Source organism: Schistocerca cancellata, chromosome 1, assembly GCF_023864275.1.
Source record: "Schistocerca cancellata isolate TAMUIC-IGC-003103 chromosome 1, iqSchCanc2.1, whole genome shotgun sequence".
NCBI lineage: Eukaryota > Metazoa > Arthropoda > Insecta > Orthoptera > Acrididae > Schistocerca > Schistocerca cancellata.
The window spans coordinates 573,638,581-573,866,562 of NC_064626.1; the positions used below are offsets into that span (position 1 = coordinate 573,638,581).

General features: G+C 40.7%; 1 protein-coding gene across 3 annotated transcripts; it reads left to right on the plus strand.

Annotated features, from left to right (window-relative positions):
- The first annotated feature begins 6,243 nt into the window (after nt 1-6,243).
- On the plus strand, nt 6,244-184,727 carry LOC126181702 (tRNA (guanine(10)-N2)-methyltransferase homolog). Of its 3 annotated transcripts, none has more exons than XM_049924791.1 (10): nt 6,244-6,428; nt 41,714-41,779; nt 50,280-50,525; nt 58,481-58,615; nt 90,015-90,171; nt 111,731-111,837; nt 135,838-135,979; nt 143,721-143,916; nt 174,281-174,407; nt 184,161-184,727. In XM_049924791.1, exons 1-10 carry the CDS (start codon nt 6,369-6,371, stop codon nt 184,320-184,322), a joined length of 1,398 nt encoding a protein of 465 aa, XP_049780748.1. In that variant the 5' UTR covers nt 6,244-6,368; the 3' UTR covers nt 184,323-184,727. The 3 variants fall into 3 exon arrangements, with proteins under 3 accessions (XP_049780748.1, XP_049780749.1, XP_049780750.1); XM_049924792.1 differs by having other exon boundaries at nt 6,244-6,394; XM_049924793.1 differs by lacking the exon at nt 41,714-41,779 and having other exon boundaries at nt 6,244-6,394.
- The last annotated feature ends 43,255 nt before the right edge of the window (nt 184,728-227,982 follow it).

Genomic DNA, 227,982 nt, shown 5'->3' on the forward strand with positions numbered 1-227,982 from the left:
TGATATTATGTATGGCTATGGCAAAGAGTGTAACACTTAAAACACTGCCCTAAGTGACACCATTCTCCTGCTCAAAACAATCCAACAGTGTGTCAACAACTCAGGACCTAAAAAAACGCTTACACGAGAAAGACCATATGATGAAGAGGGGGAGGTGGCCGTGAAAGCCTCTCTAATGAAATTGCTCTAGAATACTTTGTATCCAAGTACTGTCATACACATTACTGATATCAAAGAGTACACTGAGACAGTGATGTTTACGTAGATAAGCCTGCTGAATAGTCGCCTCTTGCAGGGTCAGGTTGTTGACAGTGGATCTAAATCTCCTGAATCTGCACTGAGACCGGCCAAGCAATTGCCTGGTCCCTAACAACCAGAGCAGATGATGGTTAACCATTCGCTACAGGGTCATTCCGACACAATTTGTTAAAGCGACACTCTGGAAAAGTATTAGGGCATGTACGGTCCTTTCCTGGTTTGAGGAGAGGTATCAAAACTTCCTCTCTCCAAGAATTGGGAAAGTGAGGTGTCTGCCATATCAAGTGGCAACAGTTCAGGAGGATTGCCTTTGATGTCAGCAAATGTCGGATCATGCAGTACCGGATTTGGTCGTGACTGGTTTCACTGTCATTTCCCAGACAGTGCCAATTCCAGCTCGCAAATGGAGAAAGGGTAATTGTAAGGCTCTGAATTGGTGGATCTGAAGTCCAACTTATCCCTCTCTACAGTTTCACTGTAGTGTCGAAATGCCGAATCCTGGCTACCAGTTGCAGTAGTCTTTGCAAAGTGCTCTGCCATCATCTGAGTGACGTCTCTGGGTGTTGTTTGGATACACTCCTGTTTCAGCATTGCTGATATTGGTAAAGGACTGTTTACTGAATATTTTCAGTGCGCTTTCCACACTTTTTTAGAGCAAGCTGAATGGTTGATAGAGTCCAGGAGAAAAGAGGAGAGCAATTTCTCCACATGAGCAACTGACAGTGACTTAAAGATTCCTTGCAATAGGTAGAAGCAACAAGAATCTACTACATTTATGTTCAGAAAAAACAGAACACCTTGAACGACTAGAGACAGGACGTTCATATTCGAAGGACTTGTACACTAACGTGTTCTGAAAAAATGGTTAGCGTTTGAATCATGTCGACCTATGGGTTCAAGGTCAACATAGACATTGCAGTACAACACCAACTACCGGTAAAATGTGTCTGCGGCTCTCGTTGTCGCTATAAACTGAAGGTAACGGATCAGTGAGACTTGAGCAGACATGCAGGATGCCTCGTATGCATGAACCATCAGTGAGTCTGAAAGAGAGCACATTATTGGCATGAGAGAATGTGATGCATCCATTATGAAAATTGCTGCTCATGTGGGATGAAGTGTTTTGGCAGTGCAATGTCCTTGTGCAGAATGGTTCCAGGAAGATCATAGAGAACAACGAGATAAGTCAGGTCGCACCACCCAGACCACCCCCTGAGAAGATCGACATCTCATATGAATGGCCTTGCAGGACAGATCTACGTCCTCCTCGGTTCTGATGGAACAATGGAACAGTGTAACACATAGTACACTATCAGGTGTGGCAGTCTGTTGTCATTTGTTATGACATGGGTTAAGTGCACGTCATCTACTTCTCTGCCTAACTTTGACGAATGTGCAGAAACATGCTGATGGCAATGGTTTATGGAGCGACGTCAATGGGGGGAGGAATGGCATTATATAGGCTGTGTTCAAACCAATCCAAATTAGATCTATTTGAAAATTATGGCCACATTTTCGTTCGCCGCAGACAGGGGGGGGGGGAGGAGCGGTATCACAATGACTGCATTCGCACCAGACATACAGCACTAACTGAAGACCTTCTTTCCTCCTTGATACGATCAACTTGGGCTAATTTTCCATTATCATAAAAACTGAATTTATCTTTTGAGGAGTCTATTTTCAAGCCCTTCTCCCTCACTGTATTCAATCTGATGATACAGTCTTCAAGTAATTTGTGAATCACCAGGAATAGGCACAAAATCCCTGCTGCTCCCACTTCATTTATAAAGTCATCTGTATGTGGACGGTATGCAATCGGGTACCCATGACTCCAATGATCCTTCAGTTATGTACTGGAAATGTTGGCAGCTCTGTCTTCTGGGACACTCTCCAGTATTGAGTATTACCTTAATATGGGTATCTAAGATTCCTGTCGATACAGCTGAGACTGGTACTGTATGAGAAACTTTCTCACATGGATTCACATCCTCAGTTAATTCTTTCATTATACATATACAGCTGTTGCACCTAAAACAATTTACATGTTGTTGTTTGCTCCCTCACAACCTCTTCAGTGACCAAACCGCTTGGGCACACCCCAATAGTATTCGGCTTAAATTTATATGTCTGTTAGGATCGTTTCATCCTTCACCTCTGATATTATGAGTGTTTGTTCTCTTCATTTTTGGTTATGTTCTGGTCTGGCTCTGGTAAATTTTGGTTACCCTGTGTCTGATTGTTGTTAACGTTATATACTAGATTATATCTCCTATTGTATTGTCCTTGACTGTTCCTGTTTTGTCTGAAACTGTTGTTGTCATTCTAGGTACGACAGCTGTTGTTCTGTTCATTAAGATAGCTGTTATCACTGTCCTTTATCGTTATTTATCTCCAGACCATTGTTTTTACCATTACTGTCATTATAATAGACTCGCATATTCTCCTGTGTGTAACATTTATTTAGTTAACCGCCCGTCTCTGGTCTTCTTGCAACAAATCGAGTGAATTCAAAGCTGACAAAAATGTTCTAAATTTTCCTCAGACATATGAACTAATTTCTCCCTTAATTCCAACTGTAGCTTGGCCTTCAGGATCCTTAGAATACTTTGGTGATCATCGGTTTATCCCAACATCTTGCTTTCTTTAAGTATTTCTCAAAATATCTTCTTAGATTTCCATTTCTATTTGAGAATGATTTGGGGTTGAAAACCTTCATTTTCAGTATCTCTTGAATGGCGCGCCTTCTCAAATTCTTCATGTGTTCAGCACCTATCTGTCATGTCTGTTACCCATGAACTACCATCTCCTTGTGTATATCCTGCTACATAATCAATCCATTGTCTTTCTGGCCATGCTCATGATAACACACTCTTAAGTCTCCATGTAAATACACTTGGGTTGAGTGATCTTTTCTCTCGAAAGAATGTTTGAAATTGCCTCCATAATTGATTTTGCATAATCAACAGATAGTGACACAGTTCCATAAGTATGTTCATTTGGGCTCCTACAAGTGTGTTGCTCTGTACTTACATAGTCATATAAAGACCCATGACTCGGGGCTCATGGTCTCCAGTCTATGTTGTTCTCATTCCTACCTTCTCTAATTGCTCCTCACATTTCCTCTAAATCTTAAGTATATGCTTCTGCATTTTGTGTGAATTCCTTTTTTCATTTATCAAGTTCTATCCCTGTTTGATCTTGAACTTCCTTAAGTCCTTGATTAATTTTACTAGGTGGTGGTAAGCCTTCATCTACTGTGTTCTTCATGACTTCTTTAATACCTTTATCAACACACAGCAAAACATGTAGCTCCTTATCTGACACCCAATCGTCTAACTGTTTGTTGAATTGCTGTTTTTGTGCTTGGACCTTTTGTTCCTTAAGCACTTCGAATCCTGAAGCTATCTCCTTTACCATTATGGAAAGATTCTGCACTTCTGTCTCCATCGCCTGTTCTCTTTCCTGTGTGGTTTCTAATTTCTGTTTCATCCTGGTCATCTCCATTGGAAACTGCTCTAGAGCTTCTTATAGACTCGTTATCTCCTCTTTCATTTCTGTTTGTTCATTGGACAGAGTAGTAACTTCATCTAATACCTTGGAAAGCCTTCCTTAGTGGGCAGTTTATCCAGCTTCCACGACAAATTCTTCACGTTGGTGGACAACTCTATTTGTTCAGTGGCAAAATTATCCACATTAGTTGATAAATTCACCACTGAGCCCGAAATGTTGGATTGCTCCATACCTATATTGTTTACTGTGGCCAACATATTTACCTGCTCAGTGAATAAACTTGTTACAGTAGTCGAAAAACTGTATCCGACTATTCAGTAGCTAAATTTATTACTGTAGTCGATATATCCGTCTGCTGGGTGGCTAAATTTGTTACTGTTGACATTGAGAGTTTCATCTGCTTTAATAGATCTGTCAGAGGATCGTTGCGCTCTCCCTGGCTTGTATCTACTGCTTGTTCTGAACTGGATTCCTCAGCATTCCTCTGACTGTTGGCTTCTTGTTACCGCTGCATTTTATAGTATGATCTGTTTTTTCCAGAACATGACAGTTTCCCTTCATCTTTACCTTTATATTATGGGATACCCCTACTCCTAACTGATCACCTAAATCACTGACAAAATTCACTAACACAAGATCCTTAAACACTTTCTAAATCACTAACATACTTGAACCAAATAATGGAAAATCCAGGATGGAATGTAACAATGGCATCTATGAAGAACACTTCACTATCTAAATATTAAATGCAGAAATCATAGTCTAATTCTATTCTCTGAAAAATTCTCTATATAAACCAGATTGGCGTAGACAATGAGCTAGTATGTTTCTCTTGTGTTTGCCTTAAATCCAGATTTGATCAGCATGAAATTCGTATGTGATGGACCCCCTCTCATTATAGGTGACTGGGCAACTCAGACGCAGCTGACACAGATTTACTGTATCACCACCAGTCTTATATGAGATCGTACAAAGACAAGGATTAATACACACACATCATGATACAACAATCACAATGATTTACAACAAACTCATCCATCTGGAAACTCATCCATCTGGTAGTGCAGCAGCAGTCGACAATGACTTCAGGTCAGTTGTGAATTTACTGTTCATAGATAGGAACTTATATAGAATCCTCATATAGTAATTTGGAGCTATTCAGTTCGCATTTAGTCATATGGTGCGTAGCTGTTAAGCAGATTTTTTTTAACTGCAGGAAAACATCTCCTTTATTTCCGAGTGTGCTAGCAGGTCCGTCAGCAAACATCACTAATCAAATGTCCAAAGTTCCTATATGGAAACTTTCCACAAATCGAACTTCTGCAAATAATTAAGGCTAGACTGATAGAATTACCTTTTAACACACCAGTACGTTCTTCTCCTGAAACTTACGCCAGTGGCTTCTGTATGTCTTTCTACACACTTGAAATAATTCAGTTCCAATCTATTTTACAAATGGTGTAAAAGAATAGACGGTCATTAGTATCAGAATCATGTACATATTCACATTAGCGACTCTCACAATAGAGTCCCTCATTGATCACTAATTTTTCACCTAAGTGATCTCCTCACCCCAGAGCAACTATATGTCACAAAGTAAACATATTTCCTCCGCAGGTGAAATGCACTAGCTCCCTGTATTTTACAAATTTTCGCCTTAATAACTGAAAGGTCACTGAACCTTAGTTGATCGCCAACTAGCACAGACTCATGGCGGGATAATATAATGCATGTTTATGCTGGCGGTCCACTTCTTGAGATGCTTCCACTTGCTTTTGAGGCAACAAATCCGTGGCCTGTTCATGTCAAACAGTGGCTGGGCCTGCAAGAGCCACCTTGTATTGATGTGCTGCATTACTGCAGTGATTGGCCTGGACTGCCTCACGCTGTATAGGTATCTAGTTTTCGCTCCCACGTAAACGCTACAGGTTTTTGAAACGTGCTTGGATTGTCAAGTTACGTCTTGTTTTAAGAATATTCGGTTACTATGGAGTTATTGTGCAGAGAAGGAGAAGCAGAAATGTTAGTCTAAGTATGAAGCTATCTGCCTGTATATTTAAGTGAAGAGAAATAACGATTGTGATGACTGAATCAGAAACTGGATCAGCTGTTTTCGAGACGCCATATTTAACTTGGCTAACATGCAAACACAACAGCGAAAAACGATTTCCGAAATTCGGTTTTCGCCTTCCGGAAGAGGTGTCGAATGTAAACGTAGTGCGTGAACTGGTACCTACACATCATGTTCAGTCTGCTTCCGCTCAGTTTCACTGACGGCCTGTGCCCGTGCTGGGCTCTGGCTCGGGCCGTAGCTTCGGTACAGAACACCAAAAAAGTTCTATGTGAATCGATCTACAGCAGTGATCTAGTATAGAGATCACTGATCTATAGGAACGCACAGCCAGTCTCTTGCGAGATACTACTGATATCTTGCAGTGGTCACGGCATGTGGCACAGACATAAATGTATGTCCGTGGGTTGTGGTCATTAATGAAAACCTTTGGCGTCAATTGAGCGAGTGTTTATGTTTGAATCAGCGAATGTGTAGTGTTTATTTCTGCAAGTAGTAATGCTGAAGCGTTATTTGCTGTGGTTTGCCAATGAACATATTGAGTTTAGAATACCGGTACGTGTTTTGTAGTAGCAGTGAGAAAGTACAGGTATAGATGTGTCGTTGTTGTCATAGCGCAACGAGGAAATTTCTTGTGTAGGTCTAGATGCTAAATTACATCAATACCAAAAACTAAAGAGTGTTTGCATATCATTACCAGGAACACTGGTGTTTATTTTCTGTTGTTTCTCACTTGCTTTGTTGCCACTGTTTAAGTAAACTATGCACGTGTAAAACCCTGAACTTAGATTGACTATACGACAGGAAAGTTGTACAGTAGAAATTTGTGAAGTTTGTACTCCGGGAAGAAACACTGTAACGAAACAGGTTTTTTATTCCTAATATTGATCTAAAATTTTTGTTAAATGACATGACATTGCCGATTTACATGTAAACCCAAAAGCCGTACTATTGAAATCCAACAAATGAAGAAAGCTTAGTGAAAGCCCAACATATTGAATGACCAACTGTTTAGTGAAATAATATTTATGTCTTATTACTGTGGTCATCTGTCTTACACAAAGAGCGACAGCAAATTTCTTTACAAATAGAGAAAATCCATCTGAAGCTCAGAACGCAGTTCTATATCCACTAGTGCCTCCTCGCAAGATGAGCCTAAAATTGGCTTCTCAAAAGAAGTACCTCTGTCTCTTTTGATATTCCTGCATCTAAATATAACGCCAGGCAGTAATTATGTATTAAGAACAACATTGCGTTGGAGCATGGAAATTACTCTGTGGAGAGTATGTTGCTATGTAAAGAATGAAAGTGCCATCTGCAAGAGTAGCTCTGGCTTACACCTTTACTTTAGGCAACCATCATTTTGTTGTTAGGATGCTAGGAAACTGCAGTTTGTTTACAGAACTCAGATCTTTTACAAAACCCTTGTTGTAACTCACAGTGAAATACTGTTCAGATGCATGGGTTCATTGCCAGAAACCATTCTTTCCTTGCACCACTTGTAGGCCTAGGTGGAACAGTATGAAATTTTGATATGTTGTTCATTCCATTCCACTACAGAATAGTTGTTTGCAAATATGTCTTGCGAATGACTTTGCATTTCTAGTAAACCTCTGTACTGTGTGTCTATCCACTATGCCTCAGGTGATCATAAAAAAAAGTAAGGCTACACTGCATTTATTCATTATTCATCTCCTGCAGAGCCTATCAAGAAGGAGAACCTTCAGGGATCTAGACTGAGCCAAGATATATACAAAATAGCCAAGATATATACAAAATAAATTTTATTTATCTACTTTTTTTGCATGGACCCAACACAATGATGGATTTTGCAAATGCCAGACATTATAAGATGACAAAAATTATGTTTACAAAATATTTTACATACTACAGTAGTTTGAAGTGCTATCTTTCATTGAAACTGACCCAGTGTTAACTGAAACTGATCCAGTGGGCACACTTCGCCTTTTTTCGAGAAACCTGTTTTATCCAGTGTCGAGAAGGCAAATGCAAGGGTAGGGCTCTATTAATCATCAGCATATCAGATATATGGTGAATGATTTTCCTCCTGAGGGAAGTGGCAGCAAGGGATAGGAATGGACACAAGTTGGACTCGAGTGTGTATGTCTAGGAGCCTCATTCAGTATGTTGAAGAGGCTATTCGGACAGCCATTGAGGAACGGGATGCAGCCAACTGCAGAGTGTGTTGCATTTTGGAACAAATTGTGCCCATTATCCTGGCTGAGAGGTCATAGTTGGTACATTCTAGTAACTGTCAGAGAGTGTTGAGTAGAACAGTAGCATTGTCCCAAAAGCTGATTATGGCTCCGAGTCGAGTGGAGGGACTGAACTATAGACTTCGAAGATTCTGTGACAAGCTAGGCTGCGACTTTCTGGGCTTGTCCCATAGAGTTGAGAACTTTAATCATCCAACAGTAAATTGGGGAAAATTACAGTTTTGTTAGTGTTGGCAAGGGTAAGACATCTTGTGAAACATTACTAAATGCTTTCTCTGAAAATATGTAGAACAGGTAGCTTACAACCCCACTCATGAGGGAAATATATTGTATGTAATGGCAACTAAGAGACCTGACCTCTTTGAGGATCCCTACATCAATACTGGTATCAGTGACATGGTTGTCGCAGCAAAGATAGCCAAAGTACAAAGGACAACTAAAACAAGCAGAAAAATATATATGTTCAGTAAATGAGACAAAAAATCAATAGCATCTTATCTGAAAGAGAAACTTGAAATTTTCATCATAGGGCAGGAGCATGTAAAGGAACTATGACTTAAGTTTAAAAGTCTAGTTGACATGCACTGGATAGATACATACCCAGCAGAATAGTTTATTATGGGAGGGACCCTCCATGATATATTTTTACTGTAAAGAAACTTCTAAAGAAACAGAGACCACTGCATAAAGGGTGTAAAACAAAGCATACGACTATAGAGAGAAGAATGCTGAATGAAACATGTCTGTTAAGAGAGCATTGTGTGAAGACTTCGATGACTACCATAGCAGAATAGTGCAAGTGATCTTTCACAAAACCCGAAGAAATTCTGGTCATGTGTAACGGCTTTTAGTGGCACCAAAGTTAGTGTCAAGTCCCTAGCAAATGAGACAGGAACTGAAATTGAGGAAAGTGGAGCAAAAGCTGAATTTCTCAACTATGTTTTCAAATGTTCCTTTGCAAAGGAAAACTGGGGATAATTGCTCCAATTTAATCATTGTACCACTGAAAAGATGAGTGAAATAAGCATCAATGTCACTGGTGTCGAGAGACAGCTTAAATCCATAAAATTGAACAAAGCTCCAGGGCCCAGTGGAATACTTGTCAGCATCTACATTGAATTTATGGCTAAGTGAGCCCCTCTTCTGATTATTATAGATTCCTGGAACAAAAAACCGTGCCCAGTAGTCACAGGTCACAGTCGTCTACAAGAAGGGTAGCAGAAGTTATCCATTAAATTACTGTCCAATATACTTGACATCAACTTGTTGTAGACTCCTAGAACATATTCTGAATTCAGACATGAACAGAATGACCTCCTCCATGACAATTAGCATGGATTCTGAAAACATCGATCATATGAAACTCGACTCTCACTCTTCTCACATGACACACTGAAAGCTTCGGATCAAGGCAGTCATGTAGATGCAGTATTTCTTGATTTCTGAAAAGCATTTGACTGAGTATCTCATCTAAGCTTTTCAAAAGTGCAATTGTATGGTGTATGAAGTGGAATTTGTGACTGGACTGAGGATTTTTGATTGGGAGGATATAGCATGTTATCTTGGATGGAAGGTCATTGACAGAATTAGAAGTAACTTCTGCTGTGTCCTAGAGAGCTGTGTTAGGACACTTGCTGTTCATTTTGTGTATTTTATGAGCTTGCAGAGTAACTTCAGACTTTTTGCAGATGATGCAGTTACCTCTAATGAAGCACTGTCTGAAAGAAGCTGCATAAATATTCAGTCAGATCGTGATAGGATTTCAAAGTGGTACAAAAATCGGCAGCTTGCTTTAAATGTTTGTAAATATGAAATTGTGCACTTCACAAGACAAAAAAAGATAGTATCCTACTACTGTAATATCACTGAGTCGCAATCAGAATATGCCAACTCATACAAATACCTGGATGTAACACATTGTAGGAATATGAAATGCAATGATCACATTGGCTCAGTCTTGGGTAAAGCAGGTAGTAGACTTCTGTTTATTGGTAGACTACTGGGGAAGTGCAGTTAGTCTACAAAGAGGATTAAGGGGATTGCTTACAAATCACTGATGTGACCCACCCTAGAATATTGCTTAACTGTGTGGGACCCATATCAAATGGGACTAACAGGTGATATTGGACATATACAGAGAGGGGCAGCATGAATAGTCACAGGCTTGTTTGACCCGTTGGAGAGTACCATAGAGGTGCAGAAGAAACTTAACTGGCAGGCTATCAAAGATAGATGTAATCTGTTCCAAGAAAGTCTACCAATAAAATTTCAAGAACCGGCTTTAAATGATGACTCTAGGAATATACCACAACCCCTTATGTATTGCTCACATGGGGTTCATGAGGAAAGATCAGAACAATTATAGCACACTCAGAGCCATTTGGTCAGTCATTCTTTCCTCGCTTCATATGTGAATGGATCAGCAGAAACCCCAATAACTGGTACAATGGGACACACCCTCTGCCAAGCACTTCACAGTGGTTTCCAGAGTATAGATGTAGACTATCGGGCAATTCATATGGTGTGGTGGGTAGCATGCCAAGAACTTATGAAGTCTGATGATCGACTTTCCAGGTGCTTTTGTCAACCTTTTGTGGATGCCATGCCAAGAAAGTATGCGGTGGTTGACATTCTAGCTACTTTTGCCAGTCTTTTGTGGATACCATACCAAGAAAAGTATCCAGTCGCTATAATGGGTGACTTCCAAGTGTCTTTGGCAGCCTGTGAAGTTTGCAAAGTTAAGAGAGTGCCAAGCTTCTAAGTGTCTTAACAATAGCCTGGTGGGTTATTGTGAGTGACTGATTGGATAAAGGTAATCAAACACTTTAGTTTAGGTAGCCCACAAGGATCAATATTCTGTGATAATACACACTTTCAAATGACATCTAGTTTTTGATGTTAACACATATCTTTCTATTTGTCCTTTTGTTTGAGGAAAGTAAGAATTTGGATCAATTGAACCTACTGGTTCTGTATGTCAGCTTCGTCCTGTGACCCGATGATGTGGTATTGATGTTATACATACACAAGCAGGAAGAGACTAGAATACAAACAATATTTTATGTGGGTATATATTATTTTTTGGAATTTAAGTTATGGTGAAAGACTGATTTGTAGCATAGCCTGTGGCCTACAGTACATTGATTTTAATTTGAATGGCTTTAGTGTATCAAAATTCGGTGATCAGAGTTGCACTGATCTGTGTAAAACCCTGAAGTCACTCATATTGGTAATAAAAGTGGACAAGAGATCCCAGTGTATTGTGGTCATAGTGTTTCCTCAGTTAACATGGAACCTGTCACAACCGCAGAACCTTTCACAGTGTTACCAGTTTCATTCATACAGTATTCATCTTCTATTTCTACTCACATGTGTTGTATTCAGTGACACCTGGTGCTCACAATATGGTGTTATACTGCCACAAGTGAAGTGAGGTAGGTGTTGCAAATTCTTGTACTTTCTAATTATGCTTAGTTACAGTGGTCACCTTAAAAATAGAACCTATTTGAGTCCACACAAGTCTGTAAAGTGTCCGTTTCACTGCTGGAAGATTTTCCAATACTTAACATGGCAAAATTCTACCCCTACGTTGTGCAGGATAGACACACAGTGCTGAGATTGCCTTTGGGCTCGTGGACTAGCACGGGACAGGAGATGTGTAGGTTTGAGCGAGCCTGTCAATGACTCAACGCTTCTGCTATAAGGTGAGTTGTATCACCTACTCCTAAATTATTTACATTCTGCCAGAACTTTCATATTATCTGTTTTTCTGCTTATGTGGTACAGTATGTATCCAGCGTCATCAACATCTGCAATAAAACTTGCAGTTGTGGTGGTGTTGTGGATGTGACAAATGCATAGTCACTGGCACAAGAGTTCAGAGAAGGCTGATTGTTGTATGGCCACGAGCAAAAGCAGCAAGCACTAATCATATTGACATTGTTATTGAACAAGCAGTTTTTGTTCCTCTGGCTGGGTGTGAAAACTATACGGTCAAAGTTGATGCTTATGTGGGATCTATGCTTACTGTCCTGCATGAATGCCTGGAAACGAAGAATGTCTCTTCGTTGAAGGTGTAGTGAATGCAGACTGAAAACCACAAGGCTTGCAGTTTGTCAGGTGATATTGTTATACGTGTAAGTGTCCTTTTTACATCATTCTTCAATGAAATGTAGAAGCATTGAAATTCTGTAACAAGACAGATAGCATAGTGGCAACTACCCTACTCAGTGACACAATAAATTGTGGGTTGATAATGGAGAAAAAGATAATGCCCATGTTTTCTGATAAACTAAGTGTTATTGTGTCATTGTACCCCTAAGAATACTTTATTAATGGCTATGGTCAGTGAACTTATTTTACAAGTGATGTTTCTTCCAGTTAAAAACTTAAGAGTTTGTACACACTTTAACAACAAGGGAGGTGACATAGTGGTTAGTACACTGAACTTGCATTTGGGAGGATGAAGATTCAAATCTGTTTCTGGCAATTTAGGTTTTCCATGATTTCCCTGAATCATTTAAGGCAAATGTTGGGTTGGTTTCTTGAGAAGGGCACAGGTGATTTCCTTCCTTCCCCAGAATTCCTTATGCCAAGCTTCTGCTTCATCTGTGATAATCACATTGCTGACAGCACGTTAGCCACTAATCTTTCTTATCACACTTTATCATGAAGAGCAGCACCTTGATTTGTCAGGTATTCCTAATGCAGGTACCCTTCAGCAACAGAAAATAAAACTAAGGTGATGTCTGATATTCTGTACGTGCCAGCAGTTGCTTCCAGGAGTTTTAGTTGTTTTATGTGATGAAGGATGCTGCTTGTAGTTGCTCATTTTTATCAGGGCACTCTATCAGCAGTTTGCAATTAGATACGAATGCCCCAAATAAATGTAAATATTAACGACAATGAAGACATGTTGACAGAGTTGCAGAAGTTACCTTCAGTATTCCTATGGAGTATCATCTCAGTTATGTGACTGGATTCACAATTTCCTGTCAGAAAAGTCACAGTTCATAGTATTTGACAGAAAGTCAATGAGTAAAACCCCGAGAGAATTGCTTATGCCCTCTTCTGTTCCTAAACTATTCAGATGTTTTAGGAGACATATTGACCAGCCTTCTTAGATTGTTTGCTGATGACTCTGTCATTTACCATCTAAGTCAACGAAAGGTAAAAACCAATTGCAAAATTATTTAGACAAGGTATCTGTCAGGTGCAAAAAGTGGCAGTTGACTCTAAATAATGAAAAGTATGAGATCATCCACTTGATTTATAAAAGGAATTTTGGTTGCACAATAAATCACACAAATCCAAAGGTGTCAATTCAACTGAGTACCTAGGGGTAACATTTACATATGTCTTAAATTGGAACAATCAGATAGCTAACATTGTGGTGAAGGCAAATCAAAGACTGTGCTTTATTGGTAGAAACACTTTAAAGGCGCAACAAAACCACTGAAGAGGCTGCCTACGCTATGATTGTTTGTCCTCTGCTGAAGTGTTGCTGTGCAGTATGGGACCTTTACCGGACAGGATTGACAGAGGACTTGCAAAAAGTTCGAAGTAGGGCAGTTCATTTTGTACTATTTTGAAATACAGAAAGAGTTACAGATATGATATGCAAGTTGGGGTGACTCTCATTAAAACAAAGGCTTTTTTGATGTGGTGAGATTTTTTATGGAATTTCAATCTCCAATTTACTCCTCTGTGTGCAAAAATGTTTTGTTGATGCCCACTTACATAGATCAAAATGATCACTGTAATAAAATACAAGAAATCATAGCTTGAACAGAGAGATTTAAGTATTCATTTTTACTGGGAACTATTAGAAAGTGGAAGGGTAGAGAAAAAGTGTGAAAGTGGTTCGATGAACTCTTTGTAGGCACTTCAGTATGAAGTGCAGAGTAGTCATGTAGACTAGATGTTGTAGTGGTGGAATTTTCAAATTTTTGCACTATGTCTTTTGTCAGGAAAAATATTTAACATGAACACATAATACACCTCCCAAACCATGAGGCTGGTTTGGGGCCTGTGTCTCATGGGCACATGCACTCCAGAATAGACAGCTCACCAGGTATACACTGTCCACATTTACATCCCTCACTCACATACAGACAGAACCTGCTGCCATCCTTGAAGAAAACAGAGTGCCATTCCACCCTCCAGTCAACTCTTTCACAACACAAGAGTAGCTGTGCTTGGTGGTATTTTGTGTTGGTGTCTGCCTGGACAGAGGCACATGTGATCTCAGTCCAGCTGCAAGCAAACGGTTCCCAAATAGTCCTTTGTTACACAGTAGGTGTAACATGTGTACCGATTTCTTCCCTGGGCAATATTTTTTCCCTGGACAGTATTTGGTTGGCCACCGCTGCTTGAACAATTCACATCCAGCACCTGGTCTACAGATGTGAGAATGTTCCATAAACCACTGCTGAAACCTGCGACATACCCCCGGTGTATTGTGCCCAATATCTGCAGTGGTACATTGATGCACCCATCCTGCTCTCTGCAGGCCTACAATGCAACCCTATTCAGATGATTGTATTGTTTAACAGGAGTACACACTCATTGGCAGTGAATATTGCAATTAGTGTTCACTGCTAAACTCAGCACAATTACTATCTGCAGAGAAAAAATGGGGCAGAAAACAAGCCTCTTGGGCACCAACTGATCATTGATGACACTGACAAATCATTCACTACCACTACAACCCGTCAGTATGTACATATTATTCCCTGGTTCACGGAACATAGTCTTCGAGAGAGTTGCATTTTTTCTGACAGTGCATGTAGCTTTGAATTACTGTTAGTTAGTATGGACTGGCAGGTTTTAATAAGGTTCTTGACTTTCATAGAATATGTCATTGTGACTGTTAGGTAACTGAGGGAATTCTAAACTTGTAGGCAAGAAAGAGTGTTGACCACAATAAAGAAATAACTGTTTTCAAGATGTGATTGCCAAAAAAGCTGACAGGGGAAACAGTTTTAGTGTTACTTGATTGGTCAGAATATATTGAAAAACTGTTTACATGCCTCAATTCTACAGAATTCCCTGAGGTACCCTACAATCCTACAGAGAAATATTCTTTGGAAGTGAAGAACTTTATTACAGTCAACCAGTCCATATTTACTAGTAGTAACTCCAAATACCTCACAAACATGAATCCTATAGCAACCAAATAGTATGGGTTTTCAAAGATATTCTAGTAAGGCTTGTAGTGTTTTCAGTTTCAGCACCTTGTTTGACAATAGCCAGAGTTAAACCAAAATTTAGAATACCTAATTTGCTTGCATTAGTGGAAGAATTAAGAGCTGTACCTATTCCACCTAGTGCAAGCTAATCTTGTTTGACATCAGCAGCCTATTTTCAATATTCCTGTTGGCGAGGCTATGGAAATTTTAACAGAATGTTTCCATTGGACACAAACAACATCCTAGACATACTTAAAGAAGGATTATTCAAGTTCCAACAAACTCTGTACAGTCAGTTAGATGGTTTATTGATAAAGTACCCTTTGAGTCTCTTATTACCTGAAAACAGTTTGTATAGTTTTAAACAAACATGTTTGCATAAGGAGACTATGAGTCCTAAAGTACATTACTCTACTAGGTTTATGGACAATAAACTGTGCTTGTGGATAGGCACCACTAGACAATTAAACATTTCCAATTTTTGATAGGTAGATTGCTACTCACCATAAGGATGACACGTTGGGTTGTAGACAGGCACAGTGAAAACTTTTTTTCGCATTTAGATTTTGGCCAAAGTCATAAAAGGAAATACACACACACACACACACACACACACACACACACACACACACACACACACACACACACACACACACACACAAAGCATGCATCTGTCATGCCGAATGGGGGTGGCTGCCATCAGGTGCAGCATTAGAAGGATGTGAGGTGGGGAGGGAGGGGACGGAGCAGAAAAGAGAGGAGCAGGGAAGGGGAAACTCGGGTGTTTGCATTGGCAGAGGGCGGCACACAAAGAGTCTAAGGGGATGATTAGGGAGGAGCTGACAGGAGAGAAGTTGTGGAAACTTTTGGGTTGAGGATTTGGGGACAGTAGATTAAAGCCAGGATAATTTTGGAAGTGGAAAATTGGCTTTAAGGATAATACCCACATGTGCAGTTCAGAAAAACTGGTGGTGGAGAGGAGGATCCAGATGGCCTGGGTTGTGAAGCAGCCATTGAAATCAAGCATGTTCTGTTCAGCTCCATGTTGCACCACAGGGTGACTTACTTTGCTCTTGGCCGCAGTTTGGTGGTGACCATTCATCCTGGTAGACAGCTGGTTGGTAGTTACACCAATATAAAAAGCTGTGCAGTGACTGCAGCAGAGCTGGTACATCACATGGTTGCTTTTACAGATGGTCCGGCCTCTGAAGAGGTAGGATAAGCTTGTGATAGGACTGGAATAGGATGTTCGGGGTGGGTGGATTGGGCAGGTCTTGTACCTGGGTCTTCCTCAGGGATTTGATCCCAATGGCACGGGTTTGGGTTTGGGAGTGGTATAAGGATGGACTAGGATGTTGCGGAAATTTGGTGGCTGATGGAACGCCACTTTAGGAGGAGTGGGAAGGATCCTTGGTAGGATGTTCCTCATTTCAGCGCATAATGATATATAATCAAATCCCCGATGAAGAATGTGTTTCAGGCATACCAGTCCAGGGTGGTATTGGGTGACAAAGGGGGCACTCCTTTGTAGTGGGTCATTGGGGGTGGTGGGGGATAGGGGCTGTGTGGAGAAATGGCACAGATGATCGGTTTGCACTGGGGATAGCATCTGCCTTTGAGGGTCTTGGTGAGACCCTCAGCATAATGGTCAAGGGATTTCTTTTCACTTTTCCTCAGGTGGCCAGGCTGTACTGGAGGGACTTTTTGGTGCGGAAAGAATGACAGCTGTTGAAATGCAGGTACTGTTAGTGGTTGGTGGGTTTAATGTGGACAGAGGAGTGAATGGAGCCATCAGAGAGGAGAAGGTCAATGTCCAAAAAGTAGGATGCTGGGTCGAAGAGGACCAGAAGAAGCGTGTGGGAGAGAAGGTATAGAGGTTGTGAAGGAATGAGGGTAGGGTGTCTTGGCCCTATTTGCAGATCGTGATGATCAGTGAACCTGAACCAGACGAAGGATTTGGCATTTTGGAAGGCTAGGCAGGTCTCCTGTAGATGGCTCATGAACAGGTTAGCATAGGAGGGTGTCATGCAGGTCTATGGCAGTGCCGTGGATTTCTTTGTACACTGTCCCTTCAAAGGAGAATTAGTAAGGTGTATGAGTTGTGGGTCTGGAGTCTGAAGGACATTGGGAAAGGTAGTGATCAATAGTGCTAATACGATGGGCATGAGGGATGTTGGTGTGTAGGGAGATGGCATCAACAGTGATGAGTAGGGGTCCAGGAGATAGAAGGGTGGGAACAGTGGAGATTTGGTGAAGGTAGTGGTATATTTTACATAGGAGGCTAGATTACAGGCAAGTGGTCGGAGTTGTTGGTCAGTGAGGGCTGAAATTGTTTCAGTGGGGGCACAATAACGAGCTAAAATGGGTGTCCAGGATTGTTGGGTTTGTGGATTTTGGAGAGCATGTTTCAAAGTGGGTGTGCGGGGTGTCACAGAGGTGAGGAGAGAAATGGATTCAAGCTAGAGGTTTCGGAAAGGGCCAAAGACCATATGGGTCATTTTTGACCCACGATGGTTTTTCGAAGGCCGTAGTTCCCTCCATAATCATCGCACAACCAAACGCTCCTGTGACTTTTCACCATTTATGAGGTTGTACAACTCACCAAAATTTCATCCCCCTAGCTCACATAGAAGTATGAAAAATTTACCTGTTATACCAGTAGTACCATGTGAGTTATTTTTGACCCATACACATTTTGACACCAGTTTTCAGACACTAAATAGTTTCTGGGCATGCCTCGACATTGTTCACGAGATGTTAGAGAATGTTATGATACTTTGGACCAAAAAGAACATTTTATTATTATTCTGGATTTACAATGTGAGTACATTTTTCCAGCACCTATTCTAGATTACAGTAAGTCACTAATTATTGTTCTCCACTCTTCTCTATTTGTCCATAAATCTTCAGGAATGTTGTTCTTCCTCATTGCTGACTGAACTCCCTGTTTCCATGTATCAGGTGGTCGTCCCCTTTTTCTTCTTCCAATTGGTACCCAGTCGATTATGCATTTTGGTAGCCTTTCCTGTTCCATTCGTCTGATGTGTCCATACCATTTAAGTTGTTTGTGCTCGATGAAATCAATAATTGAATTTTTACATTTCATCTTGTCTCTGATTACTTCATTTCTTATTCTTTCTCGTCTTGATATTCTTGCTAAACGTCTCCAGAAATCCATTTCTGTGGCTAATAATTTTGATTTCAGTTGTCATTTTGCTGTCCACACTTCTGAACCATATGTAATAATGCTCCTAACTATTGTTTTAAAAATCCTTATTTTGTTATCTGTTGTTATGTGTTTGTCCCAGAGAATTCCATTCAATAAAGAGATTGTCGCCTTTCCAGAATTTATTCTTGATCTAATTTCTTTGTCCTGTTTCCCATCATTTGTAATTTTCACACCTAAATATTTATATTCCTCAGTAGCTGTTATTGTTCCCATCCCTTCTTCTAATATTAAGTCTCCATTCACTCCACCAATTACCATGTACTTTGTTTTATTCATGTTTACATTTAGACCTGATTTTTTGTATTCTTGAATCAATTTTCTGGTCATATACTCTATGTCCTCATAGTCTTGGGCTATAATCAGTTGGTCATCTGCAAATTGTAACGAGTATATTGTTCTATCATTTATTGGTATTCCCATAGCGTGACATTTTTTCTTCCAATTCTGTAAAGTTACTTCTGTATATATTTTATACAATGTAGGTGAGATGCTACATCCTTGACATGAAGAACATGAAATATAAAATATTCGGAGGTTGGATGATACTTTATACAGCACGGCTTTCTGTTTACTATGTACAGGCAACATGCAGACCTATGGAGTGAGACTGGGAAGCTAAGAATAACATGTTATACTGTGGGAAATCCCCCCATCCCCTTCTATGTTGCTGTCTGGGGCACTGCTAACAGTTCTCTTACACAATAGCAGATGTCAGGTGCGTCGCCCTTACGGGACATAACTACTGACAACTTCTTCACCGCCATGAAACAGGCAGATGAACTGAAACAAAAAGGAACAAGTTTAGTTGGTCTTCGAAGGTCACTCAAGGAGGCCCTTCCTGGAACGTGAAGTGGAGATGACACATTGTATGCAACACTCTTAAAAGTCCAGTGACAATCTTCTCATAGCATACCAAGGGAAAAAGAAAAAAAATGTATGCCGGATGTCAGATGAATGAGAATAGTGAGAAGAAACTTCCAGAAATGGTGAAGTTCTATTATGAAACTAATGATGGAATCAATATAGTTGACCAAATGGCTAGACATTACAGTGTCCAAGCTGGCACCCACCGATGGCCTGTGCGTGTATTTTGCAATATTCTTGACCTTGCCGTGATCAACGCTCACACAATTTTTAAGTTACTTACATCTGAGAAGATTTCACATTGGCACTTTATCCTCAGCATAGCAGATGAGCTTGCTGCCCTCTACAAACCGCAGACGGGAGCCAGTCTCCCCTTGCAGGCACTTGATACCGGCACTGGCCAATATGGGAAAGGCCTTATCAAATTCAGAACTTTATCCTCAGAGTCGCAGATGAGCTTGCTGCCTCTTACAAACTGCAGAGAGAAATCAATCTCCCCTTTTAGGCACTCGATACTGGTGCTGGCCAATATGGAAGTAGATGGTCATGTCAAATTCAGGTTTCTAGGAAACAACAAAACATCAAAGGGAAAGTGCAAATATGTGTGCAAAAGCTGCCGACCAAAAACTCTTGTCGAAAGTCTGAGTTCCAGGTTAGGCAATACTGTGAAGTCCTTGTTCTGTAATATTTCCAAATATTTTTACTTATAGGCTGAAGCTATCTGTTCTTATGTTTTAGTTCCTTGATAAGCAAGAAAACATGCAGGGCATTTTAATCACCTGCTGCATTTTAGAATCTTTCCCAAATATTTTGTACTTACCTTATTTTTCTATAAAAGTAAAAATACTATTAGTACTCACATAAACAATATGTTTTGATTCTGTTTCAATCTTTTTATAAGGAAAAAATTGTAACATTGTTTTACTTACTTGTTTTAATGACAGTTGATGAAAGATTGTGGAATTTCTTCTGTAAAATTTAAAATAAAAAAAGTTTACTTGTGAAAATTTATGTTTGGCAGTGTACTGTTCATATTGTCAACATGAAGACACTCAAAACACCACCTAAATATGAATAAAATGGAGGTTTTCTACTGTGGGTAAAAAATGACCCACATGGTACTACTATGGGTACGGCGAAGTTCGGTACTTCTAGTGTTAAGTAGGGATTGAAGGTTGTGTTGGACTTCTGGGATTGGATCACTCTTGCAGAGTTTATAGGTGGAGGAGTCAGATAATTGGCAGAGGCCTTCCACCAGGTAGTCACTGCGATGCGCAATGACAGTGGTGGACCCTTTGTTTGCAGGTAGGATGATTAGGTGAGGATTTGTTTTGAGGTTGTGTGTGGCTGCACTTTCTTTTACTGAAAGACTAGTGTTTTTAGAAGGGAACCTGGGGAAGGATAGAGAGGTCAAGTCACAGGCTACTTCTATTGCATCAGAAGCCAGACCACCTATGGAAGCAGCCATGTCATATACCAGCTGCGCTGCAATCGTGGCAAAGCTTTTTATATTGGTATGACTACCAAACAGTGGTACGCCTTGATGAATGGCCACAATCAAGAGAAAAGTAGGCTACTGTGTGGCAGAACAGTGAGCTGAACATAACATGCTTGATTTCAATGGCTCACCAATGCACATGACCCTGTTTTCCCTTCCCTGCTCCTCTCCTTTTCCACTCCTCGTGTGTTTCCTTTTTCTGAAGAAGGCTTTGGTCGTAAACTAAATGTGTAAGAAACTTTTCGTTCTGCCTATCTGCAACTCAATGTGTCATCCTTATGGCGAGTAGCAATCTACCTATTAAAAGTTGGAAATGTTTAATTGTCTAGTGGTGCCTATCCACAAGCACAGTTTACTGTCCGTAAACTTAGTAGAGTGTTGTACTTTAGGACTCGTAGTCTCCTTATACAAACGTGTTTGTTTAAAACTATACATAAAGTTTCAGGTAATAAGGGACTCGAAGGGTACTTTATCAATAACCTATCTGACTGACTGTACACAGTTTGTTGAAACTAGAATAATTTCCTTTTCTAAAGAAGGCTTTGGCCATAAACTAAATGTGTAACAGTCTTCTTGTTGTTCTTGTCTGTAGCTCAACATGTCATTTCTATGGCGAGCAGCAATCTTTCTTTTTTCTTACATTGTTGATATTCTGACCTGGAGTTTCCAGTGTTTGATTTTCCCCCTTTCCTGCTCCTCTCTTCACTCCCCTGCCCCCCTCCCCTCCCTCCACCCCCTTCTCTACCACCCTGCCCCACACCCTCCTGGTGGCAGTAAAATTTACCACAGTAAAATTAAGTTTGCGTTCTAGTTGGGAGAATATTCACTAAACTTCATAAACCTTACCATTGACATTATAGAGTAGAAATGTTGAAGATTTGGAGGAAAACAACTTGTACAGGCACAGTGATACCTGCCAGTTCTCAGCATCCTGTAACTCTGAAACATGCAGTCCCCCATTCCATAGTGTCCTGCCTGTTATCTACATTATCTGGTCAGAAGTATCTGGACACCCATATGCAATGCAGAATTGACCAATAGATGTCACGAGAGGCAGATTTACCAGTCTAAAAGTTGGTAGGGAGTACTATGTTGTCAGTAGAGAAGTATTAGCAGCAGAATGGGTTGGTCAGGAGAGTTCATTGACTTCAAATGTGGATTAGTCATTGGATGTCACCTAAGTAACCAATCCATCAGGGACATTTCAATGCTTCTAAAGCTGCCCGAGTTGAGTTTTGGTGATATGACTGTGAAGTGGGGGGAAAAAAGGCGGGCAGACCTCATGTACTGAAAGACAGGGACTGCCGTGCACTGTGGAGGGTGGTTGTAAAAAAGCATGAAATATCAGCAGAAGGAATCACATGTGAGTTCCAAAGTGCTCCACTAGGCAGTGGATTACTTTTAATGCAGAAGTATATGAACACATTGTACAGCATTGTGTAGTGATTTCAGTACAGGGACAATGATTGTTTGTATTAGCATAACAGTGGCAAACAGAAGAAGATAGACAAAAGGTGAAGATATTAAACCTAGACCCCTAAAATTGTTTTGCTACAAAAAATCTAAATGCAGTTCCTCCTTCCAGTCATTGTGCAAATGCTCAGCTGGAGTGGTAGAGGTGATTGCTCAATAAAAATATCAGCTAAAATCACTCAGAACAGAAAAGTCATGTGGATTTCCTAAGGTATGTGTACGAACCTACTCTTTTGAGCTGACACCACATCAGCGACTTGCATGTTGATGAGGATGAAATGATGATTATAAGGACAACACAGCACCCAGTCCCTGAGCAGAGAAAATCTTCAACCCAGCCAGGAATCGAACCCGGGCCATTGGGTATGACATTTTGTGATTAGGGTGGGATTCCCCCCCCTCCCCTCCCCCCCTAAAAAAAAACACTTGTCAACAAATGATGATCAAAGGGACCACTGTGTCTAAAATCTATGGATACCAGTCATTGAATGCTGACCCCAATTTTGACTGGACCAGAGGTGAGATTCTTCCTTCATATCGGTCAGGGGGCCTAAATATGACTGACGTAATGTAGTGCTGAAACTGGTTGCTCAATTAAGATAACAAATGGAAATTTAGATGGCTAAAAATGATTTGTTTCCACTTTTTGTACCGAACAGCCAGGATCCTGCAGCCATCTGTATAAAGATGGACTTAACAGAGAACGTGAAAGGAGTAGGAGACTGTAAAAGAAAGATTCCAACTTTGCGGAATAAGCTCTGAATGAATGTCATTTGTACGATATTAAATGGGATGTACTCCATAGAACAAATAAAGGCAGATAACTAACATTACTTCAAATTTTAACTATCATTGAGCACTAGTTACAGAATCCTTAATGACCAAACACAGTTCGATTATTCGCCCCTGCTAAAGTGGCAGCAGCCAATTCGCATTATTCACGCTGTAAGATAATAGACATTATGTAAATTGTGTAATAGCCCCCCCCCTCTCTCTCTTTCTCTCTCTCTCTCTCTCTCTCTCTCTCTCTCTCTCTCTCTCTCTCTCTCCCCCTCCTCCTCCTCCTCCTCCTCCTCCTCCTCCTCCACTTCCCTCTCCCTCCCTCCCCTGCCCCCTCCCTCTCCCTCCTTCCCTCTCCCTTCCCATCCCCTTCCCCCTCCCTCCCCCCTCCCTATCCTTTTTCTGTTCATTTCATTCACCAACTTCTGTATTTTTGCCTATATACCATACCTGTGTATTCTTATACTTTTGAGTATTTCCAGCAAACTAGATAAAGAGGCAGTAGAGTCTTATCTCAATAAGGAACTCAAAACAGTTAGCTCTGGAGAGGCATGTGTAGAAGAACTGTGGCTGAGGTTTACAAAATAATTGACCATTCATTTGATAGATATGTGCCCATTAGAAGAGGTTATAGTGCAAAGAACCCTCAATGGTACAAAGTCTAAAGGAACAGGGACTATTGCATAATATGTGTAAAACAAACCAAAGGGCTTGAGATAGAGAGAATCTGAATGGAATGTGTTTGGCTGCCAAGAGGACAATTGTCAAGCCTTCAGTGACTACTGTAGCAGATTATTGAAGGATCTCACACAAAATATAAAGTAATTTTGGTGGCTTGTAAAGGCTGTTACTGGTACCAGAATTAGTGTCCATACATTCATGGACTAGGTGATCAGATTAAGGGGTGGCAAAGCAAAAGCAGAAATGCTTAATTCTGTTTTCAAATGTCCTTACAAAGAAAAACCAATGATTAATGCTCCAATTTACTTCTTGCTCCTCTGTGAAGATAGTTATAAGTGTCAGAGGTGTTGAGAAACAGCTGAAATCACGAAAATGGTACAAAGCCCTCGGCCCATGGAATCCAAATCAGATTATGTAACAGATTTGCAACTGAGTTGGCCCCTCTTTTCGCTATAATCTACCATAAATTCCTCAAACAAAAAATCATGCCCAGTACTTGGAAGAAAGACAGATCACACCTGTCCACAAGAAGGATAGCAGAAGTGATCCATAAAACTACCATCCAGTATCCTTGACATCCATTTATTGTAGAATCGTAGAATGTATGTGAAACCCAACTCTCATTTTCTCACATAACATCGTGATACCCATGGTTCAAGACTGTCATTTAGAGGCAGTGTTTCTTGATTTCTAAAAATCATTTGTCTCAGTACCACATCTAGGCTTATCAAAAGTATGGTCATATGGGGTATGAAGTGAAATTTGTGACTGGATGGAGGGTTCTTGATAGAAAGGACACAGCATGTTATCTTGGACGGAGAGTCTTTGGCAGATTTAGAAGTAACTTCAGGTGTACCTCAGAGAAGTGTGTTGAGACTCTTGCTCTTCATGTTGGATATTAATGATCATGCAGAACTAAACTCCACCCGAACAGGCCTTGAAGGCCCAATGGTACCAACCGGCTGCCGTGTCATCCTCAGCCACAGGTGTCATTGGATGCAGATGTGGAGGGGCATGTGGTCACCACACCGCTTTCGCGGCCATATGTCAGTTTATAAGACCAGAGCCGCTACTTCTCGATCAAGTAGCTCCTCAGTTTGCCTCACAAGGGCTCAGCACATCCCACTTGCCAACAGCGCTCGGCAGACCGGATGGCACGCATCCAAATGCTAGCCCCACCTGACAACGCTTAATTTTGGTGGTCTGACGGGAATTGTTGTTACCACTGTGGCAAGATTTTTGGCTTTAATGACTGTGCAGACAATATTAATAATAACATCAGGCATTATGCAGATAATGTAGTTATCTATTATGAAAGCACGTCTAAAAACAAGCTACACAAATATTCAGTCATATCTTGATAGGACCTCAAAGTGGTGCAGAGATTGATAACTGGCTTTAAATGTTCAAAAATGTAAAATTGCACTCTATATGAAATGAAGAAAATGTAGTATTCTATGACTACAGTATCAACGAGTCACAGTTGGAATCAGCAAATTCATACAGATACCTGGATGTAACACCTTGTAGAGATGTGAAATGGATTGATCACATAGGCTCCATTGTAGGTAAAGCAGGTGTAAGACTTTTATTTATTAGTAGAATACTATAAGGAAGCCCACTCAGTCTACAAAGGAGATTGCTTGCTTATCACCCGTGACTCATCCTAGAGTATTGCTGAAGTGTGCAGGACTCACACCAGATAGGATTAGAAGGCTACATTGAATGTATACAAAGAAGACCAGCACGCATGGTCGCTGGTTTGTTTGGCGCATGGGAGGGTGTCACTGAGATGCTGAAGAAACTGAACTGGTGGAGATTTGAAGAGGGACGCAAACTTTCCTGTGAAAGTTCATCTACAAAGTTTCAAGAACCAGCGTCAAATGATGTGTCTAGGAATGTAGTACAACCCCCTTTGTACCACTCACATAGGGATTAAGAAGACAAGATTAAATTAATTACAGCATCCACAGATGTATTTAAGCAGTGAGTCCATGTGGTTTGTACATGAATGGGAAGAAGCCCTAATAATGGGTACAATAGGAAGCACCCTCTGATATTCAGTTCACACTATTTTGCTGAACATGGATGTAGATTAGATAGTTAGCACCTGGCGATGATGGAGGTAGTCATGTTATCCAGATATGATGCAGGTTTACTGAAAAATAGACATCTCTGTGCAACATCACTGCTGTGTATTTCAGCTTTTAATGTGTCTATGTTCCTCTTAAGTAGCAACAGAATATTACGTAAATGTTATGTATAAGTTTTTTGCTTTTATGTAGTTTAACAAATGGGAAGCACTTGACACTAAATTAAATTACAATGATCAGATTGAAATTATTTCATGGAGCTATTTTAGCAAAATGAAGCATTTTTAATGCAAAATTCATGAAAAGTTTCAATTACTAACCAAGCAAAAGAGGACAACAAATTTGGAATGTCTGTACTTCCACCGAGTTTGGCCAGGCAGCACTATTTGGCAAATGAAGCCAAGTGGATATGACATATTTTTCCTTGTGTATAATCTTTATTTGTCCCTCTTCTGACAGCTGCATGTGACAGCCTGTCCTGACCACAAATATTTACTGAAGATTATTTCCATTAGCAAAAGATATTAGTGTTAATTATTCACCAAATTCGTGGTTAAACAAGAAAGTGGTAGAGGTATTTTCATCTGTAAATTGTTTGTACTTCCTGCAGACAACATTTATGCACATGTAAAAAATTCACCTTGTGTGATAAGAAAAATATATGCTTTCAAAAATTTTCCAGTTATGTTTACAACCATAGTTATTCACGTGTAGTCTGTGGCACAAGCCCTCGACTGGACTGTTGGGCTGACTGCATGGAGAGAGCAACCTTTCTTCATCACAGCACTACGAAAGAGATTGTGGCAGGCCTATTGCTGCGGCCACTTTTTACTCGTGGGAAAGAACTACAGTACTCATTTGATAGTAGGCCGAACAAACTTGGGGCCATTCTGGAGGACCGTAATGAGGAAACATCCCTGCTCAGACCCAGAATCAAACCCACCACCTCCAGGGCTGGAGGCTAGTGCTCTAACTGTTAGATCACCACTGCAACCCTATGCATAAAACATCCCCTTCTTATGATGGGACACCTCATATTTATTGAGCCTAGCATTTAGTTATACACTTGTAACAGGAAAAAATATACAGAAACAATAGAAATAACTCAAATTAAATTGAAAATTAAAAAAAAAAGTCCTTTTGCCTCACTTTCTTATTTAAAAGTAAATTATGTAAGTTTGTTGACTGAGTTCTTTGTAATCCTATACACTGTAACTAGCAAGCAGAGTCCATGCATTATCTTAATTTTGCTTTGAATGTAGGTGGTGTTTTTACATTCTTTATAAGACAAAGAACATCCTTTTGCTAGCAAATATTCATGGGAGGGGTAATGTCCACATTAGTACAGAACTCCTTGGATACTGAGTACCAGGCAAATAGGATTCTTAACCCAAGTATATCACTGAGCATACTCTTCATTCAAATGAGAAAATTATGTCTCTCTTAGGCCTGTAAGAAATGCCCCAAATCAAGTATTTTGCTGAATACAGTTTTTCAGTTGCCTTCCCGAAAACTGACCTTACATGATCATTCCATTTTATCTCTCTTTTTAGTATTACTTCTAAATACTTATGTGATGTAACATGCTCAACATGTTCACCACTAATCTTGCTCTTGGATATTATCGAGTTCTTTCTCTTTGGTATATACTTTATTGTACATTTATTCATGTTTAGAGAGAGCTGCCATTTATTTTGTCCAAGTCTTTTTGCTTATCCTGTCTGATATATTGTGTATATATGTTGAGAACATTAGAGGTCGTAGTATGCTCCCTTGGGTATGTTCGATGTTACTTTTGTTTCTATAGAACATTTGCCATCAAGCATAATGTACTGTGCCCGCAGCGCATGGTCTAGTGGCTAGCATTGCTGCCTGTGGATCACCATGTCCCGGGTTCAATTCCCGGCCGGTTTGGGAATTTTGTTCACTTGTGGACTGGGTGTTTTTGTTGTCCTCATAATTTCATTGTCATTTGTGAAAGTGGCGAGACTGGACTGTTTAAAAATTGGGAATTTATATGGGTGATGATAACTGTGTACTGCAGAGCCCTACAAACCAAATACCATTGTCGTCATAATGTGCTGTCTTGCGTCTGAATGTTTGTGGCCAGAGGTTATGTAGATATGTAATTTTCAGAAGCATTCAGTGTAACCAGAAGACTATGTTTCCATTCAACGAGTTTTCCAGTATTTCACTGAGCCCTTCAAAAGTAAATAGTTTTGAAAGACGGAGTTGCCGAATACAGTAGCATACATTAGTGGAAAAAAATGGCAGCTTGGACAGTGTAAAGGACAAAAATCATAATACATTGGCAGCATCACAACAAAACTGAAGAAGCTTGTTAAATAAGGAAATAAATTAGTGGAAAAAAGCAGCTTGGACAGTGCAAAGGGTAAAAATCATAATAAATCAGCAACATCACATCGAAACTGAAAAAGCTCGTTAAATAAGGAACTAAGCTTCTTAGATTGCTATTGTAAATTGACAAATCTAAAGGTGTTTGTACATACACTATGTGATCAAAAGTATCCAGACACCTGGCTGAAAATGACTTACAAGTTTGTGGCGCCCTTCATCTCTAATGCTGGAATTCAGTATGGTGTTGGACCACCCTTAGCCTTCATGACAGCTTCCACTCTCGCAGGCATATGTTCAATCAGATGCTGGAAGGTTTCTTGGGAAATGGCAGCCCATTCTTCACGGTGTGCTGCACTGAGGAGATGTATCGACATTGGTCGGTAAGGCCTGGCACGAAGTCAGCATTCCAAATCATCCCAAAGATGTTCTATAGGATTCAGATCAGGACCTTGTGCAGGCCAGCCCATTACAGGGATGTTATTATTGTGTAAGCACTCCGTCACAGGCCATGCATTATGAACAGGTGCTCAATCGTGTTAAAAGATGCAATCGACATCCCCAAATTGCTCTTCAACAGTGGGAAGTTAGAAGGTGCTTAAAACATTAATGTAGGCCTGTGCTGTGATAGTGCCGCACAAAACAACAAGGGGTGCAAGCCCCCTCCATGAAAAACATGATCACACTATAACACCAACGCCTCCGAATTTTACTGTTGGCCCTACACACGCTGGCAGATGACATTCACCGGGCATTTGTCATACCCATGCCGAGCAATCGGATCACCACATTGTGTACCGTGATTCGTCACTCCACACAACATTTTTCCACTATTCGGTCAGCCAATGTTTATGCTCCTTACATGAAGTGAGGCGTCATTTGCCTTTTAATGGCGTGATGTGTGGCTTATGAGCAGCTGCTCGACCATGAAATCAAAGTTTGCTTACCTCCTGCCTAACTGTCATAGTAATTGCAGAGGATCCTGATGCAGTTTGGAATTCGTGTGTGATGGTCTGGATAGATGTGTGCCTATTACACATTACGACCCTCTTTAACTGTCGGTAGTCTCTGTCAGTCAACAGATGAGGTCAACCTGTACACTTTTGTGCTGTACGTGTCCCTTCACGTTTCCACTTCACTGTCACATCGGAAACAGTGGACCTAGGGACCTTTAGGAGTGTGGAAATCTCACATACAGACATATGACACAAGTGACTCCCAAACACCTTATCACGTTCAAAGTCCATGAGTTCCGCAGAGCACCCCATTGTGCACTCTCACAATGTTTAATGACTACTGAGGTCACTGATATGGGGCACCAAGCAGTAGGTGGCAGCACAATGCTCCTAATATGAAAAATGTATTTTTTGGGGCTGTCCGGATACTTATGATCACATAGTGTATGTGCTATGCATAACTGAACATCATTTGAAAATAACAAAAATTGGACATATGCACAGTCTACCTTTAGTGAATGCATAACGTGGAGTGTCCCACTCATTAGTGGTCCTGGGTAAAGTCTCTTCCCTCTTTATCCCAGGAATGTGGACTGTCATGTAGCACGTATCATATAGCTGTTCAGAAAAAAATTCACTCCTGTATCCCTACAAGTTTACAGTTTTCATGAACTGATGCAGACTGACTGCAATAAATGCCCAACATACTGCCTGTGGCTTCAGCAATTTATCACTGAAAGGCTGGGCATATTGCTGTACGAGGTGCATTCAAGTTCTAAGGCCTCCGATTTTTTTTCTCAGGACTGGAAAGAGATAGAAACATGCGCATTGTTTTAAAATGAGGCCGCGTTCATTGTCAATACGTCCCAGAGATGGCAGCACCGTACGGCAGATGGAATTTTACTGCTGGCGGCAAGAATGAGAACTGTTTTAAATACTTAAAATGGCGACGTTTTCCTTACTTGAACAGCGTGCAATCATTCGTTTTCTGAATTTGCGTGGTGTGAAACCAATTGAAATTCATCGACAGTTGAAGGAGACATGTGGTGATGGAGTTATGGATGTGTCGAAAGTGCGTTCATGGGTGCGACAGTTTAATGAAGGCAGAACATCGTGTGACAACAAACCGAAACAACCTTGGGCTCGCACAAGCCGGTCTGAAGACATGATCGAGAAAGTGGAGAGAATTGTTTTGGGGGATCGCCGAATGACTGTGGAACAGATCGCCTCCAGAGTTGGCATTTCTGTGGGTTCTGTGCACACAATCCTGCATGATGACCAAAAATGCAAAAAGTGTCATCCAGGTGGGTGCCACGAATGCTGACGAATGACCACATGGCTGCCTGTGTGGCATGTTGCCAAGCAATGTTGACGCGCAACGACAGCATGAATGGGACTTTCTTTTCGTCGGTTGTGACAATGGATGAGACGTGGATGCCATTTTTCAATCCAGAAACAAACCACCAGTCAGCTCAATGGAAGCACACAGATCCACCGCCACCAAAAAAGTTTTGGGTAACCGCCAGTGCTGAAAAAATGGTGTCCATGTTCTGGGACAGCGAGGGCGTAATCCTTACCCATTGCGTTCCAAAGGGCACTATGGTAACAGGTGCATCCTACGAAAATGTTTTGAAGAACAAATTCCTTCCTGCACTGCAACAAAAACGTCCGGGAAGGGCTGCGCGTGTGCTGTTTCCCCAAGACAACGCACCCGCACATCGAGCTAACGTTACGCAACAGTTTCTTTGTGATAACAACTTTGAAGTGATTCCTCATGCTCCCTACTCACCTGACCTGGCTCCTAGTGACTTTTGGCTTTTTCCAACAATGAAAGACACTCTCCGTGGCTGCACATTCACCAGCCGTGCTGCTATTGCCTCAGCGATTTTCCAGTGGTCAAAACAGACTCCTAAAGAAGCCTTCGCTGCTGCCATGGAATCATGGCGTCAGCGTTGTGAAAAATGTGTACGTCTGCAGGGCGATCACGTCGAGAAGTAACGCCAGTTTCATCGATTTCGGGTGAGTAGTTAATTAGAAAAAAAATCGGAGGCCTTAGAACTTGAATGCACCTCGTATATGTGGTAGAGTAATGAAGTGTAGTTTCACTTTCCAGATTGTGTGAAATCACGAAACACGTGTTCCTGGAGTAGTAAAACCAGCATGTAGTCATTGAGGAAGCCTTTCATGCACAGAGGGTGGCAGCATGTTCTGTACATTATCACAGCAGCATATCACAGGACTAGTTTTTTTACTCCACTGTCGCCAGTCAAGTATTCCAGGTATTGTTTAATGAATTTGTAAATCACTTTGGTGACAAGTAATGGACAGTTGACTGATACCAGTAAGATGGAGCAAAGTGCCACATGTCTAAAGTGAGTATGGCTGCAGTGGGCTCCTTTTTCCATGACAAGAGTGGTTTCAAAAGGATTATGGCCTTCAAGGTCTCCTTACTTCGCGCCCACACCCCACCCCACCTCTGTTTTTTTTCCATGGGGTCACCATGAAGGTAATGTGTACAAGAACAGATCATCAAATCATGCACCATTGACGAGCTACATGAGAACACCTGCTGTGAAATCCAGGCAGTCAAGCAACATTCATGAACATGCAGTTCTGTGTTGAACTGTATACAAAGGTTTGTTTTTGTGGTCTTCAGTCCTGAGATGGGTTTGATGCAGCTCTCCATGCTACCTTATCCTGTGCAAGCTTCTTCATCTCCCAGTACTTACTGCATCCTACATCCTTCTCAATCTGCTTATTGTATTCATCTTTTGGTCTCCCTCTACGATTTTTACCCTCCATGCTGCCCTCCAATGCTAAATTTGTGATCCCTTGATGCCTCAGAACATGTCCTACCAACCGATCCCTTCTTCTTGTCAAGTTGTGCCACAAACTCCTCAACTCCCCAATTCTCTTCAATACTTCCTCATTAGTTATGTGATCTACCCATCTAATCTTCAGCATTCTTCTGTAGCATCACGTTTCAAAAGCTTCTATTCTCTTCGTGTCCAAACTATTTATCGTCCATGTTTCACTTCCATACATGGCTACACTCCATACAAATACTTTCAGAAACGATTTCCTGGCACTTAAATCTGTACTCGATGTTAACAAATTTCTCTTCTTCAGAAAAGCTTTCCTTTCCATATTCAGTCTACATTTTATATCTTCTCTACTTCAACCATCATCAGTTATTTTGCTCCCCAAATAGCAAAACTCCTTTACTACTTTAAGTGTCACATTTCCTAATCTGATTCCCTCAGCATCACCCGACTTAATTCGACTACATTCCTTTATCCTCGTTTTGCTTTTGTTGATGTTCATCTCATATTCTCCTTTCGAGACACTGTCCATTCCGTTCAACTGCTCTTCCAAGTCCTTTGCTGTCTCTGACAGAATTACAATGTCGTTGGTGAACCTCAAAAGATTTTATTTCTTCTCCATGGATTTTAATACCTACTCTGAATTTTTCTTTTGTTTCCTTTACTACTTGCTCAATATACAGATTGAATAACATTGGGGATAGGCAACAACTGTGTCTCACTCCCTTCCCAACCACTGCTTCCCTTTCATGCCCCTCGACTCTTATAACTGCTATCTGGTTTCTGTACAAACTGTAAATAGCCTTTCGCTCCCAGTATTTTACCCCTGCCACCTTTAGAATTTGAAAGAGAGTATTCCAGTCAACATTGTCAAAAGCTTTCTATAAGTCTAAAAATGCTAGAAACGTAGGTTTGCCTTTGCTTAATCTTTCTTCTAAGATAAGTCATAAGGTCAGTATTGCCTCACGTGTTCCAGTATTTCTATGGAATCCAAACTGATCGTCCCCGAGGTCGGCTTCTACCAGTTTTTCCATTCATCTGTAAAGAATTCACGTTAGTATTTTGCAGCTGTGACTTATTAAACTGATAGTTCGGAAATTTTCTCATCTGTCAACATCTGCTTTCTTTAGGATTGTAATTATTATATTCTTCTTGAAGTCTGAGGGTATTTCGCCTAACTCATACATCTTGCTCACCCGATGTTCGGAGGCCATCAGTAGTTCTAAGGGAATGTTGTATATTCCCGGGGCCTTGTTTCGCCTCAGGTCTTTCAGTGCTCTGTCAAACTTTTCACGCAGTATCATATCTCCCATTTCATCTACATTCTCTTCCATTTGCATAATATTGTCATCAAGTACACCGCCCTTGTATAGACCCTCTATATACTCCTTCCACCTTCCTGCTTTCCCTTCTTTGCTTAGAACTGGGTTTCCATATGAGCTCTTGATATTCATACAAGTTGTTCTTTTCTCTCCAAAGGTCTCTTTAATTTTCCTGTAGGCAGTATCTATCTTACCCCTAGTGAGATAAGCCTCTACATCCTTACATTTGTCCTCTAGCCATCCCTGCTTAGCCATTTTCACTTCCTGTCGATCTCATTTTTGAGATGTTTGTATTCCTTTTTGCCTGCTTCATATACTGCATTTTTATATTTTCTCCTTTCATCAATTAAATTCAATATTTCTTCTGTTACCCAAGGATTTCTACTAGTCCTCATCTTTTTACCTACTTGATCGTCTGCTGCCTTCACTACTTCATCCCTCAGAGCTACCCATTCTTCTTCTACTGTACTTCTTTCCCCCATTCCTGTCAATTGTTCCCTTATGCTCTCTCTGAAACTCTGTACAACCTCTGGTTTAGTCAGTTTATCCAGGCCCCATCTCCTTAAATTCCCACCTTTTTGCAGTTTCTTCAGTTTTAATCTACAGTTCATCACCAATAGATTGTGTTCAGAATCCACATCTGCACCTAGAAATGTCTTACAATTTAAAACCTGGTTCCTAAATCTCAGTCTTACCATTATATAATCTATCTTATACCTTCTAGTATCTTCAGGATTATTCCATGTATACAACCTTCTTCCATGATTCTTGAACTAAGTGTTAGCTATTATCAAGTTATGCTCTGTGCAAAATTCTACCAGACGGCTTCCTCTTTCATTTCTTACCCTCAATCCATATTCACCTGCTATGTTTCCTTCTCTCCCGCCGGTCGGTGTGGCATTGCGATTTAGACGCTTCAGTCTGGAACCGCGTGACCGCTACGGTTGCAGGTTCGAATCCTGTCTCGGGCATGGATGTGTGTGATGTCCTTAGGTTAGTTAGGTTTAATTAGTTCTAAGTTCTAGGCGACTGATGACCTCAGAAGTTAAGTCGCATAGTGCTCAGAACCATTTGAACCTTCTCTCCCTTTTCCTACTCTCGAATTCCAGTCACCCATGACAATTAAATTTTCGTCTCCCTTCATTCCCTGAATAATTTCTTTTATCTCATCATACATTTCATCAATTTCTTCATCTGCAGAGCTAATTGGCATATAAACTTGTACTACTGTAGTAGGTGTGGGCTTCGTGTCTATCTTGGCCACAATAATGCGTTCACTATGCTGTTTGTAGTAGCTTACACGCACTCCTATAAAGGTGGAGGAGGTCATTATAATGTACCTTTGTCTCTGAACTGTAAAGGTATACAAATTTACAAATTTGGTTTCATATCCTCTTTTGTTAAGACTTTTATAATACTTTTCCTGTGACCCCTGAAGAGTGGGACACTTGTTTTAGGGATATGAGATGTGGGTCTATGAACAAAAAGTGGACTAAAGTCCATGCCATACTTAGAAATGAGTAGTCCATTGAACAGCTCTTTGAGTACCATTCTTCAGTAATAGACTTGTAACTGTGCATGTCATCAGTAATGTATGTATACAGACCTCCAACAGAAAATATTTTAAATTTAATTGAGACATAGTAGAAATAACTGGGGAGGCACTGCATGCAGAAATTTCTGTGTTGATTGCATCTTAGATAGTACTGATAGAGAGCACTTGGTTTAGTTATGCCCATAATGGTTTATTTCTCACAGTAACATTCCCACTAAGATTCAAAGACATACTGTAAAAGCAATTGATAACTTATTTCAAAGTCCAGCTGTCTTAAATGAAACACATATGGGCCCTATACTAAATGGTTGATTTGACCTTGATGAAAAAATTGTAAAAGTAAAGGGTTACCATCAGTCAGAATTAGCTAAGAATGGAAAAGTCATTTCACGTAATTATAAATGTTAACTCAGTAGCATTATGTTGAGAGAATGTGCAGAACAGACTTTGGCAAGTAGGCACACATAAGATGAGAAATTTAAGTATTTCCTTATAATATGAAATAATTGCTAATTATAGAAGCTGAAGAAATGAATTAAAATTTGTGCCTCAGCAGAGACTTGAACCTGGATCTCCTGCTTACTAGATAGATATGCCAGCCATAAGACAACAAATTGTAAGTCATTTTGTCAGCTTCTCTCATAATCGGAGATAAAGTTGAGACTCACATATCTCAAGGAAAATGTAATTCCATCAGATCAATATGAAATCAGTTTTGTGTTACATTGAGTGAGGGAAAGGTTATAGTGGAAGCTGAGAGAAAGGGTGGCTCACAGTTGGGATCAAAGCATCTAGCACCAGGAAGAAAGAGCTTTATTTAATGCAGAGGACTTGCTGTAATCAAGATTTAAAGATGCAATACTGTAAACTAAGCATTTTGTCAAAAATCCAAATAAGTATTTCAAAGTTTCAAGAACAGAGCAAAGGCAAATTGGGATATTAATAGGAATGAAAGAATAAACACAGTAGGCAAATGTTTCTCAACACCCAGTTGACAGTAGCAGTGAGGCAGATTATGTAAAAGTCAAAATCATTGGTCACTAAATTCAATTAACTATTCCTAACCACAGCTGAAATACAGGGAGAGAAAAAAGCAAGGAAAAAATTTGCTGTTCAAAATAAGATCCACTATATTGACAGTAGTATGAAAAGGATACATTGCCACTTACCATGTAGAGGAGACACTGAGTCGCAGATAGGCACCAAAAAAAATTGTTATATGTTTAAGGTTTTGGGCTAAAGGTCTTCTTCTGAAGTAGAAAATACACAAACATTCACACAAGCACAACTCACACATTCATGGCCACTTTCTCTGGCTGAGGGTGGACTGCATATAGCAGAGACCCAGAGACAGTGACCATGTGTGTGTGTGTGTGTGTGTGTGTGTGTGTGTGTGTGTGTGTGTGCGCGCGCGTGTGTGCGTGCGTGTGCGTGTGTGTGCTCTAGCGCATGTGCGTGCTCGCGTGCATGCTCATGTCTTCTTCTTTAGAAGAAGGTCTTTTGGCCAAAAACTTAAATGTACAGCAGTCTTATTGTTGTACCTGTCTGCAACTCAACATTTCCTCTATATAGTGAGTAGCAATCTATCCTTTTCATAACAGAGATTGAAAATACCACTTCAGTTTTAAATTTCTTTTATTATCATGACCAGTTTAGGGCTCTCTATCGCAACTGTATTGTAGCCCCCTGAGTGCTGCAGTGGACTTTTCATAATATTGTTGTTTTTCCCTCCTGGGTTTTCCATTGTTTGATCCATTATATTCCCTTAGTTACGCATTGTGTGCTCTACTAGCATATATCACTTTTACCATATCAACTTTTAAAGAGATCAGAAACATCAGTGGGTCACTGAAAATCAGTAACTCTTCTGGCTGTGACAACACTAAAATCCTGTACTGAGTTGATAGCGCCCCTCTAGATTGCCTTTTTAATCTCACAGTGAGTCCAAGAGTATTTACTGACAGATGAAATATGAAGTAGTAATATCCATTTATAAAATTGGAAAGAACAGAACAGTGGCCTCAAAAATTTTCGAGAAGTTAGCTGACAGCTGATTATTGAAATTTCCGATCATAACCTTTTAACAGCAGCTCAGTATATTTTTCGTATAAGCTTCTCAACAGAGAAACCAAAATATTATATTACACACTCAGTTCTGGCAGATCTAAATGAGAAAAGTTATTCTTTTGGCACATTCTATCATCTTACCAAAACTCTCATGTGTCGTAAAATTGTTCTTGGCAAACTAATGTGTTTTGGTGTTGGAGGCATTAAAACTGCACCTTAACAATAGGCAACAGAGTTAACTTAACAAATTATATCTTATAAACAAAACTAGATTTGAGAGAGAAATCATGAAGTACGGTGTCTCCCCATCTTTGTTCTTGACCTACAGAATGATTTAATTTGAACATGTGAGGGCTATTCAAGAACTGTGATGTTTATTGATGACACAAGTATACTGATCAAGGGCATAGACTCATCCACACCAGACATAGTCCGAAGAATAATACGACAGCCATACATGTAATTCAAAGGAAACAGCTTAGCCTTTTAGCTTACATGGACTCATATTATCCAATTCCAAACCAATAAGAAAGAAAGGTATCAGAACAGGATGAGACTCCATGTGCGAAGTTCTTAAGCACCCAGATATTGATCAACAGACAGAAATACTAGCATACTTTCACTCAGTACTGTCATGTGGCACAATCTTCTGGTACAGTGCAACTGGGCACAAAATAATATTTGTTTTACAGAGTCGTGATGTAAGACTATTATGTAAAGTCAATAACCAAACATATTGCATAAGCCTCTTCTGGGACTTTTACACTTATTTGCCAATTCTATTTGTAGTCAGTAGAGATGGGGGATCCACTCTTGAACTAATTCATAGAGTTCAGTCTTTCAAAGGAGTGAACAATCAGTGATTCAGAAAAAAAGAACGGTAGCTCCAAACGTTTCCCACGGCAGAGAGAGAGAGAGAGAGAGAGAGAGAGAGAGAGAGAGAGAGAGAGATGGATCATATCAGCAGCGCCTCTGCTGGTCAGAGCACACTGCACGCCACACAACACAGCCAGCGCCAGCCTCTGCCCTGCTTCTACCTTGGCTGCCTGCATTGTGCAGTGCCCCATTGGATTTTGTATTTCACATATGCCGTGGCGTCTCTGTGCGTCGTCTGCCGCGCAGTGTCTGGTGCAGTGTAACTTCGCATCGCACTCTGTCGGCGATCGTTTCAGTCGCACGTCCTGCCCTCTGGGCAGTTGATGCGAGCAACAGGACAAAGAGCCACCTAGCGGATAACATAGGAACTACTTGCAAAAACCCGCTCGCAAGGGAACGAACTATTTGTCTCGGAGCGGATGAGTTCACCGCTACCCCCTCCCTCGGAACTCGCCCGCTCAACGCTCGCCCCACCGTCTCGACTCTAGCCAGAGCGTCGAGCAAAGCGACTCAGGTGTCACTGCGGTCTCTGCGGTCTCAGCTCACGCAGTAATACAGCTCGCGGCTCGACCTGCTCGACTCAGCGCCTCTGCATCGGAGTTCGTCCCCACTGGATATTGTTCTTCGTAGTAATGCCGCTATGTATATTACATTATTATGTTATGTATACATCAATTGTTTTTAGTTTATTTTTATTTGTTTAAACTGATTAGATTAGGTTCCTGATGACTCCTCTTACTATAGGATTTTTATTATAGACACTCGAATTTACGCTTTAATTACGAGCGAACCGATAAACGTATCGCAAAATGTGATACACCAATATTTTCCTTGTTTTATTCTGCGTTAGGCTATATGCAGCACTTTCGTTTTACAGTCAAATTTATATTTTTTTTCTTATTCTGGTACGGATTTTGCAATTTTGGGCGTCTTCGAAAGGAAACGTTCACTTTAAAAATATATGGCTTGCGATGTATTTGTATGAGGTTAATGCAATTTTAATACGTTATAGCCAAATATATTGTTAATGTAAATCTCAAGTTACAACATTTTCCGATCACCCAAAAAACCACGATAGTGCAAAATAAATCAATAATCAAAAACTTTGTCATATCGTGGAAATTTCAATAAACAATACAAAATTCTTACTCATTATCTGTGTTACTTCAAAATAGGATCAAATAAGATCAAAATACAGGTATAGTACTGGAATAAACCAAGTTTAAAGGGCAATGTGCCTTCCATTTATTTTATATTGTAAATGAGTGGTGAGTCATGAAAAAGAGCTAATTCATTTCAGGGAGTGAACAGTTCTGATCCAATCTCTGAAAAGAACAGTTTTGCCCATCTCTAGTAGTCAGTAATAGAGTAAATTTAGGATGAATTTTGAAATTCACACTCCTAAACAATAGTATAGTTAAAAATAATTTCGATGCAGACTATGAGCCACTGTCTTTGGTTTAGGATGAAGTTTTATATTCTGGGACAAAAATGTAATAAACGTTGTCTATAGACATCAGGCAATAAGTAGGAAGCCCTCAGATATTCAAAAACAAATTAAAAGAATATGTTATTAGCCACTGTATATGGGCCTGAGGGTGTGAAATTAATATTAATGGTAATGAACTTTGGTCCAACTGGCCCAGCTAGGGGTAAGTTGTAAGAATGTCTTACAAAAGTTACAATAAAGATTGCAGTGATATGTGAACCTCATTAATAAAGACAGCACCCCTCTCTGTTGGTGTAAGCTCACAGGGAGCTGCATACTGGAGAAAGCCAACAGGTCCTTCACTTCTAACATCTGGCATAAATTAGGGAGACTGATATGGCAAATTTGATGTATATGCATGAATGGTTGGAATGACTTTACAACTGCAGGGTTGCAGTGTGGAAGGCAGCAGAAAAGTGCAACATTATCTTTGTGTAATATGTGCAGTTCACAACTAAAAATATCGTAATGGCTTCCTCTTGGGTAAAATATTTATTGAGTTTCCAGTTTTGGTGATGTATTATGACATCTTCAGGCCCACTGAACAATGTGTAGGAAGATTCCCCCCTCTAGTCCAGTCAAATTAGGTGCCAGCATTCAGTGGGTGGTATCTGTATGTTTTTGAGACAGCAATCACTTCAAACGTCACCTGCGACAAACATCACCTGTAAAAAGGAGGCTAACAAGGTATTTTTAAACAGATGAGAATTCCCAATTTCATTCTTTATATAAGATGAGTGCTTGCTGATTACCTCTGCTTCAGAGTACACAACTCCTCTTTAAACCCAAGACAAGCAGGCAAAGTGTACATGAAAATAATTTTTATATCTTGTGTTGTTTAGTTATGTTAGGCTTCCTTCAGCTGAACTAGTTTTTATCATCAGCAACAAAAACAATCAAGGAGTAAATATATTGGGAATCAAGTGTAAGAATTCCAAGATCCTTAAAAATGCTTGTGCAATATTTACAGTTACCTACTTTACAAAGTATTCTTATGCATGCTTCTGCTGAATAAACAATTTGCTTTAGGTTCAGTGCTCCAGGAAATAATGCTTAGTAATAAGTGTTTGGCATAGGGTTTGTAGAATTTTTTTAGGCTATTTCTCAACTGTTCAATACTCAAATAGTGTGCTAAACAAATAAAAAATGAACACCTAAATCTTCACAATTGAGCTCTGATTTTTCTTAATTCTTTTTCTGAATTGATAACCTTTATAACCAAAATTTAACAGTATCTTTTCTGGCACTCATATGGAGGACTTCACACTTTTTATTATTTAGAGCTGATTGCCATCTTCTGCACTGTGTAGATTTGAAATTGATATCATTTCTGAATTTGTTTTGTTCTTCTGATGACTTTACTAGTTGCTAAATGACAGCATTATTAACAAAAAATCTAAGAGGGCTACTCATATTGTTTCCTAAATCGGACAAAAGAATTGAACCCCCCAGAAGGGGAGGTGGAAATGAAATGATACAAAATTGAGTAAAATTTACAAAACAGGTGGCACTTTGAGTCCACTTATCAGTATGGCATTGCACCCTCTCTGGCCGGATGTATGCACTGATTTGGGGGAAGGATTGCGTAAAGTCTTCAAGTCCTCTTCTGAGGCAAGCTGGCCCATAACTGTTGTAACTGGTGCGTGACAGCCTGGATACTGGCTGGGGTAGGGAGCTGACGTCTGAGCTAGTTCCACACATTATTTTGGGGCTGTATCTGAGAATCTTGCTGGCTTTGGGAGTACCTCTACATCACACACAAACAGGTTATGGAGACACATGCAGTGTGTGTGTATGAGTATTGTCCTACTGAAAAATGGCACTACGATATTGTCACAAAAGAGGTAACACATGAGGATGCAGATTGTCTAAAACATACTTTTGCGCTGTCAGAGTTACCTGAATCGTTATCAGCTGTGACCTGAAGTCATGCCATACCTCTCTCTCTCTCTCTCTCTCTCTCTCTCTCTCTCTCTCTCTCTCTCTCTCTCCCCCTCCCCCCTCCCACCTCTCCCCTCTCTCCCCCCTCCCACCTCTCTCCGCCCTCCCTCCTCTCCCCCTCTCCCCCCTCCACTCTTCCATTTCCATTTTATCATTTGTTTTAATTATTGTCACTTGTTGCCTTCCCCCCTCCTTGTGAGTGTGTGTGTGTGTGTGTGTGTGTGTGTGTGTGTGTGTGTGTGAGAGAGAGAGAGAGAGAGAGAGAGAGAGAGAGAGAGAGAGAGGGGGGGGGAGGGAGGGGGGGTCCCATATATATGTAGGTGAGTTACAAGGAATTTTAACTTGTAAATTGCTTTCCATTGGAAGCATGATTTCTCTCTTATGCCTTGTTTGTTATGTGCCAAAGAATGACGTGAATTACAATCTATCTTTTGTTCTTTTTTAAGGAAATTGAATCCATCTCTTCACTGTTCAGCATACAGCTCAACTGGGTTGAGAAACATACTTACCATGTAAGTATTACATTGCTCAAGGCCACTGTAATTTTTCATTATAAATGTTGAAATATTAATTGATATTATCCCTAGCAGTACCAAACCATTTTCAATAACCTATATTAATAATGGGAGGGGAAAGGGGGAGGTTATGTTACGACTGGCACATAAAAAAGAAACAAAAAAACCATCAGTTGCACTAATTGTTGTTGACTTTTATTTACAACATACATTTTAAAGAGATGCTGATGTGTAAGTAGGATCCAGTATCTGAAAATGTTGAACAACACATTTGTTGAGAAAAGTCGTATCTGCTTACTACTGGGGGTGGGTGGTGAGGAGAGGTGGCATTATGACCACACCACATTAGCTAGACTCAAATTTTTGGATTAAGTTCAGTTGAAAAACATTGAAACAATTATAGAATCTGATAGAAGAATTCATTAAAAACAATAAATATTTGTTTCAAAATTTTAAAATACAAAGTATGTGACTAGATTACAATATTTACAAAAGATGGACATAAAGTGCCTCCACCTGCCACCCCCCACCACCTCCAGTTAGTATTGCTGGGAGGGTAAAATTGGATAGTTAGTACTTCATAACTTCCTTTGTGAAGCAATGCAGGACTTGTCCTGTTTTGTAATTTCTACTCTGTAACTGTTCAGCTTGTATCACCTGTTAATATGGTTATGTAACAAGTATGAAAAGAACTGCTAGAATACAGTGCATTAAAATGGTTAATTCAGTTGTTTGTGTGTTCCTTGGATCATATTTGCAACAACTTCCTGTGATGGTGTAGAATGTGTCAGTAGGTTCAGAAATTTTATACATTTTATCAGTTGAGTTGAGATTATGTGTTGATCATTTACTTAATTCAGTTATCATTTTACTCTTAATCTACAATAAAATTTAATAAATGTATTTTGTACATGTGCTGGGTGTGCATGTCAACTCAAATGGTACGTCAGAGGCATTATTGCTGTCCAGTAACATTACCACTAGGCTGACTTGCTAGGAGTGCTCTAAGTAAGTAACATGGGTTGTCCTTTAGCAGCTCGCACTGGCAAGAATTGCTGCAGTCTACCACATGAAGCTATTTGTATTGTGCCAGTGGATCTCCTGTTTACTAAACCTTCAATTCTGTTGTTATAATTGGTGCTGCTTTCTTGTTTAAATGATTTTGACATATGACGACTTTGGCTTCACCCATGTTCTCCAGTTTCCACAACTTGAATTCATTTGTCACTGAGTCTGTTCTTTATGTCAGTGGTGTGTTAGTTTGCAGCCCTGCTGTTGTGGACAGTGACTATAAATTTAGTGTATCACTATTGTTTCACATAGTAAAATGGTGTCTTGGATGACATCCAAATTATAGTGGCTATTTTGCTGCCATGGATCAAGAGTTTTTTGATCTATGGAAACAGCTGGTACAGCAGGCGTGTAATAGATGTAGATCTTCTAGCTGCAGTTAAGTGACCAACAAAAACACCATGGGCAGTACATGATAATCCGTTTCAGAAACAGCATGTGCAACAGCAACAACAGTGAAAGTAGCTTCTACATCTGCTCTCACAACAATAGGTTATGGCAGCAGCATCACTGCAGCCATCTCTCATTTGTGAATTGTAAGGAAGCAGATAAAATGTGGTTTATTTGTGGTACTGTTTCCATCTCCATTGAAAGGCAAATGGAGTCATAGACCTTAAGTGTCCAAGCCCTGTTTTATTGTCTTCCAGTACCAGCCTTTAATAAGAAGAGCAAAAATTGTGTCCATTAGCTGACTTGAACAGTTTTTCCTTTTACAGAAATATGTGATTTGCTTACAGAGCACTTTTGCTTGCAAACACCCATTTCATCAGCAAGGCCTGTGTTAAATATTACAGTGAAAAAAGAAAAAAAATTCTCAGTCACGTGTTTCATGGGTAATTGCATATGCATATTACCTAATTAAAAATGTAATCATATAATTATCACCTGGCGTGGTGGCTCTAATGCTTTAGATGACAAGAAGCGATGTTAAGCTGGTTTGCAAACTTCCCACCTCTCTCCCACAGGTTGACTTACTTGGTATGCACAGCTGATCTTCTTCTCTGGATAACCGGCCATGTCGATCTCCAAAAACTTCATCTCCAAAGAATAATGCTGGTTAAGGGAATTTATCAGATACTCTGTCTACTCTTGAAATAATTTGGTACTCGAAGAATACTTTTAGTTCAGTCATGGTATGTTTCAACTTACACAAAAAACAAATTCGCCACTTCTCATATAAATATTTGAACTCTTGCATGTCAACCAAGTCGTCAAACATTAGACTCTATTAGGATACATTTACAACAGGGTTGGTTCAATAACCACCAGAAAATATGAACATGTCTTACTTCTAGCAAGTCCAACACATGAATTACTTAAAAGTCTAATCTCATTTCTTCATTTGTTCTTAACAATCATCACAGTCACTAAACCAGCAAAGAATAGCACAGGCTCTTTTCTACACATACATTGAAACTCTATGGATCGTACAGCAGATACTTGTCGGCCACCGTTCGTCCGCCGCGTCCACATTTTGCTCGTGACTGTTTTTAGACCTGCACACACAAACATGCAATGCGCAGTAGGTCGGATTCATCTCTCTCTTACTTCTATTTAAAATATCGTGGGTTTGAGATGGAGGAAGACCAAGTGGTTCTAGAATGTACACGGAAATTCTCGAAGCACTACATGGCATTGGGAATGTCAGACACTTTCCTTAGTGACATGTTGCAAATAATGCATGTTTCTGAAGTGGCTTCTTCAGCAAATGACCATTGATAATGACATACACAAGTTAGGCATACTGCCCCATGGAGATACAGTGGCTGTCTTGTAATTTTTTTAAGATTATATGTGAACATATATTTAAAAAAAGGAAATGTGTTGATTTCTCATAATTGATGTTGAAGTCAACTAATGATGAACAAGAATTATCATATTCTCCCCAGTGCACACTGTCGCACAGCATTCTGGTCGTATTGTGGTACTTTTATTTGTACAACTGTTAGTGAATTTTTTCCACAATACTGGTAAATGCTTCAGGTTGAGAATGAAACTTCCTGGCAGATTAAAACTGTGGGCCGGACCAAGACTCGAACTCAGGACCTTTGCCTTTCGCGAGCAAGTGATCTACCAGGAACTGGCAGAATTGAAGCTGTGAGGACAGGTCGTGAGTCGTGCATGGGTAGCTCAGATGGTAGAGCACTTGCCCGCTACTCTCGGTCCGGCACACAGTTGTAATCTACCAGGAAGTTTCATTATGTTATCATGTACATGTGCTGCTACAACCACTAACATTGTCAGTATCTGCTCCGTGACACAAAGTGCCACTACTGCAACAAGACTGTGTGCCTTTCTTTCTCCCAACAGACAACACCACCACAGCGCAACACTCCATCAGGCCAGTGTCAGGAGTCAGTAGAATTCCAAACAACCTGACGATAACTTAAGCCATCAACTAGCATTAGTCAGTGTTCCTGGTTGACACAGGGATTGCTATGCCTTTTTTTTACTTGCAACACGTGCCAGCGCACTGGTTCTCCTCCTCCCCGCCATCCTCCTTGTTTCGCCTTCTGCTCCAGCAGTTGCAGCGTGCGGTCACCTATTGTGGATAAGCAATCTCTCTACAGAGACAGATAATACCACAACCTAGGTACAAGAATGTAACTTGGGCACTGAAACAACTGAAATATGTAGACTGGATGTATTTTTCTTGTTTGATTTTTAAATTAATATCAAAGTAAACCTTGCATAATTCACTATTCAGTTTAGTGTAATTTTGTGAAAAATATGAACAGTTGATTGGTATCTCATTAGGTTTTGTGAATAATTTTCAAACTTACCTATCACTTAAACCATTTTTGTAGGTTGTGTCCAGTTGGGTTTGTCATAAGTCCAGGATTAGTCTGGACAGTCCTGGTTTTTTAGTGCTGTCTGGGGTTACAAGAATGTCTGGGGTTTGAGAATTTTATGAGTGGCAAGGATTTTATTTTAAATTTTAGACCACTGTGATTGACGCCGTTTTCAAACATTCTCTTATGGCCTTGCCTCTGTCAACTGAGCTCAGAGCAAATGATGAGGCAATGGGGAGGTTTATGGCTACCAGTTCTGCCACTTTTCACTTACTATTAGTCAGTTTCAAACACAACAGGGGAAAAGTGTTTATATTGTTTTCCTGTGTGAAGTAACTATTTTACATATTTTTGATCATTTTATACCTATTGGTTTTTTGTTTCACTGTTTAGCCATGGGCAAAACAAAGCATATGTTTAACTTTAATCTGCAACAGGAATACAAATTTTTGAAATTGTGTAATGACAGAAGCAGTGAACATATTTTTGCACACTATTTATTGGAGAATTTTCTGTTGAACATAAAGGAAAGAGTGATACTGAAGACCACATGAAAACAGCTAAATACAAAACATAAGTGATTTTTTAAAATCAAAGATGATAATGGTGATCTGTAGTATGCTGCTAGATTTTCATACACACTGCCAGATACAAAAACAGTTTGAAAACATCAGACTGCACATCTAAACTTGTTAAAAAGCTATAAGATCCAAAATTTTTATTTTCTAGGACCACAGCAGAGGCAATTATTGTTAACATATGGCTGCATTTTGTAAACGTGAAGAATAAAGACGTAGAATGTTAGTAACATTCATTTTTTAAAAGCTTTTAAAGTTTTCACACTAAATTTTTTTGGTGCCGTTACTTTTCAGCATAGCGTGCCCTCATACTTTAGGTGTGCACAGCTGTCACAAGGTGAAGATGAAGAGGTACAGGGAACTGAATATGTAACTCACTAAAGAGAGATGAAAATCTGATTCTCATGGGGGATTGAAATATTGAACGTTACAGAAGGGGAAGGATAGAAGATAAAGTTAGGGGAGAATATGCGTTTGGTAGTAAGAATGAGGAGGGTAGAGACTCCTAAAGAATTTGTTTCTCCTAGAGTTCAGCAATAAATTTCAGCCAGTGATAGGAAAAACATTGTTCAAGAATCACAAGAGGAGGAAATACAATATACTTTGAAAAGACATTGAGACACAGGAAAACACCACCTGGTTACAAAATCAGATACTGGATTGTAAGATATACTCAGGAGCAGATGATGATGTGCATTTGAAGTGTTCTGAGTCCATAGATAATGGTGGTAATGAATACTAAAGCAAGCAGTTCAAAAGAGTAGGAGTTAAAATACCTAAAAAAGGGCCATCACAGAGGTTTGACTGACAAATACAGGCACAAGGAAGATAACTGCAAAGAAACCTTTGCAAACAGGAGAAATACTTCAGTTGATTGACAAAAGAAGGAAATATAAAATTGTTCAGGAAAACAAAAGTGTGCAGCAGTATAATTGACTTAGGAATGAAAGTAAAATAGCTACAGGAAAAATGTGAAAAAATTGAAAAGCAAATAGTCATCAGAAGATATAGGAAAGTCAAAATAACTTTCAGTGACATTAAAAGCCAAGGTGTCAACATTATGAGTGCAAAAGGAATTCCACTATTAAATGGAGAATGGCATTGATTTGAAAGACATAAAGGATCAAATATTCAGGTCAGAGTTTTACAGAGCTTTGGAAGACTTGTTTTACAGAGCTTTGGAAGACTTGTTTTACAGAGCTTTGGAAGACTTGTGAACAAACATTTCATCAAGGATAGATAACATTTCTTAAGTTTCTAAAATCAATGGGAGAAGCTACAATTCAATGACTATTCAAACTAGTGTGTAGTATCATTGAGATTGGTAACATAACATTAGACATTCAGAAGAATATAATTTACATAATCCCAAAGGTAGCAAAGGCAGATAAATGTTAGAACTACCATTGATCATCTTACCAGCTCATAGATCAAAGTTGTTGATGAGACTGTTGTACAGAAGAATGGAAAATTGAGAATCATTTAGATGATGATGCACTTGATAACACAGGCAAGGCTTGAGAAAAATGAAGATACTTCACAGAGTTCTCCTTTAAATATTTGTATTTTCAGATGCAAATTTGTTGTTCTCTCTTTGCTCTGAATGTCTGCACCTAAAAATAAATTTCTCTTCAGACCACACCAGTGCAGCACAGATGAACCTTATTTCCGATGCAGTTGTCCATATGCTGAAATCGAATACACTTTAATAAATTTTCAGTTTTCTACAAATGAATACAAAGCATTTCCTCTGTAAGTATATTTGTATATTCTATCACAATGTACAATACTTATTGTATCTCAGACACTACACCATAGGAAACATTTCTTTTATTCATATCAAGTTCATACATAGGAGACTAACATTGGAATGAATCAAATCATGTTAATTGATTTCTAATATCTTGCCATGATGTCATGCCACATTGTTACATGCTTTTAGTTTGTGGTGGACCACGTTACTACAATTGGGATTTCCACTCACAGAGGGTACACAAAGCCCACACAGGTACCACAACTTGTGATAGTACTGCAATATCTGTCTCATCTTGAAGACGCAAAGCGTCCATTTGTATGCACCTCACTTGCAAAACAGATAACAAAAACCCACAAACAGCTTTCTTATTTTAACCACTACTTCACTATAGGGTTTAACTATGGCAACTATCCTTTGTCTGCTAGGTAGACACAGAGCTACACCTCATTGTATCTGAGTGATATGTTACATCACAACATTCATGGGATTTGTTGACCTAGGCAAGTGTTTAACAATGTAAAATAGTATAGGATGTTTGAAATTCTCAGAAAAATAGATATGTGCTGTAGTTAAAGATGGATAATATGTAATATGGACAAGAAATAATAGAGAACAATAAGAAGAATGGAAGATCAGAAGTTAAGTATTCAGCTTAAAAAGGATGTACTATTCAACATTTGCATCAAAGAAGCAGTGATGTAGATAAAAGAAAGGTGTGAGGCTGAGATTAAATTCAGATTAAAAGGATGTCAATGATAGATGAGCATAGAATATGGATTTTGAAAAAGACAAAGAAAATGAAATTAACCAGGGATAACAGAAATGAGAGTAGCGATAAACTTAATATCAAAATTGAGGGCTATGTAGTAGGTATAGTGAAGGGATTCTACTAACTCAGGAGTAAACTAACACATGATGGATAAACTGAGAAGCATATAAGAAGTTGACTAACATGGGTAAAGATGACATACCTCGTAAAAAGAAAAGTATTACTACCAAAGAGAAATTTCTGGGAATGTATGCCTGGAGCACAGCACTATAAAAAAGTAAATCACAAGTGGGTGAAAATCAGACAAGAAGAGAATCAAAGCATTTGAGATTTGATATTGTGGAAAGACACTTAAAATAAAATATGCTGATAAGGTAAGTTATTACTTGGTTTTCTATAGAATATCAAATAATTGAAGACATAGCAAGATTGGAGGAGGCAGTGTGAAACATGCAAAAGAATTCTGGAAAGCCAAAGCACATAATAATGTTTGAAGCAAATAATAATAATTTCATGTGGTTCAGTGGCCAGGTGCAAGTCTTTCAGTTTTATGCCACTTTATTAACTTTCATGCCCCTAATCTACTCTAGTTATCCAACCAGGCAAAGGGGACCTACAGCTTAATGTGGAATCCAAATCATGTTTCATGGCAATTCCTCACATAGTTGAGAAGTGAAAACTAGATTAAAGGCAAACTGAAAATTTCTGTCATTTCACTGAGATTCAATCCCACAATTTTTCGATTTCCAGGCATGCACTTTACCACTAAAACACATTTGACTAATGTGAGACAGGCTTACTTGAACAAACTATTGCCCTAGAGTAGAGGAAGAAACATTGTGCATGAGGCAGAGCACAGAGTGTAATATGGAAGTTAAATGTGGTTATTGGTAGGACGGGAGGTAGAAAGTGGGAGAATATGAAGTACACTGTTAAGAAAATGTAATTAAAAAAAAAGGAAGAAAAGTGGTGTTCAAAATTGTCAAAAATAGTTACTGTTTGTTTCACATCTGATAAGGCATCCACAGCTTGATACTATGATACTGGGAAAAGCAGTTGTGGCAAAAAATTACAGTGGCAGCAAATGCTATAATTATTATCGCAGATCGTGAGGTAATTTTATGTAATTGTTATGTAGACATGATGAGACTAGTACAGAATAGGAAGTAGTTCACAAGTGCATCAAGCCAATCATCATAATGCTGATCAATTACAAAATTCATCTTCCACAAAATCACAGAATATGTGTTAGATTACAGCTAAAATTATCTTCCATGTTTTTCCAGAGATTGAAAGTATCCTTTATGTTTGTTGACTATATCATCATTATAAGATGAGTTCTTACCATTAAGATATCTCATATCAATGTTTGACACAATAAACTTTCATTGTCTTATAATGTGTAGATTGCACTTAATCCTTTATTAATATATTTCAGGTTAGTTTGTATTATGGTCTGTCAACCTTTGTATGTTCTGATCCTATTCTGAACCCCTCTATTTTTTTAATGTTATGTGTATCTTTGTTGCAGCCATACTGCATAATTGATTTGCATGATGAAGAGGCAGCTCTTCAAATAGCTTCGAGATCTGTGGCTCTCAGATGGTGTTTGGAATTGTGGGCACGTGCTAAGACAGATGAAGAGCTGCACAGGAATCTGAAGTCATATCCACATGAAAGGATGAAACCATTTCTCCAAGATAACCTCTCATTCAAGATCAAAGTGGAAACCTTCTGCAATAGTCAAACTCAGGAAGAAAAAGTCTCTAAAATTGAGGCATGTTTTAAATCTATTTCAGAATGTAGAAAATGAAGTGTTTGGTATCTCAGCTAGAAGGTAGTAAATTTAGAAGACAAAAAATGGCTATACTTCACAATTATTTAAATTTATTTCTTTCATTCATGAAGAAAATTGATTACAATTCTCGAATGAACTAAATATTTTATTGCACTTTTTTAAATTGTTTTCATGACGCATGTATAAATTTGTAGATCATTTGCTGTATCCCAGATGTGTTGCAGTTAATAACAGGCAATTTCTTCAAAATCTGGCTGTGAACAAAACGCAGGTGCAGCTTATAATTAAAGGCTCTGAGGCGGAGCTGCCCCAAAATATATATTAAAATAAATTTCTCAGGAACGTATTACAGAATTTCCTGCGTGGATTTGAATAATGCAGGTCTTCATTTTTGGAATTGTTGATGTGTGATTCCAAGTGATGTTTTTCAAACAGGTAGTAGCTAGTCTTACGGCAGCATCTTGAAATGCCGCTTAGCTCTATGTAGCAGCAGTTTGAGGACACAGATTCCTTTAAATTTAGCTCTTATGGGCATCCCAAAGGCTCTGGTGTTTCATCCTAAGGGTATCCTACCGATATGCACACGATTTTCGCATTCAACTACTTACATCAAAAGGGTGTGAGCAGAGTTGGTGGAACTTTGTTATTGAATTGCTGTCTCGGTGTATCTCTATTATGCTTTGATGTGTCATTAATTGACATTTAGTATTATTGTTTTGATAGTGTCGTAGACAGTGTTTTTCTTTCTGCCATGAACTGTTGGAATAAGTTTGTAAATGTCCAGCTATAGTGCACTAGAGTATGGAACGTAAGTATCGCTACTTAGTGAGAATTTTACGAATGATTTAAGTAAAAAGCATGCGAAATATAACCCGTGGGTGAAATATCTGTCATTATTTTAGTTCCCTTGCCTGCTGTCTGCATTTGCAGATAACGTGCACTGTGAAATGGGAAGTTGTTACTCACCATGTAATGGAGATGCTGGGTCACAGATAAGGCACAACAGAAAGACTGTCACAAATATACCTTTTGGCCAGTAAGGCATTTGTCAGAATTAGACAGCAAACACAGACATACACACTCACGCAAATGCAACTCTCACACACGACTGGAGTCTCACGCAGCTGAGGCCGCACTATGAGCAGCACCACTGGTGCGTGGTGGCAGTGGCGACTGGGTGGGGCTAAGGAGAAGGCTGGAGCGGGGAGGGGGAGGGATAGTGGGGTAGACATGGTGGCGGACAGTGACATACTGTTGGGGAGTGCAGAGGGATGAGGTGGAAAGAGGGTTGGGCAGCTGTGCGCAGTTGGCAGATTAGACGGAGGGAGCAGAGAGGTGGGGAGTGTGGGGGCGGGGGGGGGGGAGATAATGGAAAAGGAGAGAAGTAAAAAGACTGGGTGCAATAATGGAGGAATGGGAGCTGTATATAGTGCTGGAATGGGAACAGAAAAGGGGCTGGATGGGAGAGGACAATGACTAACGAAGGTTGAAGCTATGAGGGTTACGGGAACATAGGATATATTGCAGGGAAAGTTTCCACCTGCGCAATTCAGAAAAGCTGGTGTTAGAGGTTCCATGTGGCACAGGCTGTGAAGCAGTCATTGAAATGAAGAATGTCATTGTTTGGCAATGTGCACAGCAACATGGTGGTCCACTTGTCTTTAGGCCACAGTTTGTCGTCGGCCATTCATGCAGACAGGTTGTCATTCCCACATAGAATGCAGCACAGTGGTTGCAGCCTAGCTTGTAGTTCACATGACTGGTTTCATAGGTAGCCCTGCCTTTGATGGGATGGGTGATGTTTGTGACTAGATTGAGTAGGTGGTAGTGGGAGGATGTATGGGACGGGTCTGGCATCTAGGTCTATTACAGGGGTATGAGTCATAAGGTAAGGGTTTGAGAGCAGGGGTTGTATAGGGATGGACGAGTATATTGTGTAGGTTCGGTGGATGGCAGAATACCACTGTGGGAAGGATGGGAAGGATAGTGGGCATGACATTTCTCATTTCAGGGCATGACGAGAGGTAGCCAAAACCCTGGTGGAGAAAGTAATTCAGTTGCTCCAGTCCTGGGTGGTACTGAGTTACAAAGGGAATGCTCCTCTGTGGCCTGACAGTGGTACTTTGTGAGGTGGTGGGAGATTGGAAAGGTAAGGCATGCGAGATTTGTTTTTGTACAAGGTTGGGAGGATAATCGTGGTTTGTGAAGGCTTCAGTGAGACCCCCAGTATATTTCGAAAGGGACCACTCATCACTGCAGATGTGGTGACCATGTGAGGATAGGTTGTATGGAAGGGACTTCTTAGTATGGAATGGGAGGCAGCTATCAAAGTGGAGGTATTTTTGGTGGTTAGTAGGTTTGATATGGGCGGACGTACTGATGTAGCCATCTTTGAGGTGGAGGTCAACATCTAGGAAGGTGGCTTGTTGGGTTGAGTAGGACCAGGTGAAGCCAATAGAGGAGAAGTTGTTAAGGTTCTGGAGGAATATGGATAGGGTGTCCGCACCTTCGATCTAAATCACAAAGATGTAATCAGTGAATCTGAACCACGTGAGGGATTTAGGATTCTGGGTGATTATGAAGGATTCCTCTAGATGGTCCATGAATAGGGTGGCATAGGATGGCACCATGCAAGTGCCCCTAGCCATACTATGGATTTGTGTAGGTAATACCTTCAAAGGAAAAGTAATTGTGGTTGAGGATATAGTTGGTCATGGTGACTAGGAAGGAGGTAGTTGGCTTGGGATCTATCAGGCATTGGAAAAGGTAGTGTTCAATAGCAGTAAGGCCGTGTCCATTAGGGATGTTAGTGTAAAGGGAGGTGGCATCAATAGTGACGAGCAGGGCACTGTGTGGTAAAGGGACAGGAACTGTGGAGAGTTGGTGGAGGAAATGGTTGGTATCTTTTATATAGGAGGGTATGTTCCGGGTAATAAGAACAATACCTTCAACTTATTACCCGGCACCTACCCTCCTACATAAAAGATACCAACCATTTCTTCCACCAACTCTCCACAGTTCCTGCCCCTTTACCAAACAGTGCCCTGCTTGTCACTGTTGATGCCACCTCCCTTTACACTAACATTCCTAATGCCCAAGGTCTTACCGCTATTGAACACTACCTTTCCCAATGCCCGACAGCTTCCAAACCAACTACCTCCTTCCTAGTGACCATGACCAATTATATCCTGACCCACAATTACTTCTCCTTTGGAGGCATTACCTACAAACAAATCCACAGTACGGCTATGGGCACCTGCATGGCATCATCCTATGCCAACCTATTGATGGACCATCTAGAGGAATCCTTCCTAAACACCCAGAATCCTAAACCCCTCGCCTGGTTCAGATTCATTGATGACATCTTTGCGATTTGGATCGAGGTTGAGGACACCCTATCCATATTCCTCCAGAACCTCAACAACTTCTCCTCCATTTGCTTCACCTGGCCCTACTCAAACCAACAAGCACCTTCCTAGATGTTGACCTCAACCTCAAAGACGGCTACATCAGTGCCTCCGTCCATATCAAACCTACTAACTACCAACAATACCTCCACTTTGGCAGCTGCAACCTTTCCATATCAAGAAGACCTTTCTATACAGCCTATCCACCTGTGGTCATTGCACCTGCAGTGATGAGTGGTCCCTCTCGAAATATACTGAGGGTCTTCACAAACCATGATTATCATCCCAACCTTGTACAAAAACAAATCTCCCATGCCTTATCTTTCCAATATTCCACCACCTCACAAAGTCCCACCATCTGGCCACAGAGGTGCATTCCCCTTGTAACTCAGTACCACCCAGGACTGGAGCAACTGAATTACATTCTCCACCAGGGTTTCGACTACTTCTCATCGTGCTCTGAAATGAGAAATGTCCTGCCCACTATCCTTCCCACCTCCACCCACTGTGGTGTTCTGCCGTCCACCGAACCTACACAATATACTCATCCATCCCTACACAACCCCTGCTCTCAACCCCTTACCTCATGGCTCATACACCTGTAATACACCTAGGTGCAAGACCTGTCCTATACATTCTCCCACCACCTACTCCAGTCTAGTCACAAACATCACCCATCCCATCAAAGGCAGGGCTACCTGTGAAACCAGTCATATGAACTACAAGCTAAGCTGCAACCACTGTGCTGCATTCTATGTGGGCATGACAACCTACAAACTTCTGTTTGCATGAATGGCCACCGACAAACTGTGGCCTAGAGGCAAGTGGACCACCATGTTGCTGTGCACACTGCCAAACAATGACATTCTTCATTTCAATGACTGTTTCACAGCCTATGCCACATGGATCCTTCCCTCCGACACCAGTTTTTCTGAAATGCTCAGGTGGGAACTTTCCCTGTAATATATCCTACATTCCTATAACCCTCGTAGCTTCAACCTTTGTTAGTCATTGTCCTTTCCCATCCAGCCCCTTCTCTGTTCCCATTCTAGCACTATACAGCCCTAATCCCTCCATTGCACCCAGTCTTTTTACTTCTCTCCTTTTCCATTATCCCCCCACCTCTGTGCTTCCTCTATCTAACCTTCCAACTGCACATAGCTGCCGTACTCTCTTTCCACTTCATTCCTCCGCACTCCCCAACAGCATGTCAGTGTTGGCCACACCTGCCCTACTATCCCTCCCCATCCCAGCCTCCTCCCTATCCCCACCCAGTCGCCACTCCCATCATGCACCAGTGTTGGTGCTCACAGTGTGGCCGCAGCTGTGTGAGACTGCAGACGTGTGTGTGAGCTGCATTTGCGTGAGTGTGTTTGTGTGTGTTGGCCATCTAATTCTGACGAATGCCTTACTGGCTGAAAGCTACATGTGTGTCAGTCTTTTTGTTGTGCCTATCTGCGAGTCAGCATCTCCACTATATGGTGAGTAGGAACTTTCTTTTTCACATCATTGTTCTGTTCCATCCTGGATTTTCCATTGTTTGATTACTAGCAACTTCCTTTTTCTGACTGTATTATGCATGAGTTCAGTAAGTTTTTCTTTTTTGCAATTAACAGCAGCATACCACGAATTTGAAAACAACATGATATGAATTCATTGTGCAATTTATCAGGTAAAAATTTGGAGCATGAGGTCAGGATGGAAGTGGAGGAAGTTGGTGCACCCAGACCTGATGTAAACATGAATCAAAAACAAACACAGGCTATGGTATACACACAGTTTTAATAGAGCAGCATATAAAATGCAGCTGAGTGGTTGTGTCTGCTATTTCACTTAAAATGCATATTTTCATAATACACAAGGATAATATGGTATGTAAACTACCATGGGGTCACTCATGCCAGCCAATCACAGCACAAGATCCCTGATGTCATGGCAACATCGCTGTTTTGTCAAGTGAACTCATAAATGCTGCAATTTGAGCACACAAGACATTAAACAACTGAAATTTAGGAATGAAAATACCAAGAACATTAAGCTTGTAGTGAAGCTAACATACACTGCATTAAATATCTTTCCAGAATGCCTCTTTAACTACGATTTGTTGTGGCAAACTATTGGGAAATTTGACGTTGGAGGGTAAATAAGCTATCTATAGATTTCATCTTGGAGTTAGCTTTTGATGTTATTTAGTAGTTCATTATGAAACAGAAAGAAGATACAGTGTGTAAATGTTTGGCTAGAGTGTGGTATTTCCCAGAAATGAGATCGTCTCTACTTGCTAATGACTTTCTCAAGCCAAGCTGTTAAATGGAATCCTCTCTTCTCAGTATTTCCGCTTCATTCCCACTGTCACTTCCCATTACACTCCTGACTTCTACAGCTTTGTTGTTGTTAAACTGCATCTCATTCCCAAATCACCATCCAAAACCCAAGGTTATTATGCCTACAACCATTCTCATTATAACCCCCCCCCCCCCCCCCCACTAAACTAGCTCAACACATGGGGGAGGGGAAGATGGGTGTTCCACCTTGAAGATGTCCATTTCTCTCTGTTGCTGAGCGCACTGAACATCATAACTCAAAAAGACATGATTTCCAACTATTACCACACAGGTCATTTGTAGCCTCCCTCCTATCAACAGTTTCCCTTAACTCGGAGAGGGACACCTGTTCTCCAGCATATCTTCTCATTGCTTCATTCTACTGCAGTTAACCTCCTTTAGCCTTGCCTGGTCGAGTCCTTGCTCATTCTTGTTTGCTAGTTACTAGTACTTATTATTTAATTATTGAGCTTGACTTCTCTGGTGGGTCCATGAAAACTTCTGTATATATCAAATATACCAACCTCCAAGGTTACTGCCTTTTCTGACTGCTGTCATCTGTCCACTGCAGCCTTTTCCCCACATTTACTGTCAGAAGCAGTAGTTATCCAAATATGCTGATAATGTTACCAGAGCTTTTGCAGACAAACAGTGTGGTTCCAAGTTAAGAAATTTGTTTCCCATATCATTTTCTTCTCATGATTCATGACTTTCATTTGGGAAGAAAATAGTTTGGATTATCATCTGACAATCCAGATTTATGTTTCTGTGGTTTTCCTAAATTTATTTTAAAAGGACATGGCTGATTTCCTTCTGCATACTGCTCCAATTTGTCTCTAATGACAATATAACTGACAGGATTTTAAATTCTGATCTCCCTTCTGTCCTTCCTTTCTTCTGAAGATACAAAAAACTTATCACCACTGGAAACCAACAATTGACAATTACTTTCCTTATCACCCAAGCCTTAGAAAACTTAACCATATCCTTCCTCCTGCAGATGATGATAACCCCAGACCCGTCCCATGCACTTAGCTATCATTTCCTGTTCCACTCCTGTTACAGGCATTTCTTATCTGGTAAAAGGAAGAACCATGTGTGAAACCAGTTAAATAGACATATCTATAAGCAGTCTTCATCTTCTATTAGCTGAGATGCATCTACTGTTCAATATTTTATGGAGTATGGCAAGTAACCTACTGTTTACTGAAGAGTCACCAATAAATTGTGGATAATCATAAACTTGAGCACTTGATTGGTGAACATGCTGTACACCACACAACAGGAGACTTTAACAGCTGCTTCATTGCTTATGTTATTTGGATCCATTCCCTTTGCTGCTCCAGTTGTTTTCAACCGAGTAGATGGGAACTGTCTCTGTTGCACATATTTCATTTCTGAAGGCTCTGGCATAAAACCTTTGGCAGTTTACATCCTGGTCTATTCCATTTCCACCGTGTTAACTTCGTCCCACTCTACTGTGCTCACCTTCTCTTATCTTTCATTTTCCATCCATTCCCATCTTGCTCTGGATTGTACTCCAGTTCTCAGCAACTAATCCTCCCTCCAACCTTCTCACTCACCCACCAACCTTCCCTCCCATCTACAGTTTGCTTCTGCTGGTGAGAGCCAACTGTCTCCCTTTCTCGTGTCCCCCAATACCTCCATACCCCTCTTTGTCCCACCTCCCTACACCCTCTCTACCAGTACCGCCCTAAATTTAATGTTGCCATGGATATGTGAGTCGTTTTAAATTGACCTGGAAATTGATGAAGGGGATTCCTCCCACTGCTCCCCATCCATTCATTAATCCAACATTTTACTTTATTCTAAGATTTATGGCAAGGGAGTGAGGCAAACAATTTTGCTGCTCCAAATTATATTTTGGAATTACTTGGGAAAATTTTATTAGAAAATAATTTTGATTTTTCTATTATTTTGTCTTTCATAAAATTTACATTTGGTGTTCTAAAGAAATGCATGTACTTGACATCCTGTAATAGTATGCATATTTGTTGTGAGAAATTGTGGGCTAAGAGGCTCTGTGCAAATATTTAATTGATTTCATAACTGGAAAGGCAGTTTCTGTTTTCATAGGCCACTTGCCTCAAACTGCCCAGTCATGTTCTTCCATGATAAAATTTGAAATTGTGATTTACTAAAAGATATTCATATATTGGTCATTTATTTCATTTTGTTTCAGTCATTCAGTTACTTACCATTAAAGGGTCCTGTCAGATTGAAGAATCCTGATGTTGTGTTGCAGTATATTGAATACTATGGACAGGATTCTAACAGAATTCCTGAAAAGCCATATGACCTTTTCTTTGGACGCTGGGTGAGTTTTGTTTACTTCAGGTTATGCATCAAAATTATGTTTCTTGCTCTTTTTTCTCTCTGTTTTTTCCCCTGCCAGTGACATAACAATTGTGGGTAACACACTGTGATGCTGTTGCGGTATGACTCTAGAATTATAGTTTGTTGTCTCATACATGTTTTACATCCTGGAGGACCACCTCACTACGGATCAATTGGAATGAAAGTAGATCTAATCTAATCTAAACACTCATATATATTTGAAATCACCATGTGTGCATTTATGATTTACTTTTGGATGAGTGCCAGCCTATGTCATATGATGTTCTTTTTCAGAGTTTCTTGTTCATTTTTGACATTGTTTTTTATGTATGTATTAAAACTGGATCTTTTGCTTTTGTAACCTATATAGTCTCATCAAATTTTAGCTCTTTTGAGGCGATTCTATGGAACATTGTGGAAGACATTTCTATCCATATTTTGCAAATGGCTTAAATGATACCAGCTACTACTCTTATGATACCATATGTATCAAAAACTCACTGTAAATGAGTGTATTATGGTCAAAATGTAATTTTTAGGAACACATATGTGTATTAATAGGCACTGCATCAAACAGCAATTTCAGTTGCAGAATACTAGAGACAGAATTGCAAGTTAGACTTATCTTTAAGAGGTGACATTTCTAGTATGGCCAGTAAATTTAAAAGTAGAAAATGCTCTTCCTAGCTGTTGGTTCTTGTATGTTCCTTTCATTAGGAGAAAAGAGGTATTGTTTGAGGAAGACTGGAAATGGTTGATGAGACCCAGTTTTTGTGAGGAAGAGAGAAGGCGAAGATGATGGAGAAAGCCTCAAAGGGAGTAGGAGATCAAGGTTGAGGAATCATAGAAGGGACAAAATGAGAAGCAAATGTGGATTCAAGGAAGAGAGATGGGATTAAAAATTGAAATAAAATAGTGATTAAGTAAATAACGAAAATCTACATTTAGGAAAAGGCAGCATGGTTGTTAACCATTTGACTGCAGTGGACAAGTTAACTCGTCATGCTTCTCTGCTCACCAGCTGCTGAGGATGTGTTTAAAAGCGGCTTCTGAGTTTTCATTAAGCACTGTTGTCATTTTTACACATCCCATTCCGCCAACCATCTCACTGCTGCAGATGAGTTACTTCCATATCTTGGAGAATAAAAAAGTTTCAACATATGTGCGTCTTTCCGTGCTACTATCTGCAAAAATCTTCATTTTGACATCTTGAACTGTTTATGAAATATGACACTTGTCTCTCAACAGAGGTAGCAGCATTAGGCAATCAGTACAGCAGTGGCAAAGTGGTGCTCAGCACAGAATGCAGAGAGCTTGTCTGTAACAGTAAAGGGTTAATAGAGGTTAAGTCAGAAAGTTAACAGAATACAAGGATATGCTGGAGAGAATGTTCCCTTTTTCGAAGTTTAGGAAAATTCAGAACTCCTTACCCCTCCTGCCTATGCACCTCTACCTTCTACTCACTTCCAAAATACACAAAAACAAATATCTCGACTATCCCATTGAAACATAATGTAAAGACCACACAAAAACGTTTCATTGCTGGTAGACCAGCACTTCCAACCCATCACATAGAGCTCCCCAATTTACACATAAGATGCTAATCACTTTTTGGAATACTTCAAACCCATTCCTACTCTTCCCACCTGAAACCGTTCTTGACACAATTGATGGGATCTTGCTCTACACTGACACTTAACTTACCTATATCTGCTCAGCCCTAGAACACTGCTTCCCCCAACACCTTCTAGAAAATCTCCAAAATGCCCATGTATTGTCACACTAGTCGCTTTTATCCTTATCCTTAATTACTTCGATGGCCAGACCTACAACCAGAATGTTCATATGTGTGTGAGAACCAAAATGATCATGTCCTGTGCCAATTATTTCATAGGCAGCATCGAAGAGACATTCCTCAACACTTAGAAGCTAAGCCCCCTTGAGCTTGGTATGGATTTGTAGATGATACCTTTGTAGTCTGGACTCATGGTGAACAAGTACTCCACTTTCTGCAACAGCTTAGTTCCTTTTCCCAACTCAGTTGCATGTTTTTGAAAACGAGTGACCACTATGAGGCATACCTTGAATGTTTTGAGTCTCTCAATAACAGTGCATGTTTGAATGATGTCACAATGGCCTTGATGGCATGTTGACAAGACTAATCAGTGGACAGAAATGGTAGAGTTCTACTCATGATTTGGAGCATGGTCCACTCTACTGAAGTGCTCTGAGAATGTATTTTTATTTTTGTCTCCGTTTGACATGTTGCTGTACATAACAATTTTCCGTGGTTGAAAGAGTATTGAGAAAGATAATTCAGGTCATGGGAATGGGTAAAACTTTTTCAATCTGTTTTCTTACATCAGTCTCTTTACAGGTTTTTAGTTTATTCTTTCATTCTCCTTGTCATCGTAATACAATGAAAACAACTAGCTAAAAATATACATACACATAGAAATATAAAAGTATGCTTTATGAGTGTAGGACAGGTGGTCAGCTGAAGTCTTGATGAAGGAACCATCCTAGCATTTTCCAGAAGTGATTTTGGAGAACCTGCATTGGGATAGTTGGACAGTGCAAGTTCCATCCTAACTAATATGTGATCATCTTAACAGCTGCACTGCCTCATTCAGTTGTTCCCAATTGTACAATGTCCTTTGACTCTTTATCACTGCCCACAACAAGGACCACCACTTATGACTCTGAGACAATGAACTTGCTGCTATACCCCTTACATTAACTCCAGTCCTTTCAGAAAACTGACTCCAAACCACTAAATGTGCTACTATTCCCCACATCCATCTTCATGTCCTTCCCTCAGTCTACTTGAAAAAATTGACTGGGCACCCCCTATGATGAGTGAAATGTTGAATTCAAGAGAGTGACAAGTCATTGTTATTACACGAGATCTTGATACATGGTTTTCTTGCAAAAGCATGACAGAATTGTAATGTGGAAAGATGATGTGGTTATCCACTTTTTATTATTAACCACTACTGTGAATCTTCTAAGGTATCTTATGTTGTGTAGTATGTATTACTTCGAAGGATCATTCAAGCTTAGACAGTGGGCACATTGTCACTCCCATAGGGTTACCAGCATAGAAAATTGCCTGCTGAATCATTTGACCATTCATCCACAATCTTGAGACAAATCATTAATGATGTGCCTCACCCTAGACTCCTGTTGTCAACAACACCAACTATTATCAATACCTACAAGTTATAGCTTATTGTTACTCCAAGGGAAATCCTGATAGAACTGTATGCTGCCACTCTGAAGGCAGCTGGTGAGGGGGGTTGTGTTGAACCACATAGTACACAGCTGTCTTCAAGTGATCAATTTGGCCTGCAGGCAGACAAAGATGAAGGAGAAGGCTAGAGCTGTACCGAGGGGATGGAGACATGGGCCACTGACAAAGGTGCAGGCAAATAATGGGGTACAAAAGCTGGTCAAAAAATGAAACAACAAGCAAAGACAGTTTAAGATTTAACTGGGAGAGGTATATAAGCTATCTCTTGCCTACAAGAAGAAGCCTTTCTTTCAGCCTGCAAGTGTAAATGCATGCTGTCGTCACAGTGCCATTTCCACAGTATCATTTTCACTGTGTTATTTCATCGAAGCAGCATCCTATAGAAACAACTACTGCTGAACATACATATGTCATTAACATGGTTTATGTGACAATACTGTATTTGCATCATGCAACTGCCCGCATACACAGCCACTTCATGTTCAACAATGGAGTTCTTGTGGCTATTTCACTAGTTATCATAGGATCTCAAAAGTCAGCCAGTGGATGCTGAAGGAAACACACTATTTGATTGAAGACATCTGATGTTTGCTTATTTCTGCTGATTGAGAACTGCAGCGAGAATGTTTGACCTGGAGTGTTTCGAAGAATTGGATAAACAATAAGTGAAATGAATAACACATTCACATATATAACACCATTTCATATGATTTTAATTTCTTTCCAGGAAACACCTTAAATGTAAGCTCTGGCTCTGATGTGCAAATTATTTTGAGCCAAATAATAGTAGATATTGTCACTTTGCAGCTAGTTAGTGAAGTACCTGCTTCCAAATTACAGGTAAAAGAACTGATAAGAGCATTGACATGGGTTTCCATTTGGATATTTTGAAGGTCTGTTCAAAATATGAGTTACGAGATGCTTATTCAAAGATCGAAACAGCTTTCAGGTATTTATTACAATGGCAGTGACTGCAGCACCCTGTAAACACAGTTTCTGTAAGTAAGTTAAAGATGATGATAAAGTGGTTACAATTGAGTTTGGGTGAAAGCACACTATAAAATTTATCTATCTTGTTGGTAGAATATGACATAGCTGCTAAACATAACTTCTATCTTTTTGGTAGAATATGACAGCTGCTAAACATAACTTTGGTCACTAATGGGTTTGTGTCGCTGAAAGCATGGAATTCCTAAGTAAAATAATTGTGAAGGGGTATTTCCTCACTTTTTATTTTATGCCCTTTCTTCTTTTATTTCTAATTAATTATTATGCACCTTTAACAATTTGTGTGGAAAAAATAAAATCTATATTTAGCACACTGGATTTAACAGCACTGGATCTCACTGAAAGGCAATACTGAACAAAAACTGCATATCAGCATAATACCTGTTTCATACACAAACAATTGAAAGTCCAGGTTGGAATATCAACAGTTATTGAAAGGATAGATTGCTACTCGCTGGAAAAATGGTTCGTTGGGTTGCAGACAGCCACAATGAAAAGACTGTTACACTTTTAGCTTTTGGCCAAAGCAAAAGAGAAACACACATGCATATTCACGCAAGCAAGCACACCTCCCCCCCCCCCCCCCCCCCCACACACACACACACACGACTGCTGTCTCAGGCTGCTCAGGCCAGACTGAAACTGAAATGTGTCAAATGGGAGCAACAATCCATAGTGGAGCAGGGAAGGGGGAAGGATAGCAAGGTACAGGTGGGAGCAGAGGAAATGGTGCTGCATGTCAGAGCAGGCAGGGATGAGAGAGGGCAGACAAGGCTATCTTGCAGTGTCTGAAGACTGTGGGGGAGGTGGAAATAAAAATACATACAGATGTGTACAAGTATGTAGAAAATGTTGTTTGTGCATATTTTTACATATTTACATATATATTTTTACATATTTTTGTGTATTTATATGTATTTGCACATATTTATACATATTTGTGTGTATTTGCACATATTTTTAAGTATTTGTACATATTTTTGCTTGTCTGTACATATTTTTACACATCTTTTTCTATTAACCATCTCCCCCAGCAACTACCTAATGCCTTCATTTGCCTATTTCCACATCATTACCCATTTCCCCAAAGCCATCCCTGCCACAATGGACCCCTGCTCCATCTTTCTGCAACAGTTTGAAAATGGTCCACATATTGTTCCTTAAATGCTGCCTAAACTATGGAATCCCGCCACTGACATAATTGTAAAAATTCTTTTCTCTGGATCCCACTCCTCCTTTTACCATAACCTTCACCTTTTAAGATTCTGTCAGTCCTTGTCCCTCCCAAACATGGTACTGCAAAAACACATCTCCATGGCAACGTGGCACATACATCCCAGAGCCACTTCTGATCCCTCTGCAAGACACTCCTACTGTGACATCACATCACTGAAATTGAATACCATGCACTGTAGCAGCTGCTATCAAGAAAAAGTCATGACTTGTGCGTCATCCAGGATCGCAGGTGGAGTTGAAGAGAAATGGTGGTCACAACAAGAAGCTATCATTCAGAGTGAAAGTGAAGAACTGGGACAACAACCACAGCCAATGAAAACGCTGTGGTTTGAAGACAAGTATAAATAGGTGGTGAAGACTAGGATGGCAAGATTAGAATGACTGAAGAATCCCTCAGACAACATGAAGATAACATACAGAGTGGAAAGAAGACTGGTAGATAGAATCATAAGCAGAAGGAATGAGAGTATGGTAAACAACTATTGAGGCAAATTGAGGAGTCAAGGAAAGCAACCCACTCCTTCTTTCGGCGAACAAGGTTTGTGAGAGGTATTTATAGACAACAAACTTTAATCCTAATGGATGATGATAAAAGAGTGGTTCTTTCAGTGGAGCAGTCAGATCCCTTAGTAAGATATTCTGACAAAGTACTAAATCACTTAGATCAGGTAGAAACAAAAGAACTGGAGAGATTGGAAGGGATAGAAGAAGAAGTTCCTGAACTAACATAGGATGAGATGAAAACCACCCTGGAGGCCCTCAAAAACAATAAGGCTTCAGGCGGTAGTGGCGTCAATATGGAGTTTTTAGCCTTTTTTTTTATTTTAAAGAAGGCTGTCACAAAAGTGCAAAATTATCAAGAGATTTCACTGCTGGAGATAGGATATAAAGTGTACACCACTCTAATGCTAACTTATTAAAACCATTGCTTGGATGGGTTGTAGGCACGTACCAGTGTAGATGTGTCCCTAGACATTTAATAACTGACCACATCTTCATGTTGAGACAATTGATGGAGAAGTTTTATGAATTTATATCCACTGACTTCCAGCAGATCCCTTAGTAAGATATTCTGACAAAGTACTAAATCACTTAGATCAGGTAGAAACAAAAGAACTGGAGAGATTGGAAGGGATAGAAGAAGTAGTTCCTGAACTAACAGCATTAAACTGACAGCCCTCAGGAGGTAATGCAGGAGTTCAGCATACCAGTGAAGTACATTAGGCTGATTGCAGCGTGTTATAGAGGATCAAGTTGCCAAGTACGCTTTGCAAATCAATTGCCAGCACCCTTCACAGTTAAGGATGGGTTGAGATACAACAATCCACAGTTAAGGATGGGTTGAGATACAACAATCCTCTCTCACCAGTTCTGTTTGACATAGCACTGGAAAAGGTGAGACATGCAGTTGGCTGTAAAAGGGTGATAGAGATGGTTGGAATTGATACAATCCCTGCAGTTGCAAATATTGAGATGATTGTGGGTGAAATTCTGTATGAGGTGTCAGCAGATATCTCTTGACTTATGCTAGAAGCGAGCAAACTAGGGTTACTGGTCAAGGATGAGAAAACAAAGTATATGGTAGTCTCTCATCAACAAAATGATATGTTCTCCATCAGTATAGACAGTCATGATTTTGAAAGAGTTGAAAAACTTAAGTACCTGGTGGCAATACTGTCAAATAAAAGTGAGACAGAGAAAGAAATTCAACAAAGAATAAGTGCAAACCGGCTGTACTTCAGTTCAAACCACCTATGCATTGTATCCCAGGAGAGCAAGATACAGCTATGCAAACCACTTGTGCGACCAGTTGTATTGTATGGTTGTGAGACACGGGCAAGTACTCAGACAGTGGAAGAGCACATTTGTGCATTTGAGAGGAAAATGTTAAGGAACCTTTATGGTCCGGTATATAATGCAGAAACTGGAAGGTGAGAAAGAAGACACAATGAAGATCTGTATCAGTGGTTTAAGAAAGCTGATGTTGGGAGAGTGATTGCAAGGAAAAGACTATCGTGGGCAGAACATGTTCTATGAGCAGATGGTGCCCTCCCTTACAGAGTATTTCTACACTAGCCAACTGATAGATGTCTAAGAGATTGTCTGCGAACAAGGTGGAGAGACAGGACCTTAGTGACCCTGGAAGAAGTAGATCCAACAGCCAGCGCTGAAGATGCCCGAGACAGAAGTAAATGAGCAGTCATATGTAATAAATTTCTGTGATGATATTACTAATGTATCATGATTGTGGACTTGATGTGTTAGTCATTTCATTATGTTCTATGTATATCTTGTATTTGTGTATTTTTGTCATCTGCCATGGGCCTAAATGGCCTGTGTGTGTGCAGTAAAAGACGAATGATGATGATGCACTCCAGCACTTCCAAGAGCACTCGAGAGACAACTTCTGTAAGTTACACAGCCTGCTGACATCCTACTGCCACCTTGGGGCACCACTATCTAACCCACATTATACCCAGAGTGTTCCTCCTTGTCAATCCTCTCCCTCCAGCCAATGCCAACCTAATCTCTGTCTCTTCCATTTCATACCACCATCCAACCGTGATCCTGCCCTCCACCTTCACCTAACCACCCCTAGCCACCTTCCAGGAATTTTTTGCCTTCAACTTGACCACATCATCCTTCCTCATGTTCCTTCCTAAGAACAACAATATCATCCAAAGAGAAAAGTGCTATACACCGTCTCAAAACAGCTCCTGACCTAATGATCCTGCCTGCAGACAAAGGTTCCACCACTGTTGTAATGAATTGCAGTGACTACCCGGCAGTAGACCTCTGTCAATTTCCTGATTCCTTCACCTATAAATTCAATCAGATTTGATCCCTTCCCAAAAGTCCAACATAACCTCCAATCCCTGCTTAGAGTCTTAGGCCCTTACCAGAATCTCTCCCCTGAATCCATTTCCCTCCTCAACTCCATCACACCCACACACCCAACTTCTACATGCTCCCCAAAATCCACAAACCCAACAATCCTGGTCACACTATTTTAGCTCATTACTGTGCCCCCATTGAAAGAATTTTGGCTTTCATTGACCCATAACTCCAACCTATTGCCAGTAATCTAGCTTCCTGTGTAAAAGGTACAAACCACTTCTTTCACCAGATCTCCACTGTTCCCACCCCTTTACCTCTTGGATCCCTACTCATAACTGTTGATCCCATTTGCCAATACACCAACATCCATCATGACTATAGTCTTGCCACTACTGAACACTGTCACTCCCAACGTCCTTCAGACTCCAAACCCACTATCTCATTTCTCACACACATCTACATCTACATCTACATGGATACTCTGCAAATCACATTTAAGTGCATGGCAGAGGGTTCATCGAACCACCTTCACAATCCTCTTATGATTCCAGTCTCGTATAACATGTGGAAAGAATGAACACCTATATCTTTCTGTACGAGCTGTGATTTCCCTTATTTTATCATGGTGATTGTTTCTCCCTATGCAGGTCGGTGTCAACAAAATATTTTTGCATTTGGAGGAGAAAGTTGGTTATTGGAATTTTGTGAGAAGATTCCATAGCAACGAAAAACACCTTCTTTTAATGATGTCCAGCCCAAATCCTGTATCATTTCAGTGACGTTCTGTCCCACATTTTGCGATAATACAAAATGTACTGCACTTTGAACTTTTTTGATGTACTTCGTCTGTCCTATCTGGTAAGGATCGCACACTGCACAGCAGTATTCTAAAAGAGGATGGACAAGCATAGTGTAGGCAGCCTCCGTAGTAGATCTGTTACATTTTCTGAGTGTCCTGCCAATAAAACGCAGTCTTTGGTTAGCCTTCCCCACAACATTTTCTGTGTGTTCCTTCCAATTTAAGTTGTTTGTAATTGTAATTCCTAGGTATTTAGTCGAATTTATGGCCTTTATATTTGACTGTTTTATCGTGTTATTGAACTTTAATGGGTTCCTTTTAGCACTCGTGTGGATGAGCTCACACTTTTCATTAATTAAGGTCAACTGCCAATTTTTGCACCATTCAGATATCTTTTCTAAATCTTTTTGCAATTTGTTTTGATCTTCTGATGACTTTGTTAGTCGATAAATGACAGCGCCATCTGCTAACAACCTAAGACGACTGCCCATATTGTCTTCCAAATCATTGTATAGATAAGGACCAGCAAAGGGCCTATAACACTACCTTGGGGAACACCAGAAATCACTTCTGTTTTACTCAGTGACTTTCCGTCAATTACTACAAACTGTGACCTCTCTGACAGGAAGTCACTAATCCAGTCACGTAACTGAGATGATATTCCATAAGCACGCAATTTCACTATAAGCCACTTGTGTGGTACAGTGTCAAAAGCCTTCTGGATATCCAGAAATATGGAATCAATCTGAAATCCCTTGTCAGTAGCACTCAACACTTCATGTGAATAAAGAGCTAGTTGTGTTTCACAAGAACGATGTTTTCTAAACCCATGTTGACTGTGTGTCAATAGACCATTTTCTTTGAGGTAATTCATAATGTTCGAACACAATATATGTTCCAGAAGCCTGCTGCATATTGAGGTTAATGATATGGGCCTGTAATTAAGTGAATTATTCCAGCTATCTTTCTTGAATATTCGTGTGACCTGTGCAACTTTCCAGTCTTTGGGTACGGATCTTTCATCGAACGAACGGTTGTATATGATTGTCAAGTATGGAGCTAATGCATCAGCATACTCTGAAAGGAACCTAATTGATATACAGTCTGGACCGAAAGACTTACTTTTATTAAGTGATTTTAGTTGCTTCACTACTCTGAGGATATCTACTTCTACATTACTCATGCTGGCAGCTGTTCTTGATCCAAATTCAGGAATATTTACTTTGTCGTCTTTTTTGAAGGCATTTCGGAAGGCTGTGTTCAGTAACTCTGCTTTGGCAGCCCTGTCTTCGATAGTATCTCCATTGCTATTGTGAGAGAATGGATTGATTGTTTCTTGTTGCTAACATACTTCACATACAACCAGTATCTCTTTGGATTTTCTGCCAGGTTTCGAGGCAAAGTTTCGTTGTGGAAACTGTTATAAGCGTGTCGCATTGAAGTCCGCACTAAATTTCGAGCTTCTGTAAAAGATCGCCGGTCTTGGGGATTTTGCATCTGTTTAAATTTGGCATGTTTGTTTCATTGTTTCTGCAGCAGTGTTCTGACCCATTTTGTGTACCAAGGAGGATCAGCTCCGTCGTTTGTTAATTTATTTGGTATAAATCTCTCAATTGCTGCCAATACTATTTCTCTGAATTCAAGCCACAGCTGGTCTACACTTACATCCTTAATTTGAAGGGAGTGGAGATTGTCTCTCTAGAAGGCATCAAGTGAATTTTTATCTGCTTTTTTGAATAGGTATATTTCTCGCTTATTTTTGGAGTATTTCGGGGTTACAATATTCAGTCTCACTACGAGAACCCTGTGTTCACTAATCCCTGTATCCATTTTGATGCTTGTTATTAACTCAGGATTATTTGTTGCTAAGAGGTCAAGTGTGTTTTCACAACCGTTTACTATTCGTGTGGACTCATGAACTAACTGCTTTAAATAATTTTCAGAGAATGCGTTTAGCACAATTTCAGATGATGTTTTATGCATACCTCCGGAATTAAACATCTATTTTTGCCAACACATTGAGAGTAAATGAAAGTCACCACCAACTGTAATCGCATGAGTCAGGTACTTGTTTGAAATCAAACTCAAGTTTTCTTTGAACCTTTCAGCAACTGTATCATCTGAATTGGAAGATTGGTAAAAGGATCCAATTATTATTTTATTCCGGTTGCCAACAATGACCTCTGCCATACTAACTCACAGGAACTATCTACTTCAATTTTGGGACAAGATAAAAACTACTTCTAACAGCAACAAACACGCCACGGCCAACCGTGTTTACCTATCCTTTTGGAACACAGTTAAGTTCTTCACAAAAATTTCGGCTGAAGTTACCTCTGGCTTTAGCCAGCTTTCAGTGCCTGTAATGATTTGAGCATCAGTGCTATCTACTAGCACTTGGAGCTCTGGTACTTTCCCAACGCATCTACGACAGTTTACAACTGTTATATCGATGGTTCCTGTACCTATGTTCTTCCTGTGTTCGGCCTGCACCCTTTGTGGCTGAAGCCCATCTTCTGTTTTCCCGAGACCCTCTAACCTAAAAAACCGCCCAGTCCATGCCACACAGCCCCTGCTACCCACGTAGCCACCTCCTACATATAGTGGACACCTGATCTATTCAGCAGAACCCAAAACCCAACCACCCTTTGACGCAAGTTGAGGAATCTGCGGCCTACACGGTCACAGAACTATCTGAGCCTGTGATTCAGACCCTCCACTCGGCTCTATACCAGATGTCCGCAATCGGTCCTGTTGACTATGCTGCAAATGGTCAGCTCTGCTTTCATCTTGGAAGCAAGACTGGCAGCTTTTACCACTTCTGTTAGCCACTCGAAACCAGAGAGAATCTCTTCTGGTCCAAAGTGACACACATCATTGGTACCAACATGAGCCACCACCTGAAGTTGGCTACACCCTGTGCTCTTCATGGCATTTGAGAGGACCCGTTCCACATCTGGAATGTCTCCACCTGGTATGCACACGGAGTGCACATCGGTTTTCTTTCCCTTCTTGGCAGCCATGTCCCTAAGGGGCCTCAGAACATGCCTAACGTTGGAGCTCCCATCTATCAACAGTCTCACCCTCTGTGATTGTCCGGATCTTGCAGGCTGAGAGGTTTCTTGTGAAATAGGACAGGTGACAACATCTGGCTCAGCGACAGCGTCAGCCACAGGCAGCTTCTGGAACCTGTTTGTTAGACAAACTGGGGAGGCCTTACGTGCGTCTGCCTGGGAAGTCTTTTGCTGCCTGATATGCCCTGGGGGCAACCTCCCACTTGACCACAGGTGAAGGGTCAATCTCAGTGCCAGCAGTAACTGGGCTGTCCACCGGTGAGGACCGATTGAGGACTTGGCCGTGCTGGACATCCGTTGGATCCCCACGGCCGGCCCATAACAGTGGTGCCCATCCACTGCAGCCTCAAGCTGTGTAATCGAAGCCATCACAGCCTGAAGTGAAGCTGAGAGTGAAGTGTCACCAACTCAGCTCCCATCCGCACACAACAATCACAGTCCCTGTCCGTACTAAAGACATTGGAAAACTAAACTATGCAGAGAAACAGACTATCGGCACGTACTGAGCAACTCTACTGTAGACCCTGACAAAAACGCAGGAACTGTGTCTAATAAATTAGATTTACACGCAGAGATTCAAAAAACTAACTACCGAAGCACTCAGGTGAAACTAAATAATTCGCTTCTGATTAGGAACTTGTAATGTATCACAAAATCAATTTACTTTCCGATGCAAACAAAAATGCGAGACCTGTGGCTATTAGGTATTAAATAAACACAAGAAACTAAACTATTAAAGCACACAGATGATGATATAAAATTCACTCCTGGTTAGGAACTCGTAAAAGGCACAGAATCGGTTACTTCCCTGTTGCTGCTTGTGTCGCGGTCAGCTGCTGCTGCTGCCTGACTGTCACCTTCTGAACTATAACACACAACTACTTCTCCTTTGGATGGAAGGCATACAAACAAATCCTTTCACAGCCATGAGCTCCCACATGGTATCCTCCTATGCCAACCTGTTTATGGGCTATCTAGAGTAAATCTTCCTAGACTCCCAAAACCTCAAACTCCTTGTCTAGTTCAGGTTCATTGATGATATCATTATGATCTGGACTCAGGACCAGGATGCCTTATCCTCTGTCCTTCAGAACCTCAACATCTTTTCCGTCATCCATTTCACTTTCTCCTTCTCAACATTGTGTGCCAGCTTCCTGGGTGTTGACCACCTCCACTCTGATGGCTCCATCCACACCTGTATCCACATCCACCAAGAGTACATGCATTCCAACAGTTGCCATCTCTTCTGCACCAAAAAATCCTCCCATGGTCTAGTCACCAGGGAACGATGTAATTGCAGTGATGGAAGCTTCCTTGTCTAGTATGCCAATCATCTCACAAAGGCCTTCACAGACAGGCAAATCCCCCATATCTAGTCAGCAAACAAATTTCCTGTGCCATAGCCTACACACTCCAAATCCTCCCACCAGCTCTAAGAACCAGCTACAAAAGAGCAACCCCCAGGGCACGTACCTCTTTTATATTTGCTTGGCTACCATGGGCCTCCAATCTTTGCAGCACTGCTTCCCTTTCCATGCTGCAGGTCTATTCTTCCACTACCCACTAAAACTCAGCATGCTACCCATTTCATAGTGGAGTGAGGTGTCAGCAAGTCCCTGCTTGGTGGTAGCCTTTGGCCACGCAGGGATCGCACTATTGGTGCCTAAGCTGTAAATTTGCTGTGTTTATCAAGGAGTATGTGCCCATCGTGACTGGGGTACAAGGACTCTGAGCAATGGATTACTGGCCAGTTAGATGTTGCTGAGGCTGTATGATGCCCATGGGGGAGAGACCCCATTTGGATTGGGTGGCACGATGACAGATAACTTGCATATGAAGTGGATGGAGCTTCCTCCCACTGGTGGTCATGTGGCCCCAGCCATCTCTTCAAAAGGGGAAAAAAATCTTGTTCAACACAGAGAGATATGGCCACAGACTGTTTCCTTTCCTGACTGTGCTGTGGGAGGAACACAGGGCTAAGCAACAAGCAGAGAAATACTCCCCACAGTACCTGGTTTGTTCAAGGACAGATAGGGATTCTATTTTGGTCATAAAGTCTTTATTCTTTGTAGAGAATATAGAGGACAAGTTTAGGAAAATTGCAGCCATCTCCAAAATTAAGAGTGAGTCAGTTTTGATTAAACCCTGCTCAGTCAGGGGCGTTGCTCACTTGTGACAAGCCGGGTGACATCTGGTGACTATTACTCCCCATAATAGTCTAAATGTGGTTCAAGGCATTATTTTCCATTGCCACAGCTCTTGCAGTCTGATAGTGAGTTGTGTGCTGACTTGGAGCAACAGGGTGTACACTTTGTCCTTTGTGTTCATATGTAGTCAAAGGACAGGAAGGTTGCCCTCAGGGTCTTCATCTTCACCTATGAGGGCATGTAAAGGTCAAAGTGATGGTATACTGATGTAGAATGAAACTGTATATTCCTCTGCCCCTCCCCCCTCCTCCCCCCATGCTGTGCTTCAAGTGTATCAGATATGAAATTCGGGCACATGTCTTTGGGTTGCGACACTAGCCCAGCCTGTAGGGATTGTGGATGACCGTTGCATGCGAACAGTCCTTGTACCCCTTCCTCTGTCTGCATCAGCTGTGGAGACCACCATTCTTCCTGCTCACCAGACTGCTCCATCTTTCAGAAAGAGAGAAAAAAATACAGGAATATAAATCTCTGAACAGGCTAACATACCAAGAGCCTGTTTCTACATCATGCATGGATGACAGTGATGTATTCTACAGCTATGATGATGTCACCCTCTCTGATGACAATACCCTTGCCCATTATGCCATGGCTGCTCGACTGTGCCTGCCCCCCTGAAGATTGGGGGCTCTCCTCCTGCTGCTTCCCCCACATCCACTTTGGGAGCAATGGCTCCCCACTTGCTGCGGTCGTCAATCCCCATACCCTAGCTGGAGACACATCATCCTCGTGTGGCTTCTAATGCCAGGAAGGAGCCCTTTGCGACACTCCCCTCAATGGTTTCTGCACTAGAGGTTCATGGTTTTCTTCAGCACCTGAACCTAATTCAGAGAAGCCCTCTCCTGGTCATTTTAACCCCTAAAGAGAAGAAGATAAAAATAAGTCTTTCAAGAAGAAGGAGATTCCAGTGGCCCCCGCACCACCAGACCTCACATGTTCTGCTTCCGTGGCCAAGCTGGAGATCCCGTGGTCTCCGAGACTCCACATCAGACCACACAATATATCTCAGAACCTATATGTGTTGATACCATAATCTCTCAACCAGTGGCAGCAGGTGATCAATGCCCTCACACTATACTGACAGCAAGATACTCCAGTGGAACTGTAGCCGTTTTTTCCACCACCTGGCTGAGCTGTGATATCTCTTAAGCTCGTCCCTAGCTTTTTGCATTGCCCTTCAGGAAACTGGGTTTACAGCAACACAGACCTCTGCCCTTGTGGCTGCAGGGATATTTTAAGACTCACACCGACTGTGAGAGGGTGTTGGGTGGAGTTTGCACATATGTTCTGGATTTCATATATAGTGCACTTTTTTATACAATATTTAAAGGTGTGGCTGTTTGGATAAGGCATCTCAGGATTTTATCTCTCTCCTGGTGATGAAGTGTCTCAGAACACATTGTCTGCATTGGTTTCTCAGCCCTCACACCTTTCCTAATCTTGGATGACTCCAGTGCCCATAACACTTTGTGGGGTGGAACCATGATCACTGGCTGCGGTAAAGACATCAAAAACTTACTGGCAGATCTTGACCCTTGTCCCCTAAATACTGGTGCCCCCATACACTAAAGTGTGCCACATGGAACTTACTCAACAATTGATCTTCCTGTTTGCAGCCCTGATCTTCTCCCATCCATCCACTGGCAGTGATCACTTCTCAGTCTTCCTGTCCCTCCCTCAACATAATTCCCCAGGACACCCGTGCAGATGGACTCTCAATAATTCCAACTCCAATGCTTTCACCTCCACAATCATTCTTAGTTCCCCACTACATGGAGGTATTGACACAGCTGTCCAGAGTGAATACCAGCCATTCTATCAGCAGTAGACTTAGTGATACCCTATTCTTCAGGGTCTGCCCACCAGAAGACAGTACCTTGGATCACCAAGACCATTACAGATCGCAGGCTGGCTCTCCAGCACCATAATCGGCATCCATCGATGGAGCACCTCATTGCCTTTAAATGGCTCCGTGCCTGGGTCCGCAACCTAATACAATGATGGAAGCAAGAATGCTAGGAATGAAAAATTTCAGCCATTGGACCATGTACCACTCCTTTGCAGCTTTGGGTGAAGATCAGACACATCTACAAATACCAGTCCTCTGCAGGTGTATTTGCTTGAAAGGAACTGGCTTCACTGATCCAGACGCTGTCACCGAACATTTTGCTCTGCATGACGCTTGCGCGTCTGCATCTTAGAACTGTCATCCTTTCTTTCTTGTCCTCAAATAGTGGATGAAGTGAATACACTTGTTCTTCACTGCACGCCACCTGGAGCCATGGAGCCATATAATGTCTCAAACAATAAGTGGGAATTCTTCAATGCCCTAACCTTTAGCCCTGCTCAAACTCTTATCGGTGGATTGTCAGTATCATCCCCTTACCATCTTCAACCATATCTGGAACAGTGGTGAGTTCTCATCTCAGTGGTGAGAAAGCATCACCATTCCAGTATTGAAACGGGGTAAGCAGCCCCTAGAGGTGGACAGCTATCGACCAGTTAGTCTCACCAGTGTCCTCTGTAGTTGCTTGAATGTGTGGTGAGCTGGTGTCTGTGTTGGCTCCTTGAGTCTTTGGGCCTTGTGGCTCCATCCCAGGATGGTGGTTCAGAACCTCTCATGCATCATACTGCTGGATTCAAGTTGGTGCTTCCGACAGTACCCCCCATATCCAAGAGAGTGAGGTCCTGCAAGGCTGTGTATTGAGTATCTCTTTCTTTCTGTTGCCCATCAGTGGTCTTGCTGCAGCTGTGGATCTTTAATCTCTCCCTCCTTGTATGCTGACGAGTTTTGCTTTTACTCTTGCCCCACGAGTATGGGTATTTGTGAACACCGACTGCAGGGCGCCATTTGAAAGGCGTCCTCACCAGTGGCATTCAGATTTTTGGCCGCAAAGATTTACATCATGCACCTCTGTCAACATCATACTGTTCATCCATGACCAGAACTTTACCTCCATGGCCAGTTACTCAATGTGGTGGAAACTTATTGCTTTTTGGCACTGGTCTCTGATGCCCAGTTGACATGGCTTCCCCATCTTCGCCAACTTAAGCAAAGGTGCTGGCTACGTCTGAATACACTTTGCTGTATTAGTAACACCAGCTAGAGTGCAGACAGCTTTTCTCTGCTGTGAGTTTACAAAGCACTGATCCTGTCCCAGTTTGATTATTGGAGTCTGATGTATAGTTCAGCATCGCCCTCAGCATTGCGGTCACTGGACCTGATACACTACTGTCAGCTCCAACTTTCTACTGCAGCCTTTCGAACTAGCCCTGTGAACAGCCTACATGTGGACACTGGGTTCCCTCTGCTACCCGTCAGACTCCAACAACAGCTATTCAGTTATCTATATTTGTTCACAGCTCCCCTAAGCGTCTGGACTACTGAGTCCTTTTTCCTAGTAGGGAGATCTACATCCCACAATGTAGACTGAGAACTGAAGTCACAGTTGTAGCTCAACTACAGTGTCTCTGCCCTGAACTCTAACTTCCCCCACTATCACCTCTTGCCAGGGAGCAATCGTGTCATCCCCATGGTACATACTGCAACCTCTGATCTGTTTTCATTTGTCCTTCGGATCAAAAGATTCAGTTGACCACATGGTTTTTTGCTGCCTGTTTCTTGCTGCCCTTGATGCATTTCCGTCTTCAGAAGTGGTATACACTGATGGTCAGTGGACAAACCAGTTTTGCATGCACATGTGCAAGGCTTAGTGAATTATATTCCCTGCCAAATGGTGGATATATTGTGTTCACTGCTGGACTGGTGGCCATCAAACAAACCCTTCTTGCACCAGTAATAAGCTTCTAATCTACAGCAACTCTCTGAGCAGCCTTAAGTCTATAGACTCATGCTACACTCATCCCGACTATCCGTCCGCCGCTCGTGGTCTCGCGGTAGCGTTCTCGCTTCCCGAGCACGGGGTCCCGGGTTCGATTCCCGGCGGGGTCAGGGATTTTCACCTGCCTCGAGATGACTGGGTGTTTGTGTTGTCCTCATCATTTCATCATCATCCAGGAAAGTGGCTAAATTGGACTGAGCAAAGGTTGGGTAATTGTACGGGCGCTGATAACCACGCCGTTGAGCGCCCCACAAACCAAACATCATCATCATCATCATCCCGACTATCCACGATCTCTTTCTGACCGCGATCAAGCTGAACAGCCAGTCATCTTTGTTTGAACCCTTGGACATACTGGGATGTCAGGGAATGAACATGCTGATCAATTAACAGTGTTGGCTACCAGAATGCCAGTTTTGGGAATGGGAGTCCCAGAACAGGTCCTTCAGTGGACTCTACGCCATCAGTTGTTGAAGACTCGGAACTCAGAATGGTCCGCCCTGGACTCTCTAAACAAACTGAGGGCAATAAAGGAGATCACGAACATGTGGCAGTCTTCCCTTCACACTTCACAAAGGGAATCCACCATCCTTTATTGCCTATCCATTGGCCACACTTAGCCGACCTGTGACCACATTCTCCAATGTGAGGACCCACCTTACTGCTGATTTGGTGCCTGCCTGACTGTGGCCCACATTGTACTAGATTGTCCAAATTTGTCTGCTTTGTGGTGATATCTTGAACATACTGACATGCAATCTCCTGTGCTAGTGGACACTGCCAAAGCCCCTGACCTGGTTTTATGTTTCATCCACAAAGAAGATTTATACTCTTTTCTGTGAGGTGGAGCACTTTGGCCTTTTGACTACCTGAGTGCTTGGAAGTGCACCCCTCACTGGCTCTGGCCCAAGGGACCCTTGGTGGCCCTTGCTCAATGGTCTGGCCTGTTTCCTACCCTTCACACCTTTTCATTCTCTTTAGTCTTTTATATTTGCTGTTTTTAATGTTTTGTACTTCCTAAAATCTTGTCTTCTCCTCAGTGCTTCTTGTTTTGATGGGGTAATGGTGGGTGAGGCAGTGCTGATCAGATGGGGAGAGGGTGCATCTACCATTGCATACCATACCCCATGGAACCCAACTGAATTCTGGGCAAAATGACTCACCCACCTTACTTCCTCTCACTCATCTCCTGCTTCTCCTTTCTTTTACTTCTGTCTAATTGTACCTTGCTTACAATTGGGCTTCCCTGGAGTTTCCTTTTGTATCCTTCCTCTGAGGATTATTCCTGGTTCAATAAGTGTAGGTTGAAGGCCTCGCAATTTGGTCCCTTTAACTCCAAAAAACCAGACAACCAACAAAGGAGTGCCCTTCTGGTCAACTAATACCATATTTTATGCCAGCTCTACTGTGAATTATTGTTTGAACAAGGAAATGTGGCAATGAATGTCAGTTGCTTCCATTGCACAATGAATTCTGAGAAGACTTCTGTCACTGTTTAATAACTGCATTTTTGGTGGAAACTTCATCTTTAACGCAATTGACCACAAAGGCCATTATTTGAATGATACAGTGAAGAATACAACATTGGTAGCCAAATTTTTTTTATTTTACCATAGCATTGTCAAAGCTCACATTTTTTAGTCAGATTGCTGGCTAAATAGTCACTTTAATACTCCATCCACTGCTTTCCTTCTTTCTTTCTTTATTCTGCATCTCCTATCCCCCCTCTGCTGTGACATTTGGGGCTTCTTTTTCTCTCTTCTTCCTCCCCGTGTGCTCCAGAAATCCAGCCCATGTGTCTGATGTGTAGAAGGTGACTGGGTAACAAGTAATTCCCAGCCCTGGGTTGACAGGTAGGGTTCACACATATCCCCTGCTACAGGCCAGGCCCAGGGGGGGATGATTGCCTGAGCTGTTACCTTCCAAAATTGCCAATTGGTCTTTCTGTCAGGAGTTCGGCAGATGTGACTCGAGTTGTGAACAATCACCTAAATTGGGTTAGTCCCCTTGTGAGTGGGCCCCCAACTGGTAGGAGCATGCCATTGGACATGCTGGCAATCCTGGGGTGATTTTCTTGCATTGAGCCAATCAGCAACTCAGAAAATGTCTGCTAAATGCAAATGGAATGAGGCTAAAGATTCCAAGACTCTCCCAGCTGCACCTCAATTCTTCATGTACTGAAGAAGGTCAGTCATTTGCTACAGTTATTCCATTTATTATTCAGAAAGGTGTTGACGCATCACGGTCAGACTGTACATTCCGAACCTGACATGTTGCTACCAGTGTCAGTGTGTTACAACCACACTTGGATGACCTGTCAAAACCCAGCAAAATGTGTTACTTGTGGTAGGGATGCTCGTGAGGGTGATTGCCCACCTCCCTTGCCCCGCTGTATCAATTGCTGTGGTGACCATGGAGTCGCCTCCTGAGAATGTCCTGTGCATCTTGTTGAGTGAGCCGTCCAGGAGATCTGAATGAAGGAAAAAGTGCTTTACCCTGTCGCTCGCAAGTTGTTGGCTAGTCAAAAGCCCTGCATTTTATCATCTGGCACTTGGAGTACTGTTCTCACTATGTCTTGCTCCACGAAGGTCTTAGTCACACAAACTTGTGACCTCAAATTCAGCACTGCAGTTGTAAAGTTGCCTAGTGTCATGGTAGCATCCCCGTCTCCTCCTCCTCCAGCTGTGCACCAAGCCACCAAATTTTTGCCCCAGCAGCGAAATGAGTTGCTACCCACCCGGCAGGCCAAAAAGGACAGAAGGAATGCTCTGGCAAAGACTATTTACGTCCCTCCTGCAACCAAACACCTAAGTCTTCATCTGGCAACTGCAAAGGCTCCAAGAAAGCAAACAAAGGCAAACAGTCTTCTCCTTCACCAACTCGGAGATACTCTTCAATAGTGTCACCCCTTGACAGCCTCACCTGGCCAACCTCCTTTTTGCCGGTGCTCACTGCCAACCATTTCTCTGCCCTGGAATTCGCTTGCTGACCCAGTACGAATGCTGATTTCCTCTGTAGATCACGTGGAGCAGGATCCTCTAGCCTTCTTCTTTGCCCATCATGGCTCTCCTCCAATGGAACATTCATGGTGTTAGATCCAACAAGGAGGAATATGGTTGCCCATGGAATTGCAGTGTCCACTTGTTTTCTGTCTCCAGGAAACAAAATTGCATCCTTGCAAATGCTTTGACCTCCCACATTTCTTTCTGGGCAGTTTTGACCTTTCTCCCAAGGACGGGATTCCATCTCATGGGGGAGTCATACTGTTCATATGGGGTGACATTCATCATCAAACCAACTCACTGAACGTATGGCTGCAAGCTGTTGCAGTCCGCATTTTCCTTCCTCGCTCCACCTTTTTCTCTTTGTACCGTCTATATCCCTCTGTCATTCTGTGTCACTAGGGTGGACTTCCTCCAGCTTATTGGGCAACTACCTCACCCCTTTTTGCTGCTCGGTGGCTAATACACTCCATCACCTTTGAGGCTCTCCCAGAACATATCTGACAGGTGCTTTCTTGGATGACCTCAATCAATTCAACCTCATCTGTCTTAACACTGGTGCCACCAACATTCCTTTCAGAATCCACACACACCTGTTCCCATTTGGACCTCTCGTTCTGCACTGCCTGGCTTGCCCGACGTCGCGAGTTGTCCATTCTCTCTGACATATACTCAAGTGACCTTTTCCCTTGTGCTGTCCATTTACTGACTCCTACCACAACTGTGTACTAACCAAATTGGCAGCTTTCTAAGACCAATTAGAGGGTTTACTCTTCCCTGGCAACCTTCAACAAACAACGTTTTCTCAGTTGTCGTGACCAGGTAGAATACCTTACAAATGTTATCCTTACTGCCACAGAACATTCCATTCCTCGCACTTCAACTTTACCATGCTGTGTCCCAGGCCCTTGGTGGACTGAGGAGCCGCAATGCAATTTTTCACACTAAGAATTTCTCTCCTTATTTTTAACCATCATCCTGTGATACGGATAGCAAAAAAGCTAGCTGGAAATAATTTACTTATTCTTTTAACAGTTTCACTCCCTCTTCCATTGTGTGAGCCAACCTCTGAAGGCTGTCTGGGACCGAGGTCCATTCCCCAATTTCCGGCCTGATCAAAGCAGATGATGTCACAGTGGACTCTATTGCTGTCTCCAACTCCTTGGGCTGCTATTTTGCAGAGATTTAGAGCTCCGCCCACTATCACCGTGCCTTTCTCCACAGGAAACGAGTGGAGGAGGCTTGGGTGACACCCTTCTCCTCTCAGAATCATGAGTGCTATAATGCCGCCTTTACTATGTGGGAGCTAGATCACATTCTGACTTCCTCCCTATCCTCTGCCCCATGGCCGGAGGATATTTGCATTCAGATGTTGCAGCATCTTTCTCTTGCGGGCAAGAACTTTCTCCTTCATACATACAATAGCAGCTGGGCAGATGGTACATTTCCCAGACGCTGGTGTGAAGCTGCTGTCATACCTGTACCTAAGCCAGGTAAGGACAGACACCTTCCTTTTAGCTACTGCCTCATTTCTCTCACCAGTTGTGTTCGCAAGGAGGTGGAACGTATGGTTCATGTCCAGCTGGTAGGGTGGCTTGAGTCTCACAATTTGCTAACCACTGCTCTATGTTGATTTCAGATGCCCCATTCCGCAGTTGACGACCTCGTCATTTTGTCAGCACATGTCATGAACGGTTTTATGTGAAAATACCAGGCTGTGACTGTTTTTTCTGATCTGGAGAAAGCCTGCTGGAGGACATACTCCGTACTCTTTACACAAGGGGCGAGTGGCCTCTGAGTCAACCTGCCCCGTTTCCTTCAGGAATTTTAAAAGATCAAGTTTTCAAGGTACGGTGTGCCTCAGGGTTCCGTCCTGAGCTTCATCCTCTTTGCTGTTGCCGTGAACCTTATTATGGCCTGTCTTCCACCAGGCATCTCCAGTTCCCTTTTCTTTGACAGTTTTGTGATCTATTGCAGTTCTCCACGGGCTTGTCTCCTTGAGCAGAGTCTTCAGTGATGTCTCAATATCTTTACTTGTGAAGCAATGACAATGGCTTTCGCTTTTCCTCTGACAAAACTGTTTGTATGAATTTCTGGTGGTGCAATGGGTTTCTTCTACCATCTTTACATCTTGAGCCTGTTGCTCTTCCATTCACTGAAACTACGAAATTCCTGGGGCTCATGCTCATAGGAAACTTTTTTGGTCTTCCCATGTGTCTCATCTGGGCACCTGCTCTTCATGATCCCTCAATGTCCTACGTGTTCTCAGCGGTACTTCCTGGAGAGTGGATTGGACCATCCTCCTCCATTTGTACAGATCCCTTGTCCGTTCTAAACTAGACTATGGGTGTTTCATTTATGCATCTGCATGTCTGTCCATCTTACACTTATGCATCTGCATGTCTGTCCATCTTACGCTGTTTCACTGTCTAAATATAATTCATCATTGTGGCATCCTTTTGGCGACTGGCACCTTTTACACTAGCCCGTTTGAGAGTATGTATGCGGAAGCTGCTGAACTGCTGCTACCGTACTGCCAGGATGTTCTCCTCAGTGGATACTCTTGATGTTTGTCTGCCGTGCCGTGCTTCACATATTATGCCTCCTCCTTCGATGACTCCTTTGACTGCCAGTATGGGGCACGTCCCTCTTCTCTGTTACTTCCTGGAGCTCACTTTTGGCTACCGCTCCTGCAGCTTAACTTCCTACCTGCCATTTTCCTGATGGGTGTGAACCCTTCACCATCTTGGCCTCGTGCAGTGGCCGGTGTTCACGTTGTACTTCATTCGTGTCCTAATGACACTACTCCAGATTCAATCTATCGCTGTAAGTTTCTTGACCTTCGCACAGAACTTAGCGATACTACCTTTGTGTACACTAATGGTTCTTGGACTCAGCATGGTGTCAGGTGTGCCCTTGTTATTGGCACTAGGCATTTTTGGTACCGCCTTCCGAAACTCTGCTTAGTACTTACAGTGGAGCTCTTCATCCTGTATCAGGCCACGCAGTACATCCGGCAACACAGGCGTTTCAAATGTGTCACTTGCTTCACCTCTCTCAGTGCCCTTCAAAGCCTCTGCGTACTGTATATAGTCCATCCCTTAGTGCAACGGGTCCAAGAAAGCTTCCACTTGTTCACTCTTGATGGAGCCACTGTGATGTTTATGTGGGTCCCTGGTCATGTCGGTCCGATGGAAAACGAGGCTGCTGAAGCTACTGCCAAGGCTGCAGCCCTCCTACCTCAGCCTGTTAGTTTTACGATGCCTTCTGATGATGTCTGTGTTGCCGTCTGTCAGCAGATGGTGACTCTTTGACATTACTACTCCTCTTCCCTTCATCGGAACAAGCTCAGGGAATTAACCCTCTCCCGGTTGCTTTGCAATCTCCTCTTGGCCCTCTCTCCTTGAGGAGATCTTTTTAGCTTGGTTGCATATTGTGCACTGTCATTTTAGCCATTGATATTTGTTAAGTGGTGATCCCCCACCTCTTTGTGCTTATTGTCAACAGCCTTTGACAGTTTGCCATTTCCTCACCAAATGCTCTTTTTTTTTAACCACTTACATTCTAATTTATGTTTGCTGTCTGTGTTACCAGCCATTTTAGTGAACGGGGTGTGGGCGTTCAACTGCATTTTACTTTTTATCCACTGTAGCAATATGGCTAAGGAGATTTAATCTTTAGTCCTGTGTTGTCTATATGGCATATTTTATGGACCTTCCTCCCAGAGGAAGTCCTTGTTTTTAACTGCCTTGCCTTCCGTCGATTGGTCTTAATGTGTAGTCACTTTTAGCTCCTTTTTTGTTTTAGCGTTCTAAGGTTCTGACATGGGCACACATGACCTTTGTTGTTTTTGCACCCTGACACAAAACAAAACAGCTCTGCTGCATTCATTGCTCAGCTTTTTGTATTGGTATGATTACCAAACATCTATCCAGGTGGATGAATGGCCACCACCAAACTGTAGCCAAGATCAGACTGGAGCACCCTATTGCACAACATGCAGCTGAACATAAAATGCATAATTTTAGTGGCTACTTCTGAACTGTGCAGATGGGAGTTATCCTTACTACACATTCTCTGCTCCTAAAATCAAACCAGCTTCAACCAATAGTAACCTTCTGTCCCTACAGCCTCCGTACAAAAGTTTCTGCTTGCTCTGCCTGTCCACCAACTCCCAAGTCATGCCCCACTCCCATTGTACACTGTTCTCTGCCAATGCACCCACCAATCTTTTCCCCTTCTCTGCTCCTCTCCTTTCTGCTCCCTTTTCCCTTCCCTCCCTCCCCCACAGCCTCCCAATGTTGCACTGTGTAGCCTTGTCTGCCACTTCTAGTTCCTACATGCTCTGCCAGACAGCACTGTTTTCTCTTCCTCCATCTGTATCCTGCTACCGTGCTATCCTCCCTCCCCCTTCCCCACTCCACTGCAGATTGTTCCTGTTTGGCGCTTTTCAGTGTTAGTCTGGCCTGAGCAACTAGTGTGTGGGTGCGACGTGTGTGTGTGTGTGAGAGAGAGAGAGAGAGAGAGAGAGAGAGAGAGTGAGAGTGAGAGTGAGAGTGAGGTGGGTGTGCTTGCTTGTGTGAATGTGTGTGTGTTGCTCTTTTGTGATGAAAGCCTTGGCCGAAAGTTTAATGTGTAACAGTCTTTTCATTGTGCCTGTCTGCGATTCAGTGTGTCATCTTTATGATGACTAGTAGTGTATCACTTCCATAACTGTCTCATATACAAGTCGCAGTAACAGAAGAAATATTGAATTTAATTGATGAAAGGAGAAAATATAAAAATGCAGTAAATGAAGCAGGCAAAAAGGAATACGAACGTCTCAAAAATGAGATCGACAGGAAGTGCAAAATGGCTAAGCAGGGATGGCTAGAGGACAAATGTAAGGATGTAGAGGCATATCTCACTAGGGGTATGATAGATACTGCCTACAGGAAAATTAAAGAGACCTTTGGAGATAAGAGAACCACTTGTATGAACATCAAGAGCTCAGATGGAAACCCAGTTCTAAGCAAAGAAGGGAAAGCAGAAAGGTGGAAGGAGTATATGGAGGGTCTATACAAGGGCGATGTACTTGAGGACAATATTATGGAAATGGAAGAGGATGTAGATGAAGATGAAATGGGAGATACGATACTGCGTGAAGAGTTTTGACAGAGCACTGAAAGACCTGAGTCGAAACAAGGCCCCCGGTGTAGACAACATTCCATTGGAACTACTGACTGCCTTGGGAGAGCCAGTCCTGACAAAACTCTACCATCTGGTGAGCAAGATGTATGAAGCAAGCAAAATACCCTCAGAATTCAAGAATAATATAATAATTCCAATCCCAAAGAAAGCAGGTGTTGACAGATGTGAAAATTACCGAACAATCAGTTTAATAAGCCACAGCTGCAAAATACTAACACAAATTCTTTACAGATGTATGGAAAAACTAGTAGAAGCCGACCTCGGGGAAGATCAGTTTGGATTCCGTAGAAATACTGGAACACGTGAGGCAATACTGACCTTACGACTTATATTAGAAGAAAGATTAAGCAAAGGCAAACCTACGTTTCTAGCATTTTTAGACTTAGAGAAAGCTTTTGACAATGTTGACTGGAATACTCTCTTTCAAATTCTAAAGGTGGCAGGGGTAAAATACAGGGGGCGAAAGGCTATTTACAATTTGTACAGAAACCAGATGGCAGTTATAAGAGTCGAGGGACATGAAAGGGAAGCAGTGGTTGGGAAGGGAGTAAGACAGGGTTGTAGCCTCTCCCCGATGTTATTCAATCTGTATATTGAGCAAGCAGTAAAGGAAACAAAAGAAAAATTCGGAGTAGGTATTAAAATCCATGGAGAAGAAATAAAAATGTTGAGGTTCGCCGATGACATTGTAATTCTGTCAGAGACAGCAAAGGACTTGGAAGAGCAGTTGAACGGAATGGATGGTGTCTTGAAGGGAGGATATAAGATGAACATCAACAAAAGCAAAACGAGGATAATGGAATGTAGTCGAATTAAGTCGGGTGATGTTGAGGGTATTAGATTAGAATATGAGACACTTAAAAGTAGTAAAGGAGTTTTGCTATTTTGGGAGCAAAATAACTGATGATGGTCGAAGTAGAGAGGATATAAAATGTAGACTGGCAATGGTAAGGAAAGCATTTCTGAAGAAGAGAAATTTGTTAACATCGAGTATAGATTTAAGTGTCAGGAAGTCATTTCTGAAAGTATTTGTATGGAGTGTAGCCATGTATGGAAGTGAAACATGGACAGTAAATAGTTTGGACAAGAAGAGAATAGAAGCTTTCGAAATGTGGTGCTACAGAAGAATGCTGAAGATTAGATGGGTAGATCACATAACTAATGAGGAAGTATTGAATAGGATTGGGGCGAAGAGAAGTTTGTGGCACAACTTGACCAGAAAAAAGGATCGGTTGGTAGGACATGTTCTGAGGCATCAAGGGATCACCAATTTAGTATTGGAGGGCAGCATGGAAGGTAAAAATCGTAGGGGGAGACCAAGAGATGAATACACAGCAGATTCAGAAGGATGTAGGTTGCAGTAGGTACTGGGAGATGAAGAAGCTTGCACAGGATAGAGTAGCATGGAGAGCTGCATCAAACCAGTCTCAGGACTGAAGACCACAACAACAACAACAACAACAACAACAACACAAGTCACATGAAATCGTGAGTTCAACAATAGTTTGGGCCAAGCATTCAAAGTTACTTTAGGTTACATAAAGATTAAATATTAAACATGTAATTTAAATAGTTTAAATCAGTTAAATGGTTAAATAAATAGTGCTGGTTTGTCCTTCTTTAAAAGTTGTAAAATGAATTAGACAACAACAGTGACAACAACAACAAAGACAGTCAAATTTTACCATCTCAGTGAGAGGTAAGGAATAATGATTTGGTCAGTTGAAAGGTCCTTTTAAACAGTTAAACTATATTTTCTAATTTGAATACACATGTGTTTGTGATTCAAAATTGTATAAATATGTGACCATAGAAATAGCAGAAACAGTCACATTGCTTTTAGTAAAGTGGAAATGATTTAGCCAGTATCTGTCTATCTCTTTCATACAGTTAATTACACTCAGATGCCATCCATAAATGTTGGCTTTCTTTCAATCATCTTGAACTTTTTCACAGACCTATGAGTTTCGGTGTAATGCCCAGACATCTACTTACATGCAAACTGATTGACAGCTAGCAAACTACACTCTCACATCCACTGTGTGTCTGTACCTTTTGATTCTACAATACTCTATGTTTTCCATTAAATAGTTCCTACTTGAATCATTACGACGACTTGCAGACAATTTTCACAGAGGAAATGGAAAACCGTTCCAACTTTCCGTGAGTCATCTGCCAAGATGAGAAGTAAAGAATATGGAAGACAATGCGTAGCATAGAGAGCCAGAAGGAGGGAGTGGTCCACCGGGATGTGAGCTACTGTGTGTAAAGCTCTGCTGCAACAACATGGGGGTGGTTCATTACATAAAATAAAACTATGGTAGAGTTTATGTTGTTCCATCACCGAATGGGGAGGGGTCTTATTCACAGCTGCCATTCTGCCCTGAGATAGTCAAAGTGAATGTTGGACAAGCAATAGCTTCTCTAGCAAAGTGGTCAGCCAATTCAATCCCTGGACTATTCACATCACTTTGATCCCAAAGAAAGGCTACTGAGCAGGCAGTACGGCTATAGTCAGAGAGATGGTTATGAGTAGCAGACATTACAGGGTGACAAAAGTAACATCAATCAGACTGCTCATTGAGTCATTAGAAATCAAAACACAATTGAGGGAGGTCTGTTCAGTAAAACACAAGGCTTATTTAATGGCTATCAGCTCTGCCATAAAAATACTACATGTTTCCAGCAACAAATGTTGTTCCTGACCCCTGGAAGATGTGAAAACATATCCTGTCCTGTCCATAGTTTTAGAGCCATCAGTGTGAATGGCAGTAGCACCCCGATACTTCTGAAGAACTGAAGGGAACAGATGGTGAAAGGACATGGGAGCAGATAAAACTTTAGGATCTTGAAGTAGATTGATCCTAATTCATCGTCTGGTTGTTGACCAAGGTAAAGAGTGCAGGAAAACATGGAGCACTCATTCTGTGGAGGTTAGGCAGAGGTCATGGCAGATAGCCGCAAGGCGAGTTCCAACTGGTAATCCCAACCGAGGATGGGTGTCAGGATGTCGATGCCCATTGGGGGGAGGGGGGAATTTGATAAGTTGGATTATCGTTTTTTTCTGTTTCTAAGACCATCCTTGCTCATGGAGTTCCAATGAAGTTTGAAATCCACAGACCTGTCCCCATAACTGATCAGGACCCTCTGTTTCAGAGCTGAGTGTAAGAGTCGGAGTTTTTATGACAAGCTGTTTCTTGGAGTTATGCCACAGGGTTGAGAAATATAAGGTTCCCCTTAATGGGATAGGGTTGCACTGCACATCATAGTTGGCTACCCATGTGGCTGACTGCTTTGAGCATACACAAGGCTTTTTAACGTAGGTGACTCTCCATCTGATCCAGATAATGATAGCTGTAGGAGACCCCAAAGTGTTAGTGCAAGACTCAAATGGCCCCTGCAGATGGGAATGTTAATATGCTAGTGATCATTTGCCAAAGCATTTGCAATAAAGTTGCTGAGGTTGAAGCAGTCCTAAAAAGCAGTGGAGCTCATATAATACGGGGTACAGTAAGCTGGCTAAAACCCAAAACTGGCAGCAGCAAGATTTGTTGTACAACTCTTAAGTATTATTGAAAGGATATGCTGATGGGAAATGGAGATGGTGTATTTATTGCAGTGGACTAGAAACTCATATTCTCTGTGATAGAAATTGAAGATGCATGCAAGATTATTTGGGCAAGACTTGCCATCAAGTGTGGGCATAAACTTGTAATTGAATCTTTCTATCATTAACAAAACTCATCCCAAATCCAAAAAAACTTTAGAGTAAACCTCAGCTCGCTAGTACATAAGTTCTGCCTTCACGATGTTTATATGAGAGGAGACTTTATCATCCAACAATATAGTGCAAAAGTCAAGGTTCAGCAAGTGGCAAGTGTGACAAGACATCTTGTGAAATTACCTAGAACAGATACTGTCATTCACGCTGGCAGCTCTAAAACCATGGACAGGACAGGATTTGCTTTCACATCTGTCATATGTGAGGAACAACATTTGTTGCTAGAAACTTGTAGTATTTTTACAGCAGAGCTGATAGGCATTAACTGAGCCTTATGTCCTTTTAAACAGACCTCCCTTGATCGTGTGTAATTTCTAATGACTCAATGCACAATTTTAAGGCTATTGAATGATCATATTGTTGTCATGCTGTGATGTTTGCTATTTGTAATCTCTCTCTTCCTTTATTCGTACTGCTGCTCTGTAGTCTTTCTCTGGATCATAAGTCATGCGGGTATTCAAGGGAATGAACAGGCTGACCATTTGGCTACAGAAGCAGTTGCTTGTCCAACATTCGCTTTGACTGTTTCAGGCATGGATTTGCAAGTGCAAACAAGACCTCTTCTCACTCCGAGATGGGATGAAATCTGGTGGGGTTAATAGTACTCCTTCATTTCTCCTGAAAGAAATCCACAGTCCTGTTTCACCTCCACATCTGTCACACCAGATTAATCCATGGTTTTATTTTATGTAATGGGCCACCCCCATATTGTTGTTGTTGTGGAGCTTCATACACAGTTGCTCACATTCTGGTGGACTACCCCCTCCTTCTGGTTCTCCTGGATTCTTTGCCTCTAATATTGGCAGATGACTGATGTATAGCTGTACTGGTTCTCCATTTTCTCTGTGAAAATAATTTTTATTCTCAGATATCAAGCAATGGAAAATCCCACTTATTTGTGCAGTATGAACCATGGTTCACTGACTGCGTGGGGGTCTTTAATATTGATTATATCTTTTTCTCATCGAGTCTCCTGGCTGCTTTGATTTTTTGATGTGTGGGTTTGTTATTGTTAATAATTATGCTTGGTTCTTTGTCTAGTGGTTTCTCAAATTTTACAAAAGAGTTTGTGTGTATATAGATCTGTCATAGCATACAAAAGTTTATAATCTTGGGACTGTATGCCTATTCTGCTTTTGATTATTTCAGATTGCTGATGGCCAGAGAGATCTCATTACTAAGCTTTCTCTTAAAACTAGAAAGTTTATTGGTAACACTAGCATGGATCCTCAATTATCTTTACTTATGGCAAATCAAGCTCGTGTACAAGAAGCAGATCTGGTGCTTGACCCTTTTGTGGGATCAGGTGAGGTTAATAGTGCAATCTTATATTTGAAGTATGTTGTTTGAAAGCTTAATAATGTGTTATTAGTAACATTACGGACAGTGAAAAAGAAGTACAGAGGTGCAAACAATGCAAGGAACACAGTTTTGGAATTGACTGTGTAACTTCTGATATGAGAAATTCGCTTTTATGTGTAACATTTCAGAACTGTGCTAAATAGTATATCACCAACTGTAGGCCAGTAGAGATTGTTTTGTATCTTTCATGAATTTAGAGTGCCACTACCTATAACATTCTTGATGTTGTGAGCAAGGAGGGTTAGCTGAGTTTTACATAATTGTGTATAGTGTTCCATACCATTTTCTGCAGAATACTCATTCCGTCTTACAGAATTAATGTTATATGAACATTGGATGTGTTCTATAATTTTAGGACATACCAATGTGAGCATAGTAAGTCTGCACTTTTGTGTGCGGGGTTCAGTGAATAATGCAGTATTTTTTTCTGGAAGCATGTTGGTTTTATTCAGCATTCCAATACATCATATTATTCTCCACTCATTTATCTAAAAAACACTATTTTTCAACATAATCTCTTTTCATTGGGGTGGCCTTACTTCACCTTACTAGGAGGGCCTATATGCCTGCAATGTACCATTCCACTGGTTGACATTGGAGCCAATGTCTTGCTGTATCAGTAACCTCCCTGTCAATCACATACTGCTTCCCACAGAGAGCATCCTTCATTGGGCGAGACACGTCGAAGCCAGAAGGTGCGAGATTTGGGTTGTAGGGTGGATGAGGAAGAACAGATCAGTGAAGTTTTATGAGCTCCTCTTGGGTGTGCAGACTCGTGTACGGCCTTGCGGTGTCAAAGTCATTTCTTCAGTTTCCTGAGAGTAGTACAACACACTTCAGAGTTGATTGTTGCAACAGGGGGGAGGACACCAAACAGAATAAATCCTTCAGAATCCCAGACGACGGTCACCACGACTTCACTGGCTGAGGGTGTGGCTTTGAACATTTTCTTTGGAGGAGAGGTGGTGTGGTACCACTCCACAGATTGCTGTTTTGTTTCCGGTTCGAAGTGACGAACCCGTGTTTCATCATCTGTGATGACGTTCAGCAAAAATTTGTCACGATCAATCTCATACCGTGCAAGCAATTCTGCAAAGATGATCCTTCATTGCTCTCTATGGTCTTCTTTTAGGTGGCGAGGAATCCAGTGGGCGCACGCCTCTAAGACCCCAACTGGTGGATGAGTGTTTCGGCACTGCTGACAGAGATGTACAGTTGTGCAATGAGGTGTTTAATTGTGATCTGTCAGTCTCCTCAAATGACAGGGTCTGTATGTTCAAACACTGCAGGAGTCACAACAGTGTGCAACCTGCCGGCAAGCGGGAGACTGGACATTTTTGCACGACCTTGTTGCAGTGATGACAGACACCTCAACCAGCGACTGACTCGCTGTGCATTTATTCACTGTCAGGTCTCCGTATACATTCTGTGAGTGCCTAAGAATATCTGTGATGCTCTGGATTTTCCGCCAAAAAAATAACTCGGTGATAACTCTCTGCTTGGAATGCTCCTCTGCTACAGATGCCATTTTGAAGGCTACACGTAGTGCTGTTACCTATCAGAACTTCATGAAATTTTGGGGCCAGAGAAGGAATATTCCACGATATCCTGCAACGAATTCCGCATTTTTCAACTGAAATTGACTCAGAGAAAAAGTGTTACATTATTTATTTAATACCCCTTGTACATATGTCCAGCAACTTTTCTCAAAAATTGGAATGACCGACACCTTTTTTCTGTTGTGTTTTACTTCTCATTGCTGCAGCAACCTTCTATAAATGGAAGATACTAGAAGGGCCATTTCGGTTGCAAACATAAAGCAGAATGTAATTACTATTGTATCAGTTCTATTTACCTCTTCATTATTGAATAGATTTAATTGCTTTTCAACTAAGAAGCAGTCTCCCATTTGTATACATGTTATTTTTGTGGCTGTGCAGCATTTTAAAGCAAAGCCTCTGGTATAACCTTTTTTGTATGAAGACAAAGAAATTTAGAACTAGATAAAATTCCAAAACAATGCCAAGAGAAAAAGGTTTGTAGAGAATAACATCTCTTGTACTGTATATGAGGCATAGATGTGCACTCTTAATTATCAACTCAAATCTGTGACACTTCCTGATCTTTTCACTTGATCTTTACATTCTGACTCTTTAATGCAGCAAGTTTTTCCCAGTGATGACTGATAACCCAAAGAAGTCACTTATGTGTCTGAGCTAGTATACAGAATAAGCTGGTTCATTGTCATGGAGCATATGCTGTTTCTTTTGCCCCTCAAATTCTGGTTGGTTAGGAATGATTCCTCGAGATGACTCTTGAATAGGCTGGCATAGGATGGTGTCATGTGGGAGACCTTTGCTGTAGCCCAGACTTATTTTTAGGTGATGTCTTTGAACGAGAAGTAATTGTGTGTGAGGATATAGATGTTCATAGCAACCAGGAAGGAGGTAGTAGGTTTGCACTCAGCAGGGCATTGGGTACTCACTTTGGCTTTTCTGAACTGCACAGGTGGGAACTCTCCCTACAACATATCCTTCGTTCCTGTAACCTCCCTGGGCCTAAACCTTCTCTAGTCCCTGTCTTCACCTACCTACCTCATTTCCTGCTCCCACTCTAGTACTACACTCACCTTCTATCCAATCAGTGCAACTACAAGTCATTTCTCCTTTTCTGCTTCTCTACTCTCCCTCCCTTCCCCCTCCCCCTACTCCTCTGCCTTCCTCCTCCTCCTCCTCCTCCTCCTCCTCCTCCTCCTCCCCCCCCCCCCCCCCATCTCCCAGCATAACCTCTCAACACTGCACTTAGCAGTCCTATCTTGTCCCCACAACATCCCTGCATGCACCAACAGGCACCAATAGCATCATCCCCCATACCTAACCTGTATCCCTCCCCATCCCCACCTCATGCTACATCCTTACCCCCACCACCCATCACAGCAGATTGCTGTCCACATCAGTCACAGTCACAGTCAGCCGTCAGCCCTCAGCACCCAGATATAGTGACTGTGTGTGTGTGTGTGTGTGTGTGTGTGTGTGTGTGTGTTGTGTGTGTGTGTGTGTGTGTGTTTTCTTGTATGGAAGGACTTCGTCTGAAAGCTTAAATATTTTAATGGTCTGTCTCATTGTGCCTGTCTCCAACTCATTGCCTCATCTATGTGGTGAGCAGCAATCTGTCCTTTCCATATTGTCATTAGTCCATCCTGGACTTTGTATTGTTAGGAATAAAAATGAAACAGATGAAAAAATTGCAATACTTCCGGGAAATATTTAGGATCTGAGAAGTCTTAATTTATCTTGGAAGTTCCTTACAGTCTCTATATAGCTAAACTGAAAATTTAGGTGACTGATCGGGGAGGTGAGAGAAGTGCACCATGTGTCCCTAGCATTCCATAAGTTATGTGGGTTTCCTGGGTGGTGCTAAATAAGGAGTACTGCAAGAGAACTCTGCTTTTTTTCTGAGTATGAGTTTGGTGTGACTGGGTGTCATGAACTGGAGTGGTGACCAGTACTAGTCATCTGGAGCCATGAACTCAAGGCATGCTTCAATGGCCTCTGCACAGCCTGGCAGTGGAACATTGTATGCCATAAGAAGGCTCAAATACCCAAGTTAAGGGCAACAAATGGCTAAGAGGAAACAGTCATTAGCAGGAAACTTGTAGGTCACTGCATTCCATGTGTAACATGTTTGCTCAGATGACTGTACCTCTGCCTGAGTTGTGACTTATTTTCCTAGTTGTAATTGGGATCTCAGTGGTTATTATTTCACAAACTAACAACACTCCAAATGGGTGGATGTGCTGTCTGAGAGCAATTACACCAAAACATCTGAGAGCTCTGTGAGTGATAGCCCTCCCAAAATGACACACTGAAGAAATCTACAAACTTTAACAGAGCATGTATTGTGTCACCTAACATTTGCCTTTATCGAAACATGAAAGTGTGTCACCTTCCATTTTTCAAAAAGCTTTGCAGTGTATTGCAGCTACTCATTAACGCTATAAACATCTCAGAAACAGAACACATTGTGTAAAAATAGCTACACCTTTACAAGCCACATAATTACAAGATGTGAAGTTGCCAAGTGAGTACAGAGATCTGCATTGTCACAAATTTCAGCAGGAGTGTAATATTGTGCAGGAATCTAATGGGATCTCTTAAGAAAGATGAACTGAGAAAAGATAGCATTATTAGAGGAAAAAAAATTAACAACTCATAACAAAGACAGTAAACAGTGAGCAGGAAAATTCACCCAACTTCAACACACCATTGTTATCATAATACATCAAGTCCGGTTTTATCAATCTCAAAGTGTAATACCTTTGTGCTGGACGCAATAAAGTTTATTAAATGCAAACATTGTGGTTACACCAGCATAAATTGCAAGGCTCAGGTAATTATGGCAGATGTGGCAAAGCTGATATAAACCTAAAACACCACATTCATTGCCATTATTCTGCATAAATAGCTGCCGAAATCTTGCAGTTTGGAATTGCTAGTGATCGACAGAAAACTGAGGAAACCAAAGTGACAAAACAAACCCCACATGCAAAAGCAGGAAATGCACATAAGGCTATGAACCCACCAGTATTTATAATATATCTTGAAGATGTGATTAATAAGGCAGTAGATACAAGCAATTCTTTAACATAGACTTCTCTGTGGAAGCTAGAACAAACCACCATAACTGCATTTGATCTTACAGTCATAAACTAAAAATACATCTTAAACACAGGGGAATTGGAAAAAACAGCAATTGTGTCTCAGGCTCTCAGTTGCCAACTTCAGACCCTAAACATAAAAATGTATGTGTACAGTAAAACTGGGCTGGACCATCGAACCTTACTGATTTGATTTGGATGGAATGTCAGAAAGACTCTTTGAAGTTTCTATAAGTTATTACACCAGATGTGTCTCATAAGACTTGTCAGGTGCAGTTGTTTTGGCAGATTTTCGATGACGCTGTTGTTGCAATGTGTGGCTGGAGTCAGCGGAAGTAAAAACTGCTCATCACACCTTTCATGTGCTGACCATTGTCAACAAACAGTGTCAGTTTGTTTCCTGTTGCAAACAAAATTATTTTTAAAGTGGAATTTTATGTTCCCGTTCAATCAAGTGGACCCAAATTAATCCAGTGCAGTATTCCTATTTATCAATATGTGTTAACAGGGACAGTAAAACAAGAACCAGTGCTTCAGCAGCACCTGATGATGCCAGTTTCAGTGATATTGAACGAGTTATGGAAATTCAGTGCCACATGTACCACCTAGTGACTATCTAAATTATATGGAACCTTGTGGGGAAAATAAATTGTCTTGCTATAAATATAATGGAGACGAGCAATTTTATTGAATGTTCTAAGATGGAGAACCACATTGTGAACCTTAAAGTTCACACCACAGGAAACAAAATTAATTGGACGCAAATACATGAAATAATGTTGGAAAAGGAAGAGCCATTCAAGTTGTACATAAAAGCAGACCATAATGATGATTCCTATATCGCTGTGGGCCTACATAAGAAACAAAGCAGAAGACCATCTAACTCAAACTTTAATGGACTCTTTGAACCACTATAGCCTCAAGGGAATGCCATACTAGATGTAGCTTGAAGATCTGAAATCTGTGTTTTACTTGATACCTAGCACTGCCAAACACTTCTATCATTCTGTTACTGGAGATGATCAAGTTGTTAGGGACCTTGAAGGATTTACTGGTGTATTTGATTTTGGAGAAGAAGCTTAATGATGGCAAAAAGGTTGCATAATGCACAAAGCGGGACATTGAGTTTAGTATGTATTTCAAAAAATTACTTGATAAACCACAGTACAAATACACACACAAAACACATGCACCCATACACACACCTGTGCCCCTACATTGTGTTGGCTGGGCACATAATACCAGCACTGTATTTCAGCAGATGGACTACGGGTTTTGTACAGTGGGGGGGGGGGGGCAGGAAGAGGGGTTTTGGATGTTCAGTGAGAGGCTGAGAGAGAAGCAGCAGTTTTGCTGCCTAGAAATACAGAAGGGGGTGGGGGTGAAAGGTTCACAGGCTAGGCATGTGTTGCACAGATGCTGGAACCAATGGGATGCAGTGCATGATGGAGGTGACATGGGGATGGGGCTTGGGTGGGGCTGACAGGACAGAAGAAGGGGAAACTGTTCCTTCCCACTCCTCCTAAAGCAGTATTCCATCACCCACCCAACCTGCACAACATTCTGGTCCATATGCCTTTGTCATTCCCAGTACCTTGCCGTAGAGATCGTATTCCTGTCAAAAGCCCAGATACAGGTCTTGCCCAATCTATCGATTCAACACTTCCTACTACATTCCTGTTACAGGCTTACCTTACCCCATCGGAGGCAGGGCTACTTGTGAAAGCAACTGTGTCATATATGAATTTTGCTGCAATCACTGTACAGTTATTTTATATCAGTATGACAATGAACCAGCTGTTTATCTTAATGAATGGTACTGCCAAATTGTGGCCAAGAGAAAAGTTGACCACCCAGTGGCACAACATCCTGCTGGCAACAACATGCTTGATTTCAATGGCTGATTCACAAACAAGGCTATCTGGATCCTATCCAGCACCAACTTTTCTGGACTATGCAGATGAGAGTTATGCTTGCAACACATAATTTTGTCTCATAACTGTCCTGGTCTCAGTCTCCATTAACCACAGTCCCCACAACTTCCACCCAACAGTTTCTCCTTCCTATGTCATGTCATCACCTTCATCACATGCTGGATCCTCCTGGCTCTGGTACCTGCACATCACATGCCTAGCCCTTGCACTTGCCACCCTTCCTTCCCACATTACAGCCAGGAAACACTTTGTAACAGTCCGTGGTTGGTTGGTTGGTTGGTTGGTTGGTTTGTCGGGGAGGGGACCAAGCAGCCAGGTCATCGGTCCCATAGGATTAGGGAAGGAAGTCAGCAGTGCCCTTTCAAAGGAACCATCTCGGTGTTTGCCTGAAGTGATTTTGGGAAATCATGGAAAATCTAAATCAGGATGGCTGGACTTGGGCTTGAAATGTCATCCTCTCGAATGGGAGTACAGTGTGCTAACCACTGTGGGACTTCGCTTGGTGTAACAATTCATGCTAATACATACTCTGTATGACATGATATGAGTAACAGATCTCTCAAATCTTAATGACAGTTCATCTTCCTTTCTTATTCTAGTGATGTTATATTGATTGTCACGATACTCCTTGCTCCATGGTGTGCAGCATATTTCTGAAATGAGAAGAGACTGTTGGAGTAAACCATGCCAATCAGCAGGTGCCATGAAGCATGATAAAGCAGCTCTTATTATCCTGCCTTGCAGAAATGCTGTGTCCATCAATTTTTAGGAGACAGAATCATCTGCAGTTTGTTCACGGGTGGCATAGTTGGTTGAATTGATGACAGAGTTTTTTTCTGACAAAATAGCATGTTCGAAAAGCCATTGATGATTTTTGTAATTTGTGAATTTATGGAAAAACTTTCTCAATGAATCGTTCAATCGATGAAACAATGACATAAAAGTTTAATGGGAATGAAGTATATTTTGTGATGACGTCAAGTGGAACTTTTCCATTCTCAATGTGCAGTAGCTGTTTTGACGATGTGGCTGGCACACTCTGCTGTAGACGTATGCAAATATTAATCTTTAATGTAAGTTTATGCACGTCTCCAAAGATGCTTTGAAACTTGCATTGAGTTCCATCAGCCATAATTGATTTTAGTACAACTGGTGTAGTCTGTATGAAGTCAAATGCTAATATGTCAGCTTCACCAAACAGTTGTGCATTTCCTCATAAATTTTGAAGAGATCAATTAAGCGCTTCAAGCAACTTCTTATGTGCCATGATGCATTCATTCCAGTCAGTCAGTTTTGAAATTAGCTATAATTTCGCTGTGCCAGAACCTTTTGAAATATAACATATTTGAGTCTTTGCAAAATGTATATTGAAAGGAAATTTGAGCACTAAATGTACTATATGGCCAGCATTGAATAATGTAGCTGCAATACCTGATGATGCAAGAGCCAAAGGAATTCTATTTTGAGAGTAAATGTTAGCTTACATCAAACTGAAGAGAAACATTTTTCCTGTGCTACCGGACATATAAATGAAAAATAGGTTGCCACTACCATTGACCACCACATTTTTAATTGTTTTGTAGGCTAACTTTTGATCTACAAGGAAGAATTGTTCATTTGTTATGACAAATCCACACAAGACATCAGCGTTTAATTGTTGTTCTGTCAATAAATCTTGATCACAGTGGTTATACACAGAACACTATGGTGCAACCATGCCAAGTTGAAAGAGTGCTTTGTTGTTGTTGATTAAGCATGTGTCTTAGATTTCTGTGAGAGATTCACTGAAAATGCTGTCCAAAAATAGAATGTTGTTACCTTTCCTAATGGTATGAATTTGGTATGAAATATCTTTGCTCAAGCCCGCACTGAATTTTTCCCACATATCGTTTGGTTTGGATGGTGAACATGTGGTCAAAATAATGGCAGATAATGTTCGTATTTTGTGTGGGTGGCAACTGAAAGAGGCGTCCATCAATGTGGTTTCTCAGTGTTTATCACTTTCAAGTAAAGCTTCTCTGCATGTCTGGCATTCTACACCATTAATCATTCTAAAATTGGCAAATGAAGTTGGACCTGTCATATTAATCAGCAGCATTCTCAAATAGTAGCATTTGGCATTATTGGGTGTACTGTGTGAATATGGCTCAATACATCAGAGGAATATGGATTTTGATAGCCTTTACCCATGTGCCTTGTTCACATGCTTAAAATTTTTTGGAATAGTATTCCATGTGTAGTACTTTGGTACCTCCATGTACTTCATGTTTTGGCAAATACGTTACGGCACAGCACAAAAAATGGTGCCACACTTGCGTGTGCTAGTGCAACAAAAACATTTTATGCATTCTCCTCTGTGAAATATACTCTTTGTCCATTTTTAAGGTGAACACTAAGATGAACAACATTGGTGTGCTGCCTGTGAATTTGAGAATTGAAAACGCATCTCACTGCCTTGTTGCTGCTGCTATATCAGCATGTTTCAAAGTGTGTAACATCATCTGTTCACATATTTGTGTGTATACTTTATTGTTTTAAGTAAATTGCAGTATTGTCCATTTACTAGCACTAATTTATTTTTTATTTTTTTTATATATGTATATAACCAAGGCAAAGATGTTACAGTCAATCTGATGTTGATTTCAGTATTGGCATTTTTCATGCTGATTCTAGCTGTGTGACCTCCATTATCTGGTTCATGGCATCGGTATTGAGGATGGTCATCATCACCATTTCAAGTATGATGAATCAGTTTTCTTGGATGCTTTTTCAAGCATTTTTTATCTGCAAAAATGCATGGTGATTGTTGGTTCATAGCAGCTCATGGTCCTTGCACCATATGTTTGGTGACAATATTGAATAGCAGTTGATCATCTTCAAGATATGGTGTTTCTGCAGAAATTACATCATCAATTTGAACTGAATATATTTTCATTTTGAGCCATATGAGAATGTGTATATGAAGGAGACCTTTCTTTTGCCACTCCACAGAATACATCCAGCATTTAATTGCACCATAAATGTGATGCTTCACAATTAAAGCCCTCAATGCAGAGAATTTTCGTTTGAAAACATGCAGTCAAATCGTCTCAGTCAGATAGAGCTTGACCAGGCAATAGACCTTCTTTATCTTGTTCATCGCTGGATTGCATGTGAATGTTTTAAGTCAGGATGCCCCATGAACCATCATGTGTGATGGCATCCTGTCTGTATTTATGCATGTGTTGCTGATTGAGAGTGAATGTCAATGGAAATAGCTCCATTTTTCCAATGTCACTGACATTTCCATCATTCGCAATCACACATCATAAATGAATGCACTTCTCTGAACTAAGTGATTTTTGATTTAATCAAATGAAGAGGAGATGATCACACTCAAATTTCGCATACATATCTACTGCGTATTGATGAAACATTTGACAGCATTGTAAAATATGATTTGTTCTGTTTTGACGTATCTTTATGTGGTATGAAGAATAATTCATTGCTAATACTTTTTTTATTAAGTTCATCACCTGAAAAATAAGTAATAGGAAAGAAGTGGTTAGAAAAAGGGAAATTAGATGCGCAAAATTATAAGGGATAGTTTGTTTTTGTTTTATACATGAAATGTGTGCAGGTAAAAGTGAATGCAGTTATTTGTAGTTGGACTACTGTACATAATATTGACATGATATCCGCCCTCCCCCTCCCAAAAATTATGGGATACTGCAGCACGTCATGACATTGATGCATTTCAATGTGTTATTACTTCCTTGTAGAATTATATCATGCTTATGACACTCTTGCCCATTACAACAATCACTACTTCACTGATGGTAGGTGTGTTGTAGTGTCTACCATGCCTTGTAACTGCTGTTTTGTTGGCTCTGGTGTGCATTGGATAATGGTCAGTTGGTACTCTTCAATTGCTGATTTGAACAATTTTATCAGGGTATTGTGTCAGTGCAAAAAGATTTCAAAGTAGATAATATGTGATGTGTGGGGCCTGGAATCACACTGTGTCACTGATCAACTTCCACATCATTCTCGGCCAAAAAGTAGATTTGTAGAAATTTATGTTCAGCACCGGGAAATGGTAGAAATTGTCTAATAATTTGTTGGCCCCAAACAATGTCATTTGAAATGCCAAATTGTATTTGTGAACGTGTTGTAGAAGGTGCTTGGAATCAGCAGAGTCACCTCAGAGCAATGACAACAGAGGTTCATGTGGTGTACACAGATTTGGGAGTTTAACTTTCCCATTTTCACAGTGCATTCTGGTTGTTTTAGTGTAGAACTTTTGTGTTCCACAATGTGCACATGACTTATCCATGTGGCTGGTGTCTAGACTTGGATGCAGATTGTAGTTGTAACTGACCCAGTATTGGAATGCAGCAAGAGTTAAGTCAGCATACACTGTCCATTGAGATCGAGTAGCACGGAAATGTTCTGCGTTCACTCTAACTGTTAGTTGCCATGCTGATTCCATTGCACCATGATCGAGTAGCTCGTAAATAGCAGCTAAATTTTCTTGCTGCACATTGCCTTTCTGAATCCAAAGCACTTGATCGAGCAGGCTATAAATGATCAGATAAATGTCTTGCTGTGCATTGATCTTCCAATTCTAATACACTTGATTGAGTGACTTGTAAATTATGCGATTCTTTGCTTGCTTGATGCTCCTCACTTTATAGAGAAGCATGTAATCACTTTCTCTTTGTGCCTGGCTGGCAGATGTACCAATTGATACGCATTTAGGAGGCTTGATTATTTTCATGGCGAAAACAACAACTACTGTACGAAGTTTCAACACAATTGGATGAACTAATTATTTTGCTTATCTATAGAAGTTATTGTGTATGCTACTCACTTTTGTTAAGCAGACTGTTACATGGGTCAACCGACATCTGAGAGCTTACAGAAATTGCACCATATAGAAGACAAATGTCGAGACTTGCAGCATTGTTTTTTCATAGTCAGTTTTAATGGAAAACCTGCACATTGTTGCTGAAAAAGCTGTATAGCTACAAATCTTCTCCAGACAGTGCCAATCATTTTGCAAAAAACCAAGCATAAATCAGGCCATTACATTTTGAGATCATACATTCTGAACAGACAAACAAAGATTTGTTTTTGGGCAGTTAAGATATAATTTTGCACTGTGACAAACAATCTACTGCCGCAAATATATATATGAAACTCTGCTTCTTCACTTACACAAAGTACCAAATACATAAACTGCTGTGAAATCGTGTGGAGCCTTTGGTATTATTGCATACATTTTGTAAGTTACTTGCCTATTGTCTTCTTTAGCATTTTGGCACTGTGTGCATGTCCTTAAAATTCTTCATACTTCTCTACTTAAGTTCTTAAATTAATAGAGTTTTCCAGAGTTTTCCAGATGCTTAATACATTTTCGAATACCAGGATGACCATATCATCTATATAAAAATCAAATTGGGTCTTCTGCTGCTATTACAGAAATACATAGCCTCCAGTGCTTTGAATCTTTGATTAGCCTCCAAAACAAAGTACCCTTATGTAAGAACCACTTACTCTCCTCCTCCTCCAACAACATTCCTTGACTCAGTGATCTAACAATATCACTGAAATATCCATCACATACCAGCCCTCTTTTGATTTTTCTAGCTAGAAATCACACTTCATTATTGGTTTAAATAGCAGTTAAGTTAACTGTAAATGTTATTCCTGGGCTTTCTGTTTTACCCAAGGGCAATACTTAGTGGCCATTTGATGTACTTTATTTGTAATCTGAACACTTGTAAAGAATAAGAACCACCTCATTAATCTACTATGCAGTAGCATACTTTCTGTTAAAAATTCAAGGGTTTGGTGGTCTGTGTATATTATTGTTTGTGATCCCAAACCAGAATTTGTAATTTCTGAAACCCCAAAATGATGGTCAATAGTTCCTTTTCTGTAGCTCTAAAATGGATCCAGTTCCCCTCAAATCAATTTCCGGCCTAACCCATTTTCTGACACATCATTGGCTAATTGAAAAGCTTAGTTAACTAAAATTTTAGCCTCCACTTAGCTTAATATTATTAAATGCTTCGGCAGCATCATCTGAAATCCATGTCTTCATCAATTACAATTGCAGTGGGCACAGGACCATCAGAACTTGACTGTCGGCTCTTCGGGGAATCACGTTTTTGCAACAATTGGTCACTGGTCATCTCCACAAATGCTGTCATTGAGGTTAATGGTGGCTCAAAACATGCAACACACCACGCATGCAGGCTGGTGGGAACAGTATTATACTATGGGAGACATTCTCCTGCACTTGCATGGGAGCTGTGGTAGTAATTGAAGATACGCTGTCAGCTGCAAACCATCTGCATCCCTTCATGCTCCATGTCTTTGCTGATGGTGATGTCATCTTTCAGCAGTATAATTGTCTGTGTCTCTACTAGCTTTTCTACAAGCAGGTCTACTGCCTTTTTGTTACATCTTTAAGCCAGCTCCTGCTTTGGAATGTGCATTATTTTCTGATGGCTAGGCTGAAGCTGACCGATCTGTTGGCATACTAGTGTAGCATTATTAGAAGCAAATGTCTGTTTCTAATTACACTCTTGATTACTGCTCCTGTTGTTACTACCCTTTCTCGCCACACAATATTTTTTTCTTTCCTGCGAGAGCAACCCAGTGGATAAATAATTTTATTGTTATTCTCAGACCATAATTTCTCCTCCTGACTATAATCACCTCTTTCTTTGTTCAGCTTATGTAAACCTTCAATAAATGTCAATAAATCCATCATTGTTGTCCACCCACACTAACATATTTCTTTCCGTAAACTGAAAGGTAGCCTATATACGAACATCTTAATCAAATGACTCCTCTATACGTTCTTCCAAGTATTTAGATCTAGTTTGGTGTTATTCAATACAACTTTTATAGTTATCACAACTGTGATTACAATATTTAGGATCTACCAAACAGTGGAAAATCCAGGATGGAATAATGAAAATACTATGAAAAGGATCATTTGTTTCTCACCATATAGAGATGATGCTGAGTAGCAAACAGGCACAACAAAGAGAATGCTAAACATGTGAGTAGATAGCTCTCTCTCTCTCTCTCTCTCTCTCTCTCTCTCTCTCTCTCTCTCTCTCCTTCCTCTCTCTCTCTCTATCTCTCTCTCTATCTCATCTCTGACACACACACACACACACACACACACACACACACACACACATGCAAACACAACTCTCACATATATGACCATTCTCTCGAGCCACTGAGGCCAGAGCAGCTATGCCTGATGGGAGATGCAATCTGGGTTGTAGGGGTAAGGAGGCGGCTGCAGTGGAGGGGGAGGTAGCAGGGCAGAAGGGAAGGGGATAGGTGGGAAGAATGAGGCCAGGGGGGTTATGGGAACATAGGATATACTGCAGGGAGACTTCTCACCTGTGCAATTCAGAAAAGCTCATGTTGGTAGGAAAGATCCAGGTTACGCAGGCTGTGAAGCAGTCACTGAAGTGAAGAATGTTGTGGTGGTCAGCATGTTCAGCAACTGGCTTGTGGAGTTGTCTCTTGGCCACAGTTTGTCATTGGCCATTCTTGCAGACAGACAACTTGTTGGTTATCGTGCCCACGTAGAACACAGCGTAGTGATCGTAGTTTAGTTTGTAGATCATATGACTGTTTTCACAGGTAGCCCTGCCTTTTATGGGTTAGGTAATGCTTTTGACCAGAGTGGAGTAAGTGGTGGTAGGAGGATGTATAGGTCAGGTCTTTCATGTAGGTCTAGTAACAGGGTTATGAGCCATGAGGCAAGGGGTTAGCAGCAGGGATAGAGTTGGGATGAACAAGGAATACCACTGTGGGAGGAGTGGGAGCGATAGTGGGTAGGATATTCCCCATTTCAGGGTACTATAAGAGGTAGTCAAAACCCTAGGGGAGAGCACGATTCAGTTGCTCCAGTCATGGTGGTACTGAGTCATGAGGGACATTTTGCCCAAATGGTGAGAATGTGGGAGATGCTAGGTGACTGGAGAGGCAAGGCATGGGAGATATGTTTCTATACGAGGTTGGGAGGATAATTTCGGTCTTTGGAGGCCTCAGTGAGAACTGCCTTATGAATAGGTTGGCACAGGATGATGCCACTCAGGTTCCCATTGCTTGCACCATGGACTTGTTTGTAGGTGATACCTTCAAAGGTAAAGTAATTGTGGATGAGGATATAATTCGTTATGGCGACCGGGAAGAAGACTATAGGTTGGAATCACACAGGCATCTGGAAAGGTAGTGTTCAATAGCGGCAAGGCCATGGGCATTAGGAATGTTAGTGTAGAGGTAGGGAGAATGAATAGTGATGAGCAGGTTGCCATGGAGTAAAGGAATAGGAACTATGGAGACTCAGTGGAGGAAATGGTTGGTGTCTTTGATATAGGAAGTTGAGTTGTGGATAATAGGCTAAATGTGTTGGTCCATAAGAGTAGAGATTCACTCAGTGGGGGCACCTTGATTGGCCACAATGAGGCATGCTGGGTGGTTGGGTTTATGAACTTTAGAAAGAATCTAGAAGACAGGACTGTGGGGAGTGGTAGGAGTGAGGAGGGAAATAGATTCAGGAGAGGGGTTCTGGGATGGACCTAAGGATTTGAGGAGAAATTGGAGATCATGTTGTATTTATGGAATGGGATCACTTTGGCACAGTTTATGGGTGGATGAATCTAACAGCTGGCAGAGACCTTCCACCAGGTAGTACCTTTGGTTCAAAACCACAGTGGTGTAACCTTTGTTGGCAGGTAGGATTATAAAGTCAGGATCGGTTTAGGTGGTGGATTGTGGTTCTTTCTGCTGGTGTAAGGTTAGCTTCCATATTGATAGATTTGGGAACCCTGTGCAATCCTTGTCCATCACTGCTCCATTGCTGCTCCTAATCCCTAACCTCATCTCTGAACATATCCCTGTAATAGCCCTAGATGCAAGATCTGTCCCTTATATCCTGTTACTACTACCTGTTCCAGTCCAATATACAAGCATCACCTGTCTCATCAAAGGCAGGGCTACTTGCGAAAGCAGTCCTGTGATCTACAAACAAAGCTGTGACCACTGTGCTGCAATCTGTCTGGGCGTGACAACCAACAACTTGTCTGTCCGCTTAAGTGGCCACCGACAAACTGTCATCAAGAGACGGCTGGGCCATGTAGTTGGTGAACATGCTGCCCAGCACACTATAACTCACTTTAATGACTGCTTCATAGCTTGTGCCATCTGGCTGTTTCCTACCAACACCAGATTTTCTGGATTGCGCAGGTGGGAACTTGTACAGCAATACATAACCCCCTGGCCTTATGAGATAGCCACTGTCCTCCACCAACCTATCCCCTATTAATTGTTGGTATGTCTGGCCTTCGAAAGTGAAGAAGTTGTGGGTCAGGATGAAGCTGGCTAAGGTAATGAGGAAATAGGTTTTAGGTAGGGTGGCAGGTGATCGGCGTGAAAGGAAGTGCTCCGTCGCAGCGAGGCCCTGGACATGCGGAATATTTCTGTATAAGGAGGTGGCATCAATGGTTACAAGGATGGTTTCCGGGGGTAACAGACTGGGTAGGGATTCCAGGCGTTCGAGAAAGTGGTTGGTGTCTTTGATGAAGGATGGGAGACTGCATGTAATGGGTTGAAGGTGTTGATGTACGTAGGCAGAGATGCGATCTGTGGGGGCTTGGTAACCAGCTACAATGGGACGGCCGGGATGATTGGGTTTGTGAATTTTAGGAAGAAGGTAGAAGGTAGGGATGCGGGTTGTTGGTGGGGTCAGGAGGTTGATGGAGTCAGGTGAAAGGTTTTGTAGGGGGCCTAAGGTTCTGAGGATTTCTTGAAGCTCCGGAGTTCAGACAGGTTGGTGTTAGTGGGAAGTATCCAGATAACCCGGACGGTGTAACACTGTGCCAAGATGTGCTGGCCGTGCACCAAGGCATGTTTAGCCACAGGGTGATCCTCATTACCAACAAACACTGTCTGCCTGTGTCCATTCATGCGAATGGACAGTTTGTTGCTGGTCATTCCCACATAGAAGGCTTCACAGTGTAGGCAGGTCAGTTGGTAAATCACGTGGGTGCTTTCACACATGGCTCTGCCTTTGATCGTGTACGCCTTCCGGGTTACAGGACTGGAGTAGGTGGTGGTGGGAGGGTGCATGGGACAGGTTTTACACCGGGGGTGGTTACAAGGGTACGAGCCAGAGGGTAGGGAAGGTGGTTTGGGGATTTCATAGGGATGAACTAAGAGGTTACGAAGGTTAGGTGGACGGCGGAAAGACACTCTTGGTGGAGTGGGGAGGATTTCATGAAGGATGGATCTCATTTCAGGGCAGGAATTGAGGAAGTCATATCCCTGCTGGAGAGCCACATTCAGAGTCTGATCCAGTCCCGGAAAGTATCCTGTCACAAGTGGGGCACTTTTGGGGTTCTTCTGTGGGAGGTTCCGGGTTTGAGGAGATGAGGAAGTGGCTCTGGTTATTTGCTTCTGTACCAGGTTGGGAGGGTAGTTGCAGGATGCGAAAGCTGTTTTCAGGTTGTTGGTGTAATGGTTCAAGGATTCCGGACTGGAGCAGATTCGTTTGCCACGAAGACCTAGGCTGTAGGGAAGGGACCGTTTGATGTGGAATGGGTGGCAGCTGTCATAATGGAGGTACTGTTGCTTGTTGGTGGGTTTGATGTGGACGGATGTGTGAAGCTGGCCATTGGACAGGTGGAGGTCAACGTCAAGGAAAGTGGCACGGGATTTAGAGTAGGACCAGGTGAATCTGATGGAACCAAAGGAGTTGAGGTTGGAGAGGAAATTCTGGAGTTCTTCTTCACTGTGAGTCCAGATCATGAAAATGTCATCAATAAATCTGTACCAAACTTTGGGTTGGCAGGCCTGGGTAGCCAAGAAGGCTTCCTCTAAGCGACCCATGAATAGGTTGGCGTACGTGGGGGCCATCCTGGTACCCATGGCTGTGCCCTTTAATTGTTGGTATGTCTGGCCTTCGAAAGTGAAGAAGTTGTGGGTCAGGATGAAGCTGGCTAAGGTAATGAGGAAAGAGGTTTTAGGTAGGGTGGCAGGTGATCGGCGTGAAAGGAAGTGCTCCATCGCAGCGAGGCCCTGGACATGCGGAATATTTGTATATAAGGAGATGGCATCAATGGTTACAAGGATGGTTTCCGGGGGTAACAGACTGGGTAGGGATTCCACGCGTTTGAGAAAGTGGTTGGTGTCTTTGATGAAGGATGGGAGACTGCATGTAATGGGTTGAAGGTGTTGATCTACGTAGGCAGAGATGCGTTCTGTGGGGGCTTGGTAACCAGCTACAATGGGACGGCCAGGATGATTGGGTTTGTGAATTTTAGGAAGAAGTGTATACCTGTCCTTTTCTCCCCCTAAGATAAGTCTTTCCGCTCCCGGGATTGGAATGACTCCTTACCCTCTCCCTTAAAACCCACATCCTTTTGTCTTTCCCTCTCCTTCCCTCTTTCCTGATGAAGCAACCTTAGGCAGCGAAAGCTCGAATTTTGTGTGTTTGTTTGTGTGTCTATCAGCATACCAACGCTTTCGTTTGGTAAGTTACATCATCCTTGTTTTTAGAGATATATATATCTGTGTGTGTGTGTGTGTGTGTGTGTGTGTGTGTGTGTGTGTGTGTGTGTGGTATTGAGGTTCAAGTGCAAATTACCAATCAAGAACCTTAAAGCCTTTTGGGTGGCTTGGAGAAAATTACTGTTTTATAATTAAAGGGAAAAACTAGATCATTGCATTAATGTCTGATCTCAGTTAACAATGTATACCTTGAAGTTTTAGTTACCCATTCCACTAAACCAACACATGTATGGAACACCATTAATGATTTCAGGTGGTCATGGGTAGTATCTTAATAGTACCATAATGAAGAATAGATTTGACATTGGGTCTTCTGCTGGTTGACCCAATTATTCAATATATCAACATATTGCCAGGAAAGACTGAAGAATTACCTAAGAATAGAGTCCTCTGAACAGCAAGGAAGTCATTTCCCAAACTGTGAAAGAGCATTTCCTTCAGATCACCACTACTACCTGCCAGGATCTGGCTTTTAACTGCTGCTCAGTGATTATAGAGATGTGATTGGGACTTGACTGTTATCGCTGAGAAAGAAATTGCAGGTGCCTCTTATCTATGTGAGAGCTGAATTTGGGTTTCTCTGGAGTACAATAAACAGGCTCCAAGCAACAGCTAAATCCATTATATCATATTACATCATCTCACCGGGAAGACTAAGGACATTCTCCTAGAACACTTTAACTTATTGTGGAAAAGAACATTTCTCAACTCATGTAAAGAAGCCATTTTAATTTTCCTCCTCAAGCCTGTTGAAAACTGTACATACATGTGTTGTGTTGCCCTCACCACCTGTGTGATAAAGACCTTGGAGTGGATAGTAAACTTTTGCTTTGTTGCGATTCTAGGTATCCAGGCTTTAGTTGCTTTCAGTGAGATAGCAATCTACCATTGATAACCAGACCTTGCTGGAGGCAGATGTACAACATCAGATTTTTTAAAAAGCTGTATCTGTTGTATTCACAGTAAACTGCCTCATTTATGGCTCTTTATTCACGGGCAAGTTTTTAGTTTTTTTGTGTGTCTCCGACCGTCCAGCTGAAGTACACTATATACGGTTGACAGTAAGCAGGAAGAATGGATGCTAAAACTTGGTTTTACATTTTTAACAGAAAAGTTACTAACTATTTCTATTGTAGTTTTAAGTAGTTTTAATCTTCCCAATTAAGAATGAGTTTGTGGCATTACTGAGCCTTATTTTTAATCAGAAGGTAATGCGGCTACCTTGCCTAGGAACTATGTTCTTAAAAGTATTTAATATCTTAAATGTATGCTGCATATGATGTGGGAATGAGATTGAGCCTGTCTCCTGAAATTATGTAGAGCCTTTGTGCAATCTAGGCACGATTATACACTCCTGGAAATGGAAAAAAGAACACATTGACACCGGTGTGTCAGACCCACCATACTTGCTCCGGACACTGCGAGAGGGCTGTACAAGCAATGATCACACGCACGGCACAGCGGACACACCAGGAACCGCGGTGTTGGCCGTCGAATGGCGCTAGCTGCGCAGCATTTGTGCACCGCCGCCGTCAGTGTCAGCCAGTTTGCCGTGGCATACGGAGCTCCATCGCAGTCTTTAACACTGGTAGCATGCCGCGACAGCGTGGACGTGAACCGTATGTGCAGTTGACGGACTTTGAGCGAGGGCGTATAGTGGGCATGCGGGAGGCCGGGTGGACGTACCGCCGAATTGCTCAACACGTGGGGCGTGAGGTTTCCACAGTATATCGATGTTGTCGCCAGTGGTCGGCGGAAGGTGCACGTGCCCGTCGACCTGGGACCGGACCGCAGCGACGCACGGATGCACGCCAAGACCGTAGGATCCTACGCAGTGCCGTAGGGGACCGCACCGCCACTTCCCAGCAAATTAGGGACACTGTTGCTCCTGGGGTATCGGCGAGGACCATTCGCAACCGTCTCCATGAAGCTGGGCTACGGTCCCGCACACCGTTAGGCCGTCTTCCGCTCACGCCCCAACATCGTGCAGCCCGCCTCCAGTGGTGTCGCGACAGGCGTGAATGGAGGGAAGAATGGAGACGTGTCGTCTTCAGCGATGAGAGTCGCTTCTGCCTTGGTGCCAATGATGGTCGTATGCGTGTTTGGCGCCGTGCAGGTGAGCGCCACAATCAGGACTGCATACGACCGAGGCATACAGGGCCAACACCCGGCATCATGGTGTGGGGAGCGATCTCCTACACTGGCCGTACACCACTGGTGATCGTCGAGGGGACACTGAATAGTGCACGGTACATCCAAACCGTCATCGAACCCATCGTTCTACCATTCCTAGACCGGCAAGGGAACTTGCTGTTCCAACAGGACAATGCACGTCCGCATGTATCCCGTGCCACCCAACGTGCTCTAGAAGGTGTAAGTCAACTACCCTGGCCAGCAAGATCTCCGGATCTGTCCCCAATTGAGCATGTTTGGGACTGGATGAAGCGTCGTCTCACGCGGTCTGCACGTCCAGCACGAACGCTGGTCCAACTGAGGCGCCAGGTGGAAATGGCATGGCAAGCCGTTCCACAGGACTACATCCAGCATCTCTACGATCGTCTCCATGGGAGAATAGCAGCCTGCATTGCTGCGAAAGGTGGATATACACTGTACTAGTGCCGACATTGTGCATGCTCTGTTGCCTGTGTCTATGTGCCTGTGGTTCTGTCAGTGTGATCATGTAATGTATCTGACCCCAGGAATGTGTCAATAAAGTTACCCCTTCCTGGGACAATGAATTCACGGTGTTCTTATTTCAATTTCCAGGAGTGTAGATGCACAGTGAATGAAACTGAAGACCATCGTACCTGATAGCATTGAATAGAACCCGCCAAGAGAGAACTTGCCTTTTGCGCAGGGGAATTAAGGACCAGCTGCATTGCCAGACTGTCAGTACTGCCTAGATGTCAATTCACATTCCACATCAGGCAGCATTTTCTTGTGGAGAGATAGGAATACAAAGTATATTCCATAAATCCAATGCTGTCACCATCACATCATCATCATCATCATTGTTATTATACATTACTGACAGATTTTATTTTTAACAACTGAAGTTACTTTTTTCTGTATATTCTAAACAATTCACATTTACTTTATTGAGTATCAGCTTAGTTATGAAATTTTTAGTCTCCTTGTGAGGTCAGTGGAATACCAATGGTCCTAAATTTTTGCCATTTTTCTGTATCAATAATTGTTTCAATAAAGGATATTAAAGCTGAAAACATTTATTACTAGTGTCAAAAGTAATTCTTACTTTTGGAAAATTTCAGAATTTTTGTTTAGGCTGACAGATGAAATAAATTTTAAAAATGACATTTCAGGATCACTTCTAGTTGCTGCTGCACAGTTCGGAGGCTATGTTCTTGGAACAGATATAGATTATTTAATGTTGCATGGAAAGACCCGACCCACAAGAATACAAAAGAAGGTATGTTGTTACTGCCATACCTGAGAACTATGTCACCAAAAATACTTAATGTTTTAAATGTATGCTGCATATTATTATTTTCTATATCTATATTTGCCATATGTCTTTCCTGAACAAAATCCCGGCCTGTCGTCATTGATTCAGCCTGCATGCGGATGTGGCCTGTACTTACCACCTGGTCTAATTAGAAATTAAGGTTTTCACTTGCTTCACTGCTGTAGGAAAAACTTTGTGCTTGTTATGTTTTTTTTCTGTGAGATTAGATTTTCAGGTTTTGTTTCCTTTTTTTCATCAGGCAGTTTCATTAATCAGCCGTACTTGAAAAATCCGTGTGTTGTTCCTATTGTTTATAATTTCATTAAATTACTTGGGTAAGCAGACATTGTCAGTAAGTATTGTTTCTTTTATAAAATTTCTTATGCTTGCTACTTGCAGTCAGGTGAAGAGGCACTTTTGCCCAAATTCGAAAGAGTGCATGACTGTCAAAATATATTCCATGGTAGGTTGTCTAATTTGAGGGCTGATGTTGTACTTCCAGATTGGCAGTGAAATGAACAACCTGTTTATCTCTAATTAAAGAATCTCCATATGAGGCTTTCTCATGCTGGGTTCATAGAAGTTTAGTCACATTGGTTACTTAACCATTGTAAATTAGTCATCCAGGAGCAATTTCTAATACTTCCCACTAGCATTTCTGACATTTAACACTTCACCACTGATAACAGTCTCCAACATTCAGTCTTCCTGCCTTGGTTTTCTCTGGAGACATTATTCTTACTTAAGAAATTGGCTCCTCTATTGAATGCAGGTGCCCTCAAATTGAAGGAAGTGTGCATGTTACTGTTGAATTTTTATTCACAAAGATTCAGTGTGATTGCATATGACTGAAATTATATCAACACCACAAACAGCCTGGTTAGTTGTATTGCTCCTGAATGATTGATTTACAGGAGTTAAGTCACCAATGTGATTAAACTTCTACAAACCCAGCATGAGAGAGCCTCATATGGAGATTCTGTAATTAGAGATGTTGTTCATTTCACTCCCTATCTGGAAGTACACACATCGCCCCTCAAATTAGACAACCCATCATGGAAGATATTTTGACAATCATGCAATATTTCAAAACTGGACAAGCACCAGACAAAAAGTGCCTCATGGCCCGACTGCAAGTAGTAATATCCAGATGCTACATTGGGTCCCAGGAATGCGAAACACCTGGAAACTGCTTCCAAGACAGCGGCATCATGATTCATCAGCATCAGATGAATTAATGTTGTCTCGACTGCTAATTGTACCGTGCCAGTCCCAGACAAGTTGTTGGTATATGGTGAGAAATCAGTTCCTCAGTGATGCCAGTTTACAATCACTGCAGTGTACAGTAATGTCAACAATAAGATCATGTTATTTGTTGTTGATAGTCACTCATTGGAAATCTTTTCAGTCTGGTTGCCTTCTCTGCGTTTCATTCTCCATCAGTGGTGAAGTTCAGGCAATCACTGACACACTTCTCTTCCACAAAATGGATGATATCTGTGCTGCATTTGCAGCTATATTTGAACCAGGCCTGGGGTGTGATTTCGAGGTTCATATCTGCTTGCAACTAGATGCTGTGCCTCTTTTCTGTCAAATATGGCCCATTCCAGTCTCCTTACACTTGTTGACAGCATTTAAGCAGGAACTTGACCAACTCCACGAGCCTAGGGTGATTGAACCAGTTGAACCCAATTGTTCCTCAAGTTATGGACTGAGTGAGGTGGTGCAGTTGTTAACCCACTGGGCTCACATTCTGGAGGATTAAAGTTCAAATACACTGGAGGACAACAGTTCAAATCTTAAGTCCAGCCATGCAGATTTAGGTTTTCTGGGATTTCCTTAAATCACATCAGGCAAATGCCAGTATGATTCCTTCGAAAGGGCATGGCTGATTTCCTTATCCTTGTAATAATCTGAGCTTGTGCTGTGTCTCTAATGACCTCAGTGTCGATGGGATATTAAAACTTAATCTTCCTTCCTTTATGTTATGCACCGACCTTAAACCAACAATCACAAGCACAAGTAGAAACCTACCCTCTACCACATCCAGGCGACCTCACAAACCTTGTCAGAAGAGAATATTTTTCAAAGATTGACCTTACTGACACACATTTGCAAATATAGCTAGATGAAGGGTCACAGTACAGCTTAGTTATCTGCTTGTGCAAAATACCGGCACTTGCCTTTTTAGATGTCTTCTGCTCCTGCAATCTTCCAGAGATACATTCAGCTATGTGCATCGCCACTTCCAGTAACTGTCTAGATGAATTAATTGTCACGAGAGCTATGATTCAGGAACAAGAATCATACTATGTATTCACTTTCCGAAAACATCATCATCCATGATGCTTCCAGCCATACTCACCCATTTTGGGTGGGAAGGGATCTGGTATCCCAGCCCAGCAACTTTAAAGTCTGCCATAGAGTACGGAACAAGACCTCGACAACAAGGCAGAGTTGTTACAACTGCTAGTGTTAGCTTTGCACACTGTGTCCCCATGCACTATTCAATCTCCAAATGAGCTTGCAATAAGTTCCTCCATCAGCAATTTGGGACTCAGTGGTGTATTCACTTCACTATTGTCTCATTGTCATAATGCATTGTTGGTTCTTCATCTCCACTTTTGCTACATTCAGGTTTTCACTCTCTGGGTTAGTCACTGGTTGTGTTTATCTGTAGCGATGTCTCCTGTTTCCTCGTTGTTCGCCTTTTCTGTTCACTCTCAGTGGTCCACTGCTGACAGCCCCAGATTGTCTGGTCTGCATGTACATCTGTACCCTGCAAACCATTGTAATGTGCATAGCAGAGGGTACATCCCATTGCATCAGTTATCAGGCTTTTTTGCTGTTTCATTCACATATGGAGTGTGGGCAGAATGATTGTTTAAATGCCTCTATCTTACCTGGCCATAGTGGACACGACCACATGCAACTGACACAATGTAGTTAAGTTTATTTTTGTACATAAATTTTATTGATTTCTGTCAGTGTTTCTTCTGTGACTATACTACTTTCATAAAATAAAGAACAACTGCCGTCAGTCACAGTCACGATTTATTTCAATGCACGATGCATTTCGAGCCATGGGGGCTTATCTTCAGGTACTTTGACAGTCTACAGTGATTATTTTTCCAGATTTAGGTTAATTCTGGTACTGCTAAGATTACAATAATATATTACTAAATGGACACATTGTGAATATAAGTTTACCACAAATTGAAAAATAACTTACTGTTTCCAGTGGTGGTTACATGGTTTTTGAATCACATTAGGAGCAAACATGTTTATGAACATATATACACTTTTTTGTAATGCAAAGATGATTACATTGGTAAAACTCTTAATTTTTTCTCAGAAAACAATATTACTGAATTGAACCATGACTCAACAACTAAATTCCAGGAAAAATTGAAGAAAACCTTAACCATTGTAACTTCCTGCTCACTGCATACAAACTTTCACAACCATTAAATAACATCCTCAGGGAATTTTACATCTTTGACACCACATACTCAATAAAAAATACGTGTGATTCAACAACACTCATCAAATATGTAAAACTACCCAGAGAAGCTAGATGGGCCTCATTTGATGCTGTGCCTGTCAAAGAGACAATTGCAACTATAGAAAAACCTTATCAAACACAAGTAACTAACCATATCGGAGATTTCTGAGTTGGTCGATCTGCTCAAACTAATACTATCCCAAAAATACTGCTCAGACTAGTTTTCCCCAAAAAAAATTCTTCCAATCCATCTGTGGCATGAATCAGCAAACCAGCGTTTAATAGTATGAGTTGAAAACAGTCTTGGTTGCAAGTTTAGTTTTCTTATTTATCAACTATGCATTCCACCTTATTTAGGCATCTTCAGGCTGATCTTAATTTGGTATTTCTTAGGATGATCCTTTAGACAGTGTAGCTAAAGAGCATCGTCGAGTACATCAGGCCGACATTGCCTTCATTAACCTCAGTAAATACTTTCTAGATGGACGTGACTGACTCCAAGACCTGCATAACACATTAACGTTCACAGGAGCACATACTGCAATTCTAGTATCTACTTCTGTGAACGTGAATGCGCTATACAGGTCTTGGAGTCACATACATCAATCTAGAAAGTATTTACTGAGGTTAATGCAGGCGATGTTGGCCTGATGTCCTCGACGATGCCCTTTAGCTGCACTGTCTAAAGGATCATACTAAGAAATACCAGATTAAGATCAGACTGAAGATGCCTAAATAAGGTGAAACGCTTAGTTGATAAATAAAAAAACTAAAATTGCAACCAAGACTGTTCTCAACTAATACTATCCCAAAAATACTTCTCTTTCAGTGATAAAATCTACCAACAGAAAGAAGGCTTAGCTATGGGTGACAACATGTCAAACTTCCTTGCTGACATATTAATCAACCACTTAGAAAATAAATTTTTCTAAGGGGAAAATAAACTTGCTGAAAAAACTGGTATTTTACAGAAAATATGTAGATGGCACTCTACTCCTACTTGATGACACAAAAGATGAACTTGATGAGGTTCTTACATTATTCAGTTCACTCCACAATAAAATAAAGTTCGCAACTGAACATGAAACAAATCAATCCATAGATTTCTTAGACCTCGCAAATTGTTAATGAACAACAAGAACATAATTTTTACATTTACAGGAAAGCAACCTACACTGATATCATGATACGTGAATCATCTCACCATCCAAACACACACAAGTATGCTACACTTACATCCACGTTGAACAGGGCACATACATTACCTTTGAAACCCAAAGCATTAACAAATCTAACTGATATGATCAAAGTAATTGCAGTAAATAATGGGTATTCAGAAAAGTCAGTTGACAAACTATCCAACAAAATACAGGCAAACATCTGTAACAGAAGCCCTACAAGAATAACTACTGACACAACACACTTCTTCACAAGCATTCCCTGTTTGGGCACAGCATCTTAAAAAATTGCTAACTTATTTAGAGACACCAATATTAAAATATCATTCTCTACTAACCACAAACTTGGACACCGCTTACCTCACACAGTAAACACAAACACCCCAGTAACAGAATACAGAGGAATATATAAATTGCAATGTAATAGCTACCCTGAATTTTACATAGGCAAAACAGGAAGAACTTTCCACACATGATACAAAGAACACAATGATGTTTTCAGACTTAACCACAACGACGAATCCACAATTGCAACTACATGTACCTTGACAGACACAGACTAAGTGACATTTATAACAACCTAACTGCACTCCACACAGAAAACCATCGTAAAAAACTTGATCTACTAGAATGATTAGAAATAATGTTACACAAAATAAAATCTTCTGAAAACATGCTGAGTGAACAAATGGAGTTTAGCAGCCACCGTTTTTTCAATAATTTTGAAAGTTTATTTTTTTCTAAAGAAACAAATATTTTATAGTGCAATCATTTGATACGTAATCCACATTTGATATATTCACAAATATTTGTTTGTAAATATTATTATGTATAACTAATAATTTAATGGCTTCATCTCCTTTGAAATAATAAAATCTGTGTATTTTGTAGAAATGTAGCATCTTTAACTTTGACTTGTTTTGACTTGTATGTACAACATGTGCTGTAGAACAAAAAGCGTGTACACAGGGTGAAGAAAAATTCGCACACTTGGACTTTGCTATGTGATTCCTCACATACAGCAATACAAAAATGTCTCTCACAGAATTTCATTTTGCTCATGTTTACAGCAGTAAATGGTTGTAAAAGATTAGCAATCTGGCAACACTATAATCACATGTATGGTAACTAACTCTGTCAGCATGTAGTTGCAGTGCTGTGCAGTTGGTACAGTGGACAGCATTTTGGGTTCACATGCAGGAGGCTGAGGGTTCAATTTTGGGTCGAGGTGTATTTGCTTTTATTTGCTAAATGTAATATGCATGGTTTGATAGCTAGCATCTCAATTGTCAGACAGTGAATCTTTCATAAACCATTGGCACTTGCATACTGTGGACGCAGAAATCGAAGTACAGTCGTTTTTATTGGTCACCTTTAAAAGAAGCCTTTTGCTTGTTGTGGACACAAATCGTTTTGTACCACTGCATCTACTAGATTCAAAATGTATTTTCTGTGTGCCCTCCATCTACAGTCTTGTTGATTAGTACCAGCTGTTATTTCTTGCCACGTTCAAGTTCATTACATTTTGATAGGGCATTACATCACCAGTAGGGGTAGCAACATGCTTTGCAAATAATTTCCAAACCCAGTTACCGTTTGTATGTATTATCACCATGGAAACACTAATTATGCCATAATAAGCACATGCCGTTAGGAAGTATCACCATGCTTTACTACTACTACTACTATTATTATTATTATTATTATTATTATTATTATTATCGTCATCATTGACAAAAATGTGGGAACATCAGATCCATTACTGTTAGGGAAACAGTGTAATTCAAAAATGAACATTTCGCAGTTAGTAGCTTTGGGATGAATCATGCAGAACAAAAGCTGTAAGAGAGGTGATGCACTTAGGCGGAACAGCCCACTGCAACTAATGCTGTGTTAATACTGTATGCACTGTTCACCAGACGGGGACCAGTTGTTAGCAGAGTAATGTGCCTGTGACAGACTCCATGTACATTCGTACATATTGGTATTTTCTTCTTGTGTTATTCTAAAACAGTGTGACATATGTATGGCATATACAAACAGTGAATAAGTTGATATGATTCTGGTCCTTGGTGCATCTGATAACTGGGCTGGTATTTCTGCTTGTGAATATGCTGCTAGATATCCTGGTCGATGTCATCCAGACAAAAATGTTTTTCATTCTCTGGAGGTTTGCCATCAGGAGACAGGTTCCCTCCTTCCACCATTGTGTGAAAGAGGTCGTTCAAGGACTCGCTGTTATCTAGCTACTGAGGAAACTATTCTGGAGATCATACACCAAGAACCTCAACGAAGTACACGTGGCATAGCTAGGCGGCTGCGTGTCTCACAACACACAGTCATTGACGTGCTGCATGAGCATGGGCTGCACCCTTGTCATTATTCTTTAATGTAACACCTGCATCCTGCAGACTACCATCGGCAGATGCAGTTCTGTGAATGGTTCCAATAATAACAGGAAGCCAACAACGACTTTGTAAACCCTGTAATATGATTGGATAAAGCAGTGTTCACTCTTAAAGGTGTCTTCACAATGCCCACCACTGGTGTGACATTAACCAGCATGTCCTCCACAACCATGGATATAAAGTTTGCTCTGGAATCAACGTCTGGGCGGGAATATTGGGAGATAGGAGTTTGTGACCGTGCTTGTTGCCTGACCAGTAGATTGCATGTAGGTATCATGCATTCCTCTCAAACCACTTGTCTGTTGCACTGGAAGATGTTCCACTTCATGCTGGGCAGAGGTTATGCTTTCAACATGATGGTGCACTTCCATACTTTGGAATTAATGTATAATGGTATTTAGACAGAACATTTTCAGAGAAATGGCTCGGACGTGGAGGATCATATGTGTGGCCTCGGCATTCACTTGACCTAAATCACTTGGACTGCTTCCTGTGGGGACCCCTGTAGGAGCACATTCTACTCTGCCAACAAACATGGGAAGAACTGATAGCAGGTGTTCATGCTGTTCTTGTATCTGTGGATGCAGCCATGTTGTGAAGAGTACAGAGCTGTATGATCAAGTGGGTTACGCAATGTTTGGACATGCAGGGGGTTCACTTTGAGCGTCTGGCCTGAGTACCATGTATTCTTTTGTAAATGTCATGCAGTAATTAATATGGAAATTATTATTGTCTCTGGTTGCTTATGTGTTACTTCTGAGCAGACGTACTGCTTGTGGTGTGAATGACTGATAGGTGTAGAGTTATTTAACTGTGCAATCATCTTAATCACCTTGAATCTGATATTGTTTTTGTAGTTATTCTGTTCTATGACAGGTCTTTTGCTTCAGTTGTCTATTTCCAGCTTGTCTGGCCCTGTTATGTTCACCTTTACAAACACTGTATGATATAAATGTTGGGTACATATTGCTCAAGCAACAGTGTATACTATAATATTATATGGCAGAATGAAAGAGGAAAATAAAAACAAATGCATCTGGACACAGGATCGAACTCTCGACCTCTTGCATGCTAACCCAAAATGCTATCCGCTGCATCAACTGCACAGCACTACTACAATATGCTGACAGTTACTATACATGTGATTAGCTGTTGCCAGATTGCCAGTCTTTAATCTCTATTTACTGCCAGAAATATTTGCAGGATGAAATTTAGTAAGCGACATTTTTGTGTTGGTAGGACGTGAAGAATCACACTGTGAAGTCCGAGTGCATGAATTTTTCTTCACTTCGTGTGTAAATAAACATGGTTACTCATACTGTACTTCAAGAACCATGTATCCACCACTGGAAACAGTATGTTATTTTTCGATTTGTATTAGTTTTGTAAACTTATATTCGCAATGTGCCCATTTTGTAATATGCCATTGTAATCTTACCAGGACCAGAATTAACATAAATCTGGAAAAATAATCGATGTAGACTACCAGACCACCTGAAGATGAGTCCCCATGGCCTCAAAATGTATTGTGCATTGAAATAAAAACAGGATTGTGACTGAAGGCAGTTGATGTTCTTTATTTTACTTTTATATGTGACATGCTGATGTCTTGTGATCTTCATGGTAGTGGGATGTGCATATGCAGTGTGAAATGATTTGTAACGGTGATTGATAACACACTGTAAAAATTAAAAAAGCATAAGGTCTGGGTACAGCAGTATAGCTCTGTTGAAACCAGTCACCGAGTAAAGTGCCAGTTTAGTGATCTTGGCTTGTGAAGTTTTCTTTAGTTACCATATTTAAGGGCAATAAAATTTGCCCAAGGTATGTGTGAGGAAGCACAAATCATAAAAGTAGAAGAAAGAGGGAAGGAAAGAGAGGTGGAAAACATTCAGAAAAACCTTGAGAAAATATCTAATATGATGACTTCATTTTGTGCTAATATCCCTAAGACACAGTAATCCTAAAATATTATGTTATCTTTCACCAATATTGAAGTGTAGAGTGTCATTCATTAAGTTTTAAAAATGTGATTATATTTTTTTTTGTGAATTACGATCATCAATATTGAATTACCAATACCAAACTATTTGTGTACCTGTGTATATCAATAAAACTTGTATGAAGGGAAAAAATGGCAATACCCCATCCAGGACCTTAATAGAGAAATTTATTATGGCCTTAACAAGCCTTTTTGGTAGGGGATTATCAAAAATGAAAACAATTCATTGGGCCAATTCTGCTTATTGAAATAATTTTTGACCTCTTAGTGACCTTTTAAAAACGTTCTGTCACCTTTTAATCACCTTTTTCAAATATTTTGTCATATTTCTTACCTTTTCCAACTGCCAACATGGCTCCTCACCATATATACCATACTGTTGCCCATCCAGCTATCAAATATCTTTTCTGAAACTGTCTGTGAACAACAAGGCTGTTTAGGACCCATGTGAAGCATGAGCTGGAGTAACTTGGTGTAGGTGGAAGAACAAAGTCAAACCCAGAGGTGGAACTGACTACTGCCCACTTACTACAGAGGCCCTCTAGATGAGTTGCAAAAAAGGCTGAACTACAGCATCTGTTTTTAATACCGTATTTTACAACATTTTAAATGAGCACTACAACTACGCTGACAGGAAAAAATGTTGCAACACCAAGAAGGAGTTATACGACAGAAATGAAAGGTGGCAAGTGTGTCTACATCTGAAAGGTGATGTCTGTTCAGATTTCATGCTGGTCACATGAGTGTGGCAATAGTAGTGCCACTATGAGGATGTATATCAAGTTTGCTTTAAATACACACCGTAATGGTCTTGGGCATTAGTTGCCTTTAAGATTGAACATGGTGAGTTGATGTTAGTCAAGAATGCCTATAAGGTAACAAAGACACCATTATCAACATCTCACCAAGTTTGAACAAGGTCGTGTGATAGAGCTACAAGAAGCTGAAGGTTCCTTCTGAAATACTGCAGAAAGACTTGCGAGGATGTAGCCACTGTTCACGATTGCTTGCAATGGTGGTCATGAGAATGTACGGCCACAACAAGATCGGATAGCCACGTGGCTCCACCGAGAGGACAGACCATCGTGTTTGGCATACGGCTCTGGCGCATCTGCAGCATCAATTTGAACAGCAGTTGGGACCATGGTGTCTCAAGAAACTGTTTCAAATCGATTACTTCAAGGACAGCTTTGAGCCAGGTGCCCTGTAGTGAGCATTCCACTGAACCCAAACACCACCATTTGCAACTTCAGTGGTGTCAAGCGTGAGCTCATTGTGGAGGTCCATTGTGTTTTCTGATGAAAACTGATTTGGTCTTTGTGCCAGTGATGATGATGCATTGGCTAGAAGGAAGCCAGTTGAGGCCCTGCAGCCCACCTGTCTGCGTGCTAGACACACTGGACCTACATATGGAGCTATGGTCTTGGACACGATTTTGTTTGACAGCATGAGCGCTGTTGTGGTTATCCCATGCATCCTGACTGCGAAAGTCTATGTCGCTCTTGTGATTCAATCTGTTGTGCTGCCATTCATGAACAGGGGTGTTTTGAAACAGGATAACGCTTGCCCACATGTTCCTCTTATACCCACCTTGCTCTACAGAGTGTCGACGTGTTGCCTTGGCCTGCTTGATCATCAGATCTGTCTCCAGTCGAGTACATAAGGGACATCATCAGACGACAACTCCAGCATCATCCACAACCAGCATTAACTGTCCCTGTATTGACCGATCAAGTGCAACAGGCATCGAAGTCCATCCAACAAACTGACATCCAGCACCTGTATAACATAATGAATGCACTTTTGAATGCTTGCTTTCAACGTTGTGGGTGTTACAACTGTTATTGATGTACCAGCATTTCACATTTGCAATGACTTATCTCACACGTACATTTACCCGCGATCTTGCAATATTAATCACTCAAATATGTTACCTAGGCAAATGTAGTCCTGAAATTTCACTGTTCTACATTAAATATTTTTGGTGTTGTGATTTTTTTTTCAGTCAGTGTATACAGCTGTAACCAGCGGCCTTGCCACAGTGGTAATACCGGTTCCCGTCAGATCATTGAAGTTAAGCACTGTCAGGCTTGGCTAGTGCTTGGATGGGGCACTGCCCAGATCTGCCGAGTGCTCTTGGCAAGCAGGGTGCACTTAGCTCTGGATAGACCAGTTAAGGAGCTACTTGACTGAGAAATAGTGGCACTGGTCATGAGAACTGACAACAGCCGGGAGAGCGGTGTGCTGATCACATGCCCCTCCATATTTGCTTCCAGTGATGCCTAAGGGCTGAAGGTGACATGGTGGCCACATTGGGCCTTCAAGGTCTGTTCAGATCGTGTTTGTTTGTATGTACCTGTATTCATGGGTGTGTCGAAATGGGGGGATTGCCTTGTATGTTCTGTTGTTTTCCCCAATTATGTTATTAAGATCCAGTTACCTCAAGCATTCACTGTTTTCAGTGCAGACTTATAAGTGATCTTGAGGATACTGAAGCAGATGAGATGTATTGTGACTGCTAAATTTCTCTCTACAACACCTGTATCCAGGAGATAAACTAATCCAGAGTATGTGGGATGAACTTCTCCATCTACAAATGCTGGGGAAGGAGGTATCTTTCTGCTAGGTACTAGGGCACACGTGAATATTAAGGGAAATGAAATGGCAGATGTGGCAGCCAAGGAATCATGTTGAGATAGTCAGATAGTTCAGTGTGCCATTCACCTGTATGCTCTTGCCTCACTTTTGAGGTACAGAGTCATGTGTAGGCGGGAAGAAGACTGGAAGTGACAGCGAGTTGCACCTACTAAGGCCAACAATTTGGTCATAGCATATGTCTTTACAGCCACACACATGGGATGAGGTCCTTTTCTGTTGTCTTTGCATAGGATGCAGCCCTATGACACAAGAATTCTTGCACCAGCTAGATGACTCTCCAATGTTTGGTGCTTGTGTTCTATGGATCACAGTGTACCACATTTTAGTTGACTTCATTTTGTATTCGGACAAGCTGATAGCAGCTAATTTACCTACATATTGGCCCTCTATTTTAACTGACAGAGGTGCAAGTGTGGTGCAACTCTGAAGGTTCTGTGAAATGTCTGACTTGTTCCCTAAAATATTGGAGAGAAGCTTTTAATAAGTTATCAAGGTGGCTGGCTCATCCTTTTTTTTTTTTAAGGGTGCAGCCAGCCACATATCCCTGTCTAATTCTGTATTAATTAACAGTTTTAACAAATCTGATCATATGCATCCTATCTTACAGACTTTGAGGTTGTGTCCATGAGTGAGATTGGGGGATAGCGAGTGCAATTTTCATGTGGGATTGACTCTGCACTGATTAACAAACCAACACACACACACACACACACACACACACACACACACGCACGCGCGCGCGCGCGCACACGCAACCAGATGAGGGAGAGCAGCTGTATGTTGGAGAGGCAGATGTTGCCAGGGCAGATGGAATAATTTGGCAGTTACATAAATGGAACGATTTTACACTGGATGACTATTGGTGTGAGTTCAGTGCATGTCCAGATTACGGAAGCCTGGTATATGTGACACAAGTATGTGACCCTCTTTACACCAGAAGAAGAAATGTCGACAGTTAAAACATTAAATTAAAACAGCCTAGTGCTTATGATTAAATATCAACAAAGTTAATTAAAGAGGTTCTGTGAATTTAGTTACATATCAGGTTATTTATGTAATCAGTCATTAATCACTGGACTATTTCGTGGTTGGCCGAGGATAGTTAACTGCTGCTTCCCTGTACATCTGCTCCTGAATGAAATTTGTTATAAATAATATGTCTCTTTCTAAAATGAACAGCTGTGTCTATGGGACTAACAGTCAAAACAAAAAAAACAAAAATGTATGAAGATTTAAAGTCACTGATGGTGATTCAGAAATATGTCCATTACTCAGGAACATACATTTTAAATGACTTGCCAGTGGCCATAACAGTTTAGCTATTAATATATAACACATTTTAAGAGAAGGCTAAAGCATTTATCTGTGGCCAGCTTCTATTCCATATGTTAGCAGAACCAATTGAAGTAGATATAATTAAAAAAAAAAGAAGAAGAAGAAGAGTGCTACATAAAATTGGAATTATGTACATTTTCATTTCAGTAATGGAATCCTTGTGTGAGTGTTGTAAAATTATTGTATGCACTTCTGTTTATATACAGTTAGGTTTTTGTGACAAGTTTAGCATTAACTTTTAAATGAAAATATGTTTCTGACTCTTTACTCATTTCACTTCCATTAGGACTATTTCACTATTGATATATGGGCAGAACATTAGAATATCTCTTCCGTTGTAAATACACACAGTATTATGCAGTTCTGGCATATTCTACTTCGGGTCTTCTCACTGTGGATATGTGAAACGAAAAGGATACCAATGTACCTTAGCTTGAATGAGCACAGGACTCTCCATGTATCAATGGTGTATTGTGTTGTATCCCAGGTGAGGGAAAACTGCCGGTACTTTTGTTCACTGCCGTGGACAACACTGTATTGATGACTGGTATTTTTGTTAACTGTCAGGTGCTACAACATGAGATAGATAGGACAAAGTGCAGCAGATTGCTTGTCTTTGCAATGCTGGACAACTACTGATCAACTATACAGTCTAGAATCAACTCCTTGGTGTGGGGTACAGACGGCCCTGCACCCCATATCTCAGGATACAGAGATTGACATGGGCCACTGGAAACTTGGTGACTGGAGAGAGGGTAACTGGACTGATGGTTTGTGGTACACATTGGCATTCTGATGCTGGGCACAAGTACATCGGAAACTACATACGGCGATGCATCACACCTGCCAACATTGCTCATGGTAGATGTTGGAGGTATATTGTTGTCTGGGGAGGGGGGGGGGGGGTGATTACATGAGATGAATGATATAGGATCCTGCTGCCTGATGTGGTGTACTCATTTGTTCACCTAGAGCACCCTGTAGTTGCTCGTTGCCTTCAGTAAAACCATATAACACCCCATTGATCCCAGACTATGGCAAAATAACTTGAAGAACACACGAGAGCACACGAGAGTGTGTGTGAGGTATCTTCAAGTCATCTCACTTCAGTCCTTATGAGCACATTTGGGACACCAGTCCCTGAGACGTGCACACCTTGAACACAGCTTTGACCAATCTTGACATATTTGGCTGTTGATTGAACAGTTATGGATAAGAAAGACATCTCATTGTTTGTGGTTTCTTGTAGAATGTATCGTGACACTTCACTGCTGTCATGAGGGCCAAACAGAGTGCTGCAACAACCTACTTAGGGGCCTAATTTAATTGCTCTTGAGTACACATATCGTATTTTACAAATCTCTTAAAGGAACACGTTTATCAGAGGTATGGAGTGAATAATGTTAACAAATGCCCTAGTATGTATCATGAATAGATGCAGCTGTTGGTATACAAGCATGAATTTTACACTGTACATCAGGAAAGTCATTCCAAAATCCATTTCAAATGGCTCCATTCACAAAGACCTCCAACAAATCAAGATGTAATGAAATGTCAGTGTCAAGGATTCTTGGAAAGAAAATTTTGATGTTGACATTGGTGGTGGGAGGGTGACACCAGGAAACATCAGAAGCTAACGTATTCTCGCCATAAGTGAGTTATATTGTAGTAGTGCATTTTGTGCTTTTGTCTTTTCTGAATTTTTATATTATTATTAGTTTTGTTTTTGTGACAGTTTGAGAAGGATCCATGAGAACTTCAATATTGTTCATGTGAGAATTCTGCTACAAAAGAGGCCAAGTACCTGAAAGTGGAAAATGACTTAAAATGTACAATATATGCGAAAAGGAAAAGGCTACCCAATGCATAAATAAGAATATCAAATAAATGAAACAATTTTCATTAAAATACTTTTTTTAATAGTGAAAAATCCAGCTCTATTGAATGAGAAAATACAGTTATTCTTGACATTATTTGGTATTCGGAAAGAAAACAAAACACCATGGATAAGGTAAAAAGGCTCTGTGTATTGGCTTCTAAATATAGTTTGATTTGTTTGTGTGTATATATTTTCTTGAGCAAATAAACATCGGTAGCGTTAATGTTTGAAGACACTTGTCCTATTCTTTTGCTTCTCATCAGTATGGAAAATTTACAATATGACCTTTATAAAAGAACACCCACTATGAATTTAGCTTTGTCCATTAGTAAAAATATCATTGCTAATTCCTTAATTCTAACATCATATTCTGACTTTTTGTATCATGGATTGTGTCTCATAACCTCTGTTTCACCATTTGGTACTGGTTTGAGAAAAGTGATGTTCTGTTGACATTCCATCTAGTGTGGACACACCTCTATTGATGGTGACATAGCTTTTCATTCTGTTCCATTCACTTGTGATCGAATGTGACTCACCTTTACTCACTTTAGGCTAGACATCATATTACAAAGTTGTTATCTTTATAAATGCAGTAGCAAATAGTACTTTTATGTTGTGTCAGGTACTTTGTGAGTAACTGATGGTGATACATTAAAAACTTCACATTCATTCATCCATACATTGTGTTCTATAAATCTCATGATGGAGGATGACTTTCAGTATTGTGAAATGAGTTAAATTATATGTTAACAAGAACAAGCAACTGCGAGTACGTGCTACTGTAAAGTACACTAACAATAAATTAGTGTAAATCTACTCATGCTGACAATTAAGGGAATTACTTCTAGATTACTTTGTATAAATAAATTTGGAGAAAAGCTGCTACTTTGAAAAAATCCACTGCTCCTGTCCTATACTACTTGGCTATTCTTATTCTCTCTTGGTGTTGTGGTCTTCAGTCCAGAGACTGGTTTGATGCAGCTCTCCATGCTACTCTATCCTTTGCAAGCCTTTTCATCTCCGGGCAACTATGCCAGCCTACACCCTTCTGAATCTGCTTAGTGTATTCACCTCTCAGTCTCCCTCTATGATTTTTACCCTCCATGATTCCCTCCATTACTAACTTGGTGATCTCTTGATGCCTCAAAATGTGTCCTACTGACCAATCCCTTCTTCTTATCAAGTTGTACCACAATTCCCTCTTCTCAATTCTATTCAGTACCTCCTCATTAGTTACGTGATCTAGCCATCTAATTTTCAGCGTTCTTCTGTAGCACCACAGTTCGAAAGCTTCCACTCTCTTCTTGTCAAAACTGTTTATTGTCCATGTTCCATTTCCATACAAAATACTTTCAGAAAAGACTTCCATACACTTAAATCTATACTTAATGTTTACAAATTTCTCTTCTTCAGAAACACTTTTCTTGCGCTAGTGAATCTGCTTCGACCATAATCAGTTATTTTGCTTCCCAAATAGCAAAACTCATCTGATACTTTAAGTGTCCCATTTCCTAATCTACTTCCATCATCATCACCCGATTTAACTCACCTAAATGCCATTATTCTCGTTTTGCTTTTGTTGATGTTCATCTTATATCCTCCTTTCAAGACACTGACCATTCTGTTCAACTGCTCCTCCACATCCATTGCTGTGCCTGACAGAATTACAATGTCAACGATAAACCTCAAAGTTTCTATTTCTTCTCCATGGATTTTAATTCCTACTCCAAATTTTTCTTTTGTTTCCTTTACTGCTTGCTCAATATACAGATTGCATAACATCGGGGATAGGCTACAACCCTGTCTCCCTCCCTTCTCAACCACTGCTTCCCATTCATGCCCCATGGCTCTTATAACAGCCATCTTGTTTCTGTTTACCCCTGCCATCTTTAGAATTTGAGAGAGAATATTCCAGTCAATATTGTCAAAAGTTTTCTGTAATTGTATGAATGCTAGAAACATAGGTTTGCCTTTCCTTAATCTATCTTCTAAGAGAAGTCGTAAGGTCAGCATTGCCTCGCGTGTTCCTATATTTGTACAGAATCCAAACTGATCTTCCTCGAGGTGCTTCTACCAGTTTTTCCATATGTCTGTAAAGAATTTGCATTAGTATTTTGCAGCCGTGACTTATTAAACTGATAGTTAAGTAATTTTCACACCTGTTAACACCTGCTTTCTTTGGGATTGGAATTATTATATTCTTCTTGAAGTCTGAGGATGTTTCACCTGTCTCTTACATCTTGCTCACCAGATTGCAGAATTTGGTCATGGCTAACTCTCCCAAGGATATCTATAGTTCTAATGGAATGTCGTCTACTCCTGGGACCCTGTTCCGACTTAGGTCTTTGAGTGCTCTGTTAAATACGTCACACAGTATCATACCTCCCAGTTCATCTTCATCTACGTCCTCTTCCATTCCATAATATTGTTCTCAAGTACATCGCTCTTGTATAGACCCTCTATATACTCTTTCACCTTTCTACTTTCCCTTCTGTGCTTAGGACTGGTTTGCCATCTGAGCTCTTGATATTCATTTTCTTTTCTCCAAAGGTCTCTTTAATTTTCCTATACGCAGTATTTATCTTACCCCTAGTGATATATGCCACTACATCCTTGCATTTGTCCTCTAGTCATCCCTGATTAACCATTTTGTACTTCCTGTCAATCTCATTTTTGACACATTTGTATTCCTTTTTGCCTGCTTCATTTGCTGCATTTTTATATTTTCTCATTTCATCAATTAAATTCAATATCTCTTCTGTTACCCAAGGATTTCTAGCTTCATCTTCTTACCCACTTAATCCTCTGCTGCCGTCACTGTTTCATATCTCAAATCTACCAATACCTCTCCAACTGTATTCCTTTCCCTTGTTCTTGTCAATTGTTCCCTAATGATCTTTCTGAAACTCTCTACAACCTCTGGTTTTTTTCAGTTTATCCAGTTCCCATCTCCTTAAATGCCTACCTTTTTGCAGTTTCTTCAGTTTTAATCTACAATTCACAAGCGATAAATTGTGGTCAGAGTCCACATCTGCCCCTGGAAATGTTTTGCAATTTAAAACTTGGTCGCTAAATCTCTGTCTTACTATTATATAATCTATCTGAATCGTTCCAGTGTCTCCAAGCCTCTTCCACGTATACAGCTTTCTTTCATGATTCATAAACCAAGTGTTAGCTATGATTAAGTTGTGCTCTGTGCAAAATTCTACCATATAGCTTCCTCTTTTGTTCTTTTCCCCAGTCCATATTCACCTATTATTTTTCCTTCTCTTCCTTTTCCTACTATCGAATTCCAGTCCTCCATGATTATTAAATTTTTAGCTCCCTTGACTATCTGAATAATTTCTTTTCATCAATCTCTTCATCATCTACAGAGCTAGTTAGCATATAAACTTGTACTACTGTGGTGGGTGTGGGGCTTGTGTCTATCTTGGCTACAATAATGCATTCACTGTGTTGTTCATAGTAGCTTATCGGTGTTCCTATTTTCTTATTCATTGTTAAACCTACTCCTGCATTACCCTTATTTGATTTTGTATTTGTAATCCCCCCCATGAACCATGGAATTTTGCACAGAGCATAACTTAATCATAGCTAACACTTGGTTTAAGAATCATTGGTGGGGAGGCTTGCGTGCCTCAACGATACAGATAGCCGTACCATAGGTACAACCACAACGGAGGGGTATCTGTTTAGAGGCCAGACAAACGTGTGGTTCCTGAAGAGGGGCAGCAGCCTTTTCAGTAGTTGCAGGGGCAACAGTCTGGATGATTGACTGATCTGGCCTTGTAACAATAACCAAAACGGCCTTGCTGTGCTGGTACTGCGAGCGGCTGAAAGCAAGGGGAAACTACGGCCTTAATTTTTCCCGAGGGCATGCAGCTTTACTGTATGATTAAATGATGATGGTGTTCTCTTGGGTAAAATATTCTGGAGGTAAAATAGTCCCCTTTCGGATCTCCGGGCGGGGACTACTCAAGAGGATGTCGTTATCAGGAGAAAGAAAACTGGCGTTCTATGGATCGGAGCGTGGAATGTCAGATCCCTTAATCGGGCAGGTAGGTTAGAAAATTTAAAAAGGGAAATGGATAGGTTAAAGTTAGATATAGTGGGAATTAGTGAAGTTCGGTGGCAGGAGGAACCAGACTTCTGGTCAGGTGACTACAGGGTTATAAACACAAAGTCAAATAGGGGTAATGCAGGAGTAGGTTTAATAATGAATAGGAAAATAGGAATGCGGGTAAGCTACTACAAACAGCATAATGAACGCATTATTGTGGCCAAGATAGATACGAAGCCCACACCTACTACAGTAGTACAAGTTTATATGCCAACTAGCTCTGCAGATGACGAAGAAATTGAAGAAATGTATGATGAAATAAAAGAAATTATTCAGATAGTGAAGGGAGACGAAAATTTAATAGTCATGGGTGACTGGAATTCGAGTGTAGGAAAAGGGAGAGAAGGAAACGTAGTAGGTGAATATGGATTGGGGGTAAGAAATGAAAGAGGAAGCCGACTGGTAGAATTTTGCACAGAGCATAACTTAATCATAGCTAACACTTGGTTTAAGAATCATCATAGAAGGTTGTATACATGGAAGAACCCTGGAGATACTAAAAGGTATCAGATAGATTATATAATGGTAAGACACAGATTTAGGAACCAGGTTTTAAATTGTAAGATATTTCCAGGGGCAGATGTGGACTCTGACCACAATCTATTGGTTATGACCTGTAGATTAAAACTGAAGAAACTGCAAAAAGGTGGGAATTTAAGGAGATGGGACCTGGATAAACTGAAAGAACCAGAGGTTGTACAGAGTCTCAGGGAGAGCATAAGAGAACAATTGACAGAAATGGGGGAAAGAAATACAGTAGAAGAAGAATGGGTAGCTTTGAGGGATGAAGTAGTGAAGGCAGCAGAGGATCAAGTAGGTAAAAAGATGAGGGCTAGCAGAAATCCTTGGGTAACAGAAGAAATATTGAATTTAATTGATGAAAGGAGAAAATATAAAAATGCAGTAAATGAAGCAGGCAAAAAGGAATACAAACGTCTCAAAAATGAGATCAACAGGAAGTGCAAAATGGCTAAGCAGGGATGGCTAGAGGACAAATGTAAGGATGTAGAGGCTTATCTCACTAGGGGTAAGATAGATACTGCCTACAGGAAAATTAAAGAGACCTTTGGAGATAAGAGAAACACTTCTATGAACATCAAGAGCTCAGATGGAAACCCAGTTCTAAGCAAAGAAGGGAAAGCAGAAAGGTGGAAGGAGTATATAGGGGGTCTATACAAGGGTGATGTACTTGAGGACAATATTATGGAAATGGAAGAGAATGTAGATGAAGATGAAATGGGAGATATGATACTGTGTGAAGAGTTTGGCAGAGCACTGAAAGACCTGAGTCAAAACATGGCCCCCGGAGTAGACAACATTCCATTGGAACTACTGACGGCCTTGGGAGAGCCAGTCCCGACAAAACTCTACCATCTGGTGAGCAAGATGTATGAAACAGACGAAATACCCTCAGACTTCAAGAAGAATATAATAATTCCAATCCCAAAGAAAGCAGGTGTTGACAGATGTGAAAATTACCGAACAATCAGTTTAATAAGCCACAGCTGCAAAATACTAACACGAATTCTTTACAGACGAATGGAAAAACTAGTAGCAGCCGACCTCGGGGAAGATCAGTTTGGATTCCGTAGAAATACTGGATCCCGTGAGGCAATACTGACCTTACGACTTATATTAGAAGAAAGATTAAGGAAAGGCAAACCTACGTTTCTAGCATTTGTAGACTTAGAGAAAGCTTTTGACAATGTTGACTGGAATACTCTCTTTCAAATTCTAAAGGTGGCAGGGGTAAAATACAGGGAGCGAAAGGCTATTTACAATTTGTACAGAAACCAGATGGCAGTTATAAGAGTCGAGGGACATGAAAGGGAAGCAGTGGTTGGAAAGGGAGTAAGACAGGGTTGTAGCCTCTCCCCGATGTTATTCAATCTGTGTATTGAGCAAGCAGTGAAGGAAACAAAAGAAAAATACGGAGTAGGTATTAAAATCCATGGAGAAGAAATAAAAACTTTGAGGTTCGCCGATGACATTGTAATTCTGTCAGAGACTGCAAAGGACTTGGAAGAGCAGTTGAACGGAATGGATGGTGTCTTGAAGGGAGGATATAAGATGAACATCAACAAAAGCAAAACGAGGATCATGGAATGTAGTCGAATTAAGTCGGGTGATGTTGAGGGTATTAGATTAGGAAATGAGACACTTAAAGTAGTAAAGGAGTTTTGCTATTTGGGGAGCAAAATAACTGATGATGGTTGAAGTAGAGAGGATATAAAATTTAGACTGGCAATGGCAAGGAAAGCGTTTCTGAAGAAGAGAAATTTGTTAACATCGAGTATAGATTTAAGTGTCAGGAAGTCATTTCTGAAAGTATTTGTATGGAGTGTAGCCATGTATGGAAGTGAGACATGGACGGTAAATAGTTTGGACAAGAAGAGAATAGAAGCTTTTGAAATGTGGTGCTACAGAAGAATGCTGAAGATTAGATGGGTAGATCACATAACTAATGAGGAGGTATTGAATAGGATTGGGGAGAAGAGTAGTTTGCGGCACAACTTGACCAGAAGAAGGGATCGTTTGGTAGGACATGTTCTGAGGCATCAAGGGATCACCAATTTAGTATTGGATGGCAGCGTGGAGGGTAAAAATCGTAGAGGGAGACCAAGAGATGAATACACTAAGCAGATTCAGAAGGATGTAGGTTGCAGTAGGTACTGGGAGATGAAGAAGCTTGCACAGGATAGAGTAGCATGGAGAGCTGCATCAAACCAGTCTCAGGGCTGAAGACCACAACAACATTTGTAACCCTGCATTCACCTGACCAGAAGTCTTGTTCCTTGTGCCACCCAACTTTACTAATTCCCACTATACCTAACTTTTAACCTATCCATTTCCCATTTTAAATTTTCTAACCCATCTTTCCGATTAAGGGATGTGACATTCCACACCCTGCAGACGTAGGATGCCAGTTTTCTTTCTCCTGATGATGACGTCCAGAGAACCAAATGGGGGACTATTCTACCTCCGGAATATTTTACCCAAGAGGACGTCATCATCATTTAACCATACAGTAAAGTTGCACACCCTCAGGAAAATTTATGGCTGTAGTTTCCCCTTGCTTTCAGTTGTTCACAGTATCAACACGACAAGGCCATGTTGGTTAATGTTACAAGGCCAGATCAGTCAATCATCCAGACTGTTGCTCCTGCAACTACTAAAAGGCTGCTGGCCCTCTTCAGGAATCACACATTTGTCTGGCCTCTCAACAGATACCTCTGTGTTGTGGCAGCACCTACGGTACAGCTACCTGTATCGCTGAGGCATGCAAGCCTCCCCTACAACAAGGTCCATGGCTCATGGGGGGTGTATTATTCTCTGTTACTTTAAGAAAGCACTTATGTAAGTTTACACAGATCAGTCGCAGACAGCTGCCACCTTATGTGAACAAATTATCAGTACTAATTTAACCATGTTTTAGATACGTGAATTCTATGACATTTTAGTGCAAAAGTGTTACTTTAATTCTCCCTGTAATTATTTCTACTTTTATAGCAGTCCATATTAAAATCCATTGCACAGCCTTAAAGATTCTGTTACGATATACTCGTCTACGAGGCATGTTTTTTAAGTAAGTACCATTTTGAAATTAAAAAAAGACGTGCTAAGATATCTCAATAATTTTATTTTTACATGAAAGCCTGTACCTTAATCTACGCACTGACGCCATAAGATTTCTTAGTGCTAAAGGCGTAAAAGTGATCTTATTCATCATGAGATCTGTGCAGTTTATGGAGAAAACATTATGAGTGATGGAATGGTAAGAAAGTGGGTGAGAGCATTTAAAGATGGCCGCACAAATGTGCATGATGACCAATGGAGTGGGCGTCCTTCGGCCTTTAAGGAAAGTTTGGTGCAGGAAGTGGACAATAAGGTGAGAGAAAACAGACGCTTTACGATTTCCTCCTTGTGGGATGACTTTCCTAATGTTTCTCATAGTGTTTTGTATGTAATTGTGACCAAGCACTTGAATTACCGAAAATTGTGCGCACATTGGGTACCGAAAATGTTGACAGATGTGCACATAACGAAATGTTTAGACAATGCGTTGGCTTTCCTTGAGTGGTACCACGACGGCGGTGATGATTTCTTAAGCCAAATTATTACGGGCTATGAAACATGGGTGGCCTACGTCACACCAGAATCAAAGCAACAGTCCATGGAAGTTGAGCAAGGGCATCGTTTTGCTGCAGGACAATGCCCGTCCACATGTGGCAAATCAGACCAAAGATCTCATCACATCTTTTTGATGGGAAACTCTAGCACTTGAAGTAGCACCTGGGCAGTCAGCGTCTTCAAGACGATGACGAGTCAAAACAGTGGCGATGCAGTGGTTAACAAGTCAGGCGGTAGACTTCTATGAGGAGGGTATTCAAAAACTGGTACATCGTTATGACAAGTGCCTCAATATTGACAGAAATTATGTAGAAAAGTAGATTAAGGTACAGGCTTTCATGCAAAAATAAAATTATTGGGATATCTTAGCACATCTTTTTTTAATTTCAAAACAGTACTTACTTAAAAAATACACCTCGTGTATTGAAAGATAAACAGCTTTTCTGACTTGTCTCTTCTCTGAGTAAAGATTTTATTGTGTGTTACATTACTTTTTCTTTTCATTTCTAATTACAAATTACTTTTATTGTGAAAATGTATTGTCTGCTAAACAATAATAATCTTTGCCACCCTGCCCCCTATCTTCTTTACTCTCTGGCCTCATGACACACACACACACACACACACACACACACACACACACACACACACACACACACACACAAATTTAAATGCAGTGTGCTCTAATGACTCATTCATAAACCTTTTAATTGTAATAATTATGTGATATTGTTCTATGTTTTAGAAAAAGAGAGATGAAGATGAAAGTATACGCACCAATCTGAAACAGTATGGAAGAAGCAGCCAGTACATAGATGTAATTGTTGCTGATTCTTCTCTTCCTGTATGGCATCCTGACTTCAAAGTGGATGCAATTGTTACTGACCGTAAGTGAAAAATGATTTTGTTGTAGACGCTGGGCACAATTTGAACTTAATGTTTCTATCCTTCTTCCAGTATTTCCAGTTTTAATACTGACAAATATATCTTTACATAAACATATTTGTATCTTAAGGCAAGGCATTCTTTTATATGCAGTGTTTATATTTGAATACAAAAATGTAGCACTCTTCATAGCCTCACTCTACCTCAGATCTGTACGTTTAAGACATATACCATTATTATGTGCATCATTTGTAATGTAAAAGTTCATCTCTATTACTGTGGGAAGACATTTGTCAAAAAACTTTATAATTATTACGAATACAAGCTACCACCCATTGTGACCAAACCTTTGTTGTATACGTACCACACTGTGTTTCTTCTTTGTTTTCTGCTTTTATTGAAAACGTTTATGAAAGTTCTTATAATCTGTCACTGTTTTTAAATTTATATAAAGGCAGTGCTGCAAACTGTATTAAACCTTCCACATTGTCTCCTACCTTTGAAGCAGTGCAAGTGGCTGTGCCCCCCCCCCCCCCCACCCCCACCCCCACGTCTCCCTGTAGCAGTCTTTGCTTACAGTAATTCTATACTGTGTTTTTGTAAAATCTCTGTGGCTAGTCAATAAGTTCAGAGAATCTTTGACTTACCGTGCCTTCAGCATATATGCATTGCTCATGGTCATGGCCTAGAGGTTCTAACACACACACACACACACACACACACACACACACACAGAGAGAGAGAGAGAGAGAGAGAGAGAGAGAGAGAGAGAGGAGTTGAGATTCTAACATTTTGACGACAGGAGAAAAATGGTGAAAAACTGGATTGCATTCATCATTCACAATTCACTCTCATCAATTGACTTACGTGACAGGTTTAGCCAGTCCTCTTCTCTGAAGACTATCGCTGGTTATAGGAATTTATTAGACTTTCTCTACTCTTGAAATAGTTGGGTACTCGTAGAATACTTTCAGTTCAATCATAATATATTTTCAACTTTCAAAGACAACAACTTCTGCAAGTCAACTTGTTCATCAAAAATTAGACTCTATTAAATGCATTTATAATAACATTGGTCTAACAACCAAATAATTTATGGACATCACATACGTCTTGCCTCTTTCAGGGCTAAGACATGAAGTAAGCTAAAAGTCTATAATCAATTGTTCGTTTGCCTTGTTACAATAATCACATTCACTAACACAGTAAAGAATAGCATATAATTACTCTGTGTTCTTTCACATAGCATCTGTGGCACTAGCGGCAAACACTTGTCGTCATCAGTGGACCGCCACTCTTAGTTTTCTCTTAACAAACTTCCAACCTGCACACAGAAGCAGGTGGCACAGTAGATACACTTCCATTCTGCCACTTATATTTAAAATATCGTGTGTTTGAGATGGTAGAAGGAAGAGTGGTTCTAGAATTTACGCGGAAATTCTCGAAGCACTACATATCCCTCCCCCTCAGCTCGAACATGCGATATTTTTATACATAATCACCATGACATTAATATCACATAGGATAACACTTCATTTCTCAACAATACATCTTTTTCTATTAATAATCTTGTTCTTATTGCCTGGTCATTCCTTTTTTCCATTTTACTACAGTTATACAACATGAACCTTTCAATCCGTGTCAGAGTTAGCTCTTTCAGTATCTAAAAATCGAGAGGATCAAAATTTTTCTGTTTTCTGCTCTTTTTCCAATCGTAAATTACAGATGTGCATGACCAATGAGTAACCTACTGTTTGTTCCTACTTTCCGTACTACCTTTTCTAAGTATGTTCTTATTTATTACTTATTGTAGTTTGGAAGAACTTTTGGAACAGTACCTATATCTCACATATGGGTTGACCCTATGAAAGCACTCTCTCCTTCTGTTTCGGTAGGTACGTCCCTCTTGATTACTATTCTCCTATGGTACATGTCAGTCCCCTTCTTGGTGCCCCTGTCTGCACGGTATAGGTCAGTCTTTCTTAGGTCTGCCTATCTGCCTTTTATATTCAATAAATGCTGGGTGCGCAACAGGAGAAGACAGCTTATGGATACAAGAAAATCTTTATTGTTGTTTACTTAGATTCATTCAGTCTTAAATGCTACTAGTGTTGATCCTGAGGCCAGCAAGTAAACCAACATTGCATCTCCCAGATGTTGCCCTCCCAGCATCGGTGTGGTCAGTGGTAATACAGATCACATGCCGCAACTGATGCCTGAACCTCGCCATTTGCGGAGGTGGTTGGATCCCTGCATCATAGACCTTTGAAAGTGGCAGAATGAAGAGCTGCCCAAACACCATGGTGGTCAGATGGCGGTCAAACATTTGAGGCCTGGCTACAGTGATGGCGAGTGCATCATTGGTACGGCCTCATCTGGCACAGACTTGACATCATAGTATAGCCCAGCTGTTTGGCACTGACAGGCTGACCTGGTTGGGTTTAAATACAGCTGTCTGGATCTGACTATGTGGAAGGCATCACATTGCAATGTCCCTAATGGGGCCAGTGTCCATGATGAGTGTGTCATCATGCAGGAGGAGGTCAGTGTGGAACAGTCGCATGGCAGAGAGCTGCAGTGTTGGCCGGTCATTGATTATGGCTGCTGGAGCTCTAGATACAGCACTAGGTCCTGGCTCTGACATGTGTCATTGCTCTTCCTTCTTCCTAGAAATGTCCAGCCCACCTGATTCCTGTTGGTGAACTGGCTGAAATAGAAACATTAACATATTTACTATTATTATCATTTGTGTCCCCTTTCTCCAGTCACAGTAACATTTGTTCCTTTACACTAATTACACTTTTGCTGTTCCACCAGCATTTGGCCTACACACTGAGTTTTGGTTCATTGTTTGCTCTATCCTTTGTCAATCTGTTCCTCGTTGGTGTCAGACAACCACAGATAGCATGTAACAGTCCTTCCTGTAGTTTGTTTCTATATATGTGTGTCGCTGATGTGCGTTGAGGGTGCGAAGGAGCTTTGCAATCATTATATGGGTGTCTGTGTTGTCCAAATGTTCTAAAAATATGCTCAAGCTATGACTGGTGGTAGCTGGCAATGCCTGAATGTGGGTCAAGAGTGTGGTGGTCAAGAAGTGGTGTTCAGTGTTATTTACTATAGCCTTTTCAAGATTGGTGAGTTATGTGGTGTGTTGGTCCGTGGTTCCACAATTGTCTTCTGCATCCACTTGAATTTGCCTTAATGCCTTATTGATCTTTTCCAAGTCCCCTGTGTCAGCCATACTGAAAACAGTTTTCAGGGTTCACCCACCTGCATCTAGCCAACCCTTTTTTCCATAGGACTCGTGGGACTGACTCCATAGTTTGGCATAGTTGCCAAAAGGCAGACTGCAGCCACTGATATTCCCCTAGTGTACTGTTGAACTTTGTCTGATTTTTCATCACAAGTTGCAATTTGCCAAAGGTAGGAGGCATGTTCAGAAAGTAAGTGTACTAGATTTGTATATTTTTTAGAAAAAGTTTATTTTGAAAAAAAATATATATGTTACAGGCTGTTCTTGATACACTTGTTGACTGTTTTTTCCCATAATTGCCATTCTGTTCAGTGCATGTGGTGAACAGTGGCACAAGCTTCTTTATGCCCTCCATGAAGAACTCTCCTGCCAGCTCCGTCCTCCACCTCATAACCCCTTTCTGCACCTGCTCATCAGCTGAAAATTTAATTCCAATGATGTGTGCCTTCAGGGAGGTGAAGACACCAAGTCAGGGGAACAACAAATGAGTCCAAGAATGCCTTGGTGAGTAAAGCTGTGTGACGATGGGCATTGTAGTGCAAAAAGTACACTCCTCTTATCATCATTCCCCTCCTTTTATCTAAAACAGTATGAGTTTTTTTTAGGATTTCACAATATCATGGTATTCCCCTGAGGCAGGAAATTAACCAAAATGATGCTTTTTTTGGTCCAAAAACACTTAGGCTGGGATTTTTTAACCCTAAATTGTGGTTTTGAATTTTTTAGCACATGGGTAGTTGGTGTGAGCCACTGTGATGACTGTTGTTTAGTCTCAGGCAAGTAATGAGCCACCCACATTTCATCCCCAGTCACAATAGAGCTCAGAAAATCCTCACCTCCCAATTTCTCAAGAAACTCACAGGTACTACTGACTCAATTTTTCTTGTGCTGCCCTGTCAGCTGTTTTGGGGCTTGCACACAGTTTCCAGTATCACAACATTTCTGGGAGTGTCTTGTATAAGAGAGTTCTGGAAACATTGTAGAAATTTCATTCACTGTCAATTGGTGATCTTCACAAACAGTTTCCTCAGTTTTTTTCACCAACACATTAGTCAAAATGTAAGGTCTTCCACTCCTCTGTTCTCATGGACATTAGTTCTACCTCCAGTAAACCTACTGCACCCTTTAAACACACTTTTTCTGCTCATAACACCTTCATCATAAACTTTTTTTGATTCGGCTTGCACTTGGTGTAGTTTCTTACCAACATCTTTCATGCACTGGACACTGCAATGTAAGTTTATGTACTACAGTGTTCCTCCAGTGCTTTCTTTGATCAGGGAATCCCCCTCTACCAGTCATAGTTGCCAACCTTAAAAATGTAATTTCAAGTGAGGGCTTAATTGTTACTTCAACTAGTAAACTTGAGATTAAATTTTCCTCCCTTTACGACATTGAAAGATTACAATTCTCTTCATTTGTTCACTACAAATGTACATGTAACATTGAAACATGCTTCATTCCAAGTTTTCCTGCTGTCCACATTTCAGTTTGCAGGCAACTGCCTGCCAGTTCAGTTTATTCCCTGGGACGCACCTGTTGTTACCGAGTGAGTTGGCACGATGGTTAGCACACTGGATTGGCATTCAGTAGGACAATGGTTCAAACACTTTTCCGTTACACTCTCTCATGATTCGGACAAATCTTTGACTATTCATGCTGCCCTTTTCTGTATACATTCAATATCCTCTGATAATCTTATTTATTGCAGATCTCAAACACTGGATCAATATTCTAGGACAAGTCACATGAGTGTTTTTTAAACAATTTTCTTTGTAGACTTTTGGCATTTCCGTAGTATTCTACCAGTAAATTGAAGCCCACCACCTTCTTTACCTGTGACTGAACCTATGTAATTGTTATGCCTAGGTATTCATATGAGTTGACTGGTTCAAATTGTGACTTACTAATATTTTAGTCAGAGGATACTACATTTTTTGTTGTTGTGCGAAGTGAAAAATTTTACATTTCTGAACATTTAAAGCAAGTGGAAATCTTAACACAACTTTGAAATCTTGTCAAGATCTGAATGAATAATTATGCAGCTTTTTCAGACAGCACTTAATTATAGATAACTGTGTCATCAGGAAAGTCCAAGGATGTTATTAATATTGCCTGCAAGGTTGTTAATGTACAACTTGGACAGCAAAGGTCCCAACACACTTCACAGGGACACAGCTATAGTTACTAAGTGAGGTGGCATGACAGTTGGCACACTGGATTTGCATTCAGCAGGACGATGGTTCAAACACATGTCCACTCATTCTGGTTTAAGTTTCCCTAAATCATTTTAGGCAAATGCCGGGGTGGTTCCTCTGAAAGGGCATGGCTGATTTCCATCTCCATTCTTCCCTGACATGAGCTTGCGCTCCTTTTCTGATGATCTCATTGTTGACAGGATGATAAACACTAGTCTCCTCCTCCTCTTCCTCCTCCACACCTGTAATTACTTATACACCTATCGATGACTCTCCATCTAAAGTAACATACTGTATATTCTCTACCAAGAAATTCTCAATGCAGTCACAAATTTTGTTTGATACCCTCATATGATCATATTTTTGATAGCAAGTATAGTTGCGGTGCTGAGCTAACTGCTTTTTGGAAATCAAAAATACTGCATCTATCCTTACTACCTTGATCCATGGGTTTCAGGATGTCAAGTGAGAAAACTGCAAATTGGGTTTCAAGTGATTGATGTTTTTGGAATCCATACTAAATGGAGTGGAGGAAATCATTCTGTTTGGATATGTTGTTAGGTTTAAGATCAGAATATGTTGTAAGATTCTGCAACAAATGACTCTCAAAGATATTGGACAGTAGTCTTGTGGATCATTTCAGCTACCTTCCTTGTACATGTGCATGACTTTTGCGTTCTTCCAACTATCGGTCATGATTTTTTGTTTGAGGTCTGTGCAGTATGTAGATGGAGCTAACTCTTCCACAGATTTGGTATAGAATTTCATTGGGATTCTGTCAGACTGTGAAGCTTTGTTCAATTCCAGCAATTTTAGCTATTTGTCAACTCTACTGACACTAATTCCAGTATCACTCATCTTTGCAGTGGTGTGAGAATTAAATTGGGCTATTAGTCCAGGGTTTTTGTTTGTAAAGGAACATTTGAAAACTGACTTTAGCATTTCTGCTTTTGCTTTGCTACACTCAGTTTCAGTTCCTGTCATGACCACAAGTGTCTGGACACTAACTTTGGTACCACTAAAAACCCTTTACACATGACCAGATTTTCTGTGCTTTTTATGAGAAATCTTTTGACAGTATTCTGATAGCCATTGATGACTTTTCATACATTGCATTACATTCATATTGTATCTACAACCACACACTTTCTTCGCACCTATTATGCTGTAGTTTCTGTTTCTTTAGAAGTTTCTTTACAGTGAATTTATATTGTGGAGGTTCCTTTCTTATTGATTTGTTTAAATCTTAATGAATCATAACAAAAAATTTGTTCGAAAACGCTGTTGGTCACCAGCAAGATGGTATCAGTTAAAAATTTCCTGATTCAGTAGCTTGAGATTGTTGCACATTGATAGGTAATGGTTTCTTACTAGAAGTTAAACACATGCCTCCACAATGGTAAATGATTTGTCAGATGATGAGGCACAGTTGACCATATTATACATAACTCAGTTTCAATAATGTCAGAAACACTTAAACAAAAAGGTGGCATATTTCAAAGCATGATTAGTATTGTGAATATAATCTACTGGACATGTAACTAACTGTCTAGCTGATTTTGGAATGTAATAAATTCTCTCTCTCTCTCTCTCTCTCTCTCTCTCTCTCTCTCTGTGTGTGTGTGTGTGTGTGTGTGTGTGTGTGTGTGTGTGTCAGCCTTTCTGCAACTGCTCATGTATTAGAAATTAGTAACAACACACCCTCTGTCTACAATGTTTGAAAACTGTATTCCACATTTAATTTAATGATAAAGATATGAATAGAAAGCTGTTAACAAAAGATAAAGGAATGGGTAGACTAGATAAAATCTACTTGAAAATCCTATGACCTCCAAACTAGTGTAGTGAAATTTAATACAAGGGATTTCTTGTACAAGGCTGCATTCTTAGTTTTATCACTTAGGCATCCATTCAATTGACGTATTAAAAGATTTTTTCATATATATAAAACAAGATTTTCAAACTGTGAAAATTTGGGATTTTCTTTTCTAATTGTACTGCATAAAATTCTTTTACAAGAAAATTTAGTAAAGCAATTCTTTGATTCAAATAAAGTTAATATAATGACTAGCATAGAAAAGAAAAATAAACAGCAGTATTTGATCACAGATTCTCTCTCTCTCTCTCTCTCTCTCTCTCTCTCTGTGTGTGTGTGTGTGTGGGGGGGGGGGGGGGGGGCGGGGGGATGCGTGTGTGTGGGGCATGTGCTTGTGCACATTTTTGTAAAAGAGTCTTTTATACACTTGACTTATCAGCAGGTGTTAAGAACATTATCTGTTCTTTCCATTGCAGCTCCTTATGGAATTCGCGAAGCCACGGAACGCATAGGTTCAACTAAGAGTTACCAAATTAGTGAGGAGCATTTACAGAGCCACATCCCATCTAAAGTTGTGTATGGACTACAGCAAATTTACTGTGACCTTCTGAACTTTGCTGCAAACCACCTTGTTATAGAAGGCAGATTAGTGTGTTGGATTCCAGTAGTCAGGTGTGTAGTGATAATTAGAGATATACTTTACTATTATTGAAACAAAATAGAAATAATGTTGCATTAGTATATGCATCAATGGCTTATTAATAATTTTTTTTATTTATTGTTGTTAATTATCATGTGTCATCAACAACTGCTCTCACTCAGTATCTTTACAAAATGCCTTTAATTTATTAGTTATGAATAGTAATAATGATACTAATGATAACACTAATAAACTAATTGATCAGGCATTTGAATTTTAGAAGACTTTTGGTGTTAATACTGCTATTACTTGTCCATATAAAAAATTGGCATTCAGTAACATAACAATTGGGCACATGTTCAGATATGAGCTACTGGTAAATATTTTAGTTGAAGGGAAGGTGGAAAGAAAGAATTGCCAGAGCAGATTTAGATTTCAATACATATTGAAGATTGTTGATGATGTAGGTTGAAACAGTTATGCTGAAGTGAAGCGGACAGCCATATAGAGGCTGTGGTGGTAGGCCATTATGGTGTGGTGGAATGGGGTAGTTGGATGTTAGGATGCGAAAACTCCACCACCCAGGGGGGTGGGGGGTCTGGCACTGGAGCAGTGAGCAGATACCTGGTAGTTGTCCAGTGTTTCCTCATAGAAACACCATTGCTAAAACATTAATTTATTGTTCATCAATTACAACAATCTGATGATACTCAGAGAAGTCATTGACCCCAATACATAGTCTGTGTATGACCTGTGAGGAGGCAGAGCCAGCAGCAGGCAGTCTAACAGCTGGCAGTATCACACAGTCACTGGTGATGTCGGCAGCAGTTCTGCAGTGACTCTGACGCCAGCTGCACGTGATACCCCATAACGCACATTAGAGACTGTCTTGCAGCCCGGGACATAGCATACAGAGGTGCAATGAATCACATTTTGACGAGATAGCTTCAAGCTATTTCAGAATTTAAGGAGATGGGACCTGGATAAACTGAAAGAACCAGAGGTTGTACTGAGTTTCAAGGAGAGCATAAGGGAACAGTTGACAGGAGTGGGGGAAAGAAATACAGTAGAAGAAGAATGGGTAGCTTTGAGGGATGAAGTAGTGAAGGCAGCAGAGGATAAAGTAGGTAAAGAGACGAGGGATGCTAGAAATCCTTGGGTAACAGAAGAGATAATGAATTTCATTGATTAAAGGAGAAAATACAAAAATGCAGTAAATGAAGCAGGCAAAAAAGAATACAAACGTCTCAAAAATGAGATCGACAGGAAGTGCAAAACTGCTACGCAGGGATGGCTAGAGAACAACTGTAAGGATGTAGAGGCTTATCTCACGAGGGATAAGATAGATACTGCCTACAGGAAAATTAAAGAGACCTTTGGAGAAAAGAGAACCACTTGTATGAATATCAAGAGCTCAGATGGAAACCCAGTTCTAAACAAAGAAGGGAAAGCAGAAAGGTGGAAGGAGTATATAGAGGGTCTATACAAGGGCGATGTACTTGAGGACAATATTATGGAAATGGAAGAGAATGTAGATGAAGATGAAATGGGAGATATGATACTGCGTGAAGAGTTTGACAGAGCACTGAAAGACCTGAGTCGAAACAAGGCCCGGGAGTAGACAACATTCCATTAGAACTACTGACAGCCTTGGGAGAGCCAGTCCTGACAAAACTCTACCATCTGGTGAGCAAAATATATGAGACAGGCGAAATACCCTCAGACTTCAAGAAGAATATAATAATTACAATCCCAAAGAAAGCAGGTGTAGACAGATGAGAAAATTACCGAACTATCAGTTTAATAAGTCACAGCTGCAAAGCACTAACACGAATTCTTTACAGACGAATGGAAAAACTGGTAGAAGCCGACCTCGGGGACGATCAGTTTGGATTCCGTAGAAATACTGGAACACGTGAGGCAATACTGACCTTACGACTTATCTTAGAAGAAAGATTAAGGAAAGGCAAACCTACGTTTCTAGCATTTGTAGACTAAGAGAAAGCTTTTGACAATGTTGACTGGAATACTCTCTTTCAAATTCTAAAGGTGGCAGGGGTAAAATACAGGGAGCGAAAGGCTATTTACAATTTGTACAGAAACCAGATGGCAGTTATAAGAGTCGAGGGGCATGAAAGGGAAGCAGTGGTTGGGAAGGGAGTGAGACACGGTTGTAGCCTATCCCCAATGTTATTCAATCTGTATATTGAGCAAGTAGTAAAGGGAACAAAAGAAAAATTCAGAGTAGGTATTAAAATCCAAGGAGAAGAAATAAAAACGTTTGAGGTTCGCCGACAACATTGTAATTCTGTCAGAGACAGCAAAGGACTTGGAAGAGCAGTTGAACGGAATGGACAGTGTCTTGAAAGGAGGGTATAAGATGAACATCAACAAAAGCAAAACGAGGATCATGGAATGTAGTCGAATTAAGTCGGGTGATGCTGAGGGAATTAGATTAGGAAATGAGACACTTAAAGTAGTAAAGGAGTTTTGCTATTTGGGGAGCAAAATAACTGATGATGGTCGAAGTAGAGAGGATATAAAATGTAGACTGGCAATGGCAAGGAAAGTGTTTCTGAAGAAGAGAAATTTGTAACATCAAGTATAGATTTAAGTGTCAGGAAGTCGTTTCTGAAAGTATTTGTATGGAGTGTAGGCATGTATGGAAGTGAAACATGGACGATAAATAGTCTGGACAAGAAGAGAATAGAAGCTTTTGAAATGTGGTGCTACAGAAGAATGCTGAAGATTAGATGGGTAGATCACATAACTAATGAGGAGGTATTGAATAGGATTGGGGAGAAGAGAAATTTGTGGCACAACTTGACTAGAAGAAGGGATCGGTTGGTAGGACATGTTCTGAGGCATCAAGGGATCACCAATTTAGTATTGGAGGGCAGCGTGGAGGGTAAAAATCGTAGAGGGAGACCAAGAGATGAATACACTAAGCAGATTCAGAAGGATGTAGGTTGCAGTAGTTACTGGGAGATGAAGAGGCTTGCACAGGATAGGGTGGCATGGAGAGCTGCATCAAACCAGTCTCAGGACTGAAGACCACAACAGCAACAACAACAGCTTCAAGCAGCGGCTATGGCTACCCACACAAGCAAAGCAGACAGCAAAGAGCTTTCCTGCACAGGAGACAGCAGTTGAAAGGCTTCATGGCCCCAGGCTTGAGCTGTAGATCTCCAGGGTAGGAGACTGACAGTAGCTGAAGTTGGGTGCCATGTGTCCCACTGATTGGAGGGCACTAAGTGCACAGCACCAACAGCAGGGCCGCAGCTATACTCTGTTCATTGTAAGAATAAATGTGAAGTAAACAAACACAAATTCGACAATTGGTCATAACCATAGAATACGTACGCTGGTAGTATTACGCTCCTGAAAGTAGATCCTACCTGTGTGTTAGATATCTTATTACTAAGTTACATTAAATGAAACTTTAAGATATTCTAATGTATTAACAGCCATCAACATTTTTATTAATCATGCTGTAGCTACGTAGTTTTTATTTCAAAGATTGTGTACAGTCAAGTTTCTGTACTGTTGTGTTCTGATTGTCACACTTTTAATACATTGTATGAAAATGGCTGAGGCTACCTCCTGCTCCATAGTGAAACACACATGTGGAACATGGTTAAAAAGTGCCAAGAAATAGGGTGTTCTTAAAAATTCCCAGAAAAAAAAATCAGCTTTGAAGTTTCGTGAGGGACTGTATGTGATACAGTTGAAATACCGATGCACACTGGATTTATGGCAGAATCGGTATTGTAATAGATTGCAGTGGTGCAGTCCAAGAATCACTGGTTCAAGCCTTGCCTTGGTCTCTCTCTCTCTCTCTCTCTCTCTCTCTCTCTCTCTCTCTCTACACCTACATTTCGTCATTGTAAAATCATCATTTTTTTATGAATAACGCACATATTCTTCTTTCCAATTACATATTGCAAGCAAAATTCCTGTTTTCATTTCAAATATAAACTCTTAATTATAATTCCCCACCCCCCACACCCCCACCCATGAACCATGGACCTTGCCGTTGGTGGGGAGGCTTGCGTGCCTCAGCGATACAGTTAGCCATGTCCGCCGCTCGTAGTCTCGTGGTAGCGTTCTCGCTTCCCGAGCACGGGGTCCCGGGTTCGATTCCCGGCGGGGTCAGGGATTTTCACCTGCCTCGAGATGACTGGGTGTTTGTGTTGTCCTCATCATTTCATCATCATCCAGGAAAGTGGCGAAATTGGACTGAGCAAAGGTTGGGAAATTGTACGGGCGCTGATAACCACGCAGTTGAGCGCCCCACAAACCAAACATCATCATCATCACAGTTAGCCATACCGTAGGTGCAACCACAACGGAGGGGTATCTGTTGAGAGGCCAGACAAACATGTGGTTCCTGAAGAGGGGCAGCAACCTTTTCAGTAGTTGCAGGGGCAACAGTCTGGATGATTGACTGATCTGGCCTTGTAACACTAACCAAGCCGGCCGGTGTGGCCGTGCGGGTCTAAGCGCTGCAGTACTGAACCGTGCGACTGCTACGGTCGCAGGTTCGAATCCTGCCTTGGGCATGGATGTGTGTGATGTCCTTAGGTTAGTTAGGTTTAAGTAGTTCTAAGTTCTAGGGGACTGATGACCTCAGATGTTAAGTCCCATAGTGCTCAGAGCCATTTGAACCATTTTTTTAACAGTAACCAAAACGGTGTTGCTGTGCTGGTACTGTGAAAGGCTGAAAGCAAGGAGAAACTGCAGCCATAATTTTTCCCGAGGGCATGCAGCTTTACTGTATAGTTAAATGATGATGGCGTCCCCTTGGGTAAAATTTTCCAGAGGCAAAATAGTCCCCCATTCAGATCTCTGTGCAGGGACTACTCAAGAGGACGTCATTATCAGGAGAAAGAAAACTGGCAAAAGTCTGGATGATTGACTGATCTGGCCCTGTAACACTAACCAAAACGGCCTTGCTGTTGTGGTACTGCGAACGGCTGAAAGCAAGGGCAAACTACAGCCATAATTTTTCCCGAGGGCATGCAGCTTTACTGTATGATTAAATGATGATGGCGTTCTCTTGGGTAAAATATTCTGGAGGTAAAATAGTCCCCCATTCGGATCTCCGGGCGGGGACTACTCAAGAGGATGTCGTTATCAAGAGAAAGAAAACTGGCGTTCTACGGATCGGAGTGTGGAATGTCAGATCCCTTAATCGGGCAGGCAGGTTAGAAAATTTAAAAAGGGAAATGGATAGGTTAAAGTTAGATATAGTGGGAATTAACACACTAAGCAGATTCAGAAGGATGTAGGCTGCAGTAGGTACTTGGAGATGAAGAAATTTGCACAAGATTTAGTAGCATGGAGAGCTGTATCAGACCAGTCTCAGGACTGAAGAACACAACAACAACAGCTTGTTTACCATGACCATGGACAAAAGAAAACAAAAATAAAAACTCACTCGCTAAAACCATACTGATGAACCGCACTCATTGGCCAGAGACGTGGTTCTCTGTCCCACTACAGATGCCAGGTATCACTTCTGTTACCACTTTCAGAGGTGGTGGTGGTAGGGCTCTAAGGTTGGGGGTTGGAACGGGATTGGTGGATGTCAGGATGTGATATTTCACCACTCTGGGCAGGGTGGCAGTAGAGCAGTGACTGGACGCCTGATAACCACCTGACATTTTGTCATAGAAACATCATTGTTAAAACAGTCATTTATTTTTCATCAACAACAACAATTGTGACAATACTTGGAGAAGTTACAGCCTCTAGGTCATAAGCTGTGTACAGCCTATGAGGAGATGCAGCTGGTAGCAGGCAGCCTGACACCTTGTAGTTTCAGGCAGTCACTGGTGTTGACTGCAGCTGTCATGCAAGGATATGAATTGCAGCGGCTCATAATGTACACTGCTGCCCGGCAGTCCAGGACATAGCGCATACAATCACATCGTAACCCCTGGGTGGATAAATGCCCTCCAACAGCAGTTGTGGCTGCCTGCCCACACAGGTTGAGGCAAGCAACAAGGAGCTTGCCTGCGCAGGCAATGGTGGTTGAACAGCTGCACAAACCCAAGCTTGAGCTGTAGACCTCCTGGACAGGAGGCCAACGGCAGCTGAAGTAGACCCCCAGATGGCACCCTGATTGGACAGCACTAATTCCACGGCATCAGACTTGGCACCAGCAGCAGGGCCTCAGCTAGCAGTAGCAGAATCTGGAGAGGGTGCTCGGTTGAGCCACATAGGCTTGTAGACCAATGTAGGTCCCCCCTCAGGACTGGAGTCTGGAAAACTGTGATACTTTTGAGTGAAAATTATGAGTACTTATAAGGTCCTGACTCATCCTTGTTTTGCTGTAGCACTGGTTTCGATCACATAAGCCACGACAAGTCCTTGGGTTGGATGTGAAGTCACTGGGGCACCAAGTTGCAATGGTTCTACCTTCCTGCTGAGTTGGTGGTATTTCAACTCCGGTCACTCAGCTGTGCCTGGTGACATTGTAACCACCTGGTGTCGTAATGGCAGTCCCTGCTGTGCAGCTAGCAGCCCCCAATTTAATAATGTTCAGTCAGCTCTGGTCTGACTCGCCTATGCAGATTAGATGAGATTAGTACTTGTTCCATAGATCATGAATATGACACATAAGTGAATATATAAATTGTGAGGCTACGGTGAAGATCCCTAGCTCTTTAAATAAGTGTCTGCAGGATGATCTTGGATGAGCTGCAGCAATTATTCTGATTACACGCTTTTGTGCAATGAACACTATTTTACTCAATGATGAGTTACCCCAGAATATGATGCCATACGAAAGCAGAGAATGAAAATAGGCGTAGTAAGCTAATTTACTGAGATGTATATCACCAAAATTTGCAATGACCCTGCAGTCTCTTACATTAGCCATTAATTTTACCCAGTTGTGCCCAATCAATTATTTGCTGTGCAGTAGATGGCAAATGGCAGGAAAGGAGAGCTGCATCAGCTATCTTAGGGATGAAGATCAAAGGATCAATAAAATCCATTCTTTGCTGATAGCATGTGTGTTTTAAACCAAATCAAGATATCTGAATACAGTAATACAATCTGGATGGAGAAGAAGACCATCTGGGTAACGCGTGTGGAACTGAACAATTTGTGGATGGTTGTCAAAACCAAAAAAATTACAGATTATGAAGCTTTAGAGGCACCTGTTTTTCACAAAGTGCGAAATCATGAAATTTTCACAAAATTTTACACATTTTGCTGAAAACATGAAACTATTTACTTTTAAGCCAAATCGCAAAATAATTGACGAAACTTCGCAAAATCTCGTCATTTGAACTTAATTGCGGAAATTCGATTGTAGTTTTGATAATACAATCCGGATATTGATTGTACACTATTTCGATATATATATAGTATATCGACTATTCCCAAAGAAAGCAGGTGTTGACAGATATGAAAATTATCGAACTCTCAGTGTAACAAGTCACAGCTGCAAAATACTAATACGAATTCTTTACAGATGAATGGAAAAACTGATAGAAGCCGACCTCGGGGAATATCAGTTTGGATTCCATAGAAATGTTGGAACATGTGAGGCAATGCTGACCCTAGAAGAAAGAGTAAGGAAAGGCAAACCTATGTTTCTAGCATTTGTAGACTTAGAGAAAGCTTTTGACAATGTTGATTGGAATACTCTCTTTCAAATTCTGAAGGTAGCAGGGGTAAAATACAGGGAGCGAAAGGCTATTTACTATTTGTACAGAAACCAGATGGCAGTTATAAGAGTCGAGGGGTATGAAAGGGAAGCAGTGGTTGGGAAGGGAGTGAGACACGGTTGTAGCCTATCCCCAATGTTATTCAATCTGTATATTGAGCAAGCAATAAAGGAAACAAAAGAAAAGTTTGGAGTAGGTATTAAAATCCATGGAGAAGAAATAAGAACTTTGAGGTTCGCCAATGACACTGTAATTTTGTCAGAGACAGCAAAGGACTTGGAAGAGCAGTTGAACAGAATGGACAGTGTCTTGAAAGGAGGATATAAGATGAACATCAACAAAAGCAAAACGAGGATCATGGAATGTAGTCGAATTAAGTCGGGTGATACTGAGGGAATTAGATTAGGAAATGAGACACTTGCAGTAGTAGTAAAGGAGTTTTGCTATTTGGGGAGCAAAATAACTGATGACGGTCAAAGTAGAGGGGATATAAAATGTAGACTGGCAATGGCAAGGAAAGCGTTTCTGAAGAAGAAAAATTTGCTAACATCGATTATAGATTTAAGTGTCAGGAAGTCGTTTCTGAAAGTATTTGTATGGAGTGTAGCCATATATGGAAGTGAAATGCGGACGATAAATAGTTTAGACAAGAAGAGAATAGAAGCTTTTGAAATGTGGTGCTACAGAAGAATGCTGAAGATTAGATGGGTAGATCACATAACTAATGAGGAGGTATTGAATAGGATTGGGGAGAAGAGGAGTTTGTGGCACAACTTGGCTATAAGAAGGGATCTGTTGGTAGGACATGTTCTGAGACATTGAGGGATCACCAATTTAGTATTGGAGGGCAGCGTGGAGGGTAAAAATCGTAGAGGGAGACCAAGATATGAATACACTAAGCAGATTCAGAAGGATGTAGGGTGCAGTAGGTATTGGGAGATGAAGCAGCTTGCACAGGATAGAGTAGCATGGAGAGCTGCATCAAACCAGTCTCAGGACTGAAGACCACAACAACAACAACATTGACTATTCCAAAGACGTTCTACAATGTTGTGGTGGTGTGTTCGGTATTGCGTGTTGGAAATCGTTGAGGGTCACCGGTGCATTGAGTGTGATATTTTCTGTTTTGTTTTCGTACTACAGATGATTAATATGGTAGTGATAGTTTTCAGCCGAGAAAAGGTATTTTCGTCAGAAGGATTTTATGTTTTCGACATAAGTCGGAAGATACTTATGTGCAAATACTGCCATGTGGGTATTGAGTGGCACAGGAAGGACACGTGCCTGAAACACATCAATAACATTTCTTCTGATGAGAAGAACAAGGAGAAGGCGCTAACAAATACTGGTATAAAAACACAACCTATGCTCACGGAAGTCACTGCGGCGGCAAAACGAGCGAAAAATGAAAAAGACGAATTCATTTTATCGACTACTCGAGCTTTCATTGAGGCTAACATTCCGATGGAAAAAGTTGGTCATCCGAAGCTGAGAGAATGGATGAACAAATACATACCAGGTTTGTGTAATAATTAATTTACCGTCTGCTAATCGCACGTACGATTAGGTAATCTCGATAGCCAATAATTATTGTTGCTCAGAATAGGCTTATATTAAATATAATTTTTCCTCAAGCACCCTCTTAAAAAATGTCTTACAATTGGGTAATGTGGTAATTTAATTTGTTACATAGTACTCTAATAGCAGTCCCATAGACATTTTTAAGGTGCTGGAGACTTACCCTCAGCTGGAAGACAACGGGTATTGTTACATATCTCGAATCATCAAAGAAGAAGAGGAAAGATTAAAAGGAGCCGTGAAAGACGAAAGAGTTTCAGTTCTTTGTGATGAAACGACAGACAGAAAAGGGCAGTATGTGTTCGTGGTTCTGATAAAAGTACTTAGTTGTGGCGATGGTGCAGTTCAGAAATTATTTGTCGGGTGAGTGAAAGTTATTGCAAATGCAAATGCTACAGAATGTGCGCAAGCAATTATCAATGTAATACAGAAACTTGAAATTCAGTACAGAAATGTAGTTTCTATAACTTTCAGATCCAGCCCGTTATATGGGCAAGTGTATAAATACAGTTAGGGTTTTAGTTTCAGAAGTGTTAGTGCACACACACAATGCTGGGCTCATAAATCAAATTTGGTTGGCAATATGTGGGCTGTGGAACTTTGTGATTTGAACCATTGTGTTTTGCAGACAAAATACATCTTCCTTAATACCTGAAAGAGAAAGCATGCATACATTCGGTTGTTAGCTCAGAACTATGTAGGTGTACCCACAAAAGCTAAACTCTCTGTATTCCTGTCATCACCAGGTGGAACTTGTGGTTTGAAAGTGTCGAGTACCTTGGAGAATGTCTCTGTGATATAGTAGAATTTGTTGAAACTGTTGAAAATAAGAGGGTAGCTGTCAATTACTTTAAAGTTTTGACTTCTGCTGAAGAAAAAAAAAATTCAATGGCTAGCTATTTTTCTTGTTGAGCACTGCTCAAAATGTTGCAATTTGCTGCTGACATTAGAGGACTCCAAGATACCATTAATTCATCTTCTGCGGTCTAAGCTTGGTGACCTTGCAAAGAGCTTTAAGTTACTAGAGGATGCTTTTTATTTTCCGAGACAACCTCAGAAAAACTTCTTAAACTGCCAGAGCATATGCAAGTACAGTTAACATCACTCTTCCAGTCTGTAGGTAGAGCAAGTCTTACAAAACTGAACCACTTGATGGAGTATGATACAAGAAAAATTGTCATTTCTTCTATAGGTAAATTGTTTGATCCGAGAAACATAATAAAAGGCAATTTAGACAGTGCTGAAATCTCTCAGCTGATAAAGAAAATTTGCATTTGCATTCTACAAGAACTTCCGTCAGAATTTCTTTTAACACACATTCTTTAGTGATTTAGTAGCTAGTTCTTGTAGAGAAGGTAAAGAGGTTGATGTGATTGGTATTCATCTTTCCCTGAAAGCAGAGTATGGACTTTTTGTGGAAGCTGCAGTGAAGGCTTTGTGGATCCCAGTCAGTAATGTTGATAGTGAGAAATCATTTTCTAGATATTGCAATATATTGTCTGACAGGAGATCAGCTCTGACTCCCAGTAATATGGAAGTCATGGTATTCTTGTCTTTCTCAGACTGACTTGTGTGTTGTGTACGTAGACTAGGACAGGATAAATGTTTTCCAAACTTTCATGATTTGGTATTTGTGTTTTAATAAGATTTATAATTTTTATGCTTTTTCAATTTATGTAAAATAAAAGATTTTTCACTGCAAATGTGCCGTAAATGTATTTCCTTTACCTTTTACTGCTGAAAAGTGGAAATAAAATTTAGGGAAATTATTGACGAAATGGAAAGAAAACTACCGAAAAATATACCAAAATAACTTTTCAAAAATGACGAAATCGGGCAAAAATTTTCACCACAAACAGTTGCCTCTATGAATCTTTAACTGCTGCAACCAGCATTTTCAGAACTGGCAGATAGTGTGTTAAGAGCCAAAGGCCAGACCGAAGAAGAGAAAAAATACCATTAGGAGATAGAGTGAAAATTGAACTTATCCACATCTACATCTACATTTATACTCCGCAAGCCACCCAACGGTGTGTGACAGAGGACATTTTACATGACACTGTCATTACCTCCCTTTCCTGTTCCAGTTGCGTATGGTTCGCGGGAAGAACGACTGCTGGAAAGTCTCTGTGTGCGCTCGAATCTCTCTAATTTTACATTCGTGATCTCCTTGGGAGGTATAAGTAGGGGGAAGCAATATATTCGATACCTCATCCAGAAATGCACCCTCTCGAAACCTGGACAGCAAGCTACACCACGATGCAGAGCGCCTCTCTTGCAGAGTCTGCCACTTGAGTTTGATAAACATCTCCGTAACGCTATCATACTTACCAAATAACCCTGTGACGAAACGCGCCGTTCTTCTTTGGATCTTCTCTATCTCCTCTGTCAACCCGACCTGGTACGGATCCCACAATGATGAGCAATACTCAAGTATAGGTCGAACGAGTGTTTTGTAAGCCACCTCCTTTGTTGATGGACTACATTTTCTAAGGACTCTCCCAATGAATCTCAACCTGCATCTGCCTTAGCAACAATTAATTTTATATGATCATTCCACTTCAAATCGTTCTGTACACATACTCCCAGATATTTTACAGAAGTAACTGCTACCAGTGTTTGTTCCACTATCATATAATCATACAATAAAGGATCCTTCTTTCTATGTATTTGCAATACATTACATTTGTCTATGTTAAGGGTCAGTTGCCTCTCCCTGCACCAAGTGCCTATCCGCTGCAGATCTTCCTGCTTTCGAAGCAATTTTCTAATGCTGCAACTTCTCTGTATACTACAGCATCATCCGCAAAAAGCTGCATGGAACTTCTGACACTATCTACTAGGTCATTTATACATATTGTGAAAAGCTATGGACCCATAACACTCCCTTTGGCATGCCAGAGGTTACTTTAACGTCTGTAGACGTCTCTCCATGAGAACATGCTGTGTTCTGTTTGCTAAAAACTCTTCAATCCAGCCACACAGCTGGTCTGATATTCCATAGGCTCTTACTTTGTTTATCAGGCGACAGTGCGGAACTGTATCGAACGCATTCCGGAAGTCAAGGAAAATCGCATCTACCTTGGAGCCTGTATCTAATATTTTCTGGGTCTCATGAACGAATAAAGTGAGTTGGGTCTCACACGATCGCTGTTTCCAGAATCTATGTTGATTCCTACAGAGTAGATTCTGGATTTCCAGAAATCACATGATAAGCGAGCAAAAAACATGTTCTAAAATTCTACAACAGATCGATGTCAGAGATATAGGCCTATAGTTTTGTGCATCTGCTCGACGACCCTTCTTGAAAACTGGAACTACCTGTGCTCTTTCCCAATCATTTGGAACCTTCCGTTCCTCTAGAGACTTGCGGTACATGGCTGTTAGAAGGGGGGCAAGTTCTTTTGTGTACTCTGTGTACAATCGAGTTGGTATCCCGTCAGGTCCAGTGGACTTTCCTCTGTTGAGTGATTTCAGTTGCTTTTCTATTTCTTGGACACTTATTTCGATGTCAGCCATTTTTTCGTTCGTGCGAGGATTTAGAGAAGGAACTACAGTGTGGTCTTCCTCTGTGAAACGGCTTTGGAAAAAGGTGTTTAGTATTTCAGCTTTATGCTCTGTTTCAGTGCCATTGTTGTTCCAGAGTGTCTGGATTTGCTGTTTCGATCCGCTTACTGATTTAACGTAAGACCAGAACTTCCTAGGATTTTCTGTCAAGTCAGTGCATAGAATTTTACTTTCGAATTCACTGAACACTTGATGCATAGCCCAACTTACGCTAACTTTGATATCGTTTAGCTTCTGTTTGTCTGAGAGGTTTTGGCTGCGTTTAAATTTGCAGTGAAGCTCTCTTTGCTTTCACAGTAGTTTCCTAACTTTGTTGTTGAACCACGGTGGGTTTTTCCCATCCCTCACAGTTTTACTCGGCACGTACCTGTCTAAAACGCATTTTACGATTGCCTTGAACTTTTTCCGTAAACACTCAACATTGTCAGTGTCGGAACAGAAATTTTCGTTTTGATCTGTTCGGTAGTCTGAAATCTGCCTCCTATTACTCTTGCTAAACAGATAAACCTTCCTCCCTTTTTTTATATTCCTATTTACTTCCATATTCAGGGATGCTGCAATGGCCTTATGATCACTGATTCCCTGTTCTGCACTTACAGAGTTGAAAAGTTTGGGTCTGTTTGTTATCAGTAGGTCCAAGATGTTATCTCCACGAGTCAGTTCTCTGTTTAATTGCTCGAGGTAATTTTCGGATAGTGCACTCAGTATAATGCCACTCGATGCTCTGTCCCTACCACCCGTCCTAAACATCTGAGTGTCCCAGCCTATATCCAAAATGAAATGTTACTTTTACAAAAAATTCCCAGCAAAGCCAATTAAAGTACCAAAATAATGGTACGGGGAGATCAAGATTTTGGAGCCATAGGATCCTCCTTCAGGCCAAGAATAAGGGAATAGGTTGGGGATGACAGGTCACTCAAAAGCAGGGGTAAGAGAGATTTACATTTCTGAATAAAAATGTAGTTACTGGCTAGGAGAAAAAGTAAGAGATATTATGGTGTGTACCCTTAGAATGCGTCAAGTGTACATTGTGAATACTTTCACCATTTGTATCAACAGCTCAGAAATAATCCAGAGTAATTTTTCAGACAAATACAAATATCCCTATGAACTTTCTGGTTCATTTAAAATATTATTGAACCATTAATAGTTACACAGATAAGATTTGGCCCATTGTTACTGCGGAAGAGCAGTTGGTATTCACTCTGTCATAATAGTGATTGAGTTTTTATCTACATCTACGCCATGTACTGTATCTGCCACATGGAGATTTTTGTCCTGATATTTTACTGTGTAATAATTAATGTGAAGACAGACTACGAGAGATAGAAGGCAGTGGAAGCAGATCATTGATGCACAACATGGTCTACAGGGCCTGTGATCGCTGAGAAGAGAGAGAGAGAGAGAGAGAGAGAATAATTATTAGTTAGGGGAAACAGTGATGATAATTTCCAAAATTAATATATCTAACATTATTCAAGATGAAGTGGTTGATGTGATATACATGCCTCTGGCCTCTGGTTCCAGTATTCAGAAACACCTGAAATAAATGCCTGTTTAAAATTGTGACCCGGAGTTCTCTCTCTTTAAATTATCTTCAAAGCTCATTGCAAACACTATCATTATGTGGTGCCTGAAAAAGCTCAAAACTAGGAACTGTTCACTTAACAACAGCACAGCTAGAGTGACCTTAAAGAGCCATTCACAACACAAGTTTGATGACTGCCAGCAACAGTTATTGCTTGATTCGCAAGCCCTATGCTTGTCTGGCTGTGATCAAGGTGAACAATAGGACTGGTAGTGATGCTTGGGATGTAACATACATACTGGAAAAATGAGATGATAAGTTTTAAATGACAAATGGTACAAGGACTGATTATGAAAACAAATTTGTATTGACAATTTGGAATTATGTTGTATAAAGATGTACAGGAATGTTAAGATATAATATCACTGAAGAGGTCAAAGGAGTCTTAATTAAAATGAACACTATTGTTGTTCTGTTTTGTGGTGTTGCATGAGCTGCACTTTAAATAGTGCGTGTCTGAATAATTCATGACAAAATTTGTAAATTTTATTGAAATACACTTCAAGAAAGTTTGAAACATTATTTAAAAACCAGTATGCAAATATAATCAGTAACGGAAAAGAAGAAAGCACAGCTAAAAAGTCCGATTGCCTTACATTAGAATTGCACTTGGCATAAATTCATTATTACAAGAACGGTAAAACCTGCCATCTTCAGAGGAAAGGAAAACTTTGAAAAGATAATCTTTATTGGATGCCAGTTATAATCCCAGCTGTGAGACCAGTGAAAATACAACGAGGGGTGTTAAAACCAACTTTAAAGACAAATGTAAAAATATATTTTATTTCTTTATAATATTGATCTTTCCTGAGAGGAAAGCCATTTCATTCTGTCTACACATAATGTAAATATTTCACTGGCAACCTCACAGGGACTGTACCTGTAACAGAAAATTTTATATGTGTAAATGTATGTAAAATAGTTGATTGTTCAGACAATAATTAATGTAGTTTTCTGTTCTGCATACGTCATGAATTTTATTATTCAGAGAAAGAAACACACACACGCACACACACACAAAGATGATGAGATGTGTAAGGATTTTTTTTTATAAAATGTAACCAGAATGAATATGTGCAAATGGACACACAATTGACGAGTAAGGTAAGACAAGGCACAATAATTATCTGCCTTTAGTTAAGCAAACACAGTATAGCTGGATTCTACAGCAGTAGATGCTGTCCTTTCTGTACAGTTGATGTAGTAGAAATTTTCAGTAAATTTTAATTTTCTGTAATGGTGCAGTTTGTGCCGGACCGAATACTCTTGCTGAAATGTCGGCGTTTGGTTTCCGTAAAAGAAGTAGCCATCGTGTCGTACATGAATTAAGTACGAGAGATTTCTATTAAGTCCAAGATAAGCGCAGCTCACAGCGACACTAATACTAGTGAACATAGTTCATATGAGCAGTAAAATGGAAATGATAGAAAATAGAGAAGTTAATGGAAGTATTCCAAGCAGTCAGGAAACAAATAATAAAGATATGAAAACAAAAATGGCTGGTGTTGAACATCATCAAAATGATTTTAACCATAAATGGTAGTCATGACCCAAATTTTGTGAGGAGATACTTCCATGCAAACAATAGATGAATTAGCATCACAGTCAACACCAGGAAGTATTTTTTGTCAAAGCAGTTTGGAGAGAGGTGTTATAAAAGAATCCAGAATTTTTTGACAGTCCGACATTGCGAGAACAAAAGATGCTTATGGGCAGAAGGACATCACAAATGTGAAGAAATACTATTTCATCTGAGCCAAGTGACATGAATGAGATGACATAATTTTAGAAAAGTTAGTTATAAGTATGGTGAATAATTTCGATCAGGAACTTATAAAAAAACTTACGAATATGTTAAACAATTTTGATGAAAAATTTGCAAATGTGTAAAAAAAAAATTTTGATCAGAAATTTTCACAATTACTCAAAGAACAAGAAAAAGCTACTTATAGGTTAAAAGAGCTGACTGAAAAGTATTTGCATATTGCCCGTGCCAAGTTAGCGAAGACCATATCCGCAACTCAGACAGGTGTTTCAGAACTACAGTCAGTTTGCAGTGAACACCCCGAAGAAGTGAATAATCTGTTGGAAGAGTATGGGTTTATGAAAATGGACCAAAAACATGTTGGCACTCGCATTCGGGAGGACGACGGTTCAATCCCGGGTCCGGCCATCCTGATTTAGGTTTTCCGTGATTTCCCTAAATCACTCCAGGCAAATGCTGGGATGGTTCCTCTGAAAGGGCACGGCCGACTTCCTTCCCCATCCTTTCCTAATCCGATGAGACCGATGACCACGCTGTCTGGTCTCCTTCCCCAAACAACCAACCAACCATGTTGGCACTGATGTAAAGAAGTTGAATGACCACATGGAAGTGGGGGCCTTAGACAGTGACACCACACTCATGAGAAAGTTTATGCTGTGGCATCAAACTTACGTAGACAAAGATGAAAAATTTATCTCCAAAAAGGAAAGTAAAATTGTTACTGAAGTAGAGGCAAACATTAAAGCTACCGTACAACAAATTTATTCTGAACTGGTCACTGGCAGGGTTAGTTCGAATGAAATGACTACTGGTGATGCAGGGAGCCTGTAGAAGAACTTAGCAGAAGAAAGAGAAAATACATTTTCACCTTTGCAGGTTCACAATGCCACTGAAAGAGATTTTAGCACATATAATCAGTCAACTGGCAATGCCAATAACAAGCCAAGTGAATTACCTCCCATTACCAAACGTATGAGTACCACACACACTGGGAAAAGGACCCTGTCTTTCATCAGTATTGGTAGTTGAAATCGTCTTAAAGTATTGCTATTTTCAGGTGTTTTCTACAGAGTAAAACTAGGTTCACCTGGTAATTTCTTATAAGAGCATTCCATAATGTACTGCGACATAGCTGGACCAATTCACAAAAAGTATGTTAAATAGTAGCATTCAACCAAGAAGGTGCATTGCTCTGAGTAGTGCGTGTGGAAGAAAGTTGTCAAACATATGATCATTTTGAATAAGCCTTTCTAGACAAATTTTGGTCTGCCTGAGTTCAGGAAAGATTATGACGACAAATGTTTGACCCACAGCCAATTGAGAGTAAACAAGGGTGATAGCAAAAATATTTTGAGGAATATATAAATAAAATGAAATCCTGGAGCAAACCTATCTGTCTTGTAGATGTGCTAAAATTTTGAAAGGTTGCCACCGAACATCTGCTAAAAATTACTCACAACACCAGAAACAAATCTTGATTTGTGTTGAGCTCTATTGGCTTAATGTATGAAGGATGACAAGGTCAAGGAGCCAACATGAGCATGCAGTCAAATTTCCAGGGCAATGAGGGCATACAACCCAGTAATAACAACAACAACAACATCCATGGCTGGCACCGTCACAAGCCACCAAAGGACAGTAGACCTAGAAACTCTGGCTTTCGAAGAAATAACAGTTATCAAAATAAAGGGAATCTCAGGTATACAACCAGATACCAGAACCCACCCAGTTATGACAACAGGGTGTGGTACAACTAGCAAGGTGCTCCAGACAATAGGTGAGTAAATAATGAGACATGTAATGAGTATAGGGCAATGAATTCTGGTCCGATACAAAACACAGAGGTCAGAGAAGAGGATCAAGGTTTCCACAGTAATTGGGATATTAATTGGTGCAATAGAGAACATGCTGTGTGTGTAGTTGAATTGGTGGACAATAGTGATGTTACTCTGCTGCTGCCACCACCAACAGAAAACACTGATAGGTCACACTAAAACTGATGTGAGTAGTAGGGCATGCAAAGTGAACATGTACACTTTATACAAATGTAAATATTAATTTTAAGTTAAGATTTAAGAAAATGGACCGAGAAGGGAAATATGAACTATTATACACAAAAATCCAAGCGGCACTATTTTACGAACTAATTAAACCTATACTACTTACAAATATGTACCCTAATATCTATAAATAGCAACCTCAATAACTAAAAACACTATAGCCAAATGCAAAGATTAACATTGGGAGGAATCAGTAATGAATATGAGACATAACACTACCTTGCACTATTATGATGCACCCATGATATAATTCAACGAGCAGTATTCTCAAAAGGTAATGTTTACTGGTGACAAAATCAGTGACTTCCGCAAGCTATCCTGCCAATACAAGAGTTAATATGTGAACTCACTAGGGTGAACTTCATCAGTATAACTTTAATGTTAGTACTTGTGGACTGTGTAAGACATAAGAAAAATGTTTCAAACAAGTGGAAAATAATGCATTCTAAACTACAATGCATGAAAACAGTACCACCTATGCAAATTTGAAATAATGTTTTGAAACAATGTAGTGTGAATACATGTCACCAATTTGGAGTCATCAGTGTAGACATGTATATATTGCAAGTACTAAGAAGGTAAATGTTATGTTACACTAAAACTATCCATTTTAGTGTCTGTTTCAGTGACACATGTTTCGATTGTAGTTTGGTCGCCTCTTTCTATTTGTAGAATATATATTATTTTGACTCTTATCTTAATTTCTGCTACTGAAAGACATCTTCTAAGTAGATATACGAGGGTGGTTTGAAAATGGAATATAAAAAAGGTTCTACATCACTGAAACTTTTTTTTTATTTTTCAATGTAGTCTCCTTGTAGATTAATGCATTTAGTCCAACGATGTTCCAGTGCCTTGATCCCATCTCGAATATGACTTTCCTCCAGCCCTGCAAGACAGTTGTCAACTCTGGCTATCAATTCTTCGTTTGAAGTGAATCTTCGTCCACCAATAAAAATTTTCAGTTTTGGGGAGAGATGGAAGTCTGACAGAGCCATGTCAGGTGAATAAGGCAGGTGTGTGAAGAATTCATACCTTAGTTCATGTAATTTTGCCATGGCGATGGCACATGTGTGTGGATGCGCATTGTCTTGATGCCCGAAGATGACTTTCTTCCTCGCTAAACCTGGCCTTTATTTGTGTATCTTTTGTTGCAATTTGTCCAGGAGGTTAGCATAGTATTGTTTGTCCAGTGGAGAGATAATCTACAAACAGAATCCCCTTCACATCCCAGCACACTGATGCCATGAACTTTCCCACCCAAGGAATTATCTTTGCTTACTTTAGTGGCAGAGAATCAGCATGTTTCCACTGCTTTGACTGTTGTTTTGTCTCTGGCATATAGTAGTGCACCCAAGTTTCATCTGTGGTCACAAACTGTCTCAAAAAATCTTGTTCGTTTCTCTTAAAACAGGCCAAACATTGTTCAGATATGTCCATTCTCATGAGTTTTTGATCCAGCATCAAGAGTCGTGGCACCAATCTTGCAGATAATTTTTTCATTTCTAATTCTTCCATTAAAATGTGATATACCCTTTCAGATGACATCTGGCAAGCGTGAGCAATTTCACGCACTTTCAGTTAGCGACACATCTTGACTGACCACTGTGCAGATCATCATCTAAGCTCTCCCGGCCAAATTTAAATTCATTTATCTACTTGACAACAGTTGAATATGAAGGAGCAGAGCCCCCAGTGCATTCTGGAAATTGGCAACTTAATCATTGCTCAAATCTAGATTTTTTCCATCTTCACAAATCACTACACGGGAACAACAACAGAGCCACATCACCGCCACAGCTCTCTTCCAAGAGCACTGATATGGCGTGTGTCTACAGGCAACAGTCCAATGAATATCACATGAACAACTCATTGTGTTAGTGCTGACCCCTCTTGGTGATTCCAAGAACTTTTCAAACCACCCTTATAGTTGTAAACTCTTCCTTAGAAGCTGTTGAATCTTGCTGGAGTTCTGTGGACTACAGATATTTGGTTAAGATTTTCTCATAGCCAATGTGGTATTAATAACATGCAATATGTTCATTTGCCTACAAAATGAGAAACCATGAATTAGCTTCCTGTCCTTGAGAAAATTGCTTGATACGGTATACTGTGAACTACTACCTCACATGAAAAGCCTGGAATAGATAACAAAGAGAACTATGTGATGAAAGTATAATAAATTGAACTTTAATGTACCTTTATTTGTAAAGAATTGTGTAAAATTGTATATGGAAGGTGAACTTGTGACTGTTATCATAATATTGAGGGAGAGATAAATGAGACTTAGATAAAGTGAAATTTGCAGAAAGGAAAAAAGTGATGTAATTCTACGATGAATATCTGTAAATTTTTTTCCATTAAAGTGATAAGTGACTTGTACAGTGAAGTGTAGGCTTTGAAGTAGAATTTCAAGTATGAGTGAGCTAAGCATGTGCTGTGTGCCAAAGGAACAGCAACTGGTGCAAGGTGGACTACATCAGAGTAAATTACAGTTATGTGGCAAACTTAGCGGTCTAATGTCTTGGCTGTTTATACTGTGTCTCTCCACAAGGCCATGGGTGAACCATCGTAATATCCTGGAGATACATCTTTAAGGCCTGAGGCAAACACAAGTGTGTGGCCTAATGTGCTTGTGCTGTCTACTTATTCATGCAAACTGAAGTACCAACAATACTGTGTGTTCCTATGGTCAGTCCAAAACAATGCAGCCTGATAGGAAAATGGTGTTAGTGACAGTGCAAAAATGTAACACCGAGTGTGCAATGTTGCTTGACATGAACTAATAAAAATTTATGAAATCACACTGTAAGAAGTACTAAAAGAATAGGAAATACCCTCCAGTATGGGGAGATAAAAACCAGACGCAATAACCTTTGCTTAGTCTTAAGTATTTTGTAATTGTTGATTGTTTTTGTAAATTTCGTATTTCATTAGAATTTAAGTTTTATGTTTCACTATGGGCAAACACATGACGATAATGAAGAAAGGTATAAAAAATTCCTGATGCTCCCATACCTACCTTTAGTCAAGTAATAAAGGAATTATATCTAAATTTTATTCCCAGACCATGATCCTAATCCAGTGGTATTCAAGGACATCAAATCGTACCTTGCAAATGTAAGAACTAATTTGAAACCTGTGTCCGTGTTTTATGGTTTCGTGATCGTATATGCAGAAATTTGTAATATCATGTGTTCAATGAGATATCCAACTACTGTCTGCTGTCATCGACAGCAGACAGCGGCGGCATACGTGATGTAATGTATGTACGGAACAAATGAGATAATAATTTTTAAATGACTTATGGTACAAGGAGTGATGATAAAAACAAATTTTTATTGACAATCTGTAATAATGTACAGGCAAGTTAAGATATAATATCCCTGAACAGGTCAAAGGAATCTTAATTAAAATGAACATTTCAATCTTCTTTTACTTGTTTTGTATTCTCGCATGAGCTGCACTGTCTGAATAATTGATGACAAAATTTGTACTTTTTATTGAAATATACTTCAAGAAAATTTGAAATATTGTCTGTTTGAGTCAGAGACAGCAAAGCACTTGGAAGGGTATTTCAATGGAATGGACAGTCTTGAAAGGAGGATATAGGATGAACATCAACAACAGAGGAAAGAAAAATGGAATGTAGTCACTTTAAATCAGGTGATGCTGAGGAAATTAGATTAGAAAATAAGACACTTTAAGTAGTAGGTGAGTTTTGCTATTTCGGTTGTAAAATGGCCAAAGCAGAGAGGATATAAAATTTAGACTGGCAGCGACAAGAAAATCATTTCTGGATGAGAGAAATCTGTTAACATTGAATATAGATGTTCTTTTCTGGAAGTATTGGTATGGAGTGTAGCAATGTGTGAAAGTGAAATGGGGATGATACAAAGTTCAGACAAAAAGAGAATAGAAGCTTTTGAAATGTGTTCGTACAGAAGAATGCTGAAGATTAGATACATATATCATATAACTAATGAGGAGGTACTAAATAGAATTGAGAAGAAAAGAAATTTGTGGCTCAAAAAACTGACTAGAAGAAGGGATTGATTGATTGGACATAGTCTAAGACCACCAATTTAGTATTGGAGGGAAGTGTGGTGGGGGTAAGAATCATTGAGAGAGACCAAGAGATGAATACAGTAAGTAGATTCAAAAGGATGTATGTTGGAGCAGTTACTTCAGAGATGAAGAGGCTTGCACAGGATAGAGTAGCATGAAGAGTTGCATCAAACCAGTCTCAGGACTGAAGACCACAACAACAACAACATCGACTATTCCAAAGACATTCTACAATGTTGTCTCTTGAATGAAGACGTCAACAATGAGTTATTTAAAACCTGTGTGCAAATATTAATCAGCAGTAGAATAGAAGAAAGCATAACTAAAAACTCCAATTGTTGTTCATTAGAACAGCACATGCCATAAACTCGTTATAACTACATCAAAATCTGCCACGGAAAATGAAAACTTCGAAAAGGTAATCTTAATTGGGTCCCGTTATAATCCCAGCCACACAACATGTGAAAATACAGCAAGGTGTGTTAAATCCAACTTTAAAGATAATGATAAAAAATGAATCTTTCCCATTAGGAAAGCAGTTCCTTTCTCTCTACACAAAATAATATAAATATTTCATGCTGCATGTAAAATGTGCCAGTAAAACTTAGTTGGATTCTTTCATTATCACTGGGATTGTTCTAACGTTCCGACGACTTCAAGTGTGAGTGCGGATCTGGGTTATATCAGCTTGTTCCCCCAAACCACCTTCCACTTCTTTACGAGGTGACTTACTTGGAATTTGCAGCCACTCCTCTTTACTGAATAGCCAGCTGCTGGAAACCCTCTTGACTTCTTCTCTGTCGAATAACTCTAGGTACAGGAATTTTTAGACTCTTTCTACTTATGAAATAAATAGCCATACAAACTTTACTTTGCATCAACTGACAATGTATTTGACCTCCATACACAATGAAAACCTCACTTTCCACATAAATATGTAACTTCCTGTAAGTCTCTCGTACAGTCGGATGTTAGAAACAAATTGAATTACAGTTAAAAGAAAGTTGGCTTGGATTCCATGACATTTCTTAACATGAATCATAGAATGAGTCTTGCCTCTAACAAGGTTGCGTCAAGAATCTACAAGACTTTTTCAACTCATCTTGTTTTAATAACAGTAGTCAATGACACAATAAGCACAGAGCTGCTTATAAACTCCATGGTTCTCCCTTACACACTCACTAAAACATTTATGGATTGCCCGACAGGAACTTATTAGACTGTCTGACCGCCGCATCTACTTTCTTCCCACAGCTGATTTTAAACCTGCACACACAAACATGTGACACACAGTACATATGATTCTACCATCCCACACTCATATCCAGCATATCATGTGTTTGAGATGGTAGAAGGGTGAGTGGTTCTAGAATTTACACAGAAATTCTCAAATCAATCCCCCCCTTCCCAGATCGAATATGCAATATTTTATACATAATCGTTATGCAAATATCACTCATAATAACATTTCGTATCTTAACAGTATACATTTCTTACATACGCTTATATACATTCTTTACTTTCCATAACAATCTCTGTCCTCTCTTGAACAATCTTTCGCTTATTGTTTCTCCACTCTTTTCTTATTTTACTTTGTTATTAAGACATGAGCATTTACTCATGGTTTTAGTCAGCTTTATTAGTATTTAGGAATTGTGAGGACTCTTTTTCTCTTCTTTATTCCCATTTTTTTCCAATCGTAAACTTCAGGTGTTTGTGACATATGAGTAATCTATTTTCTATTATTATCTTTTGTACTGCCTTTATCCTAGTATGTACTATTTTCATTATTTATAGCTTGGAAGAACTCTGGATGAAATAAAAGTGTTCTTTTGACACTCATTTACTTCCACGAAATGTAATAATGCTAGTCGTTCATAGAATTTACACTTCCCAGAATAATCCCTATAAAATTTTTGAACTTTTGTCACAATACTGTCCCCTTCTCCTATTCCTTGCTTGTGGGTTGACCTTATGAGAGCACTTCCTCTTTCCATTCTGGTAGGTATGCCCCTTACAAAACAGCCCTATTTTTTAGCCCACAGATCATTCTATCTCCACCTAGGTATGCCTGCCCTTTGTACTTAGTGAATGCTAGGTACGCCCCCTTATCCTTTCTGAGTAGGCCTCATGGTTCATTACCCTAGTATACATTTCTATGTATATCATAATTAAGTATGTTCTAGTAAAGATATAAATCTACTTAAACTTTGCATTCATTCTTTAATATATCATTTACTCACTAGAGTCCTCCTCTACTTATTGACTTCTATATTTTCAATAGATACTATGTCTACATATACTATTTACGTCCCACTATCCTTCAGTTCATCAGAGTACTTATTACACTGTCATTTCTTAATGATCAACATGACTAATTCCTTTCCTACGGTTTTCTCTCTTTGCTCTTGCCTCTTTCTTATTTATCCGTTACTCATTACTACTTTATAGTTGTTCATTATGTAGCGTTTTTGTTCCATAAACTTATATGTTTTTGTCACTCCTTGCGCATGAGTTCATTGTTTTTTGTCCATGTGCACCTCTTCTTATGTACATTTGATGTAGAACCATCATAGCTTCCTATATATAGGCGCATATTTCCTTATGTACACACATTTTCCCCCTCACCTGGCAGCTCTCACATCGTGACAGGCTTTGTCTTACATAATTTAATGTTTGAGTAGAAGTGTATATCTGTGTATATGTGGATGTGCGTTCGTGTAGTCTGTATTTTCGGTCTTCTTATCTAAAGATAAGATTTAGATTTATAGTAAACACGGAAATAAGGAAGGACTTCAACGATAGAAGTTTGTGAATATGAAAAGAGGGAAAAAATAGACAGGTCCTCAGATGACAAGTAATAAAAGAAAAAAATAGATATGGATGCTAGGATCGAAGAAGAGAAAGAAGATAGCTCCAAAGATAGGAAACCCTCCCCATCCCCCTTCCGTAGGATCCCCCCCCCCCCTCCCTCCCCTTCAGGTACTTGAGTGAAACGCCGGAGGTGGTTTGGTCTTAAATCGTCTCCTACAGAATGGACTTGTCCTACCTTCACCCTTTGAGGTCCCAGAAGGAAATCCTAGCAACCCTATGGAAATGGCAAATGATGAAAAATCAGGCACACTTGTTTGTGAGGGTTGTTTGAAAGGTGTGATGTGTGTTTTGTGTTAATCATGATTTATCTGTTCTTGCAAATCATGCTTTTAGCTACAATACCTACCCCTTTCAAAATTTATACAAAACCCTCCCATCTATATCATATCTCATAAAAGGTTCAAAATACTCTGTACAAAATAGAAAATCTCACTAGGGTATAACAGTTATTCAGCTAGTCACATCTTATTATATTTCCCAGAAATATAATACTCTATTTAGTTTATTTCGTCTAGATATTACTTTTTTTTTGCGATTCTCTTAAGTTGTTCTCTATTTTATAGTCATATCCAGTTTTCTAAGCAATAAGATTACAGAATTGTTCTATATCTTAAAGGAATTCAGTGCAGGAAACTATTTGGAAAAAAACACCAAAAACAATTTGGGATCCGACGGTCGTTACTCAGCCCGTTAACTTAGAATGTTAACGTCCCTGGGGGTAGATGACAGAATAGTTTAAGATTTTAAAGGAATTCGGTGCAGAAAACTATTTTGGAAGAAACATCGAAGACAACTCGGGATCCGACAGTCATTACTCGACCCATTAGCTCAGAATGTTAACGTCCGTGGGGGATATACAATTTTTCATCCTTTACATTGTATTTCCTCCTCCTTTTTTTTCCTCTTCTCTCTTGTGCTAAATGCCAATCGAAATATTTCCTCATAGTACCTCAAGTAATATTACAATATTTTGGGTCCCATAGATCTGATGTTAATTTCTTTTTAAATTTCTTTTGAAAGTCTCCCCAAGAGGAAAAATTCTCAATATTTACTGTTCCTCATTCTGAGGCTTCCCCTAGAAGGTACCCCACAGCAAATTCGATTTTCTTGGTATCTTCCAAATTTTTTGGTAAAGCTTGGCTAAATCTTTTTAAGAAATGGGTCAGATATACCTCTCTGTCCAGCTTAAATTTAGGGAATTGTCTAGATAACCCTGAATTAGCTCCCCATTGCAAATCAGTCACCGCTTCACTAGTTAATACAACATTAGGTGACATTACCCTTTTTTCTACTTTATCTTGGATAAGCTTAATTTCTCTCAACAGGTCATCTACACCCTTTCTGGTATCATTGAGTTCGGAAGAAGGAATAGGCGATACATATTCGGATGTTACTCTCTCGCTAATCTTTCGATCTCTAATTTCTCCAAATTGTTCCCCCAAACTAATTACATTTATAATGTCAGAGTCTGCTATTTTCTCTTTGAAATTTCTTTCTACATTATCTACCTGTCATATGACACCTGTAATTTGCGACTGAATGACTGGCATTAATTCATTCTGCTTACCTACACTCTCTTTCAAAGTATTCAACCCCTGCCTTACATCATTATACTTAATATTGTACACATTTTCAAAAGATCCTAACTTTTCAATAAGTTTGTATTCTACAGTATTACATTTGTTCTCAATGTTAAGTTCTAATCTTTTCAATAAATCTCGAAAAGTGTCTGTCTAACGTCAGTAAACATATGTTTTATATGAGTAGTCATTGTTTGGACAAGAAGAGAATAGAAGCTTTCGAAATGTGGTGCTACAGAAGAATGCTGAAGATTAGATGGGTAGATCACGTAACTAATGAGGAGGTATTGAACAGGATTGGGGAGAAGAGAAGTTTGTGGCACAACTTGACTAGAAGAAGGGATCGTTTGGTAGGACATGTTTTGAGGCATCAAGGTATCACAAATTTAGCATTGGAGGGCAGTGTGGAGGGTAAAAATCGTAGAGGGAGACCAAGAGATGAATACACTAAGCAGATTCAGAAGGATGTAGGTTGCAGTAGATACTGGGAGATGAAGAAGCTTGCACAGGATAGAGTAGCATGGAGAGCTGCATCAAACCAGTCTCAGGACTGAAGACCACAACAACAACAACATGAGTAGTCAAAGAATTTGTCAACTTGTCCTGTAAATCTACTTTTAAATTCTCTACTTTATTACTTATTGCATCGAACTCAGTTTTCAAAGCACCCATGCCTTTACATAGATTACTAAATTCTTTGCTTTGAGAGTCAACTTTGGTGTTCAGCAAACCTAAATTTGTCATTTGAATATTTAGAGTTTCACTCTGAGCATTTAATTGAGAATTTACTAAGTCTAGTTCTTTACTTAGAGTCGCACTCTGAGCACTTAAAGCTTCACTCTGTATTTAATTGAAAATTTAATGAGTTTAACTTAAGACTCTGAGCCTTGATTAAATTTATCAACTCAGCCTAGTCAGGCACTTCTTTGCTAATTTTCATGGCCATAGCTGGGTCTTGAGTTTCCCCAACCTGTTGTATATTTTCCATACTTTTATATGCGTTAGCTCTTGTAAGCATTTAAAACTAACTTTAATGCACAATAAAGTTCACTTAATAGTATCTTGTATCACTTTGTACTAAAGTAATCAAGTTTTGTTTCATGCTCACCTGGCATAGAATTCGCAGGATGTGGAGACAGGTCAGTACCGGTGAACATCAGCTGGTATCAGTGGCATCGGGTGTATGTTGGTTTCTGTGTCTGTGTCTGCGTCTGCGTCCCCGCGATGGGTGTGAGAGCTGTATACTGTCCGCACTGGATCTTCGTGGTTGAAGCATTCTATGTGTATTTCTTCTTAGACAAATATGTCAAAATCTTTTTTGCTGTTTTATTGTTGTGAATTTTTCATTTCTTTACCGTTTTTCCATTGAAATTTTGCTCTATTGGATACTTGAACATATTCCAATTTCTCTGAGTAATTCCCTTGCCTTATTATGTTTGGTTGCTATGGCAACAGATTCTTCTTTCGTTTTTTACTTAAAATTCCTGTTTTCTTGGTTCTCTCACACAGGTCGCCATGTTCCGAGGACTTAAAGTGTGAGTGTGGATCTGGGTTATATCGGCTTATTCCCCCAAACCACCTTTCACTTCTTTACGAGGTGACTTAATTGGAATTTGCTGTCACTGTTCTTTACTGAATTGCCAGCTGCTTGAAACCCTCTTGGCTTCTTCTCCGTCGAATAACACTAGGTACAGGAATTTTTAGACTCTTTCTACTTATGAAATAAGTAGACATACAAACTTTACTTTGCGTCAACTAACAATGTATTTGACCTCCATACCCTATAAAAATCTCACTTTCCACATAAATATGTAACTTCCTGCAAGTCTCTCGTACAGTCGGATGTTAGAAACAAACTGAATTTCAGTTAAAAGAAAGTTGGCTTGGATTCCATGACCTTTCTTAACATGAATCATAGAATGAGTCTTGCCTCTAACAAGGTTGTGTCAAGAGTCTGCAAGAGTACTTTTTCAACTGATCTTGTTTTAATAACAATAGTCAATGACACAATAAGCACAGAGCTGCATATAAACTCCAGGGTTCTTCCTTACACACTCACTAAAACATCTACGGACCGCCGCATCTACTTTCTTCCTGCAACTGATTTTAAACCTGCACACACAAACATGTGACACGCAGTAGGTAGGATTCTACCATCCCACACTCATATCCAGAATATCGTGTGTTCGAGACGGTATAAGGCTGAGTTGTTCGAGAATTTACACAGAAATCACTACAATGTACCAGTGATTTGTGAATAGCACAGGTACTCTCAGGCTTGCTCAGTTGTACACGAGCTGAAATACATTTTCTCATTTGGAATGAAATGGCACCCAATATTTCCTTAAGAATGCCTCCCCCCCCCCCTTCCCCCATTGGTCTGTATGGCCATTAGGTACTACAAATGCCAATCCTGCAAATGCGCTAATGTGATCAGTCTATCAGAAAATAAGTATCTAAAATGACAGAAAACAGAAGTAATGGAACACAAATTGTTTGACAGAATGTGCTATTATGGAATGTGAAGAAGGCCTGTTTAAAAAATATTGGTCTGCGTTAATATTAAAAATATTATTTGGTGTGCATAAACAATGATCTGCATGGAAAAAATACTGGAAATGAGGCACTTCTTATAGAAACTGCTTCCCCACTTTGCTTCTAAAGTTTGAATGGCACTGGGGACTATCAAATCATGACAGGAACACACTAAATGCCGAGCTGCAGCTTCAGAAGACAACAGAATTTGTGTTATCTATCACACTACGTACCTATAATTCATTGCAGTATGCTTTGTGTGCCTCAAAGTACACTTCTACAAGATGTTTCATATAAGAATGTCGTGTTCTCCAGTTGCCTGTAACTACTGAAGTGTCATCTCTTAACAGGTGGAGAAATAAATCAATGAAATGAAGTTGTTAAAAAGTATATCACATTATAAATGCAAATTGTCTGTAATATCTATTATTTGTTTTGCTGTGATGTGAAGATCTCACACGTAAATTTACAGGGGCATATTCTAGTACAAAGTGAGGCCATATAAACATTTGAAGAGAGTAAGAAGAGCTTTTGGTGTGTGTTCCTGAATTTAATCGTACATTCCACTAGGTCAACACCGTTATGGGAAACCATCTGGAGGATTTATGGTAAACATATGTAGTAGACTAACTGTACTGAAACAGGGGTGTCACCAAATCATGGAAATATTTTGCAGAAAACTGTGCAACACCAATGAAATCTGTAACTGTACTGCCAACATCAGGAAACTGGATTCAGCACTACCTGAGGTGGCACTTTGTCATGACTGACTCCAGCATACTATTTTGTGGCAACCAGAGAGGAATCAAAGGAAATTTTCCAAGCAGTTCGTTACAAAATATGGCAGATAGGACAATTTCCAATCTAGAGGAGATAGAATAGCTTTGAACTTTGCTTGTTCACAGTTCACTATCTTAGATTTCTTTTATACAAAATATTATGAGATAGAGAGATTTTTTGTGTTCAGGAAGCAGGGTTTATTTTCATCTGAGTTCTGTTCATATATGTCAGTGAAGACTTTTGAATTTGGTTCTGTAATCTAAACTTATCTTTGTTTCTGTGAGAAGTTTCAATGGCACACTATGTTCTTATTTTTCAGAAGTGAATACTCTGAAGAAAAATTGCCAACACATCCTCAACTTGAATTAATTGCTAATTCTGAACAAATACTGAGTGTGTATACGAGCAGAAGGCTATTAACATTTAAGAAAGTAGCAGAGAAAGTAGTAAGTACAGTTACACATTTCTTCTAAGTATAGATTAATATTTCAAAAGAAAAGTATTGATACCCATGTAAAGTTTAATTGTGTCACATTTATATTGCACTCTGAGCTGTGCAAATCTGAAACTCATCTGTGACATTATTGCTATGTGTGTTGTGAAACACTTCTTTTTCTGTCTCTTCCTTTTACTGCATCTTTATTGTTCACTTTGCCCTAATCTTTCCAGGACTGAAGTTGGCACAGTTCTTTCCAGTATCTTCGACCATAACAGTCGTAAACCCTCTCTGATCCTTTCTCCTTTGTCTCGTATTGTCCTCATAACAGTTTGGTTTCTCTAAACCTGGAATCTGAGTGACCTTCCCCTGCTTTCCAATCTTCCCCAACCTATCTCCCTTCACCCCCCAGGAAGGAACTAATGCTTAAAAAGTTGAGCAAATGCAACTATTAGGAGCACTGAGAATTTTGCCCCTGAAATTAATTTTTTTTTAAATTTTAAATGTATTAATAATGGCAGTAACTTCTCATGATAAAGCAGTCCTCTATCAAAAAGAGCGTTCAGAAAAGTCTGTTCAATTCAGAACATGTTCCTCTAAGGCCTATAGTGTGTGCTATTGGTTAGCCCTTCAATTTGATCACCAAGTTATGGACAACATTATTATGACCGTATGTGGGCCAATGAGAATTGTATATCAAGAATTTAGCACACTTTATCAGTAAATTAAATGGCATAGTGATTCAACCAGAGGACATATTAGTTTTGATACGGTATTGTTATTCGCTGTGGTTCCACTCAATGAAGTGTTGAGTCGGATTTTTCCTCCAAATGTTGCAGAACTGTTTAAATATTGCCTCACAAGTATGTTTATAAATGGAATGATGAGTTCTATGAACAGACAGACAGTGTCGTTATGGGAGCCCCTTAAGCCCCATTATAGCGAACTTTTTTATGGAAAAATTTGGGAACAGGCACTGTAAACTGCAACCAAGAAACCAAATATTTGGTTTTGGTATGTGGATGATACGCTTTGTTTTGTGGTAGCATGGCAGGCAGGAACTGGATTGTTTTCACAAACATCTCAGTGGGATCAATTGGAAGATTTAGTTCACCATGGAGAAGGAGGCAGGCAGAAGATTGAATTTTCTTGGTGTGCTAGTTTTCAGGAACAAAGATGGTAGCTTGAGCCACATGGTTTACCGAAAACCCACACACATAGAGCTTTACCTACACTGGGATTCAAACCACCATCCACAACAAAAGAGAGGCATCATAAAAATGTTGGCCAATAGAGCAAGGAAAATCTGCAAACCACAACTGCTTCACACAGAATTACAACACCCCATCAATGCATTGCACAAGAATGTTATTTGTTTGCTGAGGTGTTTACAGGATGGGCGTATGGGAAGGCGGTGAGCGTTATGGAATGAATAGGATAATTTTTAGACAAAGGCTACTTATTGGCAAAAGAATGTTAAAAAGGGGTCACATAGCCATGCCTAGGAAGGAGAGGGTGAGCCGGAGCGTAGAGTTTGGCGAAACATAGTTCGCGAAGCTAACGGAAGTTGGCATCGGCCAATCGGGCCAGTCCGAGCAGCATGCCAGCTGTGTTAACTAAGTCCCCGGTGCCACAGTGCTTTCCTCTCCCACAACTATCCTGCAGACCTTGTCCACAAACAGAACTCCTGAGCAATACATTCCTCCCTATCCAACAACAATGTTCCTATCCCCAGACCACACAGAAGCATCCCCCTTGTCACTCAGTATTATCCTGGCCTTGAATACATCAACAAATTACTCTGCCAGGGATATGACTTTCTCAAGTCAAGCCCTGAAATAAGATCATCCCTTGACAAAATTCTCCCTACACCACCCAGAGTTGCCTTTCGTCGCCCCCCTAACCTCCGTTACATCCTTGTCAAACCCTACAATATTCCCAGACTACCTTCTCTACCCAGCGGTTCCTACCCCTGTAACCGACCCCGCTGCAAAACCTGCCCCATGCATCCCCCCACAATCACCTACTCCAGCCCTGCTACTGGTAAAACATACACAATTCAAGGCAGGGCCACATGTGAAACAACATGTCATTTATCAGCTGACATGCCAGCACTGCACAGCGTTTTACATCGGTATGACAACAACTAAACTGACTGAGCGCATGAATGGACACAGACGAACTGTCCGCCTAGGAGATGTCCAATACCCAGTAGCAGAGCATGCCCACCAGCATAATTCTACAGACCTAGGAACCTGCTGCTCCGTACGTGCCATTTGGCTTCTCCCACCCAACACCAGTCCCTCGGAACTGCAGAGATGGGAACTTGCACTCCAACACACCCTTTCATCCTGCCATCCCCCTGGACTGAACCTATGTTAACCAACCTCACTCCCATTTACTCTTCAGTCTTCTCCTCTTTCCCTTTCCTCTTTAGCCATTCACGCATCTTTTCATACTACATAGTTGTGTTTATCTTTATACTAAATACCTCTTTACTTCTATATGCATCGTCTTTGGTTTGAAGCTGGCACAGTATCTACAGTAGAATATCTTTGGCTTCCCTCTGACAACCATGCCTCCATCCTTGCTACCCTCCCTGTTTACCTTTCCCTGTTGCTTCATAACCCGGGTTGTGAGTAACTGAATCCACTTTCCCTTCTTCCCTTTCTTTCCCCTCTCTCCTCCCTGACGAAGGAATAAAGTTCCGAAAGCTAGGAATGTAAATTTTCTGTCCTGTTTTGTATATCTATCGGCTATACTGAGCTGAGGTACTGGCCAGCCCCTCTATCTCTTTGTCAGTATTTGTTTCACATCTTTATATGAGATTTTCCATTAATCATTGAGTATTTGCTGAGTCTAATTTAAGACTTTGATCTTCTAATTGAGAATTCATCAAGCCTAATTGTATACTCTGCGCTTTAATTAGGCTTACTAACTCAGACCAGTCAGGCCCTCCTTTGGTAATTTTCATAGCCATGGCTGGTTCTGAAGTTTCTCCTGCTTCTTGTATACTGTCCATGTTTCTATTGGCTTTAGCTCTTGTGAGCAGTTAATACTAATTTCAATTATACCAATTACACTGTAAAAGTTAACCCCACAATATTTTGTAACACTTCTTACTAGAGTACTAAAGTTTTTATTTCACGCTCACCCGGTGTAGAATTCTCACTGTGTAGGTAGGCAGATGTGGAGGCAGGTCAGCACCGGTGAACAGAAGCTGGTGCAGGCGGCAGTCGGTGTAGGTTGGTTACCGCATCTGTGTCCCCGCGATGTGTGTGTGAGCTGTATCCTCCCCGCACTGGATCTTCTTGGTCAAATCGTTCTAGGTGTATCTCTTCTTAGTCAAATACATAGAAATCTTCTCTCTGGTTTTTAATGTTGTGACTTTCTTACATCTTCTCCTTTTTTACATTCACAAATTTTGTCCATCTGATACTTTGAGCTTAATTCAATTTCTTGGAATGATTCTTTTGTCTCATTATGCTCGGTTGCTATGGTAACATGTGATATCTGCTATGGCAACACGTGATATCTTCTTATCTTGTTTTTGTCTCAAAATTCCTGTTTTCTTCTGTCCTTTCACACCGGTCACCACACTCTAACGATTTGGACGGCTAAGAGTGTGTAAATACTTTTCAACAACTATCGGTATATTTGAGCTTCATAAAGAACAAAATTCACACTTTGCATATAAACATTTGACTTCTTGTAAGTCACTCATATCGCCTCACATTAGAAACAGATTTAAATACATTTTAGAAAGAGTTGGCTTAACAACCATAACTCTATTACAAACAAATCATAAAATACGTCTTGCCTCCAGCAAGTCCAAGATACGAGTTTTTTTCTGTTTGTGTTATTTATAACAACACGGAATAACCCAGAAGTTCCATAGTTCTTCCTTGCTCTTTCACCACGACTTCCATGGATCGACTGACAAGTAGTTGTCGGTGCCGTTCGACCGCCGTGTCTACAGTCTTCTCACGTCAAACTTCAAACCTGTACACATAAACATGCGACGCGCAGTAGGTAGGATTCTATCATCCAACTCTCACATATAAAATATCATGTGTTCGAGATGGTAGAAGGCCTAGTGGTTCTAGAATTTATGCCGAAATTCTCGAAACACTACAAGACATTCACCATTTATATTGAAACTGTCATAATCTATTAGTACTGTTGCTTTCTTAAGCTTCACTTAGTCACAAAGGTAATCTGTGTCTTATTATTTCTCAACTGTCACTTGGATTCTTTCTCACACTTAAATTCTCATTTCTTCATTTAAAAGCTGAAGTATCGTAAGTATAGTCTTGGAAAATTATCTTTAATAACACTTTTACTCAGTAGCATAAGTTCAGTAATTCAGAGGTATTATTATCTCGTACCAGTTCTTGAGATACATACACTAAATGACACTTCATCTTAGAAAAACTTCACTCGATCTCAAAGAACTTTTTCTTTAAATTCAGATAGAATTTAAAGCCTTCTAAATCACTTTTTGAATGTTTATGAGCTTTACACTCAGATAATATAGCTTCATCTCAAACACCAACAAAATACATTAATGGCTTCCAACAAATCACAGCCAAAGCAGAATTTGAACTGAAGACCTGGTTTAATTTTTTACCGTTGAAAGTACATTTTTTCATTTGTTATCATTATTAATGCGGAGCATTGCTTCAAGATGTCTTCTTTGGAAAATGACCGTCAATTCAATGCCACTGTACCCCAGTGATGATGGCAGTATCTTAACTGAAACACTGTGCCTTTCACCACTGCCACACCCCACGCTCATAACATGAAATATAAGAAATGACACACATTTACAATATGCACGAGATTTTTTCTCTTTATTCACATTACAAAACTTGTGTCTACTTATTGTTCATGTACCACATGGCATAGGATTATCAGTGGTACAACCTACAAACCAGAGTATCATCATGAAAGCTGAGTCTCCTCCATGAGAAAAAGAATCGGTTTGATTATGCAGTACTATACTTCAGTCTAATACTACTCTTCTCGTAAAATATTTTGGTCTAAAAGATTTTCTGTAACAGAACTACCGTTTAGCCCATTTTCTAACTTGTGCCATTCTAAGTATGATGTTTTGTAATCAGCACTGCGTTCATTTTAACTCATTTTTTCTTTACTTTTTGCAGCCTCTTGATAATCACCAGCTGCAGCCTAGAGTCAAATCAGACTTAGAGGCGTCCGTGCATCCCAAAAACTATCGGCAAACAAAACAGTACAATACTTGCTTTTCTTTACTCCAAACAAGCCAGTCCCTTTTTGAAATTTTCCCATTCTTTAAGATGCGCTAAACACATTTGAGTCACCTGCACATCTGAATGGTTAGCATGGCTGATTCCCGTGCAAAGGACATGGGTTCAATTTCCAGTATTACCAGGAACTTTTCCTTGGAGTGAGGACTGGAATGGGGTGCAATCAGCCAAACAATGTCAGTTGAGGAGCTATGTCAGTGAGTAGTGGCAGCACCAGGTCATGAAAATTGACAGTGGCCAGGAGAGCAGTGTGCTCACCCCCACACCACTCCTCCATACCACAAACAATGACATCATTGGTGGAGGATGACTCAGTGGTTGGTTAGCACAAATGTGTCCAGTAGAGTCTGTGGATGAAGGGAGAGAGAGAGACTAAAGAAACAGATTTGAAGGGATATTTGATAACATTTCGGTCCTGTGGCAGTCTTTTTGGTGTTTGCTCAGGCCCTCACCTAACAACTTTTCCACCTATAAACTGCTGAAATGCTTTTTTTCTCTCCACAGACCGTTACCTAAATCTTAAAGCTTTTCATTTCCTGTCAGTCTAGCCATTAAAAAATGTTCAGTTCCTTGAATGATTTTGTCAGTCACTGTCAGTTTCTGTAAAACCATTACTTTCACTTTTTTTGCATGCACTCCTCCTCGACTCAAATGCTACCCATACTGACACCTCTCTTTTGATCAATGTGGTCCCATCTCTGCGCTGCTGATGCTGCAGTTGCTTCCAAACAATGTTTTCCTTGCATATCAACATACTCAAAATTTTGAAAAATGGCACTAATTTTTGCACAAAGCATTGTACTTAAGTATCTACACCACAGAAACCTTAATCAATTATAAGTAGAACTGTGTAACTAATGATGTACTTTGACTCAGAGGATCCTAATCCTGCTCACTATCAATTAAGGAAGCCTCAATGTCTTCTCCCCATCCTCCTGATTCCCCCAACGCTGCTTGTTTAGTGAGTGGCACAAAGGGTAAGATCTGTCCCATCTTTACAGCATTGTCTTTTTTTCAGCCTTACACTTTTATTTTCCATAACCTGATGAAGCCTTGTAAAACTTTTTATCCAATTTAGTCATTCATTTCTATTTTAACAAAACTCCTAAAACTGTGTGATGCACTGACAAAAAAATAATTTCTTACAAATCTCAAAATAACAGAGCATGCAGCAGGCTATTCAACTTGACTTACTTCTGAGCACTACTTATGAGCAATGACAAGCCATAATACAAAATAAAATACAATGAAACAAACTTTTGCATGTCCACACTCTCAAGAATTTGGCAGATTCATTGCTGTATCTCAGCTTGCCGAAACTTGGTTTCAATCGCTGGACCTGTACAGTAGCTTATAGTAGAGGGTGATTGATTGTAGCTCAGCTGACCAGTCACCTTTTCAACTAAACAAAAATGTAGGTATAAACTATATTAAAGTGACCAAAACAGACATTTTTTGTCTACAATGTCACCCTAATTCTCTATAAGTGGAAATCATTTGGAAATGATGAAAAGAAGAAAGTATCAAATGTAGGATTGTTGATTACAATTAATTAAACTTTTTACGGTTTCACACTTTTACGTGCAGGGTAAATTAAAAGCCATCCAATGCAAAAATCGTTTTAAGGCACTTAATTCTTTCACTGGTGAATGAGCTTTAAATACTTATTATTATATAAAACTAGTAAAAAAAAGTTGTAAACTAATCAAAATTAATGCCACAGCTCAGTCAGTATGCAAAACCAGAACTTGACGAGAGGCATGAAGTTCAAAGTTTGTATGTTCGAAGTCATACATATTACATAGCATACATTTTCTAGATGGGTGGAAATAAGATTATTTGTTAGTGAAAACATTGTCTTTACTTTGATCAAAAATTTTTTCTTCTGCTCCCACTAAAATCTGTTATCAGCTGATTTAAATTAAAATATGCTCATAAATATTACAACACTTGCACTTATACAACAATATTTCTTGCTCCACAGTGTCTGACGCATTGGTTGTACCTTACAAGCAAATCCATAATATTTTGGATTAATTTAAAAAATACCCACACAAAACCACACACACACAGTCCTTCAGCTAACACCTTGTATAACTCTGTCCTCAGACGTCCATATGGTTGGTGGTTCAACTTTAGAAGCAGATGATTCGATAACACACTAGCAACTGTTATACTAACATTGACGCACATACAGACAGGTGTGTCTCTTCTCATTAGCATAACTGTTGCTAGTATCTTCTTGAATCATTTGTTTCTAAAGTAGACTGACAGCCATATTAAAAGATACACTGTGTGATCAAAAGTATCCGGACACCAGGCTGCAAATGGCTTACAAGTTCATGGTGCCTTCCATCAGTAATGCTGGAATTCAATATGGTGTTGGCCCACTCTCGCAGGCATATGTTCAATCAGGTGCTGGAAGGTTTGTTGGAGAATGGCAGCACATTCTTCATGGAGTGCTGCACTGAGGAGAGGTATTGATGTCGGTCGGTAAGGCCTGGCACAAAGTTGGCATTACAAAACATCCCAAAGGTGTTCTATAGGATTCAGGTCAGGCCTTCATACACGTACCTGCTCCCTGCCATCGGATTGCCACATTGTGTACCATGATGGGCATCATTCCAAAAAACGTTTTTCCACAGTTCAATTGTCCAATGTTTATGCTCCTTACACTAAGTGAGACATCGTTTTACATTTACCGGCGTGATACGCGGCTTATGAGCAGCTGCTTAACCACGAAATCCAAGCTTTTTCACCTCCTGCCTAACTGTCATAATACTTGCAGTGGATCCTGATGCAGTTTGTAATTTCTGTCTGATGGTCTGGATAGATGTCTGCCTATTGTACATTACAACCCTCTTCACTGTGGGCGGTCTGTGTCAGTCAACATACGAGGTCGGCTTGTACGCTTTTGTGCTGTACGTATACCTTCACGTTTCCACTTCACTATTACATCAGAAACAGGATGTTTAGGAGTGTGGAAACCTGGCATACAGACATATGACACAAGTGACACCAAATCACCTGACCCCGTTCGAAGTACATGAGTTCCGCGGAGCGCCCCGTTCTGCTCTCTCACGATGTCTAATGACTACTGAGGTCGATGATATGGAGTCTGGCAGTAGGTGGCAGCAAAATACACCTTATATGAAAAACGTATGTTTTTGGGGGTGTCCGGATACTTTTGATCACATAGTGTATGTATCCGCATGAGGAGACAGCTGACTGTCTAATAATACCAGTGATGTTTCTTAAATGGGACATTCCCTGAAAAGCTGAGTGTAAATAGGAAAATTTAGTATTGGAAGAAACTTCAAATTCTAGGCAGTTACATTATTATTTTACTGCTGTCAAAATTAGTTTATGAGTGCATATTAAGGAAACACAAACAAGGACAGTTTTGTGTAATATAAGTAATAAAAAGACTAATGGTAACAACACAGTATATAAGCAAGGCACTGAGAGATCAACAGGCACACTTACGAGAGTGAAAATGTTGTTAAGCTCTTGGACAACTCCTTCAGAACTAACAAAATACACATACATATGGTAATGGCTGGTAAGGAGAGGCAGCTAGCATGCAGGATTGGAATGTGGCACCAGTGAGCTCTGTTTTTCGCAAGCAGGGGGAGGTGTGGACTGGAAGAGGAATTGAGAGGCAGCCGAGAGGAAGATGTGAGTGTGGAATTAATGATGTGAAGGGCATAAGGCAGGGGTGTGGGACAGAGGGGATAGAAGAGAGGTATGGAAAATGCAAGAAACAGTCACTGAACAGTTTTACTAGCACTATTGAGTGGCAAATACTGTTGGTTTACTGCCTTATTCAGCCAATAATGGAAATACCTGACCACAAATATCCAATATTACTAATCTATATTAACATTATTACAATGAGTTTTGCTGTTCAGGTGTGCGATGAGCAACAAAGAAATTCAACCTGACTCCTTGAGCTCAAAGTCACTCCTTTGTGAAAGCTGGCACAACAGAGTGATGAAAACAGAAGTCTCTTCACGCTAAAAACATTTCCGTGAACCACTGATGAACTCTCTGATTTAAGAAAAATTGCAGCATTTAACAGCTCAGCACTCTTCTGTCTTCCACCGCAATATGTCTTAAGAGCAGTGGTCCAACTGCTATGGTATAAGATGAACATAGGATCGTGGCTACAGTGCATTTGTGGACAAGTCTAAGGATGTACGGAAACAAGTTGTAGCATGCTATGTGCTGCAAAGCTTTCCAAGCACCGTACAGATACAGAAATGGTTCTAAAACTGTCCAAAACTTTAGAACAAAAAAACTTTAGAACATCTCGTAATTTATGATAGACACTTAGAATCTGAAATTAAGGATTACATTTCTATTTTTCACACTCCTCTTCAGTGTGCACACATGGTACTTTACAATGCACTATTAATATGATTTAACAAATTTCATAAACTTCTGAAATATCACAGTTATGTTGTATATTGCAGGACCAAGTTGGGCAACCTGACTGCGAAGCTCTGACAGCCGAATTTCGTGAAAAATTCTTTCGTTTTGGTGAAGAAGTTAGGAAATATCGCAAGCTACATAAAAATGAGATGAAAACGGTTGTCAGCAGGAATGAACCAACGAGGGAGAAAGAAGACCAGTGAGTAGTGTCAGAGGAATGTTGGAAGTATGTGGAAGGAAACAAGAACTGCAAATGGAAGTAATAAGTGCTCTGAATGTGGAACACAAAAATACGCTGGTGTTCCTACTATTTGATGTGAATAATGTGCAGCATTGTACCTGTTGAATCTTTGCTTGTAGTGATAAGAAAAGGTGTGTGTGTGTGTGTGTGTGTGTGTGTGTGTGTGTGTGTGTGTGTGTGTGTGTGTGTGTGTCAAGATTTTACTTGTGTTGTGTATATTTATTAATTGCTCCTGAATTTATTTCTGCCCAAAACACAATTTTAAGCATTCACATTCCATCTTGTGTACAGTTCCTACTTCTTTTATCAATCCAACCATGTACAACTCTTAAAATTTTATTGGGACCAAATACATTTCCTGTTTTAGAAAGAGAAACAAATGAGTGAAACAATTTATTGGACATTACGCTGATACAATTTACGCATCACATGTAGTTAAATATTATATTTCCTAATATTTGTATTAGATTTCAAGAACAAAAGCAGCTTTCTACAATTTTGCCACAGTGAACTGATGAAATAGTTTGTTCACTGTCAAAAAAACTCTATGAAACGAATTCAAATAATTGCAGAGGTAACTCAGTTGATAATTCTGCATATTTCAGAATTTGCAACTTAACATTTATTGAACTGAACATTACAAAATACTGTATTTACTAGTTACATACCTGGCTTATTCGAACTTTAACTAAATTTAAAAAGTGTGTAGTGGGTGTGATTTTTTACTAAATTTTAAATGCTGATGTTTAGGAAAGTGTCATGTCACCAATCATGTTGTGCCTGACACTGGACAAGGACGACCCACTTTCCTTTGCTGAGAGAAAGAATTCACAAATGCACCATATTTTTCAAGTAAATTTTCAATAAAGTAACTTTGAAAATCAGTTCTCCCAAATTTTCCACTGAGTTTACGGAACAAGTATGAATTTGGAGCTGCAACATCTGTCAGATGGCAAAATTGCTTTATGTAAGATTTTCAGAGACATTTCCTTGTTGGTGTATAATTTGTCATGTGTAGTTAGCTAAGCTCCACTCAATCTGTCATTGTATTTGAGGATAACATCTGGTTCCATTTTCAATGTTTTCTTCTTCTCAATTTATTGTAGTTCATTGCTTTAAATACTGTGAAGTGCGTAAATGTATTTTGTTCTCGCCATTGCATCACCATCAATTTCGCTCTATAGAACATTTTAATTTTGCCCTTCTGCAGTTATGTCTCCCTCAAAGCAGCTGAGTTTCTTCCTGTTACTCACAAATGTGCCAATGCAGTCAGTTATTATAGAGACAAAAAAATCAAGTAACCAGTAAACCTGGTACATCTTTTGTCACAATACCCTTTAAGCAGTGAACAAAACAACTTTAAATGCAAGCGGATATTCCACTATAGTGTGGCTCAAATGCAATATCTTCCCTGTGTATTATCAAATAACACAATTAACCACCATTTCCTCCTTAAAACAGAATGATTTGATCAAAAAATGAGCCTGTTTCATTGGTGTATACTGTTTAATAGAGAGCTGCACATCTACAGTAAGAGAGACTGATCAGTAGATAATTCTCACTTGCTAGTGTCAGTAAATTTTTAATTTTTGCAATTTAGCAGGAATACTATAGCATTTCAAGTAAAAATTATTGTCAGTAAAATGATTTAAAAAAAAAAAAAAAAAAAACAGAAGACTGAATCTATTTTTCGACATCACCTTTCAGAAAATCATTGTTTCAATAATGGGTCTCTAAATTATTCAGTGTGGGAATAACATTGCAAACAGTTAATACAATTCTCCACATGTGAACTTAAGAAACTGTTTAGCATGTTTGTTTGTCACATTAGTTGCCAATGACATTGTCATATTTTTTTAAAAAAATCAAATCAAATCTGATTCTGCGTATCTGCAAAATGAATTTTTATGCCTGATGTCCCGGTAAGTGAAAATGTGTCCCTATGTGCAATACAAAGAACATACCACATTCTTGTACAACCACTGACAGCAGTCACCACTTCTTCGAAGCTGCCTTAATCACTTTAAATTTCTGTTTCATTGTCATTAAAGTCCTCCTCATTACGGTCTCCTCCAATGCTTTAAAAGCTATCACTAGACAATTCGTTACAACTTTCATTAATAATCTTTCAGTGTCTTCATGCAAAGATTAGGATGATGCACACTTTGACATGCTTACTTCTGTGTGTGAACACATTGTCTTATCATCTTACGAAATAGTTGTTTCACACAACAGGAATACCAGTGATATCTGTTAGGTGAAGCTTAGACCAATATTAAACTTAAAAAGATATTCGGCAATTTTTTTTGGATGGTGTACTTTGATCATACCTTTTGTAAATGTTAGTGCATGATCCTAGCTTCTACAAATGATTTGCTAAAATACTTTGGCACTGTATTACTGGCCTTACAATAAGTAGTGCAACATTTGCTCTGAATACATTCTGTACTGATTCCGAAATGTTGCCAACTGCATGCTTGAACACTGTTTGTAGAATATGCAGCACAGCATCACCAAACATACTGAAATCAGTTTGGAAAGCACACATGTTGAAGCCTGCCCAAGTCTAGTTTTGTAGAGCATGGCAGCAGCTTTACAATGGACTCCAAGGCCAGCTCTTAAGAGCATGGTTGAGGACGTAAAGCATCCTTCAGCAAGACTAATTACAACTGATGTGCAGCAGGTACTACACATCAGCATGTATAACAAGTTGGTGATAGGGTTATTTTGTTAGGGGTTTGTACCATCTTCTGAGTGGAGAATCTAAGCCAAATTCCCTTTGATACATAATTGTACTGATATCATTTAATGTTGCTGAATTATCAATTTCATCTCCATTGATCCATACATATCAGTGCATAAATATCTCCTTGTAGTAGGGTAAGCCATGATCCTCCCAACTACTCAGTGGTGCTATTCTCACATACCCATTGGGAGTAATTTTTAAAAATCATAGGAGGATGTATCACTGACAACAAAAGTTTGAGTCAGGCTGGAAAGCATTGTCAGATATCTCAATGGTTAAAGCAACAGCTCACAGGAAACTAGGTTTGAGTCCAGGTCTGGCACAAAGTTTCATCATATATTCATAACACAACATTTCACCATCCCACTAAACAATTTTGCTAAAGCATGCAACGAGTTTAGAGTGATAAGTGACTGGTGGCATTGACGCGCCAAGTTAAAAAAAAAAAAAAAAAAAGTGGTATGCTCTACATCTGAAGAAGCCAAGTCTGGCTGCATTCTACCAAGTTGCTCAGAGTTTGAAACGAAACGACCTATGAGCCACAGGTAGTTTAGTTGAAGTAAGGCTTGTCAAGCATTAGTTGGTATTGAAACTGGTCATGGCCTTATTAAAGAAACTTTTCAAACATTTACTTGAAGAAATATAAGGAAACCATAGAAAATCTGTACTGAAGGGCCTTAACTGCTCTGTCTTTTCACTGGGTGTGTCTGGAGGAAATTGGCTCCACCTCACAAACTGGCTACATTGAGAAGGAGCAGGATAAGTAAGTGCCACACCCATAATCAATAATGGCAACATAACAGTAAAATGTTTTGTTGCCAGCATTAAAAAAACTGCCACATTTTTCAGATACCACATTAAACTTCCGGTCCCATTATAATAAACAGCTGTGTGAGCTGGTTCCAGAGTCAAAGGAAGGGAAGGGTATTCCACTTCCAATTGTGGACCATTTTAACAAAACTCAACACGATTTACAAAGTTTTACAGGAGATGTATGCTTTAGATGTACTCAATTGCATTGATTCAAAATAAATAAATAAATATTGATGATTGACGTAAATAAGGCTTTATGAAGAAATAACTGAAGTTCATTTCTTTCCTTTCCTTTCATTCCTTTATTGAAGAGAAAAGTGACAAATTACAGTGATTTTATATACACTCCTGGAAATTGAAATAAGAACACCGTGAATTCATTGTCCCAGGAAGGGGAAACTTTATTGACACATTCCTGGGGTCAGATACATCACATGATCACACTGACAGAACCACAGGCACATAGACACAGGCAACAGAGCATGCACAATGTCGGCACTAGTACAGTGTATATCCACCTTTCGCAGCAATGCAGGCTGCTATTCTCCCATGGAGACGATCGTAGAGATGCTGGATGTAGTCCTGTGGAACGGCTTGCCATGCCATTTCCACCTGGCGCCTCAGTTGGACCAGCGTTCGTGCTGGACGTGCAGACCGCGTGAGACGACGCTTCATCCAGTCCCAAACATGCTCAATGGGGGACAGATCCGGAGATCTTGCTGGCCAGGGTAGTTGACTTACACCTTCTAGAGCACGTTGGGTGGCACGGGATACATGCGGACGTGCATTGTCCTGTTGGAACAGCAAGTTCCCTTGCCGGTCTAGGAATGGTAGAACGATGGGTTCGATGACGGTTTGGATGTACCGTGCACTATTCAGTGTCCCCTCGACGATCACCAGTGGTGTACGGCCAGTGTAGGAGATCGCTCCCCACACCATGATGCCGGGTGTTGGCCCTGTGTGCCTCGGTCGTATGCAGTCCTGATTGTGGCGCTCACCTGCACGGCGCCAAACACGCATACGACCATCATTGGCACCAAGGCAGAAGCGACTCTCATCGCTGAAGACGACACGTCTCCATTCTTCCCTCCATTCACGCCTGTCGCGACACCACTGGAGGCGGGCTGCACGATGTTGGGGCGTGAGCGGAAGACGGCCTAACGGTGTGCGGGACCGTAGCCCAGCTTCATGGAGACGGTTGCGAATGGTCCTTGCCGATACCCCAGGAGCAACAGTGTCCCTAATTTGCTGGGAAGTGGCGGTGCGGTCCCCTACGGCACTGCGTAGGATCCTACGGTCTTGGCGTGCATCCGTGCGTCGCTGCGGTCCGGTCCCAGGTCGACGGGCACGTGCACCTTCCGCCGACCACTGGCGACAACATCGATGTACTGTGGAGACCTCCGCCCCACGTGTTGAGCAATTCGGCGATACGTCCACCTGGCCTCCCGCATGCCCACTATACGCCCTCGCTCAAAGTCCGTCAACTGCACATACGGTTCACGTCCACGCTGTCGCGGCATGCTACCAGTGTTAAAGACTGCGATGGAGCTCCGTATGCCACGGCAAACTGGCTGACACTGACTGCGGCGGTTCACAAATGCTGCGCACTAGCGCCATTCGACGGCCAACACCGCGGTTCCTGGTGTGTCCGCTGTGCCGTGCGTGTGATCATTGCTTGTACAGCCCTCTCGCAGTGTCCGGAACAAGTATGGTGGGTCTGACACACCGGTGTCAATGTGTTCTTTTTTCCATTTCCAGGAGTGTGTGTGTATATATATATATATATATATATATATATATATATATATATATATATATATATATATATATATATAAAAAGAAAGATGATGAGACTTACCAAACAAAAGCGCTGGCAGGTCGATAGACACACAAACAGACACTAACATACACACAAAATCCTAGCTTTCGCAACCAACGGTTGCCTCGTCAGGAAAGAGGGAAGGAGAAGGAAAGACAAAAGGATATGGGTTTTAAGGGAGAGGGTAAGGAGTCATTCCAATCCCGGGAGCGGAAAGACTTACCTTAGGGGGAAAAAAGGACAGGTATACACTCACACACACACACATATCCATCCACACATACACAGACACAAGCAGACATTTCATATGTCTGCTTGTGTCTGTGTATGTGTGGATGGATATGTGTGTGTGTGCGAGTGTATACCTGTCCTTTTTTCCCCCTAAGGTAAGTCTTTCCGCTCCCGGGATTGGAATGACTCCTTACCCTCTCCCTTAAAACCCATATCCTTTTGTCTTTCCTTCTCCTTCCCTCTTTCCTGACGAGGCAACCGTTGGTTGCGAAAGCTAGGATTTTGTGTGTATGTTAGTGTTTGTTTGTGTGTCTATCGACCTGCCAGCGCTTTTGTTTGGTAAGTCTCATCATCTTTCTTTTTAAATATATTTTTCCCACATGGAATGTTTCCCTCTATTATATATATATACAAAGATGATGTGCCTTACCAAATGAAAGTGCTGGCAGGTCGACAGACACACAAACAAACACAAACATACACACAAAATTCAAGCTTTCGCAACAAACTGTTGCCTCATCAGGAAAGAGGGAAGGAGAGGGAAAGACGAAAGGATGTGGGTTTTAAGGGAGAGGGTAAGGAGTCATTCCAGTCCCGGGAGCGGAAAGACTTACCTTAGAGGGAAAAAAGGATGGGTATACATTCGCGCACACACACACATATCCATCCACATGTGTGTGTGTGTGCGCGGTGTATACCCGTCCTTTTTTCCCCCTAAGGTAAGTCTTTCCGCTCCCGGGATTGGAATGACTCCTTACCCTCTCCCTTAAAACCCAAATCCTTTCGTCTTTCCCTCTCCTTCCCTCTTTCCTGACGCAACCGTTGGTTGCGAAAGCTAGAATTTTGTGTGTATGTTTGTGTTTGTTTGTGTGTCTAATGACCTGCCAGCGCTTTTGTTCGGTAAGTCTCATCATCTTTCTTTTTAGATGTATTTTTCCCATGTGGAATGTTTCCCTATATATATATATATATATATGGTCCTCGCCGATACCCCAGGAGCAACAGTGTCCCTAATTTGCTGGGAAGTGGCGGTGCGGTCCCCTACGGCACTGCGTAGGATCCTACGGTCTTGGCGTGCATCCGTGCGTCGCTGCGGTCAGGGAAACATTCCACGTAGGAAAAATATATCTAAAAACAAAGATGATGAGACTTACCAAACAAAAGCGCTGGCAGGTCGATAGACACACAAACAAACACAAACATACGCACAAAATTCTAGCTTTCGGCTGCTTCGTCAGGAAAGAGGGAAGGAGAGGGAAAGACGAAAGGATGTGGGCTTTAAGGGAGAGGGTAAGGAGTCATTCCAATCCCGGGAGCGGAAAGACTTACCTCTGTGTGTGTGTGTGTGTGTGTGTGTGTGTGTGTGTGTGTGTGTGTCCGCGCACGCGAGTGTATACCCGTCCTTTTTCCCCCCCTCATATATAAACAAAAATGATGAGACTTACCAAACAAAAGCGCTGGCAGGTTGATAGACACACAAACATACACACAAAATTCAAGCTTTCACAACAAACCGTTGCTTCATCAGGAAAGAGGGAAGGAGAGGGAAAGACAAAAGGATATGGGTTTTCGTCTTTCCCTCTCCTTCCCTCTTTCCTGATGAAGCAACGGTTTGTTGCAAAAGCTCAACATATCTATTTTTTCCCATGCAAGTTTCTTCGTTATTGTATTAAGCTATGTGTTATAAATATACATCCTAAGCATTTAAATTCAGTGGCTCTTGAGTATATTAGATTTGGTAGATAAGATCAGAATAAGAATTTAACTGTGTGTTAGTACATCTGTATTTTTCTTGTAACAATCTTTTGAAATGGAAAGTTGCCACTCACCATATAGTGGAGATGCTTAGTTGCAGATAGGCACAGAAAAGACTGCACAAATATAGCTTTACCAATAAGGTCTTCATCAAAATTAGACAACAAACACGCAAATACACACCCATGCAAATGCAACTCACATACACAACTTGCAGTCCTAGGCAACGTAACTCATAGGCATTGCCATCACAGTGGAGTTTTTGTTTTGGGATCCACAAGAGTCAGAAAATAATCAGATACTTACAAGGAACCCCTTCAGTGCAAGGTTGATAAAAGCCAATGGTATTTATGGCATTTGACACCATGTATATTGGTTGCTAATGGCAACAGGGGGTAGAATGGTAGAACGGCATGAGACGGATTGAAATTGAACTGATTACTTGACAAGTAACTCACAATGGTGCTAAAGGGCTTGTGGTGTTGATATAAAGCATAGCAATGGCAATGATAAAGAAAGGAAACATTGCTTTGTATCTGCAACAGTCACTGAAGTTAACGTTTTGTCAGAAAGGTACCCAAGAAATTTTGCAGAGTGAGAAAGAAGTGGCAGATGAAATATTAGTGTAATGTGTGGTGTTGTATATGCTCGACTGTGTGAACGATGTAAAGGAGGGGTATGATTTTTTTTGCTTTAGAGTGCAAAAACAACTGGGGGTCAAAGCTATAGAACACGAAGACAGAGAGCAGTTAAAAAACGACTACACGTCAGTTGCAATTGACATAATAGTAGACAACTAAAAACAGGCATATGGAAAAAGTGCTAAAAAAAACACCATACAGAAACAGAGATCCAAAACTAAAAATTAAATGGACTTCGCCTTATTGCGTTGGCAGATAAAAAGTAAGACATGGTCGACAGCCCCAAATGGGAAAGTAAAAGGTTAAAAATGGACATTCCATCAGGAAGTGGCAGACAGTTAAAATTTGAGTGCAATGTGTACAGAGTGGTGGGGATAGCGCCACTTAGCAAATGACGATGGTAAAAAGGCAGTGCCCAATATGCAGCTGAGTTAGAATAACCTCCTCCCAGCGGGAGGGCCAACAGGCGGTCGTCCAAGCCGCTGGGAGAGGCTTCATAAACCGGAGCTTATTCCCATAAAGAGAGGACCAATGGCAATGCCAAAGGGACACCATCCCCTGACAGACAGCAACACAGAGATCACCGCAGGGAATATAGATATTCGTGGGCTGAGGTATGAGGACTGCAGCTTTGGCAGCAGCCTCGTTTCCTGGCAGACCAACATGACCAGGAACCCACAGAAACATCACACTGGCTCCACCAAGAGTGAGCAGTTGACAGTTTTCCTGGACCCGCACAGCACTAAGGGATGGGCGGTGTAGAGCGCACATAGACTATGAAGGGCACTGAGCGACTCTGAGCAGAGGATACAATTGAAAAAGCTGTGTCGCCGGATGTACTCTATGGCCTGATACAAGGTGAAGAGCTCGGCTGTAAATACTGAGAAGTATACTGGAAGCTGATATCGAGACACGGGAGCCAATGACGAAGGCACACCCGACCCCACATTCAGTCCGAGCCGTCAGTGTATGCAAAGGTATAACCGTGAAGTTCCATGTGAAGGTCGTGAATCTGAAGGCAACAGACTGAGTCTGGGGTAGTGTCCTTAGGAAGCAAATGAAGGCCAAGGTTAACATGGGCCACTTCACAAAGCCAAGGTGGTGAAGGGTTCACACCCATCGGGAAATGTGTGAAGTTAAGCCGCCGTAGCAAGTGCCGAAAGCAGACTTCAGAAGGTAACAAAGAAGAAGGACGAGCCCCATACTGACGATCAAAGGAATCATCAAAAATGGAGGTGTAGGATGGGTGGCCACGCATGGCAGACAAACGGCATGCATACCTGCTGAGTAGAAAGTAATGGCGGTAGGACAGGGGTAGTTCAGCAGCCTCAGCATACAGACACTCAACCGGGCTGGTGTAAAAGGCACCCGTGGCCAAACTGATGCCACGATGGTGAATACTGTTGAGATGGCGTAAGAGGGATGGGTGTGCAGATGCATAAAGAAAGCACCCATAGTCGGGTTTCGAAAGGACAAGCGACAGGTACAAGCGGAGGAGGGTGGTTCGATCGGCACTCCAGGAAGTACCATTGAGGACATGCAGGGCATTGAGGAATGGCGTACAGTGGGCTGCCAGGTAAGATACATGGGAGGACCAAGAGAGTTTCCTATCGAGCATGAGCCCCAGGAATTTCGTAGTTTCAACGAATGGAAGGGCAATAGGCCCAAGATGTAAAGATGGTAGGAGAAACCACTTGTGTTGCCAGAAATTCATACAGACGGTTTTGTCAGTGGAAAAGCGAAAGCCATTGTTGATGCTCCAGGAATAAAGACGATCAAGACACTTCTGAAGACGCTGCTCAGTGAGACAGGTCCATGGAGAAATGCAATAGATGGAAAAATCCTCAACAAAAAGGGAGCTGGAGATGCCCGGTGGGAGACAGGCCATGGTAGGGTTAATGGCGACAGCAAAGAGGACGAAACTCAGGACAGAACCCTGAGGCACTCCATTTTCCTGAATAAAGGTGCCCGACAAGGCAAAACCCACACACACCTTGAAAACTCAATCTTGTAAAAATGCCTGAAGGAAACAGGGCAGGCGACCACAGAAGCCCCACATGTAAAGAGTACGGAGGATTCCAGTTCTCCAGCAGGTGTCATAGGCCTTCTCCAAATCAAAAAAACATGGTCACAGTCTGGGGCCTTCCGTATAAAACCATTCATGACATGAGTGGACAAAGTAACAAGATGGTCAACCGCAGAACAACGTGCTCCAAATCCACACTGTGTATTCGTCAGTAAATTGTGAGACTCGAGCCACCATACCAGTTGGGCATGAATGATACATTCAATCACCTTGCAAACGCAGCCGGTAAGAGAGATGGGGCAGTAGCTAGAAGGAAGGTTTTTGTCCTTACCGGGCTTAGGTATGGGTATGACGGTGGGCTTCACGCCAGCATCCGGGAAATGTGCCCTCTGCCCAGATGCAGTTCTATGTGTTAAGCAGAAAGTGCTTGCCCACAAGAGAAAGGTGCTGCAACCTCTGAATGTCGATGCCGTCTGGCCCTGGGGTGGAGGATCGGGATGAACTAAGAGCATGACTGAGCTCCCTCATAGTAAAGGCGGCATTGTAGCACTCACGATTCGGATAAGAGAAGGGTATCGCCCAAGCCTCCTCTGCTCGTTTCCAATGGAGGAAGGCAGGGTGATAGTGGGAAGAGCTCGAAGCTTCCACAAAATGGTGGCCAATGTGTTGGAAATAGTAATAGGGTCCATGATAACATCGTCTGCTACTGTGAGGCTGGAAATGGGGGAATGGGTCTTGGTCCCAGAGAGCCATCGGAGGTTGGCCCTCATGACAGAGGAAGGGGTGGAACTGTTAAAAGAACTAGTGAATGAAATGCAGCTAGCTCATTTGCTATCCTGAAGAACACGACGACACTTTGCAAGCATCTGTTTATAATGAATGCAGTTTGCCATCGTAGGATGGCGGTTAAAAACGCTGAGAGCACATCTCTGTGCGCGAATTGCATCGTGGCATACCTCAGTCCACCAAGGAACTGGGACACAACATGGTAAAGAGGAAGTGTGAGGAATGGAACGTTCTGTAGCAGTAATGGTAAAGTTGGTGAGATAGTCCACCTGGTTGTCACAACTGGGGAAATCTTGTTCTTCGAAGGTGGCCAGGGAGGAGTAAAGCTGCAAGTCAGCCTTAGTAAGCTGCCATTTGGGCGTGCAAAAGTGAAGGACGTCTGCCCTGGTGACAGCGAATGATAGGTGGACATAAATGGTACAGAGGGAAAAATTCAGGTGGGGAAGGAAAAGGCAAACTGTAACAGCTTGAAGATTGGTAGTCAGCAAGATGGGTTGACTAAGAATGTCATCCTGTATGAGTAGCATGGGATGGAATGCCAACCTGAGGAGGAAGGTCAAAACGAATCGGTAAGTAATGTGAAAGTTCAAAGTGGTTGTGAGGGCGTAATTTCATTTCCTGGAGGCAGAGTACAAGGGAATGCTGCAATGCTAAAAGCAGCTGTAAATCCTCTTTGTGGGACCGAAGGCCGCAAACGCTCTATTGGAGGACAGTCATGAGGAGGGGATTCAAATCAGCAGCTGCCGAGTGACAGCCAGTGTAGAGTTGCTACTACAGGCACAGAAGCAGGAGGGTCATTCCATGTCAAATCAACCAATTGTACTACATGATTAGAACCATGACCCCTCAGATTTGGATGATTTTTTTTCACCCACTAAAACTAGTTTAAATTTGAAATTTCAAATTTTTCTGACCTTCGGTTTTCGAGTTTCAATGGTTTAAAAATAAAAAAAAAACCTCTGTTTTTGATCAATCGATGATTGCTTTAAAATGCTGTAGCTCAAAAACTGTACAACCTAGAGAGCTCAAACTTGCACCATTGTTTTCCTCTAAAAATTCCTTTCAATTTGATATGTAACATGACTATGCTACCTAAATCTGAAAATTTTAAACTATTCCAAAAAAAAAACATTTTTTGAAATTTCCAAAATACGTACCCTTGGATTTTTTTTTAATAAACATATGTGTTGTCCAGTCTGACTGACTACATGCGTGCAAAATTTCAAGATGGGATCTCAATGGGTTCTCATATAAAATAACATTTTTCTACCGCAATACACACTAGTGAGGTGAAAAGCAGACTATTTCTAGGCTATGAATACTAAGGTAGGACTATGTAATTCTAACAAACTTAAATTATTATGTTAGCCTTTTTATGCAACATTACTCTCTTATTGTTTGTTAATTCATTAAATGATATAGTGTTGTTTTAATGTAATGTTCATGATTCTTTTAACTATGCATCAGAAGGAAGTGAACACATTTTAATTGGTAATATACGTGCTACAAGTTAAAATTTTGAATAAAGCCACTCACCTTCATCCTTAGTTGTAAATGGCAGAGATGATCTTTTTCTTGGTTTTCCAGTGTTATTTGTAATCATTTACAACAAGTTCCTTATATTAGAAATTGGCATATAAGTAATTTCACTTGGGGAAAAGATTAACTTGTTGATATTTGCATGGGTAGAACTGTATTTCTAATACTAATTGGTATTTACAAAGTTAATACACATGGTATTTATACAACTTAGTGTTTAGTGAGGGTAGGTGTAACATAATTTAAATGTGCTTCTTTTATGATCTTTTAAGATATTTTTCCGAAGCAAGAGAAGACAGCTTCATTTCTTTAGCACTTAAAGTGTAAGTTCTTCCCGTAGCTGTTGTTGGATTCGCTGTTTGTAAAAGAGTATTTCCTGGGACATCTAATATATCTCTTGGTTGTGGATAGTAAAAAGACTGGGCTGGACCCTTTGGGTGTAAAAAATTTATTCGGTACATGTCATTGTATTTTTCTTCAGTGCATCCTAGCCACCAAGAGTCACATATGCTACTGTCACAAAACCAGCAGCAATATTTTCCATATGTGACAGTGTTATTTGGTTTAGTGTTGTCACATATTCAAGAGACTCATCCATACTAAAATGATAAGGCTTGACAGTAATTTGACTCTCTGTGCAGGGTTTATATGAGTGAAACTTTTGTGTTCCCTACAATCGCTTTTGATTCACTAAACCAAGGAAATAAGTATTCTTTGGTTAGTTAATAGTCCTCTGTTGTGCAATATTCAGAGTCAATGTTTTTTATGTTTTCGATGGAAAATACATAAAGTGATTTGGGTGTCAAGATTTGTTGGTCATATAGCCTTTGTAAGCTGGCTTTAGCAGCTAGCCGCTTAACAGTTCTGCCAAGGCCATCGCAATCACTATTGCCATTGGATGTTGTAAAGAACTCCCACTCTGCCTCAACTTCAAAATCAGTTTTATGCAAACACAAATTAAGGAAGTTTTTCTTATTTTTATATTGTGCAGCACTGCCATCAGAAAAGCAAGTAAAAAAGTGCAAAAGGCAAGGTTTGCTTTATGACTTCTAGCAGTTCTTTCTGGAATACATAGAATGTTTTTAGGCAATCTGATATGAAGACATACTGCAGATGTTTTAGTTTTCCCTCCCATTTATAATATATGATGAGAGGATGCAGTGTAGCTTGGGTGGTAGTCCAGTGGAATGATTGTATTTCATCTTGTAGTACGAAAGGGTAGTTTTCTGCAAAATCACAGTTGACTACTACATGGCCTTCAGTTAAATTGTCCTTGATTTTGCTGTAGTATTCTTTCTGCTGACTAGCTATAAATGAATGAGTTTTTCCCTTCATTAGTGTGTCCAAAAACTCGTCCATAAAGTCATCAGTACTTTTTACTACAGTTTCCATCAAACACCTATCTACATTTACCCACTTTTTGTAGGTAACTTCATCAATCACATCGTCAGTGAACTTTGCATTCAATAGATCTTTAAGTCTAGAGACACCAGGACATTCTTTACAAATATCCATAAAACATTGTTGCGGTGGTGGATTGCACATCATCTTGACTAGGCAAGAATGATAAGTTTTCAAAGCAGTTTTATCTCCATCCAAAACAAAATTTTGCATCTTAGCACCATTCATCATCAGCTTAATGTTTTGGTGTAAGGTACACACACACAAACAGTATGTGTGCCACTTCTTCCATCCAGGATACAGTTCCTTGGTCTTAATTCGCAAAACTTGGAAAACCCAATTTTGTTTGCAGGGATATTTTCCTTAAATAATTGGTATATTTCTTGCAAATTTGCCAACACTAGCCTCTTTTGAAACTGGATCTTTCCATCTTTATTTCTTATGGTCACACAATCTTTTTCCCCCGGCATCATTCTACTAATTTCGACAGAATTGTAGAAGTCTTTTACACAGTCAACAATATTCTCATTTAGAGTTCTTCCAGGTTTAGGACTAGGATTTGACAAAATTCCTTTTTCTTTTACTAACAGTTTTACTGCATGAGCCATGCAGTTTGTCACTCCAAATTATTCTTCTATTTTCTGACAGCTCCATCTCATAAGTAAGATAGACAAAATCATCATGTTTTCACTTCTTTTTGTTGTTTGAGCAAACTTTTCTTTTAACTGTTGAATAATCTCTGATTCATCTTCGGAATGTTCAGTAATAACTTATTCAGGGCTCGATTCTGGTAGTAAGTTCTTTTCTAAGCTAGACTTTATTTTATCAAGTTTTTTCTTTGTATAGGTCGGCACAGCAAACTTTTTCTTCTTTAGTGGTGACTCACCAATGAGTTCCAGTGACTTGTTCAAATAGTCTACAGAAGATTGAGGATCAATAAAAGAATCGTTTACATTATCGCTACTGCAAGGTAAAACTACTACTTCTGTTTTGTGTTTGTCACTAACCTTTTTCCTACATACATCACATAATTTCATGCCACTAATGATTCCTAAGTCTAGAGAGCACATCCAGTCTGTTACATTTCTTAGTGATTGTACATGGACTTTCTTATGTTGTTCTACTTTAAAAGGGTTACAACATTACCACATACATGGCACGGCGTACACTAAGACTACACTGCTCTATACTAGATCACTTGACAACTTAACACTAAAACACAGTACAATATAGAGCACTCATAAGTTCTTTTTGCTATGATTATTTCATACACATTTTAATGTAGGGTCGAGGCCCCACTTATGGCCACATTAATGGCATGTTTTTAGGTTGTATCATGTTTAACTTGTAGGAAATGAAAATACAATACTTAATCTTACCTCTCAGTAAATTAAGTTTCTTCTAATGCTTTGTACAACATGTAGAATACAAAAAAAAAAAAAAAAAAAAAAAAAAAAAACAGATTGTGTGTTGCTTAAGGAAAAACACTACATAACTCAAGTTCTGCAACACAGATCTTTTCATTAAATGGTGACTTCAAACATGACCAAAAAAAGAAATGTTTCTATAGACAATTGAATAGCACATTTCATATTGCTTATTATAATCTCTGGTAGGACTGGCTGGTATTCCAAAGGGGCATAAAATTGCACCCGCTACATCAAGGTGGCCATAAGTGGGGTAGTGGCCAAAACTGGAGTCTTGACCCTATATGAAAATCTCACGTTTTTTTATAATAAAAAGTGAATGTCGTTTAAAATCATAAGATTCTTAAGTTATTATTTTTTTATACACACTACTGGACATTAAAATTGCTACACCAAGAAGAAATGCAGATGATAAATGGGTATTCATTGGACAAATATATTATACTAGAACTGACATGTGATTACATTTTCACTCAATTTGGGTGCAGAGATCCTGAGAAATCAGTACCCCGAACCACCACCTCTGGCCATAATAATGGCCTTGATATGCCTGGGCATTGAGTCAAACAGAGCTTGGATGGCATGTACAGGTACAGCTGCCCATGCAGCTTCAACATGATACCACAGTTCATCAAGAGTAGTGACTGGCGTATTGTGAGCAGCCAGTTGCTCGGCCACCACTGACCAGACGTTTTCAATTGGTGAGAGATCTGGAGAATGTGCTGGCCAGGGCAGCTGTCGAACATTTTCTGTATCCAGAAAGTCCCATACAGGACCTGCAACATGCGGTCATGCATTATCCTGCTGAAATGTAGGGTTTCGCAGGGATCAAATGAAGGGTAGAGCCACGGGTTGTAACACATCTGAAATGTAACATCCACTGTTCAAAGTGCCGTCAACGCGAACAAGAGGTGACCGAGACGTGTAACCAATGGCACCCCATACCATCATGCCGGGTTATTCTCCAATGTGGCGATGACGAATACACGCTTCCAATGTGCATTCACCGCGGTGTCGCCAAACATGGATGCAACCATCATGATGCTGTAAACAGAAAAAATGACGTTTTGCCATTTGTGCACCCAGGTTCGTCGTTGAGTACCCATCACAGGTGCTCCTGTCTGTGATGGAGCATCGAGGGTAACCGCAGTCATGGTCTCCGAGCTGAGAGCCCCATACTGCTGCAAATGTCGTCGAATTGTTCGTGCAGATGGTTGTTGTCTTGCAAACGTCCCCATCTGTTGACTCAGGGATCGAGACTTGGTTGCACGATTCGTTACAGTCATGCGAATAAGATGCCCGTCATCTCGACTGCTAGTGATACGAGGCCACTGGGATCCAGCACGGCGTTCTGTATTACCCTCCTGAACCCACTGGTTCCATATTCTGCTAACAGTCATTGGATCTCAACCAAAGCGAGCAGCAATGACGACATGCGATAAACCGCAATTGCTATAAGCTACAATGTGACCTTTATCAAAGTCGGAAATGTGATGGTACGCATTTCTCCTCCTTACATGAGGCATCACAACAACGTTTCACCAGGCAACGCCGGTCAACTGCTGTTTATGTATGAGAAATCGGTTGGAAACTTTCCTCATGTCAGCAGGTTGTAAGTGTCGCCACTGGTGCCAACCTTGTGTGAATGCTCTGAAAAGCTATTCATTTGCATATCACAGCATCCTCTTCCTGTTGGTTAAATTTCACATCAGTAGCATGTCATCTTCGTGGTGTAGCAATTTTAATGGCCAATAGTGTATTTTATTCTTGCATTAAAATATCATTTAATGAATTAACAAACAATAAGAGAGTAATGTTGCATAAAAAGGCTAATGTAATAATTTAAGCTTGTTTGAATTACATAGGCCTACCTTAGTATTCATGGCCTATGTAATGACACATTCCGACGCAGAGACATACAATACCTTAAAGGCTGCGCCAAAGATTAAATTGAGAGGCATGTAGGTTATAATCTTTGTAATGTTCGCATTGGATTCTCTTTTGTTTCATACTCCAAGAAGGAGCTAAGGGACACTTTCGATTGTTGCCTCGTGGAGGATGGACGTAATTTTTGGTGTCTGCGGAAAGGCAGCCATATTGTTAGTAATTATGGTTTGTGCGACGAGCAGAGCAAGTCTTATTGTCTTGTGAATAAAAAAAATAGTGAGAAGTATCGAAGTGTTACGAAAATTATTTATAGCAACGTAGCATTGTATTCCTTGGTTTCCACCGTCTTCGCGAAGTGAACCGATGCCGACTTAGGAAGATACACACGGTCAACAAAGAGAAGAACTTCGATGGCGACTGATGAATTAATATTGTGGCAGAAGGACTAATTCTACGTCTAAGGTGAGAACTCTGATTAAATCAACAATGACGTAGAATTCAAAATGTAATTAATCGGAATGGTAAATTATATTACAGGCATATTTCACTTAGCACTGTATTTGTCCGCATTCAAGCCGGTCAATAGAATCCGTAAAAAAGCCTTTCAAAAATTCTAAAGTTAAAAAACACAATAATTTGACAAATGTTTTTTTATTTATTTCGCCACACTGGCGACCGCTGACAGGGACAGTGCTGGTGGAACAAAAAGTACTTCATTGTTGTGCTACAAATGGACTTGTACTAATTACTGTTTCTCTGTTACATGACGCACATGGAAAATGACGAATAAGGTGAAACAATATTAACTGTATAAACGGATGGCACAATAACCAGAAGGAACAAGGACAAGGATTTACAAAACTAACGTAATCGTGAGTGACGCAGCTCAGCCGGAATTAAGGTAGGAAAGCGCAAACGCATGCAGTGGCTGCACCTTGGCTTAGCTCCACTTAAAGCAGAACCTTTTCCTTTCCATATTAAAATCCTGGTAGTGTTTGTGGCAACACACAATTACACTTTGATAATTACTTTATGTTCAACAATCGCAGAATTAGAAGACGTAGTGCGCCATCTTGTAAATTTCCGACGTGCAACAAATAACAATCGCGGGATATTTTTATTAATTCAACTGCGAGAGAATTTAAAGATTTAGATTAACAGTAAAGTACAGATTAAAATAATATCTCCACAATGGAATCGGAGAACTTTAATTTGACAAATGTTCATGGACACGTCACCGATTCTGACAATAGTGACGTAAATGATGACGCAATTCGTTTTTCAGCACAACATAATGTAGAAGTAAATACAATTCAATTGCACTCCACAGGGATTAACAATAACGAACCACTTGCAAATAAAACCTTGTGCACAGTCGATGAAGCATCGATTACCAGATCAGATGAAAATATTTCGCGTGAAATCAGTGAACCTAGCCCGGTTTCGATTCAATCAGACCGTGGCAGAGAAACAATGGCAACAAATAATGGCATAAATACAAACACACAAGCTTCGTCAGTTACGCTTGAGGCATTATATTGTCTGATGTCAAACGTGAGCGAGCAATTATCTGATTTAAAGATGAGTCACAACACAAGGAACACAAAACTGGCGAATCTAGAAGTCAGCCACAACACAACCAACACAAAATTGTCGAATCTAGAAATCAGCCACAACACGACAAACACAAAATTGTCAAACATGGAAATTGGGTTCCAACAGCAGTTTTCAAGTGTAAACACGCAATTTGAAAACATACACAGACATTTCGATCAACGCTTAAATAAGCTCACCAATGAAATCGATCAAAAGATCGAAGACAAAGTCATCAAAACCGTCAATAGTGTATACAATGTATTGGCAAATGACTTAGAAAAGAAATTGTCAGATCTTACAAACAAACAGGAACTGTCAGAAATAGTAGAAACACACAATCAAACACAAACCGTACAAAAAGAAATACATGAAAACGTACAGGCTATTCAATTAAATTTAACAAGAGTACAGTCCGCATGTGAAGAAATACCTGACCAAGTTAAAAAAGTTAACGAAGAAGTCGGTTTTCTGAAACAGGAGACTCGACGTATCAACGCGGACATTATCAAAATAAATGAAACTTTTGAAAACGGTAATGTAAATGAATCAATAACTGACCGGGAAACAAAACTTTTTGAAAAATTAGGTAATGAAATCAAAGTAGCCGAGGACAGAATACGCAAGGAAATTGCTGGTAGACTGAATGTTTCAAATGACTTGCCTACGTCAAGCAACAGGCAGCGCGACACTTCTTCGCCCGTGCCAGATTACGATGTCAATAACGCAGAACATCACGCGCCCAGTCCGGCGTATGTGCACGCACCGGCACAGGCAAACAATGGCTATTCGCCAAACGCGGTGCTGCAACAGGCAGTAGGCGTGTCGCCTTGCATCTCGACGATTCTAGTCGATGAGAGCCTGTTGAAACATAGACAGTTTCCAGTTTTCTCTACAGAATCCAGAAAAACTCATCCAGTCGTATTTGTAAGAGCATTTAAAAATGTCTTACCAAGAAACTGGACTGAGGCACAGAAGATTAGATATGTAGTAGGCTTCACACAAGGCGACGCACTTTTGTGGGCCACAGACATGGCTGAACAGTGCGTCACCTACGAACAATTTGAACGGGCTTTCTTGGAGAAATATTGGTCTGCTGGGCTTCAAGAAAGACTGCGACGTGAGGTATTCAACCCACAACCGTTCAACCTCAAAAACGGCGGGTTGAGAAAGTATTTCGAAAAGTACTTGAATAAGACGCGCTATTGGAACAATCCAATACCGCACGTAGATGTTCTCAAAATTCTGAAAAACAGACTACCCGCGAACTTACGCGAAAAATTGGTAACCATACCGGAGAACGACCTTGAATACTTTCTCTCCGTGCTTGACTCAATTGATCTAATATACGAAGAAGAGCCGAGCACAAGTAATCGGAATGAATATTCCGGAACCAATCAAAACAACGGTAACGGATATCATTTTAATGGCAGTGGACAAAACCCACACAGTTGGCATCCGTATGCGACAAGGCCAAATAATGGAACCTGGAATTACGGAAATCGGAGGAATTCGCCGCCACAGAGACGTGAAGACCGAAGGTATAGTACAGATTACGGTCCACGCCGGTATGGAAATGATAGAAATCACGTGAATGATTGGTCAGGCCCGCGTGATGAAAGGCAGCACACAAATGAAAATTACAACAGTTACAGTAATAGAAATGACAGACCAAGGAGGAATAGCGACGGCCGGTCGCAAGAAAATGTTGCACGCAGCGGTCCGGAAACTAATTGGCGATAGAATAACCACTCAGTACACTTTGTAGAGGTAACGGACTGTACTGAAGCAACGCCGTTGTCTCCCCCGGTAAACAACAATCGGTCGTAATGAGCCCCCACCGGCCGACCGATTTGACAACAGGGGGCACAAACAAGCACACATTACATCTTAGACAATTATTTTTAAGATATGATCAGGATGCGACCGTAGAAGATGATCTATGTGAAGAAGAGATGAAAGCACCGGACAAGGTAAGTGACCTCGTGCAGGCTGTAATAACAGCAAAGATAGGAACTATAATTACCAACGTAATTTTAGATACAGGCGCATCTACGAATATTATTTCTAACAGTTTATTTAAAGAAGTTTCGAAAGCATTAAAAGTACCAGTGTTGCCAACGGAAAATTGTAAAATTTTGACAGCTGTAGGTAACAAGTCAAAAAGTATTAAGTGGCAGGCGCAAATACCTGTTACCATTAGCGATGTCACGATAAACTGTACATTCTTAATCGTTGACAAGTTAATCGTCAATTGTATTTTAGGTATGGAAGTTTTCCGGCAGTATAAAGTAAACATCGAAACTAGTAACCAACTGGGGGCGTATGCCAGCTTAAAAACGCATAGTTAACCACACCTAATGAAATGTGTTACTGTGAGTCTTAACACTATAAAATAAACCACACGGTACTTTTGTAGTCTAACTTAGTTATTTAAGAGAGAGGAACAATGCCAAAATAACGCGAAGGCCAGAGTTTGTTCGCTTGAGACGAGCAACAAGCCACGCGCCGAAGTTGCAATCCAACGCTCAGCTGATGAGCACGCGATAGCTGCATGTCAAGACGAGGTCATTGGCCGCGCTGTAGGCAGCGAGCCGGGGAGAAATCTTCCCCCTTCCCTGTCCGATCAGCTGAGTGTATACAAAGCGCGAAGGCGAATGCGCGGTCGAGTCCAGGCGTCACGTGACTATTACACGATGGTGGCTATCACGAATAATGTTCACCAACAATGCAGAGTTTTCCCCGCGCCTTCAGTCCAGTCGTGGTACATAAGCGCGATTGCGCGGAACGTTTAAAAGTTTTGAGACCACTCTTACTATGAGACACAGTGATGAAAACCATTCAAAAACAAGAAAGAAAATGGTACACAAGTCTTGTAAATAGTAGTTTAGAAAATTTAATTATAAGCTGGTACTACGTAATAAAAGTGAACATACAAGTACATACTGGTCATGGACTGTATTGTAATATTATATTATATTGAGTAAAATCTGAGCTTGTACGGAAGGACAAAGAAAATAGAAAAAAATAAATAAATAATGCAGATATATAACCGGAAGAAAGGCTATGTACACGAGAACAACACACAATTACATATAGGGAAAAAGCAGCAAACAGGAAAGCAAAGAGATAACGAATGCATTTACATTACACAGTAGCTAGCGATTTTCAGAATGAACAACAAAGTAAACGTGTGAATTTTTGTGACTAAGGAAAAGAATGACACAAGCTTTAAAATAGGAAAATAATAAACAGATCTATGCAGCTTGAGTAATGAACTGAATCGCTCTCAAAACAAATACCTAGGATTTATAGAGAGAGAAACACATTAACGTTAGGAAACACCTAAAGCACTTTAGCAAACAACTTTGTAGGATATATAAGCTATACACGAGGTTACATGTACGAAAGCTAAAGTGTAAAGGAAGAAAATATGGAATGATTGCGCATTAATGGACCGTAAGGCAGTTATGTATGTAAGAAGAAATATTTAGTTATAAGTATTATTAGTATGAGGGGACGATGCTCAGCACACCCTGAATTATTTTAGAATATTGAAGGAATGGTGCAAGGTACCGAAAAAGGGCCCCACCAGCAATGTGTATATTAAGTGGTAGATATTTTTTGTGTGTATAAACGTATGTATGAATGTGTGGAAGGCGAAAGAAACTCTGTACATGTACGGAACCTAAACAACATAGAAGTGTTTAAGGAAAATTAAACTCGACAACATCTTATAAACATGTATACGTAACATCAAGAAATAACTTAATTAAAACCGTAAGACTCTACGAGTTTACGAGAAAATACGAAATACCTGATACCCAGTGCAACATTAGCGATTCTTCACTCATGTATGCAGAAGGAAGATATGAATTACTTTACACACTTGAAACATGAAAGGATAAATCATGTTAAAATTATATCTTTCATACATATAACGATTTACAGTCACAAAGAATGAAAATGATATCGCCGCTATACGAGAAATAGGTAAGTAGTGTGATGGACGACCTGTAAGCAAAGGAATCGTCTATAAAATAAACTATGAAAAAAAAAACGTCATACAGAATTTCATGCTGCACTGAAGCTATGAAAGTCGGATTATTCGTGTACATAGATTTTCATGACAACCAATGCATTAAAATGTCTGTATTTTTTCTCCCATGATAACACAAGACGCCTATAAGCGCACTTTAATTGAAGATGATACACGCACACAAGGGCGTGCCGCTATTATGAAACACTGTACATATTAATACACTCCTGGAAATGGAAAAAAGAACACATTGACACCGGTGTGTCAGACCCACCATACTTGCTCCGGACACTGCGAGAGGGCTGTACAAGCAATGATCACACGCACGGCACAGCGGACACACCAGGAACCGCGGTGTTGGCCGTCGAATGGCGCTAGCTGCGCAGCATTTGTGCACCGCCGCCGTCAGTGTCAGCCAGTTTGCCGTGGCATACGGAGCTCCATCGCAGTCTTTAACACTGGTAGCATGCCGCGACAGCGTGGACGTGAACCGTATGTGCAGTTGACGGACTTTGAGCGAGGGCGTATAGTGGGCATGCGGGAGGCCGGGTGGACGTACCGCCGAATTGCTCAACACGTGGGGCGTGAGGTCTCCACAGTACATCGATGTTGTCGCCAGTGGTCGGCGGAAGGTGCACGTGCCCGTCGACCTGGGACCGGACCGCAGCGACGCACGGATGCACGCCAAGACCGTAGGATCCTACGCAGTGCCGTAGCGGACCGCACCGCCACTTCCCAGCAAATTAGGGACACTGTTGCTCCTGGGGTATCGGCGAGGACCATTCGCAACCGTTTCCATGAAGCTGGGCTACGGTCCCGCACACCGTTAGGCCGTCTTCCGCTCACGCCCCAACATCGTGCAGCCCGCCTCCAGTGGTGTCGCGACAGGCGTGAATGAAGGGACGAATGGAGACGTGTCGTCTTCAGCGATGAGAGTCGCTTCTGCCTTGGTGCCAATGATGGTCGTATGCGTGTTTGGCGCCGTGCAGGTGAGCGCCACAATCAGGACTGCATACGACCGAGGCACACAGGGCCAACACCCGGCATCATGGTGTGGGGAGCGATCTCCTACACTGGCCGTACACCACTGGTGATCGTCGAGGGGACACTGAATAGTGCACGGTACATCCAAACCGTCATCGAACCCATCGTTCTACCATTCCTAGACCGGCAAGGGAACTTAGTGTTCCAACAGGACAATGCACGTCCGCATGTATCCCGTGCCACCCAACGTGCTCTAGAAGGTGTAAGTCAACTACCCTGGCCAGCAAGATCTCCGGATCTGTCCCCCATTGAGCATGTTTGGGACTGGATGAAGCGTCGTCTCACGCGGTCTGCACGTCCAGCACGAACGCTGGTCCAACTGAGGCGCCAGGTGGAAATGGCATGGCAAGCCGTTCCACAGGACTACATCCAGCATCTCTACGATCGTCTCCATGGGAGAATAGCAGCCTGCATTGCTGCGAAAGGTGGATATACACTGTACTAGTGCCGACATTGTGCATGCTCTGTTGCCTGTGTCTATGTGCCTGTGGTTCTGTCAGTGTGATCATGTGATGTATCTGACCCCAGGAATGTGTCAATAAAGTTTCCCCTTCCTGGGACAATGAATTCACGGTGTTCTTATTTCAATTTCCAGGAGTTTAGTAGCTACACCCTGAACTTCAAGAATTTATGTTTATATGTCTATGTTAATGTAGGAAATTTTATTAGAGGTAATGATTTACAAGCACACAAGAACGTGCTTAAGCACAAAACACTGTACATATTAGGGTTATACTGCATATAAATGATTATTTCGTGCATTTTCACATTTTATACGTAAAAAACCGTAGCATACACGTAGTTGTTGCCACTACCCTAAGTAGAAGGTACAAAAGTCCCTTCCCAAGCTTCAGTGGAGCGGCTACAGGTGTATTCTCTGCATGCTGATGCACGTCGTTGCGTATGAAGAATACGTAACGGAGGTAAACCTTAACTTATACTCGAGTTCAAGAAGGAAAATAAAGGACTTGTTCCTTCTAACAGATTAATGGAAAAAGGTGTGTGTGTGTGTGTGTGTGTGTGTGTGTGTGTGTGTGTGTGTCAGTAAAATCCAAGACGAAGAAGCCACTATGAGTGGTCAAAATTTTTTTTCAATTTTCGTCCATAGTTTTTTCCTGTAATTAATGTAACCAATGTATTGCATGTGTTTTATGTTATTCCATTGTATGTGATGTACTTTGTATTTCATGCCAAGTCCCGTGACTTACAAATTTGTGAATACTTATGTACATTGACCAGAAGTATTGAGGGAAATGAATCTCGGTACAATAGGTAAAAGGGGTTAATGCGGAAAAAAAAGTGTAGTGAAAAAGAAAGTTTCGATCGCAATACTCGCGGTTAAAGTGGTGTCTGTTGAAATTAAAATTGTGCAAAGTAGTGCTACGTTGCAAGTGTCAGCGAGCCTAAACAAGTGACATCGAAAATTGAAGCTTTTATCGTCAAACTACCCATGGCGTCACAATAGGAAAGGACAATGCCAAACAAGTTTGACATGGTACGCTTCTTACCTGGAGCTGCATCGACGGGATCGTCCTCCGCCTCGCACATAGTGCGGTGTGTTCTGCGGGGCACATATTCCAATGTACCTCGTCGTAATCCAGTCTAAGTACTGGAAGGAACTACAAAAGGCACACGCATACTGAGGTTCGAAAGTCTCGACGGTACGCGCACGTCGGTGTATATTCAGTGCACTGGCGCGCGCATTCAACCAACGTCGCTCGCTAACGGACGACCAAACAATCAGGCGCGCGTATCACCCGCCCATATTCAACACTGGCTAGCGAACAAAGCTCGTCGCCCAGAATAAATACAGAAAGCAATACAAGGACTTAATTTTCACCTCTGATGAGGAAGGAAACATTTGTAAATAACGTTGTATTCATTGTATATTTTATTGTACAAACTTAACCACATGATGTTTTCTCAGTATTAACCAAAACTTTCTATATTAGGATTAAGGTTTGTAAATATTAGCATAAGTATACCAAAAAACTGACACACAGTAATACCAAAGAATTCACAGTGCCATGAAAATGAGACAGTAAAAATGAAGTTTGTAAATAAAATACCCCCAAACCTATCAATTGCAAGGTCGACTACTGTATCCTGTCAACCAAATAAAATTTTCTAGTGACAGTATACAGTAGGGGAGCAGTTGTAATGACACATTCCGACGCAGAGACATACAATACCTTAAAGGCTGCGCCAAAGATTAAATTGAGAGGCACTTAGGTTATAATCTTCGACCACAGATACTAATAGACTGGGCAACGAAGCTGGGCAAGCAGTGCAGCGGCTATACATCTGGCGTGGCTGCAACATAGAATCACGTGACTGTTGGCAGAACGTCGGCGGGAGTTCAAGTCAGCATTCTGATTCCTGATTTCACTTCCAGTGTTTTTCAGTGGATTTCCTGCTAACTTCACCACATTAAATGTAGCTTATGTAAACACAGCTAGAAGTGATAAATTATTGCGTAACCACTGTACAAATTTAGTTTTACACCCATTACTTCACAATGAACTTTGTGAACTGCTGAAACACTTTCGATGTTCGGCAATATATTCGCCGCGAATATTTCAGTGTTACCAATTATGAGATGCATTCTCTACTAACAATACGCGTTATGCACTGCATAAAATGTAAATATTGCGTGTGTATGTTTTAGTGCCTTGGTTGTAGAAGGTGTTATAGACTTCATAAATCGACATAAACAACGAAACCTGTAACGTAAACACACGTGTTCACATCGAATGTAACGAACTCAATTGTGTCGTTCACCCACAAAACGTAAAGCAGTTTCATTTGAAAGCTCTTTTTTGGTTTAAACAGTTTGTTTCGTAGATGTATCAAATAAGATATCTACAAAATCAGTACCGACTTACATGAATACTTGTTCCACAGATCATGAATACGATACTTCACAATGATGTGTCAGTTTAATGAAAGGTAGACCTATCATTACATGACAATTCTTCCAATCACTTATTTATACCTAAAAAATCGTCTACTGAGTAGGAGCTGTCATTCATAGATTCTTTTAGTTTGATTTTAAATGCTGATTGGCTATCTGTCAGGCTTTTAATGTTTTTTGGTAAATGACCAAAGATTTTTGTAGCTGCATATTATTTATCCCATACATTACAACTTATTATCTGGAAACTAACATAGGCCATACAACTACCTTTTTGCAAATGGTATTCAGTATTTGTTTCTGATATTCGTATGTTTTGTAACTGGGAAGTACAAAATAAAACTAAACCCTGATGAGAAATCAAACCCCTAACTTGTTTTTGCAAATTGTTCTTTAAAATAATATCAGCATAATTCACCCCTTTTTGTACCGAAGTCAGATTTAATCCAGGATAGTAAAAATCATCCCTTCTTCTTATGTAGTAGCAATGCAAATTGCCATTGCTTTTGGAGTGGGAAGGGTTATTGGTAATAAATCTCTCTCTCTCTCTCTCTCTCTCTCTCTCTCTCTCTCTCTCTCTCACACCCCTTAGAACCCACATCCTTTCGTCTTTTCCTCTCTTTCCCTCTTTCGTGACGAAGCAACCGTTGGTTGCGAAACATGCCAACGCTTTCGTTTGGTAAGTCACATCATCTTTGTTTTTATATATATATATATATATATATATATATATATACAGAGTCTTTCAAAAATGACCGGTATATTTGAAACGGCAATAAAAACTAAACGAGCAGCAATAGAAATACACCGTTTGTTGCGATATGCTTGGGACAACAGTACATTTTCAGGCGGACAAACTTTCGAAAGTACAGTAGTTACAATTTTCAACAACAGATGGCGCTGCAAGTGATGTGAAAGATATAGAAGACAACGCAGTCTGTGGGTGCGCCATTCTGTACATCGTCTTTCTGCTGTAAGCGTGTGCTGTTCACAACATGCAAGTGTGCTGTAGACAACATGGTTTATTCCTTAGAACAGAGGATTTTTCTGGTGTTGGAATTCCACCGCCTAGAACACAGTGTTGTTGCAACAAGACGAAGTTTTCAATGGAGGTTTAATGTAACCAAAGGACCGAAAAGCGATACAATAAAGGATCTGTTTGAAAAATTTCAACGGACTGGGAACGTGCTGGATAGGTAGGGCAACCGCGTACGGCAACCACAGAGGGCAACGCGCAGCTAGTGCAGCAGGTGATCCAACAGCGGCCTCGGGTTTCCATTCGCCGTGTTGCAGCTGCGGTCCAAATGACGCCAACGTCCACGTATCGTCTCATGCGCCAGAGTTTACACCTCTATCCATATAAAATTCAAACGCGGCAACCCCTCAGCGCCGCTACCATTGCTGCACAAGAGACATTCGCTAATGATATAGTGCACAGGATTGATGATGGCGATATGCATGTGGGCAGCATTTGGTTTACTGACGAAGCTTATTTTTACCTGGACGGCTTCGTAAATATACAGAACTGGCGCATATGGGGAACCGAAAAGCCCCATGTTGCAGTCCCATCGTCCCTGCATCCTCAAAAAGTACTGGTCTGGGCCGCCATTTCTTCCAAAGGAATCATTGGCCCATTTTTCAGATCCGAAACGATTACTGCATCATGCTATCTGGACATTCTTCGTGAATTTGTGGCGGTACAAACTGCCTTAGACGACACTGCGAACACCTCGTGGTTTATGCAAGATGGTGCCCGGCCACATCGCACGGCCGACGTCTTTAATTTCCTGAATGAATATTTCGATGATCGTGTGATTGCTTTGGGCTATCCGAAACATACAGGAGGTGGCGTGGATTGGCCTCCCTATTCGCCAGACATGAACCCCTGTGACTTCTTTCTGTGGGGGCACTTGAAAGACCAGGTGTACCGCCAGAATCCAGAAACAATTGAACAGCTGAAGCAGTACATCTCATCTGCATGTGAAGCCATTCCACCAGACACGTCAAAGGTTTCGGGTAATTTCATTCAGAGACTACGCCATATTATTGCTACGCATGGTGGATATGTGGAAAATATCGTACTATAGAGTTTCCCAGACCGCAGCGCCATCTGTTGTTGACAATTGTAACTACTGTAATTTAGAAAGTTTGTCTGCCTGAAAATGTACTGTTGTCCCAAGCATATTGCAACAAACGGTGTATTTCTATCGCTGCTCGTTTAGTTTGTATTGCCGTTTCAAATATACCGGTCATTTTTGAAACACCCTGTGTATGTATATATATATGCGGATGGATGTGTGTGTGTGTGTGTGTGCGCGCGAGTGTGTACCTGTCCTTTTTTCCCCCTAGGGTGGGTCTTTCCACTCCCGGGATTGGAGTGGCTCCTTGGCCTCTCCCTTGGGACCCGTATCCTTTTGTCTTCCCTTCTCCTTCCCTCTTTCCTGACGGGGCGGCCGTTGGTTGCGAGGGCTGGAGTTTTGTGTGTGTGTGTCTGTCGGCCTGCCAGCGCTTTTGTTTGGTGGGTCTCATCATCTTTCTTTTTATATATATATATATATATATATATATATATATATATATATATATATATATATATATATATATATATATATATATTTGTGTGTATGTTTGTGTTTGTTTGTGTGTCTGTCGACCTGCCAGCACTTTCATTTGGTAAGTCACATCAGCTTTGTTTTTAAATATATATATATATATATATATATATATATATATATATATATTCGTCAAAGTGCTTCGAACAGATGCGTGTGTGCGTAGTAGGCTTGAAATCTTTTCGTTTCACTGCCTGTATCCACATCTGCCTGCGCCCTTCATCCTTTGGAAACCTATACGAAAGAGAAAAAGTAGCTTATTTCAAGAAATATATACGATTGCAATGTGCGCCTGGAAACACACACAGCACTTCAAACTGCCAATTTACGTAACTGTGGCGTTCTGGCTAAGGATATGATACACACAATAGTTTATTAGTACTCAAGAAATGCCGCTAAATTATACTAATAATACTTACACGTGAAATTTAATATTACTTCCCTTCACAAAACGCTTGGTACAACCATAAGCACAACAGGATACCACCATTGTTTTGCCAATAGTCACGTGGTATAGCAGTAGAGATGTTGGTGCCACGAAATATACGTCATGACCAGTCTACCAATATCTATGGTCGAATGTTATAATCTTTGGATTCTCTTTTGTTTCATACTCCAAGAAGGAGCTAAGGGACACTTTCGATTGTTGCCTCGTGGAGGATGGACGTAATTTTTGGTGTCTGTTGAAAGGCAGCCATATTGTTAGTAATTATGGTTTGTGCGACGAGCAGAGCAAGTCTTATTGTCTTGTGAATAAAAAAAAATAGTGAGAAGTATCGAAGTGTTACGAAAATTATTTAAAGCAACGTAGCATTGTATTCTTTGGTTTCCACCGTCTTCGCGAAGTGAACCGATGCCGACTTAGGAAGATACACACGGTCAACAAAGAGAAGAACTTCGATGGCGACTGATGAATTAATATTGTGGCAGAAGGACTAATTCTACGTCTAAGGTGAGAACTCTGATTTAATCAACAATGACGTAGAATTCAAAATGTAATTAATCGGAATGGTAAATTATATTACAGGCATATTTCACTTAGCACTGTATTTGTCCGCATTCAAGCCGGTCAATACAATCCGTAAAAAAAGCCTTTCAAAAATTCTAAAGTTAAAAAACACAATAATTTGACAAATGTTTTTTTATTTATTTCGCCACACCTAGAAATAGTCTGATTTTCACCTCACTAGTTTGTATTGCGTTAGTAAAATATTATTTTATACAAGAACCCATTGAGATCCCATCTTGAAATTTTGCACACATGTAGTCTGTTAGACTGGACAACACATACAATTTTTATAAAAAAATCCAAGGGTATGTATTTTGGAAATTTCAAAAAATGTTTTGTTTGGAATAGTTTAAAATTTTCAGATTTAGGTAGCATAGTCATATTACATATCAAATTCAAGGGAATTTTTAGAGGAAAACAATGGTGCAAGTTTGAGCTCTCTAGGTTGTATAGTCTTTGAGCTACAGCATTATAAAGCAATCACTGATTGATCAAAAACAGAGGTTTTTATTTTGGAATGACCCAGGAAAATCCTGCTCCGTGGGGTCCACAGAAGCATCGGAAGTATGATGACGACGATGTGTGCAGCAATATGACCATGTAGTGCATAACAAAAACTGCGTGTACTCAAGGGAGGACTACGCACACTTGTTGCAAAAACTGGTGTTCGTGCATTTCAGAGATGCTCAATACAATTTATAGCATGTGCATGATAGTGGCTTATTAAGTTATGCACAATCAGCTCATGGTATTGCGATAGTGTTCTCGCTTCCTGAGCATAGGGTCCTGGGTTCGATTCCCAGCGATGTCTGGGATTTTCCCTGCCTCGAGATGACTGGGTGTTGTGTCGTCTTCATCGTCATCCATCCCCATTACAGTCGGAGGAAAGCAATGGCAAACCACCTCCGCTAGGACCTTGCCTAGCTAGTTGACGGTGCGGGTCTCCCGCATCGCCCCCTACGCTCCTTGAAGTATGGGACCTCATCATCACATCAAATTTTGCACAACATAGATTACAGGGATTTCAAGGGAAGCAGTGGATGGTTGCATAACTTCAAATGCTAGAGAACTGGAAGGCTTAAGATAATGAAATTTCAAACGAAGTGTCAGCTTGATGTAGGACCAAAAATTTGTAGATGAGAAACAAACTTACCCCAGCATTCAGTAAGAAATTTGTTATCAACTCCAATAAGTTGGGATTTGAAGAGGAAATGCACATGAAAGGAACCCTGTGAATTGGAGGTACCAAGATAGTTGTCTCAAGATCAATTAATATCAATGCCTTAACACATTTGCATACAATTATGCCAACTGTTAATGTGGATGGTAAATTTGCTGGAAAGTTATTTATTGTACTGCGATTAGTTGGACGTGGTCTGTCCCTGCAATTCTTGCTTGTGCGCGTGATCTTGCAAGGACAGAAGGGAATGTTTAAGTTGCAGCATGCAATAGTGAGAAAATGGGCTTGAAAGAACTACTATGAGCACTGCTTTTGGCCAATGGCTGGTCAAGATAACTTGTTTTCGCTTGATTCTGTCTGCGTATAAAAGTCCTACTTCTTTAGGGCAAACTATCCCTCCTGAAAAGTGTGTGACATTGCAATTCATGCCACCTGGAACCACAGGACATATGTAGCCTTTGGATGTTTGCTTTTTATTTTTGTTCCTATAAAACATATCACAAAATCTGGAGCTATGCTTTAAAGTATAGCTGCTTTGACAATAAGTTCCATGACAGACTGTTGCTTGCAATCACATTTCATTAGTTCTTGCTACCCTGTTACACTAGTAAGACTCCATATGCATTCTATAAGAGTGGATATGTAGCTGAATGTCCTGCATGGTTTGTAACGCCCAAGGGGTTCGACTTCAATCTTGATTGGTGCAAACCTTTGTGATCACTGTGGCACACCATTCTGCAGCCGGTGTTCATGGCACTAGTTAATGTTTTGTTTTGAACATTTCGTAAATGTCAACATTGTCCATTTTGTGAAGTGTAATACACACATCCCATAGAAGGTTGATCTCCGCACCTCTCACATAAGTTTTCTGCCACCCTCCTTTTGGGCATGGTTAGTCATTAGCAGCTAATGTTTTTCATGCCATAATTGTTAACATGGTCCTTACTAAAGACTAAACTTGTGACACTGCACTCGGAGGTTCCTTGTAAGATTTTTTGAGCCGGAGGGGAGGGCAGGGCAGGGGTGCCAATTGGATGTCCGCAGTACACGGCTGTGGTTCTGACTATTGTATCACATTGGCACCAGAAGGCAGTGGAAGAGTGGGTTGCGGAGGCTATGCTTGTATCCTAGGCCGTAGCTGGTTGTGGTGACGACACTCGAGCCCCCTTTTGTGTTTGGACTGACAACTTGTCGCCCATGGGTGGACAGTACCATTGCTTGTGTCCAAGCCTCAGCACTCCTGTAGGAGTGTAACGTGAGGAGGTTCTGACAGTGACTTGTCAGTAGATGAAGCAAGGTCTGAGGCTCGCGACCATGGAGGAGCTCTGGGAGGCTACGATTTTTAGTCTGTGTGGTTTGATAAGTGCTCAAAAACACAGTAAGGGCTGCTGTAGTGGTGGAGGATTCAGTAGGCTTAGAAATCTGCTGCTTAAAAATTCAGACTAGACGTTCAGCTTCACCATGGAGGACAGGTGGAACAGAGGGCTACAGATGTTGCCATTGACAGCACTTTAGTCTGCGAAGGCAGTGGTGTGAGCCTTTGTGAGAGACCAATGTGTGAGGCAGTCCTTAGATGGACAAAACTTGGGTTAAGGCAGTAAGAGTGGCCTCAGTTGTGATGGATGCTATGCCTGTGACATAGGGGTACTTACAATAAGCATGCACTTAAAACTCAAGAATGTTGCAGTCTCAGGGGAGGTGAGGAATAGGCCAGGGGGCAAAGGACTGAGGAGGTGCCACCTGGTGCTGGGTGCATGCTGTGTAACTATGGCTGATCTTTTCAATGTCAAGATCCCGGGCCAGTACACATGGTGCTGTGCCAGCGTCTTCATATAGGACATGCCCCAATGACCCCAGTCGAGCAAGCTCAATACCCAACAATGCAGTTCCACCGGAATAACAACTCGATGTGCATCCATCTTAGAATCCAAAAGGATGACACCATCCACAACAGAGAGGTAGTAAGAAATTTGTTTCCAAGGGCAGAGCTCTGTCGTCGGCCAACCCTGTCACAGGGTGAAGTCACGGCTCATTGCACCGGCGACACATGTGAGCGTAATGGGAAAATCGTCCAATGTATGTGTGGCTTTGGATGATAACTAGGGGCATGGCACTGCCTGTAGGTGATAGAATTCCTGCTTCGCAGCAGCCCAGAAGGCCACTGGAATCAGTCTGGTGGGGTAAAAATGAGGCTTGGCATCTGGCCGAAGGGTGATGTGTGCCTGAAAGTCTGAAGCATACACCAAACCCGGTTGAAAGAGAGACAAAAACTCTGTGCAGTGGTCATCCAGTTCCAGTGGAAACCATTTTGACTCGATCTGAGATAGAAAAAATGCTGTGAAGGTGTCGAGGACAAAAATGTTGGTAGCCAAAGGATGGTTGACAAAAAGAACATCTAAAGTTGAGTAAAGTATACGTATGTTGCTGCAAGCGACAACTGCCCACAAATAGGAATCACACCATCTCCGTAGGTCACCAAATTGTGTGAGGGTGGTGCCAAGTCAGGTGAATCCAGTTGCACATAAGTCACCTGTTTGATCAGTTTGAAAACAGTTGTCCTGTTGAAGTGTGAGAAACAACTCCTAAGTGAAGGGGTCACCCTGGGGGGACTACTGTCTGCAGTGAGTGTACCATGTCCTGATGGTTGTGGCACTGGATGGGGTCAGGTCATGCACCTGTGACATACTGAAATGAGGTCCCTTTCCTTGCCTCAGCATGTACAGGAACCCCAGTAATCTGGACAGTCTGCTCAGGAGTGAGAGGAATAGCATGATTAGAGCAGCCCCCATAGCTGTCATGAAGGCCCACTGGAGGCTTCAGAAGCCACTGAGACAGCGGACAAAGACGAATCATGATGTTGCTGCAGTATGGCGGTCATCCTACATTTACGATGCTGAGTTGGCGCATGTGAACTGTCGCGACTTGTGGGCTTGCTGTAAACTGTTTGTTAGCTGCCTGTGCAATTTCGAACAAATGAGCAATGGCCGAGGTGTCCTCTAATTTAAATGGGTTATCCAGTTTCAACACCACCATGTGAACCTCCGCGTCAGGTATCAGTTGAACCACTTTATCAACAATCAAGGAGTTGGCATAGGAAGCCTTACAGCCTTGATTGACACAAGTAAAAACACATTTTTGGCTGAGTACTTGTAAGTCAGTGAACCACAATTGGAATGACAGTCCAGGCTGTTTATACTATTGGTGTAGTTCTAGCCTGGAGGCAACCACATGGTACTGCTGTGATCAATAATTAGTCAGCAGAACGCTTACCTCCTGAAAGGAGAGGGTGATGGGGTTGGACACAGGTGCCAATTTTCGGAGGAGAAAAAAAAAGTCTGACGATACTCAGGACAGAAATGCAATGAATGCCCATGACTTGAAACGCCATGAAATGTGTGTTCCAGTCCTCTGTAGTGTCACTGAAAGCAGGAAATGACAGAGGACGGAATGTCGTGTAGAGTACAGAGGGTGCCGGTCCCTGGGGCGCAGTGGCCTCCTGCACACGAAGTTTGTCCGCCAAGAGCCGAAGTGCTGTTTCTTACAAGTCCGTTTGTATCTGCTGCTGGTGCTCAAGAGACTAACCAGTTTTGCATCCATGGTACGAAACAACTTCCTTTTTCCACATCACCAGTTGCTATATCCAAAAGTGGCTGGATACTGGTGCATGTCATGAAACAGAAGAGAAATGGTGGTGACCCAAAGTGAGAAGACTGCCTGCATAAAGGACTCAAACCCATGCCGGAGTTGAGTAAATGGGCTGATCGAATGGTGGACCTGACACAGCAAGAGCAAGTCAATAGCAACCTATGCAACAACAAAGTACAATGAACCTTCAACCTAATGCTGTCAACAGGTCAAGTACAAGCCACAATCCAAATCGAAACCAAAGAGAAAAACCAGTATCAAAGCGAAGTCGTCAAAGAGTAGACAGAAGTACAGTGGAGATAGTAATGAATGCTATCAGATGAAGTACACGAATGACTGAGCAGTCAAGGTGCAGCGGTATTTATGCCAGGTTATTCATGTGGTGATAGGGTAGTGCACTCACTAGGTGAGTGGAGTGCTGCAGCGACGTTGCCCTAAGGTATATTGTCTGACTTAAAACATGTCTAACAAGTACCAGATATTTGTTAGTTTACTTTAGTCCTAGAAATACCAACTGCAGTGTGTTCTTACCTTAGCTGCAATATGGTAAATTCAACTGTATGTGATACTATTAATGAAGTTATTAATGAAGCTGTCTGGGAAGTGAATATCATTCTTTCACAGCTGTTTTGGTAAGAATCTGTGTGGGACTATGAGCAGCAACTCATCTCCTAACATTACCTTAAACATATGTAAAGCAGACTGTTTCACCTTTGCTCTGTGTGGCACATGGGTAACTTCTAGGCTGCCCATCAAGCAACTTGTCCTTTGCACCTAGATCGTGGAGCTTTTTGGGCCCTTATTGTTTTGCTGCAGAAATGTGTTCTTTGCAGATCAGAAGCAAACCCCAATGTTAATAGATGTGAAAGAAGAGCCACATTGAGTGATTACGCTTGGGCAATGGACTCTGCCTTTCTCTCATAAAGAAGGAATTACATAAATATTGCAAGGAAAATTAAATTAATTAGCAGCAAAAATAATCAACTTTTGGAAATAACCATTCAACCCTCCTGCCAGGAGGAGGAACCATTGGCTCTGAAAGCTAGCAAACAGTAGTACCTTTTATTTGTGTGTTCTCCTGCCACCGCTTGGTGAGTAGATTCTTTATCTACTCAAATTAATTAACAGGCTATTTTCATTTGCACCAAGTGCTGTGGCTTGAGGTACTTGATGTACAAAATTCTACTCTACTAAAAGATTGGTATTATAGCATTATGCTTTTTTTATTGTCATACATGTAGAATAATTTTTAATTAGCACAGAAATGCAATTTGAATCATCTCTATGTTTGGATGAACTTATTGTTGTGGGAAACTTTGTTGTAAAGAGAATAAAACTCAGAAAGTTCTCAGCTTTACAACCCAACAATGAACAGTGTTCTTGTTTTGCAACAGATCTAATGTCAGATATGTGCTTTCTGCTTAATAAATGGAAATGACATACTTGATGTTTATATTTTTGTACTTTAGTCTAAATTTTTATGGTAAACTCTGCCTGTTACAATCACATTTCTCCTCACTAGCCAATAGTGTGGTTGAATAATTTTGATCACCTGTGTAAAAGCTCTTTTTTACTCTGGAACCTGGTGGTCTAAAAATCAGCTTGCCATTCACTGAATTATTTGCAGTTAAAGATCTGGATGTGTTAGATGAGCCTTCTTAGATAAACTTAACCTCTTACACATATTGAGATACATAAGCATGGAGGATGTAAACTTGAACATTTGCACATGGACTACTAAGAGATAGATAGGTTGTATATTTGCCTACAAATATACTCCACATACAAAATTTAGCCTGACTGGTGTGGCAGTAGATTCGGTTTATCACTAAATCAAACCATGTCTCCTGTCAGCATTGATTGATTCTGAGAGTAGCAGTACACAACTGAGCACAAAAATACTTAAGATACATAATGAAAACTTACTAGATCAGTATGAACTAAATCAGTTGACTGGGGGCAACAGCAACATCTGATGTATCAAAGGAAGAGCAAAGTAATGCTCGTTAATAGTAACTTAAGATAATGCAGTGAAAATGAGGATGTTAGCAAGGAGGAGGAAGAGTGGGGAGGGGAGGGAGAATGATGCAGATGACGGATTCAAGACTTAACGTGTATGATGATGTGGATAGAAGCTATTGCTGTTAGAGAAATGATGTAATTGTAAAACTGACACTTATGTCCCTTGTCTTATGACTGAATGGCAAATATCACTGCCACAGCATGTGAGCAGTGTGACTTAGGTCCCGTTCGGAAGCTCATGGTGATAATGGGGCTCTGCTCTTAAGTCCCAAAGGTGTTTAAAACTTTATGCAGAGATAGGCTGTGCAAATACTTTGAACCTAGACTTAACAAAATGTTTTATTACTACCATGGGATAAGTGTTGTGTTAGTAACACTTGGATTGCAATAAAAAGTGCTAGTGACTATACCTGTCATTAGCTCAGAGGTTGTTTGTAACAGCTCTAACAGGCATGGTCCAATTGCAGACCATTTTAACAAAACTCAACAAACGCCATTCTTATAAATTTTTTTTTTTTTTTTTCGGTTTCTTGTACCTTAATATGAGCCTCACACAGTGGCTACCAGAATTTATGAAAAAAACTAAATATTTGCCATTTTAAAAAGCTACATTCTGGAATGTAGCAAATTTTCATAAAAGTCGACATCTTTTCTCAAGATTCCACAACTCAATTTATCATTGTTTCATAGGACATGACTGACACTCAGAAGGTAAAATTTAAAAGCTTTTACACTCCCATGTGTTTATCGGGCCATCAGACGACATCCTACAAGATAAACCAACTGTTTAAGTGACTGTTAGACTATGCACATTGTCCCGCATAATTCTCTTTCATGTTAAGCCACTGTTTCACTGTACGGTTAGTATCTATTTTAGAATGTTCTTGTTGGAACATCATTATTAATGTATTAAAGATTCAGAATATTCTGAAACAGTCCAGGAAGTGAAAATTGGAAGACAAATCAAGAGTCATCGACATCAAAAGAGTAAGAAGTGCATGATTGCACACTCGAATGAAGACCTGAATATAGGTTGTAACCATACAGAAACAACAAAGCAAATAACATGCAAAGCAGGATGTTTATGTTTCAGGGATCTTATTCATTTTAGAGACAGTCTGTATATGAGTATGACAGAAGTTGAGCACTGCAATTTCTTACTTGCCTAAAAGACATAAGGCACGGAAATTGATAAAAGTAAAATCATCTGTGTCAGTCTCATACTATTTGAGAGGAAGAGGCTGAGAGATTCCTGTAGGTGCCTCAACATTCAGAAAAGTGACAGGTAAGTTTGATTTAATTTGTAGCCAAAACATAACTTGTATACAATGAAATTATTTGACTCGACAGATTGCATTTATTTCATACGTATTCCTCCGGAAGTGACTGGAGTGTGTACTGCCTTAGGAGAATTGAGGTGGACGAACTTGAGAGCTGCAGGAAAGGGACAAAGAGAAGATTCAGTTCATTAAGAAGGATATACATACATATAAATACAGATCTTCCGATTACAGTAGGAATAAAGTTAACTTGTCACATCTTTCACCACAGTTAAATCTTTAAAAAATGCGATAGGTACAATGCTTCTAGAGTTTAACAAGATTTGTTGGGCTGCTCTCCTCCAAAGTAAAAAAAGTATTCTACAAATGTTTCAATTTTGGCTTTGGAAGTCCCCACACTGATAGTTGCTTAACTTATGCACACTTTGTTGGAGAGTTAAAGTCGGTTAAAAATTTGGAATTAATGAATAATATAAGAACAGATTATAGGTTGCGTAAAATATGGGCAACAAGGTTTTTTTCAATAATTTAAATGAAAATAAAAACATAATGTGACAGTTTGTTTTTCCAGCCAGCAGACACAATCCTTACCCAAACTGTCTATTGGAGAAGTGATTTACTCCAGACAAGTCTGGCTGTATAATTGTAAGATGTTAAAATATTCACAGAAGAAACCACAAAAAGAATTTAACTACACATGGCTTTAGAATAACTCAGGATGGGGGAAAATGAAATCGCATCTGCTGTGAGATATCATTTGAATTTTTTTAGCGCAAGATTTAATGAGAGAAAGTGCAAAAAATATTACAAGGAACCTCCGAGTGCAGGGTCACAAGTTTAGTCTTTAGTAAGGACCATGTTAACAATTATGGCATGAAAAACATTAGCTGCTAATGACTAACCATGCCCAAAAGGAGGGTGGCAGAAAACTTATGTGAGAGGTGCGGAGATCAACCTTCTATGGGATGTGTGTATTACACTTCACAAAATGGACAATGTTGACATTTACGAAATGTTCAAAACAAAACATTAACTAGTGCCATGAACACCGACTGCAGAATGGTGTGCCACAGTGATCACAAAGGTTTGCACCAATCAAGATTGAAGTCGAACCCCTTGGGCGTTACAAACCATGCAGGACATTCAGCTACATATCCACTCTTATAGAATGCATATGGAGTCTTACTAGTGTAACAGGTGTGGGTTTTAGTCCCATCTGCAGGCAGTTCTTCCATCTTGCGTCATCACCATTTCCCTCCTGTCTTTTGATGTGCACTTGTATCCGGCCACTCATGGCTATAGCAGTTATGTTTATGAAAGAATACAGTTACTGTTACAAATGTTATTTATTTAACACAAGAATGTGTAGGTCTGAACGTAACTGTTCCAAGGACACCAACAATGTACGTTACACACAGTGCTGATTGGCTGAGCTTACAGTACATCAGTAAAGTTAAGTATCTGCTGGTTACTGAGCCTTGTGATAAAGGTGTCTTGCTGACCCTCATGCTACAGGGGACTGTTAATGCACTTTGATGAGCCAAAACGTTCTGACTGCCTGGTCAAGAGTGTGTTAGTCCACCTACTACAGTGCAACAGTGATCGGCATGGTATGGATTTCCATACATATGTGGCACCAAATTAGGGATGGGCTATAATCGATCGAGAAACACGCAACACGAAGGCAATTTATCGAGAATGTCTCAGGTACGATCAAGAAGTTGACAGTGCTGCGCTCTCTGAGAAATAGCGCAAACCTTCAGTACAAGAAGCACTGAGCCGCAGCGGTCGCACTCGTCATACAACTTTGAAATTCTATGATTGATATCAACTGTACTACCGTTATTAATGTGTACTGAAGTATTAGTATGTGTCTCATAAGACAAAGCTCATAGAATTGTTGTTGTTTAAAACAAAGCACAGAATTCGCATGAAACAGAAGATTTATTCTAACAAAATAAATTACCTTGTACATTCTGCATGTATGCTTCCATGCATGCTTAAACATAAAAAAGAAGTGCTATAGACTTTTTCATACAGAAACTGCATACATGCGTTTACTTACTGAATAAAGAAAGGAAACAAAAGTTGTTCGGCAGAAGGCATTTTTACATCCCATTGCTGCACTGCCATCGATTTTTGTTTAGAAATATGATTTTATTAACCAATTGGCCTATTAGTCTGCTTCTTTGTTTGTTTGTTAGTAGTCCTGTTTTCGAAAATATTCTTTCACTGGGAAGAGACGTTTCAGGTATTGCAAGATATTTTTTTGCCATGACAGCTAGACCAGGGTAGCTGTTTTCATTTATTTTTTTCCCCAGTAGTGTAAAGGATTATCCATGCGTTGTAGGTACAGTTCTTCCAAATATCGTTGTACTTCCAGGTCTATGCTATCACAACCGCTTTTCATTAGATTATTGGAAACCTCTTCATCGAAAGAAGCCCACAAGGAACTACTGGCGAATGGTACTCGTGGCTAGTGTCGTTAGCAGTCGAATGAGGCGACCGTATGGTCTATACCATTTGTGCACTCTGCAATTAGGCTTGCAACGGCATGTTTTGAATGAATAGAATTCGTAAATAGTAACGTTTTGAATCTTGGGTCGAGAACTGTGGCAACGGCATGTACTTTGTTCCTATTAGTCCTAGCCGGGCTATTTGTGAGTTGTGCAGATGTTGCTGTAGAGCTCTTGCGCTGTCGTGGTAGCCCACTTCCCATTGCATATGGTTAGGATTAGCTGTCTGATTATTGGAATAGCTTTCGAAAGAGATTTTCAGTTGAGATTTCACTTGTTACCACTTCAAATGGCTCCAGTACACACAAACATTGGCTCAAAATTCACCTCTCATCAGCTGTGAGGTTATTTACACCTGAATACAAAAATGATAAAAAGCTGCAATGCATCACTTTTGCTCCACTAGACGTTGTAGCATATAAAACGTACTGTTCCATCGGGTTTCGGTTTCCTGAATCAGTTTTCCATTAGATCCTGGGTCTCGTGGAGTTTTTCACTAGCATTGCAACTTGTTTTAAAATAGCTGACATTTTTTCTGGCCTTTTCCCGCATTATGCAGACCTCACTGTTGCTGTTAAAGAACTTTTCACAACTAAATTGATGGTGTGTGTGCTAACCAAGGCACATGTTGCATATATATGTTGCTACTGTGAATAAGTTGCACGGCTGCCGTCATGTTACTGGCGTTGTCAGTTGTGATGCTTACAAATTTGTTTTCAATGTTACATTTTGAAATCACGTCATCTAACTCCTCACTAACATTTAGCGCTGTATGCTTTTCCGGGAAAGGGAATGTCCCGAGAGCTAAAGCTTTCAGGCACCAATTAGTGCTAAGGAAATGACCAGTTACAATATCGGTCATTAAAGAAACACAAGTAGAGTCTTCCACGGCAAGTTTACAGCCTCTTTCTGTTTATGGTAATCATCCTCAATCATGAGGCACAACTTTATTCGATTTGGTATCGAGTACTATGGGTCCAACAGTGAAACAAAATGTCTAAAACCAGTGTGCTCGACGATTGAAAGCGGTTGAAAATCGTCTTATCATGGCCACTGCTTCATCTAGCTGTTGTTGCCGTTTACTTCCCTCTATGAAGAGAAACTTAAGATTTAGATCAGTGCTCCTGCAAGGGGATACGTTATGCTCGACAACTAGTCCAATAAAATTACATATCGTATCGTGCAAAAGCTAGGTTATATGTTATCGGAACACGATTAAAAGCTATGTTTTTTTAGCGTGGCGGACCGCTTCTGACACTATCCAAACTTTTGCACGGAATTCACCTTTTGTACCATACGTACCTGGATATTTTGTCTGCCTCGCACTATTTGAAGAATGAGCCTCTGTATCCATGGATGTCGCTGTTTTATTGCTCGATAAATTGTGCAGTTTAAGATGTCTAATCATGCCCGTTGTATTTTTTGATACATTACGGAGTTGTTTACGACAAATGTTGCTCGACGATTGAAAGCGGTTGAAAATCGTCTTATCATGGCCACTGCTTCATCTAGCTGTTGTTGCCGTTTACTTCCCTCTATGAAGAGAAACTTAAGATTTAGATCAGTGCTCCTGCAAGGGGATACGTTATGCTCGTAAAGTATTGCCAGCACCATGATGTTCGTTTTCGAGTGTCCCTATTGATTAGAATAACAACATTAGTCGAATGAAACCTGAAACATACTAGTTACAAGCACAGCGAGCGTGTTTGTCTAGCAGCGGCATTCAATTCATAAAACAGCGGCGCGGTGTATGTTGTCGCAGCCGACTGTTGCGCAACGGCACACACCGCCGAGCCGTTTCTTGTGAGCTTCTCGAGAATTGCTTGAGAACTAGATGCTCGAGGAATTCTCGGTGCACTCAAGTCGCCGCGCCTCACCATCCCATCACTGCTCCAAATGTCTACCCACAGCTCACAAAATTTCCAAAAATTATAGCCGGACACGAATAAGGTGCCTGATAGCATCCGAGATTTATTCCATTGGTTCAGATCAGGCGAATTTGGTGGTCAAGTCGTAAACTAAAGTTCAATATCATGCTCAACAAACCACTGTAGCACAGATAACTCAATCCTTTGGATGAGCAGTTATCCTGCTGGAAGATGCCATCAGAGCACACCTCAAGTATGAAGGAATTCAGGTGGTCCACAATACTGTTCACTTAGTCCACAACTGTCATGGTGTCTTCAATTACTACCAAAGTGCCAATGGAAGCCCATACGAGTGTCCCATTCTGCCCCCGCAGCCTATGTCTGTGGTACAGTGCTTGTTTCAAGTGGCCATTTTCCTGGATGATGTAGTACCTATATACGATGACTGGACCTGGTGTAACAAGAAATGTGACTCATGTCACCGGACGACAGGTTTCCATGGTCCAATCACAATGATCCCTTGCTCATAACTGACAGTGTTGTTAGGTCAACATCTGAGCACATAGGGGTCGTCTGTTATGCAGCCTAGGGTTCAAAAATTTGCACTGAATGTTGTGGTCCAAAATACGTATGCCTGACCAACATTGGACTACCACAGATTGCTGCCTACCCTACTTTACAAATGTGGGCAAGCTTCTCCGAGCACTTTTTCTGTGCTGTGTATGGCCATCCCTACACCTTGTTGCCTACTCAAGATTTCAATATCTCCAACCATTTGCATAGCTGCTGATATTCTTCACAGGTTTGCAGTTGGATCATGTTGTCGTCC

Coding starts and splice junctions, on each gene's coding strand:
- LOC126181702 (XM_049924791.1), top strand. CDS start 6,369: ATGAACATATTGAGTTTAGAATACCGGTACGTGTTTTGTAGTAGCAGT. Junction 111,838..135,837: donor CCACAAGAATACAAAAGAAG/GTATGTTGTTAC, acceptor TCTATGTTTTAG/AAAAAGAGAGATGAAGATGA. Junction 174,408..184,160: donor AGAAAGTAGCAGAGAAAGTA/GTAAGTACAGTT, acceptor TGTATATTGCAG/GACCAAGTTGGGCAACCTGA.